The 264750-nt window shown below is 41.1% G+C and overlaps 4 protein-coding genes, 1 long non-coding RNA gene, 1 other non-coding gene and 3 pseudogenes across 38 annotated transcripts; 4 read left to right on the top strand and 5 right to left on the bottom strand.

Annotated features, from left to right (window-relative positions):
* Positions 1 to 42534: 42534 nt before the first annotated feature.
* LOC138437316 (thiol S-methyltransferase TMT1A) lies at positions 42535 to 53986 on the top strand. Its single transcript, XM_069584419.1, has 2 exons — positions 42535 to 43567; positions 52612 to 53986. The coding sequence occupies exons 1-2, from the start codon at positions 43070 to 43072 to the stop codon at positions 52846 to 52848; spliced, it is 735 nt and encodes a 244-aa protein (XP_069440520.1). The 5' UTR covers positions 42535 to 43069; the 3' UTR covers positions 52849 to 53986.
* LOC138437322 (thymosin beta-10 pseudogene) lies at positions 49431 to 50823 on the bottom strand (annotated as a pseudogene).
* A 13055-nt stretch (positions 53987 to 67041) lies between the features above and the next one.
* Positions 67042 to 81661, top strand: HIGD1C (HIG1 hypoxia inducible domain family member 1C). The gene is made up of 3 exons (XM_069584424.1): positions 67042 to 67135; positions 74777 to 74911; positions 81597 to 81661. The coding sequence occupies exons 1-3, from the start codon at positions 67042 to 67044 to the stop codon at positions 81659 to 81661; spliced, it is 294 nt and encodes a 97-aa protein (XP_069440525.1).
* A 3458-nt stretch (positions 81662 to 85119) lies between these two features.
* On the bottom strand, positions 85120 to 142290 carry LOC138437308 (natural resistance-associated macrophage protein 2-like). 3 transcript variants are annotated; one of them, XR_011446589.1, is made up of 18 exons: positions 141893 to 141976; positions 140333 to 140487; positions 119903 to 119974; positions 117090 to 117241; positions 113433 to 113552; positions 112655 to 112774; positions 111322 to 111428; positions 110146 to 110216; positions 109963 to 110030; positions 107328 to 107483; positions 106533 to 106691; positions 102032 to 102118; positions 101037 to 101156; positions 100462 to 100611; positions 99852 to 99925; positions 96998 to 97151; positions 95091 to 95266; positions 85120 to 85285 (listed from the first exon to the last, which is right to left on the bottom strand). XR_011446589.1 is itself a non-coding variant. In XM_069584361.2 (18 exons), exons 2-18 carry the CDS (start codon positions 140457 to 140459, stop codon positions 85253 to 85255), a joined length of 1824 nt encoding a protein of 607 aa, XP_069440462.2. In that variant the 5' UTR covers positions 140460 to 140487; positions 141893 to 141976; the 3' UTR covers positions 85120 to 85252. The 3 variants fall into 3 exon arrangements, 2 of the variants coding, with proteins under 2 accessions (XP_069440462.2, XP_070148454.1); XM_069584361.2 differs by having other exon boundaries at positions 95213 to 95266; XM_070292353.1 differs by lacking the exon at positions 85120 to 85285 and having other exon boundaries at positions 94279 to 95266; positions 141893 to 142290.
* LOC138436318 (thiol S-methyltransferase TMT1A pseudogene) lies at positions 141882 to 142394 on the top strand (annotated as a pseudogene).
* An 11069-nt stretch (positions 142395 to 153463) lies between these two features.
* LOC138437312 (natural resistance-associated macrophage protein 2-like) lies at positions 153464 to 209037 on the bottom strand. Of its 31 annotated transcripts, none has more exons than XR_011255855.1 (19): positions 208804 to 209007; positions 204408 to 204491; positions 202379 to 202530; positions 201560 to 201679; positions 201025 to 201144; positions 199480 to 199586; positions 198151 to 198221; positions 197976 to 198043; positions 196754 to 196909; positions 195936 to 196094; positions 195177 to 195263; positions 194149 to 194268; positions 193845 to 193994; positions 193234 to 193307; positions 192204 to 192357; positions 190336 to 190391; positions 182457 to 182622; positions 154306 to 155133; positions 153464 to 154032 (listed from the first exon to the last, which is right to left on the bottom strand). XR_011255855.1 is itself a non-coding variant. In XM_069584381.1 (17 exons), the coding sequence occupies exons 2-17, from the start codon at positions 204478 to 204480 to the stop codon at positions 182607 to 182609; spliced, it is 1683 nt and encodes a 560-aa protein (XP_069440482.1). In that variant the 5' UTR covers positions 204481 to 204491; positions 208804 to 209016; the 3' UTR covers positions 181338 to 182606. The 31 variants fall into 31 exon arrangements, 16 of the variants coding, with proteins under 16 accessions (XP_069440482.1, XP_069440488.1, XP_069440487.1 ...); XR_011255853.1 differs by having other exon boundaries at positions 154306 to 155116; XR_011255860.1 differs by lacking the exon at positions 192204 to 192357 and having other exon boundaries at positions 154306 to 155116.
* A 675-nt stretch (positions 209038 to 209712) lies between these two features.
* On the bottom strand, positions 209713 to 242384 carry LOC138437325 (uncharacterized). The gene is made up of 4 exons (XR_011255870.1): positions 242140 to 242384; positions 231562 to 232164; positions 230421 to 230547; positions 209713 to 209906 (listed from the first exon to the last, which is right to left on the bottom strand). It is a non-coding gene; the product is annotated as an uncharacterized lncRNA (long non-coding RNA).
* Positions 228057 to 228187, bottom strand: LOC138438488 (small nucleolar RNA SNORA38). Its single transcript, XR_011256413.1, has one exon. It is a non-coding gene; the product is annotated as a small nucleolar RNA SNORA38 (small nucleolar RNA).
* A 1027-nt stretch (positions 242385 to 243411) lies between the features above and the next one.
* LOC138436317 (thiol S-methyltransferase TMT1A pseudogene) lies at positions 243412 to 243969 on the top strand (annotated as a pseudogene).
* The last annotated feature ends 20781 nt before the right edge of the window (positions 243970 to 264750 follow it).

Below are 264750 nucleotides of genomic sequence, written 5' to 3'. Positions count from 1 at the left end.
TGATTATGCACCTGTTACTCACTTAGTACCATTATATCATGATTTGTCATTGGACAAATAATAGAAGTCTGTATCATCAAAACTACCATTCAATAGGAAAATATGTAATCACTTTTAAAAATACAGATGTGTATCAGAATTATCTTGAAAATTTTTTGAAAAATACAACTGTCCAGGTATTTTTTTTCTCCAAAGCTCCACATATGTTTCCAATGAGCAGCCATATTTAAAAACAACTAGACTATATGATGATCTTTTATCTAGCTTGTTTCACTTTTTCTATTTCGTATTCAGTGCTCTCATTTCATTTATGTTTTCCAATTTCTCCATCTCTTTTTTTCTTTCTCAAGCCTTTATCAAGCAAAGTTTTTGTATACTTATACGTAGTATGTATAATATATATCAGAAAACTTACAAATTTTAGCCTAACTAAAAAATTTATAACATTTTGATTCCACTTGTTTGACTTAATATGAATAGAATGCTAGATTTCTAATAAAAAATAGATATGCAACAAGCAACAAAGGTTTACTGTATAGCATAGGGAACTATAGTCAATATCTTGTAATAACCTATAATGGAAAATTTCAAAAATAATATTTGTGTATATGTATAACTGAATCACTTTGCTGTGAACCTGAAACACTGTAAGTCAACAACACTTCAATAAAACGTATATATTAAGCAAAAAAGAATCAAAATAGACTGGAATAAATTAAATGCTTTAATACCGTGAATTTTAATAAAACACCTTGTTAAACCTTTGACATTATTTAAGGATAATACGGGATTTTAAGCATATTAACATTGATTTAAAAAAAAGAATCTTCTGCATTCTGAATTTATCTGAATTCCTCATGATAAGTCAGAGTAAAGGTTTTTTCACAAGTACTATTGTTGTTGTTCAGTTGCCAATTTGTGTCTGACTCTTCACCACCCCAGAGACTGCAGGACACAAGGCTTCCCTGTCTTTCACCATCTCCCACAGTTTGCCCAAGTTCATATCCATTGAATCACGTGATGCCACCCAACAATTTCATCCTATGTTGCTCTCTTCTCCTTCTGCCTTCAATCTTTCCCAGCATTAGGATCTTTCTCAATGAGTCAGCCGTTCACATCAGGTTGCCAAAGTGTTGGAGCTTCAGCATCAATCCTTCAAAGAGTTTTCAAGGTTGATTTCCCTTAAGGTTGACTAGTTTGATCTCCTTGCTGTCCAAGAGACTCTCAAGAGTCTTCTCCAGCACCACAGTTCTTAAACATCAATTCTTCAGCACTCTGCCTTCCTAATGGTCCAGCTCTCACATCCGTACATGACTACTGGAAAGACCATGGCCTTGACTACATGGACCTTTGTCAGCAAAGTGATGTCTTTGCTTTTTAACACACTATCCAGGTTTGTCATAGCTTTCCTGCCAAGAAGCAGTCATCTTCTAATTTCATGGCTGCAGTCACCATCTGCAATGATTTTAGAGTCCAAGGAGAGGAAATCTGTCATTGCTTCCACCTATTCCCCTATCTGCCATGAAGTGATGGGACCGAATGCCATGATCTTAGTTTTTTTAATACTGAGTTTTAAACTGGCTTTGTTACTCTCCTTCTTCACCCTCATCAAGAGGCTCTTTGGTTTCTCTTTGCTTTCTGCCGTTTGAGCGGTATCATCGGCATATCTGAGGTTGTTGATATTTCTCCCGGCAATCTTGATTCCAGCTTGTAACTCATCCAGCCCAGCATTTTGCATGATGTACTCTATATAAGTTAATAAACGGGGTGACAGTATACAGCCTTGCTGTACTCCTTTCTCAATCCTGAATTAGTCAGTTGTTCCACACAGTGTTCTGTAGCTTTTTTACCTGCATACAGGTTTCTCAGGAGGCAGGGTAGGTGGCCTGGTATATCTCATCTCTTTCCACAGTTTGTTATGATCCACACAGTCAAAGGCTTTGGCATAGTCAATGAAGCAGATGTTTTTTCTGCAATTCTCTTGCTTTTTCTATGATCCAGCAGATATTGGCAATTTGATCTCTGGTTCCTCCACCTTTTCTAAATCCAGCTCGAATATCTGGAAGTTCTCAGTTCATGAGCTGCTGAAGCTTAGCTTGGAGAATTTTGAGCATTACTTTGCTAGAATGTGAAATGAGTGCAATTGTGTGGTAGTTTGAACATTCTTTAGCATTGCCCTTCTTTGGGATTGGAATGAAAACTGCCCTTTTCCAGTCCTGTGGCCACTGCTGAGTTTTCCATATTTGCTGGCATATTGAGTGCAGCACTTTCACAGCATCATCTTTCAGGATTTGAAACAGCTCAACTGGAATTCCATCACCTCCACTAGCTTTGTTCGTAGTGATGCTTTCTAAGGCCCACTTGACTTCACATTCCAGGATGTCTGGCTCTAGGTGAGTGATCACACCATCATGGTTATCTTGCCACCTCTTAATCTCTTCTGCTTCTGTTTGGTCCTTACCATTTCTCTCCTTTATTGTGCCAATCTTTGTGTGAAATGTTCCCTTGATATCTCCAATTTTCTTGAAGAGATCTCTAGTCTTTCCCATTCTGTTGTTTTCCGCCATTTCTGTGCATTGATCACTTAGGAAGACTTTCTTATCTCTCCTTGCTATTCTTTGGAACTCTGCATTCAGATGGGTATATCTTTCCTTTTCTCTTTTGCCTTTCACTTTTCTCAGCTATTTGTAAGGCCTCCTGAGACAACCATTCTGCCTTTTTGCATTTCTTTTTCTTGGGGATGGTTTTGACCACCACCTCCTGTACAGTGTCACAAACCTCCATCCATAGTTCTTCAGGCACTCTATCACATCTAGTCCCTTGAATCTATTTGTCACTTCCACTGTATAATCATAAGGGATTTGATTCAGGTCATACCTGAATGCTTCTAGTGGTTTTCCCTACTTTCTTCAATTTCAGTCTGAATTTGGCAATAAGGAGTTCATGATCTGAGCCACAGTCAGCTCCCACTCTTGTTTTTGCTCACTGTATAGAGCTTCTCCATCTTCAGCTGCAAAGAATATAATCCATCTGATTTTGGTATTGACTATCTGGTGACATCCATGTGTAGAATCTTCTCTTGTGTTGTTGGAAAAGGGTGCTTGCTATGACCAGTGCATTTTCTTGGCAAAACTCTGTTAGCCTTTGCCCCGCTTCATTTTGTACTCCAAGGCCAAACTTGCCTGTTATTCCAAGTATCTCCTGACTTCCTACTTTTGCATTCCAATGCGCTATGATGAATAGGACTTTTTCCTTTTTTCTTTTTTTTGATGTTAGCCCTAGGAGGTCTTTTAGGTCTTCATAAAACTGATCAACTTCAGTTTCTTCAGCATTGGTGTTTGGGGCACAGACTTGGATTACTATGTTTATGACATGAATAATATACTTCTACTGTATTCCATCAAAACATACAATGTCAGTTAGTCCCATTAGAGGTGATGCTGTTTGATCATCTTATCACTTTTATCTTGAATAAAGTGGTATTTGCCATATTTTCTTATTGCAAAGATACCCTTTTTCTTTCATAATTTTGGAGATTATATGAATATCCTTTTCCTCAAGAAATTTACACTCAATGGTTTTAGTTGAAGCTCCTTGCTCAAATCAACTACTACATTAAGGGTTGCAAAATGTTTATTTCTCATTCTTTTTATATTTATTAGCAAGTATTTTTCTGCAAAAGAGCTTTCTTCCTCTCTCTGCTCTTTTTTTTCAACATCATATGGCTCATAGGCTTCTTTTTAAAATTTAGTGTGTAATCCAGTTACCATCATTATTCTTTTGGTGCCCAAACTGTTGCAGATTTGGCCAATGAAATTCAAGGTGGCCACTGTGTTCTTTTGACATTCCTCCATTAGCTTTTAAGCACTTCCTTTCTAGCACACCAAGATGTTCTAGGCTAAACTTTTAGTTTTCCTGCTGCTGCTGCTGCTGCTGCTAAGTCGCTTCAGTCATGTCCGACTCTGTGTGACCCCATAGATGGCAGCCCACCAGGCTCCCCCATCCCTGGGATTCTCCAGGCAAGAACACTGGAGTGGGTTGCCGTTGCCTTCTCCAATGCATGAAAGGGAAAAGTGAAAGTGAATTCACTGAGTCATGTCCAACTCTCAGCGACCCCATGGACTGCAGCCCACCAGGCTCCTCCGTCCATGGGATTTTCCAGGCAAGAGTAAACCACTTAGTTCTCCAAGGAACCCTAATTTCTTTTAATGGGAAATGGCTCTAAAAACCAAGAATAAGGAATAGTCATTGCTACTGAGTTGTCATTTATTCTAGGCTAAGTGGAGAGAAATAAGAAATACATTTTTTAAGGCATGACTTCATCCTGGTTGGACTTCCCTGGTGGCTCAGACAGTAAAGAATCTGTTTGCAATGCAGAAGACCTGGATTCCATCCCTGGGTCAGGAGGATTCCCTCATGGAGGGAATGGCTACCCACTCCAGTATTCTTGCCTGGAGAATCCCACGGACAGAGGAGCCTGGTGGGCTATAATCCATGGGGTTGCAAAGATTTGGACACCGCTGAGTGTCTAACACTTCATATTGATGTTTCCAATTTAAATCCAACACCAAAGTGTTATTCAGTACCCTTCCCTAGTTCATATTTGCACCTCCCTTCTTTTGCAATAATTACGCACAACATAATTTACTAATTTGCTCTGTAACACACACAAAATAGTTTCACAATCACTACACTGAAATCTATACCAGTAGACACCTACTTGGTAAAATTCAAGACATCACTCTGTCTCTTTTTCTGTGAGGACAGAGTACTATATTGAAAGTTACACGAATTAAGTAATTTTCTGTGTAGTAATTTTATCCATTAATAATATTTATTTCCATCTGCATCTGATTTTAGGGTTTATTCTTTCCTTTTATAAAGATATAATATTTATCAACTCAACTGAGATATCATTTATAAACAAAATGCACACATTTTAAGTGTACAATATGACTTGAAAAATGTATACACCTACGTAACCATCCTCATAATCAAGACATAGAATATTTTCCTCAGCTCAGAAAGTTCCCTTGTACCCCTTGCCATGAAATCCCACCTTGATCAGTTTTCTATCGTGATATATTTGTCCTTTCTAAAGTTTCATATTAGTGAAGTCATTAATACACACTCATTTGAGGCTGGTTTCTTTCACTTAATATGTTTCTAAGACTCTTCCATGTTCTTTCACATTCCAGTAGTTCTTTCCTTTCACTGCTGAATAGAGGCAAACGTGAATATAACACAATTTGTTTTTCCATTTATGTACTGATGGACATTAGAGGTATTCCTAGTTTGGGACTTTTATATACAAACCTGCTATGAACATTTATATACATCATGGGCACATAATTTTCCTTTCTTTTGTGCAAATACACAGGAGTGAAATTGCTAAGGGCTAATACAGTTAAGTGTACATTTAGCTTTATTAGTAACAGGCAATTTTCCAAAGTTATTATACCATTTACATCCCCACCAGTTAATGTATGAGCATTCCACTTGCATTGGGTTGGCCAAGAAGTTTGCTTGGGTTTTTCTGTAACATGGGAAAAGTAAATAAACTTTTGGCTAACCCAATACATTCATGCTAACATTTGATATTGTTCAGTTCAGTTCAGTTCAGTCGCTCAGTCGTGTCCGACTCTTTGTGGCCCCATGAATCGCAGCACGCCAGGCCTCCCTGTCCGTCACCAACTCCCGGAGTTCACTCAGACTCACGTCCATCGAGTCAGTGATGCCATCCAGCCAATTCATCCTCTGTCATCCCCTTCTCCTCCTGCCCCCAATCTCTCCCAGCATCAGAGTCTTTTCCAATGAGTCAACTCTTCACATGAGGTGGCCAAAGTACTGGAGTTTCAGCTTCAGCATCATTCCTTCCAAAGAATACCCAGGGCTGATATCCTTCAGAATGAACTGGTTGGATCTCCTTGCAGTCCAAGGGACTCTCAAGAGTCTTCTCCACACCACAGTTCAAAAGCATCAATTCTTCGGCACTCAGCCTTCTTCACAGTCCAACTCTCACATCCATACATGACCATAGGAAAAACCATAGCCTTGACTAGACGGACCTTAGTCAGCAAAGTAATGTCTCTGCTTTTGAATATGCTATCTAGGTTGGTCATAACTTTTCTCCCAAGGAGTAAGCATCTTTTAATTTCATGGCTGCAGTCACCATCTGCAGTGATTTTGGAGCCCCCCAAAAATAAAGCAGAAGATATTAAGAATTGGTGGCAAGAATACACAGAAGAACTGTACAAAAAAGATCTTCAAGACCCAGATAATCACGATGGTGTGATCACTCATCTAGAGCCAGACATCCTGGAACGTGAAGTCAAGTGGGCCTTAGAAAGCATCACTACGAACAAAGCTAGTGGAGGTGATGGAATTCCAGTTGAGCTGTTTCAAATCCTGAAAGATGATGCTGTGGAAGGGCTGCACTCAATATGCCAGCAAATTTGGAAAACTCAGCAGTGGCCACAGGACTGGAAAAGGTCAGTTTTCATTCCAATCCCAAAGAAAGGCAATGCCAAAGAATGCTCAAACTACTGCACAATTGCACTCATCTCACATCCTACTAAAGTAATGCTCAAAATTCTCCAAGCCAGGCTTCAGCAATATATGAACAGTGAACTTCCAGATGTTCAAGCTGGTTTTAGAAAAGGCAGAGGAACCAGAGATCAAATTGGCAACATCCACTGGATCATGGAAAAAGCAAGAAAGTTCCAGAAAAATATCTATTTCTGCTTTATTGACTATGCCAAAGTCTTTGACTGTGTTTGATATTGTTAGTCTTCAAAATTTTAGCCATTCAATTAGGTGTGTGGTGTTATCTATTTGTGGGTTGAATTTGCATTTCCCTGATGATTAATCATGTTGAAGATTATTATTAGCCAAGAGAAGTTTGTTATTTAAATCTTCTATTCAAGATCAAATTGCCAACATCTGCTGGATCATCAAAAAATGAAGAAAGTTCAAGAAAAACATCTATTTCTGCCTTATTGACTATGCCAAAGCCTTTGACTGTGTGGATCACAGTAAACTGTGGAAAATTCTGAAAGAGATGGGAATACCAGACCACCTGACCTGCCTCTTGAGAAACCTGTATGCAGGTCAGGAAGCAACAGTTAGAACTGGACATGGAACAACAGACTGGTTCCAAATAAGAAAAGGAGTACGTCAAGGCTGTATATTGTCACCCTGCTTATTTAACTTCTATGCAGAGTACATCATGAGAAACGCTGGGTTGGAAGAAGCACAAGCTGGAATCAAGATTGCCAGGAGAAATATCAATAACCTCAGATATGCAGATGACACCACCCTTATGGCAGAAAGTGAAGAGGAACTAAAAAGCCTCTTGATGAAAGTGAAAGAGGAGAGTGAAAAAGTTGGCTTAAAGCTCAACATTCAGAAAACGAAGATCATGGCATCTGGTCCCATCACTTCATGGGAAATAGATGGGGAAACAGTGTCAGTCTTTATTTTTGGGGGCTTCAAAATCACTGCAGATGGTGGTTGCAGCCATGAAATTATAAGACGTTTACTCCCTGGAAGGAAAGTTATGACCAACCTAGATAATGTATTGAAAAGCAGAGATATTACTTTGCCACCAAGGTCCTTCTAGTCAAGGCTATGGTTTTTCCAGTAGTCATGTATGGATGTGAGAGTTGGACTGTGAAGAAGGCTGAGCTCCGAAGAACTGATGCTTTTGAACTGTGGTGTTGGAGAAGACTCTTGAGAGTCCCTTGGACTGCAAGGAGATCCAACCAGTCCATCCTAAAGGAGATCAGTCCTGGGTGTTCTTTGGAAGGAATGATGCTAAAGCTGAAACTCCAGTACTTTGGCCACCTCATGCAAAGAGTTGACTCATTGGAAAAGACTCTGATGCTGGGAGAGATTGGGGGCAGGAGGAGAAGCGGATGACAGAGAATGAGATGGCTGAATGGCATCACTGACTCAATGGACATGAGTTTGAGTGAACTCCGGGAGTTGGTGATGGACAGGGAGGCCTTGCATGCTGCAATTCATGGGGTCGCAAAGAGTCGGACATGACTGAGTGATTTAACTGAACTGAACCGAACTCATTTATATTAGGCTCTCTTGTTACTGAATTAAGAGTTCTCTTTAGATACTGAATGTAAGTCCTTCGTCATATATAAAAGGTATTTTCTTCCATTCAGTGGTTTGCCTTTTAGTTTCAGTGTCTTTTCAAAGAGCAAAGATTTTCAATTTTAATGAACTACAACTCATTATATATGTGATATACTTAATGTCATTTACATAACATACATATATATATCATGTTTATATATAATACACAGCTTATATGTATGATTTGTGCTTTTTATATCTATCCTAAAAATTTTTGCCTAAAAGAAAGTCATGGATTTTCTTTTTTTTTTTTAGAAGTTAAGTTTTTGCTTTTATATTTAGGTCTATGATCAACTCTGAGTTTTTGTATAAATGAGGTAAAATTTGCAGTTTAGTTTTCTATATAAGGATATTCAGTTGTTCCTGTAATTGTTTAAAAGATTACCCTTTTCTTCATCAAATTACCTTGGCAGTTTTGTCAAAAATCAATTGATCATATATGATGGGTGTAATTCTGGACTCTATTCTATTCATTGATTTATATATTTATATTTACACAAAAAACACATTGTTTTCATAACTGTAACTCTTTTAGTAATATAGTTTAAGTCCTCTAGCTTTATTTTTCTCTTTCAAAATTATTTTTGGCTACTCTAGATCCTTTGTATTTTATAGAAATTTTAGAAACAACTCCTAATTTTTACATAAAGCTTGCTGGGATATTTACTGGAATTGAATTAAAGTTGCAGATTAATTTGGGAAGAATTGACATCTTAATCATATTGAATCTTCTGATTCATAAGCCTGGTGTATCTTTCCATTTATAGTCTTTAATTTCTCTCAGCAGTCTTTTGTGGTTGTTATTGTATACACATTTTTGCTTAGTTTGTCTCCAATTATATAATGTCTTTGACACTATTTACATGACAATTTAAATTTAATTTACTTAAATTTCAATTTCCAATTGTTCCAATTGACATTATTAGTCTTACCTGTTTACTGTGTATCTCATCACCTTGCTAATAAACTCTCTGAATAACTTTAGTAGCTTTTCTGTAAATTCCTTAGGATTTTCCACATACACAATCATGTCTGTGAATAACAACTGCTTTACATTTTTCTTTCTGTATGACTTTTATTTCTTTTTTCTTGCTTTTTGTACTGTCTAGGACTTCCAGTACAATGCTGACTAGAAGTGGTGAGGGTAGAGAGCTTTGCCTTATCCCAATCTCAGAAGCAAATACAACTATTTAAAAGAAAACAGCAAGTATTTATTAGGATTTGGACAACCCTTGTGTACTGCTGGTAAAAAACGTAAGACGGTACAACTGCTATGGAAAAAGTATAATGAAAAATTAAAAATGAATCACCATATGATTCAGCAGTTCTACTCCTGGGCATATAACAAAAGAATTGGAAGCAGGCTCTCAAAGAAATATTTGAATAATCATGTACACGGCAGCATTATTCATAGTAGCCAAAATGTAGAAGCAACAGAATGGTATACATGTACAATGGAGCATATTCAGCCTTAAAAAAGAAAGGTATTGTGTCGCTACAACATGGATGCACCCTGAGGACACTATATTAACAGAAATAAGCCAGTCACAAAAGGACAAATATTGTATGATTCCAGTTATATGAGGCATCGAGAGTAGTCAAAATCAGAGACAAAAAGAATGGTGGTTACCAGATGCTGGGGAAAGGGGAGAAATGGAGAGTTATTCCTTAATTGGTAGAGTTCTGCATGATGAAAAGAGTCTGTGGATGGAAGGTAGTTACAGTAGTACAATATGCATGTACTTAATGTCGCTGAACTGAATACTTAAAAATGGTTAAGATGGTACATTTCATATTATGTCTATTTTACCACAATTTAATATATTTTAAAAATTTTAAGGCAATGATTACCATACTAGGTAAAAAACAAGAACCAAGTGATCTCCAGGCAAGAATACTGGAGTGGGTAACCAATCCCTTATCCAGGGGATCTTCCCAACCCATGGATCAAACCCGGGTCTCCTGCATTACAGGCAGATTCTTTACCATCTGAGCCACCAGGGAAGCCCAAAGATGTCCATAAGATGCATTTAAAATATAAAGATACATATAGGTAAAAAATTTAAAGGTGGAAAGAGGAACCATAAGAAAACATAAGGAGTGGCCACATACATATCAGATAAAATAGACTTTAGAACAAAAACAAACACTAAAAATAAAGAGGGACACTTCATATTCATAAAAAGGAAATATATCAGGCAGCTGTGACTATTATATATGCATTTGTGCCTAATAATGGAATCTCAAAATACATGAAGCAAAAATTAAAGTAACTGAAGGGAGAAACAAATACACAATCGTAATTGTAAGGCTTCCCAGGTGGCTCAGTGGTAAAGGAGATGCCTGCCCATGCAAGGAGACACAGGTTTAATCCCTGGGTCAGGAAGATCCCCTGGAGGAGGAAATGACAACTAATGCATTCCAGTATTCTTGCCTGGAAAATCCCAGGAACAGAGGAGCCTGGGGTACTACAGTCCATGGGGTCACAAAGAGTCAGACACGACTGAGCACGCAATACATCTTTCACTATAACTGATAGAGCAACTAAATAATTAATAATACAAAGGATCTGAATGACACTTTCAACTACCTTAAGTTAACTGAGATTTATAGAACATTACACCTGATGACTTCAGCATTCTTTTCAATGAACATGCACCATTTTCCAAGAAAGAATATATTCTGGGTGATAAAGCAAATTTCAATAAACTTCAAAAGACTGAAGCCCACATAGTATGTTCTGTGACAATATAATTATTGATAAATTAGAAATCAATATATGTAGATACCTATCAAAGCCCAAATATTTAAGCAACTTCTAAAAATCCACAGGGTCAAAGAAAAAAAAAAACACACAAGGAAAAATAGGAAATATTTTAAATTGAATGAAAATGAAAAGACAATATATCAAATTTTGTGCATCCACCTAAAATAAGCTATAATAAAAATTTATATCTTCAAATACTTATAGAAGAGGAAAAGGGGTTAATATCAATTATCAAGGCTTTCAACTTCAGAATTGAAAGATGATCAAATTAAACTCGATGTAAACAGAAGAAAAAAATACTAAAGTTCAGAAAATAATGAAACAGAAAACAAAGACTACAGAAAAATTAACAAAACTAAAAGGCAATTTTATGAAAAGATCAATAAAAGACATAAACTTGGATAAACTGACCAAAAAAGGACATAGACTATGTTAGATAAGGTCTTCAAGAGGACATGATCAGTGACTGACTGATGAGCTGGGCTCGAGCAATCAGGGGCTCCTCACCCCGTCAACTGTCCCAGGAATGTCCGTTTTCCCCGTTCCCAGTGGAAGCTGTTCCAAAGACACAACCTCGAGAGAGAAAGGTGCTGCTGAGACCATTTGGACTGTGGAGGTGACAGATCCCAGTGAAGGGCTCTATTTACACTTTTATGATTCTGGCGGTGGGTGTGGAGATCTATCTCATGGCCACCTAAGACAGGGGAGGCATTGTCGAATAACAAGTGATGGTAAACACTCTAAGGGTATATTTGTATGAAACTTCTATAAATCTAATATGTTCTGGTATAATATTATCAATCATAAATTTTAAATGTATGTCACAGAAATAACTAAATTTCCTTGTCAATTGCACCATATCAATGAACTCTCATGAGATCCTTAACTATGACCATTTCTTAAGTCTTTTGTCATTTATAGACTATTACCGTTTTACCCTGATGCTTTCAAAAAAGTGTCCCCGCAAAAGTGCTTCATCTTTAAGGAGATTCATGAGGAAGACTCTAACAAGTACGGGTTTCTGATAACTAAGATCTATCTGCCTTCATGTGGAGGGATAATAATGTACCTTTCAAGTAATTCCCCAAGGCTACGTGCACAGCCCTACAATATGTTGTAGAGCTGTAGTACAAGATTTGTTCCTGTTTCCACATCAGCAAAAGGGACCCATTATGTTGATGATATAATGCTAACATGTGAAGACCTGCCTCTGCTGCAGGGTGAGGAAAAGGAAAGGTGGAGAACCCACAGAAAATTCAAGGCCCGGGCATTGTTTTCAGGAGTTGTCTGGTCAAGAAAGTCATGAGTTGTCCCAGAAGCTGTGAGTGATAAGGTGCAAGCCTAGTCAACTCCTACAGATATAAAAGAGGTGTCAGCCTTTGCAGGGATTTGTGGTTTTGGAGCACTCTTTACCCTCACCTGTAACAGTGCCTTGTCAAATAGGCAGCAATTGGAAGTCAAGTTTCGAAGGTCATGATGTGCAAGTCCAGGCAAAAGAACATGACATTGAATGGAGGCTCTGTTTCACCTATAACCTGTGAGCGGTAGGGTTGGTAAAAAGGAAAAATGGACTCTTGGACGCAGTAGACTAAAGTACTAACAGGAAAAACCACCTTGGCCAGGTAGACTAAAGTACTGTCCCAAGTTTTAATACATCTGAATGATTAATCAGTAGGGCCAGTCACCCCACATGCAAAAAGGGGGACCCCTGCAAAGACATCCAACACCGTAAAGTCACAGGAAAGAGCCACTGCCCTGACGTTCACCATGAATCAATGTGCTGTTCTGCTGAAAACACCAAGTCCCATCACACCTGGGAAACATGTTATCTCCTGGAATTTGTAGCAAGACATCCCACCAGGATGGGTGAGTTACTTCATGCCCCTGGGTGAGTGGCAATCCATCTCCATTGGGATCCTATTTTCTTGCTGCAAGTTGACCTGCTGAAACACTATGCCTGAAACTGAACAAGCCATGTGGAGAAAGAGAAGCAGGTGTGGGTCCTGGTCTGGCATATCCCACCACCCAGCCCATCTCCTAACATCTGACAGTGCTGCCTCCCTCAGCCCCAGGTATGCTACGTACAACTAGGTCAAGTTCCTAAAGTTGCCAACCTCCTTCTACTCAAGGCCGGGTGAGCATATTCTACCTTCCTCTGGGTTTATCATTTGGTTGCTGTCTTTGTTCCCTCCACTGGCCTGGAAGACAATATAGTTCACATAAAAGTCCTCACTAAATTTACCCAGCAAGCCTTAAATGACGGTCAGAAAAGCCTGTCCTTCTCAAACACTGAAATGTCTCTAACAAGAAAAGCTGTTCCTTAGACATTATTCCTGCCTCAAAAGGAGGCACTTGTGCCATCATCCTAACAGAATGTTGTGTGTTCATACCTGATGAGTCTGTTAAAGTGTCATCTCTGTTAAATCAAATGAAGACACAAATGAATGACCTCAGTGACCTGACCCACAGCACAGGGGACTGAATAAATCAGTGGTGTGGATCATGGAGCTTAGTGGGAAAAGTTACTTATTTTGGGAATCATTATCTTAATCTGTGTTTTCTCTTGCATGTGTCTATACTGTTGCTGTATCATCTGCTTCCAACACAGCTAGACAGCCATCAAATAAGCCACCTCCATGCCAGTAAAACCCCTGCTGACTGCTTCAGGCACACTGTGGAAGAGGGAATGTGTAAGATCATAACAGTCGGTCACAAGGGGTAAAGTGCTGGAGGAGGTAATTCAGAGGACATCACAGCCAGCTGACCTGTGAGCTAGACCCAGGCAATCAAGCTCCTTACCTCCTCCTTTGTCCATGGAATGTACACTTTGCCTACCATTCCCACACTGGGAGCTGTTCCCAGGACTCATCCTTGAGTGAGAAGGTGCTGCTAAGGCCATGAGTATACAGATGAATCCAGTTAAAGCCACTAGATAAATTTTTACAATTCTGATGGGCAGGTGTGGAGATGAACTTGTCTTGAGGCTGCCCAAGACAAGCTTTGTAAATAAATTCCCTTGCTTATTAAAACCACCACCTACCAGGGAATGTAACTTGGTGCAGCCAGTATGGAATCAGTACAGAGCTTCCACAAAAAAATTAAAAACAGAACTACCGTAATATCTAGGTTTCCCAGGTAGCACAGTGGTTACAGAATCTGCCTGCCAGTGCACAAGATTCAAGAGATGCAGGTTCAGTCCCTGGGTTGGGAAGGTCCCCTGGAGTAGGAAATAACAACCTACTCCAGTATTCTTGCCTGGAAAATCCCATGGACAGAGAAGCCTGGTAGCCTACAGTCCATAGGATCACAGAGTCAGACAGGACTGAGCAACTGAGTGACTGACTAACCATGCTGCTGCTGCTGCTGCTAAGTCGCTTCAGTCATGTCCGACTCTGTGCGACCCCATAGACGGCAGCCCACCAGGCTCCCCGGTCCCTGGGATTCTCCAGGCAAGAATACTGGAGTGGGTTGCTGTTTCCTTCTCCAATTGACTGACCATATGATCTAGAAATTCCACTTCTGGGCATTTAATCAAAGAAAACAAAAACATTACTTAGAAAAGATATATGCACCTCTACATTCATTGTAACATTATTCACAACAGTCAAGGTAGAGAAGCAACCTAAGTGACCATTGATAGATGAAGGATAAAGAAGCTGTGGTATATATACACAATGGAATATTTCTCAGTCGTGAAGAAAGAATGACGAGATGATTGGACCAGAGGGAATTATGCTAAGTGAAATACAAATACAGACAGTGAAAGACAAATATCACATGATTTCACTTGCATGTGGAATATAAAAACCAAATCAAAAAATAGAACAAAACAGAAACAAAGTCATAGACACAGAACAAATCAGTAACAGCCATAGATACTGGGAACAACAGGCAGACGCCAGACAAGAGAGGGGTAGGGAGATGAGTGAAGTAGGTGAGGGAAACAAAGAGGTACAAACGTCCAGTTACAAAATAAATGAGTGACAGGGGTTAAATGTACAGTGTGAGAAACAAAGTCAACAATAGTAGAATATCTTTGTATGGTAACTAGACTTACCATGATCTAACATCTAGATCTTAACATTCTGTTATGTGTGGATAAATCAGATCATGATGTTTCACACCAGGAACCAAACGTACTATTACAGATCAATGATACTTCAAAAACAAAGCAAACTCCTAGACAAAGAAATCAAATTTGAGGTTACCGAAGACAGAGTGTAGAGGGAAGGCGAAATGAATGAAGGTACTCAAAAGGCACAAACTTCCAGTTTTGCAATAAATAACTACTAGGGATGTAATGCGCAACATGCTTCATGCTTCATAAAATTAACACTGCAGTAAAAATACATGAAAGTTGTTAAGAGGGTAAATCCCAAGAGTTCTTATCACCAGGGTGTTTTTTCCTTTTCCTTTAATTTTGTATCTACATGAAATGATGGATGTTCACCGAATGTATTATAATAATCATTTCATGGTGGATGTCAGTCAATTCATTATTGCTGTACACCTTAAACTTATACAGTGCTGTATGTAATTATATCTCAGTAAAGCTGGGAGGCAAAAAATAATAAAAATGAATAAATAAAAGCACCACCTACCATTCTGGAGTGGTCTGCCTCTGTACTTGATCTCTCCCTGCCCTATGTGTACAGGCACCAGTTTGCAAGCTAACAACTATCAGTATCAGCCCTGAAGAGAGGACACTTCTACAGTTCCTACAGGGATTAAAAAGATGATAAGAGAATAATATGAACAACTCTATGCCAATAAGTTCAACTTAGACTTAATAGGTGGCAAATTTTTTTTTTTGGTGGCAAATTTTTGAAGCACAGATTAACAGACACAAGAAAAAATAGAAAATTTGAATATTCCTATATTTACTAAGCAAATTAAGTTTATAATTAAAAATTTTCCCACACAAAAAAAACTGTAGGCCTAGATGGCTATACTAGTTATTGAACATTTATTTAAGGAAAAACTTATAGCAATTGCACAAATTCTTTCAGAAATTAGAGGAGGGAACACTTCTCAGCACATTTTTTTTTTGAGGTCAACATTACCCAGATACCAAAACCAAACCTTTAGAGGAAAACTAAGGCCTGGCGTGCTGCAGTTCATGGGGTCGCAAAGAGTCAGACACGACTGAGCGACTGAACTGAACTGAACAGACCAATATCTTTCATTAACATAGATGTAAAAGTCCTTAACAGAATACCAGCAATCAAATCTAACCATATACAGGACTTCCCTGGTGGCAAAGTGGGTAAGAATCCACCTGCCAATGCAGAGAACACAGGTTCAATCCCTGGTCCGGAAGATTCCACACGCCATGGAGCAACTAAGCCCGTGTGCCGAACTACTGAGCCCGTGACATAGAGCCTGTGTGAGCTGCAACTGTTGGGCCACAACCACTGAAGTCCATGTTCCCCAGAGCCTGCGTGCTGCGACTACCGGAGCCCATACACCGAGAGCCTGCGCTCCACAGCTAGAGAGACCACCACAATGAGAAGCCCATGCGCTGCAACAAACAACAGTCCCCACTCGCTGCAACTAGAGAAAGCCCACACAAAGCAATGAAGACCCAGTGCAGCCAAAAAACAACTAACAATATATAAAAAGTATAATACATTATTTGCAAGTAGTTCTATCAAAGGAAATGTAGCATTATTTAATAGTAAAAATTAATCAACTTTGTGAATATATACCACTGTATTGTACACTGAGTTTTATAGTATGTGAATTTTGTCTTGAGTTTAAAATCAATTATTACATTAACAGACTACAGGGGAAAATTACATGATCACCCTAATAACATATGTGTGTGTGTCACTCAGTCATGTCCGACTGAGACTTGTCATCTCAGACTTGGCGACCTCACAGGCTGTAACCTACCAGACTGCCCTGTCCATGGGATTTTTCAGGCAAGAATACTGCAGTGGGTTGGATGCAGAAAAACTTTAGATAAAATCCAAACACCCATTCACTATACACACTCTGAGAAAATGAGAATAGAAGGAAAATTAGTATAATAAAAAACGTCAATCAAGATTGTCTGGAGAAATATCAATAACCTTATATATATAGATGACATCACCCTAATGGCAGAAAGCAAAGAGGAACTAAAGAACTTCTTGATGAAGGTGAAAGAGGAGAGTGAAAAAGCTAGCTTAAAACTCAACGTTCTAAAAACTAAGTTCGTGGCATCTGGCCTCATCACTTCATGGCAAATGGATGGGGAAAAAATGGAAACAGTAACAGACTTTATTTTCTTGGACTCCAAAATCACTGCAGATGGTGACTGAAATTAAAAGACTCCTTGGAAGAAGGAGTCTTTTGCTCCTTGGAAGAAAATCAATGACAAAACTAGACAGCATGTTAAAAAGCAGAGTTATCTCTTTGTTGCCGAATGTCCATCTAGTCAAAGCTATGGTTTTTCCAGTAATCATGTACACGAATCATGGACCATAAAGAAGGCTGAGTACTAAAGAACTGATGCTTTCGAACTGTGGTGTTAGAGAAGACTCTTGAGAGTCCCTTGGACTGCAAGGAAATCCAACCAGTCCATCCTAAAAGAAATCAACCCTGAATATTCACTGGAAGGACTGATGCTGAAGCTGAAACTCCAGTACTTTAGCCACCTGATGCAAAGAGCTGACTCATTGGAAAAGACTCTGATGCTTGGAAGGATTGAGGGCAGGAGGAGAAGGGGGCAACAGAGGATGAGACGGTTGGATGGCATCACCAATTCAATGGATATGAGTTTGAGCAAACTCCAGGAGATGGTGAAGGACAGGGAAGCCTGGTGTGCTGCAGGCCATGAGTTAGTTACAAGGAATCAGACATGACTGAGGAACTGAACAACAACAAAGGATATTAACAAAATAATCCTGTTATTATAAGGCAAGGATATCTGCTCTCACCACTTATATTCAACAGTGAACGGGAGGTTCTAACTTCTGCATTAAGGCAAGAAACTAAATAAAAGGCCATAGTAAAACTGTCTTTATTAAAACAGTCAATATGATCATATGTCTAGAAAACTCTGAGGACTCTATTTTTAAAAAACCTACTAGAGTTAATAAATGAATGTAGCAAAATCAAAAGATACAGGGTCAATAGAAAAAAACTATGTATTTTTATGTACTAACAATAAACTAGAAAAAAAACTTTTAAAATTCCACTTAACTATAGCATCTAAAGATATTAACTAAAGATATTAACTACTCAGGGATAAATTTCACAAAATACATGCAAAATCTATGAACTTAAAGCTATAAAAGAAACCTGTAGAACCTGATGGGAGAAACTAAAGACCTAAACAAATGGAAAGATATACCATGTTTATGGACTGAAAGACTCGATGTTATTAAGATGTAAGTTCTCTCCATATTGATTTACAGATTTAGCGCAATCCTAAGCAACATTCCAGTTGGTTTTCCGTAGAGATCAGAAATTTTTCTAAAATTTACATTAAAATGCAAAGCTTCTAGAATAATCCAGGCAATTTTGAAAAAGAAGAGTTGGAGGACTTAAATTATCTAATTTCAAGATTTGCTATAAGCTACCATTATCATCGCTATGTGTACTGGCATACGTGTGGACAATATAGATCAACAGAGCAGAATCCTAGAAATCGATTTACATATATATAATCAACTGACTTTCAACAGAGGTGCCAAGATAATCCTATGAGGAAAATGAAGCCTTTCTGATAAATTGTGCTGGAATAACTAGGTATCTGTGGAAAAACTATCAACTTGCCCTTTTCTTTACCTCATACACTATATAAAAATAACTTGAATCACAGACCTAAACATTAAAGCTAAAACTATAAAACATGTAGAGAGAAAATATAAAAGAAACTCTTTGCAACTGTGGAGGAGGCAAGGGTTACCTAGGCAATCAAGCAACCATGAGCTACAAAGTAAACCATAGGCCTCCCTGGCAGCTCAGCTGGTGAAGAATACACCTGCAAGGCAGGAGACCCCGGGTTGATTCCTGGGTGGGGAAAATCTGCCGGAGAAACCTAGGTAGCTACCTAGGCTACTCACTCCAGTATTCCTGGGCTTCCCCGGTGGCATGTCTGGTAAAGAATCTGGTTGCAATGTGGGAGACCTGGGTTTGATCCCTGGGTTGGGAAGAGCCTCTGGAGAAGGGAACCATTACCCAACTACAGTATTCTGGCCTGGAGAATTCCATGGACTGTATGGTCCAGGGGGTCACAGAGTCAGACACGACTAAGCGACTTTCACAAAGTAAAAAAAAATAATAATAAACTGAAGTTACCAAAATAAAAGACACAGCTAAGAAAATGAAAAGGCATGGATCAGAAGCAAATATCTCACACATATTTATATTCTTTTTATATGTGTTCTTTAGTATATTCTGAATATAAGTCCCCTGTTAGATGACAAAAAAAACAGCAGCTGTTTTTGTGCACCAAAAACTGGATTCAAAGTAAGTTATGGCTAACAAGCTGATACCTCAAATCCTTTATATTCACATAGTTTTTTTAAAAAATTTTATTGAAATATAGCTCATTTACAGTGTTGTGCTAATTTCTGCTATACAGCAAGGTGATTTGTTTATGCATATATTCTTTTTCATTACGGTTTATCACAGGATAGTGAATATAGTTCCCTGTGCTATACAATAGACCTTGTTGTTTATCTATCTTATATATAATAGTTTGCATCTAGTACTGCTCTTATGGCAGAAAGAGAAACTAAAAAGCCTCTTGATGAAAGTGAAAGAGGAGAGTGAAAAAGTTGGCTTAAAGCTCAACATTCAGAAAACTAAGATCATGGCATCCGGTCCCATCACTTCATGGGAAATAGATGGGGAAACAGTGGAAACAGTGTCAGACTTTATTTTGGGGGGCTCCAAAATCACTGCAGATGGTGATTGCAGCCATGAAATTAAAAGACGCTTACTCCTTGGAAGAAAAGTTATGACCAACCTAGATAGCATATTCAAAAGCAGAGACATTACTTTGCTGACTAAGGTCCATCTAGTCCAGGCTATGGTTTTTCCAGTGGTCATGTATGGATGTGAGAGTTGGACTGTGAAGAAGGCTGAGCGCCGAAGAATTGATGCTTTTGAACTGTGATGTTGGAGAAGACTCTTGAGAGTCCCTTGGACTGCAAGGAGATCCAACTAGTCCATTCTGAAGGAGATCAGCTCTGGGATTTCTTTGGAAGGAATGATGCTAAAGGTGAAACTCCAGTACTTTGGCCACCTCATGCGAAGAGTTGACTCATTGGAAAAGACTCTGATGCTGGGAGGGATTGGGGGCAGGAGGAGAAGGGGACGACAGAGGATGAGATGGCTGGATGGCATCACTGACTCGATGGACGTGAGTCTGAGTGAAGTCCGGGAGTTGGTGATGGACAGGGAGGCCTGGCGTGCTGCAATTCGTGGGGCCGCAAAGAGTCGGACACGACTGAGCGACTGAACTGAACTGAACTGAATCCAAAACTCCTAATCCTTCCCTCCCCTACCTCCCCATGGCAACCACAAGTCTGTTCTCTATGTCTGTGAGTTTATTTCTATTTCATAGATATGCTCATTTGTGTCATACTTCAGATAAGTGATATCATAAGATAACTTGTCTTTCTCTTTTTTAATTGAAGTATAGTTGATTTACAATGTTAATTTCTGCTGTAAAGCAAAGTGATTCAATCATACATATATATACACATTCTCTTTTATATTCATTTCCATTATGATTTTGAATATTGAATATGGTTCCCTGTGCTATACAGTAGTACTTTGTTGTTTATCCATCCTATACATAATAGTTTTACAACCCCAAACTCCCCGTCCATCCTTCTCCCTCTCCCTTCGGCAACCGCAAGTCCGTTCTTTATGTCTGTGAATCTGTTTCTGTTTCACAGAAACATTTGTATATTCATTTGCGCCATATTTTAGATTCCATATAAAAGTGATATCATATATTCATCTTTCTCTTTCTGGCTGACTTTGCATAGTATAATAATCTCTAGGTCCATCCATCTTGCTGCAAATGGCATTATTTCATCCTTTTTATGTCTGAGTAATATTCCACTGTGTATATATACCACATCTTTATTCATCTGTCAATGGACATTTAGGTTGTTTCCATGTCTTGGCTATTGTAAATAGTGCTGCTGTGAACACAGGGGCACATAGATCTTTTTAAATTATATTTTGGTATGGGTATATGCCTAGGATTGGAATTGCTAGATCATATGGAAACTTTACTACACTACTATACATAATTAGGTAAACTTGTGCATAATTAATTCCAGTTAATATATATTATATTTATTGGTTATTATAGCAAACATTTTTTATGCTCCAAAAGAAATGACAGTCCAGCAAAAAAGTTGCATTTAATTTTCTTTAAAGATAGATAAGCTTTAAGGAAGAAACAGCCTCTCGTTATCTCATTTTCAAATTACTAATACTTTACTAGAGAAATAACTACATATCTTGTCAAACATTAAATAGTCTATTAAAAAATTTCCAAGATACATTTCTTCAATTTCTTTTTTTTTTACCTTTAAATTTATTTATTATAATTGGAGGCTAATTACTTTACAATATTGTATTGGTTTTATGATACATCAACATGAATCCACCTTGGGTGTACACGTGTTCCCCATCCTGAACCCCCCTCCCACGTCCCTCCCTGTACCATCCCTCTGGGTCATCCCAGTGCACCAGCCCCAAGCATCTTGTATCCTGCATCGAACCTGGATTGGCGATTCAATTCTGATATGATATTATACATGTTTCAATGCCATTCTCCCAAATCATCCCACCCTCGCCCTCTCCCACAGAGTCCAAAAGACTGTTCTATACATCTGTGTCTCTTGCTGTCTCACATACAGGGTTATCATTACCATCTTTCTAAATTCCATATATATGCATTAGTATACTGTATTGGTGTTTTTCTTTCTGGCTTACTTCACTCTGTATAATAGGCTCCAGTTTCACCCACCTCATTAGAACTGGTTCAAATGTATTCTTTTTAATGGCTGAGTAATACTCCATTGTGTATATGTACCACAGCTTTCTTATCCATTCATCTGCTGATGGACATCTAGGTTGCTTCCATGTCCTGGCTATTATAAACAGTGCTGCGATGAACATTGGGGTACACGTGTCTCTTTCAATTCTGGTTTCCTTGGTGTGTATGCCCAGAAGTGGGATTGCTGGGTCATAACGCAGTTCTATTTCCAGTTTTTTAAGGAATCACCACACTGTTCTCCATAGTGGCTGTACTAGTTTGCATTCCCACCAACAGTATAAGAGGGTTCCCTTTTCTTCACACCCTCTCCAGCATTTATTTCTTGTAGACTTCTGGATCGCAGCCATTCTGACTGGCGTGAAATGGTACCTCATTGTGGTTTTGATTTGCATGTCTCTGATAATGAGTGATGTTGAGCATATTTTCATGTGTTTGTTAGCCATCTGTATGTCTTCTTTGGAGAAATGTCAGTTTAGTTCTTTGATCCATTTTTTGATTGGGTCATTTATTTTTCTGGAATTGAGCTGCAGGAGTTGCTTGTATATTTTTGAGATTAGTTGTCAGTTGCTTCATTTGCTATTATTTTTTCCCATTTTGAAGGCTGTCTTTTCACCTTGCTTATAGTTTCCTTTGTTGTGTAGAAGCTTTTAATTTTAATTAGGTCCCATTTGTTTATTTTTGCTTTTATTTCCAGTATTCTGGGAGGTGGGTCATAGAGGATCCTGCTGTGATGTATGTCGGAGAGTGTTTTGCCTATGTTCTCCTCTAGGAGTTTTATAGTTTCTGGTCTTATGTTTAGATCTTTAATCCATTTTGAGTTTATTTTTGTGTATGGTGTTAGAAAGAGATCTATTTTCATTCTTTTACAAGTGGTTGACCAGTTTTCCCAGCACTACTTGTTAAAGAGATTGTCTTTTCTCCATTGTATATTCTTGCCTCCTTTGTCAAAGATAAGGTGTCCATAGGTGTGTGGATTTATCTCTGGGCTTTCTATTTTGTTCCATTGATCTATATTTCTGTCTTTGTGCCAGTACCATACTGTCTTGATGACTGTGGCTTTGTAATAGAGCTTGAAGTCAGGCAAGTTGATTCCTCCAGTTCCATTCTTCTTTCTCAAGATTGCTTTGGCTATTTCTTCAATTTCTAAAAAATAAATACAGGCTCTCATGGGCTTCCCAGGTGGTGCTAGTGGTAAGGAATCTGCTTGCCAATACAGGAGGCATAAGAGACATGGGTTAGATTCCTGCATTCGGAAGATCCCCTGAAGAAGGGCATGGCAACCCACTCCAGTATTCTTGCCTGGAGAATCTGATGAACAGAGGAGCCTGGTGGGTCATAGGGTTTCACAGAGCTGGACACAACAGAAGCGACTTAGCACACACCCACACAAAAGCATTTGCATTCATTCCTAAGCTAAGTGAACATTAAAAAACAAAGTTAAAAAAAGATCTCTCCTCTTTGGATAGTCCACTTAGTTACATATTTTCTGTCCAACGCTTTCTCAAATTCAACATAATTATTTCCTAAGAGCATGTTGATAAGAGCCTTCATTTCAAATCATTTAGCTTGTGTTCTGGCAAAACCACAAAATTCCTTGGCTACCACAAGTCACATTAGTTGACTGTGAAATTTCTCAATCTTGTTTTTTTTAAACAGCAGTATATGGATCTTTAGTTGCAGCATACTAACTCTTAGTTGTGGCATGTGGGATCTAGTTTCCCGACCAGGATACGAACGTGGGCCCCCAGGATTGGGAGCAGGGAATCTTAGATACTAGACCACCAGGGAAGTCCCTCATCATCTGTTACTTTAAGACACACACTCCCATCAGAATGTCTACACTGAGAACCATATGCACCTTCAAAGAGTTGGCAAGGTTAAGCCTTCTCAATGCACAGCTGAACTTCTACCAGGTCTGAAACTGTGGAATTGTTTGCCAGGGGCGGGGGGTGGGGGGGAAGGGAGAAGGGAAGGGAAAAGCTTTGGGGCAGGAGGTGGTAAACCTGACCCACCAACCTGCCTCCCACAACTACCACCAGATTCAAATCAATGGAGAAATGACACAGTAAAAGTAAATGATGTTGGCTCAACTGAGTAGCCAACTGAGAATAAAGATGGATCCATAAGGATCACACAAGCATAACTTCCAAATTGCTGTCGAGGATTTAAATGTAAAAAACAAAACTGCGCATTTTCTTAAAAAAGCCCTGAGGGAATTTCTGCTGAACTTCAGAGTAGGGAAGGCCTTTCGTGACCCAGGAGCCATAGGACAGACTGTTTCATTCTTCTACTGAGAGAGTCAATTCCTAGGCAGTTTGACAAAAAGTCTGGGGGTCCCCAAGGAGAGAGGGGTCTGTGGTTCTTGAGAAGGAGATAGAGGTCTGGAATTCTCAAGGAGGAGGAAAGGACAAATTTTTTTTCCTCCACATTCCTTAGTCTTAGTCGCATAAAATGTTTTTATCTTTAATCCTCAAACTGATGACTACACAACAACTCAGTGCAGCCAAGAGGAGCTACCCCATGACGGAGGTCAGGGGCAGCGTCCGGGAGGAGCAACCCCACATGCAAGGAGTGGTGGCTGCGCAGGTGCAGGAGGGCTGAGAGGAGCTACTCCATGTTCAAGGTCAGGAGGGGCAGCCATGAGGAGATAGCCCTCGTCCAAGGTAAGGAGCAGTGGCTGCGTTTTGCTGGAGCAGCTGTGAAGCGATACTCCCAAGTCCAAGGTAAGAGAAACCAAAGTAAGACGGTGGGTGTTGCGAGAGGGCATTAGAGGGCAGACACACTAAAACCATACTCACAGAAAACTAGTCAATCTAATCACACTAGGACCACAGCCTTGTCTAACTCAATGAAACTAAGCCATGCCCTGTGGGGCCACGGGTGGGTCACGGTGGAGAGGTCTGACAGAATGTGGTCCACTGGAGAAGGGAATGGCAAACCACTTCAGTATTCTTGCCTTGAGAACCCCATGAACAGTATGAAAAGGTAAAATGATAGGATACTGAAAGAGGAACTCCGCAGGTCAGTAGGTGCCCAATATGCTACTGGAGATCAGTGGAGAAATAACTCCAGTAAAGAATGAAGGGATGGAGCCAAAGCAAAAACAGTACCCAGCTGTGGATGTGACTGGTGATAGAAGCAAGGTCCAATGCTGTAAAGAGCAATATTGCATAGGAACCTGGAATGTCAGGTCCATGAATCAAGGCAAATTGGAAGTGGTCAAACAAGAGATAGCAAGAGTGAACGTCGACATTCTAGGAATCAGTGAACTAAAATGGACTGGAATGGGTGAATTTAACTCAGATGACCATTATATCTACTACTGCAGGCAGGAATCCCTTAGAAGAAATGGAGTAGCCATCATGGTCAACAAAAGAGTCCGAAATGCAGTACTTGGATGCAATCTCAAAAACAGGCAAACCATTCAATATCACAGTAATCCAAGTCTATGCCCCAACCAGTAACACTGAAGAAGCTGAAGTTGAATGGTTCTAGGAAGACCTACAAGACTTTTTAGAACTGACACCCAAAAAAGATGTCCTTTTCATTATAGGGGACTGGAATGCAAAAGTTCGAAGTCAAGAAGCACCTGGGGTAACAGGCAAATTTGGCCTTAGAATACAGAATGAAGCAGGGCAAAGGCTAATAGAGTTTTACCAAGAGAATGCACTGGTCATAGCAAACACCCTCTTCCAACAACACAAGAGAAGACTCTACACATGGACATCACCAGATGATCAACACTGAAATCAGATTGATTATATTCTTTGCAGCCAAAGATGGAGAAGCTCCAAACAGTCAGCAAAAACAAGACCAGGAGCTGACTGGCTCAGATCATGAACTCCTTATTGCCAAATTCACACTTGAAGAAAGTGGGGAAAACCACTAGATCGTTCAGGTATGACCTAAATCAAATCCCTTGTGATTATACAGTAGAAGTGAGAAATAGATTTAAGGGACTAGATCTGATAAGAGTGCCTGATGAACTATGGAATGAGATTCGTGACATTGTATAGGAGAGAGGGATCAAGACCATCCCCATGGAAAAGAAATGCAAAAAAGCAAAATGGCTGTCTGGGGAGGCCTTACAAATAGCTGTGAAAAGAAGAGAAGTGAAAAGCAAAGGAGGAAAGCAAAGATATAAGCATCTGAATGTAGAATTCCAAAGAATACCAAGAAGAGATAAGAAAGCCTTCCTCAGCAACCAAGGTAAAGATAGAGGAAAACAACAGAATGGGAAAGACTAGAGACCTCTTCCAGAAAATTAGAGATACCAAGAAAACATTTCATGCAAAGATGGGCTCGAGAAAGGACAGAAATGGTATGGACCTAACAGAAGCAGAAGATATTAAGAAGAGATGGCAAGCATACACAGAAGAACTGTACAAAAAAGAGCTTCATGACCCAGATAATCACGATGGTGTGATCACTCACCTAGAGCCTGACATCCTGGAACGTGAAGTCAAGTGGGCCATAGAAAGCATCACTAGGAACAAAGCTAGTGGAGGTGATGGAATTCCAGTTGAGCTATTTCAAATCCTAAAAGATGATGCTGTGAAAGTGTTGCACTCAATATGCCAGCAAATATGGAAAACTCAGCAGTGGCCACAGGACTGGAAAAAGTCAGTTTTCATTCCAATCCCAAAGAAAGGCAATGCCAAAGAATGCTCAAACTACTGCACAATTGCACTCATCTCACACGCTAGAAAAGTAATGCTCAAAATTCTCCAAGCCAGGCTTCAGCAGTACATGAACTGTGAACTTCCAGATGTTCAAGCTGGTTTTAGAAAAGGCAAAGGAACCAGAGATCAAATTGCCAACATCCACTGGCTCATGGAAAAAGCAAGAGAGTTCCAGAAAAACATCTATTTCTGCCTTATTGACTATGCCAAAGCCTTTGACTGTGTGGATCACAATAAACTGTGGAAAATTCTGAAAGAGATGGGAATACCAGACCACCTGACCTGCCTCTTGAGAAATCTGTATGCAGGTCAGGAAGCAACAGTTAGAACTGGACCTGGAATAACAGACTGGTTCCAAATAGGAAAAGGAGTGCATCAAGGCTGTATATTGTCACCCTGCTTATTTAACTTCTATGCAGAGTACATCATGAGAAACGCAGGGCTGGAGGAAGCACCAAGCTGGAATCAAGATTGCCAGGAGAAATATCAATAACCTCAGATATGCAGATGACACCACCCTTATGGCAGAAAGTGAAGAGGAACTAAAAAGCCTCTTGATGAAAGTGAAAGAGGAGAGTGAAAAAGTTGGCTTAAAGCTCAACATTCAGAAAACGAAGATCATGGCATCTGGTCCCATCACTTCATGGGAAATAGATGGGGAAACAGTGTCAGTCTTTATTTTGGGGGGCTTCAAAATCACTGCAGATGGTGGTTGCAGCCATGAAATTATAAGACGTTTCCCTGGAAGGAAAGTTATGACCAACCTAGACAATGTATTGAAAAGCAGAGATATTACTTTGCCACCAAGGTCCTTCTAGTCAAGGCTATGGTTTTTCCAGTAGTCATGTATGGATGTGAGAGTTGGACTGTGAAGAAGGCTGAGCTCCGAAGAACTGATGCTTTTGAACTGTGGTGTTGGAGAAGACTCTTGAGAGTCCCTTGGACTGCAAGGAGATCCAACCAGTCCATTCTAAAGGAGATCAGTCCTGGGTGTTCTTTGGAAGGACTGATGCTAAAGCTGAAACTCCAGTACTTTGGCCACCTCATGCAAAGAGTTGACTCATTGGAAAAGACCCTGATGCTGGGAGAGATTAGGGGCAGGAGGAGAAGGGGACGACAGAGGATGAGCATCATCCGATGGCATCACCGACTCGATGGACGTGAGTTTGTGTGAACTCCGGGAGCTGGTGATGGACAGGGGCACTGGTGTGCTGTGATTCATGGTGTCGCAAAGAGTCAGACACGACTGAGCAACTGAACTGAGCTGACTGAAAACTTATAGGATGCAGCAAAAGCAATTCTAAGAGGCAAGTTTAAAATGATAGATGCCTACCTTAAGAAACAAAAAAAATTTCATATAACTTAATTTTATACCTCAAGAAACTAAAAAAAATAGTACAAATAAAGATCAAAGTTAGCATAGGGAAATGTCAGAGGAGTGTAATCTCCTTAATTCTGTCTCATCTCAACAAAAATTTGAAGCGATGGACTTGAAGCCCTCTGCATGTCACAGCTCTCAGACAAAGTGTGTTATAGCCCTCGGGTCTCAGACTGACCGTGTTACAGCTCTTAGACAGATCAGTGTTGCAGCTCTGTGTTACAGCTCAGTTTTATTTGGAAAATACATCCTCGAGGCGTGAGGGCATGCCTACTGAGAGAGACGAAGAGAATAGAGGGCCCCAGCCCTTTGGTCCCTCTGCTTTCTCCCTCCCCTGGGCCCGCCCTGTGTAAACTGGGCCAGCCAGGAGTGCTGTTTGTTCTACCTGAGGTCCTCACTCTGGTCCTCGGACCTTCCTTTGTTCTATTTTCCTGAGCTTCTCCTTTGTCTTTTAGCCACCGCCATTCTGGACTCCTGTTTCCTATTCTAATTACCTAACAGAAGGTCTTTGTAAATAATAAAGATCAGAGTGGAAATAAATAAAACAGAGACTAAAAAGACAATAGAAAAGATCAATGAAACTAAGTACTGTTTTTTGAAAAAAAAAAAAAGATTTAATAGACAAAACTTTAGCTACAGTCATTAAGAAAAAAGAGAGGACCCAAATAAACAAAATCAGAAATGCAAGAGAAGACTTAACAATTGGCACCATGGAAATACAAAGAACTATAAGACACTACTTTGAGCCAACAAACTGGTTAATGACCTAGAAATGAATAAGTTCCTAGAAACATACCACCTACCAAGACTGAATCATGAAGAAATAGAAAATCTGAACAGAGACTTTACTGTTGTTCAGTTGCTAAGTTATGTATGATTCTTTGAGACCCCATGGCCTGCAGCACGTCAGGCTCCCCTGTCCTTTACTATATCCCAGAGTTTGCTCAAATTCACGTCCTTTGAGTCAGTGTTACTAGCTAACCATCTCATCCTCTGCCACAGCCTTCTCCTTTTGCCTTCAATCTTTCCCAGCATCAGGGTCTTTTTCAGTGAGTCAGTTCTTCACATCAGGTGGCCAGAGGATTGGAGCTTTAGCATGAGTCCATCCACTGAACACCCAGGGTTGATTTCTTTTAGGACTGACTAGTTTGATCCCATTGCAGTCCAAGGAACTTTCAAGAGTCTTCTCCAGCTCCACAATTCATGAGCATCAATTCTTTGGTGCTCAGCCTACTTTACAGTCCAGCTCTCACATCCATACATGACTACTGGAAAACCACAGCTTTGACTAGATGGATGTTTGGTGACAACAACAACAAAAAAGTCTCTGCTTTTTAATATGCTGTATAGGTTTGTGATGGGCTTCCCTGCTAGCTCAGAGGTTAAAGCATCTGCCTGCAATGTGGGAGACCAGGGTTTGATCCCTGAGTTGGGAAGATCCCCTGGAGAAGGAAATGGCAACCCACTCCAGGACTCTTGCCTGGAAAATCCCATGGACAGAGGAGCCTGGTAGGCTACAGTCCATGGGGTCGCAAAGAGTTGGACACGACTGAGCGACTTCACTTCAGGTTTGTGATAGCTTTTCTTTCAAGGAGCAAGCGTCTTTTAATTTCATTGTTGTAGCCACGTGTTCCGGGAAACAAACTCACTCAGAAGGACAATGCAGATAGTGGCGTGCAGTTTATTACACTGGCGGGCCCAAGGCAGAGTCTCCTCTTAGCCAAGGACCCCGACCAGCATTTGTGAAAATCTTTTATACCCCATGGGTACGTGTCTGAACTCACCACTCCAAATTCCTTGAGACTTACATAAACCAAGGCAAATCCAATCCCAATAACCCCATCATTCACATGCTATGTGCTCATGTGCTCAAACAGTCAAACAATTAGCCAATAATCAATAAACCTGAGGTTACACTCCGACTGATACAGAAAAATGTATGGCCTGTATGGAAGAAGGGGTGATTAGTCTATGTTTTCTCTTGGGCGATGAGTAACCTAGATACAATCTTCAAGGTTCCCCTGTCTGGAGGGGGTCTTACCCTTCTGTTGTTGTTTTCATAGGCACTAAACACAGAGTTCAGAGTCCATTGGAAAGGTGGCTGAGCATGATCAGCATGAACAGGCCTCAGATGGAATCCAGGCCCTGTGAATTCCTTCTTCATTCCCCCCTCTTGATGCTCTTAGCTCATATTATGAGCATCATTCATAGGGATATATCGCACCCTGGCTCTCCAACCACCAATTTGGGAGAATGACATCAACCTTCGGGTTACAAAGTTCATAATACATTGTAAAATTCAGGGTCCACAAAGAACTATCAAGACAACTACAACAGTGGTAAATATAGTTTTCCACCAATCGCCCTTCACCCAAGATAGGACCAAAGTCCAGAAAGGAATGTTTTCATTTGACATTGCTTTTACCTGGTTTTTCATGTCATCTAAAGCAGCTGATACATTGCCAGATAAGTCAGGAATGTATACACAACATTCAACCTTAATTATGGCACAGGTCCCTCCTTGAGCAGCTGTGAGTATGTCCAAAGCCATTCTACTATGAATTACTGCTTTTCTCATTTGGATTTGCTCTTCATTTAAGGCTTGGATGGCTTTTGTTCTATCTAGGAGGGCCTGTTTTGTGAAATTAGTCAAGGACTCTGCTTTAATCATGATATCTGTTGTCCCTACAGAGGATACGAATAAGCAGCAATATACTCATATCATTGAAACACGGATCTTGTCCACCTTGCATGTAAATAAGGTAGATTTACCAGGGCTACCGGGGTAGATTTACAAGTAGGTTAGGCTTTTGTTACACTGGCATTTATATCAAATGTAACCCCATGACCCGAGTCTATTGACTGTAGGTCTTACACCAAGAGAGCAAGGAGAGGTTCTGATTGACAAGAGAGAGGAAAGTCTCTTTTTGTCATCCCAGAAAGACCAGAGTGGTTTAAAATCTCCTTGGCAGAGCGGTGACACCCACCAAGGAAGTCCATCCATCACTGACAGAGGCATAGCCCCACATACCCAGCAGTTGGAAGTGTTGTGGAAGTCTGTGTAGGAATGTGCCCATGAGATGAAAAACGTTGTCCTGAGTTGAAACGGAAGTTAAATTCAAAATCACGTTGATGAGGCCAAGCAGCAGGAGTTGATTGTGGGGCTTCATCCTGAAGGTGCTCGTCCAGGATCTTCTTTTCCTTCTTCTTAAGGATGGTCTTAGTCTCTCGAGGGTCAGCGGGGTCCCTCTGTGCAGTCCACTGAGCGTTTTGGGGGTCTGTGTGGTATGTTCTTTTCACCCTCGTATGATGGATTCAAGGGGCAATACCTGCAACTTTAACTGCAGTAGGGGTAGTTAGAATAACATAAGGGCCCCTTCACCAAGGGGCTAGCAAATCATGCTTCCAATCTTTGACCCATACTTGGTCACCAAGCGTAAACTCATGAATATGTTCCCCAAGGGGGAACGGCACCCTTTCTTGTACAAACTTAATTACCCAATTTATTACCTTACCCAGTTCCATCTGCTGTGAAGCCCTATTCCCCCTTACCTGAGGCAAATTTGCTGACACCTGTTTTATTATGGGAGGGGGGCCTCCCATTCACAATTTCACATGGAGAATAGCCCTGGGACTGTGGGGTCATCCTGAGTCTGAGCAGAGCCGTCGGAAGCAAGTCCACCCAGGAGCAGTCAGTCTCTATGATCCACTTGGAGAGTCTCCTTAATGTCCAGTTGGTTCATTCCACCATCTCAGAACTCTGGGCCTATATGCAGTGTGCAGTTTCCATTTGATGTCTTAAGTTTTGCTTACTTGTTGTACTAAATCAGCTACAAAAGCCGGGTCATTGTCTGAACCAACGCTGGTAGAAGTCCAAATCTGGGAACTATTTCCCTAAGCAGGCACTGGGCTACTTTTGATGCTGTTTCAGTCCAGGTAGGAAAAGCTTCTACCCATGCCGAGAATGTACATACCATGACCAGCAGGTAACGGTAGTGTCGGTGAGGCTTCATTTCAGTGAAGTCCACTCCCAGGTGTTCAAAGGGCAGCGTGCCTTTCCGCTAAATACCCAGAGGTTTTTGTCTGAATACCCGAGAGGCAGCATTAACCTGTGAGCAGGCAGCATGGCCTAGGTGGGTCGCTTGGTGTGTTTGGCTTACCAGATTGTGTGCCAGCTCCTTTGGTACCAATAATTTTCCACTTGGCAATTCCCACCATCCCTTTTCAGTCTTGATGGCCCCTTCTGCTTTGGCTAACCTGACAGCCGTTGTCCTTGTTTTATCAGGCTGGTGCCATCAGTATACAGGACCCAACTAGGGTCTGGACCCTTGTGTCCTTCTTTAAAACAAACCCCAGCTACCTTTCCTCCTCCTTGCAGATCTGTGCCTCCTTCTTCAACACCCGGTAACCTGCTTCCTTCAGCAGCTGGAGCAGTGCTTTTCTCCCTTCCCAGCATTTTTCCTTGGTCTTTGGGGCCAGCAGCAGGTCATCCCCATATTGTAGGAGCCAACATCCATACTCTTCCAGATGGAATGAGTTCAGGTTAGAAGCCACGGCTTCCCCAAAGATGGCTGGGGAGTTCTTAAACCCTTGTGGGGGAGTCCAGATGAGCTGTTGCTTGGTGCCCCCAACTGGATCTGCCCATTCAAAGCAAAGATGGGCTGTGACGCTGGGGCGAGGCATACACAGAAGGCACCCTTGAGATCTAGGCGAGAATAAACTTTGGTCCTTGGCGGGAGGAGGCTAAGTAAGGTATAAGGGTATAGGTATAGGGGTGTAAAGTCACAGTAGTCTGGCTGACTAGCCTGAGACCCTGTACAGGCCTATAGCCCTGTCCTTCCTTTATGACTGGCAGGATTGGCGTATTCCAAGCCAACTGGCACTCTACTAGAGCGCCCACTTGTTTCAATCTATTGATGTGGGACAGTATGCCGGCCCAGGCCTCTATCGGTAGCGGGTACTGGAGCTTTCTAACCGGGATGGTGCCTGGTTTGAGTTCTATTATCACTGGGGCTTGATATCTCGCCAGCCTGGGGGGAGGGGGCTTTGTCTTTCGCCCAGACCTCAGGGAATAATTGAGTTAGCTCTCTCTCATGCTCTTCCGGGCCAGCTGGTTCTTCCTTCGGAGGCTCATGCAACCTTCACTCATCTTGGGGTGGTATTGAGAGAGAGAGCTAATAAGTCATAGTGTCCATCCGGAAGGTGGGCCTCTCCTCAGGGGAGAAAGTCACTTGTGCGCCTAGTTTGGAGAGCAAGTCTCTTCCCAACAGGGGTACTGGGCACTCAGGAATGCAGAGGAATTCATGAATCACTTGGTGCCCCGCCATCTGACATTTTCTGGGCTGGCAAAACAATACCCGTTACAGTGGTAGTCTTTTTGGACAGTGGTGCCACAGGTTTTGTTACTACCAACAGTTCTGCTCCTGTATCCACCGTGAAGTCAGTGGTTTGGTCCCCCACTTTTAAGGTTACCATGGGCTCTCGGAGACCTGATACCTCTGAGCCCCGGCAGCCCTATTTAATTTCCAAGTCAGAAAGCCCCGCAACTGCGGGAGCTTCCTCTTCCTTCCTTGCCTTAGGGCATTCATTCTTCCAGTGGCCAAAAGCTCAGCACTGGGCACACTGGTTTGGCTGTATCGGGGCCCGGGGCCTCCATTGGGACCGGTTGAAGGACTGTCCTGTCCCTGGGGCAGAGGAGGTTTTCCGGATGGCCTGAGATAGACTTTCCCAGAGCAGCAGCTAGCATTGCAAATCTCTTGGCTGTTCTCTTTCATTCCCTCCGACTCTCTGGCAGAGTGCAGTCTGCTTAATTAAAACGTCTCCCTCCCCTTCTTGGCAGTACTCACTGGGAGAGATGGGTATAGCTTGGGCGGTTTGGCTGGAGCCGGATCCTGGAGAGGCCTCTGTCACCGGGATCGGAGCCTGCCGAGGTGGCGGCTCTACAACCTCGGGAAGAGCTGGTGGAGGGGCAGCGGCTGCTGCAGGACTTCACCTGGCCCTGGATCGGGCATTAAGGCGGCCTCCAGTCCTGGTGAAGCACTGAGGCAGGAGCGTCACTATCCAGTATGGAGGAGGGGTCAGGTCGACCCGTCCAAATCCTGTAGAATTTCCTTTTTTATGATCAGTCAATTTTTGTGCCATTAATATTTTTCCCTTTCCCTTCTGGATACAGAACCTTGTCCAAGTAGGAGGGTCTTGAGCTAACCCTAGCCATGAGTCAATATATGGATATTGATCCAGGTGCCAAGCTATCCTCTGTATAGACTGCTTTCACTATTTTTATGTTCATGGTGTTCTCTGGTGGCCATCCTACTCCCGCAAGGGGCCATTGGACCTCACAGAGTATGTGGAGGTGGTTAGGCTTCATCTTCACCCCATAGTCTAAGAAGAGGTGGCAAGAATACACAGAAGAACTGTACAAAAAAGATCTTCACGACTCGGATAATCACGATGGTGTGATCACTCACCTAGAGCCAGACATCCTGGAATGTGAAGTCAAGTGGGCCTTAGAAAGCATCACTGTGAAAAAAGCTAGTGGAGGTGATGGAATTCCAGTTGAGCTATTTCAAATCCTGAAAGATGATGCTGTGAAAGTGCTGCACTCAATATGCCAGCAAATTTGGAAAACTCAGCAGTGGCCACAGGACTGGAAAAGGTCAGTTTTCATTCCAATCCCAAAGAAAGGCAATGCCAAAGAATGCTCAAACTACCACACAATTGCACTCATCTCACACGCTAGTAAAGTAATGCTCAAAATTCTCCAAGCCAGGCTTTAACAATATGTGAACCGTGAACTTCCTGATGTTCAAGGTGGTTTTAGAAAAGGCAGAGGAACCAGAGATCAAATTGCCAACATCTGCTGGATCATGGAAAAAGCAAGAGAGTTCCAGAAAAACATCTATTTCTGCTTTATTGACTATGCCAAAGCCTTTGACTGTGTGGATCACAATAAACTGTAGAAAATTCTGAGAGAGATGGGAATACCAGACCACCTGACCTGCCTCTTGAGAAATCTGTATGCAGGTCAGGAAGCAACAGTTAGAACTGGACATGGAACAACAGACTGGTTCCAAATAGGAAAAGGAGTGCATCAAGGCTGTATATTGTCACCCTGCTTCTTTAACTTCTATGCAGAGTACATCATGAGAAACGCTGGACTAGAAGAAACACAAGCTGGAATCAAGATTGCCGGGAGAAATATCAATAACCTCAGATATGCAGATGACACCACCCTTATGGCAGAAAGTGAAGAGGAACTAAAAAGCCTCTTGATGAAAGTGAAAGAGGAGAGTGAAAAAGTTGGCTTAAAGCTCAACATGCAGAAAACGAAGATCATGGCATTTGGTCCCATCACTTCATGGGAAATAAATGGGGAAACAGTGGAAACAGTGTCAGACTTTATTTTGGGGGGCTCCAAAATCACTGCAGATGGTGACTGCAGCCGTGAAATTAAAAGACGCTTACTCCTTGGAAGAAAAATTATGACCAACCTAGATAGCATATTCAAAAGCAGAGACATTACTTTGCTGACTAAGGTCCGTCTAGTCAGGGCTATGGTTTTTCCTGTGGTCATGTATGGATGTGAGAGTTGGACTGTGAAGAAGGCTGAGCGCCAAAGAATTGATGCTTTTGAACTGTAGTGTTGGAGAAGACTCTTGAGAGTCCCTTGGACTGCAAGGAGATCCAACCAGTCCATTCTGAAGGAGATTAGCCCTGGGATTTCTTTGGAAGGAATGATGCTAAAGCTGAAACTCCAGTACTTTGGTCACCTCATGCGAAGAGTTGACTCATTGGAAAAGACTCTGATGCTGGGAGGGATTGGGGGCAGGAGGAGAAGGGGACGACAGAGGATGAGATGGCTAGATGGCATCACCGACTTGATGGACGTGAGTCTGCGTGAAGTCCGGGAGTTGGTGATGGACAGGGAGGCCTGGCGTGCTGCAATTCATGGGGTCACAAAGAGCCAGACACGACTGAGCATCTGAACTGAACTGAACCGAAACCCTTCTTAAAATTTTTAATCATGCACTCCAAAACAGTTGCCTTAGATTCACTTCCTCCCATCTTGCTTACCTTCTTAGACCTTCTACTTTTCCTTTTTGTTCTGTCTACGAAGTTCTCAGTACCCTATGTACTTCTGATATTTCCACTCAATGACACTTGAATTGCCATTCTGCCTCATCCCTAATTGGGTTGAGAAGAGCCTTACCTGCCAGATCCCAGAGGGAGAAGGGGGATCGGCGTTCCTTCACCTGCCGGTCAGCACAGCCGAACCAGAAACCACGTGGTCCAAGACTGTTTCTCCCTTAAAGTCTGTTCTGCCTTGGTGGGCTTGATCAGGTGTGGATGAAAACACAGATGGGTTAAATATACCATGTCCCAGACCATCTCCGGGAAAGCCAATTCATACTCACTTATGTATCCCCTTCCTTCTAGCCTAACAATTCCGAGGGGGTCAAGAATTTCACAGCAGATGGGACACCTCCTGGGGGAGGGCAGAATACGAGCATACAAGGACCAGTTTCCTATGCTAAACATCCCCTGGCGATTGCTGGTAATAATTTTCCCTGAGATGGAGTGGACACACCTCCTAACTGACCTTCACAAATTTCCTTCCTAAACCGTAGCATGTTCGTCGACCTGTGTACCAAGCAATCGCTGCTGCCTGCCTATTCCAGGCCCCTGTGGGTCTGTGCCCCTTCTAGTCCCTCCCAGGGGGGTGATCAGGCCCCCACTTCCACCCTGCCGGGTGGGTTCCTCCTCACCTGAGCGCTCAGTTCCCTTGCTGTCGTTCACTACCTGCCAAAGTGAAGAAACCAGGCGTTGAAAGGCTGAATTCTTCCAGAGGGGCGAGGCGCCTTCCCCCATCTAGGAGATTCAAGCCACAAAGCCTCGGGGTGGCCTCAAATGAGACCTGTCTCCTCAAAGTGAGGAGTTTCCCAGCCAATGCACCAAATGTAGCCACGCGTTCCGGGAAACAAACTCACTCAGAAGGACAGTGCAGATAGTGGAGTGCAGTTTATTACACTGGTGGGCCCAAGGCAGAGTCTCCTCTTAGCCAAGGACCCCGACCAGCATTTGTGAAAATCTTTTATACCCCATGGGTACGTGTCTGAACTCACCACTCCAAATTCCTTGAGACTTACATAAACCAAGGCAAATCCAATCCCAATAACCCCATCATTCACGTGCTATGTGCTCATGTGCTCAAACAGTCAAACAATTAGCCAATAATCAATAAATCTGAGGTTACACTCCGATTGATACAGAAAAATTGATGGCCTGTCTAGAGGAAGGGGTGATTAGTGTATGTTTTCTCTTAGGCGATGAGTAACCTAGATACAATCTTCAAAGTTCCCCTGTCTGGAGGGGGTCTTATCCTTCTGTTGTTTTCAAAGGCACTAAACACAGAGTTCAGAGTCCACTGGAAAGGTGGCCGAGCATGATCAGCATGAACAGGCCTAAGATGGAGTCCAGGCCCTATGAATTCCTTCTTCAACATGGCTGCAGTCACCATCTGCAGTGATTTAGGGGCTCAAGAAAATAAAATCTGTCACTACTTCCACTTTTTCCCCTTCTATTTGCAATGAGGTGATGGAACCAGAGGCCATGACCTTAGTTTTTTGAATGATGAGTTTTAAGCCAGCTTTTTCAGTCTCCTTTTTCACTTTCATCAAGAGGCTCTTTAGTTCCTCTTCACTTTCTGCCATTAGAATGGTATCATTTGAATATCTGAGGTTATTGATATTTCTCCTGACTAACTTGATTCCAATTTGTGATTGATCCAACCTGGCATTCTCAAGATGTACTCTGCATATAAGTTATTAAGCAGGGTGACAATATACAACCTTGGTGTATATTACTAGAAGGTTATGAGACAGATTACTGCTGCTGCTGCTGCTGCTAAGTCACTTCAGTCGTGTCTGACTCTGTGCGACCCCAAAGACGGCAGCCCATCAGGCTCCGCCATCCCTGGGATTCTCCAGGCAAGAACACTGGAGTGGGTTGCCATTTCCTTCTCCAGTGCATGAAAGTGAAAAGTGAAAGTGAAGTCACTCAGTCGTGTCCGACTCTTCATGACACCATGAACTGCAGCCTACCAGGCTTCTCTACCCATGGGATTTTCCAGGCAAGAGTACTGGAGTGGGTTGCTATTGCCTTCTCCAGACAGATTACTAGTAAGGAGATTAAATCAGTAATCAAAAATTATCCAACAAATAAAAGTGTAGGACTAGAGGACTTCAATACTGAACTCTATCAAATATGTAAAGTATTAATACCAAGAATTCTCAAACTCTTCTGAGAAATAGAAGGGGATGAAACGCTTCCAAACTCATTTCACAAGGACAGCATTATTCTGATACCAAAACCAGACGAGGATGCCACAAGAAAGAAATTTCTGCACTTCTGAAAATACCATTAAAAACACAAGCCACAGAGTAGGAAAACATTTGCAGATCAGGTATTTGATACATGGCATGTACATACATACATGATTTGATACAAGAATTCTCAACACATAATAAGAAAATAGCCCAATTTTGGCAGTCCAGTGGTTAAGATGCTGCACTTCCACTGCAGGGATGTAGCCTCAACCCCTAGCTGGGGAACTAAGATCCTGCATTCCATTCAGCATGGCCAAAAAAGCAATAATAAAAAATAAAATGTTCAAAAGATTTGAACAGACACTCTGAACAAGATACATGGACGGCAAATAAGCGCATCAAAAGATGCTTGACATCATTGATCATTTGGGAGATGCAAATTAAAACAACAATGAGGGATCACTAGACACATTTCAGGATGCCTAAAATGAAAAGGACGACCACACCAAGTGTTGGTGAGGATGTGGAGCAACTAAATCTCATACACTGTTGGTGGTACAATCAGTTTGGAAAACAGTTTGGCATTTTTCTTTAAGAGGTAAACATATACCTACCATGTGACACTTACATTCTATTAAAGAAATTTATCCATGAGAAACGGAAGCATATGTCCATACAAAGGCTGGTACACTAATGTTCACAGTAGCTTAACTTAAAAAAATGTATGTTTGACCATATTGGGTCCTAGTTGTGGCATGCAGGATCTTTTGTTGCATCATTTGGGATCTTTCAATGAGGCGCACGGACTCTCTAGTTGTGACCTGTGGGTCACAGAGCACTCAGGTTCAGTAGCTGTGGTATGGGGGTGAGAGGGTAACAGGCAGGAAGGCTAGGGGTCCCCAAACAGAAGAAACAGGCTGCAATTGTCAGACATTTTTTCTCTCTCTCTTAAGCAGAAGGAGGAAACAAACTATAAGTGTTAGTGTTTTTATCCCCTTCTCTGGTGGTGGTGGTGGTTTAGTCACTAAGTCGTATTGAAGAAGGAAACAGACAGAGCTGGGCTCCATCTTAGGCCAGGCTGATACCAATGGAAAACCAGACCCCTCCCCCGCACCCCTGCATAAAAGAGCCTCAGGACTTGTACCTCTTCTCTCCGTTGCCTGAAAGAATATGCTAATTATCTCTGTAACAGAACAAAGTGGTAAATTGCATTATGTTTATCGGGATATGACCATGGTCCTATTGATAAATATCCACTGTTCATCTAGTCTTGTGACACATGAATCATGGGTTAACTTTGATCATATCTCTCTCTTACCTTGTCCAGACTAGTTTCAAGGAATTTGGGGAGGTGGATTTGAGCAAGTACACTTAGGATATATAAGGTTTTCACAAAAATTGGTCGGGGTCCTTGGCTAAGAGGAGACTCTGCCTTGGGCCCACCGGTGTAATAAACTGCATTCCACTATCTGCATTGTCCTTCTGAGTGAGCTTGTTTCCCCGGAATGCATGGCTACAACAGTGTCTGACTCTTGCAACCCCATGGACTGTAGCCTGCCAGGCTCCCCTGTCCATGGGATCCTCCAGGCAGGAATACTGGAACAGGTTGCCATTTCCTTCTCCAGGGGATCTTCCCGACCCAGGAATTGAACTCAGGTCTCCTGCATTGCAGACAGATGATTTACCAACTGAGCTATGAGGGAAGCCCTCCCCTTCTCTATATAAATTTAAAAAGAGGTTTCTTTTAAGATCTGTGTTGCCACGATGACACCTGATTCCACCTGAACTTAACTTTTCTCAAACCTTGAGCTAACCAATGCATTTTTCTTATGGAAATGTCTGTCTTAAGCTATGTTAATGAACTATGTATTTACCCTAGACTCTGTCTTCAAATTAGTTCTGCCTAAGATTAAGAACAGACTTTGACAAACCAGTATGTTTTACTCATGCAAATATTCTCTTAAGCTACATTAATGAGACTGTATTTGCTTGGAAACCTGCCTCGCTTCAAAATTCATGTCAATCATTTAATGGCCTGGGACATCTCACCTTGTGCCATTGTTATCTCAAAATGCATGTTGTGGGTGAGGGGCCTAGTACTAGTCTCTGAGTTTTGAGACATTTCCTTTCTCTAATTAGCAGACTGCTAGTAGCTATACAGTGGCAACCCACTCCAGTACTCTTGCCTGGAAAATCCCATGGACAGAGGAGCTTGGTAGGCTGCAGTCCATGGGGTTGCTAAGGGTCAGACACGACTGAGCGACTTCACTTTCACTTTTCACTTTCATGCATTGGAGAAGGAAATGGCAACCCACCCCAGTGTTCTTGCCTGGAGAATCCCAGGAACGGGGGAGTCTAGTGAGCTGACATCTATGGGGTTGCACAGAGCCGAACACAACTGAAGTGACTTAGCAGCAGCAGCAGTAGCTATATAACATCTAGCTAAAGACTAGCAGGGGGGCACTCTTTCTGCCCCCTTCTGATGTCTATGTCAGAAGCCTTCTCTATCTCTTCTATACTTTAATAAAACTTTATTACACAAAAGCTCTGAGCGATCAAGCCTCATCACTGGCCCCAGATTGAATTCCTCTCCTAGAGAGGCCAAGAATCCCGTCATCTTTCATGGCTCAGCAACCACCTTTCAGGGGCTTAGATGCTACGTAGCATGTGGGATCTTAGTTTCCCAACCAGGGATCGAACCTGAGTCCCCTGCATTGCAAGGAGGGTTCTTAACCACTGGACCACTAGAGAAGTCCCCATAGTAGCTTCATTTGTAATAAGCTACTATAATAAGCTATGAAAACTGTTAAAAACTCGAATATCCATCAAATTCAGGTGAATAGATAAACAAACTGTTATAGATCCATACAATAGAATACTACTCAGTGGAAAATCAGTGGATACATACAACAGTATGAATGACTCAATTATGCTGGATGAAAGAAATCAGACAATAAAAGTAGATATTGTATGATTCCAATTAACATAAAATCATAGGATGTATGTGTATATACATGGGCTTAGTCTCTCTGTCATGTCCAACTCTTTGCGACCCCATGGATTGTAGTCTGCCAGGACCTCTGTCCATGGAGATTCTCCAGGCAGGAATCCTGGAGTGGGTTGCTATCCTCCTCCAGGGGATTCTCCCAACCCAGGGATCAAACCCAGGTCTCCCACATTGCAGGCAGATTCTTTACCATCTGAAGCCACTAGGGAAACCCAAGAATGCTGGAGTGGGTACTCTATCCTTTCTCCAGAGGATCATCCTGACCCAGGAATCAACCAGGAATTGAACTGGGGTCTTCTGCATTGCAGGCAGATTCTTGTAAGCCCAACTATAGGAAAGGCAAACTAACTTCCAGTGACAGAAGACAGATCAGTGGTGGCCTGGGAATGTGGAGGGCAGGAAAGAGGGATCACAAAGGGGCAAGAGGTATTTAGGAGGCGGGGAGTGTGATTGATGTGTTCATTACCTTGATTGAAGCAATGACTTCACGTATGTGTACATGTGCCAGAATTTAACCAAATGATACAGCTTAAATATGTGTGGTTTATTGTATGTTAATTCTACCTCAAGCAAGCTGTTAAGATGGAGCACATTTATAAAATATGTGTTGGGTATAACATATAAGGAAACAAAACACTCCCTGTGTCCATCACATAGTTTTAAAAAGTAAACATTACTGTTATTTTTGAGCATTTCTATGTTTCCTGAACACCCTAAGGCCCAGGCTTTCTTGTTAAAAACAGATGGATGTCTGAAAATAATTTCTTAATACTTTAGGTTCACAAAAGTGAATATTCTGGGGACTATTTTTATGTAAGTTAATTCAGTCATGTCCGACTCTGTGCGCCCCCATAGATGGCAGCCCACCAGGCTCCCCCCGTCCCTGGGATTCTCCAGGCAAGAACACTGGAGTGGGTTGCCATTTCCTTCTCCAATGCATGAAAGTGAAAAGTGAAAGTGAAGTCGCTCAGTCGTGTCTGACCCTTAGCGACCCCATGGACTGCAGCCTACCAAGCTCCTCCGTCCATGGGATTTTCCAGGCCAGAGTACTGGAGTGGGGTGCCATTGCCTTCTCCGGAAAGTTAATTCAGTAATGTAGTAATTTGGCACAGGTTGAAGGTGACACTTGCCCTTTAAAGATGGGCAGCCCAAAACAGTGTCTAAAAAATAATCCCACTGTGCAGTTATGAACATCTTAGAACCTCTGCCTAGAATGCAAAAGGGAAAGCTCTTGCTGTGACCAGACAGGCATGTGCTTTCACTTCTTTTTTTTAAAAAATGAGGCAGAGGTGGGCGGGATGGAACAGAAGTAGGTCGGGGCACGGAGTAATAAATGGGGTTTAGCAACAGCCTTCTGGTGTGTTTTCACCAAGCTCCACCCCCAGATTCTGTTTTCTTAGGAGAGACTGGAGAACAGAAGCTGTGAGTACACTCTGCATTTAAAACTGCAGCAGTAGTCTCCAAGCAGGAAGAGGGGGCTGTAATCAGCTTTCCTTCTAAGGAAAAGCTGGGAACCTTCTCATTTCACTTCACCAAAAATAAGCCATGAGGCAATTTCTGCCAAACATCTATTAACTGGATAAAACAGATCTCTTGCCCGCGATCTGACTTCAGCTGTGTATTTCCAGGACAGCCAGTTCTTTTCTCTGCAGCTGATTGGCTCTGGAGTGTGGCCAGAAACCTACTGCCTACAATTAAAGGAGTCAGACCTCTGTCCGCTGATCTGTTTTTTCCTTTTCTGAGTGATGGCGCTCACCGTTTTTATCCTCCGTCTGGCCGTCTGCATCCTGGCATTTCCCATGTACCTGCTGGACTTTCTGGGCTTGTGGAACTGGATATGCAAACAGTGGTTCCCCTACTTCCTGGCGAGGTTCACTGTGATGTACAACAAACAGATGGCAAGCAAGAAGCAGGAGCTCTTCAGCAACCTGAGGGAGTTCACTGGCCCCTCTGGGAAGCTCTCCCTGCTGGAGCTGGGCTGTGGCACAGGGGCCAACTTCAAGTTCTACCCCTCTGGATGCCAGGTGACCTGTGTTGATCCCAACCCCAGCTTTGAGAAGTTCTTGATCAAGAGCATTGCCCAGAACCGACACCTGCAGTTTGAACGCTTCATAGTGGCTGCCGGGGAGAACATGCACCAGGTGGCCACAGGCTCCATAGATGTGGTGGTCTGCACCCTGGTGCTCTGCTCGGTGAAGAACCAGGAACAGATCCTCCAGGAAGTGTGTCGAGTGCTGAGGCCGGTGAGTGCGGGCATGCGGAGGGCTGCTTAGTAGCAACCACCATCACCAAGGGCAGTCCTCCCAATTTCAGTAGATCAAACACCCTAACATAAAAGTAAAGCTCCAAGAAAAGACACTATTGAATTTTTTTAAAATCTTCGAGTGCAGAAGAAGCTATGAAGGAAAAGATTGATAATACATGAATAAAAAAAAGTTAGAACTCCTGCAAGGAAAGGACTATAAACAAGTTTGAAGTACAAAAATATTTTGTAAAAAATATTTGCCAAGGATGATAATGAGTTAGCTTCCTTCATAACGGTGTTACAAATCAACAAGATCAACATAATTCCTAAATAAATTGTTTTTAAAAAGAGGGAAAAAAAGCAAAGCACAGGAACAGAAATACAAATAAAAATAGCCAATATATGATATAAATATCTAGTCTTGTAACTAAAGAACAAATTAAAGTATATTTTATAGTGGAATCTTTAAAATAAAACAAATGAATATAATAAAACAGAATCAAATTCATAGATATACAGAACAAACTAGTGGTTATCAGCTGGGAGAGGGAAAAAGGGAGGAGCAGGAGTGGTATGGGATTAAGAGATACAAACTAGTATGTGTAAAATAAATAAGCAACAAGGATATATTCTACAGCACAGGGAAATATAGTCATTATTTTGTAATAAATTTAAATGGAGTATAAACTATAAAAAATTTGAATCATCTTTCTAAATTACATATATATGCGTTAGAAGGGGGAGGTGGGAGGGGGGTTTGGGATTGGGAACATGTGTACACCTGTGGCGGATTCATGTTGATGTGTGGCAAAACCAATACAATATTGTAAAGTTAAAAAAATAATAATAATAATAATAAATTTTTAAAAGGGAAAAAAATTTTGAGTCACTTTGTTGTACATCTGAAACTAATATTATAATCAACCATGCTGCTGCTGCTCCTGCTAAGTTGCTTCAGTCGTGTCCGACTCTTGTGCGACCCCATACACAGCAGCCCACCAGGCTCTTCTGTCCCTGGGATTCTCCAGGCAAGAACACTGGAGTGGGTTGCCATTTCCTTCTCCATAATCAACCATACTTCAATTAAAAAGAAATTAAAGCAAGACCCTTTTTATCTACTATTCTGTCAGAGACTTTTAAGTTCAGTATGGTATTGGGGTGGGTCTAGGGGTCTGGACACCCAGCTGGAGGAAGTGTCCTCTTCAGAAAGCAATTTAATAATATCAAATTTTTAAGTAATTTACATCTTCATCCAACAGGAATTTATCCTATAGCTATCCTGCAAAAATACACAAAAATTATCTTAAAGGTAAAAATATTCATTACAGCATTTTTAATATAATAAATTGGAAATAACATCCATCAATGGGAAGTTGTTAAGTGCATTGTCACATAGTATAAAGAATTTCTTTGCAGCTGTTAAAACAAGAAATTTGTACCTATGTCAATGAAAAACATTCTCAAGAGATAGTGTTAATTTTAAAAGCACTGAAAACAGAATATTATGTAGAGTGCTAATCCATTTGTGTGTGGAAGGGAAGAATATACTTATATAAGTATTTATGTTAATGGGAATTATAAACATATAATCACTAACAGTGGTTACCTATTGGGAAGGGAACTGGATGAGGAGAAAGAATTTCTTTTCATTTTATACCTCTCCATACAGTTTGAAATTCTTTATACCTGTATGTAATTTTCACATATTACCTTTATTGTTTACTTAAAAACTTGTTTTAAATAGAAGCTTGGTGTGCTCCAGTCCACGGGGTTGCAAAGAGTCAGACACGACTAAGAAACTGAACAATTCTAAACAGACTTGAACATACATAAAATATGAATATTTTAACATTTGAATTTACTCTTCTAGGGGAAAAAGATGGTCTGTAATCCCCAATTTTATTTTCTCCCATCCAAGTACTAACTAGGCCCAACCCTGCTTAGCTTCTGAGATCAGACGAGATGGCCATGTTTAGGGTGATACCGCTGGAGACCTCAGTTTTATTTTCTAACAGAGGAAGTTCCTCAGGAAGAAATGGAGTTGAAGATAGTGTTTAGAGGCAATAATATACAGTTGTCCCTCAGAGTCACTCCCTGCCCCCCACCACAGAGATCAAAATCTATACAAGCTCAAGTCCCTTACATAAAATGGTATAGAATCTGCATATAATCTACGCATATCCTCCCAGATACCTTAAATCATCTCTAGATTACTTTTTAATACCTAATACAAGGTAAATGCTATATAAATAGTTGCCAGCATGTGGGAAATTCAAGTTTGGCCTTTTTTGAACTTTCTGCATTTTTTCCCCAGTATTTTTCATCTGTTGGTTGAATCCAAGAATGCAGGACCTGTGGATACTGAGGGCCGACTGTAATTCTGTGTTTGGCTCAAGGATAGGCCTACATCAAAACTGTAACTGAAAAAGGTCTGATTCTGACATTCAAATCCTGGGTTCTTCTGTCCCAAGACTGGGCATTAACTGGGCACATTTAAGAGACATTTTGCTTATGTGTTACTAATCTCACAACACCTCTGCAAAGCAAATAATGATCATCTCGGGTTTAAGCACTGAGAATGCTCTTAGGGGATCATATTCTTCCCTTAGCTCCTACAAAGCATCCACACATTGCTGAATAGAACCAGAAGCTTTCCTGCATTCTCATTTACTCCATCACGCAGTCCTTAACGCAGGGACTGTCTTCATGTTGGGCTGGGGAAACAGACCTAGAGAAGTTGAGAAACTTGCCCCACATTACACAGCCAGCTGCTGCTGCTAAGTCACTTCAGTTGTGTCCGACTCTGTGCGACCCCATAGATGGCAGCCCACCAGGCTCCCTGGTCCCTAGGATTCTCCAAGCAAGTATACTGGAGTGGGTTGCCATTTCCTCCTCCAATGCATGAAAGTGAAAAGTGAAAGTGAAGTTGCTCAGTTGTGTCCGACCTGTAGCGACCCCATGGACTGCAGCCTACCAGGCTTCTCCATCCATGGGATTTTCCAGGCAAGAGTACTGGAGTGGGGTGCCATTGCCTTCTCCGACACAGCCAGCAGATCTGACTTTAATGCACATATTCTTCTCACTGCACTATAGTGCTTATCACTGGGGCTTTATATTGCTCCAACTTCAACATTTCTACCATTTTTGCTGGCTATTCTTCCTCTGCCCATCCCTAAACACTGGAGTTTCTATTTTGGCTCTAATTTTGCTTATATACACCCCCCGTGTAATCTCATGTACCGCCAAAGTTTTCAATTACCATGCACACAGATGGTTTCCAAATTTAAGTATCAAGCTCAGATCTCTCTTCTAATCCCAAATCTTCATGCCCAGTTGGCTACACAAGTCACCTGAAAGGGTAACAGACTCTCTAGCCTAACCTGTGCAATCCAGAGGGCATCAGCAACCTCCTCAGACCTGGGTCTCCTCTTCTCTCCTGTCTTCTTCCATGGAAAAAATTTTTTCAGCAGGAAATTTCAAGTTTTCCATTCCTGAGCACACATCTCGTACTTGCCCACGAGGGGCAAGCAGAGGGAACTCCCTCTCTAAACTCTGCCTGGACAGCCAAGACTAGGGAAGCTAGAAGAGGCTAAGGAGAATGGGACAGTCATCATGGGCTTTGGAGGTACTCATCGGTCCCTTTTCCCCTTCTCCCCCACAGGCAGGTTAAGTGGAAAACTTCTGAAGACTCGTTAAAAATGTGTACCCTCTACTGTGTCCAGACTTGATCTATAGTTACAGGACTGTCCTAGATGAAGCCAGCAGTTACTGCTGTTTGATTATTTACATACAGTATACACTGATTGAAAAAAAATCAAATTACAAAATATCATCATGAATTCAGTAACTTTTAGATGGCTCAATATCTTTGTCTTTTTTTAAAATTATTTTTTACATAATTTTGTTTTCTGTCAAATCTCAACATGAATCAGCCATAGGTATACATATGTCCACTTCCTCTTGAACCTCCCTCCCATCTCCCTCTTCATCCCACCCCTCCACATTGATACAGAGCCCCTATTTGAGTTTCCTGAGACATACAGCAAATTCCCATTAGCTATTTTATATATGGTAATGTAAGTTTCCATATTACTCTCTCCATACATCTCACCCTCTCCTCCCCTCACCCCATGTCCATAAATTTACTCTCTGTAACTGTTTCTCCATTGCTTCCCTGCAAATAAACTCTTCAGTGCCATCTTTCTAGATTCTGTATATGTGTGTTAATATATGGTATTTCTCTTTCTGACTTACTTCACTCTGTATAATAGGCTCTAGGTTCATCTACCTCATCAGAACTCACTCAAATGTGTTCTTTTTTATGGCTGAGTAATATTCCATTGTGTATATGTACCACTACTTCTTTATCCATTCATGTGTCGATGGACATCTAGGTTGCTTCCACATTCTAGCTGTTGTAAATAGTGCTGCAATGAACAATGGGGTACATGTGTCTTTTTCAGTTTTGGTTTCCTCAGGGTACATGCCTACTAGTGGGATTGTTGGGTCATGTGGTGGTTTTATTCCTAGTTTCTTAATGACTCTCCATACTGTCTTCCTTAGTGACTGTATCAACTTATTACATTCACACCAACAGTGCAAGAGGGTTCCCTTTTCTCCACACCCTCTCCAGGATTTATTGTTTGTAGACTTTTTGATGATGGTCATTCTGACTCATGTGAGGTGGTATCTCATTGTAGTTTTGATTTCACTTTTCTAATAATGAGTAATGTTGAGCATTTTTTCATGTGTTTGTTAGCCATCTGTATGACCTCTTTGCAGAAATGTCTGTTTAGGTCTTTTTGCCAATTTTTGATTGGGTTGTTTGTTTTTCTGGCACTGAGTTGTATGAGCTGCTTGTATATTTTGGAAATTAACCCTTGTTTCGTTTGCTATTATTTTCTCCAATTCTGAGAGCTGTCTGTTCACCTTGCTTATAGTTTCTTTGGTGTGTAAAAGTTTTTAAGTTTAACTAGGTCCCACTTGTTTACTTTTGGTTTTATTTCCATTACTCTAGGAGGTGGGTCATAGAGGATCTTGCTTTATGTCATCAAGTATTCTGCCTATGTTTTCCTCTAAAAGTTTTACAGTTTCTGGTCTTACATTTAGGTCTTTCCTAGCACCACTTACTGAAGAGGCTATCTTTGCTCCATTGTATATTCTTGCCTCTTTTGTCAAAAATAAGGTATCCATTGGTGCATGGGTTTATTTCTGGGTTTTCTATATTGTTCCATTGGTCTGTATTTCTGTTTTTGTGCCAGTACCATACTGTCTTGATGACCATAGCTTTGTAGTATAATCTGAAGTCAGGAAGGTTGATTGCTCCAGCCCCATTCTACTTTCTCAAGAATGCTTTGGCTATTCAGGGTCTTTTGTGTTTCCATATGAATTGTGAAATTTTTTGTTCTAGTTCTGTGAAAAATGCCCTTGGTAACTTGATAGGGATTACACTGAATTTGTAGATTGCATTTGGTACTATAGTCATTTTCACAATATGGATTCTTCCTACCTAGGAACATGGAATATCTCTCCATCTGTTTATGTGGTCTTTGATTTCTTTCATCAGTGTCTTATAATTTTCTGTATACAGTTATTTTGTCTCCTTAGGTAGGTTTATTCCTAGATATTTTATTCTTTTTGTTGCAATGGTGAATGGGACTGATTCCTTAATTTCTCTTTCTGATTTTTCATTGTTAGTATACAGGAATGCAAGTGACTTCTGTGTATTGATTTTGTCTCCTGCAACTTTGCTAAATTCACTGATTAGCTCTAGTAATTTTATGGTAATATCTTTAGGGCTTTCTGTGTAGTATCATGTCATCTGCAAACAGGGAGCACTCTCCTTTTCTGATCTGGATTCCTTTTATTTCTTCTTCTCTGATTGCTGTAACTAGGACTTTCAAAACTATGTTGAATAATGGTGGTGAGAGTGGATACCCTCATAAATGGGTGCTAAATTTGGTCAAAGGCTTTTTCTATTGTGACTTTTATTGAGATTATCATATGGTTTTTATCTTTCAATTTATTAATATGGTGTATCACATTGATTTGCATATATTGAAGAATCCTTGCATCCCTGGAGTAAACCTAACTTGATCATGGTGTATGAGTTTTTTAATGTAGTGGTGAATTCTGTTTGCTAAAATTTTGTTGAGGATTTTTGCATCTATGTTCATCAGTGATATTGGCCTGTAGTTTTCTTTTCTTGTGTTGTCTTTGTCTGGTTTTGGAATCATGGTGATGGTGGCCTCGTAGAATGAGTTTGGAAGTGTTCCTTCCCCTGCAGTTTTTTGAAAGAGTTTTAGAAGGATGGGTATTAGCTCTCCTATAAACGTTTGACAGAATTCACCTGTGAAGCCATCTGCTCCCAGGTTTGTTTTTTGGGAAATTTTTTATCACAGTTTCAATTTCTGTGCTTGTAATTGGGTTGTTCAAAATTTCTATTTCTTCCTGGTTCAGTCTTGGAAGATTGAACTTTTCTAAGAATTTGTCCATTTCTTCCAGGTTATGCATTTTAGGTTATGCCATATGGTTGCTCAGAAGTCTCTTATAATCCTTTGTATTTCTGCGTTGTCTTTTGTAACCTCTCCTTTTTCATTTCTTATTTTGTTGATTTGATTCTTTTTTCTTGATGAGTCTGGCGAAAGGTTTGTCAATTTTGTTTATCTTCTCAGAGAACCAGCTTTTATTTTTATTAATCTTTACTATTGTTTCTTTCATTTCTTTTTCATTTATTTCTGCTCTGATCTTTATGATTTGTTTCCTTCTGCTAATTTGGGGGTTTTTTGTTCTTCTTTTTCCAGTTGTTTTAGGTATAAAGTTAGGCTGTCTATCCAATGTTTTTGTTTCTTGAGGTAGGACTGTATTGCTATAAATTCCCCTCTTAGAACCGCTTTTGCTGCATCCTATAGGTTTTGAGTTGTGTTTTCATTGGGATTTGTTTCTAGGAAATTTTTAATTTCTCTTTTGATTTCTTCAGTAACCTGTTCATAATTTAGAAACATACTGTTTAATCTCACGGTGCAGCTTGTCACTTGTGTGCATCTTGCAGGTGGACTTTCCTCCACCTCACGGATAGGGTCTCCAAGACGATGCGGTGGAGAATCCTCCAGGCTCACAAGAAATTTCACTTTGCTTGCTTCTCCTGCTCAATGATCTCTTGGGTCGAAAGGATGTTCTTCTCCTGCGTCTCAGTCTTCCTCAGCTTGGCCTTATGGAAGCTGTTGATTTCCCCATGTTGGGCTTGTCTGCCATTTTCTTAAAACAACCCGAGAAGTTCCTCTTCAAGTCTCCTGTCCAGTGCTCCCCCTTGTGTCGCTGCCCAAAGAGACCTGGTGGGTTTTTTTTTTTTTTTCAACAAACCAAAAACTTGTGCTTTTATTTTTTTCCTATTTTTAAAAATTAATTTTTATTACAGGATAGTTGCTCTACAATGTTGCATTAGTTTCTATTGTACAGCAAAGTGAATCCCTTCTGGGCTTGCTTCCCATTCAGGTCACCACAGTACATTAAGTAGAGTTCCCTGTGCTGTACCGTATGTTCTCATTTGTTAGATGATTCATTTTTAAAAATTAATCCTATCTCTTTCATTCTGTGATAATGGTACAAAAGTACAAGACATGGTTATTTAGCCTCAGACAGTGGTTGGTATGGATTCAGACTCCCACAGGCTTGCAAAGCAGAGCCTAAGAACAATTTTCAGAAGAATTTAAAGGTTGGTTTTTTTTTTAATAAAAAGAGAAGTTAAAAAATTGTAATTAAAAGGCAAACAACAAATGGGGAAACATTTGTAGTGTATGTAGTTTAATTATAATAAAAGTCCTTACTGCTGCTAAGTCACTTCAGTCCTGTCCGACTCTGTGCGACCCCATAGACAGCAGCCCACCAGGCTCCCCCGTCCCTGGGATTCTCCAGGCAAGAACACTGGAGTGGGTTGCCATTTCCTTCTCCAATGCATGAAAGTGAAAAGTGAAAGTGAAGTCGCTCAGTCGTGTCCGACCCTCAGCGAACCCATGCACTTCAGCCTTCCAGGCTACTCCATACATGGGATTTTCCAGGCAAGAGTACTGGAGTGGGGTACCATTGCCTTCTCCAAAAAGCCTTTACTAATCAGTTAAAAAAAACCCAATGGCCTATTAGAAAACTGATAATGGACATTAACAGACAAATCAGAAAAACAGAAATCCAAACAGCCAGTATTAGTAGTCAACGTGTTAGTCACTCAGTCATGTCAGACTCTTTACGACCCCATGGACTCTATAGCCCACCAGGCTCCTCTGTCCATGGAATTCTCTAGGCAAGAATACTAGAGTGGGTTGCCATTCCTTTCTACAGGGGATCTTTCCAACACATAACATTTAGTAAAAGATGTTACGATTAAAAATACTAAAGATATGCATGTTATAAAAAATACCACATTACACACCAAATAGATTTTTAAAAACATAGATGAGCATTTATTGAAAATGGGCACTCACATCTATTGCTGGTATGAATACAAACTGGGGCAACTCTTCCAAAGGGCAGTTTGACAACCTGGCTTCTGAGATGGCTCAGTGGTAAAGAATCCACCTGCCAATGCAGGAGATGCAAGAGACATGGGTTCAGTCCTTGGGTTGGGAAGATTCCCTGGAGGAGGACATGGCAACCCACTCCAGTATTCTTGTCTGAAGAATCCCATGGACAGAGGAGCCTAGTGGGCTACAGTCCACGGGGTCGCAGAGTTGGAAGTGACTGAGCACGCAAGCACGCATGTGACAGGCATTAAGAATAGGCCCTTGAATGCTTTAAATTGCTTTAAATTTTAGCTATCATTATGTATTACTTTTATGAACAGACGATATAGACTGGCAGCTCTGTATACAGTCTGACAGAAGATGACGCTATTAACCACAATGGTATCGTAGTGAGTTTGGATTTCTCCATATCTCCTCATGAAGTGGACCTCTGGGGCCACTGAAATCTGACATTTAAACATCTTATCAAATTGTTTGTCCCGAACTAAAATTCTTGGTGGTTTTCTTTCCCCCTTTTCTTTCTCAGGGAGGAGCTTTTTATTTCATGGAGCATGTAGCAGATAAGCCTTCCACCTGGAATTACTTCTGGCAACAGGTCCTGGATCCCGTCTGGCACCTTCTGTTTGATGGATGCAACCTGACCAGAGAGAGCTGGAAGGCCCTGGAGCAGGCCCGCTTCTCCAAGCTGAAGCTGCAGCACTTACAGGCCCCTCTGTCCTGGGAGCTAGTGCGCCCTCACATCTACGGATATGCTGTGAAATAGTGGAAGCAGGGAGCTGAGACCCAAAGGGCTCAAATAATTTAAGGTTTTGGCTTCACACTTAAAACAGTAACTGAAAGATGGGAACTCCCTTTTTTGGGTAAATTTACATTTCATCCCTAAAAGTTTATGTTATAACCTAGTTAACCATTTTCTATCATCTCCCAAGAATCAAAACACAAAACAACTTTGAACTCTCTCTTGAAAGAAACAGTGGGCTTCCATAATTAAATTCTACCATTATCCTCAGATCTTACTTTATTCCATAACTTCACAGTTTATCTTATTTAAATTATGACCCAACAGATTTTAATTTCACCATTTCTATGAGAGGCTGATACTAATAAGAATTTAATCACACAAAGGAAGATTTTGAAAAGGAAGAGGGGAAAACATCTTAAGAATTCACAAACTGAATAAAGAAATACTAACTATTTGAAAAATCCAAACCTAAAAGCACAGGTTTTGTTTTGTTTTGTTTTGTTTTTAAGGAATCTGAATCTACTTGCTGTTCTTAGTATCAATGTGCTGGCTTTCAAAATTAATGTACCAGGACGCCACACCTGGTTCTGCCCAGCTCTGTTATGTTTTTTATTCTGGTATTCCACCAAAGTTTGTTCTTCTGCATTCCAGTCTTTAATTCTTACAAGGAAGATTGTACTTTAGTACACTTTAGTATATCCATAAAACTACATGAAGCAGAGTTCTTGGGTTCATTTTGCCCATTATATAGCATGCACTTGGCTGAATGTTTTAAACTGCAAGCAAAGGAAATGCCCACTGTAGTGAGGGAAACACTGAATGCTTGGGTATACTTTGTAAGAGCCCCCTCAAAATAGGCAACCTGTGAGTCTGTAAAGAGGTAGACAAATATTGTTTGGATTATTCTGATCAAATTTCTACTCTGGTCCCAAGATGATTTCTTTGTTCCTTGTAACCACAGAAACCTTGAAAAATCATCATAAGTGTATTGAAAACAAGTTGGTCAGAGGATTTAGAATTTTCAGCACAAGTTTGTATGCATTTTAATAAGTTTAGTATGTTTTCTGAGATGATTTTGCAAAAGGGCTATTTTAAGTATCAACTCAATAAATTTACATATATTTTAGGAATGGAAATAAAATGAATGATTTATATCTTTTCTGGCTTACTCTCATTTTTCTTAGCATCTCTGAGAGGGCTTTCCTTCATGGTGGAAAATTAAGCTACTTGAATGTACGTATTTTTCCTTCTACAGCCAGATGACTAAATGCAGCTAGCAGATTTCAGAAAAACCAATTTGGGGGACTTTCCTGGTTGTACAATGGTTAAGACTTGCACTAGAAATGACAGAGGATGCTGGTTCAGTCACTGGTCAGGAAACTAAGATCACATATGCCATGTAGCATGGCCAAAAAATAAAAATAAAAGGCAATTTTGGAAGGGTCTGAATGGGTTTTGAAAAGTTCAAGTCCAAAAACTCCCTTTGTGAAATCCATAGGGCAGAAAGAATGGAAGTTTACTATTCTCTCTTGTGCATGAAAACAGTCACTATTACGGTGAGGTTAGGACATGAGTCTACAGTCTCCTGAACTATGGAATGTGAATATCCTCCCGCCAGGGTCTCCCAAAAGTAGGGGCGTTCTTATTTGCCCAACTTACTACTGGTTAGGTCAGTCTAGGGATTGAGAAATCTGAAAAACCACAGGTTGATCTGGTGAAGTATTATTGACAGGCTGGAAGGTGTGTAATACCAAAGTACAAAGCACTGGGCACATTCTTCTCAACTCCCTTTTGTTTAAATGGTGTAGCAAATATTATCCTTACTCTCTACAGGTGGGGAAAAATAAATAAGTGAAGTTTCTCACATTCCACAAGGTACTGAGCTAGTCTGAGAGCCCTAATTCCTAAAACCACAACACCTGTTTTGACAAGCATCCCTGCCATACCACCTTCTCAGGCCCAGAAAACACACATTTATGATCATTCCAAGAACCGAAGGACATGACTTAAGCCTAGGCAAAATGGAAACAGAGAAGAGGCAAAACATGTCAATGCTTTTTAGGTCCTGTGTTGGTTAGAGTCCCTTGATTGCTGGTGACAGAACTCCCAACCCAAAAAGACTTACGTAGAAAAGAACTCTGACTTGAATTAGTGAAAGGTTTAGGAACAGAGGGGCTTCCCTGGTGGCTCAGAGAGTAAAGCGTCTGCCTGCAATATGGGTAACTGGGGTTCAATCCCTGGTTCAGGAAGAGCCCCTGGAGAAGGAAACGGCAACCCACTCCAGTACTCTTGCCTGGAAAATCCCATGGACAGAGAAGCCTGGTAGGCTTCATGGGGTTGCAGAGTCAGACACGACTGAGCAACTTCACTTTCACTTTAGGAACAGAGAGCCTGAGGCACAGCCTGGGCAAGGCTCAGATAATGTTATCAGTAGCCAGACACATCTGCCCTCCTCTCTCTTTCAGATGGTAAAGTCTTTGGAAATAATGCCAGTCTTCATGCTTCCAGGACCCATGGCCAGTTGAAAAGATCAAGACAACTTTTTGAAACACTCTAGAGTTCTACACTGGAGTCTCAGTTGATTCTTCAATTGACAATACTAGGTCAGAAGTCCATCCCTGAGTCATTCATCCTATTTCAATGGGATGGGTGATGGGCACAGCACTTCATCCCCAGGGCTGAGGACACCCAAACCATGGGGACTGAGACAAGCAGAGTCGTGTATCCTCCAAATGAAAGCAGGGCCTGTGATTAGGGAAAGTGGGAATGGATGGTAGGAAGGCACATTACAAATGTCCATTATAGATACATCACTGCATTCTGACCAGACCCTCTGTTTGTCCTTCTAAGCATAGTGCCATGTTCAGAACACTGGCTTTTCCGTGGGATAATAGCATGCAATGAGAGAAATAAAAGACAAAAGGACACTGGCTTTGCCATCAAAATGACATGAATCAAGTTCTGGCTGTGTCCTTCAATGACTATATGACCTGGGGCAAGTTACTTCTCTAGTTTCACTCTCGTCATCTGTTAATGGGGATGATATCTACCTAAAGGGTTACTGTGAGGAGTTAATGAGGTGAGGTACTTAGTGCTTAATAAATGCTGAACTTCATTCAACACTTACTGCGTGCCTACTGTGTACTCTGCTCTTGGTGCTTGGCTTCGAGCCCTGAGTAAGCTACACTTGTTCTCTGCCCTCAGGGAGCATCTACTGCGGTGATCAGTGCTCTCTCTGAGGAAGAAGTTCAGGAGAATGAAATCTGACCCTCCCAGGGAGAGGATCAGAGGCTTCCTTGAGGAAGTGACATCTGAGCTGAATTTCAGAGGATGAATAGAGTCTTTCAGCCTAATGGAACAGCTTGTGTCACAAACAAACAAAAAAAAAAAGAAAATATCTTCAAGGAACTGAAAGACAGTAGGCAGGGCTGGGAACCCGAAGGGCAGATTTTGGGACGGCTACTATTTCCATCAGCTTGTTCCTAATTTTGTTAAGACCCTGAGTCCATGAGCTCAACACTTATTTTAATGGCTAACAACAGCAAAAACTTACTAAATTTTATTATATTTATATATTTATTGTATCCTATTCCTAACTGTTCCAATAATCCAGCTGCTTCCCCTGAATTCCTACATATTTCACACTTGAATAGAAAGTGAGGCAAGCATTACATAAGAGTTCCTTTTGTACTTTTGACCCTGATACAAGCCTTTCTCTTTGGTATTGCTTTAGAAAACACAGAACTTAACATAACTGAAACTCAATTCTTATTTATCTGTTGAGTTCATGGTGTAATGAATCATAGCAGACTAATGTCAACAAAAGCAAAAAATTAAGCAATTAAATAAGTGTCACTTTAAATACCTCAATATTTAAAACCAAAAGCATTCAGGCTACATAAAGAATAACCAGGACTCCCTGAACCACGGAATCACCACAGAACTGAGGCAAATGTCATATTAACTGAAGGCCCAGGAAATGAACATAAAGTGGCCAGCGTTCCCAATTTCTAGTTCAGTTTTTAAAATAATAATAATAATACGCAGATGATGTATGACATTATTTTGTTTCTAAAGGAAACTATTTGGGAACCTACAGAGAATTACATGGGAACAAGGAAAATTACCATTCAGAATCTACCTTTTTGTTTTGGCCAAATGGCATATGGGATCTGAGCTCCTTGACCAGAGATTGAACTCACACCCCCTGCATTGGAAGTATAGTCTTAACCACTGGGCCTCAAGGGAAGTTCCCAGAATTCACCATTTTTAAAGATAAAAATCTCTCACATCCCATAGTGCAACCCAGGCCTGCATCCTTCACGGTCTTTAAAATGTATCTGAAACTGATATCAACCGTCTCCTTGGAATGATTCGTTTATTCTATGACTCTAACAGCGAATAATAAAAATTTTCATTTATTACCCACCTTCTTTATACTAGGGAGTTTTACAGAATTATTTCGTACAGTACTCACAACTTTACCAGGCAGGTGCAATTATCTGCACCCGACAAAGAAGAAAGCAGACCAGTGGATGTTCTGTCACTTGCCCAGGGCCACAGAGTGAATGGCCATCCTGGTATTCCCACAGAGTTCAACTGACTCCAAAGCCCAGACTTCCCTACAGTGCTGCCCTACCTCTCCAGCTCTTCTGAATCCTAGTCTCTACAACCGTTTGCCCCTTCCTCCACCAATTCTCTTGAATCATCCCCTAAGACTCATTTGGTCTGTGTTCAGTCCCTTGAGAGTTTCTTACAAACTTAGGTTGCGAACCACCATCTATGTGAAGAAGATTCCTAAACCTCACAATTGCCATGACTTTGATATTTCGGATTTACCACGTCAACAAAGAATTCACTCTCTTCTTCCCTAAATAAACAACATTTTCCAGCTTCCTCAATATCTGTAATGATGTCCTAAGGAACAGGTAAAGTGATGCCCTAGAAAGCATTTGCTGGCTGTTTCAAGAAGCTGGTTCTTTGAGAAATCTCTTAGCACTCAGTAATAGCCACCAGTCTGTTCCTCCTTTCTCCTACATGCCCAATACAGTGTGTGCTATATAGCAGGTGCTCACTGTGAAGCCAATGGATTCAGCAGCAAGTCCTGCCTCTTCTACATATCTCTCAACTGGTCCCTTCTACTCCACTTCCACAGCCACCTTCTTAGCCTCAGAATTAATGCCTGGATGACCACATGTAGCGACTGAATGGGGATGGCTAGAGTGATAAACAATTTATGCTGGAACTTGCCAGGTGTCACCTGATTCAAGGGTATGACAGAGAAGTAGCTCTAAGGCAAGGAGAGGATAATACATCTGGATACAGTAGTACAAAGACATTCCTTTTACAACTGACTTAACCTTCCTTTCCCTCTTTCACCCAATTCAACCCACAATAAAGCAGAAGTTCAGCAAACAACTTTCCTGGGGTACAAAGAAGTGGCTTCCTAAGGCAGGCACAGATATCTCACCCAAGTCCTGATCTCTCATACCAGAAAATGCTCCAAATAGGTCTCCACGCCTCCACTTCTTCATCACCCCTTTCTGAGCATGAGCTCATAATTTCCAGAACAATTTAATTTGACCATTCCCACAACTCAAAATTACAAAGATATCTATTCATCATTAAACTGAATTTAAGCTGCTCAACTCTGTATTTAAGGCCTCTATCAACTGACACCTCAATGTTTTTCCCAGCATTGTGGTCCAGTGAAAAAAGCTTCCAGAATGTTTGTTTGTTTTTAAATATTTATTTTGGCTGCGCCAGGTGCAAGATCTTTAGTTGCAGTATGTGGGATCTAGTCACTTGCTGCTCAGTTTTGTCCAGTTCTCTGTGGCCCCATGGACTCCTGCCAGACTCCTCTGTCCACTGGGATTTCCCAAGCAAGAATACTGGGGCAGGCTGCCATTTCCTACTCCAGGGATCTTCCTGATCCAGTGACCGAACCCACATCTGTTGCATTTCCTGCATTGGCAGGCAGACTCTTTAATACTATCACCATCAGGGAAGCTCCCTTGTCCCCCAACCAGGGATCAAACTCAGGCCCCCTGCTTTAGAAGTGCAGCATCTTAGCCACTGGACCACCAAGGAAGTCCCTGAAGTCAGAATACTTGAACAAATCTCATCACCACATTTCACTAATATTTTACTCACTTAACATAAGAGGGTAGCAGTACCCACATCTCCTAGGATTTTTGTGAGGATGAAACAATATATAAGATGGTTAGTAAGGGCACTGGAACTGCTCTACATGGCCCCTCACTGTGGTCAAGACCCTGCCTCCCTAAGAATTTGTGAGAGGAATAAAGACTGCTTTCCTATTAGAAAAGATCCTTCATTTCTATAAATGTCATCCTGGAATTCCAACTGGCTTAATTATTACACAGTATAATGTTTTCCGAAGAGTCCGTATTTTTAAAATCTTTCGTAAAAACTTGGAAAAGCTCCCATTTTTGTACCTGACAATAAAAAATTGGCACCTGCATGAAATGCATTTGCTTCAGCTGCTGAAAGTAACTTCTACAGGGAGTACTGTGGATACTTACAGGATTTTCTTAGTCCCTCCAATATCAGCTTCCATTTTACCTGTCAAGCTAAGCAGCTAGTATGAAGCTTATAAAAGAAACAGCACTCCTTTCAAATTCTATCTCACCTCTCAGGTTATGGGAACAAATTATTAACTCTGATCCCAGAGGAAGAGCTTTTTGTTCCACTTCATTGTCCACCAAAGCTTAGGAACAAAGAAATCTAAAAACTTTCTTTCTAAAAAACCAAAGGCTTAAACAGTAAGATATACATTTATTCATAAACATAAATGATACCATATACCAAAGTGCATGCCAACGCATACCCCTCACCTGCCCCAGTATCACAAGTGGGAGGAAACACTGGAGAGAGCAGACACTATTAATAAATTGCTAACCTGTCAGCTACCTTTTTGCTATTGTGCTTTTATTTTCTCCCCTTCATATTCTGTAGGGCCCTTCTGAGTTACATTTTATAAAGAAACATTTGCCTCTGCTCATATAGCAACTGCATGATAGGTATGTCTGAAAATACGAGAAACAGGTTATGATGGGGCTAATACCAATTCTTAATTTTTATAGGGTAGGGTCATAAGAGATTTCCTTGAGAGTCTGATGAAAGATACAGATACTCTCCTTGGGGAAAAAATGCTCCTACAAATAAACTTACCATTTCTAGAGGAAAACAGACATACTAAACATCTATTGAAGCACGTCATCATAACCTCCAAAGTGCCGCATATAAAATTTTACTCTAAAGTTTCATTCTTGAAACCCAGCCTTCCAGCCTTTTACCTCTCCCACCCATTTTTCAACTTAGAAACCTCAGATAAGTCTAGTCTGTCTTGGCTACCAACCAAGATTGATTCCCTCTCTAACCAGGCTGGACTGCGGTGTAAATCAATTCATCACAACTCTCCCACTCATGCCTTATTTTCCTATTGCCATAAAATCTGCCAATATCTGACTATGGGTCTCCCTTACCTCTAACCTGCTTCTTACTTGTTTAATCTCAACAAATAGCAAAATTACTATTTGTCACTGTTACTCAAGCTGGGAACCCAAGACATCATCCTAGCTTTCTCTTTCTTCCTACAACCAGATACCGACCCTTCCCTCCTCCTTCCCTCGCTTCTGTACACATCACTCCTTACTTCAATTAAGCAAGCCTCACCACAGCCCTACCCCTCCCAAACTGTTCTCTATGATCCTTCTGGAAGCTAAATAAAAAGTCATTTCCTGCCTGAAATCCTTTGGTGGCTTCTCGTGGCTTTCAGATCAAAGTTCAAAATCCTTAGCTTAAAACGCAAGATTCTGTAGTATAGTCTGAAATCAGGAAGCCTAATTCCCCCGGCTCTGTTTTTCTATTTAAAGACTGTTTGGCTATTTGGGGTCTTTTGTGTTTCCACACAAATTTATAATATTTTTGTTCTATTTCTATGACAAATGGCATTGGTAATTTGAGAGGGATTGCACTGAATCTGTGGAGAAGGTGATGGCACCCCACTCCAGTACTCTTGCCTGGAAAATCCCATGGACAGAGGAGCCTGGTGGGTTGTAGTCCATGGGGTCGCGAAGAGTCGGACATGACTGAGCGACTTCACTTTCACTTTTGACTCTCATGCATTGGAGAAGGAAATGGCAACCCACTCCAGTGTTCTTGCCTGGAGAATCCCAGGGACGGGGAGCCTGGTGAGCTGCCGTCTATGGGGTCGCACAGAGTAGGACACAACTGAAGCGACGTAGCAGCAGCAGCAGCACTGAATCTGTAGATTGCCTAGGGTAGTATACGCATTTTTAAAAAATTTTAAATCAGTTTATTGATGTATAATTTATGTATAACAAAATCAACCCATTTTAATTGTACAGTTTGATGAATTTTTGACACACATGTATGATAGTATAGTCATTTTGATCTTGGAGAGGCAGCAGTGAGTGGTGGTGTGAAGTAAGGCCCTAATTCCCTGCCCAGGAAGTGAACCTGAGTAGCCTGGGCTTCCCTAGTGGCTCAGACGGTAAAGATTCTGCCTTCAATGTGGGAGACTTGGGTTCAATCTCCAGGTTGGAAAGATCCCCTGGAGAAGGGAATGGCAACCTACTTTAGTATTCCTGCCTGGAGAATTCCAGGGACAAAGAAGCCTGGCAGGTTACAGTCCATGGGATTGCAAAGCCTCGGACATGACTGAGCGATTAATACTTTCACTTTCACAGCCTGGATGAAAACCAGGAATCCTAGCCAGCAGATCAACAAGTGGTAGAGGCTAGAAGCTATTTTTCCCTGGATCTTTGCCCCCGGGAAAAATACATTTCTTATGGTGGCAAAAACTGTAAATACAGGTACAAGATTTATTATTAGGGACATAGCACAACAATAAGTGGCAGAAGACACAGAGACAGTTTAAGAGAGAAGCAAGGCAGAGATGCACATCCAGAGGGAAAGGGTGTGGGCATCCCCCCTAGGGAGGAGGAGCACAAGAAGGAGTAAAGAGGCGGTTGAGTCGTTTACATAGGACAGTTCTTTTGAGTCTTTGTTTCAGTTCAGTTCAGTCGCTCAGTTGTGTCCGACTCTTTGAGACCCCATGAATCGCAGCACGCCAGGCCTCCCTGTCCATCACCAACTCCCAGAGTTCACTCAAACTCACGTCCATCGAGTCGGTGATGCCATCCAGCCATCTCATCCTCTGTCGTCCCCTTTTCCTCCTGCCCCCAATCCCTCCCAGCTTCAGTCTTTTCCAATGAGTCAACTCTTCGCATGAGGTGGCCAAAGTACTGGAGTTTCAGCTTTAGCATCGTTCCTTCTAAAGAACACCCAGGGCTGATCTCCTTTAGAATGGACTGGTTGGGTGCCCTTGCAGTCCAAGGGACTCTCAAGACTTCTCCAACACCTTTAGCCAACTATCTGGTTTCTTTTTCCACACTTGACCTACCATAAGACTCTCCCCAACACACATGTGCAACATTTTTTCCAAGATGGATTCCATCCCAGAGGCCAATGAGATCACATATTAGCATCACATATCATGGGAGTGGGGTCCCCTCCTTTTTGACCCCTAAGAAGCCTTGCCCCAAGGATAGGAAATATATGACCTCCTGATCCTTTTACTCAAACAAGGTTTAGCCCCTCTCTGTTCCTGCCATGACTGTTATTTTAAGGTGTCCTCAGGAGACAAAGCCTGGCTATTTACTATTTCAGTTGTTACTTCCATGTGGAAGAGCAAACAGGAGGCTGGTTGTAAGTATCTAACCTACAGCTCACCTTTTTCTTGCACCAAGAAACGTAAACAAGAGAATAGCTGAAATTGCCTAGCCTGGGGCCCAGCTATCTCCTGCCTCAATGTTGACAAAACTGATTCTTCCAATCCAAGAACATGGTATTTCTTTCTAACTGTTTGTGTCATCTTTGATTTCTTTCATCAGCACCTTACAGTTTTCTGAGTATAGGTGTGGCACTGGCACAAAAGAAGATCAAAGGAACTGAACTGAAAATCCAGCAATAAATCTACACACCTGTGGTCAATCATTGACCAAAGAAGCAAGAATATACATGGGGAAAAGACAGTGTCCTCAATAAGTGATGCCAAGAAAACTGGACAGCTACATGTAAAAGAATGACATTAGAACACTCTCTAGCACTAGACACAAAAATATACTAAACACGGACTAAAGACCTAAAACTCTTCAAGGAGAACATAGGCAGCACTCTGACATAAATTATAGCAATATCTTTTTTGATCCACCTTCTAGAGTAATGAAAATAAAAGCAAAAATAAACAAACGGGACCTAATTAAACTTAAAAGCTTTTGCACAGCAAAACAGAACATAAACAAAACGAAAAGACGACCAACAGAATGGGAGAAAATATTTGCAAACAAAGCGACCAACAAGGTATTAATCACCAAAATATACAAACAGTTCATGGAGCTTGATACCAAAAGAACAACCCACTCAAAAAATGAACAGAAGGTCCAGAGATACTTCTCCAAAAAGGACAGATGGCCCAAAAGTACATGTAAAGATGCTCAACATCACTAATCATTAGCAAAATGCAATGGTGAAGCACCTCACACCAGTCAGAACAGCCATCATCAAATAGTCTAAAAACAAAAACTGCTGAAGAGGGTGTGGAGAAAGGGGAACCCTTCTACACGACTGGTGGGAATTTAAAGTGGTACAATCATTATGGAGAACAATATGGAGGTTCCTTAAAAAACTAAATATCAAACTACCATATGATACAGCAGTCTTAGTCCTTGGTATATGTTCACAAAAAAACATAATTCAAAAAAGTACATACATCCCAATGTTCACAGCAGCACAATTTAGAATAGCCAAGACATAGAAGCAACCAAAATGTCCATCAGCAGATGAACAGATAAAGAAAATATGGTACCGGTATACAGTGGAATATTACTCAGCCATAAAAAAAGAATGGAATAATGCCATTTGCAGCAATCTCTGGATGGACCCAGAGATTATTATACTAAGTGAAGTGAGTCAGAGAAAGACAAACATCACATGATATCACTTATATGTGGAATCTAATTCCAAAAATCAACACAAGGAACTTATTTACAAATAGTAACAGACTCACAAATCTTGAAATCAAACTTACAGTTACCAAAGGGAAAACGTGGGAGTAAGTGATAAATTAGGAGATTGGGATTAACATATACACACTACTATAAATAAAATAGGTAACTAACAAAGACCTATACGGCACAGGGAACTCTACTCAATATTTTGTTAACAACTTACATGGGAAAAGAACCTAAAAAAAGAATGGATATACATTTATGGACAGAGAGAACTGATTCACTTTGCTATACACCTGAAACTAACACAATATTGTAAATCAACTATAGTCTCTTCACCTAAAATCTATAAGTTTTCTTTTAAAATAATCCTGTAAGTCACTTTCTCTAAAATAATTCTTCCAGTTTGAATTTTAAGATCCTTTAGCTCCTATAAGTCCATACCTCTTCTTCCCATCATCTCAACAGGTTCTCACGTGATACTGGTTTACTCATCCATCTCCCCCAACTTGATTATAAGCTTCTTGAGGACAGGGCATTTGTCTTGAGACACTTTTCTGTCTGCAGCACTCTATTAACCTTTGTTAAACAAACAGTTGATCCCAGCCATTTTATTCCACTGCTGCTCTCAGGAGAAAGTACAAAATCTGAGTTAGACTTTCACTGTTGCTAAGAAATCTCATAATTTGCCCTCAGTTGCCACAAAGGACAAAGCTTCACCACACTCATTTCCACAATGTTCCTTTCAGCAGACAGCTTCACTATTCATTTCACAGAAAGGGGAAAAAAAGCCACTGAGTAGGATCAGAAATTTAAAATCTGCAACTACTAAAGCCCACTGAGCTCTAGAGTTCGTGAGACAAATCCATGAGAGTCCATGGGTTACAATGAAGATCCTGTGTGCTGCAGCTAAGACCCAACACAGCCAAAGAAACAAGTGAATATTAAAAAAAAAAAAAAACCCTATCAGTTCTGTTTCTCTGAAGAATCTTGAGTAATACACCAACTAAGGAAATGTTCCAGATTAAAGGAGTCTGAAAGACACTTGACAACCAAATGTAATATGTATTGGAGTGGACTGGATCCTTCACAAGAAAAAAAAAAATTTTTTTTTTTTTTTTTTGCTGTTAAGGATTATTGGGACCATTAGTGAAATGAGAATAAACTCTTGAGATTATCATATTATAGCACTGCTAATTTCCTGATTTTACTCTTTGTATGATAGTTATGTAAGAAAATGCCCCAAGTGCACACAAAGTATATTGGGGTACAGGCCTATCCGTGTGCAACTTTCTTCAGGCGGCTCACAGGAAGGAAGAAACCATATCTAGAGGAAAATGATAAAGCAAATGCGACTAAATGTTAACAAAGGGGGATCTAAGTTATCAGATATACAGTTTTTTGTACTATTCTGGGAAAGTGAAAGTGAAGTCGCTCAGTCGTGTCCGACTCTTTGTGACCCCGTGGACTGTAGCCTACCAGGCTCCTCTGACCATGGGATTTTCCAGGCAGTAGTACTGGAGTGGATTGCCATTTCCTTCTCCAGAACTTTTCTGTAAATCTAAAATAATTAAAAACTTCAAACTTCTAAGGTAAAAGCGCGAACTCTACATGCTCCTCTGTCCTCAACCTGAGGCGTTCGTGGCTGCAGCTGGGAGACCTGAGTCAGAATTTCTCTGAGGCCTCAAGGGTGCACCCTCACAGAAGCAGCGAAGACAGCGTCCACCACCACCCGCAGGGAAAGACAGAGCAGCTTCGCGCTGTGCAGGCGCAGCTCATTCACACCTGCTGTCTCCCGCCCCCGGGCCTCGGATTGGCGGAGGGAGCAGTGATGTCACGTCCTTCCTGGCAGGGCGCGCGCGCAGCTCTCAGCTCCACGTGGAGCTCAGGTGCGAGGGCTTGGCGGTCAGGTGAGCTGGGACAGGCTCGCGGCTTCTCAGCCTCAGATCTCGGCCACCGTGGGTGGCCATCTGGCAAGCGCACTAAAAGACAACAAGAATCTCGGCCTCATGAGGCTAACCCCACTCCCACCTACAAACCCACTGTTGTAACCCTGCCCCGTTTCCGTTCAATTTCTGGACTAGGGTTGGGTAACGGCACTCAACCACAGAGGGAATTGGGAGCGCCCTTTTGAAGGCAGAAGGAAAGGCCTTTTCTTAATGTTTCCTTGAATGTTATCTTCGAAAACCTAATGTTTGTGGTCCAGGTCCTGCTACTACTAAGTTTCCAGCTGGGGCTTATGAAACCTTAGCCAATACCAGCCGGCCACTCCCCCTTGCTGGGGCGAGGGTACTGGCTTTCCCATTATCAATTAGTTAGAAATTGCACCTGAACGTGTCCCGTCCTTGCAAAGCCTGTTCTGATCCACGGCTTCCTGCTAAGCGAACACCAGAAAGCAGGCTGCAGGTGGTGGAGTACGCTAAAGGTATTGTGCTTCTGCCATTTACCAGATTACATTTTCTGATGAAAGCTGATTGATATCAAAGAATGAAGCCATCGTATTTCAGATTTGAGGGTTAAAAATAGAGGGCTGCACGGATAACAAACAGATACTTCCAGATCATGTTGACTGATTGTAGTTGCTCTTGCTAGCTTCCTCATTCATCCTATGCAGTCAAGGAAGATTATTTCCATTGACTAGGGTAGCACCTGGTACATGGTAGGTGCTTCGTAAAAATCTCAATGACTTTATAGTACCCTACACATTCTGCAGAACTGGAGTGGTCATTCTCCCAGAAACTGTAAATCTGGAGTTATTTTTGCCTCTGTTGGCTTTGCCATCATTCTTAAAAACTGTATTTTGTAATAGAAACTCTGCTCTTACTCTTTGTGGAAGTTCTGAGATTCCCAGTGATTACAAATGCTGAGGAGTGAAAGGGGGCTGAATAACACTCCTATGATCTATGTTTTCACTCTGTATTCATGGAATCTGATTATTATTTGCCACTTTGTATATTTCTTTTTCCTCCACCCCTAAACAAAGTGAAAGGATTCCACAATGCAGAGAGTGAAGGAAAGATAACTTTATTTCAATTGAGCAGACAGTCATGTCAAGCAAATGAAGAACACATAATCAAGAGTATATTGGAAGAGGGAAACAGATTCTTTCTGATCATTCATAGCAACCACATTTACCCCCTAGTTATTAGAGAGAAAAATGTCTTCAGATAACCAGTGGTCAGCAGATGAAGATGAAGGCCAGTTATCCCGACTGATCAGAAAATCTAGAGACTCCCCATTTGTCCCTGTAGGTAAGTACAAGACTTGACTGAATACTGTAAAACTGTAATAACACAATAATACCTCGACCTGTATCTTTGAGTATTGAAATATTTTATATAGTTGAATACTTTCAGATAATTGAAGCTAACCCCTTCTATGCATGTATGAGTTAAACCTTCAGCACGGTTCCTAGTGTATGACAAATACTCAGTAAATGTTATTTACTATTATTATTATGAAGCATCAAATTTTTATTCCATTTAATTCATTTTCATTCACAGTCTGTTTTAAATTACTCATTGCCAAGTACTTCTCTGGTGGTCCAGTGGTTAAGATTCTGCATGTCCACTGCAGGGGGGATGGGTTCAGTCCCTAACTGGGGAACTAAGATCCCACATGCCTCTTGGCACAGCCAATAAATAAATATAAAAAATAAAATTACAGTTTTATATAAATTTTTTTTAAAAAAACTTCCCAACCAGTCTAAATATAATTGATTGAATAAACCGTAACTTTTCTATAATGATTCAGAATCAGTAGCAGCTAATTCAGTTTATTAGACTGAATCTGTTAGGAACTATTGAGATGTATACAGAGACTCTGTATACAGAGTTACGACTGTTTGACTTTGAGATGATGAGAAAGCAATGTGCGTTCAAGTAGAAATCATACTTTGAATGTTGGTCTTTTCCTGGGCTAATGATATGTGACACAATACTCTTATGATGGTGCTGGACAGCAGCAGCTCCCAGTCAGCCTCACCATCATGAAGGTAAACAACCAAAACCCTTACAACCACTCTGTACCCAACATCCTGTTTTTCATTCTCGGTACAATATTCAATAAATTACATGAGATATTCAACACTGTATTATAAAATAGGCTTTGCATTCAATGATTTTGCCTAACTACAGGCTAATGTAGGTACTCTGAGCACGTTTAAAGTAGGCTAGGCTAAGTTATGATGTTCAATAGGTGAGGTTGTATTAAATGAATTTTTGATGGGTTTATCAAGATGTAATCCCATCATGAGTTAAGGAAGATCTACATATCTCTTTAAGTTCTTGTGTCCAATGTTTATAGATTTTTCTCTTTCTTCCATTACTTCTGGGTACCATCAGAAACTTCTGCTTCTGATAGTCTGTGTTGCAGAAGCTAGATACCCAAGCTCAAAAGAACTGTGAGTCAATTCAGCGTTAAGAAGCTCTGAATGAAAGTCTGGGCCTACCTATATACTTGAGAGCATGAACTTTGGTGTTCATTCTCTGAGGCTTGTTGTTGGCTTCCTGATGTGTTCCAGATGCTAAGATTGATGGTTAAATAAACTCTTGATGCAAGAAGTATCAATAGTATTATAATTGTATCTGGAGTCTTGGCCTCTTTATCCTTTCCCAACACATATTTAATGTGTTTACATTTTTATCAAATACTATATATATGTGGAATTAAAAAAAAATCTAAGCACCAGTATTTTGTTTCAAAAGCTAAGCTTTCTCTTCCTTCTCTTTTGGATACTCTAGGTGCCCTAAGCATTATTAGTGTATACTTCAGCCATGCCTCTTTCCTTGTGTTTAGTCTGGAAACTATCTTTTTTTTAAAGTATTTAAATCATAAATATATACAGGTAACTATACTCAATATAGTGTAATTAACTATAAATGGAAAGGGATATGAATAAGAAAATATATATGTAAAACAGAATCACTTTGTTGTACAGCAGAAATTAACACAAGGCTGTAAATCAATTATACTTCAATAAAATTTAAACATATATGTATATAAATCAGACAAACATAAGTTTGTGATTAATTCCACAAAAGCTTCTAAATAGGTATAAGTCAAATGTTTCCATTAAATGTCACTACAAATCTAACAACTTTATGTGTCATTATTCATATATCAAAAAGAATCAAAATTTTACTTTAAAGTAGTATTCTGTGTTTAAAAGTTTCACTTCATTTGATTAAGGCTTGTAATAGCACAAGAAATGGAGGCAAATAATTTTATAGTGATTTATTCATCATCTTGATCATTTTTAACTATAAAAAAAAATTCAAGAACTCAGTGTCACTTGAACAGATCACTATAATGAACAGATTAATCCTGTGTCTGTTATAAATTAAATTGTTTTTCCAGAGACATTTAGGGTGATTAAAGTAGAAAGATAAAAGTGTCTCCAGCTAAACTCAATTATATACAAACTACAGAGATTCTGTATGGAAAACAGTAAAGGCTCTGACTTTAATCTTAAAAGAAGCAAAACAAATTTCAGTAAGAACAGAGTCTTGATAAGGGAAGAGAGCCAAGTTTTGCTAGAAAACTAAATGATAAAATTTGTATATATATTATTAGTTTGTTTTACTCGTTTTATTAAGAATATCTATTAAGTATTTTCTGCCGCAGGATGGAATATTCTATGCAGATAATTTATAGAACATTTTAATCTTATCTTGACTTCTGTCATTATAATTGATTTATATTGTTTAAAATCTTATGGTCCCTGCTAAGGTCTAAATAATGATACTTTAAATACATTACATTACATTACATTACGTGTATTTAAACTGTGTGTCAATAGATTATTTGTTTTTGCTTCTTTTACTTAACATGTCATAGTAGTATATTATACTATAATGTAAGTATAATTATATTTACAATTTTTTTTAACAGCTCTGATAGTTTTTCCTCTGTTTGGGCCATTTGGGTTGTTTTGTTTTTCCTCATACATAGTGTAGCCATAAACATCTTTGTGTCAACTTCTTGACTTTTCTTTTGCTTACTTCCTTGGAGTATTTTCCCCAAAGTAGAATTTTCAGGGCATGAAGCATGTTCAGTTTATTTTATTTTATTTTATTTTTAATTGGAGGGTAATTACTTTACAATATTGTGTTGGTTTCTGTCATATATCAACATGAATCAGTCATAGGTATACATATGTCCCTTCCCTCTTAAACTTCTCACATGTTCAGTTTAATATCAATTATTATATGTTTTCAGATTTCTTCCCAGAATGATTTGGCTAAATCTTTACAGAGCTTTTAGCATTGCACCTGTTTCTCAGTGTGCCTCCCATCATTGTTTTACTGTAATTTGTTTTTTGCTGTTTTTGTTTGTCATTTTTATTTCAATTTCACTTATTGCTAATTAGCATACAAAATTTTCATATAAATGTGATTATTTACTCTGATGCTTAGAATAAATATATCCTCACCCACCCATAGAGACAAACACATGCCAACATAGTCAAAACTTGCTATTCTACTTAAGAAGCAACTGCATTTTCATATACTAACAACAAACACATGGAAGCCAAAATTAAAGACATGAGACCATTTACAGTCACTCTAAAGAAAATGAAATGATTAGGGTTTTCCTGGTGGCTCAGACAGTAAAGAATCTGTCTGTAGTGCAGGAGACATGGGTTCAATCCCTGAGTCAGGAAGATTCCCTAGAGAAGGGAATAGCTACCCACTTCAGTACTCTTGCCTGGAGAATTCCGTGGACAGGGGACAGGGGAGCCTGGCAGGCTACAGTCCATGGTGTTGCAAAGAGTCAGACATGACTGAGCGACTAACACTTCCACTTTCAAGCTTCAGAAAACATGTATAGAATCTGTATGGTGAAAAATATAAAATGCTAATAAAAGAAATCAAAGAAGACCTAAATGAATATAGAGACTGTTGTGCTCGTGGATTGTATGACTCAATAAAGATGTCAGTTTTCCCCAAACGCATCTATGGGTTTAGTGTAATTCCTATCAAAATACCAGCAATGTGTGTTTGTTTGTTTTTTTTTTTTTTTGTAGATATAAACAAGCTTGTTCTAAAATTCATATAAAGGCAAAAGTTCTAGAATGGCTAAAACAACCTTTTTTTAGTTTATTTATTTGTTATTGAAGGATAATTGCTTTGCTGTATGGCTCAGGAAATTCAAACAGGGGCTCTGTATTAACCTAGAGGGGTGGGATGGGGAGGGAGATGGGAGGGAGCTTCAGGAGGGGATACATGTATACCTACGGCTGATTCATGTTGAGATTTGACATAAAGCAGCCTTTTTTGAGAAAAAGTATTAACTGGGAGGAATCATCCTGACCTGATATTAAGGGTTACTATACAGAGTAGTCAAGACAATGTGGTGTTGATCAAGGTAGATGCATAAATCAGTAGAAGAGAGACCCCCGATATAGAGCCACACTTTCACCATGCAGAAGTTTCCTTTATTCTGTCATCAAAATACAGCGTTTTTGTCCTCACTTTAAGTCTGCTGCTGCTGCGGCTAAGTCACCTCAGTTGTGTCCAACTCTGTGTGACCCCAGAGACGGCAGCCCACCAGGCTCCGCCATCCCTGGGATTCTCCAGGCAAGAACACTGGAGTGGGTTGCCATTTCCTTCTCCAATGCATGAAAGCAAAAAGTGAAAGTGAAGTCGCTCAGTCGTGTCCAACCCTCAGCGACCCCATGGGTTGCAGCCTTCCAGGCTCCTCCATCCATGGGATTTTCTAGGCAAGAGTACTGGAGTGGGGTGCCATTGCCTTCTCCGCACTTTAAGTCTGCCTTACCCCTTTTTTAGATGTCATAAATATTCTGTTCTATTTTCTTCAAGATTTTCTTAATAAATTTGTTTTGTTTTCATACTTAACTCTAACCCTTCCAGAGTTTTTTTGTAGGGTCTGGTGTGAGATGTAAATTCAAGCTAGTTCAGATAATTATCCCCTTATTTGTTATATGGTTATTTTGATTTGTCATAGATTAACTTCTCACACTGTTTCAAATCACTTACTAGAATTTTCCCTATTTAATTGATTGCTATTCAGTTTTCTGTTTTAGAGTTAACTGCATAGAATCTTGGTTGTCACAGCAGTATATTCATTTCTTGACATATGTAAGGAATACAAAAATATTTGTATGGGCTTCTGGAATTTTTTAGAATCACAGTTCTTCCCAGAGTCACGGGCTTCTCATGCAAATATTCACACCTTTTTACCTCTTATTAAAACTCAACATGTCATTTTCACTTAAGATATTAAAGTTTCTTTCACTTCACTAGATTTCAGTTCAGTTCAGTTCAGTTGCTCCGTCGTGTCCGACTCTTTGCGACCCCATGAATCGCAGCACGCCAGGCCTCCCTGTCCATCACCAACTCTCGGAGTTCACTCAGACCCACCTCCATCGAGTCAGTGATGCTATCCAGCCATCCCATCCTCTGTCGTCCCCTTCTCCTCCGGCCCCCAATCCCTCCCATCATCAGAGTCTTTTCCAATGAGTCAACTCTTTGCATGAGGTGGCCAAAGTACTGGAGTTTCAGCTTCAGCATCATTCTCTTCAAAGATATTCCAGGGCTGATCTCCTTCAGAATGGACTGGTTGGATCTCCTTGCAGTCCAAGGGACTCTCAAGAGTCTTCTCCAACACCACAGTTCAAAAGCACCAATTCTTCGGCGCTCAGCTTTCTTCACAGTCCAACATTCACATCCAACATGACCACTGGAAAAACCATAGCCTTGACTAGACGGACATTTGTTGGCAAAAAAAAAAAAAAAGTCTCTGCTTTTGAATATGCTATCTAGGTTGGTCATAACTTTTCTTTTTTTTTTTTTCATAACTTTTTTCCCAAGGAGTAAGCGTCTTTTAATTTCATGGCTGCAGTCACCATCTGCAGTGATTTCGGAGCCCCCCAAAATAAAGTCTGACACTATTTCCACTGTTTCCCCATCTACTTCCCATGAAGTGATGGGACCGGATGCCATGATCTTCATTTTCTGAATGTTGAGCTTTAAGCCAACTTTTTCATTCTCCTCTTTCACTTTCATCAAGAGGCTTTTTAGTTCCTCTTCACTTTCTGCCATAAGGGTGGTGTCATCTGCATATCTGAGGTTATTGATATTTCTCCCGGCAATCTTGATTCCAGCTTGTGTTTCTTCTAGTCCAGCGTTTCTCATGATGTACTCTGCATAGAAGTTAAAGAAGCAGGGTGACAATATACAGCCTTGATGCACTCCTTTTCCTATTTGGAACCAGTCTGTTGTTCCATGTCCAGTTCTAACTGTTGCTTCCTGACCTGCATATAGGTTCCTCAAGAGGCAGGTTAGGTGGTCTGGTATTCCCATCTCTTTCAGAATTTTCCACAGTTTATTGTGATCCACACAGTCAAAGGCTTTGGCATAGTCAATAAAGCAGAAATAGATGTTTTTCTGGAACTCTCTTGCTTTTTCCATGAGCCAGCAGATGTTAGCAGTTTGATCTCTGGTTCCTCTGCCTTTTCTAAAACCAGCTTGAACATCTGGAAGTTCACGGTTCGCGTATTGCTAAAGCCTGGCTTGGAGAATTTTGAGCATTACTTTACTAGTGTGTGAGATGAGTGCAATTGTGCAGTAGTTTGAGCATTCTTTGGCATTGCCTTTCTTTGGGATTGGAATGAAAACTGACTTTTTCCAGTCCTGTGGCCACTGCTGAATTTTCCAAATTTGCTGGCATATTGAGTGCAGCACTTTCATAGCATCATCTTTCAGGATCTGAAATAGCTCAACTGGAATTCCATCACCTCCACTAGCTTTGTTTGTAGTGATGCTTTCTACGGCCCACTTGACTTCACATTCCAGAATGTCTGGCTCTAGGTGAGTGATCACACCATCATGATTATCTTGGTCATGAAGATCTTTTTTGTATAGTTCTTCTGTGTATTCTTGCCATCTCTTCTTAATATCTTCTGCTTCTGTTAGGTCCATATCATTTCTGTCCTTTGTCGAGCCCATCTTTGCATGAAATGTTTCCTTGGTATCTCTAATTTTCTTGAAGAGATCTCTAGTCTCGAGGTCTCTAGATCTCAAGAAAAGTAGTCAAACTAATCACACTAGGACCACAGCCTTGTCTAACTCAGTGAAACTAAGCCATGCCCTGTGGGGCCACCCAAGACGGGTGGGCATGGTGGAAAGGTCTGACAGAATGTGGTCCACTGGAGAAGGCAATGGCAAACCACTTCCGTATTCTTGCCTTGAGAACCCCATGAACAGTATGAAAAGGCAAAATAATAGGATACTGAAAGAGGACATTGTACAGGAGACAGGGATCAAGACCATCCCCATGGAAAAGAAATGCAAAAAAGCAAAATGGCTGTCTGAGGAGGCCTTACAAATAGCTGTGAAAAGAAGAGAAGCGAAAAGCAAAGGAGAAAAGGAAAGATACAAGCATCTGAATGCAGAGTTCCAAAGAATAGCAAGAAGAGATAAGAAAGCCTTCCTCAGCGATCAATGCAAAGAAATAGAGGAAAACAACAGATTGGGAAAGACTAGAGATCTCTTCACTAGATTTACTCCTTATTTAATATTAATAAAAAGTAGAGAGGAATAAAGCCAAACACCCAAAAGCTATGAATGCTGAGATTTTGGTTGGTTCAGTCACTGGTTAAACAGCTTGCCCCAAATTAAAGTCTTACTGCTTACAAATTTGAAACCATGCCTAGGAAAACTACTAGACAAGTTTCTATACTATATAATTCGATTTTTTCTGAAAGAGTCAAAACTGCAAATACTGAATCCATTAATGAAGTATTTTTTGGTGATTTGCCTGCTTATCTCCCACGTACTGATCCCTTGGGCAGCCCTTTATTCAAATCTCTAAGTTCTTGAGAAATTTTAGCCTGCTATTTATATAATCTCTACTTTTTTAATTTACAGGGATAGCAGGCTTTGTGACTGTGGTGTCCTATGGTCTTTACAAGTTGAAATACAGAAGAGATCAGAAAATGTCCATTCATCTTATTCACATGAGAGTTGCTGCCCAAGGATTTGTTGTAGGAGCTGTGACTCTAGGTAACCAACTTAATTTGTATATGATTCAACCATCTTTGAGAGTATTTTCATTATTCATTCATTCAGATTAGAGTGTATTTTTGTTTATTCATTCATTCATATTCATTCATGAATATTGGATCAAGATGATTAATGGAGGAGGACTGGAAAGAAAGGCAGCGATCTTCACTTGGTTGAGGTTGCTGCCCAGTTATAGGCTTAATGTCTTGGTATTTTAAGCACAGAAAAAAAAAACCTCAGTAGGCAAAGGTACAAAATTCCAGTTATAAAATACATATGTCATGGAGATATAATGTATAGCATGGTGACTATAGTTAATAATGCTGTATTGCATATTTGAAGGTTGCTAAGAGAGTAGATCTTGAAAATTCTCAACAAAAGAAAAAATTCTGTAACTATGCTGCTGCTGCTGCTAGGTCGCTTCAGTCATGTCTGTAACTATATCTGGTGATAAATGTTAACTAGGCTTATTGTGATGATCATTTCACAATACATACAAATACAGAATCATTATGTTGTACACCATAATGTAGTATGTGAAATGTACTTCAATTTTTAAAAGGAAAAACCCAGTAGAGAACTAGGTTATAGTTTGTATTATCCTCTGTAATAAAAGGAGCAGTGAATAGTTTATACCCTTTGTAACTCAGCTATTCAGCTTGAGCAATAGGCAATTTTTTTTATTAGTCTGTAAACTGACATTTACACAGTTAAATCCAAAGAATGGTGTAAACTTATCTGGTTTATTCAGGCTATATCAACAGCTAAATCAGATAGTTCAGATAGGCAAAGAATTTACTTTGGGACCTAAATTATCTAAGGTTTTTTTGTCTACAGTAATAAGAACAAGTCACAGTGTTCTTAGCTCCCCTTCATACTGTGCAAAGTAGATTCAGCCTGAATAGGTCTAGGATTATGAGATGATGAATGTGGGACTTGCATAGAGGGAGTTATATGGTAATTATCTTCTTACTATGAGCTGTGATATGTGATACTTGAACAAAATACAACAGGAAACATTACTACATAGTAATGTGTTCTCGTTTTCATCATTCAGCAAACACTGAGCGTGTGCTATGTGCAAGGCACTTGGTGGTCTAGAGATATAAGAAGTAACTCCCTGCCCTCCAACAGTTTAGTCTCCTGAGGGAGAGAGACCAAGGGCAGGAGAAGACAATATAAAGTCAAATGTACTACAACAAAATAACCCAGGTTGCTATGGAAGCACAAGCACAAATGAGGGGCATTTAGAGCTGAGAATCCAGGGGAGGCTTCTCTAAGGATGCAAACCATGTGGTGAGCCAGGAATGTAGAGGAAAATAACTAAGCAGAGAAGGAAGCTGGGGCTCTAGGCAGAGGAAAAAGTCACAAAAGCATGGCATGTTAGTGGAACTCGTGTTTGTTGAGACTGTAGAACTACTAGTAGTGACATAAAGAGATCTGTTGTAGGTATTTGGATTTATGTAATTGTAAGGCTCTTGCTTATGTATCAGGAACTGGGACCTGAAGTGGTCAGAGCAAGCAGTTATTAAGAAATGGTAGATGAAAAATGAGAAAAGCAAGGAAAATCTAGAACCTACAAGGATGACCTAGAACACACAGAATATTCTGGAATCCTTGTGGATTTCTCACTGTTTCTAAGCCTTCAAAGTAGATGCTGGGAGTGACATAGAAAACGTTGATGCTCCTCATCCTGGAACTAAACACAGACCTGGCCAAGGAGTCAGAGAAAGTGAAAGAGGACAGTCAGCAGGGGCCATAGTCGCCACACTCCTGATTGCTGCCCCATGCCAACGAAGCAGTCCAGCAGATAAGCAAAAACGTGCTGCAGCAGTGCCTTGTCGGGTTAAAAGAACTTGGCTGTTGCTTTACTTCTGCCTTCTAGGCTCATGCTAATTATCTCCTGAGCAGTTTTTCCGGGGATGAAAGTGTCGACTTAAAAAAATGCACAATGTGACTGTTGCGAGTTGAGGTTTATTTGGGGCAAAATGAAGACTTCAGCCTGAGAGGCAGCACCTCAGATAGCTCTGAGAAACTACTCCAAAGAGGCTGGGGTGGGGTGGAGTGGGGGTAACATCATTCTGTATGTGATTTTGGTGAAGGGGGAATACGTGGAGTCAAGCACATATTTTTCCAGGTTTCTGCTAGTCTTGTAAAGCTTCCTGGTAGTCACAAAGAATAGTCATCACTATGAAGGATTTTAGTGCTTTTCTGGATAGGAGATATAAGAATTGGGCTCATAAAGTCAGCTACTGAAAATATCTATCTGAAGACCTGCCTTCCCAGTTTTTCCCTGAGCTCAGAGTGCCTCATTTCTGCTTTCTACCCTAAACTCCTTTTGGGGGGTGTTGAAAATCAAGAGCTGCAGCAGCAGCACATGATTTAATACTTACAGAGGTAGATGGCAAGTGCCAATTTGTAGTTGACAAAAGGAAAGGAATTCTGGAAAACCTAGTTGCATTTTAGCTAAGTTGACACAATACAAATCCATCACCTTCTACTGGCATCCATATATACATCTCTTAACACACTTACCTTCAAATAAAGATGAATGGCAAAACCAAACATGCCTTGTATAACCGAAAACATGCTCTCTCCCCAAGAGGATTCAACGTGCCTTTGGGTGGTGTTGATTCATTTTTGAGCTGAGTCATGTTCCCTTTTGATATCCTGTGATTTAAATACTGAGATATAAGGTTAACTACTATTAACACTTTTTATATTAGATGGTAGGTAAATGAAAGTGGCAAACAGTTAAAAAAAAAAAAAGAAAGAAAGAAACTGGTGAATATAACAAGTGTATTCATATAAAAATAAGGAATAAATATTCATAACCATCCAGTCTGTTTCTGCAACTGGTAGGTAAGCATGGCTCATATTATAACCACATTTTTCCGCTAGGCATTTTTCCATCCTTTGCCCTCCAAAAGCACCTTGGCTATTCATAGTTACTTGACTGGGGTGTTAACCCAAACCTTCATTCTTAAACGATGTGGGTCATTAATCATCCTTCCTGTATTGGATGTAATTTTCCACCTTCTTCAATTACATGACATGGGAATACTAAGAAATGCCCCAGAAGGTATACATTCCAGACACCCTTCTCCCTAGCCTAACACTATCGTAGCAATTTCCCCTGGATAGATCGGATCAGTGTAATGGACTGATGTGCTATCCTGTGGAACAGAGATGATCAAGGTCCTACAGACTAGATTGTGGCATAGGGCTAAAAAGTTCACACAGTCCTGAGGCTCAACTCTGAAAGTATACCACTGGCCCGGCCAAATGAAAGCAAACTGCTTCTGACAGTCTTTTTATACTAAAAGGTGTACAGAAAAAAGCAATCCATCAGATTAAAAGCTGCAAATCAGATAGCAAAAATTATGTTGATTTGCTATAGCACTGAAACCACACCTATACGGTGGCTGCAATTAGACTGATCAACTGATTAAGTTTTTATAAATCCATTATCATTCTGTAAGATCTCTCTGCCTTCTGGCAAAAGAGGCAAAATGAATAGAGATGTGGTAGAAATCACCACCCTGGCATCTTTAAAGTCGTTGCTGATGACACCAAGCTGTACCATCACCCTGGGAATGCAGTATTACGTTGATAATAGATGCGTATAGAATGGTTTACATTAGCTTTCCCTACCATAAGAGCCCCTACTCCACAGGTCAGAAGAATCACTGCTCCGCCATGAAGTATACTAAGGAAGTTCTGGTATTTCAGCTTCATTTAGTGGAGACTACTTTTTGGTTCAAGTTTCAGTCTTTCTCAGACAGATATAGAGGACTGTTTCTCCTGGCAAAGGAGTGTCAGTAAGATATCAGGGCTCAAGGACCCACTTTCACTGAAATCTGACCATATGTCCCCATTTCAATTTTCAGAAGCAATGCCCTAAACTTGAATATAAGAGGTGTTGTGAGGTTGGGAATTCATTTTGTGTTGTGATTAATCACTCACAAGATTAGACTCTGTGGATATTTTTCAAAAGTAGCAATGTCATGGCCACAGGAATTGAGTTTCTTTTTGGAAAGTCATAAAGCTTTCAGTTCCCTCATGCAAACCTGAGCTAGGAATTAAAAGCTATGAGCCCAGGGACTTCCCTGGAGGTCCAGTGGCTAAGGCTCCAAGCTCCCAATGCAGGGACTTGGGTTTGATCCCTGATCAGGGAACTAGATCCCACATGCTGCAACTGAGACCTTGTGTATCTAAATAATAAAAATAAATTGCATCTTAAAAAAAAAAAAAAGCCATGAGCCCATTGTATAGTTTTCCCAAGTTTTCCAGTACACGTAGAAGTAACCAACTATATTATACTTCTTATTTCCAACAAATGTTCCATGGCAGTATATACTTGATCACCTAAAACCTTACTTTTATAGGCACCTGGTTAAGGGTATCTGCAAGGTGATAATTTTTAAAATGTTTTACTAATGTATGCCATGGACTACCAGCATACTCTTAGCCACTGGAAGTGGGGAGAAAGGCCATTAATACCTTTAAATCTAATCAGATTAGAGAACCAACTCCAAATAACCCAGAACTAATTCACAGAACCAATCCTCTGGGTTGTGTTATGTTATGTTAGGGTTATGTTCCTCTGGGAGCTTCTAATACCAAATTCTGTATCATTCTGTTCAACCAGATAAGCAGAACTGCTAGCTGTTTTTGTTGTTTGGTCACTAAGTCATGTCCAACTCTTTCATAACCTCATGGACTATAGCCAGGCTCCTCTCTCCACAGAATTTCCCAGGCAAGAATACTGGAGTGGGTTGCCATTTCCTTCTAAAACTACTAGTAGTGATACAGAAAAAGGGGTTTATTATAGAGATATGACTTTAAGCAATTTGGGTAGCTGGTTAAACAGTCCATGTTAGGCTGTTGGTTATATTTCTAATCCTGACACCTGAGCAAGGCAGCGGTTGGGAAGGAAAAAGAAACTAGAATCTGCAAGGATGAACTGGAACCCACAAAGACAAGTGGAAACTTGAGTCAGAATCTTGTCGACTCCGACCTAGACGGCATGACCCTTAAGAAAAGCTGGCACCTTCTATTATCCACATCTGGCCCAGGAGCCGGAAGAACTAATAGAGGAGATTCACTAGGAGCTGAAAGACCTGTGGGCCTGACTGCTGCCCAACAGTAGCAAAGACAGCCAGCAGATAAACAACAACACACACAAACTGTAATAGCACCTGGTCCTCTATACCAAGCCTAACCAGTGCAAAAAGCATTTGGCAGGTGCTGCTTCACTTTTCACCTTCAGATCGCAAGTGAAATGTGTCTCATGGACAAGCTAACTCAGAACTATGCAGAGAAGGAGGCTTCCCTGGCAGCTCAGTTGGTAAAGAACCTGCCTGCAGTGCAGGAGACACGAGTTCGATGCCTGGGTCGGGGAAGATCCCCTGGGGAAGGAAATGACAAACCACTCGAGTGTTCTTGCCTAGAAAACCCCATGGACAGAGGATCCTGACAGGCTACAGTCCATGGGATCGCAAGAGTCGGACACGACTTAGCGACTAAACTACCACCACCACCATGCAGAGAAGGGAATCCTGGAAAACGTAGTAACAGCTGAGCTAAATTGACATAAAACAGATCCCCTTGTTTTTCATGGTTGATTTTCATGGTTGCTAGTTGAGGAGTAACAAGATGAAGTAAATCAGTGAAGGGTTTAAACAGGGGAGTAACACGGTCAGGATAACAGTTTGGAAAGATGCCTGTGGGGGGACTTCCCTGGTAGTCCAGTGATTAAGACTCCACACTCCCAGTTCAGGGGGCATGGGTTCTGTCCCTGGTGGAAGAATTAAGATCCTGCACGCCTTACTCGGCTTCCCAGGAGGTGCTAGTGGTAAAGGACCTGCCTGCCAATGCAGGAGATGTGTGTTTGACCCCTGGGTCAGGAAGATCTCCTGGAGGAGGGCATGGCAACCCACGCCAGTATTCTTGCCTGGAGAATCCCATGGACAGAGGAGCCCAGCGAGCTACAGTCCATAAGGTCGTAAAGAGTCAGACACAACCGAGATGATTTTGCACCCAAGCACACATGCCACACTGTGCAACCAAAGCCAAAAACAAAACGAAAAAGATTTATCAGTATATTGACTGACTCTAGTACATTTATTTTGTTTATAAGTGCACATTTTGAGGGGCATGCTCAACATATTTGCTTATATACAAGTTTTGGAGACCATCTACATATGGGATGTAGAAATGTCACATTTAATATAGGCTATATGTGGGTCTCACTCTCAGAAGAGAGATCTACTTGCTTCCAAGTGAAACAAGTGTGAATGAGGTGAGAAAAGCATTGGGATCAGAACTCCAGGAAACACATACATTTAAGAGGTAGCGTGCATGTGTGCTCATTAGTGTCCAACTCTTTGTGACCCCACAGACTGTATAGCCCAGCACGCTTCTCTGTCCATGGGATTTTCCGGGCGAGAATACTGGGTTGGCTCAAGTGTGTTGCTGTTTCCTACTCTAGGGATCTTCCCAACTCAGGGATTGAAGTTGAGTTTTGTTTTATTTTTTCCTGGAGCCACTTGTATGAACAAAAATTAATAAGATAGAGGGTGTTTGTTTTTAATTGTAGGTTAGTTTTAGAAAAAATACAAGTGAAGAAATGCAGTGTTTGTTTCCCATAAATACTCTATTGATATACGTATTTTGTTTCTAGGTGTTCTCTACTCTATGTACAAGGATTACATTAGACCTCGATTCTTCAATAGGTACAAAAAATGAAGTTACACACAAGAAAAATAAGAAGCCTTCTGAAAAGTACTTACGAAGAATGAATTTTCAATATGTAACAAATTATACTGCAGAAGCTTCAGCCAGAATTCTCATAGCCTTCAATTGTTTAAGATGTTGACGCCCAAATCAACAATCGTAAATAGTCAACTAAAAAATGTATTTGTTGATGTCTTTTAGAACCTAGGACATGATTTTCTGACTTTAAAAATTTTTATTTTCTAGTTAGTGGCAGAAAATAATCTATATTATGCCAAATCAATCTGAAAATTAGGAGTTATATAATGGCTATAGAAAACTTTTCTCCATATTAAATGTGATGCTGTATTCATCGCTTAATTCTCTCTAGACAGGGCAAGGTAATTAAGGCTTTCACAAAGTCCTTTTTAGAATGGGCAAAAATTACATCAGAGGCAAATGAATGGCCATGTTGTTATTTAAATTTGGTTCTGCCCTGAGGGCCCCTGTGGAGCAGCAGGGCTGTGCACTGCAAGGAGGGTGCGCAGTGAAATTTTTAAAAAAAATTTTTGAAAAAAAAAAAAATTTTGGTTTACCACTCTACACCTCACTCTCATATAGAAACTTGACTTATTTACCACAAACATAAATGTCTAACATTAAATATTTGTGTATTCATCTTTATACTTCTTGAAAGTATTTCTAAGAATACAAAGGTAAATTGCTAAAACAATCCCTTTCCCCTTCAAATGGCAGTATTGTGGGAGTGGAAAGATTTAGTCCCTTTGTGCTACTGCTAATATGCCATGACACTGCAGAAAACACAAGAAACAAAGACGATAATAAATGTGAAGTGTACCTGAGGCCTCAAGCTCCTCTGTAAGCCTAGGGTTCTAGAAACTAGTTCCATCTTGTTGAAGTCCTAACTGCTATGCCTCCGATTTATTCTGACTCCAGGCATGGGAAAGAAAACCAAAGATGGGGAAAAAAAAGTACCCACTGAGATAAAAACAAGAATGCACAGTGAAAAATCAAAAAGTACACTAAAATGCATGTAATATGATCTGTGGTGATGATTTCCTCCTCCTTGATGTTTTCTGTAGTAGAGAAATACTCTGACTGGAAGGTGAAGTCCAGCGTTTGGGGAAGGGGAAAATGCAGGAATGTTTGAAAGTGTATCTGCAGTCAAGACACTAACTCACTGGTCTATGTATTATATACACTTTTCTCTACTGGCTCAGGGAAATTATTTTTAAAGTTGCCATCTGCACCTACTATGAGGCTCTTCAAGTGCCACCAACAAACAGACATGTTTCAGTCAGCACTTTAGAAAACAGGCAAGGAAAGAATCCAACTACTCTATTCACTAAAATAAACATTCCAGCAGTGGGCTCCAATATGTTCCATGAAATAAGGAAAATTTAAGACCTCTGGCATAGAAATGTCATCCTTCATGTTGATTACACAATGAAAAGATACTTCTAATAAGACTACCAGGAAGATCCCCCTCTCTCAAAACAGGCTCAGCATTGAAAATAGATGAACTGAAGTATTTACTCAGAAACAGGCTCTTCTAACAAACTGATTCATCTAGAGTTGCTGTCGCTGTATAAAGAAACCTAAACACTGAAACTCATTTTTTGTTTCTTTTTCAAGTAAAAGCTGATAAATGGTGTTAACTCAGTTTTACTTTTAAGATCAGAAGGTCTATAATCTCTCTGGCAAAGCTCTTATGAGAAGTTTCAAGGGCCACAGAGAAGAAACAAGGGCATTTTAAAGAATCACCTTGGTAAAAAAAATCCCTGCCACTTAGAGGATCAAATTATAAATGAACAAAGGCAATGTCTGGAAGGTGCTAAGTTTTAAAATAAGGCAGTAAGATTTATGCTGAAGGAGGAAAATGATGCTCAAACATACAAAGGCTGCAGGGTTTATAAACTCAATGCCTTTGGTGCTGAAAGGAAATGAGAGAAGGCATGGAGTGTACTCTATTAAGAATGGATAGCTGCCATTCAGTGTATGCCAACTACACTTCTATGAAGGGGTGTGAGCCTGGTGTTGAAAATCTTCTGACTTTTCAATCAGATCAATATGCAGAAACTTTCAAGTATAAGTATTAAATGTTTTATTATACAGATTTTATGGAGGCTGCTATGGGTTCCCAGGTTGCTGCAGTGAGCCGCTGCCAACCCATGCCACCATACGAGAGTCTCCAACACTAGCAGATAGGGTGTTTTTTTTGGTGGGCTCCAGCAACCTCCTGTTGATGGTTGTTCAACAGATAGTTGCGATATTTTGCTCTCACAGGAGGAGATGGGTGCACACATCCTTCTAATCTGCCATCTTGAACCTAGACTGACTTTTAAACCACCAGCTGTTTAATTGCGTTGTCACGTAAACAGTTTTGACTCCCTTCCAAAAAAAAAGTTATGAAATAAAAAAAAATATCCTAGTTAGAAAGGAGGGTCAAGAAAAAAAAAGCTATAACCCACATGCAGGCAGGCAGTTTGTGACCTGTGGACTAATCTTCCAAGCCCCAGCCTAGTTCTAATATCATACCACTTGCTATAAATAACTTAAAATGCTTAACATTCCTTAGGAGAGTCAGCATTAGAAACGTTAGCCACTCCAGAAATAGACTTTGACCTAGAAATCATGTCTGGAGTATTAATGGGAAAAGGGGGAAGAAAAGACATGGTGGGACTATACATACATTAGGAAGGAAATTATCATTATCTTCTGTTGGGCCTTACAAAGCTCACTGTTAGAATTCTTTTTATACCTAAAATGCCAGAAAGGGCTGAGTTACAATCCAGAATGGAAAATTGATCATTGGTTAAAGTATAATTTCTGGATCCTGTTCCTGGGTACTAAGCTCTTTGGAAAATACCATCATATCTCTGAAAAAAAAATTCAAGAAAAACAATAGAGAAAATAATAATCATGGAGCCTGCTGACAACCAGGATGAAATATAACTGTCAAGTAAAGAAAAGTCTTCTTTGGAAATGATGTGCTAATACTGGTACTCACCAAGGGCTGTTGTTTAATTAAATCCAAGTCAAGTTTAACGGGCCGTAGTCAATTATCACTTTAAAAATAAGTCAATTTGGCCAGTTCATTCTGAAAAAGAACAGTGTTCTTTCTCCTTTGTCATTTGTGATTCAGACAAAATAAATATCTGATTTATCTGAGCAATATTTGTTTTAAAAAATATAACATATCTATCACTTTTATGTAAAACTCTACCCAAACTGATATGTTCAGGTTTACATAAACATACACGCATATATGTTTGTAAAACTCCAGAAGTCCAGGCACAAACCCATAAAGGTGTGTGGCCACCATAGGCTAATCATTTACCTCTGGCAGTCGTGGACTGTTGTGAGGTGGGTGGGTCTCTGACCTACACTTAGCAGCTATCAGCCTTCCACACCCTTCCTATGAGGAAATCTTTACCTTTTGTTCAAAATGTTTGAACAAAACTCACCACTGAACAAACAGAGATTTATTAACATGATATTTGGCACAAAGGACTAAGAGAAAGTGGGTCATATATAGTCTGTCAGGCTATCAGTCATCTAGACACAAGTGAGTCAGCATCCACGGTGTTCAGAAGGGAGAGTTCATTCAGGTTGAACTGTCAATCCCAGATGGTACTGAGGACAAAAAGATGGAAAAGGGTTAGACTGATTTGCTAGTATTTAAAATTGGAATTTAAGTACCTATAATCAGCATATAAAAGTAGCTCTTGTTTCAGTTCTGCTATATTGATTTTCTTTCAAAAGATAAGTGGCTTACAGACACATGAATGGTTTATTGTATATAAAATGATCTATTGAGCTAAAATCAAGATTGAGGTAATACCAAATGCAAAATTTTCACTTTAACTATTCTTATGACACTCTACCTCAGGATGGGTGTTTCTGATCAGAATCTTAAGAGCAAATGCACTGCGAGCTTTTATACTTTAATACCAAGTGTGTTAGAAATAAAATTTCAGGGAATTCTCTGGCAGTCCAGTGGTTAGGATTCTGAACTTTCCCTGCTGAGGGTCAGCATTCAATCCCTGGTTAGGGAACTAAGATCTCATAAGCTGCACAGCATGGCCAAAAAAGAGAAAAGAAATCAAATTTCAAATGGTCTAAATCCTGAGCCCTATTATCAGGGCTTTAATATCCTTTGGCACCTGAGCAGAGAAAAGCCTTTCATTAAAAATAGTAATAAAATGGCATGTGCTAAGAGAAAAGGAGACGACCAACGGTCCCAAGTGTTTATCAGGTTGAATAAGAATTACTTTAGCTGCTTTTAAAACACATTGCCAGGAACTTCCTTGTGGTCTAATGGTTAAAAATCCACCTTGCCAGGCAGGAGACAGGTTTGAGCCCTGGTCTGGGAACTATGATTCTGTATGCCTGGAGGCAACTAAGCAAGCTCTGGCTCTGGAGCCCACAAGCAGCAACTAGAGAGAAGCCTGCACACAGCAATGAAAGATCCTGTGAGATGCAACCAAGACCCAGTGTGGACAAAAAGTAAATATGAAAACAAAGCAAAAAAACGTATTGCCAGACTCACTCCTAGAGACCTAATCCCAATGGTTTGTACTGGCATTTGTGAAGTTGTAGCTTACTCTTTTCCTCTCCTCTCCATTCAACATGGGACAATCACTGAGTCTCCTTTTAGCCCACTGGTATTACCTGGGGTTTTAGGAATATTGTTGCTGCTAGGTACCAATAGCCTTTTTTTGGCCTTTCAGTTGCTTCATCTGTATAGAGGCTAATTATTTAGTTGTAAGAATTAAAATGAGATCATATGAGTGCTCAGGACACCAAATGCACACTGTAAAATCATAGAAAGAAAACATTTCTAGTATAGGATAGTGGAAAATGAGATATCACGGTGGCAGAGTAGAAGGATGAGTGCCCATCATTTCCTGCAAGAACACCGAAAACGCAACTAGCTGCTGAGCAACCTTCGACAGGAGGATGTTGGAACCGATGAAGAAAGATTCCCCATGTCTAAGGACCAAGGAGTAGCCGCGGCGAGATGGTGGGAGGGGTGCAATTATGTTTAAGTCAAATCCCATACTGGCCAGGTGGGCAACCCACAAACTGCAGAGCAGTAATCCCAAAGATCTCTCACTACTGCAAAGGTTCTAGGCCCCACGTCAGACTTTTCAACCTGGGGGTCCAGCAAAGGAACTGGGAATCCCCAGGGAATCTGAAGGGCAGCAGGATTTGGTTACAGAACTTCCACAGAACTTGGGGAAGCAGAAACTCTTGGAGGGTACAAACAAAACCTTGTGTGGACCAGGACCCAGGGAAAGGAGCAGTGACCCCACAAGAGACTAAGCTAGACCTGCTTGTGACTGTTTGAGAGTCTCCTGTGAGGCGTTGATCAGCAGTAGCCTGCCACAGGGACAGGGGCACTGGCAGCAGCAGGCCTGGGAGGCACCTATTGGCATAAGTCCTTTTAGAGTTCACCCTACAACAGAGTCTGTAGACTCCAAGACTAGGCCTCCTCAGGCCAAACAACTAACAGGGTGGGAGCACAGGCCCACCCATCAGCAGAAAACTGGATTAAAGATTTACTGAGCATGGCCCCGCCCACCAGAGCAGTCCAACAGCCAGTCCCTCCCATCAAGAAGCTTGCACAAGCCTCTTATCCTTATCCATCAGAGGGCAGAAAGAAGAAGCAAGAACTACAATCCCACAGCCTCCAGGACAAAAATCACAATCACAGAGCTAACCAAAATGAACATATGGATCACAGCCTTGTGCAACTCAATGAAACTATGATCCATGTCGTGCAGGGGCACCCAATGCAGATGGGTTGTGGTGGAGAGTTCTGACAAAATGTGGTCCACTGGAAATGGGAACACAAGCCACTTCAGTAAGAACACACTGGTCCTAGTAAACACTCTCTTCCAACAACACAAAACTCTACGCGTGAACATCACCAGATGGTCAATACTGAAATAAGGTTGGTTATATTCTTTGTAGCCAAAGATGGAGAAGCTCTATACAGTCACCAAAAACAAGACCTGGAGCTGACTGTGGCTCAGATCATGAGCTCCTTATTGCAAAACTCAGACTTAAATTGAAGATAGTAGGGGAAACCACTGGACCATTCAGGTATGACCTAAATCAAATCCCTTATGATTAGACAGTGGAGGTGATGAATAGATTTAAGGGACTAGATTTGGTAGACAGAGTGCCTGAAGAACTATGGACAGAGGTTTGTAACACTGTTCAGGAGGTGGTGACCAAAAACATCCCAAAGAAAAAGAAATGCAAGAAGGCAAAGTGGTTGTCTTAGGAGGCCTTACAAATAGCTGAGAAAAGAAGAGAAGCGAAAGGCAAAGGAGAAAAGGAAAGATATACCCAACTGAATGCAGAGTTCCAGAACAGCAAGGAGAGGCAAGAAAGCCTTCTTAAGTGAACAGTGCAAAGAAATAGAGGCAAACAATAGAACGGGAAAGACTAGAGATTTCCAAGAAAATTGAAGATTTCAAGGGAACATTTCCCGCAAGGATGGGCACGATAAAGGACAGAAATGGTAAGGACCAAACAGAAGCAGAAGAGATTAAGAAGAGGTGGCAAGAATACACAGAAGAACTATACAAAAGAGTTCTTAATGACCCAGATAACCACAATGATGTGGGCGCTCACCTAGAGCCAGACATCCTGGAGTGTGAAGTCAAATAGCTCAGCTGGAATTCTGTCACCTCCACTAGCTTTGTTGGTAGTGATGCTTCCTAAGGCCTACTTAGCTTCACACTGCAGGATGTCCAGCTCTAGGTGAGCGAGCACACCTTCGTGTTTCTTTGGATCATTAAGACCTTTTCTGTATAATTCTTCTGTGTATTCTTGCCACTTTTTAACATCTTCTGCTTCTATTAGATATTTACCATTTCTGTCCTTTACTGTGCCCGTATTTGGATGAAATTCCTTTGATATTTCCAAAGAAATATCAATAGATTGATATTTATATCAAATATCAATAATTGATAGATTCTTGAACAGATCTCTAGTCTTACCCTTTCCGTGGTTTTCCTCCATTTCTTTGTATTGTTCACTGAAGAAAGTCTTCTTGTCTCTCATTACTCGTCTCTGGAACCCTGCATTTAGTTGGGTGTACCTTTCCTTTTCTCCCTTGCTTTCAATTCTCTTCTTTCCTCAGCTATTTGTAAGGCCTCCTAAGACAACCACTTTGCCTTCTTGCATTTCTTTTTCTTTGGGATAGTTTTGGTCACCACCTCCTGAACAGTGTTACAAAGCTCTGTCCATAGTTCTTCAGGCACTCTGTCTACCAGGTCTAGTCCTGTGAATCTATTTATCACCTCCACTGTCTAATCATAAAGGATTTGATTTAGGTCATACATGAATGGCCTAGTGTTTTTCTCTGAAAGTGAAAGTGTTAGTCGCTCAAACGTGTCTAATTCTTTGCATCCCCACAGCCAGCCAAGTTCCTCTGTCCATGGAATTCTCTAGGGAAGAATACTGGAGTGGGTAGCCATACCCTTCTCCAGGGGATCTTCCTACCCAGAGACTGAAGCCAGGTCTCCTGCACTGCAGGCAATTCTTTACCATCTGAGTCATCAGGGAAGCCCGGTGGTTTTCTCTACTTTCTTCATCTAAGCCTGAATTTTGCAATAAATAAGGAGCTCATGATCTGAGCCACAGTCAGCTCCAGGTCTTGTTTTTGCTGACTGTATGGGGCTTCTCCATCTTCAGCTGCAAAGAATATGATCAATCTGATTTTAGTGTTGACCATCTGATTTTAGCAACCAAGAGCATTGACAATTCACTGCAGCCTTTTCTCAAGTGAGCTAAGGTAGTGGGGTGGGCGTGTAGTAAACAAGGGCTGCTTTTTTTAGTTCCATGATCTCCAGGTTGTATCATTTGATGACTTAGTAGAGAGAACTCCTTCATTGGAGAAGTTCGTTGCATTTCTCACTGAGAAATGGGGCTGAGTGGTAGAGGAACTGGCTAAAACTTTGCTGTGCTGTGCTTAGTTGTTCAGCTGTGTCTGACTCTTTGCAACCCCATGCACTGTAACCCACCAGGCTCTTCTGTCCATGCAGATTCTCCAGGCAAGAATACTGGGTGACCATGACCTCCTCCAGGGGATCTTCCCAACCCAGGGATGGAACCCAGGTCTCCTGCATTGCAGGAGGATTCTTTACTGTCTGAGCCACCAGAAAATGAATAAGCTATCAGTTCTTACTTATTGCTGGGATAGGATCATACAGGACCCTGCCATTTTCCACATATACCTGAAAAAGCATTCAGGTAGTTTGGGAAATGTAGGACAGGCCAAACAAAATTAGCCTATCAATTGGCAGCTTTTGACCTAAAACATTTTCTAACCCTAATCAGAGTATTAAGCAAAGTATCTTTGATATGGTGCTGTTCTTGGTGCTGCTAAACACCAAAGTTGGTGTCTTAAAGTATATACTATGAAATATGTACTATATATTATATAGAATGATTGGTAATGGTAACATGGGCTCTGAAATTTAGCTGCTGCTGCTGCTGCTAAGTCACTTCAGTCATGTCCGACTCTGTGCGACCCCATAGATGGCAGCCCACCAGGCTCCCCCATCCCTGGGATTCTCCAGGCAAGAACACTGGAGTGGGTTGCCATTTCCTTCTCCAATGCATGAAAGTGAAAAGTGTAAGTGAAGTCGCTCAGTCGTGTCCGACTCTGTGCGACCCCATAGACAGCAGCCCACCAGGCTCCTCCATCTATGGGATTTTCCAGGCAAGAGTGCTGGAGTGGGGTGCCATTGCCTTCTCCACTAGAATTTAGCTAGTCAGATTCAAATGACAACTACACAGTTATTAGCGATGTTATTCTACTTTTGGCCCTTCAGCTGCCTTACGTTTGTCCTTTTGTTGTAAGAATTACAAGAGATCTTATGAGTGTTAAGGGCTTCCCCAGTGGCACAGTGGTAAAGAATCCTCCTGCCAATGCACGAGGCCCAAGGACACCGGTTTGATCCATGGGTCAGGAAGATACCCTGGAGTAGGAAATGGCAACACACACTAGTATTCTTGCCTGGAAAATTGCATGGACAGAGGAGCCTGGCGGGCTACAGTCCACGGAGTCACAAGGAGTCACACATGACTGAGTGACTGAGCATACAGACACGCACTCGAGCGCTTAGACCCCAACCAGCAGAGCAATGTGTTGGTCATTTTTAACATTCCAAAGCCAAGATGTCAAAAGGAGGTGACACACAGCTGGACTCACTGGTCCTGTCCAAGGAAGGAATAGAAAGCGCTGCAGAGGGCAGAGCTATAGCCAAAGCAGGATCTTCAAATGGTTATGCATCCTGTTTTAGTTCTGAAATTAAACCCAAATAAGGAGTTCCCCATGGCTTAATGGTTACTATTCCAGACGGTCACTGCCATTAGTCTGGGTTCAATCCCTGGGCAGGGAGCTAAGATCACATAAACCACATGGCACAGCCAAAAGAAAAGATTAAAAGAAAAAGAGAGCTAAATGAGAAAGGACAACATGGAGAACAAAATTCCCATAACTTCTATGGTGGTACTTATAGTATTCAGTTCCTGTTGAGACAGACAGGGGAAGTTTGCAACACAGAAAGGGAAAATTCTAGTGACACCTCTGGAACAAATCAAGTGCTGACTTAGCTTCTCCTGCCCTGTGTTTGGTGACAGTCCTAGTGTTTACTGTTTCTGAGCTTTGCCCTTGTATTTATATCTGGTCTCCAAAAATGTTTTCATTTCTAAGCTAAACAATTTTGGTTTCTCTTTTCGAATACACACACTTTTCATTGGCAGCATATACAGGATATAGAAGCCTATGTCAATGGTGAGACAAGACTACAGACAGAACAGTGTTCCGCTTAGAGTGGAGAAAGGCAGAAGGACAGTTATCTTTCAACTTTAAATATGGTAATGATGTCATCTTTAGCAATGGCAAAACTAAATTGGTGATAGAGATTAGTGTTTGGTGTCAACAATTCACCAAGTCTTCCAGGAACTAAACCTATGTTGAGCCTTGAACAGCATGAATTTGAACCCCGCGAGTCTCCTCATACAGGGATATTTTTTTTCAATGGTAAATATGACAGAAATACATGATCCCAGACAGGGTGAATCTGAGAATGCGGAACCACAGATCTGGATGAACGCTGGACATGGAAGGCCAAGTATAAACATGAACAGCTGACTATAAATTACATGCAGATTTTTTATTCCATGGAAGGTCAACATCCCTAACCCCCTCCATGTCTGGAGATCAACTGTATACCTCTACAGCTTCTAAAGAGAGCATCACTAACAGCATGAGTCTAATATGCCAATACAGGTGGTCATTGATGTTTTGGTATTTCAAGTCGGTGTGTGTGTGCGCTCACTCAGTTGTGCCCGACTCTTTGTGACCCTTTGGGCTGCAGCCCGGCAGGCTCCTCTGCCCATGGGATTTTCCCAGCAAGAATACTGAAGTAGGTTGCCTTGCCCTCCTCCAGGAGATCGTCTCGACCAGGAATTAAACCTGAGTCTTCTGCGTCTCCTATGTTGCAGGAGGATTCTTTACCGCTGGGCCACCAGGGGAAAGTAGCTCAGCTGTGTCTGAGCTTTGTGACACCATGGACTGCAGCTTGCCAGGCTCCTCTATTCATGGAATACTGAAGTGGGTTGCCATTTCCTTCTCCAGGGGATCTTCCTGACCCAGAGATTGAACCCGGGTCTCCCTCACTGCAGGCAGATTCTTTACCACCTGAGCCATCAGGGAATCCCCACAAATTGAGTTTACATATTGTTAAATGTCAGTAAAAGTTCGTTGTAACCACTCCTAAAACCACTAGCAGGACCTCACAGGAACCAAAACACGGCTCTTCCCCATCCCTGTTAATTCCCAGTACACTGTAGCAGCACAGTTTTATGGAGAACAAGGACCAACTTACATAAAGTACAATTGTGTATCCTTAAACATTTCACACAAGCAGCGTGCACACGCTGGCACTGGGAGCTGTCAGCTCTAAGCATTGTTTACTGCACCCAGAGGAGTGGCTGCGTAGAAAGTGCACTTTCCATGTGAGAGCATCGATGGAATATAGTGTGGGAGCGTTGTTAACACTGTAAAATACTACACACAGAGTGATATAAACTGCCGTTTAACTGGGAAGAAATTTTCATCATTGCAAGTCACATACATAACTTCTAAAAGAAAACTAGCAGCTTTTACCTGGGCTTCTAAGTATTTGTGAATCTGAGACTGACTGGACCCAGCCAGACTCCAGGCAAAGGTAAATGTTAGTGTACCACCTTTACAAAGAATTTTGTCAACATGGCCCTCACCTACTGAGGCCAGACGAGAGCTTAAGAGGTCAGTCCCCGATATCTCCAGAGTGCCCTTGTGAACAGCTTAGGGGATGATGGTAGGGGAGAGGGAGGAACGGTTGGGGAATTTGTCTCTCGTGATGCTGTGCTACGTCACTGGAGGGGCTGAGGTAAAGGTACGGTCAGTGGAACACAGAAGTTTACCCTTAAAGCCGTGCAAATGACAGTCCATTCAGTCTGCGCTTTAGGCTGTGTACAAAGTACTGGAAACAATGCCTTTAGGGGCTCAGGTGGACAGAGAACATCAATCAACAGGAATTACACCAAAAATGAAAAGTCCTTTGATTGCATTCCCATTACTGTTCTCACCAAGTCAGTGGCTACAAAAGACCTGGTTATTTATCTCCACTGGACAATGTGACTTGGTTTGAGATAATCTCATGGTCTCAGGCTCCACAAGTGAAAATGTCAGAAGTAGCTGAAGAGCAGCAGCTCCATGCTGAAGGGACCCATTTCCTCTGACTCCAGAGCTCCACCATCTGGTCTCAAAGTTTTTCCCTCTGAGGGAATGGCTGAAGAGAGGTAGCCCAGTGCAACCCTGCAGAGAGAACTTGGCAACCAGTGACACCAAAGCACTCGCTGAGAGGGAGCGGGCTTTCCAACGCTTACATCCAGAGCTCCTGAGATTGCCTTGCAAGTCGTCTTGGGCATGCTTCAGAAAAACATGACAATTCTAGAAGTTGTATTTTAGGAATAAAACAGATGGTTCTTCTTTCAGGTTTTTTCTCCTCACTCCAAAGTCTCTTGAGAACATCAGTTCATAAATGCTACCATCTTTTTCTATCACTACCCCCCTGGAGGAGGAAGGGGAAGGTTTCCCAACTCTTAATTGCTCAAGAAGAAATACCACCAAGAGAGCTCTGTACATGAGAGTACATCAAGAGAGCTCTGTAACATGAGAGTCATTAAAATCGGGACTCCCAAGAACATTTCAGTAAGCTCTCAATCTCTGAGGGAAATCATCAGAGTGATTTTCAGAAGAGATTCGTGTTAGTCACCACGACCACAAGTGAGTTTTACCATCTGTCCATTTATCATCTTAATGCTTTCTCACCCCTCTTAACTTCCACTGAGAAATTTAAAGTGAAAATAAGTTTAAAAAATCCTGAATGTGATAGATGAAGATTATCTCATAATTAAACATAATATGAATCAAACTACTCTAATTGAGATTTTATTTTTATAATAAAAATAATTCAAAGGATGTGTATAAGGAAAGTATTTCTCAGCCCTTTATTTTTTTGCTGTATACTTTCTATTTTTTTCAAACTTTAAACTTTTTGTTTTGTATTGGGATATAGCTGATTAACAATGTTGTGGAGGGGGGCAGTGAACAGTGAAGGGACTCAGCCATACATATACATGTGTCCATTCTCCCCCAGATCCCTCTCCCCTGCAGGCTGGCACATAACATTGAGTAGAGTTCCATGTGCTATCCAATAGGTCCTTTGTTGGGTATCCATTTTGAATATAGCAGTGTGTACATGACCATCCTAAACTCCCTAACTATCCCGTCCCCCCAGCAACCACAAATTCGGTTTCTAAACCTGTGAGTCTCTTTCCGTTTTGTAAGCAATTCATTTGTATTTTTTCTTTTTAGATTCCATATATAAGGAATGTCATACAATATTTCTCCTTCTCTGTCTGACTTACTTCACTCAGTAAGACACTCTCCAGGTTGATCCATGTTGCTGCAGATGGCATTATTTCATTCTTTTAATGGCTTCTCAGCCTTTTAAATCCATTATCTTTAGATAAGCAAAACGTGCATACCTATTTTGTAAATTGTATTATGAAAAATGTATTGTATTTTCCAAACATGTTTTTTTAACATGTAGTCAGTCTGGTTAAGAATCAGGCATATCGGATTATCTCCCATAAAGATAAAACAAGTTGACCCTGGGACAGTGAAAATGTTCAGCATCATTTGAGAGCAGCAGATGTCAAGTTGTCGGAGATCCTATCTAATCCAATTCCCATGTTAGAAGCTTAGGAAGAAAAATAATGCTATCTTCCAAAAAATATATGAAACAAAGCCTTTCCCAGCAAACAGCTGAGTCCTAAATGTAGCCTGTGCAACAGCACATACCTTTGGCTATGTTCACACAGTGAACCATAGAAACACTGGCTCTGACGGCTACCTGTGAACAGCGTTTACTTAGTACGGCCACTGGTGGTTTCTTTGGTTAGCAGGACTTTAGAGACGCTTACCATGTGCCCACAGTCCAGGAAGGACATGCCCAGTGCAATGAAACATTGCCAACCCTGGAAGAGAAAATATAGTTGGTCATCATTCGCTGACCCGTCTGGAGAGCCCACTTACCCCCCTCATCGCCCAGATTGCACTGCTCAGATGCAAAATTCTTTGTTGTACTAATTTCAATACTCAGCTCCCTCTGTTCCTACTGCTTTGCATTTGTTTCTTTTATCTGACTGGGAGAGGTCCCTGAAGACCACTTTTTTTCAGTCCTACACCATTCTTCACAGTATGGGTAATGACTGACTGGCTAAGAACAACTGTGATAGTCTTCTGAACAAAAGAGTAGTATAGTAATTCATTCTAGAATCGATCCTCAGCCTTAAAACTGGGTCTTCAACAATTTCTATAGCCTCTGGCTAACTGAGAACACCTGAGCACCTTCATAACCAATCCGCATACAAGAAGGATCCCCTTAACTTCTACAGAAACTTCTTTTTGGCCATGCTGCCTAGCTTGTAGGATAGGATCTCAGTTCCCTGACTAGGAACTGAACCTAGGACTTTGAAGCAAAAGTCCGAAATCCTAACCACTAAGCAACCAGGAGATGTCCTACAGCAAATTGTTAAAACAATTTCTGTCAAGGCCATACTCGGTTATTTAGGTTTCATAGATTGAGGGCAGGAGGAGAAGGGGGTGACAGGATGAGATGGTTGGATGGTATCATCAACTCAATGGACATGAGTTTGAGCAAACTCCAGGAGATAGCAAAGGACAGGGAAGCCTGGCATGCTGTAGCCCATGGGGTTCCAAAGAGTAGGACACAACTTAGCAACCGAACAATAACAACCGTCCCTAAATTATAGAGTCAGCTTAATCTAAGTGTACCCATGGTTTACCGGGCAAGAAAAAAGAAGAGATGTATCTATCCAAGACATAATTTCTCAGTATTCACTACAATGTTTTCGCAATCAAGACATTGTCTGTGGCAGACAATGACATGGGGACTAGGTAAGTGTTACAAAGACGAGCAGGGCATTTCCACCCTACTGCCTTGCCATTCTTTGTAGTAGTCCCTAATCCTCAACCCTGTGTTGTTTTAGAGAAACCTGCATAGAATAGGGAGGTGGATGTGTTGTTGCTATAGCTACTTTTCATTGATATAAATAATATTACAGAAGAATCGGAAAATAGAGAAAAGAATATTTCCATAATCCCATAATCAAAGGCAACTACTATTACTATTTTTATATAATTTACTCTAGACTTTTGATAATTTTTTTATTATCTAGGTTCACATAATTCTCCATTCTTTTTCTATGGAGCACTATGTTCTACAACCACCATTTTTAATAATTCAGTGAGAGTTTATCACTATTTACCCGTGTCATCATTGGACAGCTATTATGTAGTAGAGCTGGGCAGGGCTGTGAACCCATATGTGCTGCCCTCCAAAGATTTGAAATCACACAACACAGCTCCCTTCTCCAACCCCATCTTGTACCACTCTCTACTTTTACATGGCTGATCTTCTTCAAGTTCTTCAAACATACTACACTCTCTGGTTAGGAATTATTAGAATGGAAATCAGACAGAATGAGAGAAATAGAAAAATGACAGCTCTTAGGAACCAGGGGAAATTTATGGCTAAAAATATTCTTTAGTCACAGCTGATTTAACAATTTCATGTAAATTGTGTCAATAACTTGAAGATAGATTGGTAAGTGCTCTTTGGGATCCTTTCTCTTCTGAGCATTAGCCCCACCTCAATCACCCCTGCCCCTCCCAGCTGGACTTACCAAGTAAAACACAAAGCTCAGATAAGCTACGCTGACCACTGCAGCCACCACGTACAATGCCACATTCCCTAAACCCTGGACATAAACCACGACAAAGTACATGTTGATGGAACAGACGACAAGGACTATGATACCGCCTGCGATCCTCCAGCCCCTGTCAAAAGAATCAGCATAGTTACTGGTAGAATAGTACACCCTGTCCACAAACAGAAAAGGACACTGTGCCTTTTGAGGTCACAAGACAGGAGTAAGAGGCATTTCAAAATAAACTGAAAAGTGCTTCTTTTGTCCCAGATTAGATTAAATGAGCAAAAATTACACAATGATAGGGAGAAAGAGGAAAAAAAAAACCACTATCAAATAATCCATATCATCAGTTCAGTTCAGTCGCTCAGTCGTGTCCAACTCTTTGCGACCCCAGGAATCGCAGCACGCCAGGCCTCCCTGTCCATCACCAACTCCGGGAGTTCACTCAGACTCATGTCCATTGAGTCTGTGATGCCATCCAGCCATCTCATCCTCTGTCGTCCCCTTCTCCTCCTGCCCCCAATCCCTCGCAGCATCAGGGTCTTTTCCAATGAGTCAACTCTTCGTATGATGTGGCCAAAGTATTGGAGTTTCAGCTTTAGCATCATTCCTTCCAGTGAACACCCAGGACTGATCTCCTTCAGAATGGACTGGTTGGATCTCCTTGCAGTCCAAGGGACTCTCAAGAGTCTTCTCCAACACCACAGTTCAAAAGCATCAATTCTTTGGCACTCAGCTTTCTTCACAGTCCAAATCTCACATCCATACATGACCACTGGAAAAACCATAGCCTTGACCTTTGTTGGCAAAGTGATGTCTCTGCTTTTTAATTGCTATCTAGAGTGGTCAAAATTTTCCTTCCAAGGAGTAAGCGTCTCTTGATTTCATGGCTACAATCATCATTTGTGGTGATTTTGGAGCCCCCCAAAAATAAAGTCTGACACTGTTTTCACTGTTTCCTCATCTATTTCCCATGAAGTGAAAAAACCCTATTCATAAACAGAAAAGGACATTGTGTCTTTTGAGGTCACAAGACAGAAGTAAGAGGCATTTCAAAATAAACTGAAAAGTGCTTCTTTTGTCCCAGATTAGATTAAATGAGCAAAAATTAAACAATGATAGGGAGAAAGAGAAAAAAAAAACACTATCAAATAATCCATATCATCAGTTCAATTGCCATGATGCCATGATCAGATGCCATGATCTTTATTTTCTAAATGCTGAGCTTTAAGCCAACTTCACTCTCTTCCTTCACTTTCATCAAGAGGCTTTTTAGTTCCTCTTTTCTTTCTGCCATAAGGGTGGTGTCATTTGCATATCTGAGGTTATTGATATTTCTCCTGGCAGTCTTGATTCCAGCTTGTGCTTCTTTCAGCCCAGCATTTCTCATGATGTACTCTGCACAGAAGTTAAATAAGCAGGGTGACAATATCCAGCCTTGATGTACTCCTTTTCCTATTTGGAACCAGTCTGTTGTTCCATGTCCAGTTCTAACTGTTGCTTCCTGACCTGCATATAGGTTTCTCAAGAGGCAGGTCAGGTGCTCTGGTATTCCCACCTGTATCAGAATTTTCCAGTTTATTGTGATCCACACAGTCAAAGGCTTTGGCATAGTCAATAAAGCAGAAATAGATGTTTTTCTGGAACTCTCTTGCTTTTTCCATGATCCAGCAGATGTTGGCAATTTGATCTCTGGTTCCTCTGCCTTTTCTAAAACCAGCTTGAACATCTGGAAGTTCATGGTTCACGTACTGCTGAAGCCTGGCTTGGAGAATTTTGAGCGTTACTTTACTAGTATGTGAGATGAGTGCAATTGTGTGGTAGTTTGAGCATTCTTTGGCATTGCCTTTCTTTGGGACTGGAATGAAAACTGACCTTTTCCAGTCCTGTGGCCACTGCTGAGTTTTCCATATATGCTGGCATATTGAGTGCAGCACTTTCACAGCATCATCTTCCAGGATTTGAAATAGCTCAACTGGAATTCCATCACCTCCACTAGCTCTGTTCATAGTGATGCTTTCTAAGGCCCACTTGACTTCACATTCCAGGGTGTCAGGCTCTAGGTGAGTGATCACACCATCGTGATTATCTGGGTTGTAAAGCTCTGTTTTGTACAGTTCTGTGTATTCTTGCCACCTCTTCTTAATATCTTCTGCTTCTATTAGGTCCATACCATTTCTGTCCTTTATCGAGCCCATCTTTGCATGAATCCATAGTATATAAATCCCTAAAAAATGCAACAAGCCCTACAACTGAAAAGGTCATGAATCCCTAGAAATACAAGAAGTCATTTCAAATACCCCATGTCCTTTAGACATGTATATGAAAGGTATTAGCTTATGCCTCTCTCATCAAGATCATTTAACATGGATTTAAGATGCTTTAACCTTCAGTGGCTGAAGTTGAAGAGTTAAAGCCCTTAAAGCTGAAACACTTCCCCCAGAAATAAAAAATGTGCTTGCCCTCCTTTGTTACATTTACCATCTCTATTTTCTTTTCTTTAATTTTTAAAAATTGAAGTATAGTTGATTTACAATGTTGTGTTCATTTATTTTTAATTTTTGGCCACACCCTGTGGCATAGAGGACCTTAGTTCCTTGACCTGGGATCAAACCCTCACCCCCTGCACAGGAAGGCAGAGTCTCAACCACTGGGCCATCAGGGAAGTCCCCAGAAGTCTCTCTTTTCTTAGTCAGAGATTGAGGGGGCAGCTCTAGCAACCACCTCTTAAAGCACATAGTCCCCTATGACTTATTTCATAACTGCACTATTTGATGAAGATATCCTTCCCTCACACATCTTAGGAAACAAAAAGAAGTACACTCACAATCCATTGGCAAATTCACTCATCACAGGCCGCAAACTCGTAAACGTGAGGATGGGTATGAGAGCAAAGGGAAGCTGCAAAAGAAAAAAATAAGATTAGATAGGGCTACAGGGGGGTCCTTGTAACACCCCAGAGAGCAGCACTGTTAGCAAAAGGGAACCACAGGCTCTGCCTCATCTATTCTGTGAGAAATTGTCCCTGTCATCGCAGCACGCTGGAGGGTTATGTGGAAATCTGTAGCATGAGCCCAGCATCAGTTATGGTCACAGAGTCTTTACAAAATCTGTATCCGCCTTGTCTTCTTAATCTCCATACAGCCCAACAGTGTCCTATATATTATTTAATGTTTGTTTGGATTAACAAACAATAATTGTATTCTATGTGTAATTACAGCTTATAATTCCCATTCAACAGGCTTAAAAATAAAGCCACTTCTAAAAGACTTCTATATGCCAGAGATTTCATATGCGTTCACTGTAGACCAAGACTGTGCCTCTTTCTTCCTCTGAATTTTCCCCACAACCACACTAGGCTTGTTATCTAAAGGCAATACAGAATAAAGGTACAGACTCCCTCCTGACTTAGTGAGTTTCCCCAGCTCCCTCCTCACTTGTAAGCTCTGAAGAACATTCAGGAAGTCATTCATCCCTGTTAGATGCTCCACATCTTGGAAGACAGCAATAAGCAGAGCGGGGATGATGGCAATAGAGCGGGTCAGACTCACTCGGGCAAAGCGTGACCACTTTAGGTTCAGGAATCCCTGGAAGAAAACACAGAAGCAGGATGAATGTCTGGAAGGAAATAGCAAAAGGGCTGGCTGCTAAGTCGCTTCAGTCGTGTCCGACTCTGTGCGACCCTATAGACGGCAGCCAACCAGGCTCCTCCATCGCTGGGATTCTCCAGGCAAGAACACTGGAGGGGGTTGCCATTTCCTTCTCCAATGCATGAAAGTGAAAACTGAAAGTGAAGTTGCTCAGTCGTGTCCGACTCTTAGCAACCCCATGGACTGCAGCCTACCAGGCTTCATCCGTGGGATTTTCCAGGCAAGAGTGCTGGAGTGGAGTGCCATTGCCTTCTCCGAAAAGGGCTGGGAGGTTTGGGAAGACTGTAGACGCATGGGATTAAGAAAGGACAAAAGGGCAATGTCCTCTTCCTCTTGTCTATCCCAGTCACAGCAGCACGTACCTCCATGACAAACTGGCCGGAATAGGTTCCTGTCATGGTGGAGCTATGCCCTGCAGCCAGGATCCCCACCGCCCAGATGTAGAGAGCGGCAGGCCCGAAGTAACACCCCAGCACAACACCCTGGAGAGGCAAGGGAGAGAGATCACCTGAGACAACACCCCAAACATATCCTTGATGTCACTTCTTGTTCCTGGCTATGCACCCACCTCTACCAAGAGCTGTGCTGGCACTGTTCCAGGAGCCAGACTCGGGTCCTGACCTCATTCTAGAGGCTTTCAACCTACATTCTGCTGGATGTGCCCCCATTCTTCCTCAGCCTACTCCCTTCTCTTCTCTAGGCTCCTAAAGCCTTTATCCTCAGCCTACATGTTAACTATTTTAAAAATGTCTACAACAGATTTCCCACATTATATTCCTTAACACAGTATTCTGGAAGAGGGTATAGGAATGAAGAGAAAGCACAAATGAATTCTGGAGATGCCACATATTCTACTCTTGGAGGTTCATAATGTAACCAGCATAAAGGGACAGAGAGGCCCCAGCAAAGAAGACTTTCCAGGGACTTCCCTGGCGTTCCACTGGCTTAAGACCCTGTACTCGCAATGCAGGGTATATGGGTTCGATTGCTGGTCAGAGAACTAGGTCCTGTGTGCCACACAGCGCGGCCTAAATAAATAAAGTGTCCAGCCACTGGGGCGAGGCGGGGAACAAGTATAAAAAATAAATCACTTTACTAAGAACGCTTTCTCTAGTCACCCCAATTAATGCCTATAGCAGCACAAGTTTGAGAATTGCTGATTCAATTAATTCATCTTTTCAGCAGATCTTCTATTCCCTTCTACATAATCCAAAAGTCTTATCTGGTATCTGGACCTCTGAAAAAAAACACTTCAGAGAAGATATGCTGAGCTCTGAAGTGAACCCACGGCAAAGACCAGATATTATGCTGAGAATATTGATCCAGGAGCAGAGATCAGAAATCCGAACACGTTTACCCCTTTGTAGATGTCCACGTTCAGTGTTGAGTTATCGTCTGGGAAAAGGTGAGCATGGGCGCTGCTGCTGTTTTTACAGACCGCAACCTGGAACCAAAGCAGTTTAGGAACAATTTTTAATTTTGAGTCCAGGACTCAGATAAGAAGACCTCTCTTATAGATCACACACAGGTCATCTAAGAGATGAGTGCTGAAGGCGAGACATTGGACCTGGATTGATGACAGCAGAGACTGGCAGCAATGGCCTTGAGGTCTTCCTTGATAATTTTTCTACACTCCCAGGTCATCAAAAACTTTTTCTGAGTTACAGTGTGCATGGTAATACACAAATGTTAGGCCAATTTAAATGGTGACATGAAGTGAGGGTCCTTCAGTTCAGTTCAGTCGCTCAGGCATGTCCATCTCTTTGCGACCCCATGAATGGGGTCATGCCAGGCCTCCCTGTCCATCACCAACTCCCGGAGTTCACTCAGATTTACGTCCATCGAATCTGTGATGCCATCCAGCCATCTCATCCTCTGTCGTCCCCTTCTCCTCCTGCCCACAATCTTTCCCAGCATCAGGGTCTTTTCCAATGAGTCAACTCTTCGCATGAGGTGCCAAAGTACTGGAGTTTCAGCTTTAGCATCATTGCTTCCAAAGAAATCCCAGGGCTGATCTTCAGAATGGACTGGATGGATCTCCTTGCAGTCCAAGGGACTCTCAAGAGTCTTCTCCAACACCACAGTTCAAAAGCATCGATTCTTCAGTGCTCAGCCTTCTTCACAGTCAAACTCTCACATCCATACATGACTACTGGAAAAACCATAGCCTTGACTAGATGGACCTTAGTCTGCAAAGTAATGTCTCTGCTTTTCAATATGCTATCTAGGTTGATCATAACTTTTCTTCCAAGGAGTAAACGTCTTTTAATTTCATGGCTGCAGTCACCATCTGCAGTGATTTAAGAGCCCCCCAAAATAAAGTCGGACACTGTTTCCACTGTTCCCCTTTTTCCCACGAAGCGATGGGACCAGATGCCATGATCTTCATTTTCTGAATGTTGAGCTTTAAGCCAACTTTTTCACTCTCTACTTTCACTTTCATCAAGAGGCTTTTTAGTTCCTCTTCACTTTCTGCCATAAGGGTGGTGTCATCTGCATATCTGAGTTATTAATATTTCTCCTGGCAATCTTGATGCCAGCTTGTGTTTCTTCCAGTCCAGTGTTTCTCATGATGTACTCTGCATATGGGTATGTGGGAGACCTGGGTTCGATCCCTGGGTCGGGAAGATCCCCTGGAGAAGGAAATGGCAACCCACTCCAGTATTCTTGCCTGGAGAATCCCGTGGATGGGGGAGCTTGGTGGGCTGCAGTCCACGGGTCGCAAAGAGTCGGACACGACTGAATGACTTCACTTTCACTCTGCATATAAGTTAAATAAGCAGGGTAACAATATACAGCCTTGATGTACTCCTTTTCCTATTTGGAACCAGTCTGTTGTTCCATGTCCAGTTCTAACTGTTGCTTCCTGACCTGCATACAGATTTCTCAAGAGGCAGGTCAGGTGATCTGGTATTCCCATCTCTTTCAGAATTTTCCACAGTTTATTGTGATCCACAGAGTCAAAGGCTTTGGAATAGTCAATAAAGCAGAAATAGATGTTTTTTGGGGACTCTCTTGCTTTTTCTATGATCCAGCGGATGCTGGCAATTTGATCTCTGGTTCCTCTGCCTTTTCTAAAACCAGCTTAAATATCAGGAAGTTCACGGTTCATGTATTGCTGAAGCGTGGCTTGGAGAATTTTGAGCATTACTTTACTAGCATGTGAGATGAGTGCAATCATGTGGTAGTTTGAGCATTCTTTGGCATTGCCTTTCTTTGGGATTGGAATGAAAACTGACCTTTTCCAGTCCTGTGGCCACTGCTGAGTTTTCCAAATTTGCTGGAAGGGAAGGGCAGCAGTGAGGAGATACCCCTTATCCAAGGTAAGGAGCAGTGGCTGCGTTTTGCTGGACCAGCCGTGAAGAGATACCCCACACCCAAGGTAAGAGAAACCCAAGTAAGATGGTAGGTGTTGCAAGAGGGCATTGGAAGGCAGACACACTGAAACCATACTCACAGAAAACTAGTCAATCTAATCACACTAGGACCACAGCCTTGTCTAACTCAATGAAACTAAGTCATGCCTGTGGGGCAACCCAAGACGGGCGGGTCATGGTGGAGAGGTCTGACAGAATGTGGTCCACTGGAGAAGGGAATGGCAAACCACTTCAGTATTCTTGCCTTGAAACCCCATGAACAATGTGAAAATGCAAAATGATAGGATACTGAAAGAGGAACTCCCCAGGTCAGTAGGTGCCCAATATGCTACTGGAGATCAGTGGAGAAATAATTCTAGAAAGAATGAAGGGATAGAGCCAAAACAAAAACAATACCCAGTAGTGGATGTGACTGGTGATAGAAGCAAGGTCCAATGCTGTAAAGAGCAATATTGCATAGGAACCTGGAATGTCAGGTCCATGAATCAAGGCAAATTGCAAGTGGTCAAACAAGAGATGGCAAGAGTGAACGTTAACATTCTAGGAATCAGTGAACTAAAATGGACTGGAATGGGTGAATTTAACTCAGATGATCATTATATCTCCTACTGTGGGCAGCAATCCCTCAGAAGAAATGCAGTAGCCATCATGGTCAACAAAAGAGTCCGAAATGCAGTACTTGGATGCAATCTCAAAAATGACAGAATGATCTCTGTTCGTCTCCAAGGCAAACCAAGTCTATGCCCCAACCAGTAATGCTGAAGAAGCTGAAGTTGAACGGTTCTATGAAGACCTACAAGACCTTTTAGAACTAACACCTAAAAAAGATGTCCTTTTCATCATAGGGGACTGGAATGCAAAAGTAGGAAGTCAAGAAACACCTGGAGTAACAGGCAAATTTGGCCTTGGAATGCAGAATGAAGCAGGGCGAAGACTAATAGAGTTTTGCCAAGAAAATGTACTGGTCATAGCAAACACCCTCTTCCAACAACACAAGAGAAGACTCTACACATGGACATCACCAGATGGTCGACACCAAAATCAGACTGATTATATTCTTTGCAGCCAAAGATGGAGAAGCACTATACAGTCAGCAAAAACAAGACCAGGAGCTGACTGTGGCTCAGATCATGAACTCCTTATTGCCAAATTCAGACTTAAATTGAAGGAAGTAGGGAAAACCGCTAGACCATGCAGGTATGACCTAAATCAAATCCCTTATGATTACACAGTGGAAGTGAGAAATAGATTTAAGGGCCTAGATCTAATAGATAGAGTGCCTGATGAACTATGGAATGAGGTTCGTGACATTGTGCAGGAGACAGGGATCAAGACCATCCCCATGGAAAAGAAATGCAAAAAAGCAAAATGGCTGTCTGGGGAGGCCTTACAAATAGCTGTGAAAAGAAGAGAAGCGAAAAGCAAAGAAGAAAAGGAAAGATATAAGCATCTGAATGCAGAATTCCAAAGAATAGCAAGAAGAGATAAGAAAGCCTTCTTCAGCGATCAATGCAAAGAAATAGAGGAAAAGAACAGAATGGGAAAGACTAGAGATCTCTTCAAGAAAATTAGAGATACCAAGGGAACATTTCATGCAAAGATGGGCTCGATAAAGGACAGAAATGGTATGGACCTAACAGAAGCAGAAGATATTAAGAAGAGGTGGCAAGAATACACAGAAGAACTGTACAAAAAAGAGCTTCATGACCCGGATAATCACGATGATGTGATTTCTCATCTAGAGCCAGACATCCTGGAATGTGAAGTCAAGTGGGCCTTAGAAAGCATCACTACGAACAAAGCTAGAGGAGGTGATGGAATTCCAGTGGAGCTGTTTCAAATCCTGAAAGATGATGCTGTGAAAGTGCTGCACTCAATATGCCAGCAAATATGGAAAACTCAGCAATGGCCACAGGACTGGAAAAGGTCAGTTTTCATTCCAATCCCAAAGCGGGTCCTTAGAAGGCTTCAAATATGAAAGGACACCCAGAATAGAGAGTCCTATTCAAAGCAGAGCCAGGAATCAGAGGTCCTATGATGGGAAACAAAGGAGTGATCAAAACTAGATTGGCAATCAGGAGTCAAGAGGACAGAGAATTCAGTGTGATAAAACAGTCTGTCTAGCCACAGATTCTATTTCCTGTGTGTTGACTCCTCCCAACCTGTCATCACCAAATGGCAGGGCTGGAAAGCAGTCAGTAGTCAGAAGCAAAAGGGGATAAGAGCAAATAAACAGGAAGCCACTGACCACAGCAAGAGGCAGTCTTTATCTGAGGAATGCTCCCTTCCCAGTCCAAAGCTGAGAGTGATGGCTCTGGACCTGGCCACAGCCCTAGACTGTAAACCTGACTAGTGCACTGACTTAGGGGCAGCACTGAGATCTATTTCCCCTGAGCTCCAAGTCACTGTCATGTTTTCCTGCCCAGTTAGCCTCCTCCTTACCCTCGCATCCACTACTACCCAGGTCCTGGGCTTACTTACCACCTGCTGGTTGGTTTTCTCAAAAAATGCTTCGGCAAACACCGAGATGACAAAGATGTTGATGATAAAGGAAACAAAGAGAGCGATGCAGGAATCAATGAAGAAGTACTTATTCGCTTCTCGAACTTCCTGCTTGCTGGCCCGGTCTACCTGTCTGGACTAGAGAGGTAACAGCAACAGTCATTTTTTAACGAGTTGGAATAAGTTTCCTTGTAATATTTCATGAGTTGGAGGCAGCTGAAAGTCCTAGAGGTCAAACAACTGACCACATGAAATGTGAGAGACCCCACATACATCCTGGTTCACTGAGTTCAATCATGACCCTTTGGTGACATTACACACACACAAACAGGGGAAAGTGACTGAGAGGCTGATGAGCCCTCAGTTACTGTGGCTTGAAGAATCACTGACCTACAGAAACAACCTGATTTTAGACCTAAGCGGGAGTTAGCCTTAATTACAAAGGTCTCTGAAATCTTCCAGCAAACAATTGTGTGTGGTAAAAGCTAGATTGGGCTCCTTCCTCCTGACCTCCATGAGGCCATTGAGGTCTCTGAGATTTAAAGACAGGAGACACGGTGCCCCTTCAGATCTTTTAAGGACTTTAGTCCCTTCTCTAGGGGGTCAGTCACCTCTGGTCACCTTGGTGATACAAGAGCGTGGTGTCCAACTGTGGAAAGACGCCGTGCTCCTTCAGGCCTCCAACAGCTGTGAACTAAGTGTGTGTCCCTTGCAGTGAAAGGAAAAGATGCCACGAACTACATAAGTCACTGGGATAAGATAGGCCTTGCTCACCTTGACTAAGGCAGAATGCAGGTATATGTTGTGCGGTGTGATGACGGCGCCTACGATGGCCACAGCCTGCATGATCTGTGGGGTACGACAGCCTGAACAGGATGGCAGGAACATGCCTTGGAGGACCTGGGTCTGGCTGGGTTTCACTGTAACATACTACATACAAAGAGAACAGCTCTTAGCCTTTTCTGGAACTTGACACCAGGGGAGTAACACGGTACTAGATAACATTGCATCCTTTACTCCTTAAACCCCTTCATCAACACTATTTAGGAAATAAGGAACATAGAACCATCCAAAAAAAAAAAAAAAACCAAGCAGCACAAGGTCAGAGAATTTATGACTGGGGTATCCAAACATTTCATATTGTATTTTATATATACTAAATAGATATGTAAAGAACATAATTAATATTCTAAAGAAATAACATGGCTGCTAAGGGCCTTATTGATATTAGTGCCACAATAACTCCTGTGAGACACACCTTAGAATAGTCAATTCTTGATTACCCACACTAATCATGCTTCTGTGCTCAGTTCAGTTCAGTGGCTCAGTCATGTCTGACTCTTTGTGAACCCCTGGACTGCAGCACACCAGGCTTCCCTGTCCATCACCAACTCCAGGAACTTGCTCAAACTCATGTCCATTCAGTTGATGATGCCATTCAACCATCTCATCCTCAGTGTCCCCTTCTCTTCCTGCTTTCAATCTTTCCTAGCATCAGGGTCTTTTTCAACGAGTCAGTTCTTCACACCAGGTAGCCAAATTATTGGAGTTTCAATTCATCATCAGTCCTTCCAATGAATATTCAAGACTGATTTCCTTTAGGATTGACTGGTTGATCTCCTTGTAGGCCAAGGGACTCTCAAGAGTCTTCTTCAACACCACAGTTCAAAAGCATCAATTCTTTAGTGCTCAGCTCTCTTTATAGTCCAACTCTCACATCCATACATGACTTCTGGGAAAACCATAGCTTTGACTAGACGGACGTTTGTCAGCAAACTAATGTCTCTGCTTTTTAATGTGCTGTCTAGGTTGGTCATAGATTTTCTTCCAAGGAGCAAGTGTCTTTAAATTTCATGGCTGCATCACCATCTGCAGTGATTTTGGAGCCCCCAAAAATAAAGTCTCTCACTGTTTCCATTGTTTCCCCATCTATTTGCCAAGAAGTGATGGGACCAGATGCCATGATCTTAGTTTTTGAATGTTGAGTTTTAAGCCTACTTTTTCACTCCCCTCTTTCACTTTTATCAAGAGGCTCTTTAATTCCTTTTCACTTTCTGCCATAAGGGTGGTGTCATCTGCGTATCTGAGGTTATTGAAATTTCTCTCAGCAATCTTGATTCCAGCTTATGCCTCATCCAGCCTTGCATTTCACATGATGTACTCTGCATGTAAGTTAAATCAGCAGGGTGACGACATATAGCCTTGACATATTCCTTTCCCAATTTGGAACCAGTCTGTTGTTCCATGTCCAGTTCTAACTGTTGCTTCTTGACCTGCATACAGATTTCTCAAGAGGTAGGTAAGGTGGTCTGGTATCCCCATTTCTTTAAGAATTTTCCACAGTTTGCTGTGATCCAAAATCAAAAGCCTTGGTGTAGTCAATAAAGCAGACTCCAATACTCTTGCCTGGAAAATCCCATGGATGGAGGAGCCTGGTAGGCTGCAGTCCATGGGGTCACTAAGTGTCGGACATGACTGAGTGACTTCATTTTGACTTTTCACTTTCATGAACTGGAGAAGGAAATGGCAACCCACTCCAGTATTCTTGCCTAGAGAATCCCAGGGATGGGGGAGTCTGGTGGGCTGCCATCTATGGGGTCGCACAGAGTTGGACATGACTGAAGCGACTTAGCAGCAGCAGCAGCAGGTGTTTTTCTGGAACTCTCTTGTTTTTTCGGTGATCCAACATCTGTGCTCACATATGTATATAAAAATCACTTATGCCTGCCACTAGCAGCTGCTGAGACTCACTCAGAAACACTTTTCATACACTCTTTTTCCTGGTTCAGCATTTCTCTTGGAAGCCTTAGATCAAGCTGTATCATCTACTCATAGATTAGACATATTTTCAAAAGCTTAGCTAGTCCAATAAACAAAAATCAGTTTATAATAATTGGACACAGAAAGGTGCTGGGTTTCACTTCACTGCATATAATGATGAGGTTAGGCTTAACCCAATGCAGTGTTGGGGCTGGGGCACAAAACAGGAAACACACACTGTATCCACTTTAGTTCATTAACTGTTATAATACAGAGAAAGTCCAAGCTGGACTTACTGTCAACCAGGATGAGCAAAAACAGAACCTGTCAAGGTAACAACCAAGAATAACCCTGCAGCTCCTCTCCTAATCCTTGCCAAGGCTGTTCTGTTGTTGAGATGGCCAATTTGGGATCAGGGAGTCTAGTCTGGAAAGTCCTAGAAATTCTAGTCATTTTTGACCTAGGAGTCCCTGCAGAACTTCCTGGACACTAGTCTTTCCTACATCCTTATTCCTTTTAAACTGGCCTAGTACTGAATTTGGGTTTTATTAATACACACTGTCTTTTATAATAAAAGGACAAAAATTTTGTTTAAAAAGCTAAGGAAAAAAAGACAAACAACAGCTATTGATCAGCCTGTAATACTTGCCTCATAACCAAACGTGAGGGCCATAATAGTGATGAGAAAACCAAAAAACGCTTCTAGCTTCCGCAAACCTGAAGGGGAAAATGCAGCAGTGAGTTCACAGAAGGCACATTCCCCTGTAAGCCACCTGACTGTGGCTTTTACCACAATGTAAGCCACCGACCCCTCTCTTCCCACTGTCCTTACCATATTTGTCCAGAAAGAGAAATATAAGGGTGTCTGCAATGGTGATAAGAACTCCACCCCAGAGAGGAATCCTAGGTCAGAGATTAAAAAGGGAGATTAAAGAAAAGAAAAGAAACATTAAGAAAAAGACTCTCTTCCCAAAAACTCTCTAGATATATGACACTTGGAGGAGCAAGGACCTGGGGAAAAGGGAACAGTGGTAAGGAGGCCAGGCCTTGGGTGTTTTAGGATCACAGCACTAAGTAAAGTAATACATTCATTCAAACTTATCTACTATTACAGACATTCAGGACACAAAGCTGAAAAGTATGTGTCTTATCTCTCAAGGAGTTCACTTGACAAGTGGGATAAACTGACATACAAATTAATTATAATATACATGTATACAATATACATAATATGCATTAATATACATTAATTATAATATACATAATATATTAATTATAATATCCATAATATTATGATATAATATACAGATATGCATGACCAAACATGAGAACATGGGAGATAAAGAGCTGGGAAGAAGGTAGTTCCAGAGTGGTTACACAGAAAAAATAATACTTGAGTTGAATTTTCAAAATTGAAAATGACTTGGGTTTTTGTTTTTTTGTTGTTGTTTCATTGCTAAGTCATGTCCAACTCTTTGGTGACGCAGTGGACTATAGCCCACCAGGCTCCTCTGTCCGTAGGATTTCCCAGGCAAGAATACTGGAGTGGGTTGCCATTTCCTTCTCCAGTGGATTGTCCTGACCCAGGGATCACACGTGCATCACCTGCTTGGCAGGCAGATTCTTTACCAGTAAGTCACCTGGGAAGCTGGAGAAGGCAATGGCACCCCACTCCAGTACTTTTGCCTGGAAAATCCCATGGATGGAGGAGCCTGGTAGGCTGTAGTCCATGGGGTCGCCAAGAGTTGGGCTCGACTGGGTGACTTCACTTTCACTTTTCAGTTTCATGCATTGGAGGAGGAAATGGCAACCCACTCCAGTGTTCTTGCCTGGAGAATCCCAGGGACGGGGGAGCCTGGTGGGAGACCGTCTATGGGGTCGCACAGAGTCGGACACGACTGAAGTGACTCAGCAGCAGCAGCAGCAGCACCTGGGAAGGACTTTTGTTTTTATACTTGCTTTGAAATCCCGCAAAACATTGATTACTTTCTAGAGAAAAACCTCTCACCTTCCTGCAGAGAGGAGATTGATGGCAATAGCTGAGCCAATAACTTCTTGCATATCGACGCCAATGATAGCCAACTCCACCATCAGCCACAGAAGGATTCGTGGAACCTAAACATCAAACAGCAGAAAGATATGGTTCTAATTAATCATTTCTAGGAACTTCCCCCATAGATTGGAATTCACATTTTGGCACTGATCCAATAACAGTCCGTTATTAAGCCTTTAGGTCTAGAGATGAAGGACCAGAACTCAGCTGCACTTGGCCCCCTGCTGGAAAGGGCCAGGCTGCTCTCTGTGGCATAGCCTGTGAGTCAGGGTCAGGGCAGCAGCTGATGCCAATTTCTTCTCCTTCTGTTTCACCTGACAGAAGAATGGAATTTCCATTCATTATTTCCACTTAATTTTTGATCTAAAAACAATCCTGAAAGTTTTAGTGGAAAATGAGAATGCTGGGATGGTCAAAATATTGTTCAGGAGAGAATAAAAATACTGCAGAAGAAAATATCTATCCTGATCACAGCTGAAGAGACAAAACAGACATGAAAAGGTTGGAGTCATCCTTAGTGTAATAATACACAAGCAAGTCAAAAAACACAGATAGGCTAAGGGACTCGGGGCAAAGTGTTGGAATTGGGTGTCCTATAATAAAATCTGGGATCTAATCTGGTCAAATAATAGAACAGAAAGAAATTTAGTCATTGCTAGCTCACTGCGGCCAGGAAAAAAAACAGCCTCCAGGTATCTACCACCTAAAATATATGTCACAAAAAAACAACCACTAAGATACATGAAGAAAGAGAAGATAAAACAAACTATAAATTCCCAAGTTTTTTTTTTTTTCTTTTAGGAGGCATATAAGATAAAAAGCAGGTAAGGATACTCTCACAGCCAGGAAAGGAGATTGAACATTTAAGACAAACTGGAGGCAGATCAGTACTTATCTAAAGATCAAGTCAGTTTAAACCTGTCTTCCAGACATTGTTGCTGTTGTTCAGTCGCTCAGTGGTGTCCGACTCTTTGCGGCCCCATGGACTGCAGCACGCCAGGCTTCCCTGTCCTTCACCATTTCCTGGAGTTTGCTCAAACTCATGTCCATCGAGTCGGTGATGCCATCCAACCATCTCATCCTCTGTCGTCCCCTTCTCCTCCTGCCTTCAATCTTTCCCAGCATCAGGGAAACATGGTTTAGCAGCAAGAGGAGCTATAGAATTTCCCTTGGGATTCCCAGCCCTCAGGGCCACGATTCCCACATCCTCCACTATTTTAGTATACAGGGGGCTAGCATAGACTGCCAGACACATAGTTACCTATGATATGAGACAAACATTGCTTACCTTGGGATACTGGCGGTGACATACTTCAGCCAGATGCAGCCCAGTGACCACTCCCAGTCGAGCTGCAAGGCTCTGCAGCAGGAGGCCCACGATGGTGGAAAACAGAACAACCCAGAGCAACTAGAGAAGAACAAAGTCCCACCATTATACTCTTGAGATAACTGGAAGTTTTGGTTTGGTTGTTTGGCAATGGGAATGGGAAATAGTACACTCAGGAAAGCACCCCGTTCAGGGATCCAATGACCTGAGTTCTGTATCACATTCTGCACAGAACTTGCTAAGTCACCTTGCACCTTTCCGAGTTCTAGTTTTTCCCATTGGCTGTTTCACTTTTGTTCAAGGAAACTACCTGGGTAAATAAAAATAAAACTAAAAATCAACTACGTGAATAAAATAAAATTTAAAAACAGATCGAAAAGTACTTTTCATCGAAGTGTCAGAGCCAATGAAGAATCAGCACGTAGCCACCAAGGTTCATATCCACAGGCAGAGCAGAGGGAAAGGCTGGGGTGTGCCGTGTGTGTTTAAAAAGGATAGAAGAAGTCAGAGCGTTGGTCACTAAGTCTTGTCTGACTCTTTGCGACCCCATGGACTGTCCTGGCTCCTCTGTCCTGGGATTTCCTAGGCAAGGATAATGGAGTGGGTTGCCATTCCTTTCTCCAGGGGATCTTCCTGACCCAGGGATCAAACCCGTGTATTCCTCATTGCAGGCAGATTCTTTACTACCTGAGCCACCAGGTAAACCAAAAAAAGGGATGAGGGAAGACTTTATGTTCACCTTAAATCCAGCCACTGCTCCAGACTGCAAATCACATTCAATGTTTCCTGGATCCACAATGCTCATAAGAAATCCTGGTCCGGTGAAAGCCCAGAGTTTGCGAAAGCTAAGACAAGAGTGCTGTACAAGAGAGGAAGACAGAGCAAAATGATTATCACCTCCAGGGGGAGAATAGATCCATGCCTATGTATGGCTGACTCCCTTTGCTGTCCATCTGAAACTAGCCCAATATTGTTAATTGACTATACTCCAATATAGAAGAAAAAGTTTTAAAAAATTATAATAATAAAAGTGTCTCTTGGAGAAAAAAAAAAGATTATCGCCTCCAAACTGCTGATCTAATTTATCTATTATTTTATCACATAAAAAGCAACAATATCAGTTTCATAAGAACAAAGAGTTCAGAAGTTGGACATGGGTGGGTCCAAGTTTCTCCTCTATCTTATCCATTCCTTATCAATAACCTGGTTAGCTCTCTGTACAAATAAGGGCTGTTCTCTTACCTGCCCTTCCAACAGCCTTTCAGTCTAAAACCCCAGCAATAATAGCAGTACCTCTGTGCTCAAACACTACTTAAATGGGACAAAAGACACCGTACAAAAGGGAACATGAACCAGGAAGAAATAGAAAATCTTAACAGACCCATCACAAGCACGGAAATTGAAACTGTAATCAGAAATCTTCCAGCAAACAAAAGCCCAGGTCCAGACGGCTTCACAGCTGAATTCTACCAAAAATTTCGAGAAGAGCTAACACCTATCCTACTCAAACTCTTCCAGAAAATTGCAGAGGAAGGTAAACTTCCAAACTCATTCTATGAGGCCACCATCACCCTAATACCAAAACCTGACAAAGATGTCACAAAAAAAGAAAACTACAGGCCAATATCACTGATGAACATAGATGCAAAAATCCTCAACAAAATTCTAGCAATCAGAATCCAACAACACATTAAAAAGATCATACACCATGACCAAGTGGGCTTTATCCCAGGGATGCAAGGATTCTTCAATATCCGCAAATCAATCAATGTAATTCACCATATTAACAAATTGGAAAATAAAAACCATATGATTATCTCAATAGATGCAGAGAAGGCCTTTGACAAAATTCAACATCCATTTATGATAAAAACTCTCCAGAAAGCAGGAATAGAAGGAACATACCTCAACATAATAAAAGCTATCTATGACAAACCCACAGCAAACATTATCCTCAATGGTGAAAAATTGAAAGCATTTCCCCTAAAGTCAGGAACAAGACAAGGGTGTCCACTTTCACCGCTACTATTCAACATAGTTCTGGAAGTTTTGGCCACAGCAATCAGAGCAGAAAAAGAAATAAAAGGAATCCAAATTGGAAAAGAAGAAGTAAAATTCTCACTGTTTGCAGATGACATGATCTTCTACATGGAAAACCCTAAAGACTTCACCAGAAAATTACTAGAGCTAATCAATGAATATAGTAAAGTTGCAGGATATAAAATCAACACACAGAAATCCCTTGCATTCCTATACACTAATAATGAGAAAGTAGAAAAAGAAATTAAGGAAACAATTCCATTCACCATTGCAACGAAAAGAATAAAATACTTAGGAATATATCTACCTAAAGAAACTAAAGACCTATATATAGAAAACTATAAAACACTGATGAAAGAAATCAAAGAGGACACTAATAGATGGAGAAATATACCATGTTCATGGATCGGAAGAATCAATATAGTGAAAATGAGTATACTACCCAAAGCAATTTACAAATTCAATGCAATCCCTATCAAGCTACCAGCCACATTTTTCACAGAACTAGAACAAATCATTTCAAGATTTGTATGGAAATACAAAAAACCTCGAATAGCCAAAGCAATCTTGAGAAAGAAGAATGGAACTGGAGGAATCAACTTGCCTGACTTCAGGCTCTACTACAAAGCCACAGTCATCAAGACAGTATGGTACTGGCACAAAGACAGACATATAGATCAATGGAACAAAATAGAAAGCCCAGAGATAAATCCACACACATATGGACACCTTATCTTTGACAAAGGAGGCAAGAATATACAATGGAGTAAAGACAATCTCTTTAACAAGTGGTGCTGGGAAAACTGGTCAACCACTTGTAAAAGAATGAAACTAGATCACTTTCTAACACCGCACACAAAAATAAACTCAAAATGGATTAAAGATCTAAATGTAAGATCAGAAACTATAAAACTCCTAGAGGAGAACATAGGCAAAACACTCTCAGACATAAATCACAGCAGGATCCTCTATGATCCACCTCCCAGAATTCTGGAAATAAAAGCAAAAATAAACAAATGGGATCTAATTAAAATTAAAAGCTTCTGCACAACAAAGGAAAATATAAGCACGGTGAAAAGACAGCCTTCTGAATGGGAGAAAATAATAGCAAATGAAGCAACTGACAAACAACTAATCTCAAAAATATACAAGCAACTTCTGCAGCTCAATTCCAGAAAAATAAACGACCCAATCAAAAAATGGGCCAAAGAACTAAATAGACATTTCTCCAAAGAAGACATACGGATGGCTAACAAACACATGAAAAGATGCTCAACATCACTCATTATCAGAGACATGCAAATCAAAACCACAATGAGGTACCACTTCACACCAGTCAGAATGGCTGCGATCCAAAAATCTGCAAGCAATAAATGCTGGAGAGGGTGTGGAGAAAAGGGAACCCTCCTACACTGTTGGTGGGAATGCAAACTAGTACAGCCACTATGGAGAACAGTGTGGAGATTCCTTAAAAAATTGCAAATAGAACTACCTTATGACCCAGCAATCCCACTGCTGGGCATACACACCGAGGAAACCAGAACTGAAAGAGACACATGTACCCCAATGTTCATCGCAGCACTGTTTATAATAGCCAGGACATGGAAACAACCTAGATGTCCATCAGCAGATGAATGGATAAGAAAGCTGTGGTACATATACACAATGGAGTATTACTCAGCCGTAAAAAAGAATTCATTTGAATCAGTTCTGATGAGATGGATGAAACTGGAGCCGATTATACAGAGTGAAGTAAGCCAGAAAGAAAAACACCAATACAGTATACTAACACATATATATGGAATTTAGGAAGATGGCAATGACGACCCTGTATGCAAGACAGGGAAAGAGACACAGATGTGTATAACGGACCTTTGGACTCAGAGGGAGAGGGAGAGGGTGGGATGATTTGGGAGAATGACATTCTAACATGTATACTATCATGTAAGAATTGAATCGCCAGTCTATGTCTGACGCAGGATGCAGCATGCTAGGGGCTGGTACATGGGGATGACCCAGAGAGATGTTATGGGGAGGGAGGTGGGAGGGGGGTTCATGTTTGGGAACGCATGTAAGAATTAAAGATATTAAAATTTTAAAAATAAAAACTGAAAAAAAAAAAGGGAACATGAAATTTTCCCTTTCTGGGTCAAAAAATGCTCACTAGTACAACCTGGCAATTTTTCAAGGGCCTTAGTTTCCTCAAAAGTTTCTGTTTACTCTCTACAAAAATTCAGTCTTCAGAGATTGCTTGCCAGAACTGACTCTGAGGTTGCTGATCCTGAGTTATCCAGCAGACATTGTACATAGGTTTTCCCTAGATGATAATATTTTTCTCTAAGGACCTGTCACTAACCTTCTCCTCAGGAACAGCAATCTTCTCATCAAAGTAGGTGGTAAAGGGCTCCTCTGTGTGCACCCTGAAGGACTGTGGAATTGAGGAGTTACTGCAGGCAGGTTTGATGGCACCAAGACTGACAGAGACCCCATGGTCTCCAGAAGCATTTTCTGAATTAACAGATTTGAGAAGAAATGAGTTAAAATTAACAGAATACACTGATATTAGTAATCATCATAGAAATACTGAAATTAAACCTTTTTAACACCTACATGCACAAGATCAACCTGACTCTCTATCAATTTTTGGTTCAGTTCAGTTCAATCGCTCAGTTGTGTCTGACTCTTTGCAACCCCATGAACCACAGCACACCAGGCCTCCCTGTCCATCACCAACTCCCAGAGTCCACCCAAACCCATGTCCATCATGTCGGTGATGCCATCCAACCATCTCATCCTCTGTTGTCCCCCTCTCCTCCTGCCCTCAATCTTTCCCGGCATCAGGGTCTTTTCAAATGAGTCAGCTCTCCACATCAGGTGGCCAAAGTATTGGAGATTCAGCTTCAACATCAGTCCCTCCAATGAACCCCCAGGACCGATCTCCTTTAGGATGGACTGGTTGGATCTCCTGCAGTCCAAGGGACTCTCAAGAGTCTTCTCCAACACCACAGTTCAAAATCACCAATTCTTCGGTGCTCAGCTTTCTTTATAGTCCAACTCTAACATCCATACATGACTACTGGAAAAACCATAGCCTTGACCAGATGGACCTTTGTTGGCAAAGTAATATCTCTGGTACTTTATTTTTATTTATATTTCTAATAAATTAATTTTTGAATAGGCAACACATTCACATGGCTGAAAATTTGAGAAATACAAAATTACTTATGGTGATAAAGCTCCCTCTCTACCCTCTTCCCCAGTCACTAAGCTCTACATGAGTTTTCAACACTGATCTTACAAATGGTCTCCCCCTACTTTCATGCTTCTATTGTACTGCACTGTGAAAGACACTCAGTCATGTCTGACTCTTTGCAATCCCATGGACTATACAGTCCATGGAATTTTTCAGGCCAGAATACTGGAGTAGGTAGCTGTTCCCTTCTCCAGGGGATCTTCCTAACCCAGGGATCAAAACCAGGTTTCCTGCATTACAGGCACATTCTTTACCAGATGAGCCACTGGGGAAGCCCTTCCGCTTCTACTGCCACTTGCTAATTTTTAGAATCATTTTCTTCTAAAATCACTGATGTCTAGGGCTTAATATAGAACATCCCTAGACTAGCCGCACTGATAAAGTGAAAGTGAAAGTGAAGTCACTCAGTTGTGTCCAACTCTTGGTGACCCCATGGACCTCAGGGTCCTCTGTCCATGGGATTTTCTAGGCAAGGGTACTGGAGTCAGTTGCCATTTCCTTCTCCAGGGAATCTTCCCGACCCAAGGATCAAACCCAGGTCTCCTGCATTGTAGGCAGACACTTTACCATCTGAGCCACCAGGGAAGTCAAAATTTTAACTTTTAGAAGGAAATTGTCAGGCTAATGGGCCACTCCAATCTCCATCCCCTACCCATTGTTTTAGTAGGATTTACTTATAAGATCATCCTTGGACATGATATCTCCATCAGACTGCCCCCAAAATGGGGAACTTGCAAAATCCTGCCACATTTCAAGCTAAAATCTGAAGTTTTAGGGAAACCACCAAACAGGAAACTTTTGCCACCTGACTAAGATGCTGGGCTGGAAGAAGCACAAGCTGGAATCAAGATTGCTGGGAGAAATATCAATCACCTCAGATATGCAGATGACACCACCCTTATGGCAGAAAGTGAAGAGGAACTAAAAAGCCTCTTGATGAAAGTGAAAGTGGAGAGTGAAAAAGTTGGCTTAAAGCTCAGCATTCAGAAAACTAACATCATGGCATCTGGTCCCATCACTTCATGGCAAATAGATGGGGAAACAGTGGAAACAGTGTCAGACTTTATTTTGGGGGGCTCCAAAATCATTGCAGATGGTGACTGCAGCCATGAAATTTAAAGACGCTTACTCCTTAGAAGAAAAGTTATGACCAACCTAGATAGTATATTGAAAAGCAGAGACATTACTTTGCCACCAAAGGTCTATCTAGTCAAGGCTATGGTTTTTCCAGTAGTCATGTATGGATGTGAGAGTTGGACTGAGAAGAAAGCTGAGCACTGAAGAACTGATGCTTTTGAACTGTGGTGTTGGAGAAGACTCTTGAGAGTCCCTTGGACTGCAAGGAGATCCAACCAGTCCATTCTGAAGGAGATCAGCCCTGGGATTTCTTTGGAAGGACTGATGCTAAAGCTGAAACTCCAGTACTCTGGCCACCTGATGCGAAGAGTTGACTCATTGGAAAAGACTTTGATGCTGGGCGGGATTGGGGGCAGGAGGAGAAGGGGACGACAGAGGATGAGATGGCTGGATGGCATCACTGACTCGATGGACGTGAGTCTGAGTGAACTCCCAGAGTTGGTGATGGACAGGAAGGCCTGGCGTGCTGTGATTCACAGGGTCGCAAAGAGTTGGACACGACTGAGCAACTGAACTGAACTGAACTGAAGACCTGCAGTGAAGAGCTTGGGGAAGGGGAGGTGTCAGCCTCGGGACAGGAGGGCTCATCGCCGACTAATCATCAGTGTTTCCCTTGTCTGAATGGAGCAAGTCTCCATGATAGTGATGGCTGGGGGACAGGAGATGGTGACAATTTTTGATGAAATGGAGGACAAGAAGGACAATATGGTAAGTTTCTGTTACTGGTTTAAGCCTAATTCCAAACAAAAATGAGTCAATAACACAAAGCTGTAAATTACCATCTGGCATCTTCTGTTCAGGACCCAACACCGTGGTGGATACCTGAGTGCCTGAGTTCACAGAATAGGATTCTGGAAAGGAGAGAAGAGAGGGAGAGGAATTAGCAAGAACAAATTAAAACAAGTTTCACGACCAGCATTCTGTGACTCCGTATGACTGAACCCTTACTGTGTGAAAAGAATAATCATTCTACTGAATTAGATAACCTTGGAAATAATCACAGTTTTCAGACTATGATTAAGAGATGTTTAACAGAAAAAATATAAAAGTCTTAACCATATTTTGACTAGCAAGACTTCAAAATAAAACTGAAGTAAGAGGTGTTTCAGGGAAGTGGGCAAGCGGTTTGTAATAAGCACCCACAGGAGACAGTGAGGGACAGAGACACCTGGTGGGCTGCAGTCCATGGGTCGCAAAGAGCTGGACACGGATTAGCAACTGAACAACCCAACAAAAGCCTCCACACAGTGGCTTCCAGGCAATCTCCCAGTCTCTGCCTTTGCCTCCTGATTAACCCAGATATTTAAAAGGCTGACTTCCCATCATTTTGATGGGTTTCTAAGGACAGAAATCTATAACTTTCTTTGATCTAACAACTTAAGCTCATATTTCAAGATTCTGGGCTGGGGGGAAGCAGCTCACGAGCACACTGGTAGAAGAGGGCCACTGTTTCGCAGCCTCCCCTCTCCCCAAACAGAGACTTCAGCGCTAAGGTTTCAGGTCTCATTCCCAACACTTCAATGCTGAGAGAAAGATGAATGACCAGCCCGGCCTCCCCGCCCCCCAGAGGCACCCGGAGGTCAAGGCGGAGTCCACAGGCCACCTGCGCTTCTCTCCATCAGCAATTAATAGCAGCCTGGGAAGGAGAGCGCGACGACCGCCGGGTTAAGTTTAACTGGGGTTAGAGCGGGGATATCAGTAAGTCCATTGGGCCACAGACCTATGGCATATTCTCCAGTCAACTCCACCAATAAGGCTAATTTTTTTTTAATTTTTATCTAGTGATTAAGGAATCTACTTCTCAGTTAAGTTCAAACTTCAAAGGGGAAAGGTAAATAATATTAATTGTTAACCACCTCCCCTTGAACCCCAATAGCTATCCTACTAAAAAACTGAGGAAGCCTCCCCTTCTCTATCCTTTACTAGTCTTTTCCCACTCTTGTACCATTATTGCTCCTGTGTGAACAGTGCTCTACTTTCCTTTTGAGATATTCTAGTGATATATTCTGGGGCTTCTCTGGTGGCTTAGGCGAAAAGAATCCTTTTGCCAATGCAAGAGACTTGGGTTTGAGCCCTGGTTGGGAAGATCCGCTGGAGAGGGAAATGGCAACCCACTCCAGTATTCCTGACTGGGAAATGCCATGGACAGAGGAACCTGGTGGGCTACCGTCCATGGGGTCTCAAAAGAGTCGGACATGACTTAGTGACTAAAACAATAACAAATTGACATATTCTATACCTATTTCGCAGAATTAAGACCTGAAGGGGGTGTTAGATTTCATCTATATTCTGGAGTGTAAAACATATCACCTCTTGCTAAGTTAGAAAACACAATCTTTCATCTCTATAGTCACCAATATCAAGAACTTTATAATTAATAACTTTGTTATAATGAATAATAATTATAATCCAAGTCCTTCCTATCAGAGTTTGAGCTACCAGATGGTTTCACCAGCAGACCTCAATATTGCTGACTAAGTCCCACCCCTCTCTCAGCCAGCACCTCACCTTAATGGGACCTACACATCTGGCCACTCAGCATACCAGTTGGATTCCAAGCAGAGCACAGCTCCTAGACCCCACTCAGAGCGTTTTTACTTTTATTTTACATTAATTCTAAGAAGCCAGAATAACACAAGAAACTAGAAACCGCAAATCCGATCTTGGACTATGGCTCTTACACGGAAAATCGTGGGCTATTTATATGAGATAACTTCCATATACTTCAATCACTCTGAAACATCGTTATGCAGATTATTGGGAATTCCCTGGTGGTCCAGAGGTTAGGCCTCCATGCTTTCACTGCGAAGGGTGTGAATTTGATCACTGGTCAGGCAATTAAGATCCAACAAGTCACACAGCACAGGCCCCCTCCAACCTACCTCCCGAAGAAAAATAGTATGGGAGTCACCTGGTTGCATAGTGGTTAGGATTCTAGCCTTTCACTGCTGTGGCCCAGGTTCAATCCCTGGCTGGGGAACTGAGATCTTGAAGCTACGCAGCATAGCCAAAAAATAAACCAATTAAATAAATAAAATAAAATAGAAAGAAGTGCCAAAATGTCTTGAATGATTTTTTTAAGAGTAGTATTATTAATATTATATTAGTAAGAATAACTCAACTTTCTAATTGCTGCTCTACTCATGAAGGACCAATTCAATTAGATTAGTTTTGTCTTGATGATTGATATCTGGTTTCAGAAGGCATAGAAGTATTCAGTACATTTGAAGAAGATTCCTATTCAAAACAGGCCTTTAAAGGTTATATTTAAAAAGCAAACAATTGAGACAGTAGTGTGTTTTCCCCCAAGTATCATGTGTGAAAGGGTGATAGCTAAATAATTTTAAAAAGAAATGTCTCACCAAAAAAAGAATAATTGCAATTAGTATTGTAAGTGATTATTCCCACAGTTACTTACAGAACTTCTAAACACAAGAGTCTGATCTTCTTTCCAAAATCTCTCTCCAAGAAAGAAAAAGGATTCTAGATTTCAGCTTCTTGCTTTTTTCTTTTTTTGCTGTGCTGTGCAGCTTGTAGGATCTTAGTTTCCAGACCAAGGATGGAACCTGGGCCTGGAAGCAAAAACCCCGAGTTCCAACCACTGGACCATTAGGGAATTCCCTAGATTCCAACTTTCTCATCAAAACATTGAGTCAACAACTATAATTTTCATTGCTTGCAGTGTCTAGAGAACATAACTAGGGCAATCTCCCAGTCTCTGCTTTTGCCTCCTGATTTAGAGGATAAAATAGTTATATTACATTGAGAGTCAATATGAGAGTCAATATGAATATTGAATGATAGTCAATACGCTCTGGGTGCCGCCCAGTGTTTAGGTCTCCACGAAAACCCAACACCCATAAAGAAGCAGTAAGTTAATATAAGACCACTTTGCTCTCTAGGACCATACCACCAGGTCACTTCAGTCATTAAATTATGCTAAGAAAAAGATCAAGTGGAGACACAGGCAACAAGATTCAACCCTGCAGTGCTCGGACAGTTATGATTAACAAGGTGCCTTGACATTCTAGCTCATCCCCAACCACTAAGCGTCACCTTCTCTTAGAGCCAGTAAGTCTCCTCCTATCAAACAGCCATTGACAGTAGGGGGAAAAAGGCACTCATGGGTCAATGTAATATAACTATTTTATCCCACTCCTCATCAAAAAAGTTTTAAGACTGTTTTATAAGATAAGAATGCTAATTACATTTTCTGTCTAAATGTCAAAAATCTACATAATCTTTGACCCAGCAATTCCATTTCTAAGAATGCATAATAAAGAAACTAAAGAATGCTAAAGAAACACTTGTATAGGAAGTATCAATATGCGCAAGAATATTTCCCACAGCACTGTATGTAGTGTCAAAAGACTGAAACAACCTAGGACACTCATAGAATGGAATACCATAAACAAGGCAGATCTAAACGGATTGACAGGAAACAGTCTCCAAGATACACTGTGAAGTTAAAGATACTTAGAACAGTATGCTATCATTTATGTAGCAAAAGAGAGACACAGAATATACAATACACGTACAAACAAAATCCAAAGGATATGCCAAAAACTGGTAATGCCCTCTCCAAGAGGAAGGAGTGGAGGAGCACAAACGAGGTCAGCCAAAAGGACCTCTCATGAATACACACTGTATAAGGTTTCGCAATTTAAAAAAATTTTGCCAAGTAAATGTATTGTTTATTTTTTAAAAACATAAAGAACATGCAGATTTACTCAGTTTCCCAACAAACACCTCAGGAACCTTCTGTTTCTCAATGAACACCTCAGGGATAAATCAGTTCTCTCTGATAAGCGTCTGCAGTGGATAACCAGAGATCTGAAGCTGTCGGTGGACAGGCATATGCGGCCTTAAGCTTAACTCACTTCTACTTTGACTTAGTGTGCAAATAGCCATGCTCTGAAATTGTGATTTGAAAGTTTCTCCTGAATCCAAAGAAATTTAAAAATCTTCCTCAGCAGAGTGTTTCCTCACTCCCTGCTGCTGCTGCTGCTGCTGCTGCTGCTAAGTCGCTTCAGTCATGTCCGACTCTGTTTGACCCCATAGACGGCAGCCCACCAGGCTCCCCCGCCCCTGGGATTCTCCAGGCAAGAACACTGGAGTGTGTTGCCATTTCCTTCTCCAATGCATGAAAGTGAAAAGTGAAAGTGAAGTTGCTCAGTCGTATCCAACCTAACCTGGGTTAAATGTCCCTCTTTCCTGTTCCCCCAAGGTATCTGCAGCTTACTATTATCATACCATGCTACCCTGAAAGCATTCATTCCCTGATACTACTCTTGCAACTTTTCTGCATGTTTTAAATTATATCAACATAAAAGTTATATTCCCCAACACTTATTAGCTATCATAAATTCTGAATATTTAATTGACAATACTTCCAAGTGTTTTCTTAGCATTTACAAGAACTCTGAAGAACAATTTGGATAGCCCAAACCTGGTTTAAAAATTGCCAATAAGAAAGTGTGAAATACTGAGTATTAAAATACATACAATTTCAACTTTCTCCCCATGGTTAAAAAAATTTGAATTTAAACTAATATTTATCTTATTAAACTCTCTTATAAAGAGCAAAGCCACCCAAAACCATTTCATTGATTTTAGAGCTGTATTCAATGTTGCAAAGGTCTCCCTAAAATTAATCTCAGTTTTGGAGAGGAATGTTTTTTGAACAGTCTTCTAATTCTTCTCCCCTTCTTTCACTCCTTTATATAGATAAAACTGGAGACAGCATTAAGTAGGAAAAGAAGTTTCATGGGGGCAACCAGAAAAGTGTGCATGGAAACAGCTGATTAGATAAATGTGAACAGGAATATTTAAAGCTAACTGGCAAAGCCACCTCTTCTTCCTCTTGATGTTTCCTCAGCCAGTGTTCAGTGTTCAACATGCTGGTGACAAAATGGAAACTGCTGAAACAGGCCTTAAAAGTCATACCCAAGGTGTTTATTAGAGAATAAAAAGGAGTTGTGACTTAAAAAAAAACAAAAACAAAAACACAGAATTCCATTGGTTTTGAAGAAAATGTAAAGATTTCCAGATCCTTCTAAAATTCCTTTTCCTCTAAAGGTCTACTTTAAGGCTAAAATACTTGATAATCCTACTAAACCATTGTTTTTAGTATAGCTTCTATATTGTATAAGATGCTATTCGTGAAGGTGAGCTCCTGCCCTTGTATGATTAGGAGTCAACAAACTGAAATATTCTGTTTCAAACAGAGCTAACTGCTGTCTGAACTTATGAATTTTAATAAGGAATATTACTGGCCATGTTTTAGAATGAGAAATGATAGCTTCCTCTGTTTTTCCATTCCAGGTCAATAAAGAAGCATCAGTTTCTGAGTCTTTCCATCAGGATATTTATCTAATTGATTCTGAAACTCAATCTGCTCCCACTAGGGGTGATGAGAGAGAAACCATGTGAATTTCTAAATTATAATTGAGGATGGGAAGTTCAGGATTATTTTTAAAATTTGAATACAAAATAATCCCTGCTGGGGTCCAGCCCTGGTGGATCCAGGGTGATTTGAAGGTGGGGATGGAGTCAGTGTCCTTGGAAATAACTTATTTAATTACAGATAGAGAGGGATTAGAAAATTAGCAGAGAAAAAGAGGCTGAATAACTTTATTCACATGGAATACCAATCACCACCTACGTAGGCCGCAGGCGTCTTCCCGTTCTCCCGAAGGAGAAGAGGCACTGAGGCCCTCCCAGTCCGATCTTAAAAGCCTAGGCAAAATTAATAGGCTTGGTGGGTACCCATGCACCAGATGGGAATTCAGCCAGAAAAACGGAGAGCAAGAAAGAAGCGACATGGGGGAATCAGTCTTTCCAGAAACTGATCCTATTTCTTTATTTTTGGGTTTGCTTATATACCTTTTGTTACACATAGGGATGAATACAGAGTCACGCAGGGGTCAGCAGTCCTGACCTTTATCAAAATCAGGTGCTTCACATAAATGTATAAAAAAAAGGTCTTAGGGGTTTTACATCATCTTCTGGCCATGAGACCTACTGACATTTTACGACCCTTTCTTTCTGATAACCAAAAAACTTATTTTTTCGAAGGGTGTTTTTACTTAAACCAGGCACCACCCTCCAAATAAAGTTACATTCCTATAGGGTGAGGGTGTAGTGAGTTACAGTCAATAAAGGAATTTATTTGACCCAAGGTTAACATGATTAATCTTAAAGGTTAATACTTATTTCTCCTATATGCTTAAAGGTTAATACTTATTTCTCCTATATGCTAGTTATATTCATCATAAGGGCAGGGAACATGGAGATTTAGCAGCAAACATCAGCCCAACAAATGAAAATCCTTTCACCAATGTTCCCCTTAAGATCTATTTAGTCTTAAGATAGTGATAAAGTTACATTTTTACATAGCAAGGACACAGTAATTTATAACAAAGTACAGTGATCTATTACAAAAGAGAAAATTCATTAACTCAAAAAGTCTAGTATTGCTAACCTTAAAAACTACTATATTTCCTTTTCTATATTCCAAATACATTGATTAATATATTTCCAGGTGCCTAAGGATATGGAGGCCTGGCGGCAATCATTGACTCAGCAATGAGAAAAGCCCTATGCTAATTAAGACTCTCAAAATACTCCAAAAAGTCTCTGTGCTGTTTATGGTTGAGAGGTAGTAAACAATCATGTGTGTAGTGGCAGGAGTATGGATAATCCTGTCACACAAGCTAGTTTGCCAGCAGAGAGGTTTGACCTGAGACACCCTTGTCACACCCAGGGCAGGGAATTAGCAGCAATTATTGGCACAACAAATGAAAAAACCCTTCACCAATATAATTCCTAACCAAGCCACTATACTGACAATTTCCAACTTCCCAAAGGAATTTGCCTTTAGTAAGTCTAAAACATCTCGTGCCTCTCAGGTTGGGAGGCTGTGAACAATCACATGTGGCCGGACAAACCTATACAGGCGGGCTAGATAACTTTCAGAGGAGGCTGTAAGCTGAAACACTCTTGTCATGCCCAGGAATTTTTATTGCCTTGGAGCTGCACAATTACTCCTTCTCCAAGAGAAACGGTTATGGGGGAGAGCCCCCCGTAAAGTCAGAGGTGTAGGTGAGAGCATAAAACAGACTCTGGTTTTGGGGTAGATGCTCGGGAACAGGGGTTTCCTGAGGCTTGATCACGCCTTTGCGTACGCCAAGCTTCCTTCCTCATGACATTTGCCATGGGCGGAGTTCCTCACGCTGGCCCCCGGCAAATCCCATTTTTCTCTCATGAAAATGATATTGATATAAAATGACATAATAAAAAAAAGACAGTTTGGAGACAGATTACATCTACTTCTGACAAGCTTCCCTGGTGGCTCAGATGATAAAGAATCTGTCTGCAATGCAGGAGACCTGGGTTTGATCCCTGGATCAGGAAGATCCCCTGAATAAAGGACTGTTTACCCACTCCAGTGTTCTTGCCTGGAGAATACAGGCAGAGGAGCCTGGTGGACTACAGTCCATGGGGTCTCAAAGGGTCAGAAACGACTGAGCAACTAACACTTTCACTGTCTGTCACCTGACAGAAGAACAAAGTGAGAAGCCCCTCTAGTGTTAGTTTAAGAAAAAAGCCTTGAAACTAACCCTCTCTACCCAAGTGGTTAATATTTCGGTAAGCTGAACATCACACAAGCACGCCCCGTTCATAAACAGTGCTGCTACTGTACAAATGCTTAACTTGCTTCAGAGCCTCTCTCTCTCTCTCTCTCTCTCTTCTCTCTCTATCTCTCTCTGACACAGTGGCCACTGACAGCGACCATGTCACTGACTTTTTATGTCATGGTAATAATCTCAAAATTGGAGACATCTCAATTAGTCAATCGGAGAACCATAATTTCAACTCAGCACCAAGTTTCCTGTTTCCACTTGACTTAGACTTTTGAAAATCTGTTTTAAGGTAGAAAGGAAAATCTGACATGCAGAACATCTAATGATTAAGAAAAAATAGAAAGTGAAAATTTTAGGCAGCAAGAAGAGGAGAGAAGGGTAAAGCTGAAAATAACATCAGCTGCCTTGGTGTCAAAAGCGATAACAGTGGGGAGAAATGTGGCCAAGCTGTCAAGAAGTACTGAGTTTTTAGATAAAAATAATCACTCATCAACCAGAGACTTCAGAACTAGAATGGCCCAATTAATACCCATTAAATAGGGCTCTTTACTTTCTCTGCTCAGCCCTCTGAGGCTTTGCCAGCTTCCAAACCTCCTTGCCTGCTTATATGTCAGGGCCACTAATATCTTACTTTCAGAAATTATAGCTTGGTCTTTGTTCCTCACAGCTCTCACTGTAAGCTTCTCCTGATTTCCTCCCAACCCAAAGTTCACAGCAGTGTATTTCCCTTTGACAGCCCAACCTGGCTTCCTGTCCTGACACACCTATCTCTGAACACAACTCCAAGCTCTGTAAAAATTTCAAAGACTCCTTTACCCTGAAGTAAGAAATTCTATTAAACCAGTCTGTACACATTTCTTACTTCAGAAAAAAATGTTTTGCCCTTATACTTAAGTAGCTTTTCTCTTGCAAATGTGAGGAATGATTACCATTAGGTTACATTCAACTTATTTATTCCAGTGTCAGATACTGGCTGCCCCCAATGTAGACTGACCTTAACAATTTTTAGTACATATGTTCCTCAAAGTTTCTTTGCTTAAAGCAAAGAAAAATTGTCTGTAATGGCAGACAATATATACATATATATATATATATATATAAGATTCTCTAGTGTGCGTGCAAGCATGCTAAGTCACTTCAGTCGTGTCCAACTCTTTGCCACCCCATGGACTGCAGCTTGCCAGGCTCCTCTGTCCATGGAATTCTCCAGGCAAGCATACTGGAGGGTGTTGCCATCCCCTTCTCTAGAAGACCCTCCTAACCCAGGGATCAAATCTGCATCTCCTGCATTTTGGGTGGATTCTTTACCACCTGAGCCCCCAGGGAATCAAGACTCATACATTCCTCCTTCTACCATTTGGAACCTGCTGAAATTTCAATAGTTAACTTTCAACCTCCTTTTATTACCCAGGAATTTTATAGATACTCTATTATTAGTGACAGATGAAACAAAAGAAAACTAAAATAACCCACACAAGATGACCTGCTAGCAATAAGAACAAAGACAAGACTGAGAACCCTAATTTCCCAGTGTAAGTCTTTACTGGGAACTGATCCTTATGCTAAAAAATGTAAGTTACTCTGTCCTTAAATTAAAAATGGAAGAGGAATTAGACAACAAATATATTTTTATCATTGGCCAACTCTTTTATATTCCATTCTGATGGTATTACAGTTTATAATTCATATTTATTGTTTTACTATGTCCACAATATTCCCAATGATACCTGTAGGGCTCTTCCTGTGTTTCCAGGGGCCAATAAACGTTAATTGTTCAGTACATGCTTGTTAAATTATCAAAAGACTAAATGGCATTGGATGGCTGAGACAGCAAGGGTCTAGTTCTTTTGACTCCTTATATTGTGCACATTCAAATGCACCCTAACCAGAGAGACTCCCATGATAAAGACGACAACAATAATAAGGCAAAAGGCTTCCCTTTCAGCTTTAAACACTCCACTCTTTGAAGATGTCACTCCCTGTCTTCCTTATATAAACAGGATTTATAAAGACAAGGTCCTCCACTCAAACCAAGCCCGTATCCAACTTTCAACACTATGCAAGTCCTAAACTGTCTTTGCTGCTGCTAAGTCGATTCAGTCGTGTCTGACTCTGTTTGACCCCATAGACGGCAGCCCATCAGGCTCCCCTGTCCCTGGGATTCTCCAGGCAAGAACACTGGAGCGGGTTGCCATTTCCTTCTCCAATGCATGAAAGTGAAAAGTGAAAGTGAAGTCGCTCAGTCGTGTCCAACTCTTAGCAACCCCATGGACTGCAGCCCACCAGGCTCCTCCACCCATGGGGTTTTCTAGACAAGAGTACTGGAGTGGGGTGCCATTGCCTTCTCCTAAACTGTCTTTATCCAAAGCTAAATAACTAAGCTTATATCACGTGTGTGTGTGTACTCGAAGTCACTCAGTTGTGTCTGACTCTTTGCAACCCCATGGACTATAGCCCACCAGGCTCCTCTGTTCAGGCAAGAATATTGGAGTGGGTTGCCTTTCCTCCTCCAGGGGATCTTCCAATCCAAAGATGGAACCTGAGTCTGCAGCGTCTCCTACACTGGCAGGTAGGTTCCTTATAACAAATTAGTTTTGAGAATCTCTCTGCAATGCATATGAGGTGTTTCAGAAAGGCTTGATGAAGTCCCTCCAGACCAGAACCTTTCCTTTGGGAACTTCTGCTGCAACTAGAAAATAAAATGGTTGGAGCCTCCTTTTCACATTCCAGGTCTGCTCTCAGGTGGGCAGATTCCCTGGGCTGTTATGTACTTACTTGCTGGCTACTTACTTAGTTCACAGTGTGGGGCTACCTCCTCCTTAAGCTGCTTCTTCATTGTGCAGGCTCGGTCTGACTTTTCCCAGTGCCGCTCCTGTCTCTTGCCTCTATATATGGAGACAAGTGCGCCTCCCCTTGGTTAGACAAGGCCACTTACCCTGCTCTGGGCAACACATTGTTAAAGACACCACAGGGAATTTCAAGAAGTAAACCACACCCTTCAAAACATAATCAAATTTCATATCTGACCTGTCGCGAAAAGGAAAGCATCATATATCTTTGGGCGCTTCCAAGGAGGCTCATAGTAAAGAATTTGCTGATCAATGCAGGAGACAGGAGATTTGGTTCAGTCCCTGGGTTGGGAAGATCCCCTGGAGGAGGAAATGGCAAACCACTCCAGTATTCTTGCCTGGAGAATTGCATAGACAGTGGATCCTGGTGGGCCACTGTCCATATGGTCGCAAAGAGTTAGACATGACTGAGCAACTGAGCATGCACGTGCATATTTGCCACTCCTGGATATTAGCAAACAGTTAATAACATTTAAAAACTTTTATTACAAAATTTCATCTCTGTCTCATTTTGTAGGTGCGAGAGGCCCAGAACAGCCGTAGCACCACAAGATGAAGACGATCCCTTCCTATCTCCTTACAACTGACCTATCTCTTCGTCCTTGTTCTACAGCAGACAAGTTCCCTAAGGCAGCACTGCCTTAGATTGGGTTGGGCTCAGTTTGCCCCCCTTCATGGAAAAATAAAAGAAGAAATATGAAATCACCTAAGAACTAACCTGTTGCAGGAAAACTCCCTGTTGTAGTTTAGGACTCCCAAAATAGGAATTCACTTTACAAGGAGACTCTGTCATAGTACTCCTGTGGCCTTTACTCAGGAACTGCTCCCAACATACACACTCCAATCTTGCCTGCTAGGTCCCCAATGCACTTACAGTAACATTAATGGAATTTTTATTATGTGTCAAGTACCATATTTAGGACAGTATAAACAAGAAATGCTCTTCGCAATAAATTTGTGAGGCAAGGACTATAATCTTTATTTTGCATATTAGGAACCTGAGTTTGAGGGAGGTTAAGTAATTAGTTACTTAAGGAGGATAATTAATTAAAGTTAATTAATCTAACAGCATGTTAGTGGTAGAGTCAGGCTTTGAATAAAAATTTGTTAGATCCAAAAGCCAGCACCCCAACTACCATATCACAGTGCCTCATCTTACACGCCTAAAACAGTTTCCTGCCATTCAAATCTCTAGCTCAGAAATAATTTCTCTTATAAAATCCTATTTGTGTAAGTTCACTGAACATTTCACATTATCATAATAGCCAACTGATTTCTAAATAGATGTTAATATGTATCTGTATCATGTGTGGTTTTATTTAAATAGGAGACTTTTTCTTCCATGCTCACTTCCCATCCACTCTCCCAGTGTTCTTTTTCACGCTTTTTTTCCCCCCTGAACAACTCCTTGAAATTAACTCCTCCATGCATGCCTACTCAGAACTTCAGTACTGTCTGACTCTTTGCAACCCCAAGGACTATAGCAGGCCAGACTCCTCAGTCCATGGGATTTTCCAGGCAAGAATATTGGACTGGATTGCCATTTCCTCCTGCAGAGGATCTTCAAGACCCAGGGATCAAACTCAAGATCCCAAGACCCCCAAGATCGAACAAGAACCACATCTCCTGTGTCTCCTGCATTGACAGGCAGGTTCTTTACCATTGAGCCACCCAGGAAGCCCCCTCCTAAGTCTCTCACCCCTCCCTTTCTGTTGGAGGACAGAGGGAACAAAACATACCCATGAAACTGAGATGGCATCTTGAGACAGGAAAGCAAGACAGGCAGTTCCATATAATCATGTTTCTATTTATTATATGGTAACTTACTCACAGGGTGGGATTGGGTGAACAATGATCCAGAAGACTTCAAAACTACATTCCACAACTGTCCATTGAGACAATTGTATTGTTAAACTAAGGTATGGCGGTAGGTGCTCAAAACAGGACCTGTATTCCTAAGTCAAGAATTATGAATGGGTAACTAGTCTCATGGGAATACATCAGCAAAGGTTGTCATTGAGGACCAACAGAGCATAGGGGCTACCTGATCCTAATGATTTTTAAACTACACCTATTAACTACAAAGCACTTGACCACAGAGAAGTGAGTAAGAGCACAGTACAGTCCTGGATTGGGTCAGGGTAAAGACAAGAGGAACTTGGGCGTGATGGCGTCAGTTATGCTAATACTTATACACATTTCTTACCTGGAAAAAAAACCTTATTATTATTGTTGTTTTCTTAAATTGTTATTATTATTAGTTCCACTAAAACCCCTCCTCTATTGGAGCATTTGCTGACTCCCTCCTCCAGGCAGCATCAGCCCTATATCCTGTCTGGTACACAAGCACTTCTTACTCTGCTCTAACACCAACTCATTCTGAATGCACTTATTGAAAATCAATTACCTACCAGGCAGAAGATGGGTGGAACAGACACAATACAAAGAATACAAACACAGCCCCTTAGTGGGTTAATGTTTTATGCTTTCTTCTCCCACAAAAATATGAGCTTCTCAAAAGAGGAAATTATCTTTGTACACCTGGTGTTAACAAAGTCCAGATATATAAGAGGTGTTCCATAACTATGTATAATCCCATTGTTTTAATATGTTATGGCTTATATCTGTTTATATTTATGTATCTATTTCCAAAATTGAATCTTTGTATGTTTGTTCAGTTGCTAAGTCATATCAGATTCTTTGCAACCCAATGGACTGTAGCCCACCAGACTCCTCTGTCTATGAATTTCCCAGGAAAGAATACTAGAATAGGTTGCCATTTCTTCCTCCAGGGGATCTTCCCAACCGAGGGACTGAAACTGAGTCTTGTGATATCTTTATCTATCCTTAAGTATTCCTCCTTGTGATTATGCTGGAATGTACTAGAAGTATCCCCTGTGAGAATGAAGGACTTATTACCCCTGTTTCAAGTGGGAATGCTGTTGGCCTCAGGCATGACCTCTTATGCCTCTCGTAGGCAGCCCACATCAAATAACTGATCTAGGTGGGAAGATGAAGATTCACCCCTCTTTCCCCAACCAGGGACAGCTCTTATGGTCGGCTCAACCTGTATCCTACATCACAGTTCAACTCCTGCGCAGACTGCTTCCTTCCCTTCCTTTATCTTAAGATTACCTCCAAATAACTGACTGCCTCCATCTTGAAGTTGGTTTCCCTTTTCACTACTTACTGCATCCAGAAATTAATGTATCTGAAAAAATGATCTGCACTCCTCTACATCTGCAACACTCTTTTTTCCATCCTTTTGTGACTCCCTCTCCCCCTAGAAATTACGTTCTCATTAGCTAAATGAGATCATCGCCAAGTAGAGTCAGAAAACCCACTAACTCTTCAACTCTCTCCATCTTTGGAATGTGATACCATTCCTCTCACACCGCTTTCTTTGGCTTCCATTACGCTGTGCTGTTTGAGTCATTCTGTTTGAACCGTTCTCTCTCCTACCTTCACTGGGACTTTCTTCCTCCTACTCCTCACATGTAGACATTGCTTAGGTTCACTCCTTTGTCCTCTTCTAATTTTAAACAACCTGTCTGCAGTTTCAGTGTAATAACACTGAGGACCCAATCAGCATTAGAGACATTCGTGGGGCAGTGAGAGTAAAAACGGCCTCTTAAGGGTAAAACAGACCTGGATTCCAGGTCAAGCCAACTGAGAAACTGTGGGTAAATCATCAAATCTTGTCGTTTCTTTACCTGAACTGAGTCTGACACCAGCCTCACAAGGATGCTCCCTGTATTTCCGCTCCCCCGATGCACCGCTGTTCCCTTCTCCTCCCTGTCTGTTCACATGCCGTGCCTCTGCTACAGCGTTTGGGCTCTGCCCAGCCTCCATCTAGCTAATTCCTACTTACCACCGATGTCTCACTTTGCCTTTATAAAAAATAATTGTGTTTATTTATTTTATTTTTGGCTGTGCTGGGTCTTCTTTGCTGCACAGGCTTTTCTCTAGTGGCAGAGCTCAGGGACTTCTGTCCAGTTGCAGTGAGCAGGCTTCTTATTGCGGCGGCTTCCCTTGTTGCAGAGCATGGGCTCCAGAGCACGTGGGCTCTGCAGTTGCAGCTCCCCAGATCTAGAGCACAGGCTCAACAGTTGTGGCTTATTGGCTTAGTTACTTAGTTATGGTATGTGGGATCTATCCAGATCAGGGGTCAAACCCGTGTCCCCTGCATTGGCAGGCGGATTCTTATCCCCTGTACCAGCAGGGAAGTCCCTGATGTCTCACTTCAGATGTTCCTTCCTCTAGGGGGGACATCCCCGGTGGTCCAGTGGTGAAAGTTAAGTCACCGGTGACCCTGGTAGTGAAAGTAAAGTCTAATGCTGAAAAAAAACAATACTGCATAGGAACCTGGAATGCTAGGTCCATGAATCCAGGTAAATTGGACATGATCAAGCAAGAGATGTTAAGAGGCTTCTCAGGAGGCACTAATGGTAAAAAACCTGCCAGACAATGCAGGAGACATAAGAGATGCAGGTTCGTTGCCTGGGTTGGAAAGATCCCCTAACTAGGAAATGATCACACACTTTATATCCAAGCGAGTATTCTTGATCCATTCAGTATTCTTGCATAGAAAATCCCATGGACAGAGGAGCCTGGCAGGCTACAGTCCATAGGGCCCCAAAGTGTTGGACAAGACTAACGCGACTTAGCAGGCATGCAAGCAGAAGACAACAATGAACATCAACATTTTAGGAATCAGTGAACTAAAATGGACAGGAATGGGCGAATTTAATTCAGATGGCCATTATATCTACTATTGTGGACAGAAATCCCTTAGAATAAATGGAGTAACCCTCATAGTCAACAAGAGCCTGAAATGCAGTACTTGCGTGCAATCTCAAAAACGACAGAATGCTCTCAGTTCACTTCCAAGGCAAACCATTCAATATCATAGTATAAGTCTATGCTCCAACCACTAATGCTGAAGAGGCTGAAGGTGAAAGATTCTATAAAGACCTTCTAAAACTAACACAAAAAAAGATGTCCTAACCAAGGACCCCATCCAAGCCACAGGGCCCTAGTAGTGATAGCACTGAGTGCTAACCACTGGATCATCAGGAAATTCCCTAGTTTTGCTTTTAGATTACCTGTGATAGAAACCCAATTCAGACTATGCTCAAAGGGAAGTGAATCACACATAACACAATGGTATAATGAGTTTGGACAGGGCTTCATCTGGGAACTCGGATAGTATCAACCAAGCCACTGTCCACTTATCTCTTTCTTTCTAACTCCCTCTTGCTCTGGGCTCTACTTCAGTCCCAGTGTGGTTTATCCCCAGACAGGTTCTGCCGGCATGGAGGGACGGTGGCCACCACCTGCTCTGGGCTGGTGGAATCCTCACCACTAGCAAATAGATTATCTTTTCCCTTATTGTTCCAGCAAAAATCTCAGGAGGGCTCTGTCTGACACCTGGCTTGGGTTATGAGTCAAGTCTCAAACCAAAAATAGCGGTCAAGAGTGCCTAGGACACAAGCTGACCACTGGAGTTAGAGGGTGAGTCACTCGGAGTAAAAAGAGGTTGGGAGGAGTCTTCTCAAGAGGTAGGGTCAGAGATTCAGAATGACCAAGTTTCCAAAGCTGAAGAGGTTAGTTGAGAAAGACATCTCAGTCTCTTCTATTTAATGTCACCAAACAACATTAGAATGAGGACACACAAACACATATGTTTGTTTCACTTATTTCATTCATATAATACAGTATTGAGGATCTACTCTGTGCCAGATACTATTCTCGACACTGGAAAATAGCAGTGGTTAAGACATACAGGGACTTCCTTGGCATAACAGTGGTTAAGACTTTGTCTTCCGAATGTAGGCTGTGTGGGTTCAATCCCTGGTTGAGGAGCTAAGATCCCACATGCCATATGGCCAAAAACCAAAACATAAAACAGAAGCAAAAGGAGAAAACTGAAAGCATATCAAATATCTTCTTCACCACAGTGGTATGAAACTAGATATTAATTTCAAGAAGACTGGAAAATTTACAGCTATAGAGAGCTTAAAAAAACATGCTGTTGAACAATCAAAGAGTCAGTTAAGAAATCAAAAGAGAAATTGAAAGATACCTTGAGAAAAATAAAAAAAGAAATACGAACAAAGCTAGTGGAGGTGATGAAATTCCAGTTGAGCTGTTTCAAATCCTGAAAGCTGATGCTGTGAAAGTGCTGCACTCAATATGCCAGCAAATTTGGAAAACTCAGCAGTGGCCACAGGACTGGAAAAGGTCAGTTTTCATTCCAATCCAAAAGAAAGGCAATGCCAAAGAATGCTCAAACTACCGCACAATTGCACTCATCTCACACGCTAGTAAAGTAATGCTCAAAATTCTCCAAGCCAGGCTTCAGCAGTACATGAACCGTGAACTTGCAGATTTCAAGCTGGTTTTAGAAAAGGCAGAGGAACCAGAGATCAAATTGCCAACATCTGCTAGATCGTCAAAAAAGCAAGAGAGTTCCAGAAAAACATCTATTTCTGCTTTTTTGACTATGCCAAAGCCTTTGACTGTGTGGATCACAATAAACTGTGGAAAATTCTGAAAGAGATGGGATTACCAGACCATCTGACCTGACTCTTGAGAAACCTGTATGCAGGTCAGGAAGCAACAGTTGGAACTGGACATGGGACAACAGACTGGTTCCAAATAGGAAAAGGAGTATGTCAAGGCTGTATATTGTCACCTTGCTTATTTAACTTATATGCAGAGTACATCATGAGAAATGCTGGGCTGGATGAAGCACAAGCTGGAATCAAGATTGCTGGGAGAAATATCAGTAACCTCAGATATGCAGATGACACCACTCTTATCGCAGAAAATGAAGAGGAACTAAAGAGCCTCTTGATGAAAGTGAAAGAGGAGAGTGAAAAAGCTGACTTAAAGCTCAATATTCAGAAAACTAAGATCATGGCATCCGGTCCCATCACTTCATGGCAAATAGATGGGGAAACAGTGGAAACAGTGGCTGACTTTATTTTCGGGGGCTCCAAAATAACTGCAGATGGTGACTGCAGCCATGAAATTAAAAGATGCTTACTCCTTGGAACAAAAGTTATGACCAACCTAGATAGCATATTAAAAAGCAGAGACATCACTTTGCCAACAAAGGTCCGTCTAGTCAAGGCTATGGTTTTTCCTGTGGTCATGTATGGATGTGAGAGTTGGACTATAAAGAAAGCTGAGCGCCGAAGAATTGATGCTTTTGAACTGTGGTGTTGGAGAAGACTCTTGAGAATCCCTTGGACTGCAAGGAGATCCAACCAGTCCATCCTAAAGGAAGTCAGTCCTGGGTATTCATTGGAAGGTCTGATGTTGAAGCTGAAACTTCCATACTTTGGCCACCTGATATGAAGAGCTGACTCTTTTGAAAAGACCCCGATGCTGGGAAAGATTGAGGGCGAGAAGAGAAGGGGATGACAGAGGATGTGTTTGTTGGATGGCATCATCGACTCAATGGACATGAGTTTGGGTAAACTCTGGGAGTTGGTGATGGACAGGGAGGCCTGGCGTGCTGCGGTTCATGGGGTCGCAAAGAGTTAACAACTGAGTGACTGAACTGAACTGAACATACCAAAACTTATGGGATGCAGCAAAAGCAATACTAAGAGACAAGTTCAAAACAACAGATGCCTGCCACAAGGAACAAGAAAAATTTCAAATAGCCTAATTTTATACCTCAAGAAACTAAAAAAAAGAACAAATAAAGCACAAGATTAGTAGAATGAAGGAAATAACAAAGATCAGAGTGGCAATAAATAAAACAGAGCCTAAAAAGACAGTAGAAAAGGTCAATGAAACTAAATATTGGCTTTTTAAAAAGATCTAATAGACAAATCTTTAGCTAGGCTCATCAAGAAAAAAAGAGATGACTCAAATGAATAAAATCAGAAATGTAGAGAGGAGACTTTACAGTTGATACCACAGAAATACAAAGAATCGTTAAGTGACTACTATGAGCCAACAAATTGGTTAACATAGAAGAAACGAATAAATTCCTAGAAACATACCACCTACCAAGACTGAATCATGAATAGAAAATCTGAAGAGATAGATTACTAGTAAGGAGATTAAATCAGTTAGGAACAATCTTCCAACAAACAAAAGTCTAGGACTAGAGGATTTCACTAGAGAATTCTATAAAATATATAAAGTATTAGTACCAATCATTCTCATACTCTTCCAAGGAACAGAAGAGGAAGAAACACTTTCAAATTCATTTTACAAGGACAGCATTATTCTGACACCAAAACCAGACAAAGACGCCACAAGAATTTCTGCATTTCTTAGCATACCATTAAAAAGACAAGCCATGGAGTAGGAAAACGTATTTGCAAATCATATATTTGATAATGACTTGCAAAGAATTCTCAACACTCAATAAGAAAATAACCCTATTTTTAAATGTTCAGGGAATGCTCGGATGGTCCAGTGGTTAGGGTGCCACACTTCCACTCCAGGGGGCGCAGGTTCAATCCTTGGTTGGGGAACTAAGATCCTAAGTGCCACGCAGCATAGCCAAAAACAATAATAATAATAAGTAAAATGTTCAAAAGATTTGAACAGATACTGCAAATAAGATACATAGATGGCAAATGAGCCCATTAAAAGATGCTTGATATCATTAATCACCTGAGAGATGCAGATTAAAACTACAATGAGGGACCACTAGACATTTTTTAGGATGGCTAAGATTAAAAGGATGACCACACCAACCGTAGGTGAGGATGTGGAGCAACTCAATCTCTCATACACTGCTGGTGGTACAACCACTTTGGAAAACAGTTTGGCATTTTCTTTAACAGATAAACATGTACCTACCATGTGACTTACACATTCTACTCATAGGAATTTATCCAGGAGAAAGCATATGTACATATATAAGACTTGTACACTAATGTTCACAGTAGCTTAGTTTTTTTAAAGTATATTTATCTATTTGACTGCATTGAGTCTTAATGCGGCACACAGGATCTTTGTTGTGTCATGCGGGATCTTTTGTTGCAACACAATGGATCTTTCCTTGAGGTTCACGGACTCTTTAGTTTTGACTAGTGGGTTTCAGGCTCAGTAGTTGTGGCATGGGGACTTAGTTGCTCCCCAGAAACTTAGTTGCCTGACCAAAGATCAAACCTGATTCCACTGCATTGCAAGGTGGACTCTTACCCACTGGACCACCAGGAAAGTCCCCATAGTAGCGTCATTTGCAACAGCCAAAAACTGTTAACAACCCAAATGTCCATCAACAGGTGAGTGGATAAACCAATTGTTATAGATCCATACAAAGGAATACTATTCAGCAGGAAAATCAACGGATGAATGCAACAATATGGATGACTCTCAATTATGCTAAATGAAAGAAGCCAGACCAAAAAAAGTAGATATTGTATGATTCCATTAACATTAAATTATGGGAAATGCAAACTAATCTCTAGCAACAGAAAACAGATCAGTGGTGGCCCAGGAGCACGGAGGACAGGAAAGAGGGATCACCAAGAGGCAAGAGGTATTTGGGGGAGGTGATAGGTATATTCATTACTTTGACCAAAGCAATGATTTCATGGGTGTGTACATGCATGAAAACTTAACCAAACTAGACAGCTTAAATGTGTGTAGTTTATTGTATGTCACGTCTACCTCAAGAAAGCTGTTAAGACGGAATATATAAAATATGTGTAGGGTATAACAAATAATAATGGCTTACCTGGTGGCTCGGTCTTTGAAGAATCTGCCTGCAAAGCTGGAGTCCCTGGTTCCATCCCAGGGTAAGGAAGATCCTCCAGAGAAGGAAATGGCAACCCACTGCAGCATTCTTGCTTGTTAAATCCCATAGACAGAGGAGCCTGGTGGACTATAATCCTTGGGGTCACAAGAAACAGACACAAATTAGCAACTAAACTATGGTAACAAATAATGAAACAACAGAACATTCTTTGTACCCATCACCTGGTTTAAAAAGTAAATATCATTTTTGAAAATTTCTATGTTCCCCAACCACCCTAAAACCCACGCTTTCCTATTTAAAACATATGTATGGAAACATTTTTTGATGTAAATAAGCTCAGTAATGTAGTACATGCATGTATATATGTGCTAAGCTGCTTCAATAGTGTCTTACTGTTTGTGACCCTATGGACTGTAGCCTGCCAGGCTTCTCTACCCATGTGATTCTCCAGGCAAGAATACTGGAATGGGATCTTCCTGACCCTGGGAAAGAACGCGCATCTCTTACCTCTTATTGCACTGGCAGGCAGGTTCTTTACCCCTAGCAACCTGGGAAGCCCCAGTAATGAAGTGGCTTGGCACAGTTTGAAGGTGAAATTTGCCCTTTAAAAGATGGGGGGGGGCCCAAAACAGTGACTTAAAAATACTCCCATTTTTGGATTATAATAATAATAATAATCTTGGCAGACAGCCTCTGCCGAGTATGCAAAAGGGAAAAGTCTTGCTAACTGTGACCAGACAGGCACGTGCTCTCATTTCTTTTTTAAAAAATTGAGACATAGAGGGGCAAGATGGAACGGACGTAGGAGGGGCCATGTAGTAATAACTAGGCTTTGGCATTGGCTTGCTGGTGTGGGTTTTAGCCAGGCTTCACCTACAGATCATTTCCTCAGGAGAGGTCACTGGAAAACAGGCAAGCTGTGAGTACACTCTGCATTTAAAATTGCAGCAGTTGTCTCCAAGCAGGAATGCTGCTGCTGCTGCTGCTAAGTCGCTTCAGTCGTGTCCGACTCTATGCGACCCCATAGAAGAAGGCAGCCCACTAGGCTCCTCTGTCCCTGGGATTCTCCAGGCAAGAACACTGGAGTGGGTTGCCATTTCCTTCTCCAATGCATGAAAGTGAAAAGTGAAAGTGAAGTCGCTCAGTCGTGTCTGACTCTTAGCGACCCCATGGACTGCAACCTACCAGGCTCCTCCGTCCATGGGATTTTCCAGGCAAGAGTACTGGAGTGGGGTGCCATTGCCTTCTCCCCAAGCAGGAATAGGGGGGTTGTAATCAGCTTTCCTTCTAAGGAAAAGCTGGGAACCTTCTCATTTCACTTCATGAAAAATAAGCCATGAGGCAACTTCTGCCAAACATCTATTAACTGGATAAAACAGGTCTCTTGCCCAAGATCTGACTTCAGCTGTGTATTTCCAGCACAGCCAGTTCTTTCCTCTGCAGCTGATTGACTCTGGAGTGTGGCCAGAAACCTACTTCCTGCAATTAAAGGAGTCAGATCTCTAACCGTTGACCTGTTTTCTGACTGATGGCACTTACCATTGTTATCCTCCGGCTGGCTGTCTGCATCCTGGCATTTCCCATGTACCTGCTGGACTTTCTGGGCTTGTGGAACTGGATAGGCAAACAGGGGTTCCCCTACTTCCTGGCGAGGTTCACTGTGATGTACAACAAACAGATGGCAAGCAAGAAGCAGGAGCTCTTCAGCAACCTGTGGGAGTTCACAGGCCCCTCTGGGAAACTCTCCCTGTTGGAGCTGGGCTGTGGCACCAGGGCCAACTTCAAGTTCTACCCCTCTAGATGCCAGGTGACTTGTGTTGATCCCAACCCCAGCTTTGAGAAGTTCTTGATCAAGAGCATTGCCCAAAACCCACACCTGCAGTTTGAGCGCTTCATAGTGGCTGCCGGGGAGAACATGCACCAGGTGGCCACAGGCTCCATGGATGTGGTGGTCTGCACCCTGATGCTCTGCTTGGTGAAGAACCAGGAGCAGATCCTCCAGGAAGTGTGCCGAGTGCTAAGGCCGATGAGTATGGACTGAGAAGGGCTGCTTAGTAGCAACCACCATCACCAAGGGCAGTCCTCTCAATATCAGTAGATCAAACACCCTAACATAAAAGTAAAGCTACTAGAAAAGATACTGTTGAATTTTTTAAGAAAAAAATCTTAGAGTGCAGAAGAAGCTTTAAAGAAATAGACTGATAATACATAAATAAATAAAATTTTAGAATTCCTTCAGGGAAAAGAAATAGACTATAAACAAACTTAAAGTACAAAAAAATTATAAAAATATTTGCTAAGGATGATAGACAATGGGTTAACTTCCTTCATATTAAAAGACATTACAAATCAACAATAGGATTCTTCAATCAATTGTTTTTAAAAAGAGAAAAAGAAGCAAATTACTGGAACAGAAACATAAAGATAGCCAATATGTGATTTAAATGCTTAGTCTTTCCATTAAAGAACAAATTAAAGCAAGATATTTTATAATGGAATCTTAAAAGTAAAACTAACAAGTGAATATAACAAAACAGAAACAAATTCACAGATTTAGAGAATAAGCTAGTGATTACCAGTTGGGAGAGGGGAGAGGGGAGGAGCAAGACAAGGGTAGGGGATAAAGAGACACAAGCTACTATGTATAAAATAAATAAGCAACAAGGATATATCCTACAGCACAGGTAAATATAGCCATTATTTTATAATAACTTTAAATGGAGTTTAAAGTTGCTCAATAGGGCCCAAATCTTTGCAATCCCATGGGCTGCAACACGCCAGGCTTCTCTGTCCTTTACCATCTCCCGGAGCTTGCTCAAACTCATGTCCATTGAATCAGTGATGCCATCCAACCATCTCATCCTCTGTCGTCCCCTTCTCCTTCAATCTTTCCCAGTCTTTACTAATAAGTCAGCTATTCACATCAGCTGGGTAAAGTTTTGGAGTTTCAGCTTCAGCGTCAATCCTTCCAATGTATATTCACAGTTGATTTCCTTTAGGATTGACTAGTTTGATCACCTTGCAATCCAAGGGACTCTCAAGAGTCTTCTCCAACCACATTTCAAAACCATCATTTCTTTGGTGTTCAGCCTTCTTTATGGTCCAACTCTCCCATCCATACATGACTACTGGAAAAACCATAGCTTTAACTAGACAGACCTTTGTTGGCAAAGTAATGTCTCTGCTTTTTAATATGTGATCTAGGTTGGTCATAGCTGCTCTTCCAAGGAGCAACCATCTTTTAATTTTGTGGCTGCAGTCACCATCTGCAGTGATTTTGGAGTCCAAGAGAATAAAGTCTGTCACTGTTTTCATTGTTTCCCCATCTATTTGCCATGAAGTGATGGGACCAGATGTCATGATCTTAGTTTTCTGAAGGTTGAGTTTTAAGCCAGATGTTTTACTCTCCTCTTTCACCTTCATCAAGAGGCTTTTTAGTTCCTCTTTGCTTTCTGCCATAATGGTGGTATTATCTGCATATCTGAGGTTATTGATATTTCTCCTGGCAATCTTGATCCCAGCTTGTGCTTTATCTACTTGGTATTTCTCATGATGTACTCTGCATATAAGTTAAATAAGCAGGGTGACAATATACAGCCTTGACGTACACCTTTCCCAATTTCGAACCAGTCCATTTTTCCATGTCCAGTTCTAACTGTTGCTTCTTGACCTGCATACAGGTTTCTCACAAGGCAGGTAAGGTGGTTCTGGTACTCCCATCTCTTTAAGAATTTTCCACAGTTTGTTGTGATCCACACAGTCAAAGGCTTTAGCATAGTCAATAAAGCAGAAGTTTTTCTGGAATTCTTTTGCTTTTTCCACAGTGCAATTCAATTCAGTTCAGTTCAGTCACTCAGTCGTGTCCAGCTCTTTACGACCCCATGAATCGCAGCACGCGAGGCCTCCCTGTCCATCACCAACTCCCGGAGTTCATTCAGACTCACGTCCACTGAGTCCGTGATGCCATCCAGCCATCTCATCCTGGGTCGTCCCCTTCTCCTCCTGCCCCCAACCCCTCGCAGCATCAGTGCAATAGATGTTGGCAATTTAATCTCTAGTTCTTCTGCCTTTTCTAAATCCAGCTTGAACATCTGGAAGTTCTTGGTTAATGTACTATTGAAGCCTTGTGGAGAATTTTCAACGTTACTTTGCTAGCATGTGAAATAAGTGCAATTGTTTGGTAGCTTGAATACTCTTTGGCCTTGCCCTTCTTTGGGACTGGAATGAAAACTGACCTTTTCCAGTCCTGGCCACTGCTGAGTTTTCCAAATTTGCTGGCATATTGACTGCAGCACTTTCACAGCATCATCTTTTAGGATTTAAAATAGCTCTACTGGAATTCCATCACCTCCACTAGCTTTGTCATGAAGCTTCCTAAGGCCCACTTGACTTTGCACTCCAAGATGTCTGGCTCTAGGTGAGTGATCACACCATCGTGGTTATCTGGGTCATGAAGTTCTTTTTTGTATAGTTCTTCTGTGTATTCTTACCACTTCTTCTTAATATCTTTTCCTTCTGTTAGGCCCATACCATTTCTGTCCTTTATTGTGCCCATCTTTGCATGAAATGTTCCCTTGGTATCTCTAATTTTCTTGAAGATGAGACAGTTAATTCTTAGGTAGGTTGATGAGGAGTCCAGGGCCCTCAAGGAGGAGGAAGCAACAAAGTTTTTTGTCTACATTCCTTCATCTTAGTCACATAAGACTTTTTTTTCTTTAAGCATACAGCTAATTATTACACAACAACTTATCTTACTCAAGGGTTTGTTTTTCCTTAAACTCTGTACTAATGATTACATAACAACATTATATCTTGCTGGAAGACATATTTCTCCTTTTTAAGAACCTTCTGACTAATCCTGTTTTATCTGAAAATGTTTGTTTGTTTGGGTCTGATAAGACCGTTCTCTTGTTAACAACCATTTGAAAAGGTACATAAGGCCTTAATAAGACTAGTGGGGCCCTCTCTGCCTGCTTCTGATGTCTGTGTTAGAAGCTTTCTCTACCCCTTTTTCACTGTAATAAAACTTTTGCCAGGAAGCTCTGAGTGACTAAAGCTGAGTCTCTGAATCTGAAGCAAAATTCTCTCCATCAGAGATCAGGAACCCGACACCATTCACCATTCACCATAGGCTATCAAAGAGATCTCTAGTCTTTCCTATTCTATTATTTTCCTCTATTTCTTTGCATTGTTCACTTAAGAAGATTTTCTTTTCTCTCCTTGCTATTCTTTTAAACTCTGCATTCAAATGGGTATAGTTTTCTTTTCTCCTTTGCCTTTAGCTTCTCTTCTTTTCTCAGCTATTTATAAGTCCCCTTCAGACAGGCATTTTTCCTTGCATTTCAAAAACCACTTTTTGTACAATGATCACCACTTCCTGTACAATGTCATGAACCTGCATCCATAGCTCTTCACTCTGTCTATCAGATCTAATCCCTTGACTCTATTTGTCATTTCCACTGTATAAGCAAAAGGGATTTGATTTAGGTCATACCTGAATGGCCTAGTGGTTGTCCCTATTTTCTTCAATGTAAGTCTGAATTTTGCAATAAGGAGTTCATGATCTGAGCCAGTCAGCACCTGGTCTTGTTTTTGCTAACTGTATAGAGCTTCTCCATCTTTGGCTGCAAAGAATATAACCAATCTGATTTCTGTATGGACCATCTGGTGATGTCCATGTGTAGAGTCACCTTGTCTTGTCAGAAGAGGGTGTTTGCTATGACCAGTGTGTTCTCTTGACAAAACTCTGTTAGCCTTTGCCCTGCTTCATTTCATCCTTCAAGGCCAAACTTGCCTGTTACTCCAGGTATCTCTTGACTTCCTACTTTTGCATTCCAGTCCCCTATTATGAAAAGGACATCTTTTTATGGTGTTTGTTCTAGCTAGGTCTTGTAGGTCTTCCTAGAACTGTTCAACTTCACCTTCTTTGGCATTAGTGATTGGGACATAGACTTGGATTATTGTGATATTTAATGGCTTGTCTTGGAAACAGAGATCATTTTGTTGTTCTGAGATTGTATCCAAGTACTGCATTTTGGACTCTTGTTGACTATGAGGGCTACTCATTTTCTTTTTAGGGATTCTTACCCACAGTAGTAAATAAAATGGTCATCTGAACTAAATTCACCCATTCCTGTGCATTTTAGTTCACTGATTCCTAAAATGTCGATGTTCACCCTTACCATCTCCTGTTTGAGCACTTCCAATTTACCTTGATTCATGGACCTAAGATTCCAGGTTCTTATGCAATATTGTTCTTTACAGCATCAGACTTTACTTTTACCACCAGACACATCCACAGCTGGGCATCGTTTCCACTTTGGCGCAGCCTCTTCATTCCTTCTGGAGCTCTTTCTCTGCTCTTCTCCAGTAACATATTGGGTGCCTACTGACCTGGGGAGTTCATCTTTCAGTGTCATATCTTTTTTACTTTTCATTCTGTTCATGGGGTTCTCAAGGCAAGTAGGTTTGCCATTCCATTGAAGAAGGGTAGAGGGGCAAGACAGGAGTGTGGGATGAAGAGATACAAACTACTATGTATAAAATAAATAAACAATAAGGATGTATTCTACAGCACAGGGAAATATGGCCATTATTTTGTAATAACTTTAAATGGAGTATAACCTATAAAAATTCTGAATCACTATGTTGTATACCTGAAACTAATATTATAAATCAACTATACTTTAATTAAAAAGAAAGTAAAGCAAGATGCTATTTTACCTACTATTCTGTCAGAGACTTTTAAGTTCAATATAGTGTTGGAGTAGGTTCGGAGGACTGGATACCCCAGTTGTAAGAAATGTCCTCTTTGGAGGGCAATTTAATAATATTAAATTTTCAAGTACACTTACTCCTTCATCCAATAGGAATTTATCCTGTAACTATACTGTATAAATGTGCAAAAACTCATTTATATGTGGAAATATTCATTATAGTATTTTCAATGCCACAAATTGAAAATAACTTAAATACCCATCAGTCAGAGGCTGTTAAGTAAATTTTCACATAGTATAAAGAATTTCTATGCATCTGTTAAAAAGAACAAGAGTTACCTATGTTGATATGAAAAAAATCCTCGACTTAGTGTTAATTTAAAAGGCAATGAAAACAGAATATTATGTAGAGTACATGTCCATTTGTGTGTGTTGGGGGAAGAATATATCTATATAAGTATTTATGTTAATGAGAATGATACACAAGAAACTATTAACAGTTACCTCTTGGGAAGGGAATTAGATGAGGGGAAAGAATTACTTTTCATTTTATACCTCTCTGTATAGTTTGAAATCTTTATTCCTAAATGTAATTTTCACATATTACCTTTATTGTTTATTTAAAAATTAGTTTTACAGTATCTTCTAAATATAGGTGAACATGCATTAAGTATGAACATCTTAACATTTGAATTTACTATTCTAGGGGAAAAGGATGTTCTGTAATCCCCAGTTTTATTTTCTAACAGAGGAAGTTCCTCAGGAAGAAAAAGACTTGAAGAAAGTGTTTTGAGACAATAATATACAGTCGAATCTAGTATCCCTTGGGTCCCTCTCTGCCCCCACACAGAAAACAAAATCTACACAAGTTCAAGTCACTTATATAAAATGGTGTACAATCTGCATATGTTATGCACATCCTCCCACATACTTTAAATCATCTCTAGATTACTTAGCATACCTAACATAATGTAAATGCTATGTAAATAGTTGCCAGTATGTGGCAAATTCAAGTTTGGCTTTTTTGTAACTTTCTGGATTTTTTCCAGTATTTTCAATCTGTGGCTGCTTACATCTGAGGACACGGAACCTATAGATACCGAGCGCTTTGCTGTGCTTAGTCGTTCAGTCGTGTCCGATTCTTTGCGACCCTATGAACTGTAGACCACCAGTCTCCTCTGTCCATAGGGATTCTCCAGGCAAGAATACTGGAGTGGGTTGCCATGACCTCCTCCAACCGATCTTCCCAACCCAGGGATCAAACCCAGGTCTCCCACATTGCAGGCAGATTCTTTACCGTTTGAGCCACCAGGGAAGCCCAAGAACACTGGAGTGGGAAGCCTATCCCTTTTCCGGGGGATCTTCCCAACCGAGGAATCAAACCAGGGTCTCCTGAATTGCAGGTGGATTCTCTACCAGCTGAGCTCCCAGGGAAGCCTTTGGACACCAAGGGCTGAGGGCCAACTGTAATTCTGTCTTTGGGTCAAGGATAGGCCAACATCAAAATAGTATCTGAAAAATGTCTGATTCTGATACTCACATCCTGGATCCTTATGTCCTAAGGTTGGGCATTAACTGGCACAGTTAGGAGGCATTTTGCTTATAGTGTTACTAATCTCACGCCTCTGCAAAGGAAATAATGATCATCTCAGGTTTAAGCACTGAGAATGCTCTTAGGGGATCATATTCTTCCTTTAACTCCTACAAAGCACCTTCTCACTGCTGAACAGAACCAGGGGCTTTCCTACATTCTCATTCACCCCATCACGCATTCCTTAACACAGGGACTGTCTTCATGTTGGGTTGGGGAAACAGACCTAGAGAAGTTAAGAAACTTGCCCCATATTACACGGCCAGCAGATCCGACTTTAATGCACATATTCTTATCACTGCACCACAGTGCTTATCACTGGGGCTTTGTATTGCTCCAACTTCAACATTTATACCATTTTTGCTGGCTATTCTTCCTCTGCCCTTCCCCTAAACACTGGAATTTCTATTTTGGTTCTAATTTTGCTTATTTACACTCCCTGTGCAATCTCATGCCCCCCAAAGGTTTCAATTATCTTGTACATAGATGGTTTCCAAATCTAAGTATCAAGCTCATATCTCTCTTCTAACTCCAAATGTTCAAGTCCAGCTGTCTACACAGCAGTCACCTGAATGGGTAACAGGCATCTCTAGCCTAACCTGTATAACCCAGAGCGCATCAGCAACCTCTCAGGCACAGGTCTCCTCTCTCTTCTGGCCTCTTCTATGGAGAAATTTTTTTTCCACCAGGAAATTTCAAGTTTTCCATTCCTAAACACAGGTCTCATACCTGCCCACAGAATTAGGGGGAACTCCCTCTCTAAACTCTGCCTCGGACAATCAAGACTAGGGAAGCTAGAAGAGGCTAAGGAGAACGGGACACTCACCATGGGTTTTAGAGGTACTCATTGGTCCCTTTCCTCCTTCTCCCCCCAAGATGTAGATAAGTAGAAAACTTCTGAAGACTCCTTAATAATGTGTAGCTACTACTGTGTCCAGACTTGACCTGGACTGTCCCAGATGAAAGCAGCAACTGCTGTTATATGATAGTTATTTACACACAACATCCACAGATTGAATAAAATACCTAATGACAAAATATTATCATGAGTGGCTTGTAAACAGCCAGTGGGAATTTGCTGTATGATGCAGGGAGCTCAACCTGGTGCTTTGTGACAACCTAGAGGGGTGGGATGAGGTAGGAGATGGGAGGGAAGTTTCAGAGGGAGGTGACATGTGTATACCTATGGCTGGTTCATGTTGATGTATGGCAGAAACCAACACAATATTATAAAGCAGTTATTCTCCAATTAAATAAATCAAAAGAAGAAAAATGTTATCATGAATTTAGTAAGACTTTTAGATGGCTCCATATTTTTTAAAAAATTTCAACAAACCAAAAATTTATGCTTTGATTTTTCAATTTTGTCCCTATTTTTAAAATTAATTTGTACTGAAGTATAGTTGCTTTCCAATGTTGCATTAGTTTCTACTGTACAGCAAACTGTATGTCTTTTGGATTTCAGTCCCATTCAGATCACCACAGTACACTAAATAGTGCTGTATGATACGTTTTCATTTGTTAGGTGATTCAGTTTTTTTAATTACTCCTATCATTTACATTCTGTGACAATGGTACAAAATATATAACATGGTTATTTAGCACCAGGCAGTGCTTGGTATGGATTCAGATTCCCACAGGTTTGCAAAGCAGAGCCTAAGAACAATTTTCAGATAAAATTAAAATTTTTTAAAAAATGTAATTAAAAGGCAAACAACAAACGGGGGGAAAACATTTGTAGTGTACATAGTCTAACTAAAAGCGCTTACAAATCAGTAAGAAAAAAGCCAACAGCTTATTAGAAAACTGATAATGGACATCAAGAGACAAATCAAAGAAGAAGAAATCTAAACAACCAATAACATTTAGTAAAAGATGTTAAGATTATTAAAGATATGCATGTTATCAAAAATACTGCATTACATATCAAGTTGATCAAAAAATGTATCGATGAGCATTTATTGGAAATGGGCACTCATATCTATTGCTGGTGTGAATGCAAATTGCTGCAACTTTTCCAAAGGGCAGTTTGAAAACAGTTTTCTCAGATGGCTCGTTGGCAAAGAATCTGCCTGCCAATGCAGGATTCAATCCCCAGATTGGGAAGATCCCTTGGAAAGGAAATGGCAACCCACTCCAGTATGCTGGCCTGTAAAAGTGGGCTACAGTCCATGGGGTCGCAGTGAGTTGGAGGTGACTGAGGAACTGAGCACAGACGCAATTTGACAACCTGTACCAACAGTTGGACTTCTCTGGTGGCTCAGACGGTAAAGCGTCTGTCTACAATGCGGGAGACCCAGGTTTGATCCCTGGGTCGGGAAGATCCCCTGGAGAAGGAAATGGAAATCCACTCCAGTACTATTGCCTGGAAAATCCCATGGACAGAGGAGCCTGGTAAGCTACAGTCCATGGCGTCGCAAAGAGTCGGACACGACTGAGCGACTTCACTTTCACTTTCACCAACAGTTTTAAAAAGGCACAGACTTTTGATTCAGCAGCTCCACTTTTTAGCAAGTTATTTATTTGGAAATAATTTTAGATGATCACAAACACTTATGGGTAAGGATGTTCAATGTAACAATATTTAGAGTAGTGAAAAACTGGAAATAGTCTAAATGAGAATGGTTAAATAGGAGATGGCAACTTTAGTGATGTGAAATACTGTGTAGAGATTTTGTATTGTTTCTTTTTTTTTTGTAAAGATTTTTTAAGCCATGTTTTAGAATAATACTCAAATACATAGATAAAATAAAAAATTATAAAATAGAATCCTAGTATTAAGGGGAAGATACCTATTCATATAAAAGTACATACAAAATCTTAACAGTAGTTAGTTATCTCGAGGTAATGAAAGGTGGCTGGCTGTTTTTCTTTGTAAACTTTTCTCTATTTTCTAAATTTTCTAAAATAAACATATTGGTGGGACAGTATTATAAGCCTCTGGAGTCAGGCAACTCAAGTTAAAAACCTGGTTCTGACATTTATAAGTTGTATGGTGTTGAGCAAGTTGTTTCTTTTCTATGTGACTGTTTCCTTACGTGTGAAAAATAGGAATGATAATAATATTTACCAAATAAGTGCATTGTGGCGATTAAGTGAATTAACATGTGACAGAAAGGCATTAAGGATAGGCTCTTGACTACTTTAAATTGCTTTAAATTTTAGCTATTATTATGTATTCCTCTATGAACAGACAGTATAGACTGGCAGCTCTGTAGACAGTCTGACAGAGATGATACTATTAACCACAATGGTATCGTAGTAAGTTTGGATTTCTCCATGTCTTCTCATGAAGCTGGCCTCTGGGGCCACTGAAATCTGACATTTAGTCATCTTATAAATATATATAATCTGACATATAATAAATATAATACATAATCTGACAGTTAGTCGTCTTGTTTTCCCCACACTAAAATCCTTGGTGTATTTTGTTTTGGTTTTTTTCCCTTTTCTTTCTCAGAGAGGAGATTTTTATTTCATGGAGCACATATTAGGTTGGAGCAAAAGTAATTATGGTTTTACATTTTTGAAATTTGCTGTTTGATATTCGAATATGTTCTTAAATATGGTTATGTTATACATCATTTTAATGCGCATTTCTCACTTCATTATTTTGCTAATGACTTTTTGTGTTTTTTTTGTCCCCAAACTTTAAACTTTTTATTTTGTATTGGGGTATAGCCAACAGTAATGTGGTAGTTTCAGGTGAACAATGAAGGGACTCAGCCATACATACACACGTTATCTGTTCTCCTCTAAACCCCCCTCCCATCCAGACTGGTACACAACTGTTGAGTAGAGTTCCATGTGCTATACAATAGGTCCTAGTTGGTTATCCATTTGAACATAGCAGTGTGTATTTGACCTTCCCAAACTCCCTAACTATCCCTTCCCCCTGACAACCATAAGTTTGTTTTCCAAGTCTGTGAATCTCTTTCTCTCTTGTAAGGAAGTTCGTTTGTTTCATTTCTTTCTAGATTCCACATATAAAGGTTGTCATACAATATTTCTCCTTCTCTGTCTGACTTACTTCATTCAGTATGATACTCTCTAGATTCATCCATGTTGCTATAAATGGCATTATTTCATTCTTTTTAATAGCCGAGTAGGATTCCATTCTGTATATGTACCATACCTTCTTTTTCCAGTCCTCTCTCAATGGACATGGAGGTTGCCTCGATGTCTTGACTATTGTAAACAGTGCTGCAGTGAACACTGGGATGCATGTGACCTTTTGGGTCATGTTTTCCTCTGGATGAATGTCCAGGAGTAGGATCGCAGTGTCATAAGGTAGCTTAATGCAGGAGATACGGGTTTGATCCCTGGATCAGGAAGATCCGCCAGAGGAGGGCATGGCATCCCACGCCAGTATTCTTACCTGGAGAATCACATAGATAGAGGAGCCTGGTGGGCTTCTGTCCATAGGTCTCAAACAGTCTGACACAACCAAAGTGACAGTCACACATAGTGTAAGAGGGTTCCTTTCCCCCACACCCTCTCCAGCATTTGTTGTGAATTTTTTGATGACAGCCATTCTGATCGGTGTGAGGTGATATCTCATTGTAGTTTTGATTTGCATTTCTCTAATAACTAGCGATGTTGAAAATCTTTTCATGTGCCTGTTGGCCATCTGTATGTCTTCTTTGAAGAAATGTCTATTCAGGCCTTCTGCCCATTTTTTCAGTGGGTTGTTTGTTTTGAAGCTGTTAAGCATCATAAGCTGTTTGAAAAGTTTGGAGACTAATCCCTAAGGGGTCACATCATTTGCAAATATTTTCTCCCAGCATGTAGGTTGTCTTTTCATTTTATTTTTTCCTTTGCTGTGCAAAAGCTTTTGAGTTTAAGTAGGTCCCAGTTGTTTATTTTTTGTTTTGTGTCCATTATTCTGTGAGATGGATTTAAAAAGATATTGCTGTGATTTATGTCAGAGAGTGTTCTGTCTATGTTTTCCTCTAGGAGTTTCATAGTGTCCAGTCTCACAGTAGGTCTTTAATTCATTTTGAGCTTATTTTTATGTATGAAGTTAAAGAATACCATGATCAAATGAGATTCATCTCAGGGATGCAAGGAATTTTCAATATCTGCAAATCAGTGTAATAGACCACGTAAACAAACTGAAGAATAAAAACCATACAATCATCTCAGTAAATGCAGAAAAAGCTTTTGACAAAGTTCAGCACCCATTTATGATAAAAACTCTCCAGAAAGTGGGCACAGAGGGTACATACCTCAACATTACAAAGGCCATATATGACAAAACTACAGCTAGCATCATACTCAATGATGAAAAGCTGAAAGCATTCCCTTTAAGATCAGGAATAAGACAAGGATATCCACTTTCATCACTTTTATTCAACATAGTCTTGGAAGTCCTAGGTACAAGAATCAGAGAAGAAAAGAAAAAGAAGTTAAAGGAAATCTATATTGGAAAAAAAGAAGCTAAACTATCACTATTTGCAGATGATATGATACTATACATACATACTAGATCCTAAAGATGGTACCAGAAAACTACTAGAACTCATCGATGAATTTGGTAAATTCAAAGTTGTAGGTTAAAAAATTAATACACAGAAATCTGTTGCATTTATATACACTAACAATGAAAGATCAGAAAAAGAAATTCAAGAAGCAATTCCACTTACCATCACATCAGAAAGAACAAAAATCCTAGGAATAAACTTAGTTCAGTTCAGTTCAGTCATGTCCAACTCTTTGCAACCCCATGAACTGCAGCATACCAGGCCTCCCTGTCCATCACCAACTCCCGGAGTTCACTCAAACTCATGTCCATTGAGTCAGTGATGCCATCCAGCCATCTCATCCTCTGTCGTCCCCTTCTCCTCCTGCCCTCAATCCCTCCCAGCATCAGGGTCTTTTCCAATGAGTCAGCTCTTCGCATGAGGTGGCCAAAGTACTGGAGTTTCAGCTTCAGCATCATTTCTTCCAAAGAAATCCCAGGGCTGATCTCCTTTAGGATGGACTGGTTGGATCTCCTTGCAGTCCAAGGGACTCTCAAGAGTCTTCTCCAACACCACAGTTCAAAAGCATCGATTCTTCGGTGCTCAGCCTTCTTCACAGTCCAACTCTCACATCCGTACATGACTACAGGAAAAACCATAGCCTTGACTAGACAGACCTTTGTTGGCAAAGTAGTGTCTCTGCTTTTGAATATTCTATCTAGGTTGGTCAAAGTTTTCCTTCCAAGGAATAAATGTCTTTTAATTTCATGGCTGGAATCACCATCTACAGTGATTTTGGAGCCCCCAAAAATAAAGTCTGACACTGTTTCCGCAACTATTTCCCATGAAGTGATGGGACCAGATGCCATGATCTTAGTTTTCTGAATGTTGAGCTTTAAGCCAGCTTTTTCACTCTCCTCTTCACTTTCTGCCATAAGGGTGGTATCATCTGCATATCTGAGGTTATTGATATTTCTCCTGGCAATAAACTTACCTAAGGACAAAAAAGACCTATACTTTGAAAATGATAAGATGCTGATGAAAGAAATCAAAGACATAAACAAATGGAAAGATACACCATGTTTGTGGATTTGAAGAATCAATATTGTCAAAATGACTATACTGCCTATGGTGGCAATCTACAGATTCAGTGCAATTCCTATCAAATTACCAATGGCATTTTTCATAGAACCAGAACAAAAAGTAACAAAGTTTGCACAGAGACAGAAAAGACCCTGAATGGCCACAGCAATCTTGAAAAAGAAAAATGGAGCTGGAGGAATCAGGCTCCCTGACTTTAGACTATACTACAAAACTATAGTCATCAAAACAGTACGGTTCTGGCACAAAATTAGAAATAGAGATTAAAGGAACAAGATAGAAAACTCAGAAATAAACCCATGCACCTATGGTCAATCAATCTATGACAAAGGAGGCAAGACTACACAATGCTGGAAAGACAGTCCCTTCAACAAATGGTGCTAGGAAATCTGGACACCCACATGTAAAAAAAAAAAAAAGTAGAAATCATCCTTTGAATGTTGATCTTTTCCTGGGCTAGCAATATGTGGTATGTGATGATGGACAGCAGCAGCTCCCAGTCAGCCTCACCATCATGAAGGTAAACAACCAAAACACTTACAACCACTCTGTGTACCCAGCCATTCTGTTTTTCACTTTCAGTACAATATTCAATAAATTGCATGAGATATTCAACACTTTATTATAAAATAGACTTTGTGTTTGATGATTGTGCCTATCTACAAGCTATTGTAAGGATGCCAAGCATGTTTAAAGTGGTGAGGCTAAGCTGTGATGTTCAATAGGTGCATGGGTGCATACTCAGGCATTTCATTTCTGTCCAACTCTTTGCTACCCTAGGGACTGCAGCCCAACAGGCTCCTCTGTCCATGGGATTCTCCAGGCAAGAATACTGCAGTGGGCTGCCATGCCCCCCTCCAGGGACGTTTCTGACCCTGGGATGGATCCCGCATCTCCTGCATTTCCTGCATTGCAGGTGGGTTCTTTACCGCTGAGTCACTGGAGTTACCTGTTCAGTAAGTGAGGTAGTATTGAATGAATTTTTGACTTAATGTATTTTCAACTTATGATGGGCTTATCAAGATGTAACCCGATCATGAGTTAAGGCAGATATACATGTCTCTGTGTCATCTAATCAACTCCAACCTTTAAGTTCCTGTGTCTGAGGTTTATAGATTTTTCTGTTTCTTCCATCACTGGGTATCCTCAGAAACTTCTGCTTCTAATATTCTGTGCTGACAGAAGCTAGATACCCAAGCTAAAAGAACTGTGAGTCAATCCAGAGGTAAAAAGCTCTGAATGAAAGCCTGGGCCTACCTATATGAGAGCGTGAACTTTGTGGTGTTCATGCTCTGTGGCTTGTTGCTGGCTTTCTGATGTGCTCCAGATGCTAACATTGATGGTTAAGTAAACTCTAGGTTCAAGAAGTATCAATATTATTATAATTGTATCTGGAGTCTTGGCTTCTATATCCTTTCCCAACATATATTTAATACATTCACACTTTTAACAAATACTATATGTATGTGGGCTTAAACACACACACACACACACACACACACAATCTAAGCACCAGTAATTTGTTTTAAAAGCTAAGCTTTCTCTTCCTTCTCTTTTGGATACTTTAGCTGCCCTAAGCATTATGATTGTATACTTCAGCCATGCCTCTTTCCTTGTGTGTATTTTGTCTGGGAACTATTAAAATAACTTATTTACCCCTGGGAGGCCAATTCTTTTCCTGCCAGAGAGGAAGAGGGGCACAGCTGGGATGGGGAGGACCTGACCCTACTTTCCTGACCCTGGATAATTTGTTATTATTATTCGGGGGTCTCTTTTATAAATTAAATATAAAACAACTGCTAAAAAATAAAATAAAAAATAAAATAATTAATTCAGATATATATATATACAGGGAACTTTACTCAATATCATGTGATAAACCATAATGGAAAAGAATATGAAAAAGAAAATATATATGTATAACAGAATCACTTTACTGTACAGGAGGAATTAACACAACATTGTAATTCAACTATAATTATGACACAACTATAATTCAACAAATTTTAAATACATATATATATAAATCAGACATATGTAAGTTTGTGAGTAATTCCACAAAAACTTCTAAATAGGTATAAGTTGTATGTTTCCATTAAATGTCACTACAAATCTAGCAAATTTATAGGTCTTATTATTCACATACCAAAAAAAAATCAAAATTTAATTTTATGGTAATATTCTGTGTTTAAATATTCCACTTAATTTGATTAAGTCTTGTAAAAGCAAGAAATGGAGGCAAATAATTTTACAGTGATTTCTTCATCTTCTTTAGCATATTTAACTAGAAAAACAATTCAAGAGATCAGTATCACTTAAGCATATCACTATAATGAACAGAGATTAATCACTGTGTCTGTTGTAAATTAAATGTTTTTCCAGAGACATTTAGAGTGATTAAAGTCAAAAGATAAAAATGTTTCCAACTAGACTCAATTATATACAAACTATAGACACTGTATGGAAAGCAGTAAAGGTTCTGACTTTAATCTCTAAAAGAAACAAAACAAATTTCAGTAAGAACAGACTCTTGATTTGATAAGGGAAGAGAGCCAAGTTTTTGCTAGATAAATAAATGATAAAGTTTGTATATATATTATTGAATACTTTCACTTGTTTTACTAAGAATATTCACTAAGTATTTTCTGCCACAGGATGGAGTTTCCTGTGCAGATAATTTACAGAATATTTCAATTTCTTACATTAACTTGTCATTATAATTGATTTATATTGTTTAAAATCTCATGATCACTGCTAAGGTCTATGTGTACATTACATGTATTTAAACTCTGTGTCGATAGATTATTTGTTTTTGCTTCTTTCACTTAGCATTTCATAGTAGTATATTAGTTCTTCCTAAGCTTACAGTATTTATATGGCTATGGCAGTTTTTCTTCTCTTTGGGCCGTTTGGGTTGTTTTGTTTTCCCTCGTATCTTATTGTTGTTCAGTCTCTCAGTCATGTTCGACTCTTTGAGACCCCATGGATTGCAGCATGCCAGGCTTCCCTGTCCTTCACAATCTCCTGGGGTTTGTTCAAACTTATGTCCATTGAGTCAGTGATGGCATCTAACCCTGTCATTCTTTGTTGCCTGCTTCTCTTCATACATAGTGTAGCCATAAACATCTTTGTATCAACTTCTTGACTTTTCCTTTACTTATTTCCTTGGAGTATGCTCCCCAAAGTAGAATTTCCAAGGCAGGAAGTATATTCAGTTTAATATCACTTATTATACCTTTCCAGAGTTCTTTCCAGAAAGATTTGGCTGAACTTACAGAGCTTTCAGCATTGTACCTATTTATCAATGTACCTGCCATCATTGTTTTACTGTTGTTTTTGGCTGTTTCTGTTTGTCATTTTAACTTCAATTTCACTTATTGCTAATCAGCCTTCAAAATATACATATAAGTGTGATTATTTATTCTGATTCTAATTTCCACTTATTAAACGGACTCTGAGAGAATAAATATATCCTCACCAACCAGAGACAAACATGTGCCAACACAGTTAGTCAAAACTTGCTATCCTTCATGAACATCAGTTAGATTTCTGTATACTAACAACAAACATATGGAGACTCAATTTAAAGACAGGAGACCATCCACAATCACTCTAAAGAAAATGAAATGATTGGGTATAAGCTTTACAAAACGTGTAAAGAATCTGAATGCTGAAAAATATAAAATGCTAATGAAAGAAATCAAAGAAGACTTAAATAGAGACTATTGTGTTCATGGATTATAGTCTTTTTCACTTCACTAGATTTATTTCTTATTTAACATAAATAACAAGTAGAGAGGAATAAAGTCAAAACATCCAAAATCTATGAATGCTGAGATTTTGGTTGGTTGACTCACTGGTTAAGTGACTTATCCCAGATAAAAGTCTTGCAGCTTATAAATTTGAAACCATCTATCAGGAAAATTACTATACAAGTTACTACACTATACAATTCAGGTTTTTCTGGGAAGAGTCAAAACTGCAGATACTGAATCCATGAATGAATTATTCTTTGGTATCCTGCCTGTTTATTTTCCAGGTAATGATCACTTGGAGAGCCCCTTCTCAATTCTCTAAGCTCTTGGGAATTTTAGCCTGCTACTTAGTTCAGTTCAGTTCAGTCGCTCAGTCGTGTCCAACTCTTTGCTATCCCATGGACTGCAGCACGCCAGGCCTCCTTGTCCATCACCAACTCCCAGAGTTTACTCAGACTCATGTCCATTGAGTTGGTGATGCCATCCAACCAACTATTCCTCCATCATCCCCTTATATAATCTCTACTTTTGCTGCAGTTCATGGGGTTGCAAAGAGTTGGACACGGCTGAGCGACTGAACTGAACTGACCTTTTTTAATTTACAGGGATAGCAGGCCTTATGATTATGGTGTCCTATGGTCAAGTTAAAATACAGAAGATATCAGAAAGTGTCCATTCATCTTTTTCACATGAGAGTTGCTGTCCAAGGATTTGTTGTAGGAGCTATGACTCTAGGTAACCTGCTTAATTGGTATCTTTTTATTATTCATTCATTCAAATTAGAGAGTATTTGTATTCATTCATTCATTCATATTCATTCATGATTATTGGATCAAGATGATTAATGAAGAGGAGTGGTAAGAAAGACAGTGATCTTTACTTAGTTGAGGTTGCTGCCCAGTTATAGGCTTAATGTCTTGGTATTTTAAGCACTGAAAAACAAAACAAAAGAAGCACTCAATAAACAAAAGGTACAAAATTCCAGTTATAAAATAAATAAGTGAGATAAGTGATAGGGGTGTAATGTACATCATGGTGACTATAGTTAATAATGCTGTATTGCATATTTGAAAGGTACTAACACAGTAGATCTTAAAAGTTCTCATCAAAAGAAAAATTTGTAACTATAGCTGGTGATAGATGTTAACTAGGTTTATTGTGGTGATCATTTCTCAATACATACAAACACAGAATCATTATGTTGTACACTATAATGTTGTATGTGAAATATACTTCAATTTTAAAAAGGAAAAACCCAGTAGAGAACTAGATTATAGTCTGTATTATACTCTATAATAAAAGGGGCAGTGAATAGTTTGTACCCTATATAACTCACCTATCCAGCTTGAGCAACAGGCAATTTTTTATTAGTCTATAAATTAAGTGATATTTACACAATCAAACCCAAAGAATGAGCATAAAATTATCTGGTTAATTCAGGTTATATCAACAGCTAAATCAGATAGTTCAGGTAGACAAGGAGTCTACTTTGGGACCTAAATTACTTAAGGATTTTTGGTCTACATTAATGAGAACAAGTCATAATGTTCTCAGCTCCCCTTCATGATGTGCAAAGTAGAATCAGCCTGAGTAGGTCTAGGATTATGGGATGATGGGTGTTGGGCTTGCATATAGGGAGTTATGTGGTAATTATCTTCTTACTATGAGCTGTGATATGTGAAAGAAGTGAAAGTGTTAGTCGCTCAGCTGTGTCCGACTCTTTACGACCCCATGGACCATATAGCCTACCAGGATCCTTTATCCATGGAATTCTCCAAGCAAGAATACTGGAGTGGGTTACCATTTCCTCCTCCAGGGGATGTTCCCAACCCAGGGACCGAACCCACCCCTCCTGCACTGCAGGCAGATTCTTTACTGTCTGAGCCACCAGGTCTTGAACAAAATACACCAAGAAACTTTAGTACAAAGTAATGTGTTCTTCTTGTCATTCAGCAAACACTTATTGAGCATGTGCTATGTGCAAGGCACTGTACTGGTCTGGAGATAGAAGTAACTCCCTACCCTCAAATAGTTTAGTCTCCTTTGGGAGACAGACCAAGAGCAGAAGACAATATAAAGTCAAAGGTACTACAAGATAACACAGGTTGCTATGGAGGCACAAGCACAAAGGAGGGGCATTTAACTAGGGCTGAGAATCCAGGGGAGGCTTCTCTAAGGGTGTGAACCATGTGATATGCCAAGAATATAGAGGAATTAACTAAGCAGAGAAGGAAGTCAGGATTCTGAGTAGAAAACAAAGGACATAGAGGCATGGCATGTTAGTGGAATGCTACATAGCTTGGTATGGTAGGTGAATCAATCACTGTTTGATGAGACTATAGAATTATTAGTAGTAACATACAGTAAATAGAGTTATTGTACATATTTAGATTTATGTAATTGTGAGGATCTTGCTTATTATGTATTAGGAGCTGGGACCTAAAGTGGTCAGAACAAGCAGTTAGAAAGAAATACTAGATGAAAAGTGAGAGAAGCAAGAAAAATCCGGACCCTACAAGGAAGACCTAGAACAGATTGGAATCATTGTGGATTTCTCACCATCTGTAAGCATCCAAATTAGATGCTGGGAGTGACACAGAAAAAGCTAATGCCCCTTAATCCTGGCGCTAACCATGGGCCTGAACAAGGAGTCAGAGAACATGAAAGAGGAAATTCAGCAGAAGCCATAGTGGCTGCAGCCCTGATTGCTGCCCCATTCCAACAAGATGGGCCAGCACATAAGCAAAAATAGGCTGCAAGAGTGCCTTCCCAGGTTCAAAGAACTTGGCTGCTGCTTTACGTCTGCCTTCTGGTCTCATGCAGAATGTCACCTGTGCAGATTTTCAGGGAATGAAACTGTCGAACTTAAAAAAGTGCACAATGTGAGAGTTGAGAATTGAGGTTTATTTGGGGGCAAAATGAGGACTGCAGACTGGGAGAAAGCACATCAGATAGCTTTGAGAAACTGCTCCAGAGAGGTTGCAGGTGAGGTGGAGGAAGTGAAGTGAAGTGAAGTGAAAGTCACTCAATCATGTCCAACTCTTTGGGACCCCATGGACTGTATAGTCCTTGGAATTCTCCAGGCCAGAATCCTGGAGGGGGTAGCCTTTCCCTTCTCCAGGGGATCTTCCCAACCCAGGGATCAAACCCAGGTCTCTCGCATTGCAGGAGGAGTCTTTACCAGCTGAGCCACAGGGAAGCCCGTGGTGGGGGAAGGGCAGTATATATGTGATTTTGGTGAAGGGGGAATACATGCAGTCAACACGTATTTTTCCAGAAGGTTTCTGCTAGTCTCATGAGCTTTCTGCTAGTCACAAGGAACAGTCATCACCATAAAGAATTTTAGTACTTTTCTAGATGAGGAGATATAAGAATTGGACTCATAAAATCTGCTTCTGAAAAATCTGAAGACCTGTCTTGCCAGTATTTCCCCAGGCACAGAGTGCCTCATTTCTGCTCTGCACCCTAAACTCCTTTCAGGGGTGGTGAAAACTGGCAGCACATGATTTAATCCCTATAGAGTTAGATGGCAAGTGCCAATCTGTAGCTGACAAAAGGAGGAATTCTGGAAAACCTAGTTACAGTTTAGCTAAGTTGATGCAAATCTATCACTGTCTACCCCTTGTGCACCTGGCATCCATATATACCTCTCTTAATACATTTACCTTTAAACAAAGACAATGGCAAAATCACCCATGCCTTGTATAACCAAAAACATGCTCTCTCTCTCCCAAAAGGGGATACAAGTCCTTCTGTCCATCTTTGGGTGATGTTGATTTATCATTGAGCTGAGTCGTGTTCCTCTTTGACATCCTATGACTTAAATCCTGAGATATGAGGTTAACTACTATTAACACTTTTTATATTAGATGGTAGATAAACGGAAGTGGCAAACAGAAAAAAATTGGTAGATGTATACACAAGTGTATTTATATCAAAAAAAGGAAGAAATAATATAACTATCACAGTCTTTGTTTCTGAAGCTGGTCAGACGATCATGACTTGTATTATAACTATGTTTTTCCACTAGCCATTTTATCTATGTTTGCCTTCAGAAAGCATCTTGGCTATTCATGGTTATTTAACTGTGGTGTTAACCCAAACATTCATTCTTTTTTTTTTTTTTCAGTGTTACAGCTCTATTTCATTTAGAAGATAGCAGGAAAATCCACCTTTGAGGTGTGAGGGCACTTCAATCTTTGTCTCTTCTATTTATATGTTTATCTCTCCCTGGGCCTGTCCTATGTCAACTGGGCCAGCCAGGAGTGTTGTTTGTTTTACCTGAGGTCCTCGGACCTTCTTTTGTTTCATTTTCGACAGCTTTTCCCTTCCGTGTCTTGTAGCCACTGCCATTTTGGACTCCTTTTCCCTGTTCTACATACCTAACATTCCCCCCTCAAGAGATGGGAGGCCCAATTCTTTGGGAATAGGGGCGTCAAGGTCTTTCTGGCTACTTCCTGGTGAACTGGGGCGGCGAGGGGTATTGGGCCTCCCCCTCTTGCTAGTCTCAAGCCTCAGAGTCCTTATAGCGGTGTCCATCTAAGGGTGTGTGATATTTTCTGTGGTCGGCTGTAGTTTTACATCTTTGTTGAACTGGCACTGTATGTTGTAGCTTGTTGACCTGGTGGCAGAGGCTTAGCCTCTATGGTCTCAAAATTGGAGACTACTGCATACCCGGCTCTTCTTTTTCCATCCAAGACAAAGCTGCTTCCATCAGTGTACCAGACTTCCTCAGCATTTGTCAGAGGATCTTCTGACAATCCTTCTTGGGGTTTTGTCCAGTGGTCCAAGGTTTCTTAACTGGAGGTCTTCTGGGATCTGAGACTGGGCCGCGTGGGCTTTCTGCTGTCCCGGTTTCCAGCACGATGGGCCTTCCCTTGCAGTGGATTTTCTTCGCGTTCCACCTCTACCGTGGGAGCTTCGCTGAGTTGGGCTCCGGCTGTGCTTGGCCTCTTCCACGCGGAGGTTGTTTCAGCCAGGTTATATCCAAGTCACGGCACCATAGATGGCACACGAGTGTGATTCTTTGTCTCGTCACAACAAAGATTTGGAGTGACGGACATTAAAGCCCCCTCAGTGTGTCGCAGCTCTCAGGTCTTGGATAGACCGTGTTATAGCTCTCAGGTCTCAAATGGGCCATGTTATAGCTCTTAGACAAATCAGTGTTACAGCTCAGCGTTACAGCTCTATTTTATTTAGAAGATAGCAGGAAAATCCATCTTTGAGGCATGAGGGCAAATCGATCCAAAGACACGAGAAGAGCGCCCCAGGGTGCGGGAGCCAAACATTCATTCTCAAATGATCCGGGTCATTAATCATCTTTCCTGAATTGGATATAATTTTTTACCTTCTTTAATCACAGGACATGGGGGTACTAAGAAATACCCCAGAAAATATACATTCCAGACATACTTCTCCTTACCCTAAGTATATAGTAGCAATTTCCTCTTAACAGATAAGATCAGTGTAATGGACTGATGGCTACGGTTTTTCCAGTGGTCATGTATGGATGTGAGAGTTGGACTGTGAAGAAAGCTGAGCGCCAAAGAATTGATGCTTTTGAACTGTGGTGTTGGAGAAGACTCTTGAGAGTCCCCTGGACTGCAAGGAGATCCAACCAGTTCATTCTAAAGGAGATCAGTCCTGGGATTTCTTTGGAAGGACTGATGCTAAAGCTGAAACTCCAGTACTTTGGCCACTTCATGCGAAGAGCTGACTCATTGGAAAAGACTCCGATGCTGGGAGGGATTGGGAGTAGGAGGAAAAGAGAACAACAGAGGATGAGACGGCTGGATCGCATCACCAACTCGATGGACATCAGTTTGAGTGAACTCCGGGAGTTGGTGATGGACAGGGAGGCCTGGTGTGCTGCGATTCATGGGGTCGCAAAGAGTCGGACACGACTGAGCAACTGAACTGAACCAAACTGAACTGAACTGATATGATATCCTGTGCGATAGAGAGATGATCAAGGTCCTATAGACTAGATTCTGGCATAAGGCTAGAGAGTCCACACAGCCCCAAGTGAACACTGAAAGTGTACTGCTGGCCCTGCCAGATGAAACAAAACTGCTTCTGATGGTCTTTACTAAGGTGTACAGAAAGCAACCCATCAGATGAACAGCTGCAAACCAAACAGTAAAGATTGTGTTCATTTGCCATAGCAATGAAACCACACCTCTACAGTAGCTGCAATTAGATTGATCACCTGATTAAGTTTATAGAAATCCATTATCACAGTGTCCCACAAATGTGATTATTTCCCCCTTCCTCTTGAACAAGCACCCTGCTGAATAGTCACAGCTTCCTTGAGGAAGACTAGAAAGAGAATTTATATAGTATTTGCATTTTTGGCTGTGGATTAAGGTCTTTCCTTAAGGACATCTGTCCTCTCCTTTACTGCAGGGACTTTGGGTCTATGCATTGACTCAAATTTGGGAACTGGTTGAGAGGCCATGGCTTTCTACTGTGATGATTCAAGTCAAACTTTTGTTCACCAAACCTAGAGCTTTTCTGCTTACATGCTGCTCAACACTTTCAACTCTAGGTACATGATAATGAATTAGCCAATGTCAAAGATCTTTTTGGCTTAGACTATTCTGATTACTGCTTAAGATTTGCTGCCCATAACAATAATCATACTTTCCTTGTTTTTGCCAAATAAATGCTGCTGCTTGACCCCTGCCAACCTACAATCTCATCATTCCCACTGAATTCAGGAAGCCCAGAAACTGCCACTGTCATTTCTGGCTTACAGAAAATCACTACCATATACCTCTTCAAGGAGGCCAGAGCTCCCTTCACAAATGTATTTCTCACAGCTTTCAGAAGGAAGGAGATATACTGAGGGGGTGAATGAGTAGGCTAAAGCTTCCCACGTGTCTCAGTGGTAAAGAATCCGCCTGCCAATGCAGGAGACACAAGAGATGTGGGTTCGATCCCTGGATGGGGAAGATCCCCTGGAGGAGGAAATGGAATCCACTGCAATATTCTTGCCTGGAAAATCCCATAGACAGAGGAGGGTCACAAAGATTCGGATGCAAGTGAGCACACCTGCACACAAGAGCAGGATAAATCCAGTCTAACATTCCAATCTCCCTAAGCCCTTGAATACCTTCCTTTGTGGCAATGTTTCTCATACTCAACGCTATTGACATTTTGGACCGGGTTACTCCCTCTTGTGGAGGATTGTCCTGTGCATTTCAGAAAGTTCAGCACTATTCCTGACCTCTACCCAACTAGATGCCAACAGTACCCATTCCACTGTGACAATCAAAATGTCTCTAGATATTGCCAGATTTCCCCGGGGAATACAATCCCCCCCAGTAAAGAGGACTCACTGTCTACCATGGACGTATCCTAACAAAGTTCTGGTATTTCAGCTTCATTAATGGAGACTACTTGTTGGTCCAAGTTTCAGTCATTCTTAAGACTGAGATAGAAGGACTGTTTCTCCTGGCAAAGGAGTATGTCTGTAAGCTATTGGCATTCGAGGATCCATTTTCACTGAAATCTGCCTGTATGTCCCCATCTCAATTTTCAGAGTCCTACTCCTTCCAAAGCAATGCCCTAAACTTTAACACAAGAGGTGTTGTGTGGTAGGATGTTTAATCTGTGTTGTGAGTAACCACAAGATTAGCCTTTCTGTATATTTTTCAGAAAAATCAATCTCATGGCTACAGGAATTAAGAGTTTCTTTTTGGAAAGTCATAAAACTTTGAGGTCCCTCACACAAACTTGAGCTGGGAATTAAAAGCCATGAGCCTATGGACTTCTCTGGTGGTCCAGCGGCTAAGAATCCAAGCTCCCAATGCAGGGGACCTAGGTTTGATCCCTGGTCAAGGACCTAGATCCCACATGCTGAAAAAGACCTGGTGCAGCTAAATAAAGACATACTATTGCTTCTCAAAAAAACCAACAACCCTTGAGCCCATCATATAGTTTTCCCAAGTTCTCCAGCACACTTAGAAGTAATCAACTGTATTATACTCCTTGTTTCCACGAAATGTTCTATGGCAGTAAATACTTGCTCATTCAAAGCCTTGCTTACTATAGGCACCTGATTAAGGGTATCTGCAAAGTGATGAATTTTTTAATGTTTTGCTAACACAAGCCATGAACTGCCAGCACACTCTTTGCCACTGGAGCAGGGAAAAAAGACTATTGATACCTTTAAAGCATCAGAGAACAAATTCCAGATAGCCCAGAAGGAATTCTCAGGGTTATGCATCTCTGGAAGCTTCTAATGCCAAATTCTGTATCAGTCTGTTTGTTAGGGAAAGCACACTGACTCTAACCACCCACCCTGGCCAGGCACCATAGTAACCATTTGTGTGAGTTATTTTACAACAGGAGGGCCTAGTAAGGAATGCAGCACTAATAAGCCACCACCAACCTGAAGAGTTCCGGAAAGGTCAAAAGGGGATACCATGTGTCTGACCACCTCCCAAAATCCTTCTTGCTGGTATCCATCTTGGCTGAGCAATGCATGCACCACCAGGAAGGACTCTGAGTCAGAATGATTGGCCAAAGACAATGTGGAAACTAATCTCATTGCCATAAAACCCAAGACTGGGAGCCACAAGGCAGAGCAGTTCTCCTGGGTTCCTTTACCCTACTGCTCTCCGCCCAGGCGCCCTTTTCAGTAAAATCTCTTGCTCTGTCAGCCTGTGTGTCCTCTCAGACAACTCATTTGAGTGTTAGACAAGAGCTCACTTCTGGGCTGTGGAAGGGGTCCCCATTCCTGCAACAAATGGTGGCTCTGGTAGGGACTTTTCTTTGCTGCAATTGACATCCTGACCACTTGAGGTACTCAGGGACCAGTTCGCCTGCCAATGGACCAGACTCAGCGGCCGCAACCAGGATGCTTTTGTCCCTGGTCTCTTTCTGAAGCAGACAACTCGCCAGGGTGCCCCGACCATGTAAGGAACGAGAGACTTTATTGACCTCTCTTTCCTTCCCTCCCTCTTTCCTCTCCTTAACCCTTCCTATCCTGCCCTTTTCTTCTAGTCCCCTGGTCCTGATGCAAGAATCTGGTCAAAGGGCCTCAGCCGAACTGAGGATCAAAGGCTGATCACCTCCACTTGGCAGAGAACTCAAATTCTGGCTCTGTTCTGGTCTGGTTTCTGGCTTGAATTCTGGTTTTGTTCTGGTCTGGCCTGGACTGGTTTCTGGTAGGGCCGAGTTCCAGTCCTCCCTTCTCTGGAGGCCCACCATAAGGTCCTGTAACACCTGGGTTCTGCAGGTGGCAGGAGACGTCTGTAAGGCCACCCCTTTTGACCCCCCCTCTCAGGCCTCTCTCCGCCTCTTCTTTCAACCTGGCTTCCTTTCCTCCCTTTGAAATCTTTGAAGACCTAAGCCATTTTCATTTACTCTGTTAGTACCTGGATCTGAAGTTCTGCATATCCGTAGGAGGTTTTCTGAGTATTTCAGGGAATGAATGTGTGACTAGGACTGACAGGCCTGCGTGTTTTACACTCTGTGTTCTGTGTTATGATTTGCAATGGCCATTTTGCTTTGTGTGAACACCATTTTGTTAGACCTGCTGCCATTCTGTTTAGACCTCAGAGAAAGTTGATTTAGGTAAAAGTCCTTAAACACTGGTTCCAAAATTTTTGCATATACAATTAGTAAAAAGCAAACTTGATCAAATGGTTTTCTTAGAATTCTGACCCTGAGATCAGAAAATCAAGTAGAACTTGATTCTCTCTCCCTATGCCTTGAGACCAGGGCTCTCAGGAACACTTATCTAGACCACCTCTAATTCCTGAGACTGAGGGGGAAATGGGAAGAAGCTTTTAAATTTTTTATTTATTCCAACTGTTATTTATAAATTAGTGAATTTTATATTCTAATATCTGATTCATGACTAAGTTTAGAAAATGAAGCTAGATCTTGTGTCGTGTCTGTCTGAATATATGTATGTCTTGACATGACGTTCTTAGCCCTGAAAGGTTTTAAGAGTTCGTCTCAGATTGTATAAAAGTTTCAGCAAAGCAAAAAAGTCTATGAACAATTATGGTTTTATAAATCATCAGGCCAAGCTTATTGAGACCAGACCTATTTCATAAACAAACTGGTCTTAATTTGGTTATGTTTGGTAATGAGGGTGGTTTTAGGGAGAAAAAGATGTTTCAGTGAATATTAAATCCCAGTTTGTTAATGGAGGTCTGTGTCTAAGACTCATTTCCTGGATAGTTCTTTGCTGTTGTGTGATATTAATATAAAATTTAATTGAATGTTTAAAGAACACCCTAAGTTTGTTCCTGAAACTTATCTCAGTAATCTTTAGACAAAGATCAAATGCCTCACAACCTGCAACCAGGACTGGAAAAAGACAAGTTAAGAGACTGTCTCCAACCTGGATGGAAGGACCTTTTTATTAGGTACTCTTAACTAGCTCATGCACAGTGAAATTGAAGGGATATTGACTCTTTTCCCACTTTCAAAGGCTCCTACACTGGACTGGTCTATAGGGAGAACAGCTGACCTGAACTCACCTCAAAATGACACTCAAACAGAGGCAACTGCACCACACTAGGACGAGAACGCATCAGAGATAGACAGCTTGCCCAGGATCCTCAGTGTGACTCGTATGATCATTTATGACGTTTTCTTGACTTCTTAGACCTTTACGTATGAATCAAATGTTTTTCTATCATAGGCATGATCCTATGCTAGTTTTAGAAATCAATCCAATTGCTGGGTTTGTGGCCAATTACCAGCATTTGAGGAGAAGGCAATGTCACCCCACTGCAGTACTCTTGCCTGGAAAATCCCATGGACGGAGGAGCCTGGTAGGCTACAGTCCATGGGGTTGCTAAGAGTCAGACACAACCGAGTGACTTCACTTTCACTTCACCAGCATTTAGTTCTGGGTTACTTTGGTGAATTTCTCTTCTCCAAGGCTCTAATTGGTTGGTCCTGAGGAAATTTACTTTAAAAGAAAAATCCTAGTCATGTTCAGGTCACTATTGATAATGCTAGATGGGATCCCCTCACCTGTCAATTAATAATGCCTGCTCTAACCCTGGCCATAAATTTGAGTTTTCTTCTATTACTCAATCTCAATCAGAGCAACAAGCAAAGTTTCAGCCAAGAAATAAAATCTCTCACAATAATGGGATGCATTTATGTAGATAACACTGGGCTATGATAACTTAAGTTTAAAGTCTTCTCTATGTTGGTAACAAATCATACTAAGGATAATCAATCTAATAACACTAGGAAACTGAGCTGTGTGCCTTATGGACAATGTCAATATATAATTTCCCTGGAAGAACAGACCAAGTCAGATAACCTGCAATATTACTGGGCTGCATCTAATGGAAGTTCTTGGCTTAATTCTTAATTATGACTTTACTAATACTGCTACTATGTTATTTGCATTTTGCCTATTTTACAAAATTGCTGTTTCTTACCTTACCAAATGTGTGGCTGAGCCTCTAATAAAATAAAATATAGTTCCATATGAGATCAATGATTATAACAGTGTAACTCTAGATATGGGAAGAAGCAACCAAAGGAGATGTTTTCCTGGACCAAGAGGTTAGTAAGATAGGTGGTCTAGAGAATTTTGGATGCGGTTCTATGGCCTAGTCCAGTAACAGCACATTGAGAGGCCTATCAGAAAGATCTCTGACAGACCTGAGAGTAAGCATTCTAATTACCGTGGGACGAAACGGTCATGAAATGCCTCCTCCCTCAAATCACGGTCAAGTTTATGGCCATGAAGGGGCCCTCCAACTGGAAACTGCCACTTGCCGTTTACCTCCACAAAAGCTAAATCATGGCCCCTGCAGCTGCTGTCCTTCACCATGCCTGAAAGGAGCTCCGGGTACACATCAGGGAGGAGGCACTCTGCTCTGGGAAACGCTGGCAGAACAGGTCTTCAGGTAGTTAGATATTTTCTAACTAGTCTTCCTCTGACACTGTTTCCCCATCTATTTGCCATGAAGTGATGGGACCAGATGCCATGATCTTCGTTTTCTGAATGTTGAGCTTTAAGCCAACTTTTTCACTCTCTTCTTTCACTTTCATCAAGAGGCTTTTTAGTTCCTCTTCACTTTCTGCCATAAGGGTGGTGTCATCCGCATATCTGAGGTTACTGATATTTCTCCTGGCAATCTTGATTCCAGCTTGTGCTTCTTCCAGCCCAGCGTTTCTCATGATGTACTCTGCATATAAGTTAAATAAGCAGGGTGACAATATATAGCCTTGACGTACTCCTTTTCCAATTTGGAACCAGTCTGTTGTTCCATGTCCAGTTCTAACTTTTGCTTCTGACCTGCATATAGGTTTCTCAAGAGGCAAGTTAGGTGGTCTGGCATTCCCATCTCTTTCAGAAGACTCTTGAGAGTCGCTTGGACTGCAAGGAGATCCAACCAGTCCATCCTAAAGGAGATTAGTCCTGGGTGTTCATTGGACGGACTGATGCTAAAGCTGAAACTCCAATACTTTGGCCACCTCACTGGAAAAGACTCTGATGCTGGGAGGGATTGAGGGCAGGAGGAGAAAGGGACGACGAAGGATGAGATGGCTGGATGGCATCACCGACTCCATGGATGTGAGTTTGAGTGAACTCCGGGAGTTGGTGATGGACAGGGATGCCTGGCGTGCTGCGATTCATGGGGTCGCAAAGAGTCGGACTCGACTGAGTGACTGAACTGAACTGAACTGAACTTCTTCTAAAGAAGACTTTACAAGTCCCAATTCTTGCATCTTCTCATATCTAAAGAAACACTGACATCATTAATGGTGATATCTGCTCTGGCTATTAAGGAGACTATTACAATTAAAAGTCAAAATAGAGTAGCTATGGATCAAACATTCAAGGAAATGACTAGGTGACACTATGGGTATAATTGCAGACTAGCCCTTGTATTGATAAGAACTTGAGTTTTCTGAATTGTGTCAGACTTCAGTTCAGTTCAGTTCACTCAGTCGTGTCTGACTCTTTGCAACCCCATGAATCGCAGCACGCCAGGCCTCCCTGTCCATCATCACCTCCCAGAGTTCACTCAGACTCACATCCATCGAGTCTGTGATGCCATCCAGCCATCTCATCCTCTGTCGTTCCCTTCTCCTCCTGCCCTCAATCCCTCCCAGCATCAGTCTTTTCTAATGAGTCAACGCTTCGCATGAGGTGGCCAAAGTACTGGAGTTTCAGCTTTGGCATCATTCCTTCCAAAGAAATCCCAGGGCTAATCTCCTTCAGAATGGACTGGTTGGATCTCCTTACAGTCCAAGGGACTTAGATGCCACCAGATATTCTCAAAACAGTGTCTACAAGCAGCTAGTAATTTCAACCTTACTTTTTATAAAACAAATAACTGACTACAGGCTACAAGTGTCCCCGAAGTGCCGGGTCCAGACTGGGTTTCATGCTTATTGTTCTAAAAAAATGAGATTTATTTTGCCTATTTTAAAATTCCTTATCATGAACTCCTTACGCAAAATTCAGATTTAAATTGAAGAAAGTAGGGAAAACCACTAGGCCATTAAGGTATGACCTAAATCAAATCCTTTACAATTATACAATGGAAGTGATAAATAGATTCAAGGGATTAGATCTGATAGAGTGCTTGAAGAACTATAAATGGAGGTTCATAACATTGTATAGGAGGCAATGTTCAAAACCATCCCCAAGAAAAAGAAATGCAAAAAAGGCAAAATGGCTGTCTGAGGAGGCCTACTAACCCCTGTTATCACCATACTGATACTGTTCATGATTGCTCTGTGTATTGTCAATTGTTTAACCCATTTTGTCTCTGCACAGGTCAACAAGCTACAAAATGCAATGCTAGTTCAACAAGGATATATAAATATCCAACTGCAGAAAATATCTCACTCACCCTTAGATGGACACCACTATGTGGACTCTGAGGCTTGAGACTAGCAAGATGGGGAGGCCCAATACCCCTCGCCATCCCAGCTCAGCAGGAAGTAGCCTGAGAGACCTCAACACCCCCATTCCCAAAGAACTGGGCCTCCCATCTCTTGAGAGGGAAATGTTAGGTAATAGAATAGGAAAAAGGAATCCAAAATGGCAGTGGCTAAAAGATAAATGGAAAAGCCCGTGAAAATGGAACAAAAGAAAATCCGCAGACCAGAGTGAGAACCTCAGGTGAAACAAATGTGCCCCCTTTCTGGCTAGCCCTAATTTGCACAGGGCAGGCGAGGGGGGAGGAGACAAAACGTATTAAAAAAAAAGGGAGCAAGATACATTGGGGCCTCTCCTTTGGGGTGGCCTGCCCTCATGCCTTGAAGGTATACTATCCTGTTTGCCAAATAAAAGTCTGAGCTGTAACCAAGCTATAACACTGGTCCACCATTTCAAATCTTTGTTGTGGAGAGACAGAACCAAGGAAATTACACACTGTCTCAACAGGATCAGAACTCTGGGGAACTCCTACATCTAAGAAGTAGCATGGGTGCACACTCAATGGTGTCCAACTCTATACCCCCATGGATGGTGGCCCACCAGGAATTTTTGTTCCATGGAATTTTCCAGGCAAGAATACTGAGTTGGTTCAAGTAGGTTGCCATTTCCTACTCCAGGGAAACTTCCCAACTCAGGGGTTGAACCTGAGGTAGGCAAGGGATTAATCAATTCAGATCACTCAGTCATGTCTGACTCTTTGTGACCCCATGGACTGCAGCACACCAAACTTCCCTGTCCATCACCAACTCTTGGAGCTTACTCAAACTCATGTTCATAGAGTCGGTGATGCCATCCAACCATCTCATCCTCTGTCGCCCGCTTCTGCTCCCACCTTCAATCCTTCCCAGCATCAGGGTCTTTTCCAATGAGTCCATTCTTTGCCAAAGTATTGGAGTTTCAGCTTCAGCATCAGTTCTTCCAATGAATACCCAGGACCAATTTCCTTTAGGATGGACTGGTTGGATCTCCTTGTAGTCCATGGGACTCTCAAGAGTCTTCTCCAACACCACAGTTCAAAAGCATCAGTTCTTTAACACTCAGCTTTCTTTATGGTTCAACTCTCACATCCATACATGGGATGGGAGAACCATAGCTTTGACTAGAGGGACCTTTTTTGGAAAAGTAATGTCTCTGCTTTGTAATATGCTGTCTAGGTTTGTCACAGCTTTTCTTCCAAGGAGCAAGTGTCTTTTAATTTCATGGCTGCAGTCACCATCTGCAGTGATTTTGGAGCCCCTGAAAATAAAGTCTGTCACTGTTTCCATTGTTTCCCCATCTATTTGCCATGAAGTGATGGGATCAGATGCCATGATCTTAGGTTTCTGAATGTTGAGTTTTAAGCCAACTTTTTCACTCTCTTCCTTCACTTTCATCAAGAGGCTCTTTATTTCTTCTTTGCTTTCTGCCATAAGGGTGGTGTCATCTGCATATCTGAGGTTATTGATATTTCTCCCAGCAATCTTGATTCCAGCTTGTGCTTCTTCCAGTCCAGCATTTCTCATGATGTACTCTACATACATGTTAAATAAGCAGGGTGACACTATACAGCATTAACATACTCCTTTTCCAATTTGGAACCATTCTGTTGTTCCATGTCTAGTTCTAACTGTTGCTTCCTGACTTGCATACAGATTTCTCAGGAGGCAGGACAGGTGGCCTGGTAGTCCCATCTCTTTAAGAATTTCCCACAAATTGTGGTGATCCACAGAGTTGAAGACTTTGGCCTAGTCAATAAAGCAGAAGTAGGTATTTTTCTGGAACTCTCTTGCCTTTTCAATGATCCAGAGGATGTTGGCAATTTGATCTCTGGTTCCTCTGCTTTTTCTAAATCCAGCTTGCACATCTGGAAGTTCATGGTTCACATACTGTTGAAGCCTGGCTTGGAGAATTTTGAGCATTACTTTACTAGCCTGTGAGATGAATGCATTGTGCGGTAGTCTGAGCATTCTTTGGCATTACCTTTTTTTGGGATTGGAAAGAAAACTGACCTTTTCCAGTCCTGTGGCCACTGCTGAGTTTTCCAAATTTGCTGGCATATTGAGTGCAACACTTTCACAGCATCATCTTTTAGGATTTGAAATAACTCAACTGGAGTTCCATCACCTTCATTAGCTTTGTTCATAGTGATTCCTAAGGCCCACTTTACTTTGCATTCTAGGATGTCTGGCTCTAGGTGAGTGATCACACCATTGTGATTATCTTGGTCGTGAAGATCTTTTTTGTATAGTTCTTTTGTGTACTCTTGACACCTCTTCTTAATATCTTCTGCTTCTGTTAGGTTCATACCAGTTCTGTCCTTTATTGTGCCTCTTTGCATGAAATATTCCTTTGGTATCTCAATAATTGTGTCTAATAAGCACAGAGAAATGAGTCCTATAGTACTCTCTGAAACAGATAATGTTATTTCCATAGATACAACAATGATTCAAGTTTAAACATTTTTTGGCTTGAATTTTATGCATCTTTGATAGTTACAGTACTATTTAATTAGAAAATTTTGCAGACATCTGCCTCACTTTTCTATCTGATCAGGATGAGAAAACGAACTTACTGACCCTTTAGGCTCTGTTCACTCAAGAGGTATTAATAGAAAGTGTCATAAATAAACCAGAAGGAAAATGAAATAAATGCTAAGTTTACAAAGGTCCATCTTGTCAAGGCTATGGTTTTTCCAGTAGTTATGTATGGATGTGAGAGTTGGACTGTGAAGAAAGCTGAGGGCCAAAGAATTGATGCTTTTGAACTGTGGTGTTGGAGAAGACTCTTGAGAGTCCCTTGGACTGCATGGAGATCCAACCAGTCCATTCTGAAGGAGATCAGTCCTGGGTGTTCTTTGGAAGGAATGACGCTAAAGCTGAAACTCTAGTACTTTGGCCACCTCATGCGAAGAGTTGACTCATTGGAAAAGACTCTGATGCTGGGAAGGGATTGGGGGCAGGAGGAGAAGGGGATGACAGAGGATGAGATGGCTGGATGGCATCACCGACTCGATGGACATGAGTTTGAGTGAACTCCGGGAGTTGGTGATGGACAGGGAGGCCTGGCGTGCTGCGATTTATGGGGTCGCAAAGAGTCAGAAATGACTGAGTGACTGAACTGAACTGACTGACTAGATAGCTGATGTCTTGACAACGGTTATGGAATGTATTTTAAATCTGCCCTTCCCTATCTTGCTTTGGGTTGAACATTTGCTGATGTCCCTGGAATTCACAGAATCAGCTCTTCCTCAGGCTATCCTCCCAGGCCCTTCCCCCTTTCTGTAGGGCCCTAGGACCTCATCCTTAGGGAAGATGTACATCTGCTCATGTGCCTAAAGATAGCTAATTCATCCACTCAATGGTAAATTCCTAGAAGCAGGGAACACAATCCACTCACGTTCCTTTTTATCAAAATACTGAACACAATACTGAGTACAGTACTGAATACAGAATACTGGGTACAATACTGAATATATGTTTTCTAAGTGCCTATTTTTTAAATCTCAAGATCTAGCCAATCTTCCGACTTTCCCTTCTCACCATTATCTTAAAATTCAAACTTCACAGTGGCGCAGTAACATCATAAATTCAGATTTATACTGATCCTAAAGGGCTCTTAGATTTGGGGGTTTTTTTCCCTCTTGAGTCACTTGTATGATCCAAGCCAAAAATAAATAAGATAAAGAGTGTCTGTTTTCAATTGTAGGTTAGTTTTAGAAAAAATACAAGTGATGAAATTCAATGTTTGTTTCTTATGGATATTCCATTGATATGCATCCTTTTGTTTCTAGGTGTTCTCTACTCTGTAAGGATTACCAAAAAATGGAAGTTACACACAAGAAAAATAAGAAGCCTTCTGAAAAGTCCTTATGAAGAGTGAATTTTCAATATATAGCAAATTATACTGCAGAATTCCCATCAGAATTCTTATAGCCTTCAATTATTTAAGACATTGATTTCCAAATCAATAATCATAGTCAACTCAAAAATATCTTTGTCTTTTAGAACCTAGGACAGGATGTTCTCACTTTAAAATTTTTTTATTTTCTAGTTAGTGGCAGAAAACAATCTATATTATGCCAAATCGATCTGAATATTAGGAGTTATATAATGGCTACAGAAAATTTTTCACTAACCATATTAAATGTGATGCTCTATTCACTCAATTCTCTCCAAACAGGGCAAGGTAATTAAGGCTTTCATAAACTCCTTTTTAGAATGGGCAATAATTACATCAGAGGAGAATGAATGGCCATGTTTTTATTTAAATTTGGTTCAGCCCAGAAGCCCCCAGTGGGAGTGCACATGGCTAGCACAGAGCTTGTGCTAGGTAGCATGCTGTCCGGGGCTTGGTGAATTTAAAAAAAAAAAAAACTTGGTTCACTACTGTGCACCTCATTCTCATAAAGAAACTTGACTCATTTACCACAAACATAAATATCTAAGATTTAAATATTTGTGTATTCATCCTTATACTTCTTGAAAGTATTTTTGGGAGTACAAAGGAAAATTGTTTAAAAAAAAAAGTCCCTTTTCGCTCATATGGCAGTATTGTGGGAGATGTGGTATGACACTGCAGAAAACACAAGAAACAAAGAAGATAATAAATGTTAAGTATACCTGAGGTGTCAAGCTCCTCTGTAAGCCTTAGGGTTCTAGACACTATCTCCATCTTGCTAAAGTCATAACTGCTATGCCTAAGACTTCTTTCAACTCCAGGCATGGGGAAGAAAACCAAAGAGGGGGAAAAAAGTACCCACTAAGATAAAAACAAGAATGCACTATTAAAAAAAAAGGTTGGGGGGGGGGACACTATAATATGATCTGTGGTGCTGATTTCCTCTTTCTTGATGTCTTCTGTACTGGAGAAATTATTGTGACTGGAAAGTGAAGCCTAGTGTTTGGGGAAGGGAAAGATGTAGGAATATTGCATACTATATCTACATTCTAAACAACACTAACTCACTGCTCTATGTTATATACACTTGGGTAATTATTTTTAAGCTGCCATCTGTACTCACCATGAAGCTCTTCAAGCGCCACCAAGAGACATACATGTTTCAGTCAACACTGTCCTGTTTAGAAAACAGGCAAGAAAAGAATCCAGCTGCTCTATTTCCCTAGAGTAAACATTCCAGCAGTTGGCGCCAATGCATTCCATGAGAGTCAGGAAAATTTAAGACCAAGGCCATAGAAATGTCATCCTGCATACTGATTACACAATGAGAAGATACCTCTAATCAGGCTACCACAAAGATCCCCCTCTCCCAAAATATACTCAGCATTAAAAACAGATGAACTGTTTAATCAGAAATGGGCTCTTCTCACAAAACCCAAAAGACTCCAGAATTTTGCAATAGTCTTACTCTGAATATACTAATGTAATTCTTGCTTGAAAAAAGCAGTGAAAAATAGTGAGTAGTTATACATAAGAGCTTACCAATTATGCTTAAATTAAAATGTAAAATCATTTATGGAAAAAAAGCTAAGTATGCAGGATGCCCATTTACCCACATTAGCTTGGGCAAAGAGGGGAGGTCATTGAGGGAAGACCCTCCAGATACAAACCTGAATGTGTGCAATACTTCTGGGGCAAAGGCTTGGTGCTTAATATCATAATGTTTAAAAATTAAGAAGGCTGTTTTCATTGGCTGCTGTAATCTCTGATGCCTCACTGACTAATTAAACTATTGGGTACGCTCTGGATGCCTTTTTTATTAGGCCAGCACACAGTTATGTAGCAGCAGCTGCTCAATAATGTAGTATGTAGCAGCAGCTGTTCAATTCAATACTGAGCAGCTGCTCAGTACTGAACTGCAGTTTTCTGAAACTCTGGGTATACACTGTCAGTTCAGTTCAGTTCAGCCACTCAGTCGTGTCCGACTCTTTGCGACCCCACGAATCGCAGCACGCCAGGCCTCCCTGTCCATCACCATCTCCCGGAGTTCACTCAGACTCACGTCCATCAAGTCAGTGATGCCACCCAGCCATCTCATCCTTCGTCGTCCCCTTCTCCTCCTGCCCCCAGTCCCTCCCAGAATCAGGGTCTTTTCCAATGAGTCAACTCTTCGCATGAGGTGGCCAAAGTACTAGAGTTTCAGCTTTAGCATCATTCCTTCCAAAGAAATCCCAGGCTTGATCTCCTTCAGAATGGACTGGTTGGATCTCCTTGCAGTCCAAGGGACTCTCAAGAGTCTTCTCCAACACCACAGTTCAAAAGCATCAATGCTTCAGTGCTCAGCCTTCTTCACAGTCCAACTCTCACATCCATACATGACTACAGGAAAAACCATAGCCTTGACTAGACGGACCTTAGTTGGCAAAGTAACATCTCTGCTTTTGAATATACTATCTAGGTTGGTCATAACTTTTCTTCCAAGGAGTAAGCGTCTTTTAATTTCATGGCTGCAGTCACTATCTGCAGTGATTTTGGAGCCCCAAAAAATAAAGTCTGACACTGTTTCCACTGTTTCCCCATCTATTTCCCATGAGGTGATGGGACCAGATGCCATGATCTTCGTTTTCTCAATGTTGAGCTTTAGGCCAACTTTTTCACTCTCCTCTTTCACTTTCATCAAGAGGCTTTTTAGTTCCTCTTCACTTTCTGCCATAAGGGTGGTGTCATCTGCATATCTGAGGTTATTGATATTTCTCCCGGCAATCTTGATTCCAGCTTGTGTTTCTTCCAGTCCAGCGTTTCTCATGATGTACTCTGCATAGAAGTTAGAAATAAGCAGGGTGACAATATACACCCTTGACGTACTCCTTTTCCTATTTGGAACCAGTCTGTTGTTTCAAGCCCAGTTCTAACTGCTGCTTCCTGACCTGGATACAGATTTCTCAAGAGGCAGGTCAGGTGGTCTGGTATTCCCATCTCTTTCAGAATTTTCCACAGTTTATTGTGATCCACACAGTCAAAGGCTTTGGCATAGTAAATAAAGCAGAAATAGAGGTTTTTCTGGAACTCTCTTGCTTTTTCTATGATCTGACACATGTTGGCAATTTGATCTCTGGTTCCTCTGCCTTTTCTAAAACCAGCTTGAACATCTGGAAGTTCACGTTGCACGTATTGCTGAAGCCTGGCTTGGAGAATTTTGAGCATTACTTTACTAGCATGTGAGATGAGTGCAATTGTGCGGTAGTTTGAGCATTCTTTGGCATTGCCTTTCTTTGGAATTGGAATAAAAACTGACCTTTTCCAGTCCTGTGGCCACTGCTGACTGTTAGAGCATCCTTTTAAAATTGACTCCAGTGTTAAACCTTAGGAATTGAGTGAGTATGTACATTTAGGTTAATCTTAAGACTGAATATATTGGGACTTCCCCTGAACGTATTGGGTAAAGACTCTCTACTTTCACTGGAGGTGGACATCAGTTTGATTCCAGGTGGGGGATCCTGCATGCCGCCCAGTAGGGTCAAAAGGGGGAGATTGATTATATTATTGTCTATATAAGCACATATCATAGAAATCCAGATTCGTAAATCATAATGATTAAATGCTCTTAACTTAGCAAAAATGTTTACCCAAGACTCAATCTTTAAACATCAGTCTCCTCCACTGGTTTTGGCATGATCTAGTTTTTGCTTTATATCAAGTTTTCTGATTACAGGAGTTGTATGACCTGAGGGGTATACTTATAAATAAACTTCTGAAAACTCTAGTCTTTTCCTAGTAACATACAATTAAAGATGGAGATAAGCTACAGAAACACCCCCAAGAACTTAATCTCTGTTTAACCAACCACCTTATCTTTCTCATGAGCTGTATAACAGGATTCTTTTTGCTTTTCTCTTTCCCCAAACATTCTCTGGTAATGAAACTACTGAGAAATGAGCATCTGGACACTTGCCCAGGGAGGGAAGAAAAATCCAACAAACTGATTCACCTAGAGTTGCTGTCTCTGTATAAAGAAAACGAAACACTGAAATTCATTTTTTAAGTCTCTTTTTCAAATAAGAGCTGATAAATGATGTTAATTCAGTTTTACTTTTAAGATCACAAGCTCTCTAACCTGGGATGCAAGGCTGTTGCTCTTATCAGGAATTTCAAAAGCCACAAAGTAGAAATGAGGGAATTTTAAAGAATCATCTTGGAAAAAATATCCCTGCCACTCAAAGGATCAAATCATTATAAATGAACAAAGGCAATGTCTGGATTTTTTTTTTTTAAGTCTTACTGAAAGGTCCTAAGTTTTAAAATAAGGCAGCAAGGTTTATGCTGAAAGAGGAAAATGATGCTCAAACATACAAAGGCTGCAGGGCTTGCAAACTCAGTGTTTTGGGGGCTGGAAGGAAAGGAGAGAAGGCACAGACTATATTACATTAAGAATGGATAACTGCCATTCAGTGTAAGCCAACTGCACTTCCAAGAAGGCGGATGAGCCTGGTGTTCAAAATCCTCTGACTTTTAGATCAGATCAGTATGCAGAAACTTTCAAGTTTTAGGTATTAAATGATTTATTACAAAAATTTTGTGGAAAAAAAATCCTGGTTAGGAAGAGGAGTCCATAAAGAATCTATAATCCACATGTGGGCAGGCAGTTTGTGCAATGCAGACTTATCTTCCAAGTCCCAGTCTAGTTCTAGTCTCATACTACTTGGTATAAATAACTTTAAATGCTTAGCATTCCCTAGGAGAGTCAGCATTAGAAATATTAGAAATATCTCCAAAGTCTATTAGGAAATAGACTTTGGCCTAGAAATGGTGTTTGAGTATTAACGGAAAAAGTGGGAAGAAAAGATGGGACTATACATACATTAGGAAGAAAACTAGTATCTCCATTATCTTCTGTTGGGCATAAAGTTCAATGTTAGAATTCTTTTCATACCTAAAGTGCTAGAATGGGCTGAGTTACAATGCAGCATGGAAAGCTGATCATTGGTTAAAGAATGACCAGAATCCAGAATGACTTCTGGATATTACTAGGTGTTACTAGGTGTTAAGCTCTTTGGAAAATACCATCATATCTCTGAAGAAAAATTCAAGAAAAATAACAAGAAAGAAAATAACAATTACAGAGCATGCCAGCAACCAGGATGAAATACAACTGCAGAATAAAAGAAATGTTTTCTTTGGAATTGATGTGCTAGTATCAGTAGTTACCAAGGATAGGTCGATTAAATCCAAGTCAAGTTTAACTGGCCATAGTCAAGTATCACTTTAAAAGTAAGTCAACTTGACCAGCTCATTCTGAAACAGAACAGTGCTCTTATTCCTTTGTCACTTGTGATTCAGACAAAATATCTGGTTTATCCGAACAACATTCTTTAAAAAAAAAAAAAAAACCACATCATTTTTATATAAAACTCCACGCAGTCTGTTCAGGTTTACATAAATATACACACACACATACTTTTAAAATTCCAGAAGTCCAGACACAAGCCCATAGGGGTGTGTGGCCATCACAGGCTAATCACTCACCTCTGGCAGTCGTGGACTGTTGCGAGGTGGGTGGGTCTCTGACCCACACTTAACAGCTGTCAGCTTTAACACTGTGACGAAATCTACCCTATGAGGAAATCTTTACCTTTAGTTCAAAACAACTAAACAAAACTCACCACTGAACTAACAGAGAAATGTTAACAGGACACTCGGCACAAAAGGACTAAGAGAAAGTGGGTCTTATATGGTCCCTCCGGCTGTCAGTCATCTAGACACAAGTGAGTCAGCATCCACGGTGCTCAGAAGGTAGAGTTCAGGCTGAACTGTCAATCCCAGACGGTACTGAGGACAAAAAGATGGAAAAGGGTTAGACTGATTTATAAGTATTTAAAATTGGCATTTAGGTACCTATAATCAGCATATAAAAGTAGCTCTTATTTCAGTTCTGCTATACTGATTTTCTTTCAGAAAATAAATGGCATACAGATATATGAATGGTTTACTGTATATAAAATAATTGATAGGAGCTGAAATTTGTTAAGGATTTGTTAATGTCAAATACAAAATTTGCACTTTAACTATTCTTGTGCCATTATCTCAGGATGGGTGTTTCTGATCCGGATATTAAGAGCAAATGTACTGTGAGCTTTTATACCTTAATATCAAGTGTGTTAGAACTCAAATTTCAGCGAGTTCCCTGGCGGTCCAGTGATTAGGATTTTGAGCTTTCCCTGCTGAGGGTTCGGGTTCAATCCCAGGTCAGGGAACTAAGATCCCAAAAGCTGCACAGTACAGCCAAAAGAGAGAAAATAAATCAAATTTCAAATAGTCTAAATCATGAGGCCTATTATCTGAGCTCTATTATCCTTTGGCACCTGAGCAGAGAAAAGTCTTCCATTTAAAGAAAGAAACATAACATGGCATGTGCTTACAGAACAGGAAAAAATCTATGGGTTCTGAACGCTTATCAGACTGAATAAGAAGTACTTTAGCTGCTTTTACAACACATTGCCAGCCACTTCCCTGATGGTCCAGGGGTTAAGAATTCGCCTTGCCAGGCAGAAGATGTAGGTTTGACCCCTGGTCAGGGAACTGTGATCCCACATGCCTGGGAGCAACTGAACAAGCTCTGGCTCTGGAGCCCACAAGCAGCAACTAGAGAGAAGCCTGCGCATGGCAATGAAAGATCCCTTGAGACGCAACCAAGACCCAGTGCAGATCAAAAATAAATATGGAAACAAAGCAAAAAAACATATTGCCAGACCCACTCCTGAAGAGTGGGTTTAATCCAGACGGTTTGTACTGGCATTTGTGAAGACGTAGCTTACTCTTTTTTTCTCTGCATTCATCATGGGACAATCACTGAGTCTCCTTTTAGCCCTACTGGTATTACCTGGGGTTTTAGGAATGTTGTTGCCCCTGGTAACAGCCTCTTTGGGCCCTTTCAGTTACCTAATCTGTAATTTAGAGGCTGATTTTTTGTTATAAGAATTAAATGAGACCATGTGAATAGGCAGGATGCTGAATGCACACAACAGATTCACAGTATGCAAGCACACTAAGTCACTTCAGTCGTGTCTGACTCTGACCCTATGGACTAGTACAGTACAGTGGAAAAGGCACTGGGGCTGGGATCAGGCTCCAACTCTGCCACTTCCTGTGATCTTGAGCAAGTCATGTATCCTGGAGCCTTATCCTACTCATTTGTAAAACCGGAAAAAATGGTACATTTGAAAATGCCAAGGACTTTAATAAGCTATCACATTTTGTGTGTGTGTGTGTGTGTGTGTGTGTGTGTGTGTGTGTGTCTGTGCTCAGGCATGTCTGACTCTTTGTGACCAAGGACTATAGCCCACCAGGCTCTTCTGTCCATGAGATTTTTCCAGGCAATACTAGAATAGGCTGCCATTTCCAACTGTAGGGGATTTTCCCCAATCCAGAGATCGAACCTGCAATTCTTGTCTCTCCTGCACTGACAGGCAGATTCTTTACTGCGCCACCTGGGAAACCTATCTCATTTAGGTCTTCGATATTTTTTTAGACATTAAAAATGCCCATTAGAGGATTGTGATGACTGTAAGATGAGACAAAATGGAGCCCATGATAAACACTATTCTCAACTAGCAAGCTAGGAATTACTGAAACACACTGGCCTTAGGGCAGAATAACAGCACTTCACCTTTCACACACATTTTAGGGTCTTATGACTTAAGGTCGTAATAACCAAGAGCAATTATCAGATACCGGACAATTCACTGCAGCCTATTCTCAAGTGAGCTAAGGTGGTGGGGTGGGCTTGTAGTAAGCAAGGGCTGCATTTTTAGTCCTATGATCTCCAGATTGTATCACTTCATGACTTAGTAGAGAAAACTTCTTCATTGGATAAGTTTGTGGTATTGCTCGGGGACACTGAGAAATGGGGCTAAATGGCAGAGGAATTGGCTAAACCTTTCAAGGGCACAGGGGTATGGAAATGAATAAACTATCAATTCTTAGCTATTGCTGGTCCTGCCCATTTTCTACAGCTACCAGAAAAAGCATTCAGGTACTTTTGAAAATTTAGCACAGCCCAAATAAAATTAGCCTATCAATTGGCAACTTCTGACCTAAAATGTACTGTAGCACTCATCAGAGCATCAGGAAAAGTATCTTTGATATGGTGCTGTTCTGGGTGCTGCTGGACACCAAAGCTTGGTATCTTAAAGTGTATACTATATATTGATAGGATGCTTGGTAATGATAACATGGGCTCTGGAATTAAGCTAGTCAGGTTCAAATGCCAACTGCTCACTTACTGGTGATATGTTGTTTTAATTTTTGGTCCTTCAGTTGCCTTATCTATATCCTTTTGTTATACGAATTACATGAGACCATGTGAGTGCTTGGGCTTCCTAGGTGGTGCAGTGGGCAAAGAATCCTCCTGCCAGTGCAGGAGGTGCAAGAGACTCGAGTCTGATCCCTGGGTCTGGAAGATCCCTGGAGAAGGGCATGGCAACCCGCTTCAGTATTCCTGCCTGGAAAATCTCATGGACAGAGGAGCCTGGGGGAATATAGCCCATGGGGTCACAAAGAGTCAGACACGACTGAGCCCCCCCACCCCAAACACACACACACACACAAATGTGAGTACTTCGACACCCAACTAGCATGCATTGGTCATTTTTAACATTCCCAAGCTAAGGTGTCAAAAGAAGGTGGCAGATCTGGACTCACTGGTCCTGTCCGTGGAAGGAACAGAAAGCGCTACAGAGGGCAGAGCTAAAGGAAATGTCTCAAATCAGGACCTTCAAAGTGTTACGCATCTTATTTTTTTAATTAAACCCAAATAAGGAGTTCCCTGGTGGCTTAGTGGTTATGATTCCAGACTTTCACTGCCACGGGCCCAAGTGCAATCCCTGGTCAGGAAGCTAAGATTCCGTAAGCCACATGGCATATTAAAAAAAAAAAAAAAAAGTAAGAAGGGAGGAAGGACAAATGTAGAACAAAACTCTGAGATAATTTCTATGGTGTAACTTACAGTATTCAATTCCTGTAAGACAGACAGGGCAACAGAGGGCAACAGAGAAAGGGAAAATGAAGCTCTGGTGACACTCCTGGGACAAATTAAGTGCTGGCTTAGCTTTTCCTGCCGTGTTTGGTGACAAGCCTAGTAGTTTACTGCGTCTGAGCTTGGTTTATATATGGTCTGCCCAAATGCTTTCATATCTAAGCTAAACAATTTTCATTTCTCTTTTCAAATACACATACTTTCTATTGGCAGCATATACAGAATATAAAAGCCTGCCTCAATGGTGAAACAAGACTACAGACAGAAAAATATTCAGCTTAGAGCAGAGAAATGCAAAATGACCATTTTTTTCAACTTTAAATATGGTAACGATATAATCTTTAGCAACAGCAAAACTAACTAAATTGGTAGTAGAAATTAGCGTTTGGTGTCAACAATTCATCAAGTCTTCTCGGAACTAAACATATGTTGAGGCTTGAACGCTGTAAATTTGAACCTCGAGGGTCTGCTCCCACACAGATTTTTTTTCATTATTAAATGCTACAGAAATACATGATCCCAAGTCAGGTAAATTTGAGAATGCAGAATCACAGATTCAGAGGAACACTGGACATGAAGGGCCGAGTATAAACATGAAGAGCTGACTACAGATTACAGGCTGATTTTTTTTATTCCACAGAGGGTCAACATCCCTGGATATTCATGTGTAAACTGTATTTCTCTAACCCTTATAAAGAGAAAAATCACGAACAGTGTGGGTCTAATATGTTCTCCAGGGGGTAGCTGATGCTTCAGTATTTCAAACTTGTTAAGACCCATTAACAGAGTATTTTCAAGGTTAAAAAAAATACCCAAGAAACCAAATTGAAAAAAGAAAAAAAAAACTTTTAAATTACAAACTAAGTGTACATATTGTTAAATGTCACTAAAAGCTCATTTTAACAACTCCCCAAACCACTACCAGGACCTCACAGGAGCCAAACTGCAGCTCTTCCCCATCCCTGTTAATTCCCAGTATGCTGTAGCAGCAGTTATTTTATTCCACACAGAGTGTATGTGCTGGCGCTGGAAGATTTCAATTTTAAATGTTTACTGTAGCCAAAGTACTGGCTGAACAGAAAGTACACTTTACATGTGAGAGCATCTGATGGAATATAGCATGGGAGTGTTAACACTGTAAAATACTACACATATAGTGATATAAACCGCAGCTTAACTGGGAAGAAATTTTCCATCATTGCAAGTCATATATCTAACTTTTAAAAGAAAACTAGCAGCTTTTACCTGGGTTTTGAAACATCTGTAAATCTGAGACTGACCGGACCTACCCAGACTCTGGAGAAAAGTAAATGTTAGTGTGCTGTCTTTACAAAGAACTTTGTCAACATGGCTCTCGCCTACTGAGGCCAGAGGAGAACTTAAGATGTCAGTCCCCAGTTATTTTCAGAGTGCCCTTGTAACCAGTTTAGGGAATGATATTAGGGAAAGAAAGGGATGTGAGGAATAATGGCTAGGGAATTTTCCTCTCATGATTCCGTGTCATGTCACTGGAGCGGTTGAGGTAAAGATATGGTCAATGGAACACATCAATTTACCCTTAGTTAGTGAGTTACTGTTAGTCAGTCATACCCAACTCTGCGACCCCAAGGACTGTAGCCTGCCAGGCTCCTCCAACAATGGGATTCTCCAGGCAAGAATACTGGAGTAGATTGCCCTTCCTTTCTCCAAGAGATCTTCCCAACCCTGGGATCAAACCTGGGTCTCCTGCACTGCAGATAGATTTTTTACCATCTGAGCCATCAGAGAAGCCCCCAGTTTACCCTTAATGAGATATAAAACAGTCCATTCAGTCTGCGCTTTTGACTATGTAAAAAGTATTGGAAACAATGCCTTTAGGGGCTCAGGTGGACAGAGAACATCAATCAACAGGAATTACACCAAAAATGAAAAGTCCTTTGATTGCATTCCCATTACTGTTCTCACCAAGTCAGTGGCTACAAAAGACCTGGTTATTTATCTCCACCGGACAATGTGACTTGGTTTGAGATAATCTCATGGTCTCAGGCTCCACAAGTGAAAATGTCAGAAGTGGCTGAAGAGCAGCAGCTCCATGCTGAAAGGACCCATTTCCTCTGACTCCAGAGCTCCACCATCTGGTCTCAAAGTTTTTCCCTCTGAGGGAATGGCTGAAGAGAGGTAGCCAGTGCAACCCTGCAGAGAGAACTTGGCAACCAGTGACACCAAAGCACTCGCTGAGAGGGAGCGGGCTTTCCAACACTTACATCCAGAGCTCCTGAGATTGCCTGGCAAGTCATCTTGGGCATGCTTCAGAAAAACATGACGATTCTGGTAGAAAGTGTTTTTTAGGAATAAAACAGACGGCTCCTTTTCTTTTTCTCCTCACTCCAATGTCTCTTGAGAACATCAGTTCATAAATGCTGCCATCTTTTTCTATCACTACCCTCCTAGGGGAGGAAGGGGGAGGTTTCCCAACTCTACTGTTCAAGAAGAAATACCATCAGGAGAACTCTGTGCTAATATGAGAATTATTAAAATCAGGACTCCAGAGAAAATTCTGATAAACTCTTTAATCTCTGCAGAAAATTGTTCAAGTGATTTTCTAACAGATTAGTTACCATCACCTACAAGTGAGTTTTACCATCTGTCCATATAACATCTTTTTTATGCTTTCTTGTCCCTCTTAACTGCCACTGAGAAATTTAAAGTGAAAATAAATTAAAAGAATCTTGAACCTGATAGGGGTAGATTATCTCATGATTTTATATTAATATGGATCAAGCCACCCTAGTTGAGATTTAATCTTTTATAATTAAAAATTTATTATTTTATAATTAAAATAATCCAGAGGACTGTTGCTGCCAGTACCCCAGTCCCTGCAGTGAGCCACTGCTGACCCACGCCTCTAGAGGAGACCCTCCAATACTAGTAGATTTCAACACTAAGCTTGCACAATGGCTTTGAAACCAAGAGTAGTAGATTTTGAGGGATCCTGAAACAAACTCTTTACAACAATCAAAGTTGTAGTCACGCTGGAGTATGGAGGGAGAGCAACGTGGAACAATCGCTTCTCGTATCCTTCAACAGCACTGACACCTCCGTCCATCAGAGAGATAGGTTCATAAACTTGTTGAAAAATGAGAACAGGTTTAAGGTTTTCTAAGTGGAAGAACATTCCAGTGTGACACTTTTCAAATATATTATTGTTCGCATTTCTAAGTTCATTGCCCATATGTAGCAGTCAAAAATCTTCACTAACCTTTTATGCAATAAACACTTTACTGAGCACTTAATATATCTCAGGCACTATTTAATTAAATTAAATTGAAAATAAAATCAGATTTTATTATAATTTAAATAAATTAAATTTAATTTAAAATAAAATTGAAATTAAAAGACACTTGCTCCTTGGAAGAAAAGCTATGACAAACCTAGACAGCATATTAAAAAGTAGAGACATTACTTTGCCAACAAAGGTCCATATAGTCAAAGCTAGGGTTTTTCCAGTAGTTATTATAGATGTGAGACCATAAAGAGAACCGAGCACTGAAGGATTGATGCTTTTGAACTGTGGTGTTGGAGAAGACTCTTGAGAGTCCCTTGGACTGCAAAGAAATCACTCAATCCTAAAGGAAATCAGCCCTCAATATTTATTGGAAGGATTGATGCTGAAGCTGAAACTCCAATATTTTGGCCACCTGGTGTGAAGAGCTGACTCATTGGAAAAGAACTTGATGCTGGGAAAGATTGAAGGCAGGAGGAGACGGGATGAGATGGTTGGATGGCATCACCACCTCAATGGACACGAGCTTGAGTAAGCTCCAGGAGTTGGTGATGGATAAGGAAACCTGGCATGCTGCAGTCCATGGGGTCGCGAAGAGTTGGACACAACTGAGCAACTGAACTGAACTGAACTAAGACACTACTTTAGGTTTTGGGAGTATAGCTATGAACAACACAAACTGCTTTCCCTTGATTCTACTAAAGGAGATAAGACATTAAACAGATGTAAAGAAAAAACAATTATTCAAAGGGTATGCATAAGGAAAGTATTTCTCAGCCTTTTAAATGCACTGTCATTTGATAAACTAAACTTGCACACATATTCTGTACTTTGTATTATAAAAAATTTATTGAATTATCTAAATATGTTTTTTAACATATAGTCAGTCTTTCTCACAATCTTACATAGACGATTATGCCTCAAAAAGATAAAAGAAGCTGGCCCTTGGGCAGCAAAAGAGTTCAATGTTGTTTGAGAGAAGCAGATGTCAAGTTGTCAAGGATCCTACCTAATCCAGTTCCCAGGTTAGAGTTCAGAAAGAAAAATAATGCCATCTTTCAAACATATGCAACAAAGTCTTTTCCAACAAACAGTTGAGTCTTAAATGCAGTCTGTGCAACACATACATCTGGCTATGTTCACACAGTAAACCATAGAAACACTGTCTGATGGTACCTGCAGACAGTGTTTACTTAGTGTAGCCATGGATAGCATCTTCGGTCAGCAGGACTTCAGAGATGCTTACCGTGTGCGTCCAGAGTCCAGGAAGGACATGCCCAGTGCAATGAAACATTGCCAACCCTGAAAGAGAAAATACAGTTATCATTCACCAAACTCTGTGGAGAGCCCTTACCCCCTGCACCGCCCACATTATACTGCTCAGATGCAAACTTCTTTGTCGTACTACTTTCAATACTCAGTTCCCTTTGTTCCTACTGCTTTGTGTGTGCTTTTATCTGTTTGGGAGAGTTCCAAGAATACCACCTTCTTTCAGGCTTATCACATTCCTTACACTATGGGGAATGACTGACTAATAAAATCGCGATAGTCTCCTGATTAAACAGTAGTACTTCACTCTAGAATGAGTGCTCGGCCTTAAAAGTAGGTCTTCAACAATTTCTATAGTGTCAGGCTGACTGAGAACAATTCAGCACACGTGCATGAAGGAAAGATCCCCTTAACTTCTACAGCATTTCCTTTGGGCGGGGGTGTGTGTGTGTGTGTCTGTCTGTCTGTCTGTCTGGGACTTTGAAGTGAAAGCTCGAAATCATAACAACTATACCACCAGGGAATGCCTTGCTGCGAATTTTTAAAACAATTTCTGTCAAGACCATACTCACTTACTTGGGTTTCCTTGGAGTAAGTCCCTATATTACAGGCTTATCATAATCTTAGTGTGCCCATGGTTCACTCAGGAGGAAAAAAGAAGGGATATATCTACTTAAGTCATAATTTTTCAATATTTACTAAAATGTTTTCCCAATCAACTACCTACCCTGTGGCAGATACTGGCACAGGAACTACTGCTGCTAAGTCGCTTCTGTCGTGTCCGACTCTGTGCGACCCCACAGAAGGCAGCCCACCAGGCTCCCCCATCCCTGGGATTCTCCAGGCAAGAACACTGGAGTGGGTTGCCATTTCCTTCTCCAATGCATGAAAGTGAAAAGTGAAAGGGAAGTCGCTCAGTCATGTCCGACTCTTACCGAACCCATGGACTGCAGCCCACCAGGCTCCTCCGTCCATGGGATTTTCCAGGCAAGAGTACTGGAGTGGGGTGCCATTGCCTTCTCCAGGCATGGGAACTAGGTCAGTGTTAGAAAGATGAGCAGGGGGTTTCCACCCTCCAGCCTTGCCATTCTCTGTAGCAGATACATTATAAATTCTGTTGTCCCTAATCCTGAATCCTGTGTTTTTTAGAGAAACCTGTGTAGAACAGGGAGGTGGATGTGTTGTAGCTATCGCTGCTTTTCACTGATATAAGTAACATTATAGATCTGGAAAATAGAGAAAGAATATATCCATAATCCCACCATCCTAAGGCATCTCCTCTTACCATTTTTACATAATTTACTCTAGACTTTTGATAATTTTTTGATTATGTAGGTATACATAATTCTGCATTCCTTTTTTACAGAGCTGTTTTATAACCATCATTTTTAATAATTCTAGAATAATTCAAAGAGAGAATATCTCTATTTACTAATTTCAACATTGGACAGCTATTAAGTAGTAGAGCTGGGCAGGGCTGTGAATACATATGTGCTGCCCTCCAAAGATCTGAAATCACACGACACAGCTCCCTTCTCCAACCCCATCTTTTACCACTCTCTACTTTCTACATGGCTGATCTTCTTTGAGTTTTTCAAACATACTACACTCTCTTGTTAGGAAGTATTAGGAATGGAAATCAGATGGAATGACAGAAAAATGACACCATTTAGGAACCAAGGGAGAACTTATGGCTAAAAATATTCTTTAGTCACAGCTGGTTTAACAATTTCATGTAAATTGTGTCAATAACCTAAAGATAGATAGCTATGTGCTCTTCTGGGTCCTTTCTCTTCTGAGTGTTAGCCCCCCTTGACCACCCCTGCCCCTTCCAACTGGACTTACCAAGTAAAACACAAAGCTCAGATAAGCTACGCTGACCACTGCAGCCACCACATACAATATCATATGCCCTACATCCTGGACATAAACCACGACAAAGTACATGTTGATGGAACAGATGATGAGGACCACGATACCGCCCACGATCCTCAAGCCTCTGTGAAAAGAATCAGCACAGTTATCGGTGGAACAGCCCACCCTGTCCACAGATGGAAAAAGACACTGTATCTCCTTAGGCAGGAGTAAGCAGCATTTCAAAATAAACTTAAAAGTAGATCTTATGTCCCAGATTAGGTTAAAAGGGTCAAAGTTACCCAGTGTTAGGGAGAAAGAAAGGCTTCCCTTGTGGTTCAGTCAGCTAAGAATCTTCCTGCAGTGCAGGAGACCTGGGCTCAATCCCCGGGTCACAAAGATCCCATGGAGAAGGGAATGGCTACCCACTCCAGTATTCTTGCCTGGAGAAGAACCCCATGGTCACAAACTACAATGGGTCACAAAGAATCAGACACGACTGAGTGGCGCGCGCACACACACACACACACACACACACACACACAGAGAAAGAGGAAAAATAACACTATCAAATAATCCCTATTATTTAATTCCCTAAAAATGGAACAAGCCCTAAAACTGCAAAAAGTCTTGAGTCCCTAGAGATGAAACAAGTCATTTCAAATACGCATGTCCTTTAAAGATGTATAGAAAAGGTATTAGAACAAAAAATGTGCTTTCCCTCCTTTGTTACATACACAATCTCTATCTTCATTTTTTTTTAGCTTTTTAAAAATTGAAGTCAAGTTGATATACAATGTTGTGCTTATTTGGTTTTAATTTTTGGCCATTCTCTGTGGTATGTGAGACCTTAGTTTCAGGGAAGTCCCCAATAGTCTATTCTAAGTCATAGATTGAAGGGCAGCTCTAGCAATCACTTCTTAAAGCATATAGCTCCCCTATAACTGATTTTCTGACTGGCCTGTTTGATGAAGATACCCTTCCCCCCGACATCTTTGTCAACTAAAAGAAACACACTCACAGTCCATTGGCAAATTCGCTCATCACTGGTCGCAAGCTCGTATATGTTAGGATGGGTATGAGAGCAAAGGGAAGCTAGAAAAGAGAAAACAAAGGTCAGACAAGGCTATGGAGGGTTCCTGTAAAACCCCAGAGAGCAGCACTCTTAGCAAAACAGAACCACAGACCCTGCCTCACCTACTCTGTGAGAAATTATTCCTGTCATCACAACATGCTGCCGGGTTATGTGGAAATCTGTCACATGAACCTAGCATCAATTATGCTCATAGTGTCTTAACAGAATTAGTATCTGCCGAATTTTCTTAACCGCTATAAAACCAAGGAGTGTCTTATACATTATTTAATGTTTGCTTGGATTAACAAACAATAACATTGTGTTCTTTGTGTAATTACAGCTTATAATTCCCATTCAACAGGCTTAGAAAAAAAAAACAAGTCATTTCTAAAAGCCTTTGAGATGCCAGAGATTTCATATGCATTCACCATAGACCAAGACTGTGCCTCTTTCTTGCTCTGAATTTTCCCCACACCCACACTAGGCTTGGTACCTAAGGGCAATGCAGAATGCCTCCTGACTCAACGGGATGTGAGTTTCCCCAGCTCCCTCCTCACTTGTAAGCTCTGAAGAACATTCAGGATGTCATTCAACCCTGTTAGATGCTCCACGTCTTGGAAGACGGCCACAAGCAGAGCGGGGATGATGGCAATAGAGCGGGTAAGAATCACTCGGGCAAAGCGTGACCACTTTAGGTTCAGGAATCCCTGGAAGAAAACACAGAAGCAGGATGAATGTCTGGAAGAGGAAACAGAAAAAGGTCTGGGGAGGTTCGGGAAGACCTTAGAGGCACAGAACTAAGAAGGGACAAAAGGGCAATGTCCTCTTCCTCTCGTCTATCCCAGTCACAGCAGCACGTACCTCCATGACAAACTGGCCGGAATAGGTTCCTGTCATGGTGGAGCTCTGCCCCGCAGCCAGGATCCCCACCGCCCAGATGTAGAGAGCGGCAGGCCCGAAGTAACACCCCAGCACAACACCCTGGAGAGGCAAGGGAGAAAGGTCACCTGAGACAACACCCCAAACATATCTTTGATGTCACTTCCCATTCCTGGCTACGCACCCACCTCTACCAAGCAATGTGCTGGCACTGTCCCAGGAGCTAGACTCGGGTCCTGACCTCATTCTAGAGGCTTTCAACCTACATTCTGCTGGATGGGCCCCCATTCCTCCTCAGCCCAGTCCCTTCTCTTCTCTAGGCTCCTAAAGCCTTTATCCTCAGCTCATATGTTAACTATTAAAAAAACGTCTACAACACATTTCCCAAATTATATTCCTTAATACAGTATTCTGGAAGATAGTGATAGAAATGGAGAGAAAACACAAATGAATTCTGGAGATGCTACATACTATTTATTCTACTCTTGGAGGTTCACAATGTAACTGGCATAAAAGGGACAGAGAGGCCCCAGTAAAGACCACTTTTCTTTGGACTTTCCTGGTAGTCCAGTGGTTCAGACGTCATGCTCCGAATGCAGGGGGGCATGGCATGATCCCTGGTCAGGGAACTAGATCCTACATGCCACACAGCATGGCCTAAATAAATAAATAAAGTCTCCAGGCACACGGCTGAGGGGTTGGGGAGGAGAACAAATATAAAAACAAAAGACCACTTTACTAAGAACACTTTCTTTGATGCCAATTAACCCCTATAACACAAAATGCTATCAACACAAGTTTAAGAATCACGGATACAATTCATCTTTTTAGCTGATCTTATATTTCCCTCCATAATCCAAAAGGCTTGTCTGGCATGGGACCTCTGAATAACAACACTCAACAATCCAGAGAAGATACGCTGAGCTCTCAAGTGAACCCTCAGAAAAGACCAGATACTATGCTAAGAATCTTGATTCAGGGGCAAAGATCAGAAATCTGAACAGGTTTACCCCTTTGTAGATGTCCACAGCCAGTGTTGAGTTATCGTCTGGAAAAAGGTGAGTATGGGGACTGCTGCTGTTTTTACAGACCGCAACCTGGAACCAAAGTAGTTTAGGAACGACTTTTACTTTTGAGGTCAGGACTCAGATTAAGAAGACCTCTCCTACAGCTCACACACAGGTCATCTGAGAGACAGATGCCGAAGGCAAGAAACTGGACATGGGTCCTGATGAGAGCAGAGACTGGCCGCAAACATGAGCGGACACCCAGAAGAGGGAGCCCTTAGTCAAAGCAGAGACGGGCGTCAGAGGTCCTACGACAGGAAACAAAGGAGTCATCCAAACCAGACTGGCAATCAGGAGTCAAGAGGACAGAGAGTTCAAAGTGACGAAACAGCCTGTCTAGCCACAGATTCTGTTTTCTGTGTGTTGATTCCTCCCAACCTGTCATCACCAGTAGGACTGGCAGGCAGCCAGTTGGTAAACAGGAAGGGAAAGGGGATGAGAAGGAGCCAACAGACGTGAAGCCACTAACAGCAAGAGGCAACCTCTGTCCGAGGAAAACTCCCTTCCCAGTCAAAAGCTGGGAAGGATGGGCTGAGCTGCACCACAGCCCTAGAGTGTAAACCACGACTGGAGCAATGATTTAGTGGGCAGCACTGAGATCTATTTCCCCTGAGCTCTAAGTCACTGTCATGTTTTTCTGGCCCAATCAGCTTTTCTCTTTATCCTCGCATTCACTACTACCCAGGTCCCTGGCTTACTTACCACCTGCTCATTGGTTTTCTCAAAAAATGCTTCGGCAAACACTGAGATGACACACGTGTTGATGATAAAGGAAACAAAGAGAGCGATGCAGGAATCAATGAAGAAGTACTTATTGGCTTCTCGAACTTCCTGCCTTTTGGCTCGGTCTATATGTCTGGACTAGAGAGGTAACAGCAACAGTCATTTTTTTAAAACTGCTGGAACAAGTTACTTGCAATATTCCATGAGTATGGAGTCCACTGAAAGTCCTCAATGGCAAACAACTGATCACATGAAATGTGTGAGATTCCGCTTATATCCTGGTTCACTGAGTAAGAAGTCATGACCCAGTGATGATATCACACACCCCCAAATTGGAAAAAGTGACCAAGTGACTTCTGAGACCTCAGTTACTGTGGCTGGAAGAACCGCTGACCTACAAAAACCTGATTTCAGACCTAAGCGGGAGACAACCTTCATGACAAAAGTCTCTGAAATCTCCCAGCTAATGATTGTGTTGGACTGACTGGTAAAAGCCAGGTTGGGCTTTTTTTCCCTGACCACTAGGAGGCCATTCAGGCTTCTGAGATTTAAAGTTGGGAAACATGGTCCACCTCCAGCATTTTTAGGAGGGACTTTAGTCTCTTCTCTATGAGGTCTGTTATCTCTGGTCACCTTTGTGGTGAAAACAGAGTCCAACTGTGTGGAGGCCAACTGTGGAAAAACATCATGCTCCTTCAGAGTTCTAACAGTCGTAAACTGAGTGTGCATCCCTTGCAATTAAAGGAAAAGGTCCCATGAACTACACAGGCCACTGAGATAAGAATGGTTTTGCTCACCTTGACTAAGGCAGAATGCAGGTAGATGTTGTGTGGCATGACGATGGCGCCAACAATGGCCACAGCCTGCATGATCTGTGGGGTACGACAGTCTGAACAGGACGGCAGGAACATGCCTTGGAGGACCTGGGTCTGGCTGGGTTTCACTGTAACATACTACACACAAACAGAACAGCTATTAGCCTTTATTGGAGCATGAGACTAGGGAGTAACACAGTACTAGAGACACTGCATCTTTACTCCTTAATCCCCTTCATCAACAACTACACAGGAAATGAGGCACACAGAACCACCCAAAAAAAACCAAGCAGCACAGTTCAGAGAATTTAGGACTAGAGTGTCCAGACATTTCGTATTGTATTTTATATGAACAAAATAGACGTGTACAGAATGCAATTAATATTCTAAAGCAATAGAACAGCTGCTAAGGGCCTTATTGATATTAGTGCCACAATAACTCCTGTCAGACACACCTTAGAATACAGTCAATTCTTGATTACCCACACTAACCATGCTTCTGTGCTCACCATGTATATAAAAATCACTTATGCTTGCCACTAGCATCTGCTGAGACTCACTCAAAAACTCTTCTCATACACACTTTTTTCCTGGTTCAGCATTTCCCTTGGAAGCCTTAGACCAAGGTATATCATCTCCTTGGAGCAGATATATTGTTAAAAGCTTATTAGCTAGGGCAATAAAGAGAAGTCAGTTTATAATGATTGGACATAGAAAGGTGCTGGGTTTCACTTCACTACATATAATGGTAGAGTTAGTTTTAACCCAGTGGAGTACTGGGGCTGGGGCACAAACCAGGAAATAGGCCCTGTATCCCCTATAGTTCATTGCTACAATACAGAGATAGTCCAAGCTGCAATTACTGTCAACCAGGATGAGCAAAAACAAAATCCGTTTAGGTAACAGCCAAGAATAACCCTGCAACCCCTTTCCTAACCCTCTCCAAAGCTGCTCAGTTATTGGGATGGCCAACCGGGGAGATTAGTTTCGAAAGTTCCAGAAATTCTAATCAACTGAACTAACAGTCCCTGCAGGCCTTCCTTGGACACTAGTCTTTGCTACAATTCATTCCTTTAAAGTTGGCATAAGGTTGAATTTGGCTTTTTGTTAAAAGCTACTGTCTCTTATAATAAAAGAACAAAAATCTTGTTTTAAAAAGCTAATAAAAAAAAAATAAAGTTAATGAATAGCCTGTAATACTCACCTCATAGCCAAATGTGAGGGCCATAACAGTGAAGATAAAACCAAAAAATGCTTCTAGCTTTCGCAAACCTGAAGGGGAAAATGTAGCAGTGAGTCCACAGAAGGGAGATTTCCCCGTAAATCACATGATGGAAACCAGCTCCTCTGACCGACCCCTCCATTCCCATGTTCCTTACCATAGTTGTCCAAAAAGAGAAATGCAAGTGTATCTGCAATGGTGATGAGAACTCCACCCCACAGTGGAATCCTAGGTCAGAGATGAAAAACAGATTTAAGGGAAGAAAAGAAACATTGAGAATGACACTTTTCCCAACAGTTCTCCAGACATCTGACACTTGCAGGAGCAAGGACTTGGGAAAATGGACCCATGGTAAGCAGGCCAGGCCCCGGGTAATTCAGGATCACAGCACTAAATGAAACCATGTGTTGTTGCTGTTCAGTCATTGTGTTCAACTCTTTGAGATCCCATGGACTGCAGCACGCCAGGCTTCCCTGTGCCTCACCATCTCATCTCCCAGAGTTTGCCCAAGTTCATGCCTATTGAATCAGTGATGCCATCCAACCATCTCATCCTATGTCGCCCTCTTCTTCTGCCATAAATCTTTCCCAGCATCAGGGTCTTTTACCAATGAGTCTAGCTATTCGCATCAGGTGGCCAAAGTATTAGAGGTCAGCCTCACCATCAGTCTTTCCAATGAGTCTTCAGGGTTGATTTCCTTAAGATTGACTGGTTTGATCTCCTTGCTGTCTAAGGGACTCAAGAGTCTTCTCCAGCACCATAGTTCAAAAGCAGCAATTCTTCGGCGCTCAGCCTTCTTTTTGGTCCAGCTCTCATATCCATACATGACTACTGGAAAGACCATAGCCTTGACTATAAGGACCTCTGTCACTAATGTCTTTCTTTTTTAACACACTGTCTAGGTTTGTCAAAATCAAACAATACATTCATTCAAACTTTGTCTAGTATTTCAGACATTCAGGACACAAAACTGAAAAGCACTGGTCTTATCTCTCAATGACCTCACTTGGGATAAACTGACATACAAATTAATTATAATACACACTGCGACATACTGGATAACACAGGTATGTATTACCCAACATGAGAACATGAAAGATATAGAGCCTACATCTGCCAGGAGAAAGGAAGGTAGTTTCAGAAAGGTTCTACAGAAAAAAAAATACTTGAGTGAATCTTGGAAACTGAAAATGACTTGTGTTTTTCTTTTTATGTTGTTGCTTAGTCTCTATGTGCAACTCTTTTTCAATTCCATGGACTGTAGTCTGCCAGGCTCCTCTATCCATAGGATATCCCAAGCAAGAATACTGGAGTGGGGTGCAGTTTCCTTCGGTAGGAAATCTTCCCAATCGAGGGATCAAACTTGTACCTACTGCTTCACAGGTAGATTCTTTACCACTAAGCCACCTGGGAAGGACTTTTGTTTTGATACTTGTTTTGAAATCTCACAAAACATTGATTACTTTCTAAAAGAAAAACCCCTCACCTTCCTGCAGACAGGAGATTGATGGCAATAGCTGAGCCAATAACTTCTTGCATATCTACACCAATGATAGCCAGCTCCACCATCAGCCACAGAAGGATTCGTGGAACCTAAACACCAAACAGCAGAAAGATATGGTTCTAATTAATCATTTCTAAGAACTTCCCCCATAGTTTAGAATTCACATTTTGGCAATGATCCATAAAGAGTCCTTTATTAAACCTTAGGTCTAGAGATGAAGGACTAGAACTCAGCTTTGGCCCCTTGATGGAGGGAGAGGGCCAGGCTGCTCTGTGGCAGAGCCTGTGAGTCAGGGTCAGGGCAGCAGCTGATGCCAATTTCTTCTCCTTCTGTTTCACTTGACAGAAAAATGGAATTTCCATTCATTATTTCCGCTTAATTTTTTTTGCCTAAAAACAATCCTAAAATTCTTAGGGGGAAATGAGGATGCTAAAACGGTCAAAACATTGTTCAGGAGAGAACAGAAATACTATAGAAAAAAATCTATCCCGACCATGGCTGAAGAGACAAAACAAACATGAAAAGGCTGGAGTCATCCTTGGTGTAATAATGCACAAGCAAGTCAAAAAGACAGGCATGCTAAAGGGACTCAGGGCAAAGCGGTGGAACTGGGTGTCCAATAACAAAATCTGGAAGATAATCTCGTCAAATAATTGAACAGAAAGAAATTTAGTAGGGCCAGCTCACTGAGGCAGGGGGCGGTGGGGGGACCACTTCCATGTACCTACTACTGAAAAAATAGTCACAAAAAAACAACAGCTGAGATACATGAAGAAAGAGAAGCTAAACAAACTATAAATTACCAAGGTGCTTTTTTTTTTTTTGAGATGCATATAAAAACAAACAAAAGGCAGGTAAAGATACTCTCTCACAGCCAGAAAAGGAGATTAAACTAAGAAAAAACTGGAGGTAGATACTTATCTAAAGATCAAGTCAGTTTAAAGCTATCTTCCAGACCCTGCGTCTATCCATTCCTGACTTAAGCAAGAACAAGAAAGACCTAAATATCCAGAAAGAAATTATGGAGGACAGTGTAAACTCCAGGGTCAAGGTAAAATGAAAAAGCATCATTAACAAATTCAAAGATCCTGCCAAAAATGCCCCAGTAAAAGAAAAAAACTCACTTCAGATTGACAGCAAAGACAAACAAAAAAGAAAATATGAATAATGCAAAGTAATGGAGTAACATGGATGAATGAAGAAAAAGCTTTAGGGAACACCCCCACCCCTGTGTGGACTGGGCCCTGCTTGGTGCCAAAAGGCATAGTAAAAGGTAAGTGTTTACTCACACAGAAACGTCTAAGGAAACTTTCTGGTAAATGTGAGTCTCATGCTAGATTTTGAAGGAGTGCAGAAACATGGTTTAGCAGCAAGAGAAGCTACAGAGTTCCCTCGGGACTGCCAGTCCTCAGGGACACAGATCCCCTCCTCCTCCACTATTTCTGTATGGGGGCGGGGGGAGGCAGGGGGACAGCACAGGTTGCCAGACACACAGTTACCTATGAGCAACAAACAAACGCTGCTCACCCGAGGATACTGACGGTAACACACTTCAGCAAGATGAAGCCCGGTGACCACTCCCAGCCTAGCTGCAAGCGTTTGGAGCAGGACCCCGACAATGGTGGCCAACAGAAGAACCCACAGCAGCTAGAGAAGAACAAAATGAGATAACTGGAAGTTTGGGTTTGGTTGTTTGGCAATGGGAATGGGAAACAGTACACTCAGGAAAGCGCCCCGTTCAGGGATCAAATGACCTGAGTTCTCTATCACATTCTGCACAGAACTTGCTAGGTCACCTTGCACCTTTCTGAGTCTTAGTTTTTCCCATTTGCTGCTTCACTTTTGTTCAAGGAAACTACCTGGGTAAAATAAAATTAAAAACCAACTACATGACAAAATAAAATTTAAAAACAGATGGAAAAGTACTTTTCACCTAAGTGTCAGAGCCAATGAAGAATCAGCATGTAGCCACCAAGGCTGATATCCAGCAGGCAGAGCAGAGGAAAAGGCTGTGGTGCGCTGTGTGTCTTTCAAAAGGAAAGAGGGAGGACTCTATGTTCACCTTAAATCCAGCCAGTGCTCCAGACTGCAAATCACACTCAATGTTTCCTGGATCCACAACGCTCATAAGAAGTCCTGGTCCTGTGAAGACCCAGAGTTTACGAAAGCTAAAACAAGAGTACTGTACGAGAGAGGAAAACAAAGCAAAATGATTATCACCTTCGGGGAGAATGGATTCACACGCATATGTACAGCTGACTCCCTCTGCTGCCACCTGAAACTATCACAACACTGTTAACTGACTATGGTCCAATACAGAATAAAAAGTTAAAAAATAATAATAATAAAGTGTCTCTTGGAGAAAAAAATTATCACCTCCAAACTGCTGATCTAATTTATTATTTTATCACATAAAAAGCAACAATATCAGTTTCATAAACAAAGGATTTCCGAAGTTGGACATGGGTGTGTCCAAGTTTAACTGCCATCTTATCCACTGCTTATCAATAAGCTGGTCCACTCTCTGTCCAAATAAGAGTCCAACCCTTCTCTTACTTGCCCTTTCCAACAGCCTTTCATTCTAAAACCCCAGCAAGAATATCAGTACTATGCAAATGGGACAAAAGGCACCGTAAAAAAGGGAACCTGAAATTCATTGTTTCGGGATCAAAAAATACTCACTAGTACAACTTGGCAACCGTTTTTCAAGGACCTTACTTTCCTTAACAGTTTCTGTTTACTCTGACTACAAAAATTGAGTCTTCAGAGATTGCCTGCCAGAACTGACTCTGAGGTTGTTGATTTTGAGTTGTCCAGCAGACTTTGAATTCATAGGTTTTCCCTAGACAATAATGTTTTCCTCCAAGGACCTGTCACTAACCTTCTCCTCAGGAACAGCATGATTCTCATCCAGGTAGGTGGTGAAGGGCTCCTCTGAGAGGCCCCCAGAGGACTGAGGAACTGAGGAATTACTGTAGGCAGGGTTGATGGCACCAAGACTGGCAGAGTCTCCATGGCCTACAAAAGCATCTTCTGAATTAACAGATTTGAGACGAAATGAGTTAAAATTAACAAAAGACTCTAATATTAATAATCATCTTAGAAATACTGAAATTAAATCTTTTAATACCTAAACATGTAAGACTGACCTGACTCTATCTCAATTTACTTTATTTTTATTTATATTGTTAATAAATTAAGTTTTGAATAGGCAATACATTCACATGGCTGAAAATTTGAGAAGTACAAAAATGGTTATGGTGATAAAGCTCCCTCTCAGCCGTCTTCTCCGGTCACTCAGCTCTACATCAGTTTTCGACATTAATCCCACAAATGGTTTCCCCTTACTTTCACACTTCTATTATCATTTGCCAATTTTTAGAATCATTTCATTTTCTTCTAAAATCACTGATGTCTAGGGCTCAATATATAACATCCCCAAACTAGCCTCACTGATCAACTAAAATCTTAACTTTTAGAAGGAAATAGTCAGGCTAATGGGACAATCCCCTCTCCAACCTCCATCCATTATTTGGTAGGATTTACTCAAAGGATCATCCTTGGACATTATATTTCCATAAGGCTTCCTCCAAAATTGGTAACTTGGAAAATCCTGCCACATTTCAGGCTAAAATCTGAAGCTGCAAGGAAACCACCAAACAGGAACCCTTTGCTATTTGACTAAGACCTGAAGTGAAGAGCTTGGGGAGGAGGGCAGTCTCACCCTCATGACAGGAGGGCTCATCGCAGACTAATCATCAGTGTTTCCCTTCCTCCTGCATTTTGCTGCTAATTTTAAATGCAGGGAGACAGAGGGTCTGGGAGAAAAGGGCTAACCAACAAGAAAGTTAGGAAACTCAGTGTGTGTAGCCATCAAATGGTTATTTTTAACCACAAAGCTCTAATCTCAGGGTTACCAAGATACCTTTGCAGTTTTCTTTCTGTAGGGAACTGACCCACTTTACCTTAAGTGTTACTGAACTGAGGAGGAAGTTTACAGAAAAGGAATGGAAATTCTAAAGGAGAAATTTAGAATCAAGAAGGATTAGTCAAAGCACAGTCTCATTAAACACTCTGTAAGGAGCTAGTTCAGAATTTTCCTGCTGCATTCTCATCTGAAGCAGCCTAACCACCCTAGAAGTTTTTATGCCAGGCTGCAACTTAGACTGCCTTTACAAGTACTCAAAGTGTTAGTCGCTCAGTCGTGTCCGACTTTCTGTGACCCAATGGACTATAGCCTGCCAGACTCCTCTGCCCATGGAATCCTCCAGGCAAGAATACTGGAGTGGGCTGCATTTCCTTCTCCAGGGGATCTTCCCAACCCAGGGATCAAACCCAGGTCTCCTATACTGCAGGCAGATTCTTTACCATCTGAGCCAGCAGGGAAGCCCTAGGTAAGCACTACTGCTATAAGAAATCAGACCTGAAGCTAATCTCAGTTCATCTCAGAACTGGACATAAGTTATGAAGGAGGTCTCTGTGGTTATAAACCCACTTCATTTACAGCCTAAGGCACCAGGTGGTGACCCCTGAATGGAGCAGGTCTCCATGATATTGTTGGCTGGGGGACAATGGTGCTTTAGTCCGACTCTTGCAACCCCATGGACTGTAGCCTGCCAGGCTCCTCTGTCCATGGATTTCCCAGGCAAGAATACTAGAGTGGGTTGCCATTTCCTTCTCCAGGGCATCTTCCTAACCCAGGAATTGAACCTGGGTCTCCTGCATTGCAGGTGGTCTCCTGCACTGCAGGCGGATTCTTTACCAACTGAGCCACAGGAAAGTCCTGGGGGATAGGAAATGCAGACAATTTTTGATGGAACAGAGGACAAGAAGGACAATATGGTAAACTGTTACTGGCTTAAGCCTAATTCCAAATAAAAATGAGTCAATAGCACAAAGCAATCAATTACCATCTGCAACAGGTATCTGAACAGAAGGTGCAGGACCCAATACTATGGAGGATACCTGAGTGTCTGAATTCATAGAATAGGATTCTGGAAAGGAGAGAAGAGAGGGAAAGGAATTAGCAAGAACAAATAAAAACAAGTTCAAAACACGAATTCTGTGCCTCTGTATGACTGAACCCTTACTATATGAAATGAATAATTGTTCTACTGAATTAGATAACCTTGAAAATAATCGCAGTTTTCAGAATATGATTAAGAGATGTTTAATAGAAAAAAATGTAAAAATTTTAATCATGCTTTTGGTGGCAAGAATTCAAAACCAAACTGAAGTAAAAAGTATTTCTGGGAAGTGGGTTTTAATCAGCCTCCACAGAGAGGCCTGCAGGCAATCACTCAATCTCTGCCTTTGCCTCCAGATTAATCCAAATATTTAAAAGACTGACTTCCCCTCATTTTGATGAGTTTTTAAGGATAGAATCTATAACTCTTTTTGATCCAACAAACAACTCAAGTGAACTCAAGTTTCAATTTTCTCAGAAGCCAGTGGTGAGGGTAGGGGTGTGGTGGGGTATCTTCTGGAATGTAAAACATAGCACCTCATGCTAATTTAGAAAACATAGGAACTCCCTTGCCAAAAAATAAATCAATTAAATAAATAAAATAGAAGTGTCCAGAAGTGTTAAGGGCAGTTATTTTTAAAAGAACATTATTATTAATATTGTTATTATCAAAAGTTTCTCATTTCTGACCTACTCACGAGGAATCAATTCAATTATTACAGATTATTTTTATTGTGATGACTGATATCCTGTTTCAGAAGGCACAGAAGTCTTCAATACAATTGAGGAAAATTCCTGTTCACGACAGGCCTTGAAAGTTTATCTTTAAAAAGTAAACAATTGAGACAGTAGTGTGCTTTTTCTCCGAGTACGAAGTGTGAAAAGGTGCCTGTAAAATAATTTTAAACAAAAGTATCTCAAGACAAAATTTTTAATAAATTAAAATCTAAATAAATTTTTACTATTAGTATTCTAAATGATTAGTCTCATAATTACTTACAGAGTTAATAAAACACAATAAGCCTGATCTTTTCTGTGAAATCTCTGTCCAAGAGAGAAAATGGATTCTAGATTCCAACTTCTTTTTTTTTGCTGCACCATGCAGCTTGTAGGATCTTAGTTCCCAAAACAAGGATGGAGCCCCAGCCTGACAGTGAAAGCACCAAATCTTAATCACTAGGCCAACAGGGAACTCCCTAGACTCCAACTTTCTCATCAAAACATTGAGTCAGATTTCACCAAATTATATGCGAGTCCATTATTTGTTTTTATACCTTATTCAAGATTCCACACTGTATTTAACTGCCTTGAGCAGCTTCAGCTTCATGCAACAAATCTTAGCAAACAGTCTTTTCATTTTTATTCTATTACAAATATTTTCTAATTTTCCTTGCAAGGCTTCTCAGGTATACCCATCATTTAAAAGTGGACATTTAATTTCCAAATACATGGGATTTTGTTTGAAGTATCTTTAATATTAATTTTTAATTTTGATACTAATTTCTCATTTAAATGCTTTTTTCTCTGCAATCACTTCCTCTGTTTTCTTCAGTCTAATTTTATTGAGACTTTCAAAGGCTAAGTTGAAGATTTCTCTTGGTAAATGTCACACTGCATTTGAAAATATGTGGGTTATTTGCAACTATCTTTCAATATTGATTTCTAACATGATTCCACAGTGATAAAAGAACAGACTCTGTATGATTTTAATATCTTTAGATCATGAAATTTTTGCACATTGTTTTATGTTCCTGGATATGTTCCAGTGCCTCCTAGTTTACAGTCTATGGGAGCTTGAATAGAATTTGTATCCTACTGTTGTGTGAAAATTATATAAATCTTAATTATCTTAAATTGCTTTTACAGTACTTTTCAGGTCTACTGTATCTTTCTACTTTTCTGTATATTCATTCTATTCACTTGGAGACTTTGATATTGAAACTCCAGCTAAAAATCTTTAGTAAAAAAAAATTATTGAATTTACACCATATGTACTTCAGTCAAATCAGGCCAGCATATTATGCACTAAATGATGTTCTTTTTTGTAAACTCAAAGTTCCTCATTTTGCAATTAGGTCCCAATTCTGCTACCTATATAAACAGCAGCGTTTTGGAAGGAGAGAACCTCAAGACAGAAGCCTTTCATTAGAGCCTTCCAAGTAGTAGCAAGAGAACCTGAGAGAAACTTTTAAGTTCACATAAACAGCATAAGTCTGTCAGCAGACATTTCTGTTTATATATACAATAAGGAAATGGGGGAAAAGACATCTTTGATTTCACAGCACCCACCCAAGCTCTTAGCATTAAAAGTCAAATATTAGAAAAGATGCTGCTTTGTAAATACCAGTGTGTAACCTCATCACTTCACTGAGTCAAAACTGAACCAAGGACTTCCCTGGTGGTCCAGTGGTTTGAAGAGTCCACTTTCCAACACAGAGGATGCAAGTTTGATCCCCGGTTGGGGAACTAAAATCCCACACGCAGAGAGGCAACTACTGAGCAAGCACCACAGAGAGATGCGAGGACATCACAGCTGAGACTCGATGCACTCAAATAAATAATAAACAAAATAAGTAAATGTTTAAAAAGGAAAAAATTAACCAAAGCTGCTTAGTATCTCTGTGTACATTCCAAAGGATCACTGCTGATTTTCTAACAGTAGAGTAAGATTTATGTACAGCTTCCCCATTCACTAACAAGAAGTACAGCCAGGCTGCCCCAAAATTCTCCACCCAAGTCCCACAGCCATCCTGGAAACAGGAGGAACCAAGTATGCTGCAATCATGGTCTTTGGGGCATTGACTTCAGAAAAAAAAACCTGGCCTAGGCCAAGACTATAAATGAAATATTATCCACTAAAAAACTAAACAGTCAAAGAAGTTTTTATTTACCCAACAAGGCTATCATGGACAGTACTGCATAGCTGGAGTTTTCCATGTAGTCTTAGTTAATGATAAAATAAACTCAGCAGAAAGTCTGTTGTCACAGGTAATCATACTATATCCTCAGGTAATGAATGACAAGGATGAAAAACAGGCTTAAGGGTTCACGGTAACACGTTCAGGGGATCAGAATTCCTTTACTGTGGAACCTTTTAGGGAAAAAGAAGGCACTTACGGTAATAACAACAAAAACTCCTACATGCTAGGAAATGTTCTGAGCACTTTATGTGTATTAATTCAATATTCACCATCAGCTCTTTAAGACTGATATTATCAATCCCCATTTTAACTATGTGGAAACAAAGCAACAAAGAGGCTAAGAATCTTGCTCAAAGGTTTACAGAGCCAAGACTAGTTGGGGTTCAGATTCCATGGGAATCAAGGGAGAAACACAAGGTCCCCTAGTTGCAGCAATATTCACTAGAACTATGGCCAGCAAAAGTTTCTGGAAACCTGTCTCCTCTTGCCTCGCATTCCATAGAATTTTTGCTTTTGCTTTTCACTTTAAAGAGGTGTCACATTCCCTTAACTTCATAACACTCCTTATGAAAGCAGTGGACGGTATGAGAATATCTTTATACACAGGAAAACTCAAGTCCAGGTTACTCAACTTCTCCTTCAATGATGCTCTTTGAAATAGCCTGATATATGAAGAGAATTGGGGGAAACCAATTGAAAACAAAACAAACAAAAATCAAAAACAGAACATCCAAAAGTAAACATAGCTGTAACAGCAGGAACCTATGAAACGGAACAGATGTAGAGCAGCCAGCCACCCTTCTCACACACGGAGTGCGACAACGCCCCTACAAAAGCTCCTGAGCCTGGAGGCTGCACAAACCGCCCTAAAACCGATCTACACACCAGGACTCTGCGGTCTGTCCAGGCCCTTCACACAAACAGGCGCTTCTTGGATGTCGCCTGTAGTAAAATGAATTCTTTCGCTGAAGTGCGGCGGCGGGAGGCCCAGGGAGCGGACGGGGCATCAGGGCTCCGAAGATAAGGAGGCCGAGGGGACCTTGCCCCGCGTCCGTCGGCCTCTCCCGCGGCGTGAAGCGGGGTCGGCAGACCTTCGACCACGGGTCCCGGGACCGCGGCAGGTCCGCCCAGGGGTTCAGCCATTTTCTCTTGAGGTCTCTCTAGGCCGCGGCGGGGAAGGGACGAGGCCCCTGCGACCTCCGGCGCTCGCTTCCCGCTCCCCCTCCCGGGACCCTCCTCTCGCTCTTCCTTTGAAGAATGCGGCTCCGTCTGGAACCCGCGTCCAGGCCCTCCCGGTCCGCGCCCCGCACGCCAAATACTGGCCGCGGCGCCTGCTCCCAGGCTGGCCCTCGAGCCGCCCGGAGCCCGGGAAAGCGGGGCGCCCGCGTGACCCCTGACCTGGCCCGCTCCCCACCTTACCGGCTCCGCAATCACCTGATAATCAGTCCCCGCTCCGGCGGCTCCATATCCCTGGAGCCAGCGCCACGCCAGCCTACCCCCTACACGCCCTGCGGCTGACCCACAGGGTCGCAGCCGCACATTCCTTTGGGTTGGATTCTTCATATTCGCCGTGGGGCATATAAGCCACGCGCGTGGCAGGCTGACTACGGATCCCGAGTCTCCGCCCACTCCAGGCTGACTGGGGGCGGGGCCACGGAGGTCTAGGCGGGAGCTGTCTGCGGCTGAGCTAGTGCTGGAGCTCGTCCCACCCACGCTGTGTTGTGGAGTCTCCCACCCAGCTAGCAACCTGCGGACGAGTACGTTTCCTGCTGTAGTTCGCCGTGGCCTCGTTAGGCCCTGGAAGACAAGATCATTGCTTCTGACACACGGCTCTATGAGAGTTCCAGCTCCACCTCCCGCCCCCAGAGCCACATCATAGTATCTGCTGCCCCACCAAGAGCACCCCACAGCTGGGAGGAACCGCGAAGCATCAGCTAGCGCAGCCAGTTCGACTGCATCAGATGCCCTACTCCCAAGTCTCGGCATTGAATTGTTTTCCTGTCTCCTACTCAGCTGCGTCGCTTCTTCTCCCAAACTTTATTTTCCACCTACCCAAAAGCAGTCCCGCTCCATTCCCAGTTTCAATCGCACATCCCAGAGTCTTCTCTGAAGATGACGACCAGGCTAGTGGTGCTTCAGAAAGAAGAAAATAGTTTGACTAACCACCCTAATTTTCTACAATGTTCTTTACAGCTGCCAGAAACAGTCTTAGACCCCTCTCTCTCTCAGCCCCCACATCGCCCCCATAACCGCTCTCCTTAAAGGTAACCAAGCTTATCTAACTAAGTCATAGACCTAGAGAAGAAAAGCATAAAACCTTCCAACATCTTTCTTCGTGTAAAAACTGCTAGGAGAAATTTTTATTAGCTGATAAAGGAGTCCAAGAGAAGAGGAAAGGAGAGTAAACTGCAAAAAGCAAAATCAAAATAAAGTACAAAGTACGAGCAAATTCAGGGACCCAAAAAACTGGGCTGAGCATCATCAATCATCTGATACAGGCGGGTTTCCATAGAGAATTTCTCCTAGAGAGAAAAGAAAATGCACAAATTAATTCTGAGAATCACTCTGCAACACATATGGGGATTTTCAGAAAGGCTTGATGAAGTCCCTCCAGAACAGAACCTTTCCTTTGGGAACTTCTACTGCAACTAGAAAGTAAAATGGCTGGAGCCTCCTTGTCGTGTTCAGGGTCTGCTCTGGTGGGTAGAGTCCCTGGGCTATTATATGCCTTTTGCTGGCTACTTACTTAGCTCACAGTGTGGGGCTGCCTCCTTCTTACTCTGCTTCTTCATTGTGCAGGCTGGGTCTGACTTTCTCCACTGCTGCTCCTGTTTCTTGCCTCTATATATGCAGAGGAGTGCACCTTCTCTTGGTTAGACAATGCCTCTTATGCTTCTCTGGGCAACGCATTGTTAAAGATACCAGAGGAAATTTCAAGAAGCAAATAACACTCTTAGAAGTATAAGTAAATCTCATCTTTGACCTGCCCTAAAAAGAAAAACTTCATATATCTGCCACTCCTGGATACTAATGAACAACTAATTGCATCTGAAAACTTTTATTCTAAGATTTCATCTCTGTCTTATTTCTCAGGAGGTAGAGTCACAGAACAGCATAGCATCACAAGACAAAGATGTCTTTATTCCAGGACTAGAAGTCATCCCATTACAGTTTGACCTATCTCTTTTCTCCTTGTTCTACAGCAGACAAGTTTCCTAAAGCAAACCTGCCTTAGACTGGGCTGGGCTCAATGTACCTGCCTTCATGAGAAAATAGAAGGGAAAAAGAAGAAATACGAAAGCACCCAAGAACAAACGTGTTTAAGGGAAAGGCCCTGTTTTAGTTTAGGACTCCCAAAATAGGAATGCAGTTTACAAGGAGAATCTACCATAGCTCCCCTGTCACACTTACTCAGGAATTGCTCCCAACATACACACTCCAGTCTTGCCTACGGGGTCCCTGCTATTCACTTAGAGTAACTGACAACATTAATGGAATTCTTATTACCTATCAAACACCATATGTAAAATGTTATAAATATGAATTAATCCTCACAATAAATTTGTGAGGCAAGAACTGTGATCTTAATTTTGTATATTAGGAACCTAGGTCTGAGGGAGATTAAGTACTTTGCCTAAAGACCCACAAGTTAGTGATAGAGCCAGACTTTGAATAAAGATTTGTTAGATCTAAGAGCCAGCACCTCACTACCATACCATAGTGCCTCCATCTAAAACAATTTCCTTCCATTCAAATCTCCAGCTTGGAAATGATCCTCTTTTATAAAATCCTATTCATGTAAAGACTTCCCCAGTGGCTCAGATGGTAAAGCGTCTGCCTACGACGTGGGAGACCTGGGTTGAATCCCCGGGTTGGGAAGATCTCCTAGAGAAAGAAATGGCAACCCACTCCAGTATTCTTGCCTGGACAATCCAATGGATGGAGGAACCTGGTAGGCTAGAGTCCATGGGGTTGCAAAGAGTCAGACACAACTGAGCGGCATTTACTTTTATTTATTTATTCATGTAAATTCACTGAACATTTCACACTACCACAATCGCCAACTGATTTCTGCACAGATGCTAATATGTATCTGTATCGTATGTGCTTTTCATTTGAGTAGGAGACTTTTCTTTCCATGCTCACCTCCCATCCACTCTCTCAATATTCTTTTTCAAGCTTTTGTTTTCCCTGAACCGCCTGAAATTAACTCCTCCTGTTTGTACCTGCTCAGAAGCTCAGTCCTCTCTGACCTTTTGCAACCCCATGGATAATATATAGCCCACAAAGCTCCATTGGTCTATGGGATTTTCCAGACAAGAATACGAAGAAGGTTGCTATTTTCTCCTCCAAGAGATCTTCCCAAACTAGGGATCTAATCTGCGTCTCTTACATCTCCGGCACTGGCAGGCAGATTCCTTACAAAGGAGCCACGTGGGAAGTTCCCCAAACTTCTCCCACCCCTCCCTTTTTGTTGGAGGACAGAAGGAACAAAAAGTGCCCATCAAAATGAAATGGCATCTTGAGACGGAAAGAAAGACAGGTAGCTCCATACAATCATGTTTCAGTTTACTATCAGCATTACTGTGAACAAAGCTAGAGGAGGTAATGGAATTCGACCTGAGCTATTTAAATACTAAAAGTTGATGCTGTTAAACTTCGGCACTCAGTTCAGTTCAGTTCAGTCAATCAGTCATGTCTGACACTTTGCGACCCCATGAACCGCAGCCACCAGGCCTCCCTGTCCATCACCAACTCCCAGAGTCCACCCAAACCCATGTCCATTGAGTCAGTAATGCCATCCAACCATCTCATCCTCTGTTTTCCCCTTCTCCTCTGGCTCTCAATCTTTCCCAGCATCAGAGTCTTTTCAAATGAGTCAGCTCTTCACATCAGGTGGTCAAAGTATGGGAGTTTCAGCTTCAACATCAGTCCTACCAATGAACACCCAGGACTGATCTCCTTTAGGATGGACTGGTTGGATCTCCTTGCAGTCCAAGGGACTCTCAAGAGTCTTCTACAAGACCACAGTTCAAAAGCATCAATTCTTCAGCACTCAGCTTTCTTTGTAGTTCAACTCTCACACCCATACATGACCACTGGAAAAACCATAGCCTTGACTAGACGGACCTTTGTTGGCAAAGTAATGTCTCTGCTTTTTAGTATGCTATCTAGGTTGGTCATAACTTTCCTTCCAAGGAGTAAGCATCTTTTAATTTCAAGGCTGCAGTCACCATCTGCAGTGATTTTGGAGCCCAAAAAATAAAGTCAGCCACTGTTTCCACTGTTTCCCCATCTATTTCCCATGAAGTGATGGGACCAGATGCCATGATCTTCGTTTTCTGAATGTTGAGCTTTAAGCCAAGTTTTTCACTCTCCTCTTTCACTTTCATTAAGAGGCTCTTTAATTCTTCTTCACCTTCTGCCATAAGGGTGGTATCATCTGCATATCTGAGGTTATTGATATTTCTCCCAGCAATATTGACTCCAGCTTGTGCTTCTTCCAGCCCAGGGTTTCTCATGATGCACTCTGCATATAAGTTAAATAAGCAGGGTGACAATATACAGCCTTGATGTACTCCTTTTCCTATTTGGAACCAGTCTGTTGTTCCATGTCCAGTTCTAACTGTTGCTTCCTGACCTGCATACAGATTTCTCAAGAGGCAGGTCAGGTGGTCTGGGATTCCCATCTGTTTCAGCATTTTCCACAGTTTATTGTGATCCACACAAAGACTTTGGCATAGTCAATAGAGCAGAAATAGATGTTTTTCTGAAACTCTCTTGCTTTTTCTATGATCCAGCGGATGTTGGCAATTTGATCTCTGGTTCCTCTGCTTTCTCTAAAACCAGCTTGAACATCTGTAAGTTCACGGTTCATGTACTGTTGAAGCCTGGCTTGGAGTATTTTAAGCATTATTTTACTTGCGTATGAGATGAGGACAATTGTGTGGTAGTTTGAGCATTCTTTGGCATTGCCTTTCTTTGGGATTGGAATGAAAACTGACCTTTTCCAGTCCTGTGGCCACTGCTGAGTTTTCCAGATTTGCTGGCATATTGAGTGCAGCACTTTCACAGCATCATCTTTTAGGATTTGAAATAGCTCAACTGGAATTCCATCATCTCCACCAGCTTTGTTCATAGTGATGCTTTCTAAGGCCCACTTGACTTCACATTCCAGGATGTCTGGCTCTAGGTGAGTGATCACACCATTGTGATTATCTGGGTCATGAAGATCTGTTTTTGTACAGTTCTTCTGTGTATTCTTGCCACCTCCTCTTAATATCTTCTGCTTCTGTTAGGTCCATACCATTTCTGTCCTTTATCGAGCCCATCTTTGCATGAAATATTCCCTTGGTATCTCTAATTTTCTTGAAGAGATCTCTAGTCTTTCCCATTCTGTTGTTTTCCTCTATTTCTTTGCATTGATCGCTGAGGAAGGCTTTCTTATTTCTCCTTGCTATTCTCTGGAACTCTGCATTCAAATGGGTATAGCTTTCCTTTTCTCCTTTGCTTTTCGCTTCCCATCTTTTCACAGTTATTGGTAAGGCCTCCTCAGGCAGCCATTTTGCTTTTTTGTATTTCTTTTTCTTGGGGATGTCTTGATTCTTGTCTCCTGTACAATGTCAGGAACCTCCATCCATAGTTTATCAGGCACTTTATCTATCAGATCTAGTCCCTTAAATCTATTTCTCACTTCCACTGTATAGTTATAAGGGATTTGATTTAGGTCATACCTGAATGGTCTAGAGGTTTTCTCCACTTTCTTCAATTTAAGTCTGAATTTGGCAATAAGGAGTTCATGACCTGAGCCACAGTCAGCTCCTGGTCTTGGTTTTGCTGACTGTATAGAGCTACTCCATCTTTGGCTGCAAAGAATACAATCAATCTGATTTTGGAGTTGACCATCTGGTGAAGTCCATGTGTAGACTCTTCTCTTGTGTTGTTGGAAGAGGGTGTTTGCTATGACCAGTGCGTTCTCTTGGCAGAACTCTACTGGAACTCAATATGCCAGCAAATTTCGAAAACTCAGCAGCGGCCACAGGATGGGAAAAGGTCAGTTTTTATTCCAGGCCCAAAGAAGGGCAATGCCAAAAGAGTGTTCAAACTGCCACACAACTGCGTGCATTTCACATGCTAGCAAAGTAATACTCAAAATCCTTCAAGCTAGGCTTCAACAGTATGTGAACCAAGACTTCCAGATGTACAAGTTGGATTTAGAAAAGGCAGAGGAACCAGAAATTAAATTGTCAACATCCACTGATCATAGAGAAAGCAAGGGAATTCCAGAAAACAAAACTACTTCTGCTTCATTGACTACACTAAAGCCTTTGATTGTGAGGATCACAACAAACAGTGGAAAATTCTTCAAGTGATAGGAATACCGGACCACCTTTCCTGCCTCCTTTGAAATCTGTATGCAGGTCAAGAAGCAATAGTTAGAAATGGACATGGGACAACAGATTAGTTCCAAATTGGGAAAGGAGTACATCAAGGCTGTATATTGTCACCTTGCTTCTTTAATGTATATGCAGGCTATATCATCCAAAATGCCCAGCAGATGAAGCTCAAGCTAGAGTCAAAATTTCCAGGAGAAATATCAATAATCTCAAATGTACAGATGACACCACCCTCTTGGCAGAAAGTGAAGAGAAACAAAAGAGCCTCTTGATGAAGCTGAAAGAGGACAGCTATTAAAACTGGACACTAAAACAGCTATTAAAGAAGACAGCTGGCTTAAAACTCAACATTCAAAAAACTAACATCATGACATCCTGTCCCATCACTTTATGGCACATAGGTGGGGAAAATGTGGAAACAATGACAGAGTTTACTTTCCTGGGCTCCAAATTCACTATGAACAGTGACTGTAGCCATGAAATTAAAAGATGCTTGCTCCTTGGAAGAAAAGCTATGATGAACTGAGACAGCATATTAAAAAGCAGAGACATCACTTTGCTCACAAAAATCCATATGGTCAAAGCTATGGTTTTTCCAGTAGTCATGTATGGATGTGAGAAATGGACCATAAAAAAGGGTGAGAGCCTAACAACTGATGCTTTAGAACTGTGGTGCTGATGAAGACCCTTGAGAGTCCCTTGGACAACAAGGAAATCAGAGTAGTCAATCCTAAAGGAAATCAACCCTGAATATTCACTGGAAGGACTGATGCTGAAGCTGAAGTTCCAATACTCTGGCCACCTGATGGGAACAGCCGACTCATTGGAAAAGAATCTGATGCTGGGAAATATTGAGGGCGAGGAGAAGGGAACAACATGGGATAAAATGGTTGGACATGAGTTTGAGCAAACTCCAAAAGATAATGAAGGACAGGGAAGCCTGGCATGCTGCAATTCACGGGGTTGCAAAGAACTAGACACTATTGAGTGGCTGAAAAACAACTTACAAAGTGAGATTGGGCAATGGTCCAGAAGCATAGGTGACTGAATTCCACACCATCCAGAGCCATTCGGAAAATTATATTATTAAAGCAGGGTATTAAGTTAGGTGCTCAAAATAGGACCTGTGTTCGTAAGTGTAGATTTATGAGGAGTAACTATTTTCCTGGAATACGTGAGCAAAAGGTTGTCATTGTTTGAGGATCAGCAGAGCATAAGGGCTACAAGACCTTAAGGATTATTAAATGATGCTTATTAACTACAAAGCTCTTGGCAACAGAGAAGTGATTCAGTGGACTGTACAGTCCTGGGTCAGGTCAGTGGAAAAACAAGAGGACCCCTAGGGGCCCAAGATAGCATCAGTTATGCTAACAGTCATATACCTTCCTTACCTGAGAAACTCATTATTGTTGTTGTTTTTATCGTTACAACTATTAGTTCCATTACAATATCCATCTCTGATCAAGCATTCCGGGACTCCTTCCTCCAGGCAGCATTATACGTTCTGCCTGCTACCCAAACGCTTGTTACTCTACCCCACCACTAATTCATTCTGAATATACTTATTGAAAATCCACTACATACCAGGCAGAAGATCGGTGGTATAGATACAACACAAATAAGCAGAATACTTTCGTGGGTTAATGTTTTTGTGCTTTCTTCTTCCACTAAAATGTGAGCTTCTCAAAAGTGGCAGGTATCTTTGTATACCTGTGAAACAGAGCAGGAGCCTTAGGTCCTTGATCCCTACCTCCTACCCAGTGTCTTCTGTCTGCCTTTTGTCTGCAGAGAACTTTAGTCAAAGAATAAATTTAATCTGAGAAGTGAGAAATGCAAAAACAAAGGAAAACAGTCAAAGGACGCCTAATAATAATAATGTAGTCATTAAGCATAGTGAAGGACTTTTAATTCCTTCTCAAGGACTGTAGATAATATTCTGAGCCATATCCTGTGAACTGTCTTATAGATACTGAAACTCCAGGTGGAGAAGTTAACTACACGACGACCAGGCTGTACCCTCAACATGAGCTGCCACAATTCCGTGAATTGGCCTTAAAGAAATAGGAACAGACCCCGGAACTGAAGATTAACTATACTTGAAACAATCAAGAGACGCTGGTCAGACTACCAAATGACCAATCTGAAGATGACTGTCAGAGCGAACTGTGCTGCTTCTGTATGTAGCCCCCTCTTTCTGTCTATAAAATCTCCTACCTATGGGGGGAGGAGGGGCCGACCTTTGGATAGACGCATACCCCTCAACATCCAGGTGCCAGCATCTGAAATAAAGCATGCTTTTCTTTCCACTAACCTGGCTTGTTTATTGGCTTTGAGTTGTGAGCAGCCAGACCCGGTGTCTTTCCAGAACACCTGGTACTAACAAAGGCCAGATATATAGGAGGTGTTAAGTATAAATATATCCATAAATATATCATCCCGTTTTTAAAATCTGTTGTGGCTGTCAGGCAATGAAGACGAATAATTAGACTTTGTCTGTTTATATTTATGTATATATTTCTAAAATTGAGTCTTTGTGTGTATGCTCAGTCACTAAGTCATATTCGACTCTGTGTGACCCCATGGACTGTAGCCCACCAGCCTCCTCTGTCCATAGAATTTCCCAGGCAAGAATACTGGAGTGAGTAGCCATTCCCTTCTCCAGGGGATCTTCCCAACCCAAGGATCAAACCTACCTCTCCTATGTCTCTTGCATTGGCAAGTGGATTCTTTACCACTAAGCCAACTGGGAAGCCCACTAACTCTTCCCTCCCCTCCCTTTTTGTTGGAGGACAGAGGGAACAAAAAGTGCCCATCAAGCTGAGATGGCATCTTGAGACAGGAAAGCAAGACAGGCAGCTCCACATAATCATGCTTTGATTTATTATTAATACATGGTACTTACTCACAGGGTGGGATTGGGAGAAAAATAATCCAGAAGCTTTCACAACTGCACTCCACATGGCCAAGGGGCCAATGGGACAATTTTATTGTTAAACTAGGATATGGGGTAGGTGCTCAAAATAGGACATGCATTCCTAAGTCAAGATTTATTAATGGGTTACTAAAGTCATGGTCCCAGTGATTATCAAACAATACCTATGAACTACAAAGTACTTGGCAACAGAGAAGTGATTCAATGGACTGTACAATCCTAGGTCAGGTCAGTGGAAAAACAAGAGGACCCCTAGGGGCCCAAGATAGCATCAGTTATGCTAACAGTCATACACCTTCCTTACCCGAGCAACTCACTATTGTTTTTATCATTACGACTATTAGTTCCATTAAAATATCCCCCTCTGTTGAAACATTCCAGGACCCCTTCCTCCAGGGAGCATTAGCCCTACATTCTATCTGCTACCTGAATACTTCTTACTCTACCCTAGCACTAAATCATTCTGAATATACTTAATGAAAATCAGCTACATACCAGGCAGAACCGACTTAGTGACTAAACCACCACCACTACCACCAGGCAGAAGATGGGTGGTACAGATACAACACAAATAAGATAAGCACAATCCTTTAGTGGGTTAATGTTTTTGTGTTTTCTTCTCCCACTAAAATGTGAGCTTCTCATTGGGGCAATTATCTCTGTACACCTGGTTCTAAAAAAAGGCCCGGTATATAGGAGGTGTTCCATAAACGTATCATTTCCTTTTTAAAATATATTATGCTGTCAGGCAATGAAGACTATTCATTAGAATATGTTTATATTAGCGACTGAACAACAACAACTGTTTATATTTATGTATATATTTCCAAAATTGAGTCTTTGGGTGTGTGCTCAGTTGCTAAGTCCTACCTGACTCTTTGCAAACCCATGGACTATAGCCTGCCAGGCACCTTTGTCCATGGGATTCTCCAGGTAAGAATACTGGAGTGGGTTGCCATTTTCTCCTCTGGAGGTTATGACCCAGGGATCTTGACCCAGGGATCTTGACCCAGGGATCCAGTCTGTGTCTCAGCCTTCTTTCCAGCTCATCTGTTACCTCCCCACCATGGAAATCCTTCACTCTAGTTGAATTGCATATTCTCTTCTTCCTGAACACATGCTGGGCTTGCCAGACCCTGCACCTTGGCTCCTACTGTTACGTCCACCTGCACTTCCAGTATTGAAATCCTGTCCATTTTTTCAAAATGTAACTCAACGTCACACACCCCATAAACCCTTCTGTGATTCTCACGGGATGTGAACATTAGCTTGGATGTGACTTTATATATCTGTGACCTATAATGGTGCTTTTCAAACTGAGTCTCAATACATTATTGGATTATGAAATCAATTTAGTGTGTCACAATCAGAATTTGTAAAATCAAAGTTTGTAAAAATAGAATAGTAATTTGTGATCTCCAAACAAGAGGATTTAGCTTCAGGATCAGGGACAAAGTTCCAGACATGCAGGACTTCATGTGGCAGAAAATTTATTACAGCGAAAAAGACAGAGAAAGCTTCTGACATAGATATCAGAAGGGGGATGGAGAGTGCCTCCTCACTAGTCCCAGCAAGGGAGTTACATACTTTTTCAATTGATTATTAACAGTAAGTCATAAGAGTGTCTCAAGGTTGTAAAGGTCTTACCGGACCCACTCCCACAATAGACATTTTAAGATGACAGGCTTAGTCAGAAGGTTCTTAAGAAGGAGAAACGTGCCCTTGAGCAGGATACATTGTTGTTATATAATCCTTAACAGTAATCCAAGTCTATACCCCAACCAGTAATGCTAAAGAAGCTGAAGTTGAACGGTTCTATTGGACTTCCCTGGTGGCTCAGACGGTAAAGCGTCTGTCTACAATGCGGGAGACCTGGGTTTGAGGCCTGGATTGGGAAGAGCCCCTGGAGAAGGAAATGGCAATCCACTCCAGTACTATAGCCTGGAAAATCCCATGAAGAGAGGAGCCTGGTAGGCTACAGTCTATGGGGTCGCAAAGAGTCAGACACGACTGAGAGACTGCACTTTCACTTTCACTTTCATGAAGACCTACAAGAACTTATAGAACTAACATAAAAAAAAAAAAAAAAGATGTCCATTTCATCACAGGGGACTGGAATGCAAAAGTACGAAGTCAAGAGATACCTGGAGTAACAGGCAAATTTGGCCTTGGAGTACAAAATGAAGCAGGGCAAAGGCTAACAGAGTTTTATCAAGAGAACACACTGGTCATAGCAAACACCCTCTTCCAACAACACAAGAGATGACTCTACACACGTCATCACCAGATGGTCAATACCAAAATCAGAATGATTATGTTCTTTGCAGCCAAAGATGGAGAAGCTCTATGCAGTCAGCAAAAACAAGACCGGGAGCTGATTGTGGCTTGGACCATGAATTCCTTATTGCCAAATTCAGACTTAAATTGAAGAAAGTAGGGAAAACCACTAGACCATTCAGGTATGACCTAAATCAAACCCCTTACAATTATACAGTGGAAGTGACAAATAGATTCAAGGGATTAGATCTGACAGACAGAGTGTCTGAAGAACTATGGATGAAGGTTTGTGACATTGTAGAAGAGGCAGTGATCAAGACCATTCCCAAGAAAAAGAAACGCAAAAAGGCAAAATGGCTCTCTGAGGAGGCCTTAAAAATAGCTGAGAAAAGAAGAGAAGCTAAAGGCAAAGGAAAAAAGGAAAGATATATCTATTTGAGTGCAGAGTTCCAAAGAATAGCAAGGAGAGATGAGAAAGCCTTCCTCAGTGATCAATGCAAAGAAATAGAAGAAAACAATAGAATGGGAAAGACTACAGATCTCTTCAAGAAAATTAGAGATACCAAGGGAACATTTCATGCAAAGATGGGCACAATAAAGGACAGAACTGGTATGGAGCTAGCAGAAGCAGAAGATGTTAAGAAGAGGTGGCAAGAATACACAGAAGAACTATACAAAAAAGATCTTCAGGACCAGGTAACCACAATGGTGTGATCACTCACCTAGAGCCAGACATTGTGGAATGTGAAGTCAAGTGGGCTTTTGGAAGCATCACTGTGAACAAAGCTAGTGGAAGTGATAGAATTCCAGTTGAGCTATTTCAAATCCTGAAAGATGATGCTGTGAAAGTGCTGCACTCAATATGCCAGCAAATCTGGAAAACTCAGCAGTGGCCACAGGACTGGAAAAGGTCAGTTTCCATTCCAATCCCAAAGAAAGGCAATGCCAAAGAATGCTCAAACTACCACATGATTGCACTCATCTCACAGGCTAGTAAAGTAATGCTCAAAATTCTCCAAGCCAGGCTTCAACAGTACATGAACCGTGAACTTCCAGATATGTTCAAGCTGGTTTTAGAAAAGGCAGAGGAACCAGAGATCAAATTGCCAACATGTGTCAGATCATAGAAAAAGCAAGAGAGTTCCAGAAAAACATCTATTTCTGCTTTATTGACTATGCCAAAGCCTTTGACTATGTGGATCACAGTAAACTGTGGAAAATTCTGAAAGAGATGGGAATACCAGACCACCTGACCTGCCTCTTGAGAAACCTGTATGCAGGTCAGGAAGCAACAGTTAGAACTGGACATGGAACAACAGACTGGTTCCAAATAGGAAAAGGAGTATGTCAAGGCTGTATATTGTCACCCTGCTTATTTAACTTCTATGCAGAGTACATCATGAGAAATGCTGGGCTGGATGAAGCACAAGCTGGAATCAAGATTGCCGGGAGAAACATCAATAACCTCAGATACACAGATGACACCACTGTTATGGCAGAAATCAAAGAACTAAAAAGCCTCTTGATGAAAGTGAAAGAGGAGAGTGAAAAAGTTAACTGAAAGCTCAATATTCAGAAAACTAAGATGATGGCATCCGGTCCCATCACTTCAAGGCAAATAGATGGGAAACAATGGAAATAGGGAGAGACTTTATGTTTTGGGGCTCTAAAATCACTGCCGATGGTGACTGCTGCCATGATATTTAAATCGCTTGCTCCTTGGAAGAAAAGCTATGACCAACCTAGACAGCATATTAAAAACCAGAGACAGTACTTTGCCAACAAAGCTCTATCTAGTCAAAGCTATGGTTTTTCCAGTAGTCATGTATGGATGCGAGAGCTGGACTATAGAGAAAGCTGAGCGCAGAAGAATTGATGGTTTTGAACTGTGGTGTTAAAGAAGACTGTTGAGAGTCCCTTGGATTGCAAGGAGATCCAACCAGTCCATCGTAAAGGAAATCAGTCCTGAATATTCATTGGAAAGACTGATGCTGAAGCTGAAACTCCAATACTTTGGCCACTTGATGGGAATAACTGACTCATTTGAAGACCCTAATGCTGGGGAAGATTGAAGGCAGGAGGAGAAGGCGACAACAGAGGATGAGATGGTTGGATGGCATCACGGACTCAATGGACATGAGTTTGAGTAAACTCCAGGAGTTGGTGATGGACAGGGAAGCCTGGCATGCTGCAGTTCACGGGGTCGCAAAGTGTCGGACACAACTGAGCAACTGAACTGAACAGAGTTTAAGACGAGTTTGTTTTGTTGTGTAATCGTCAGCTCTGGGTTAAAGAAAAAAACTTCTTATGTGACTAAGATGCAGGAATGTGGGGAAAAAAAGATTTGTCCTTTTCGCCCCCTGAGGACCCCTGGCATCTCTATCAAGGCTATTAACCCTCTCTATAGGAACTATCAGAGAATGTCAAAAGTACTAAAGTAGGTATTATTTTATGAAACTTTATTTTTAATAATGTGTGTGTGTGTGTGTGTGTGTGTGCGTGTACTGGGTTGCTGTAGAATATATTTTTTACTGTAGTGGTCAAAAAAGGTGGAAAAACAGCACTTCATGCAAATGCATTATTTCAGTCAGCCGATAACAAGCTCCTTGATGAGCAAACTCTACCCTTGCAATTAGTGAGGTCGAACGCTCCACTCGGAGCCTCCACTCATTCAGAGAGTTGCCCTAGGGATTAAAGGACTCAAGGCAAAGAGCAAGGTCCTGTCTCTAAGAGCGGTGCTTTTCTATTAAGAGAGACAAAGAAAGGCAGATGTTCCCTGGCTGTCCAGGGGTTGGGACTCAGTGCTTTCACTGCCAAAGTTATGGGTTAAATCCCTGGTTGGAAACCAAGATCCAGGAACCCATGCAACACGGTAAGAAAATCTTTTAAAAACATTTTTTAAATAGAGACAAATCCAGAAAGAAAGTCTCCACTTATTTAAGTAGCTGAAGTGCTATAGACTAGGCCTTGGGATTTAGAGCCAAAGACCTACTTAGCATTCTTGCTCTGCCATTTATTAGCTGTTTGTTATTGGATAAATTGATTGATTTCTCTGAGCTTCAGTTTAGACAACTGAAAGAATAATCTTTACCCAACCTCACATACTTGCATTAAAATCAAGTGATAAATATATACAAATATACAGATTATTTTATAAGCTATAAAAATGTTGTAATGTCTTAGGCAAAAATTTGCATGTCTTATTTAGTTAACAAGTGAAAATTGATGTAGTATAAATTATATAGCTAACTGGGCGTTAGACATGTTTTATTTATTTTATTTATTTTGTTTTATTTATTTATTTATTTTTGGTTACACCTCAAGGCTCACAGAAATCTTAGTTCCTCGAGCAGGGATCACACTGCTCTAGGGTTCCAGCAGTGACAGCATTGAGTCTTATTAACCACTGCATCACCAGGAAATTCCCTTGATTTGGTTTTTGATAACTAGTGATAGAAACCCAATTCAGACAGTGCTCAAAGGGAAGTAAATCACACATGTAACCCAATGGTACAGCAAGCTTTGGGCAAGGCTTCATCTGGGAACTCAGATGATATCAACCAAGCCGCTGTGCACTTGTCTCTTTCTTTCTAACCCCCTCTCACTCTGGGCTCTAATTCAGTCCCAGTGTGGTTTTATTCTCAGACAGGTTCTGCCTGCATAGTGGGACCGCAGCCACCATCTGCTTTGGGCTGATGGAATCCTCCCCATTAGCAGATAGATATCTTTTCCCTTATTGTTCCAGCAAAAATCTCAGGGAGTGCTTTGTCTGACACTGAGCTTGCGTTATAAGCCAAATCTCAAACAAAAAATACTGGTCAAGGATACCAAGAACACAAGCTGACCACTGGAGTTAGGGGTGAGTCACCTGGACTAAAAAGAGATTGATGAGGTGTCTTCTTAAGAGGTGGAGTCAGAGGTTTAGAATGACCAAGTTTCCAAAGCTGAACAGGATTAGTTTAGAAAGACATCTCAGTCTCTCCTATTTAGTGTCACCAAACATTAGAATAAGGACACACAAACACATGCTTGTTGTATTTCATTTCATTCATTTAATACAGCATTGAAGATCTACTGTACCAGATACTATTCTAGACACTGGTAGTGGTGGTTAAGACATACAGGGACTTCCCTGGTGGTTCAATGGTTAAGACTTCGCCTTCCAGTGCAGGCTGTGTGGGTTCAATCCTTGGTAGGGGAGCTAAGATCCCACATGCTGTGAGGTCAAAAAACCAAAACATAAAACAGAAGCATAAGGAGAAGGGGGAGGCAGAGGATGAGATTGTCACATAGCATCAGTGACTCAATGGACATGAATTTGAGCAAACTCAGTGAGATGGTAGAGGACAGAGTAGCCTGGTGTGCTATAGTCCATGGGGTCTCCAAGAGCTGGACACAACTTAACGACTGAGCAAAACAGAAGCCATATTATAACAAATTCAATACAGACTTTAAAATAGTCCACATCAAAAGAAATCTGTAAGCAAACAACAAAGAATACAAAGTTTCTGCTCTCAGGGAACTTCTGTTGTGGGGGTGGGTGAAAACAATAAGCAAGTCACTAAGTATATGTCAGGCAGTGATAAATTCTATTTCGGAAATAAATTTAAAGAGCATGGTAAGAAGCAGCTAGAGCCAGAGGTAGGAAATAAGGACTATTTTAGAGGAGCTGGCTAGGAAAGACCTCACTTTGAAGGATAAACCTGACTGAAGTGAGAGAGCAAATCATAGGAATAGCTATCTAGATGAAAACTTCCAGGCAGAGAGAAAAGCAAGTGCAAGGACCCCGAGACAGAGCCAATGACTTCCTCCTGAGCAATGCATGTTCATTTAGTAACATATATTTTTACACATGTATGTGAACATATTAATCCTTTATTTTCTTACATTAGAATATTTGATAGTGATATTCCGAGAGAGAGATTAAACTTTAGAATGATTTAATGTTGATTCAGCTATTTGAGACATTGATGAATCTTGCTGAACATGCAGATATGCCTAGACTGAGAGTACCCTGAAGCAGGAGCTTCCTTTTTCCTACAGAAATTGAATGCAGGAGAAGCTCAGTGACTGGGACAGGTATAGTAACGAGCCACATGCCACAGTGAATACTAAGGCCGACGGTGGAGATCCCAAGTGACCCTGCCAAAGCTGGGCGTGGAGACCTTCCCTCCAGGAGTTTCCTTACCTCTGTCCATTCACTCTAATTGCTGCGGACAAGTCTGGGATCACAAAGTGGCTCCTGAGGGTGGTTTCTACCGATGCTGGGTAAAGGTCCCTAATTCAGAATCAAAGACTAACACAAAGTAAAACTTCCTCTGATCTTGAGCTGTGGCAAGGATTATGTGGCCTAGAAGAGGAAAAGCCTGGGGTGGGGCATGTGTCTGGTGGGCAAAAGGGAGGGGAAGAAGTCAGAAGGCAAGAGACGTGCCCTCCCTAATTGGTCGGTAACAGTTTCACTGAACTTGGAACCCCCATAACCAGTTCCTGCCAGGCTCTGTTCTTCACCCAGCAAGCCTCTTTTCCTTGAATTGCAGTGACTTCTGACATGCCTGATGCTAATTCTCTACTGTCTGCAGTAGCTAGATTGGTCTATCTCTTCTTTATTGTCATATATATATATGTCCTTTGCTTATCTGCATATATTAATTTTTTTTCCATAGAGTGTGATTTCTTAGACCGTGTTCATGAGCAATGTGTTCTAAATTTATTTCAGTGTCTACCTTAGTTGCTTACTGCAAGCAGGCCCTGCTAAAGGCTTTTTGATGATGATTATGACTGTGGTGATGTTTATGGCACTAGAAATCACAGGTTCCTTCTTGTAATTTTGGGATACTGCTCCTCTCTGCCACAACTTGGCTTCAAGCTGGGCTTGCCTGAAACCTTCTAATGTTCAAGAAGGTCAAGAAACCTGGGTTCTTCCTTAACTTAACCAACAACTTCTATGTGATTCTATATGCCTCACTTTCACAATCTTCTGGTGCAGGACAAAAAAAAAAAAAAAAGCTCACAGGACTTGAAGGTAGGGGAGAGAGGTAAAGTAAGAAAGTAGAAAATTTTTTTAAAAAAAGAAAGTAGATGTGGAAGGACTTTAAAAGTAGGAGAATGGATTTATGTATATGTATGGCGGAGTCCCTTCACTGCTCACCTGAAACTATCACAACACTGTTAATCGGCTATACCCCAGTACCAAATAAAAAGGTTTCTTTAGGATCCTATCTCAAATCTACATCTCCTTTCTTTCATGGCCAGCTCTCTGAGACACTCTTCCTTCTCCTCACAAGCATAAATTTTCTTCCAGGAGTCTCAGATTCTTGGTTTGAAGGATGAAGAACCACCCTACGTATCATCTTTTGCAGAGATTGCTCCCAATGTCTCCTTTTACCTGATCATTACCATTTGCTTCTTCTTTACAGGCTTTCAAAGAGCTAGTTTTCTAAGCCTGGAGCTTCATTTATGTTCCCATTCTCTTGTTTCTAAGAGAAAGACTCAGAGGGAGGAAGTGAGATGCCTAGAATGTCAAAGACTTCTCACTAGAGAAATGTGGTGAGAAGCAAATGGTGAGCCTCAGAAGCTTCAGAAGACAGGAAAAGAAGGCAAAATAAGCTCCAGGTGAGTGAAAAACTTAAAGTTGTACAACAAAACCTTCAAAATTATCTGGAAAAAAAAAATAAAATAGCTCATGATCTAATTTCTTAAATCAAATTTTGAAAAATGGACAATTTTTATAAAATTAACAAAGTTTAAAACCTCCTACATAAAAAGACATCTTAAACGAGATTAAAACATAAGTGATAGGGAAATGGGAAGAAATTATCTGCAACATATATGTTTCTAACATACATGTTTGAAAAAGATGGGTATCTGTAAGGGATTCCTACAAACCAACGACAATGACAATAAAAATAGAGATAAACAACCAAATAGAAAAATGGACAAAAGGTATGAATAGACCATTTCCAGAAAAGAAATACAAATAACCAATAATATATGTAAAAAACTAATCTACATCTGTAGTAACTGGGGAAAGGCAAACTAAACCAACAATGAGATCCATTTCACATCTATTGGATAGCAATAACCTAAAAGTTTGACTTTGCTGAAAAAGGTCCTTATGGTCAACCCTCGTTCCTTGGAAGAAAAGCAATGACAAACCTACACAGTGCATTAAAAAGCAGAGATATTTCTTTGCCTTACAAAGGTCTGTATAGCCAAAGCTATGGTTTTTCCAGTAGTCATGTATGGATGTGAGAGCTGGACAATAAAAAAGGTTGAGCGCTGAAAAATTGATACCTTCAAACTGTGGTGCTGAAGAAGACTCCTGAAAGTCCCTTGGACAGCAAGGAGATCAAAGCCGTCAATTTTAAAGGATATTAACCCTGAATATTCATTGGAAGGACTGATGCTGAAGTTGAAGTTCCAATACTTTGGCCACCTGATATGAAGAGCCAACTCATTGGAAAACACCCTGATGCTGGGAAAGATTGCAGGCAGGAGGAGAAGGTGATAACTGAGGATGAGATGTTTGGATGGCATCATCGACTCAATGGACATCAGTTTGAGCAAACTCTGGGAAATGGTGAAGGACAGAGAAGCCTGGCGTGCTGCAACCCACGGGGTCACAAAGAGTCCGATAAGGCTAGTGACTGAACAACAGCAACAACAGAAGGAGAAGGGACAGAGAAAGGACCCAAGAAAATGTTTGAAGAAATAATCGCTAAAAAGTTCCCTAACATGGCAAAGGAAATAGTCAACCAAGTCTAGGAAGTACAGACAGTCCCAGACAGGATAAACTCAAGGAGGAAACACTGAGACACATAGTAATCAAAATTATGAAAATAAAGACAAAGATATTAATAAAACACTAAAAGCAATAAGGGGAAAATGGCATATAATATACAAGGGGACTCCCATCAGGTTATCAGCTGATTTCTCAAAAGAAACTCTACAAGCCAGAAGCAAATGGCACAATATGTCTAAAGCAATAAAAGGGAAGAATGTACAACCAAGAATACTCTACACAGCAAGACTCTCATTCAGACTTGATGGAGAAATCAGAGGCTTTTCTACATTGGATGGTTGATCTTGGACCTGCAGGGAGGAAGCTGGCCACAGACTCCTCCAAATCCACATTTCTTTGCCTCCAAGTCTTACGTGTCCTAAGACAGGAAACCACAGACACACCTTTGTAGGAGGGTCATGCAGGTTCAGTTGCTCAGTTGTGTCCAACTCTTTTCAACCACAATAGACTGTAGCCAGCCAGGTTCCTCTGCCCATGGAAACTTCCAGGCAGGAATTCTGGAGCGGATTGCCATTTCCTCCTCTAAAACACCTTCTACTATTTTGAATATATAACTATTATACACTTAATACCTTTGTATCATGATCAGTCAACAGAAAATAATAGAATTCTATATCACTAAAACTACCATTTCATAGAAAAACTTGTAATCACTTTTAAAAATCCAGATGCATAACAGAATTACCTTGGAATCTTTTGAAAAATAGAAATGCCCAAAGTATTGCTATTCTTCTCCAAAACTCCAGATGTGTTTCTAATGAGCAGCCACGTTTAAAAACAACTGGACTATATGATGATTTTATGCTTTTATCTAATTTGTTTCACCTTTTCTATTTCACATTCAGTGCTCCCATTTCATTTCATTTATGTTTTCCAGTTTCTCCATCTCCATCTCAGTTGTTGTTCTTTCTCAAGCTTTTATCAAGGATAGTAGAAAAGCTTTTGTGTGGATATATATATACATATATAGTATGTGTATGTATGTATTTTAGAAAATTTCTTACTTTTGACTAGCTAGAAAAGTTTGTGACATTTTAATTCCACTTGTTTGACTTAGTATGAAAAGAATGCTAGATTTCTAATTTATATTTACTCAAAGCTTTGATATAGTTCTATATATTTTGGCATCTAGGGTTAGTGCTAAGCCTATAAAATGTATTATCCTAGTGATTTAAAAAATTTTGAATGAGGTTGGAAACTTCTAATCTAATTCTGAGAATATAAGGAAATATTAAAAAAATAGGAAATTAACAAGTGATACACTCTGTGTGTGCTAAGTCACTTCAGTCATGTCCAACTCTGTGCAACCCTATGGACTGCAGCCTGCCAGGCTCCTCTGTCCATGGGATTCTCCAGGCAAGAATACTGGAGTGGGTTGCTGTGCCCTCCTCCAGGAACAAGTGATACAGGTATGACCTAAATCAAATCCCTTATTATTATATGGTGAAGGTGATGAATACATTCATGGGATTAGGTCTGGCAGACAGAGTACCTGAAGAACTATGGACAGAGGTTCATAACCTTGTACAGGAGGCAGTGACCAAAACCATCCCAAAGAAAAAGAAATGCCAGAAGGCAAAGTGGTTGTCTGAGAAGTCTTTACAAATAGCAGAGGAAAGAAGAGAAATGAAAAGCAAAGGAGAAAGGGAAAGATATACCCAACTGAATGAGAATTCCAGAGAGTTCCAGAGAATAGCAAGGAGAGATAAGGCCTTCCTCAATGAAAAAATGCAAAGAAATAGAAGAAAAAAACAGAATGGGAAAGACTAAAGATTTCTTCAACAAAATCAGAGATATCAAAGGAACATTTCATGCAAGGATGGGCATGATAAAGCACAGAGACAGTCAGGACCTAACAGATGCAGAAGAGATTAAGAAGAGGTGGCAAGAATACACAGAACTATACCAAAAAAAGTCTTAATGATATGGATAACCACGATGGTGTGGTTACTCACCTAGAGTCAGATGCCCTGGGGTGTGAAGTCAAGTGAGCCTTGGGAAGCATTACTAGGAACAAAGCTATTGGAGGTGATGGAATTCCAGTTAAGCTATTTCAAATCCTAAAAGATGGTGCTGTTAAAGTGCCACACTCTATATGTCAGCTAATTTGGAAAACCCAGCAGTGGCCACAGGACTGGAAAGGTCAGTTTTCATTCCAATCTCAAAGAAGGCCAGTGCCAAAGAATGTTCAAACTACTGAACAGTTATGCTCATTGCCCATGCTAGTAAGGTTATGCTCAAAATCCTGCAAGCTAGTACTTGAATTGAGAACTTCCAGATGTACAAACTGGGTTTAGAAAAGGCAGAGGAACCAGAGATCAATTTGATAACATTGTTGGATCATAGAGAAAGCAAGGGAATTCCAGAAAAACATCTACTTCTGCTTCTTTGACTATGCTAAAGTCTTTGACTGTGTGGTGTTGGGGTCCTTTAATGGACTGGAACCTGGCGGTCCGGAGTCGACAATAAGAAAGTGAAAGAGAGAAAGAGAGAGAGAGAAAGAAAGAGAGAAAGAAAGAAACGGGGACCCAAGCTCTGATGGAGCAAGGGTGCTTTATTAGCAGAAACGTAGGCTTATATATCTTTACTAAGATGATTACTCAGGTATTACACAGGATGAGATACGTACAAGGTTGCTGATGCTGAAAAGAGTCACTGAAGGGGATTCATACATGTCTCATCTTATGACCTCAGTCCTGGGAACAGCGTGCTGTTTCATTTGTTCCCTGAATAGGAACTGATAAGGAACAGAGATCCTTGAGAAATAGAAAACAGCATGCAGTTATCCTCCTGTTAAATGTTCCCTGACAATTCCCCCTTATTTATTATATTTGTAAAAAGGGTCTTGACTAATTGAATCTGTTTAGTTTTAACAATTTTTGCATAAAGGCAATGGTAAACAACAAATATAATTGTAACAAAAGGAAGGGGAACACAAGCTTGTATGAAATATGATTGATTATAATGAAAGAAATAGTTATTATGACTATGAATGGTCTCTGTGAAATGTCTAGTCCAAGTTTTAAGTTTTTGGTGTTTGCAGCAAGTTTCAAGATGTCTCATTGTTCAGGCCCAATCTGTTTATCGAGGACGATTCAAGGATGAGGGGGTGTCATTCCATCGTCAAACCAGCCAAGATGTCCTTTGTCATGCTAATGTTCCATCGTAGTGTTAGTAACTTTTCAGGTTACTTGAGTAGCATAATCATACATAGTATTGTTAATATCATCTGAGCAGTTAGATAACCACATACCATGGGGTCCCCCATTGATAATGGTGTGATTAGCCATAAGCATTAATTTTCCTGATTTTGGATTTTGGTCCCTTTTGATACCCTTTTCATGTCTGTCTACCTATTTTTCTTCTCAGGCATTTGGGAACCCAGTCTCAGGGGAAAGGGGGCAATGACCGCTCTGGCTTCTTCAGGCTGTACAGGGGCATTGTGGGGTTCTGGGTTCCCTTTGCCTGCTCTCTGTCAGGGTGCATTAACAGAGGGAGATGAGAGTCCATGGAATGATAAGGTGACTTGTTTCAGCATTGTCTAGGTGTTGTTCAGGGAATATTCTTGTCATACTACCATTTGGAGATTTGTTGTGTTCTGGAAGAAACAAACTTGACAAGAAAGTTTAAGGTACACGGCTCAAAGATTAATAGAAGTAGAAAAGCTGTTTAGGGGCTACCAGGAGAACCAGGACCAGACATTGGTTCATGACATTAGCGTTTTTCTAAGTATGAGAAGATGCAAGAATTTGGGCTCATAAAATCTTTACCTGAAAACATCTGGCTGTCTGAAGGCTGGTCCTTTTGGGTTTTTCTCAGAGCACAGAGTGTCTTATTTCTGATTTCCACCCTGAACTCCTTTCAGGGGGTGTTGAAGGTCAGCAGCTTGTAGTGGTCCTGATGTAATCTTTGTAGAGGCAGTTGGCAAGTACCAACTTCCAGTCAGCAGGGTCCCTTCATAGCCACACATTTGACCATGTTTCATGGCTATTGTGTCTCACGGTGCTGGGAAGGCTCATTCCCAGGTCTAGGGAAGATTCCATTGATGGGCCACTCCGGGTGCTGTTATTGGACCAGGCCTTGCAAGTAGCAAAAGTCTCTGGACTATTATCTCACAAGCCTCTTGGTCCAGGAAAATATTCCCTCTTGTTGTTTCTTCCCATATCTAGAGTTACATTATTACAACCATTGATCTCATGTGGAACTGCATATCAGCATTATATCACAGGCTCAGTCACACATTTGTGAACATAAGAAATTCTTCGGAAACAAGTGACATAGAAAACAATATAGCTAGCTCCTCCATCTGCCAGGGTCCAGTCCTGGTGAATCCAGGGTAATTCGAAGGGGAGACAGTGTAGGCGAGGAAAAACCTATTTATTTAGAAATATAAAAGAGATTAGGAAGAAATAGTGTGATAGGAAAATTTAGTGGAGAAAAGAGGCTGAATAACTTGGTTTATGTGGAGAACTAATAAAGTTCCAAGACAAGGAACTTGCACTGTCTATGTTAGGCCACTGGCGCCCACTTGAATAATGGAGGGTGCACTACCTTAGGCTCCCTCTCTCGTGGGTCTTAAAAGCCAGGGCAAGTAAGTAGACTCGGAGAGCCTCCACATCCCATCCCAGATGGGAATTCAGCCTGAAAACAGAGTAAAGAAGACACAGGGGAAACCAGTCTTTCCAGTGACTGGCCCATCCTCTATTGTCTGGAAAGGCCTTTTATGCCTTTTTTTTGTACATAGAGATCAATGGATAATACAAAATTATGCAGCGTCAGCAGCCCTGACTCTTATCGAGACCAGGCTTTCTCTCTGCATACCTAGTTGTATACACAAATCTTAGGTGATTTACATCATCTTCTGGCCAGAAGGCCAATTAACATTTTACAGCCCTTTTCTGATAAGGGTTTGTCAACCAGAAGACTTTTTTGCCTTAAGAGTGTTGTTCTTCCCAAAGTCTGGTGCCACTCTCAGAAAGCACTAAATAAAGTTACATTCTTACATAGCAAGGAATCAACAATTTATAACAAGGAAAAGGAGTACAGTGATTTATAACAAAGAGAAAAGTAATTAACTCAAAAGTCTAGTGTTGCTAACATCAAAACTACTGTATTCCTTTTTCTATATCCCGATTACATTAATTAATATCCTCCCAGGTGCTTAAAAGATAAAGGATATGGAGGCCTGGCAGCAGTCATTGACTCAACAGTGAAACCGGTCACCAATATAATTTTTAGCTCTTTAGAAAAGGCTCTGTATCTTTAAGATGCTTTAAGCTTTGTGCCTCTCGTGGTTGGGGGGCTGTAAACAATTCACAAGTTGTAAAAGTCCAGGCAGACCAGTCAGGTAAATTAGAAACCCATCAAAGGGGTTTAAACCGAGACATTCTTTTTATATGCAGGAGACTGTTAACTGGAGCCCTAAGTTAATTCCTTTTAGAGGTAGAAGAGTGGAAAGCACAGTACAATAAGGCAGCCAGACTCTGGTTTTGGTAGGTAGATGTTCAGGAAAACCCAGGGGGAACCCCTGAAGCCAGATCACACCTTTGCATATGTCTGGCTTCCTTCCTCATGACCTTTGCCATGGGCAGGATTCCTCACACTGGCTCCCAGCATCCATCCCATGGGATTTTCCAGGCAAGAGTACTGGAGTGGGGTGCCATTGCCTTAGATTTCATCTATATTCTGGAGTGTAAAACATATCACCTCTTGCTAAGTTAGAAAACATAACTTTTCATCTCTATAGTCACCAATATCAAGAACTTTATAATTAATAACTTTGTTATAATGAATAATAATTATAATCCATGTCCTTCCTATCAGAGTTTGAGCTACCAGATGGTTTCGCCAGCAGACCTCAATATTGCTGACTAAGTCCCACCCCTCTCTCAGCCAGCACATCACCTAAAGGGGACTTACACATCTGACCACTCAGCATACCACCTGGATTCCAAGCAGAGCACAGCTCCTAGAACCCACTTAGAGCCTTTTTACTTTTATTTTACATTAATTCTAAGAAGTCAGGATAACACACAAAAAAGTAGAAACCACAAATCCGATATGGGACTGTGGCTGTTACATGGAAAATTGTGGACTATTGATATGAGACAACTTCCGCATACTTCAATCACTCTGAAACATTATTATGAAGATTATTGGGAATTCCCTGGTGGTCCAGTGATTAGGACTCCACGCTTTCACTACCAAGGGTGTGAGTTTGATCTCTGGTCAGGCAACTAAGAGCCCACAAGTCACACAGCACTGGCCCCCTCCAACCCACCTCCCAAAGAAGACTATTATTATTAGAGTTCCCTGGTGATAGAGTGGTTAGGATTCTAGCCTTTCACTACTATGCCCCAGGTTCAATCCCTGGCTGGGGAACTGAGATCTTGCAAGCCACGCAGCATAGCCAAAAAATAAACTAATTAAATGAATAAAATAAAATAGAAGTGCCAAAGTGTGTTGAATGGTTATTTTCAGTTCAGTTCAGTTGCTCAGTTGTTTCCGACTCTTTGCGACCCCATGAACTGCAGCATGCCAGGCCTCCCTGTCCATCAAAAACTGCTAGAGTCTACCCAAACCCATGTCCATTAAGTCGGTGATGCCAACCAACCATCTCATCCTCTGTCATCCCCTTCTCCTCCAGCCCTCAGTCTTTCCCAGCATTAGGGTCTTTTCCAATGAGTCAGCTCTTTGCATCAGGAGGCCAAAGTATTGGAGTTTCAGTTTCAACATCGGTCTTTCCAATGAACACCCAGGACTGATCTCCTTTAGGATGGACCGGTTGGATCTCCTTGCAGTCCAAGGGACTCTCAAGAGTCTTCTCCAACACCACAGTTCAAAAGCATCAATTCTTCAGCGCTCAGCCTTCTTCACAGTCCAACTCTCACATCCATACATGACCACTGGAAAAACCATAGCCTTGACTAGACGGACCTTTGTTGGCAAGGTAATGTCTCTGCTTTTTAATATGCTGGCTAGGTTGGTCATAACTTTCCTTCCAAAGAGTAAGCATCTTTTAATTTCATGGCTGCAGTCACCATCTGCAGTGATTCTGGAGCCCAAAAAATAAAATCTGACACTGTTTCCACTGTTTCCCCATCTATTTCCCATGAAGTGATGGGACCGGATGCCATGATCTTCGTTTTCTGAATGTTGAGCTTTAAGCCAACTTTTTCACTCTCCTCTTTCACCTTCATCAAGAGGCTCTTTAGTTCCTCTTCACTTTCTGCCATAAGGGTGGTGTCATCTGCATATCTGAGGTTACTGATATTTCTCCTGGCAATCTTGATTCCAGCTTGTGCTTCTTCCAGCCCAGCGTTTCTCATGATGTACTCTGCATATAAGTTAAATAAGCAGGGTGACAATATACAGCCTTGATGTACTCCTTTTCCTATTTGGAACCAGTCTGTTGTTCCATGTCCGGTTCTAACTGTTGCTTCGTGACCTGCCTACAGATTTCTCAAGAGGCAAGTCAGGTGGTGTGGTATTCCCATATGTTTCAGAATTTTCCACAGCTTACTGTGATCCACACAGTGAAAGGCTTTGGCATAGTCAATAAAGCAGAAATAGATGTTTTTCTGGAACTCTCTTGCTTTTTCATTATTAATATTATATTAGTAAGAATAACTCAAGTTTCTAATTGCTGCTCTACTCAGGAAGGACCAATTCAATTAGATTACTTTTGTCTTGATGATTGATAACTGGTTTCAGAAGGCACAGAAGTATTCAATATATTTGAGGAAGATTCCTATTCAAAACAGGCCTTTAAAGGTTATATTTTAAAACAATTGAGACAGTAGTGTATTTTCCCCAGTATCATGTGTGAAAGGGTGATAGCTAAATAATTTTAAAAAGAAATGTCTCACCATAAAATCAAATTATTGCAATTCTAAGTGATTATTCCCATAATTACTTACAGAACTTTTAAACACAGAGTCTGATCTTTTTTCTGAAATCTCTCTCCAAGGAAGAAAATGGATTCTAGATTTCAACTTCTTGCTTTTTTCTTTCTTTCTTTTTTTTTTTTTTGCTGTGCTGTGCAGCTTGTAGGATCTTAGTTTCCAGACCAAGGATGGAACCTGGGCCTGGAAGCAAAAACCCAGAGTTCCAACCACTGGACCATCAGGGAATTCCCTAGATTCCAACTTTCTCATCAAAACATTGAGTCAGCAACTATAACTTCCATTGCTTGCAGTGTCTAGAGAACGTAATTAGGGCAAGGAATGGAGAGTCAATATGCACTGGGTGCTGCCCAGTGTTTAGGTTTCCACAAAAATCCAACACCCATAGAGAAGCAGTAAGTTAATATAAGACCACTTTGCTCTCTACGACCAAACCCCCAGGTCACTTCAGTCATTAAATTATGCTAAGAAAAAGATCAAGTGGAGACACAAGCAACAAGATTCAACCCTGCAGTGCTCGGACAGTTATGATTAACAAGGTGCCTTGACATTCTAGGTTACCCCCAACCACTAAGCATCACCTTCTCTTAGAGCCAGTAAGTCTCCTCCTATCAAACAGCCATTGACAGCAGGGGGAAAAAGGCACTCATGGATCAATGTAATATAACTATTTTATCCCATTCCTTATCAAAAAAGTTGTAAGACTGTTTTACAAGATAAGAATGCTAATTACTTTTCTGTCTAAATGTCAAAAGTCTACATATTCTTTGACCCAGTAATTCCATTTCTAAGAATGCATAATAAAGAAACACTTGTATAGGAAGTATCAACATGTGCAAGAATATTTCCCACAGAACTGTTTGTAGTGCCAAAAGACTAAAACATCATAGGACATTCATAGAATGGAATACCATAAACAAGGCAAATCTAAACGGATTGACAGGAAACAGTCTCCAAGATACACTGTGATGCTAAAGATACAATTTATAGAACACTATGCTATCATTTATGCAGCAAGAGAGAGAGAATATACATGTACAAACGAAATCCAAAGGATACCCAAAACTGGTAATGCCGACTCCAAGAGGAAGGAGTGGAGGAGCACAAATGAGGTCAGGCAAAAGGAGGACCTCTCATGAATATACACTGTATACGGTTTTGCAATTTAAAATAATTTTGCCAAGTAAACGTATCATTCATCTTCTAAAAACATACAGTTCATGCAGATTTACTCAGTTCCCCAACAAACACCTCAGGCACCTTCCATTTCTCCATGAACACTTTAGGGATATATCAGTTCTCTCTGATAAACCTTCAGCAGTGGATAACCAGAGATCTGAAGCTGTCGGTGGGCAGGCATATGTGGCCTTAAGCTTAACTTACTACTGTTTTGACTGAATACTGGAGTGGGTTGCCATGCCCTTCTCTAGGAGACCCTCTCAACCCAGGGATCGAAACTGGAACTCCTGCATTTCGGGTGGATTCTTTACCACCTGAGCCACCAGGAAATCAAGACTCATACATTCCTCCTCTACCACTTGGAACCTGCTGAAATTTCAATAGTTAACTTTCAGCCTCCTTTCTAGGAATTTCATAGACACTCTTAGTGACCGATGAAACAAAAGAAAACAAAAATAACCCACACAAGATGACCTACTAGCAATAAGAACAAAGACAAGACTGAGAACCCTAATTTCCCAGTGTAAGTCTTTACTGGGAACTGATCTTATGCTAAAAAATGTAAGTTACTCTGACCTTAAATTAAAAATGGAAGAGGAATTAGACAACAAATATATTTTTATCATTGGCCAACTCTTTTATATTCCATTCTGATGGTATTACAGTTTATAATTTATATTTGTTTTACTATGTCCATGATATTCTTGATGATACCTGGAGTACTCTTCATGTGTCTGCAGGGGCCAATAAACATTAATTGTTTAATACATGCTTATTAAATTATCAAAAGACTAATTGGCATTGGATGGCTGAGACAGCAAGGGTCTAGTTCTTCTGACTCCTTATATTCTGCACATTCAAATGCTCCCTAACCAGAGAGACTCCCACGATAAAGATGACAACAATAATAAGGCAAAAGGCTTCCCTTTCAGCCTCAAACACTCCACTCTTTGAAGATGTCACTCCCTGTCTTCCTTATGTAAACAGGATTCATAAAGACAATGTCCTCCACTCAAACCAAGCCCGTATCCAACTTTCAACACTATGCAAGTCCTAAACTGTCTTTATCCAAAGTTAAATAACTAAGCTTATACTGTGTGTGTGTGTACTCAAAGTCACTCAGTTGTGTCCAACTCTGTGCGACCCCATGGACTGTAGCCCACCAGGCTCCTCTGTCCATGGAATTTTTCAGGCAAGAATACTGGAGTAGGTTGCCATTTCCTCCTCCTGGGCATATTCCCAACCCAGGGATTTAACCAGAGGCTCCTGCATTGGCAATTGGATTCTTTACCACTGAGCCACTTGGGAAGATATTATCTTCAGCTACTCTAACAGCATTCCTCCTTGTGACATTGAAAAGTTGTTGCGGAACCACAAAAAGACACCAGGGTTCTTGGCCTCCGGAGGAGAAGAATTCAGTCTGGGGCCAGAGATGAGGCCTGATCGCTCAGAGCTTTTGTGTAATAAAGTTTTATTAAAGTGTAAAGGAGATAGAGAAAGCTTCTGACATAGGTATCAGTAGGCTGCAAACAGAGTACCCCCCTGCTAAGTCTTCAGCTGGATGTTATATAGTCACTAGTAGTTTGCTAATGAAAAAAAGCAATGTCTTAAAACTCAGAATGGCACCAGGCCCCTCAACCATAAGATGTATTTTGGAGTAATCTTGGCACCAGACAAGTCATCTCGGGCCATAAAACGATTGACTTGAATCTTGTAGAAGAGCAGATTACCATACAAACAGTTTCGTTTACATAGATTAGGGCAACAATATCTGAGTATAACATACTGGTTTGTCAAGTAGGTTCTGAGCCATTAGGCAGAACCGCCTTGAAGACAGAGTCTGGGGTAAATGCATAGTACATTAACATAGCTTAAGACAAACATTTCCATAAGAAGAATGCATTGATTAACTCAAGGTTTGAGAATAGTTAATTTCAGGTGAAACCAGGTGTCATTATGGCAACACAGTATTTTAAGAGAAACTTCTTTTAAATTGTATAGAGAAGGGAAAACATATCGCTAGTTTGTTTCCTCCTGCCGCTTAAGAGAGAGATAAAAATGTCTGACTCTTGCAGCCTATTTCCTCCTTTTGGAGACCCCTGGACTTCCTGCCTGTTACCCGCTCATTATCTTTAGCTATCCTAAAAGTATTCCTCCTTGTGATAATGCTGGAATGCACTAGACGTATACCCCTGTGAGAATGAAGGATTTATTACCTGTTTCTAGTGAGAAGGCTGTTGGCCTCAGGCATGAACTCTTACCACTTTCTCAGGCAGGCAACATCAAATAATTGATCTAGGTGGGAAGGTGAAGATTCACCCCTCTTACCTTAACCCAGGACAGCTCTGATGGTCAGCTCAGCCTGTATCCTACATCACAGCTCAACTTCTCCTATGCAGACTGCTTCCTTCCCCTTCTTCAGTGTTTATCTTAAGATCATCTCCTAATAAGACTGCCTCCATCTCAAAGTTGGTTTCCCTTCTTACACTTTCCTGCATCCAGTAATTAACATATCTGAAAAGGTGATCTGTATTCCTCTACTTAACACTCATTTTTCCATCCTTTTGTGATCCCCTCCCTAGAAATTACATTCTCATTAGCTAAATGAGATCATCACCAAGTAGAGTCAGAAAACCCACCAACTCTTCAACTCTCTCCATCTTTGGAATGTGATACCATTCCTCTCACACCGCTTTCTTTGGCTTCCATTATTTTTCTTTCACTACTGCTTTCAATTGGCACTTTCTTCCTCCTACTCCTCACATGTAGACATTGCTTAGGTTCACTCCTTCATCCTCTTCTAATTTTAAACAACCTGTCTGCAATTTCAGTGTAATAATACTGAGGACTCAATCAGCATTAGAGACATTCGTGGGGCAGTGAGAGTAAAAACAGTCTCTTAGGGGTAAAACAGACCTGGATTCCAGGTCAAGCCAACTGAGAAACTGTGGGTAAATCATCAAATCTTTGTCATTTCTTTACCTGAACTGAGTCTGACACCAGCCTCACAAGGATGCTCCCTGTATTTCCGCTCCCCCGATGCACCGCTGTTCCCTTCTCCTCCCTGTCTGCTCACATGCCGTGCCTCTGCTGCAGCGTTCGGGCTCTGCCCAGCCTCCATCTAGCTAATTCCTACTTACCACCGATGTCTCACTTTGCCTTTATAAAAAATAATTGTGTTTATTTATTTTATTTTTGGCTGTGCTGGGTCTTCTTTGCTGCACAGGCTTTTCTCTAGTGGCAGAGCTCAGGGACTTCTCTCCAGTTGCGGTGAGCAGGCTTCTTATTGTGGCAGCTTCTCTTGTTGCAGAGCATGGGCTCCAGAGCACGTGGGCTCTGTAGTTGCAGCTCCCCAGGTCTAGAGCACAGGCTCAATAGTTGTGGCTTATGGACTTAGTTACTCCATGGTATGTGGGATCTATCCAGATCAGGGTCAAACCCGTGTCCCCTGCATTGGCAGGCGGATTCTTATCCCCTGTACCAGCAGGGAAGTCCCTGATGTCTCACTTCAGATGTTCCTTCCTCTAGGGGGGACTTCCTAGAGGAAGTCCAAAAGACTGGACTCTGTGCTCCCAATAAAGGGGGCCCAGGTTGGATCCCTGGTCAGGAACTGGTTCCCACATGCCACAACTCAAAATCCTGCATGCTGCAACTAAGACCTGGGGCAGACAAATAAATAAATAAATAGATGTTTGTTCCTCCAAAAAGCCCTTTGAGACTCCAGTCTCTGAGTGAGATGTGTCTTCTAAGACACCTATACTCTATACTGTATTCTTCCCTTTCCCATAGCATGATCCCATGGAATTCTGATACCAAAACCAAACGAAGACAACACAAGGATTTCTGCACTTTTTAGCATACCGTTAAAAAGACAAGCCATGGAGTAGGAAAACATACTTGCAAATCACATATTTAATAATGACTTGCAAAGAATTCTCAACACTCAATAAGAAAATAACCCAATTTTAACATATTCAGGGAATTCCTTGGTGGTCCAGTGGTTAGGGTGCTGCACTTCCACTCCAGGGGGTGCAGGTTCAATCCTTGGTTGGGGAACTAAGATCCTACATGCCACGCAGCATAGGCAAAAACAATCAGAATCATAATTAATAAAATGTTCAAGAGATTTGAATAAACACTGCAAATAAGATACATAGATGGCAAATAAGCCCATTGAAAGATGCTTGATATCATTAATCACCTGGGAGATGCAGATTAAAACTACAGTGAGGGACCACAAGACATTTTTTAGGATGGCTAAGATTAAAAGGCTGACCACACCAAGTGTAGGTGAGGATACAGAGCAACTCAATCTCTCATACACTGCTGGTGGTACAACCACTTTGGAAAACAGTTTGGCGGTTTCTTTAAAAGGTAAACATATACCTCCATGTGACTTATACATTCTACTCATAGGAATTTACCCAGAAGAAAGCATATGTCCACACATAGATTTGTACACTAATGTTCACAATAGCTTAATTAAAAAAAAAAAACATTTATTTGTTTGACTGAATTGGGTCTTAGCATGGTGCACAGGATCTTTGTTGCAGCACATTGGATCTTTCCTTGCAGTTCATGGATTCTCTAGTTGTGGTTTGTGGGTTCCAGGCTCAGTAGTTGTGGCATGCAGGCTTAGTTACTCTGTAGTACATGGGATCTTAGTTCCCTGACCAAAGATCGAACCTGATTCCACTGCATTGCAAGGTGCATTCTTAACCCCTGGACCACCAGGAAAGTCCCCATAGTAGCATCATTTGTAATAGCCAAAAACTGTTAACAATCCAAATGTCCATCAACAGGTGAGTGGATAAACAAACTGTTTTAGATCCGTACAATGGAATACTACCCAGGAGGAAAATCAACGGATGCATGCAACAATATGGATGACTCTCAATTATGCTAAATGAAAGACACCAGAGGGGAAAAAAAGTAGATATTGTATGATTCCATTAACATTAAATTATGGGAAATGCAAACTAATCTCTAGCAACAGAAAACAGATCAGTGGTGGCCCAGGAGCAGGGAGGACAGGAAAGAGGGATCACCAAGAGGCAAGAGGTATTTGGGGGAGGTGATAGGTATATTCATTACTTTGACTGAAGCAATGATTTCATGGGTGTGTACATGCATGAAAACTTAACCAAACTAGACAGCTTAAATGTGTGTAGTTTATTGTATGTCACGTCTACCTCAAGAAAGCTGTTAAGATGGAATATATATTTATAAAATATGTGTAGGGTATAACAAATAATAGTGGCTTACCTGGTAGCTCGGTCTGTGAAGAATCTGCCTGCAAAGCTGGAGTCCCTGGTTCCATCCCAGGGTAAGGAAGATCCTCCAGAGAAGGAAATGGCAACCCACTGCAGCATTCTTGCTTGCTAAATCCCATGGACAGAGGAGCCTGGAGGGCTACAGTCCATGGAGTCGCAAGAGTCAGACACAACTTAGCAACTAAGCCATGGTAACAAATAATAAAACAACAGAACATTCTCTGTATCCATCACCTGGTTTAAAAAAGTAAATATCATTATTTTTGAAAATTTCTGTGTTCCCTGATCACCCAAAACCTCAGGCTTTCTTGTTTAAAATAGAGGGGTATCTGGAAACATTTTCTGAATACTCTAGCTTCCCAAAAGTGATTATTCTGGGGAGTATTTTTTTATGTAAATAAGCTCAATAATGTAGTACAGTGCATGTAAGCATGTTAAGTCATTTCAGTAGTGTCCTTCTCTTTGTGACCCTATGGACTGTAGCCTGCCAAGTTTCTCTGCCTATGGGATTCTCCAGGCAAGAATACTGGAATGGGATCTACCTGACCCAGGTATCGAACCCTCCTCTCTTAAGTCTATCTGGCATTAGTGGGCAGGTACTTTACCACTAGCACCACCTGGGGAGCCCCTGAACTGAAGCTGTGTGGCACAGTTTGAAGGTGAAACTTGCCCTTTAAAAGACGGGCGGCCAAAAACAGTGATTTAAAAATAATCCCATTGTGGAGTTATGAACACCTGAGTGCCTCTGCTGAGAATGCAAAAGGGAAAGGTCTTACCAACTGTGACCAGATGGGCAAGTGCTTTCACTTAAAAAAAAAAAAAAAAAAAAAAAAAAACCACAAGGCAGAAGTGGGCGAGATGGAAAGGAAGTAGGCAGGGGCATGTAGTAATAACTGGGCCTTGGCATGGGCTTACTGGTGTGGGTTTTAGCCAGGCTCCACCCACAGATCGTTTTCTTAGGAGAGGTCACTCACAGATAAGCTGTGAGTGCACACACTCCGCATTTGAAACTGCAGTAGCAGTCTCTAAGCAGGAGTAGGGGGTTGTAATCAGCTTTCCTTCTAAGGAAAAGCTGGGAACTTTCTCATTTCACTTCATGAAAAGTAAGCCATGAGGCAACTTCTGCCAAACATCTATTATTTGGATGAAATAGGTCTCTTGCCTGAGATTTGACTTCAGCTGTGTATTTCCAGTACAGCCAGTTCTTTACTCTGCAGCTGATTGGCTCTGGAGTGTGGCCAGATATCTGCTTCCCCCAATTAAAGGAGTCAGACCTCTGTCCGCTGATCTGTTTTTTCCTCTTCTGAGTGATGGCGCTCACCGTTTTTATCCTCCAGCTGGCCGTCTGCATCCTGGCATTTCCCATGTACCTGCTGGACTTTCTGGGCTTGTGGAACTGGATAGGCAAACAGGGGTTCCCCTACTTCCTGGCGAGGTTCACTGTGATGTACAACGAACAGATGGTGAGCAAGAAGCAGGAGCTCTTCAGCAACCTGCGGGAGTTCACGGGCCCCTCCAGGAAGCTCTCCCGGCTGGAGCTGGGCTGTGGCACGGGGGCCAACTTCAAGTTCTACCTCCCCTGGATGCCAGGTGACCTGTGTTGATCCCAACCCCAGCTTTGAGAAGTTCTTGATCAAGTGCATTGCCCAGGCCGACACCTGCAGTTTGAGCCCTTCTAATGGCTGCCGGGGAGAACATGCACCAGGTGGCCGCAGGCTCCATGGATGTGGTGGTCTGCACCCTGGTGCTCTGCTCGGTGAAGAACCAGGAGCAGATCCTCCAGGAAGTGTGCCGAGTGCTGAGTCCGGTGAATGTGGGTTGAGGAGGGCCGCTTAGTAGCAACCATTATCACCAAGGACAGCCCTCCCAATTTCAGTAGATCAAACACCTTAACATAAAAGTAAAGCTCCTGGAAAAGATACTGTTGAGTTTTTCAAAAAAAGTCTCAGCGTGCAGAAGAAGCTATAAAGGAAAAGACTGATAATACACATATAAATACATAAATAAATAAAATTTTATAACTCCTGCAGGGAAAAGGACTATAAACAAACTGAAAGTACAAAAATTTGTAAAAGTATTTGCCAAGGATGATAGATAATGGGTTAACTTCCTTCATATTAAGACATTACAAATCAACAAGATCAACAGGATTCTTAAATCAATTGTTTTTAAAAGAGAAAAAGAAGCAAATTACTCGAACAGAAATACAAATAAAGATAGCTAATATATGATTTAAATGTTTAGTCTTGCAATTAAAGAACAAATTAAGGCAAGATATTTTAAGGAATGAATATAACAAAACAGAAACGTATTCACAGATACAGAGAACAAACCATTGGTTACCAGTTGGGAGAGGGTAGAGGGACAAGACAGGAGTGAGGGATTAAGAGATACAAACTACTATGTATAAAATAAATAAGCAATAAGGATATATTCTACAACACAGGGAAATATAGCCATTATTTTGTAATAACTTTAAATGGAATATAACCTATAAAAATTCTGAATCACTATGTTGTATACCTGAAACTAATATTATAAATCAACTATACTTTAATTAAAAAGAAAGTAAAGCAAGATGCTATTTTACCTACTATTCTGTCAGAGACTTTTAAGTTCAATATGGTGTTGGGATGGGTTTGGAGGACTGGATACCCTAGTTGGAGGAAGTGTCCTCTCTGGAGTGCTATTTAATAGTATTAAATTTTCAAGTACACTTACTCCTTCATCCAACAGGAATTTATCCTATAACTATACTGTATAAATGTGCAAAAATTCATTCATATGTGAAAATATTCATTGTAGTATTTGAAATACTGCAAGTTGGAAATAACTTAAACATCCATTAATTGGAGGCTGTTATGTAAACTGTCACACAGTGTAAAGGGTATCTGTGCATCTGTTAAAAAGAACAAGGAAGAGCTACCTATGGCGACGAAAAAAATCCTCGAGATACTGTTCATTTAAAAGGCAATGAAAACAGTATATTATGTAGAGTACAAGTCCATTTGTGTGTGAGAGGGTGGAGAATATACCTATATAAGTATTTATGTTAATGAGAATGATAAACAAGAAATTATAAACAGTGGTTACCTCTTGGGAGAAGGGGGCAACAGAGAATGACATGGTTGGATAGCATCACTGACTCAATGGACATGAGTTTGAGCAAACTCAGGGAGATAGTGATGAACAGAGAACTGTGATGCAGTTCATGGGATTGCAAAGAGTAGGACATGACTTAGCGACTGAACGATAACAACAAGCTCCTGGGAAAGGAATCGGATAAGAGGTAAGAATTACTTTACATTTTACATCTATCTGTATACTTTGAAATTCTTTATACCCATATGTAATTTTCACATATTACCTTTATTGTTTGCTTAAAAACTAGTCTTAAAGTTTTATTCTAAATACAAGTGAACATACATAAAGTATGAGTACCTTAACATTTGAATTTACTACTCTAGGGGAAAAGGATGTTCTGCAATCCCCAGTGTTTTTTCCAACAGAGAAATTCCTCAAGAAGAAAAGGACTTGAAGACCATGTTTTGAGGCAATAATATACAGTTGTCCCTAGTATGCCTGGGGGTCCCTCCCTGCCCCCACCACAGATACCAAAATCAACACAGGCCCAAGTCCCTTATATAAAATGGTGTGGTGTCTGCGTATAACTTATATGGACATACCCCCACATACATTAACTCATCTCTAGATTACATATAATACCTAACACAATGTAAATGCTATGTAAACAGTTTCTATCATGTGGCAAATTCAAGTTTGGCCTTTATTGAACTTTTTGGATTTTTATCCCAGTATTTTCAATCTGTGGTTGGTTGAATCTGAGAATGTGGAACCTGTGGATATCAAGGGCCGACTATAATTTTGGCTCAAGGGCAGGCCAATATCAAAACTGAAACTGAAAAATCTCTGATCCTCAAATTCTTATGTCCCAAGATCGGGCATTAACTGGCACAATTAGGAGATGGTTTGCTTACAGTGTTACTAATCTCACAACTTCTCGGCAAAGCAAATAATCATTTCAGGTTTAAGCACTGAGAATGCTCTTAGGGGATCATATTCTTCCTTAGCTCCTACAAAGCACCCACTCACTGCTTAATAGAACCAGGGACTTTCCTACATTCTCATTCAGCCCTCACACAGTCCTTAACACAGGTATTGTCTTCATGTTGGGCTGGGAAAACAGACCCAGAGAGGTTAAGAAACTTGTCCCACGATACACGGCCAGCAGATCTGACTTTAATGCACATATTCTTATCATTTCACCACAGTGCTTATCACTGAGGCTTTGTATTGCTCTGATTTCAACACTTTTGCTGCAAAACCACTTTTTTTTGGTTTTGCAAAACTACTTTTGCGGGCTATTCTTCCGGTGACCATTCCCTAACAATGGAGTTCTTTTGTGGCTCTAATTTTGCTATATACACCTGTGTACTCTCACGTTCCCTGAGTTTTCAATGACCATGCACACAGATGGTTTTCAAATCTAAGTATCAGGCTCAGCTCTCTTCTAACCAAATCGTCATGTCCAGCTTTCTACCAGACAGTCACCTGAATGGGTAACATGCATCTCTCTAGCCTAACCTGTGTAACCCAGAGGGCATCACCAACCTCTCCAAATCTGGGTCTCCTCTTCCATTCTGTCCTCTTCTGTGGAAATTTTTTTTCCATCAGGAAATTTCAAGTTTTCCATTCCTGAACTCAGGTCTCATACTTGCCCACAGAATTTGGGGGAACTCCCTCTCTAAACTCTGCCTGGGACAGCCAAGACTAGGAAAGCAAGATGAAGCTAAGGAGAATGGGACAGTCACCATGGCTTTCAGAGGTACTCATTGGTCCTTTTCTCCCTTCTTCCCCTGCCCTGCCAAGGTAGATAAAGTAGAAAACTTCTGAAGACTCCTTAATAATGTGTAGCCTCTACTGTATCCAGACTTGACCTATATTTATAAGGCTGTCCCAGATGAAAGCTTCATGGCAAACAGATGGAAAAACAATGGAAATAGTGACAGACTTTACTTTCTTGGGCTCCAAAATCACTGCAGATGGTGACTACAGCCATGAAATTAAAAGATGCTTGCTCCCTGGAAGAAAAGCTATGACAAACCTAGACAGCATATTAAAAAGCAAGAGACATTACTTTGTTGAGAAAACTCTGTATAGTCAAAGCTATGGTTTTTCCAGTAGTCATGTAAGGATGTGAGGCTTGCACCATAAAGAAAGCCGAGTGCTGAAGAATTGATGCTTTTGAACTGTGGTGCTAGAAAAGACTCTTGAGAGTCCCTTGGATTGTAAGGAGATAAAACCAGTCAATCCTAAAGGAAATCAGTCCTGAATACTCTTTGAAAGGACTGATGCTGAAGTTGAAGCTACAATACTTTGGCCACCTGATGTTAAGAACTGACCCTTTAGAAAAGACCCTGATGCTGGAACAGACTGAAAGCAGGAGAAGGCGACAGAAGAGGATGAGACAGTTGGATGGCATCACTGACTGGATGGACATGAGTTTGAACAAGCTCTGGGAGTTGGTGATGGACAGGGAAGCCTGGTGTGCTGCAGTCTATGGGGCTGAAAAGAGTCAGACATGACTGAGTGACTGAATTGAATGAAATGAGATGAAAGCAGCAGTTACTGCTATATGACAGTTATTTACACACAGCATCCACAGACTGAATAAAATACCATGGACAAAATATCATGAACTGCTTGTAGACAGTCAATGGGAATTTGCTGTATGACGCAAGAATTCAACCTGGTGCTCTGTGACAACCTAGAGGAGTGGGATAGGGTAGAAGATGGGAGGGAAGTTCAAGAGGGAGGAGACATATGTATACCCATGGCTGATTCATGTAAATGTACAGCAGAAACCAACACAATAATATAAAGCAATTATTCTCCAATTAAAAATAAATAAAGGGTGAGACAAATGGAGAGAGTAGCATGGATACATATAGAGTAACAAATGTAAGTAGACTGCCAATGGAAATTTGCTGTTTGGTCCAGGGAACTCTAACTGGGGCTCTGTAATAACCTAGAGGGGGTAGGAATGGGCGGGAGGTGGGATGGAGATTCAAGAAGGAGGGGACATATGTATACCTACGGTTAATTCATGTCGATGTATGACAGAAATCAAACCAACATAAAAAAATTTTAAAGAAAAAAGAAAAAAAAATTATCATGAGTTAGTAACACTTTTAGATGGTTCAATAATTTTTATTTCAACAAGCCAAAAATTTGTGCTTTTTAAAATTTTTTTCCCTATTCTTTTATTTTTTAAATTAATTTTTATTGAATATGGTTGCTTTACAATATTGTGTTAGTCTCTACCATACAGCAAAGTGAATCCCTTTTGGACTTCCTTTCCATTCAGGTCACCACAGTGCATTAAGTAGTTCCCTGTGCCGTACAGTATGTTTTTCATTTGTAAGGTGACTCAATTTTTAAATTTAATCCTATCATTTACATTCTGTGACAATGGTACAAAACATAAAACATGGTTATTTAGCCTCAGGTAGTGCTTGGCATGGATTCAGACTCCCACAGGTTTGCAAAGCAGAGCCTAAGAACAATTTTCAGATAAATTTAAAGTTTAAAAAAACTGTAATGAAAAGGCAAACAACAAATGGGGGAAAAACATTTATAGCATACGAAGTCTAATTATACTAAAAGCTCTTACAAAATCAGTAAGAAAAAAAAAACCCAGCCTATTAGAAAAGTGATAACAGACATTAAGAAACAAATTAGAAAAGAAGAAATCCAAACAACCAATAACATTTAGTAAAAGATGTTACGATTAAGATTAAAGATATGCATGTTATCAAAAATATCACATTATACATCAAATTGACAAAAAAGTATCAATATGCATTTATTGAAAATGGGCACTCACATCTATCTATTGCTGGTGTGAATGCAAACTGCTGCAACTTTTCCAGAGGGCAGTTTGACAACTGGGCTTCCTAGGTGGCTCAATGGTAAAGAATCTGCCTGCCAATGCAGGAGACACCAATTCTATCCCTGGGTTGGGAAGATCCCTTGGAAAGGAAATGGCAACCCACTCCAGTATTCTTGCCTGGAAAATCCCACAGACAGAGGAGCCTGGCGGGCTATAGTGATGTGACTGGGCAACTGAACACACGTGCAATTTGACAACCTGTACCAACAGCTTTGAAAAGGCACATTTTTGGTTCAGCAATTCCACTTTGTAGCAAGTTACTTATTAGGAAATAATTTAGATGGTCATGAACACTTATGGATAAGGATGTTCACTGTAACAGTATTTACAGTAGTGAAAAACTGGAAAGTCTAAATGAGAATGGTTAAATAGGAGATGGTAACTTCAGTGGTGTGAAATACTGTGTAGAGACTTTTTTCTTTTTTTGTGTAAAGATTTTTTAAACCACGTTTTAGAATAATACTCAAACTCATAAAAATTATAAAATAGAATGTATATTCCAATCCTAGTACAGGGGAAAAATACACTTTTATATGGGCTTTCCTTGTAGCTCAGTTGCTAAAGAACCTGCCCGCAATGCAGGAGACCCAGGTTTGATTCTTGGTTTGGGAAGATCCCCTGGAGGAGGAGATGACAACCGACTCCAGTATTCTTGCCTGGAGAATCCCATGGACAGAGGAGCCTGGCGGGCTATATAGTCCATGGGGGTGCAAGAGTCTGACATGACTTAGCGAGTGAGCGGGTAATAGGCAGGAAGGGCAGGGGTCTCCAAATGGAGGAAACAGGCTGCAAGTGTCAGACATTCTTTGTCTCTCTTAAGCAGCAGGAGGAAACAAACTAGTGTTATATTTTTTCCCCTTCTCTATACAAACTTTAAAAAAGGTTTTTCTTAAAATTCTGTTCTACCATAAAGACACCTGGTTCCACCTGAACTTAACTTTTCTCAAACCTTGAGCTAACCAATGCATTTTTCTTGTGGACATGTTTGGCTATGTTATCATACTATGCATTTGTCCCAGACTCTATCTTCAAATCGGTTCTGCCTAAAGGCTGATTTAGGCTCAGAACTAACTTGACAAACCAGTATGTTATACTCATACATTGTTCTCCTAATCTATGTTAATGAAACTATTTATTTCTATGGTAATCTGCCTTTCTTCAAGATCCAGGTCTATCGTTTTATGGCCTGGGATGACTCACCTGGTGCCAACGTTATCTCAAAACGCATTTTATGGGTGAGGGGCCTGGTGCCATTCTCTGAGTTTTGAGACTTTCCATTCTTTAATGAGCAGACTGCTAGTAGCTATATAACATCCAGCTAAAGACTAGCAGTGGGGTACTCTTTCTGCCCCTTTCTGATATTTATGTCAGAAGCTTTCTCTATCTCTTTTATATTTTAATAAAACTTTATTACACAAAAGCTCTGAGGGATCAAGCCTCGTCTCTGGCCCCAGATTGAATTCTTCTCTTCCGGAGGCCAAGAATCTTGGCGTCTTTTTAGCAATGACCTTTCACAAGTAAACCACCACCACCACATTTTCACTGAAAAGTACACACAAAATCTTAACAGTAGTTATCTTGAGGAGATGACTATTTTTCTCTGTAAATTTTTTTTCTATTTTCTAAATTTTCTAAAATAAACATATTGGTGGGACAGTATTACAAGCCTCTGGAGTCAGACAACCCAAGTGAAAAACCTGGTTCTGACATAGGTTGCATGATGTCAGACAAGTTGTTTATTATCTATGTGACTCTGTTTCCTCATCTGTAAAAAACAGGAATGATAATAATATTTACCAAATAAGTGTATTGTGAGGATTAAGTAGGTTAACATGTGATAGACAGGTAATAAGGATAGGACCTTGAATACTTTAAATTGCTTTAAATTTTAGCTATTATCCATTACTCTATGAACAGAAAATATGGATTGAGAGCTCTGTATAGTCTGACAGAAGATGACACTATTAACCACGTTATGGTAGTAAGTTTGGATTTCTCCATGTCTTCTCATTAAGTTGGCCTTTGGGGCCACTGAAATCTGACATTTAATCATCTGATGGATTTGTTTTCCTCAAACTAAAATCCTTGGTGTTCTTTTTCTTTCTCAGGGACAAGCTTTTTATTTCATGGAGCATGTATTAGTAAAAGTAACTTGGAGCAAATGTAATTGTGGTTTTCCATTTCTGAAATTTGCTATTAGATACTGGAATACATTCTTAAATAAATGTGGTTATGTTATACATCATTTTAATGTGCATTTCTCACTTTGTGTTTTTTTGCTAATGATTTTTTTTCCAAACTTTAAATTTTTTATTTTGAAGTATAGCCAATTACAATGTTATGGTAGTTTCAGGTGAACAGTGAAGGGACTCAGCCATACATATACATGTATCCATTCTCCTCCAACCCCACTCCCATCCAGACTGGCACAATGTTAAGTAGAGTTCCATGTGCTATACAATGTGTCCTAGCTGGTTGTCCATTTTGAATATAGCAGTGTGTACATGACCTTCCCAAACTCCCTAACTACCCCTTCCCCTCGACAACGGTAAGTTCATTGTCTAAGTCTGTGAGTCTCTGTTCTGTAAGGAATTTCATGTGTATAATTTCTTTTTAGATTCCACTGAATAAGGGATGTCATACAGTATTTCTCCTTCTGTGTCTGACTGACTTCATTCAATATGACACCCTCTAGGTCCATCCATGGCATTATTTCCTTCTTTTAAATGGCTGAGGAATATTCCATTGTATATATGTACCATGTCTTCTTTATCCATTCCTCTCTCAATGGACATCTGGGTTGCTTCTATGTCTTGGCTACTGTAAACAGTGCTGCAGTGAACACAGGGTGCATGTGACCTTTCAGAAGTTTTCCTCCAGATACACGCCCAGGAGTGAGATTGCAGGGTCATATGCTAGCTCTACTTTTAGTTTTTAAGGAATCTCCATACTGTTCTCCATTGTGGCTGTACCAATTTACATTACCACCAACAGTGTAAGGGGCTTTCGCAGTGGCTCAGAAGTAAAGAATCCACCTGCAATGCAGGAGACGCAGGTTTGATCCCTGGGTCAAGAAGATCCCCTGGAGGAGGGCATGGCAACCCACTCCAGTATTCGTGACTGGAGAATCCCATGGAGAGAGAAGCCTGGTGGGCTGCTGTCCATAAGTCATAAAGAGTCAGACATGACTGAAGCGACTGAGCACACAACAGTGTAAGAGGGTTCCCTTCTCTCCACACCCTTTCTGGCATTTGTTGCTTATGGATTTTCGGAAGATACCCATTCTGACCAGTGTGGAATGATATCTCATTGCAGTTTTGATTTGCATTTCTGATGGGGAAACAGTGGAAACAGTGTCAGACTTTATTTTGGGGGGCTCCAGAATCACTGCAGATGGTGACTGCAGCCATGAAATTAAAAGATGCTTACTCCTTGGAAGGAAAGTTATGACCAACCTAGATAGCATATTCAAAAGCAGAGACATTACTTTGCTGACTAAGGTCCGTCTACTCAAGGCTATGGTTTTTCCTGTGGTCATGTATGGATGTGAGAGTTGGACTGTGAAGAAGGCTGAGCACTGAAGAATTGATGCTTTTGAACTGTGGTGTTGGAGAAGACTCTTGAGAGTCCCTTGGACTGCAAGGAGATCCAACCAGTCCATTCTGAAGGAGATCAAGCCTGGGATTTCTTTGGAAGGAATGATGCTAAAACTGAAACTCCAGTACTTTGGCCACCTCATGTGAAGAGTTGACTCATTGGAAAAGACCCTGAGGCTGGGAGGGACTGGGGGCAGGAGGAGAAGGGGACGACAGAGGATGAGATGGCTGGATGGCATCACGGACTCTATGGACGTGAGTCTGAGTGAACTCCGGGAGATGGTGATAGACAGGGAGGCCTGGCGTGCTGCGATTCATGGGGTCGCAAAGAGTTGGACACGACTGAGCGACTGAACTGAACTGAACTGAACTGAATAACTAGCTATGCTGAACATCTTTCATATGCCTGTTGGCCATCTGTATGGCCTTTCTGGAGAAATGTCTATTCAGGTCTTCTGCTCATTTTTGCAGTGGGCTATTTTGAAGCTGTTAAGCATCATAAGCTGTTTACAAATTTTGGAGACTAATCCCTATCAGTCACACCATTTGCAAATATTTTCTCTCAACCTGTGGGTTGTCTTTTTGTTATATAGTTTCCTTTGCTGTGCAAAAGCTTTAGAGTTGAAGTCGGTTCCAGTTGTTTATTTTTGTTTTTATTTCCATTATTCTAGGAGATGATTTATTTCAGAAAGTGTTCTGTCTATGTTTTCCTCTAGGAGATTTACAGTGTCCGGTCTCACATTTAGGTCTTTATTCCACTTTGAGCTTATATTTTGTGTATAAAGTTAAAGAATACCATGATCAAATGGAATTCATCTCAGGGATGCAAGGACATTTCAACACTCACAAATCAATCAATGTGATAGACCACATCAACAAACTGAAGAATAAAAACCATATGATCATCTCAATAAATGCAGAAAAAGTTTTTAACAAAATTCAGAACCCATTTATGATAAACTTTCCAGAAAGTGGACATAGAAGGTACAAACCTCAACATAATTAAGGCCATACAGGACAAACCTACAGGTAGCATCAAGCTCAATGGTGAAAAGCTGAAACCATTCTAAGATGAGCAATAAAGACAAGGATGTCCACTCCCGTTACTTCCATTCAACATAGTTTTGGAAGTCCTAGGTACAGCAATCAGAGAAGAAAAAGAAGTAAAGGAAATCTAAATTGGAAAAGAAGTTAAACTATCACTGTTTGCAGATGACATGATACTATACATACAAGATCCAAAAGATAATACCAGAAAACTACTAGAACTCATCAATGAATTTGGTAAAGTTACAGGTTAAAAAATTAATACATAGGAATCTGTTGCATTTATATGCACTAACAATGAAAGATCCAAAAGAGAAATTCGAGAAGCAATTCTGTTTACCATCACATCAAAAAGAACAAAATACCTAGGAATAAACCCATCTAAGGACACAAAAGACCTATACCCTAGAAACAATAAGATGCTGATGAAAGAAATCAAAGACATAAAGAGATGGAAAGATATACCATGTTTGTGGGTTGGAAGAATTAACATTGTCAAAATAAATATGCTGCCCAAGAAAATATACAGATACAGGGCAATCCCTATCAAACTACCAATGGCATTTTTTCACAGAACTAAAACAAACAATCTCAAAATCTGTATAGAGACACAAAAGATCCTGAGTAGCAACAGTAATCTTGAAAAAGGAAAACGGAAACTGGAAGACTCAGGGTTCCTGATTTCAGACTATACTACAAAGCTACAGTCATCAAAACAGTATGGTTCAGGCACGAAAACAAAAACAGAGATCAACAGAAGAAGACAGAAAACCTAGAAATAAGCCCATGCACCTATGGTCGATTAATCTATGGCAAAGGACGCAAGACTACACAATGCTGGAAAGACAGATGGTGCTGGGAAAACTGTGCACAGCCACATGTTAAAAAAATAGAAAAAATAGAAATCATCCTTTGTTCTTTTCCTGGGCTAATGATATGTGGTACGATACTCTCATGATGATGCTAGACAGCAGCAGCTCCCAGTCAGCCTCACCATCATGAAGGTAAACAACCAATACAGTTACAAGCACTTTGTACCCAACCATCCTGTTTTTCACTTTCAGTACGATATCCAATAAAGTACATAAGGTATTCAACGCTGTATTATAAAATGGGCTTTGTGTTTGATGAGTTTGCCTAACTACAGGCTAATATAAGTATTCTGAGCATTTTAAAGTAGGCTAGTCTACTCTGTGATGTTCAATATGTGTGTGGGAATGAGCTCACTCTCTTCAGTTGTGTCCAACTCTTTGCTACCCATCAAGCTCCTCTGTACATGGGATTCTCCAGGCAAGAATGCTAGAGTGGGTTGCCATGCCCTCCTCCAGGAGATCTTCCTGATCCAGGGATTGAACTCTTATCTCCTGCATAGGAGGATTCTTTACCACTAAGCCACCAAAAAAAGCCCATTCAATAGATGAATTTTTGACTTACAGTATTTTCAGCTTATGGGGGGTTTATCAAGATGTAACCCCATTATGAGTTAAGGAAATGTCTCTTTTTCCTCCAATCAACTCCCTTACGTTTTTGTGTCTAATGTTTATAGATTTTTCAATTTCTTCCATTATTGTTGGGTATCATCAGAAACTTCTGCTTCTAATATTCTGTGTTGCCAGAAGCTAGATACCCATGCCCAAAATAACTGAGTCAATTCAGAATTAAACAGCTCTGAATGAAACCTTGGGCCTACCTATATACTTGAGAGCATGAACTGTGTGGTATTTGTGCTCTGTGACTTGTTGCTGGCCTCCTGATGTGTTCCAGATGCTAACAATGATGGTTAAATAAACTCCAGTTCAAGAAGTATCAATATTATTATAGTTGTATCTGGAGTATTGGCCTCTTTATCCTTTCCCAATAGATATTTAATACATTTATATTTTTAACAAATACTATAAGTATGTGGACTTAAAAAAACACACACACACACAAAATCTAAACACCAGTATTTTGTTTCAAAAGCTAAGTTTTCTCTTCCTTCTCTTTTGGATACTTTAGCTGCCCTAAGAAAGAATTATTATTGTATACTTCAGCCATGCCTCTTTCCTTGTGTTTATTTTGTCTGGAAACTATTAAAATAACTTATGTGAATCAGACATATATACAGGGAACTATACTCAATATCCTGTGATAAACTAAAATGGAAAAGAATATGAAAAAAAATATATATATATACCAGAATCACTTTGCTATATAGGAGAAATTAACACAAAATTATAAATCAACTATACTTCAATAAAATTTAAATATACATATATAAAAATCAGACATACATAAATTTGTGATTAATCCCACAAAACCTTCTAAATAGGTATGTCATGTTTCCATTAAATGTCACTACAAATCTAGCAATTTTATAGGTGTCATTATTCACATATCAAAAAGAATCAAAATTTTATTTTATAATAATACTCCATGTTTAAATGTTCCACTTAATTTTTTTTTATTTTTTGTTGAAGGATAATTACTTTACAGAATTTTGCTGTTTTCTGTCAAACCTCAATATGAATCAGCCATAGGTATACATATATCCCCTCCCTTTTGACCTCACTCCCATCTCCCTCCCCATCCCACCCCAAATGTTCCACTTAATTTGATTAAGGCTTATAATAGCAAGAAATGGTGGCAAACAATTTTATAGTGATTTCATCTTCTTTAGCATTTTTTTTTTCTTCTTTAGCATTTTTAACTAGAAAAACAATTCAAGAACTCAGTGTCACTTGAACAGATCACTGTAATGAACAGAGATTAATCACTGGGTCTGTTGTAAATTATACTGTTTTTCCAGAGACATTTAGGGTGACTAAACAAGAAGATAAACATATTTCCAGCTAAACTCAATTATATACAAATTACAGAGAGGCTGTATGGAAAGCAATAAAGGTTCTAACTTTAATCTCAAAAAGAAAACAAATTTCAGTAGGAACAGAGTCTTGATTTGATAAGGGAAGAGAGCTAAGCTTTTGCTAGAAAAATTAATCATAAAATTTGTATATATATATATAATTATTAAATAGTTTGTTTCACTTGTTTTATTAAGAATATCTATTTAGCATTTTCTGCTGCAGGATGGAGTAGCCTGTGCAGATAATTTACAGAACATATTTCTTAACTTCTCTCATTATAATTTATATTGTTTAAAATCTTATGATCACTGCTAAGGTCTATGTGTACATTACCTGTATTTAAACTCTGTGGCAACAGATTATTTGTTCTTGCTTCTTCCTCAGTATTTCCTATACTTACAATATTTTTTAAGGCTATGGTGGTTTTTCTTCTGTTTAGGCCATCTGGGTTGTTTTGTTTTTCCTCATACATTGTTGATGTTCTTCAGTCACTCAGTTGTGTCTGACTCTTTGTGACCCCTGTCCTTCACTATCTCCTGGAGTTTGCATAAATTCACTGAACTACAGCACGCCAGGCTTCCCCGTCCTTCACTATCTCCTGGAGGTTGCGCAAATTCACTGAGTCAATCATGCCATCCAACCCTCTCATTCTCTTGCTGCGCCCTTCTTCTCATACACAGTGTAGCCATAAACATCTTTGTGTCAATTTCTTTACTTTTCCTTTGCTTAGTTCCTTGGAGTATGTTCCCCAAAGTAAAATTTCCAGGGCAGGAAGCATCTTCAGCTTAATATCACTTATTATATCTTTCCAGAAAGATCTGGCTAAACTTACAGAGCTTTCAGCATTGTACCTGTTTCTCAATATACCTGCCATTATCATTTCACTGTTATTTATTTTTTGCTGTTTTTGTCAGTTTTATTTCAATTTCATTTATTGGAGCTGTGATATGTGAAAGAAGTGAAGTGCTAGTCTCTCAGTCATGTCCAACTTTGCAACCTCATGGACTGTAGCCCGCCAGGCTTCTCTATCCATGGAATTCTCCAGGCAATACTGGAGTGGACTGTCATTCCCTTTTCCAGGGGATCTTCCCAACCCAGGGATCAAACTCACTCTCCTGCAATGCAGGCTGTTTCCTGCAATGCAGGCTGTTTCCTGCAATGCAGGCTGTTTCCTGCAATGCAGGCTGTTTCCTGCAATGCAGGCTGTTTCCTGCAATGCAGGCTGTTTCCTGCAATGCAGGCTGTTTCCTGCAATGCAGGCTGTTTCCTGCAATGCAGGCTGTTTCCTGCAATGCAGGCTGTCTTCACGATCTGAGTCACCAGGTATTAAACAAAATACACCAAGAAACTACTGCAAAGTAATATGTTCTCATTTTCGTCATTCAGCAAACACTTATTGAGCATGTGCTATATGTAAGGTACTGTGCTGGTCTAGAAATATAAAGATAAAAGTAACTCCCTACCCTCATTGACTATACCAGAGCCTTTGACAGTGTGGATCACAATAAACTGTGGAAAATTCTGAAACAGATGTGAATACCAGACCACCTGACCTGCCTCTTGAGAAATCTGTATGCAGGTCCGGAAGCAACAGTTAGAACTGGACATGGAACAACAGACTGGTTCCAAATAGGAAAAGGAGTACCTCAGGGCTGTATATTGTCACCCTGCTTATTTAACCTATATGCAGAGTACATCATGAGAAACTCTGGGCTGGAGGAAGCACAAGCTGGAATCAAGATCGCCGAGAAATATCAATAACCTCAGATACGCAGATGACACCACCCTTATGGCAGAAAGTGAAGAAGAACTAAAGAGCCTCTTGATGAAAGTCAAGGAGGAGAGTAAAAAAATTGGCTTAATGCTCAACATTCCAAAAACTAAGATCATGGCATCCGGTCCCATCACTTCATGGCAAATAGATGGGGAAACAGTGGAAACAGTAACAGACTTTATTTGGGGGGGCTCCAAAATCACTGCAGATGGTGACTGCAGCCATGAAATTAAAAGATGCTTACTCCTTGGAAGGAAAGTTATAACCAACCTGGACAGCATATTAAAAAGCAGAGACATTACTTTGCCATCAAAGGTCCATCTAGTCAAGGCTATGATTTTTCCAGTAGTCATGTATGGATGTGAGAGTTGGACTGTGAAGAAGGCTGAGCGCCAAAGAATTGATGCTTTTGAACTGTGGTGTTGGAGAAGACTCTTGAGAGTCCCTTGGACTGCAAGGAGATCCAACCAGTCCATCCTAAAGGAGATCAGTCCTGGGTGTTCACTGGAAGGACTGATACTGTAGCTGAAATTCCAATACTTTGGCCACCTGATGTGAAGAGCTGACTCATTTGAAGACCCTGATGCTGGGAAGATTGAGGGCAGGCAGAGAAGGGAATGACAGAGGATGGGAGCTGGTGATGGACAGGGGGGCCTGGCATGCTGCAGTCCATGGAGTTGCAGAGTCAGACACGATTGAGCGACTAAACTGAACTGAACATAGCTTGGTGTGAGATGAATCAATCAGTGTTTGATGAGACTACAGAACTACTAGTAATAACATAGAGTAAGAAGTTTGTTATAGGTATTTGGATTTATGTAATTGTAAGGCTGTTGCTTATGTTTTAGCGGCTGCGACCTGAATTGGTCAGCAGAAAAATGGGAGAAGCAAGGAAAATCTGGAACCTACACGTATAACCTAGGACACACAGGACAGTCTGGAATGCTTGTGGATTTCTCACCATTTCTAAGCCTCCAAAGTAGATGCTTGGAGTGACATAGAAAAAGCTTATGCCCCTCATCCTGGAGCTAAACCTGGACCTGGCCAAGGAGTCAGAGAAAGTTAAAGAGGAAATTCAGCAGGAGCCATGGTAGCTGCACTCCTGATTGCCATCCTATGCGAACAAGGTGGGCCAACAGACAGGAGAACCATGCTGCAACGTGCCTTGCCAGGTTAAAAGAACTTGGCTGCTACTCTACTTCTGCCTTCTAAATCTCATGCAAAAGTCCATGTGCAGTTTTTCAGGAAATGAAAGAGTTGACTTAAAATGCACAACACGAGAGTTGCAAACTGAGTTCTATTTGGGGCCTAAGGAGGACTGCAGTCTGGAAGACAGCACCTCAGATAGCTCTGAGAAACTGCTCCAAAGAGGTGGTGAGAGGCAGGGGGAGGGCAGTATATTGTTTTTGGTTAAGAGGGAATGCATGCAGTAACATATTTTTCCAGAAGGTTTCTGCTAGTCTCACGAAGCTTTCTACTAGTCACAAGAAACAGTTATCACCATCAAGTATTTTAGTGCTTTTCTAGATATGAGGAGATAAAAGAATTAGACTCAAAATCAGTTCCTGAAAATATCTATCTGAAGACCTGTCTTGCCAGGACTTCCCCAAGCACAGAGTGCCTCATTTCTGCTCTCCACCCTAAACTCCTTTCATGGGGTAGTGAAAATCAGCAGCTGCAGCAGTACATGATGTAGGGTGCTGCAGCACCTTGTAGAGGTAGATGGCAAGTGTCAATTTGTACTTGACAAAAGGAAAGGAATTCTGGAAAACCTAGTTATAGTTTAGCTAAGCTGACACAATACAGATCCATCACTGTCTACCCCTTGCCAACCTGGTCTCCATATATACCTCTCTTAATATACTTACCTTCAAATAAACACAATGGGAAAAACAACCATTCCTTGTATAATGAAAAACAGGCTAACTCTCTCCCAAAAGAAGATACAAAGTCCCTTTGTACATCTTCAGATGCTGTCGATTCATCTCTGAGCTGTCGTGTTCCCCTTTTCTATCCTGTAACTTAAATCCTAAGATATGAGGTTAACTACTATTAACACTTTTTATATTAGATGGTAGGTAAATGGAGGTGGCAAACAGAAAAAAACAATTGGTGAATGTAAACACAAGTATATTCATATCAAAATAAGGAAAAATACAAGTAACTATCAGTCTTGTTTCTGCAACAGGTCAGAAGACCATGGTTTGTATTATAAATACATTTTTCCACTAGCCATTTAATCCATCCTTTGCCTTCTGAAAGCACAGTGTTTATTTGACTGGGGTGTTGACCCAAACCTGGGTCATTAATTATCCTTCCTGTTTTGGGTGTAATTTTCCACCTTCTTCAATCACAGGACATGAGAGTACTAAGAAATGCCCCAGAAGGTATACATTCCAGACACGCTCCTCCTTATCCTAACAATAGAGTAGCAATTTCCCCTTGATAGATCAGATCAATGTAATGGACTGATGTGATATCCTATAGAACAGAGAGATGATCAAGGTCTTACAGACTAGATTGTGGCACAGAGCTGGAGAGTTCACACAGCCCTGAGACTGAACACTGAAAGTATACCACTGGCCCTGCCACATGAAAGCAGACTGCTTCTGACAGTCTTTCTATACTAAAAGGTGTATAGAAAAAAACAATCCATCAGATTAACAGCTGAAACCCAAATACCAAAAACTGTGTTGATTTGCTACAGGAATGAAACCACACCTGTACAGCAGTTCCAATTAGACTGACCACCTGATTACATTGATAGAAATTCATTCTCATTCTGTAAGATCTATCTGCCTTCTGGCCAGAGGCAAAATGAATAAACATGTTGTAGAAATCACCAGCCTGGCATCTGTATAATTATTGCTGATGACACTAAACTCTACAGTCCCTCTGGGAATATAATATTGCTTTGGTAACAGAAGCATTTAGAATGGTTTATACTAAGCACAGGCGGCTGTGGCCGGCGCTCCGGCGCACTAAGCCCGGCCGAGAGGAGCTACCCCATGTCCCAGGTCAGGGGCAGCGGCCTAGAGTGCCAGGTTGAGACGGCGCAGGATCAGCCGAGAGGAGTGACCCTGTGTCTGAGGTCAGGGGCGGCGCCCGAGAGGAGCCACCCTGCGTCCAAGGCCAGGGGCAGCGCCCGAGGCCAGGGGTGGCAGCAGGGAGAAGCAACTCCACACCCGAGGCCAGGGGCGGCGGGCAGGAGGAGCAACCCCACGTCCAAGGAGCGGTGGCTGCGCAGGTGCAGGAGGACCTAGAGGAGCCATCCCACGTTGAAGGTCAGGAGGGCGGTGGTGAGGAGATACCCCTCATCCAAAGTAAGGAGCAGTGGCTGTGCTTTGCTGGAGCAGCCGTGAAGGGATACCCCACGCCCACAGTAAGAGAAACCCAAGTAAGATGGTAGGTGTTGCAAGAGGGCATCAGCGGGCAGACACAATGAAACCATACTCACAGAAAACTGGTCAATCTAATCACACTAGGACCACAGCCTTGTCTAACTCAATGAAACTAAGCCATGCCTGCAGGGCAACCCAAGACGGGCAGGTCATGGAGAAGAGTTGTGAACGAATGTGGTCCACTGGAGAAGGGAATGGCAAACCACTTCAGTATTCTTGCCTTAAGAACCCCATGAACAGTAGGAAAAGGCAAAATGACAGGATATTGAAAGAGGAACTCCCCGGGTTAGTAGGTGCCCAATATGCTACTGGAGATCAGTGGAGAAATAACTCCAGAAAGAATGAAGGGATGGAGCCAAAGCAAAAACAATACCCAGGTGTGGATGTGACTTGTGATAGAAGCAAGGTCCGATGCTGTAAAGAGTAATATTGCATAGGAACCTGGAATGTCAGGTCCATGAATCAAGGCAAATTGGAAGTGGTCAAACAGGAGATGGCCAGAGTGAACGTCGACATTCTAGGAATCGGCGAACTAAAATGGGCTGGAATGGGTGAATTTAACTCAGATGACCATTGTATCTACTACTGCGGGCAGCAATCCCTCAGAAGAAATGGAGTAGCCATCATGGTCAACAAAAGAGTCTGAAATGCAGTACTTGGATGCAATCTCAAAAATGACAGAATGATCTCTGTTCATTTCCAAGGTAAACCATTCAATATCACAGTAATCCAAGTCTATACCCCAACCAGTAATGCTGAAGAAGCTGAAGTTGAACGGTTCTATGAAAACCTACAAGACCTTTTAGAACTAACACCTAAAAGAGATGTCCTTTTCGTTATAGGGGACTGGAATACAAAAGTAGGAAGTCAAGAAACACCTGGACTAACAGGCAAATTTAGCTTGGAATGCGGAATGAAGCAGGGAAAAGACTAATAGAGTTTTGCCAAGAAAATGCACCGGTCATAGCAAACACCCTCTTCCAACAACACAAGAGAAGACTCTACACACGGACATCACCAGATGGTCAACACCAAAATCATATTGATTATATTCTTCGCAACCAAAGATGGAGAAGCTCTATACAGACAACAAAAACAAGACCAGGAGCTGACTGTGGCTCAGATCATGAACTCCTTATTACCAAATTTAGACTTAAATTGAAGAAAGTAGGGAAAACCGCTAGACCATTCAGGTATGACCTAAATCAAATCCCTTATGATTATACAGTGGGAGTGAGAAATAGATTTAAGGGCCTAGATCTGATAGATAGAGTGCCTGATGAACTATGGAATGAGGTTCGTGACATTATACAGGAGACAGGGATCAAGACCATCCCCATGGAAAAGAAATGCAAAAAAGAAAAATGGCTGTCTGGGGAGGCCTTACAAATAGCTGTGAAAAGAAGAGAAGTGAAAAGCAAAGGAGAAAAAGAAAGATATAAGCATCTGGAATGCAGAATTCCAAAGAATAGCAAGAAGAGATAAGAAAGCCTTCTTCAGTGATCAATGCAAAGAAACAGAGGAAAAGAACAGAATGGGAAAGACTAGCGATCTCTTCAAGAAAATTAGACATACCAAGGGAACATTTCATGCAAAGATGGGCTCGATAAAGGACAGGAATGGTATGGACCTAAAAGAAGAAGAAGATATTAAGAGGTGGCACGAATACACAGAGAACTGTACAAAAAAGATCTTCACAACCCAGATAATCACGACGGTGTGATCACTCATCTAGAGCCAGACATCCTGGAATGTGAAGTCAAGTGGGCCTTAGAAAGCATCACTACGAACAAAGCTAGTGGAGGTGATGGCATTCCATTTGAGCTATTTCAAATCCTAAAAGATGATGCTGTGAAAGTGCTGCACTCAATATGCCAGCAAATTTGGAAAACTCAGCAGAAACTGGAAAAGGTCAGTTTTCATTCCAATCCCAAAGAAAGGCAATGCCAAAGAATGCTCAAACTACCGCACAATTGCACTCATTTCACATGCTGGTAAAGTAATGCTCAAAATTCTCCAAGCCAGGCTTCAGCAATATGTGAACCGTGAACTCCCTGATGTTCAAGCTGGTTTTAGAAAAGGCAGAGGAACCAGAGATCAAATTGCCAACATCCGCTGGATCATGGAAAAAGCAAGAGAGTTCCAGAAAAACATCTATTTCTGCTTTATTGACTATGCCAAAGTCTTTGACTGTGTGGATCACAATAAACTGTGGAAAATTCTGAAACAGATGGGAATCCCAGACCACCTGACCTGCCTCTTGAGAAATCTGTATGCAGGTCAGGAAGCAACAGTTAGAACTGGACATGGAACAACAGACTGGTTCCAAATAGGAAAAGGAGTACATCAAGGCTGTATATTGTCACCCTGCTTATTTAACTTATATGCAGAGTACATCATGAGAAACGCTGGACTGGAAGAAACACAAGCTGGAATCAAGCTTGCTGGAAGAAATATCAATAACCTCAGATATGCAGATGACACCACCCTTATGGCAGAAAGTGAAAGGGAACTAAAAAGCCTCTTGATGAAAGTGAAAGAGGAGAGTGAAAAACTTGGCTTAAAGCTGAACATTCAGAAAACAAAGATCATGGCATCCGGTCCCATCACTTCATGGCAAATAGATGGGGAAACAGTGGAAACAGTGTCAGACTTTATTTTTGGGAGGCTCCAAAATCACTGCAGATGGTGACTGCAACCATGAAATTAAAAGACGCTTACTCCTTGGAAGAAAAGTTATGACCAACCTAGATAGCATATTCAAAAGCAGAGACATTACTTTGCCAACTAAGGTCTATCTAGTCAAGGCTATGGTTTTTCCAGTAGTCATGTATGGATGAGAGAGTTGGACTGTGAAGAAGGCTGAGCGCTGCAGAATTGATGCTTTTGAACTGTGGTGTTGGAGAAGACTCTTGAGAGTCCCTTGGACTGCAAGGAGATCCAACCAGTCCATTCTCAAGGAGATC

The sequence above is a fragment of the Ovis canadensis genome, chromosome 3 (genome assembly GCF_042477335.2).
Source record: "Ovis canadensis isolate MfBH-ARS-UI-01 breed Bighorn chromosome 3, ARS-UI_OviCan_v2, whole genome shotgun sequence".
Lineage (NCBI taxonomy): Eukaryota > Metazoa > Chordata > Mammalia > Artiodactyla > Bovidae > Ovis > Ovis canadensis.
Note: the sequence above shows the minus strand (reverse complement) of the source record. Positions and strands in the feature narration are given on the sequence as shown.

Excerpts from the sequence above, each read along its gene's own strand:
- LOC138437316 (XM_069584419.1), top strand. The coding sequence starts at position 43,070 with ATGGCGCTCACCGTTTTTATCCTCCGTCTGGCCGTCTGCATCCTGGCA. Across the intron at positions 43,568-52,611 it reads TGTGTCGAGTGCTGAGGCCG|GGAGGAGCTTTTTATTTCAT; the intron begins GTGAGTGCGGGC and ends TTTCTTTCTCAG.
- HIGD1C (XM_069584424.1), top strand. The coding sequence starts at position 67,042 with ATGTCTTCAGATAACCAGTGGTCAGCAGATGAAGATGAAGGCCAGTTA. Across the intron at positions 67,136-74,776 it reads CTCCCCATTTGTCCCTGTAG|GGATAGCAGGCTTTGTGACT; the intron begins GTAAGTACAAGA and ends TTTAATTTACAG. Across the intron at positions 74,912-81,596 it reads TGTAGGAGCTGTGACTCTAG|GTGTTCTCTACTCTATGTAC; the intron begins GTAACCAACTTA and ends TTTTGTTTCTAG.
- LOC138437308 (XM_070292353.1), bottom strand. The coding sequence starts at position 140,459 with ATGGGATTTAACAAGCAAGAATGCTGCAGTGGGTTGCCATTTCCTTCT. Across the intron at positions 107,484-109,962 it reads CCCTCACGTTTGGTTATGAG|TATGTTACAGTGAAACCCAG; the intron begins GCAAGTATTACA and ends CTTTGTATGTAG. Across the intron at positions 99,926-100,461 it reads ATGTTCTTCAGAGCTTACAA|CTTCCCTTTGCTCTCATACC; the intron begins GTGAGGAGGGAG and ends TTTCTTTTGCAG.
- LOC138437312 (XM_069584380.1), bottom strand. The coding sequence starts at position 204,480 with ATGAATTCAGACACTCAGGTATCCTCCATAGTATTGGGTCCTGCACCT. Across the intron at positions 202,531-204,407 it reads TCAGATACCTGTTGCAGATG|AAGATGCTTTTGTAGGCCAT; the intron begins GTAATTGATTGC and ends CTGTTAATTCAG. Across the intron at positions 201,145-201,559 it reads GAGCACTGGCTGGATTTAAG|CTGCTGTGGGTTCTTCTGTT; the intron begins GTGAACATAGAG and ends GTTCTTCTCTAG.